Source organism: Mercurialis annua, linkage group LG6 (assembly GCF_937616625.2).
Source record: "Mercurialis annua linkage group LG6, ddMerAnnu1.2, whole genome shotgun sequence".
Classification (NCBI taxonomy): domain Eukaryota; kingdom Viridiplantae; phylum Streptophyta; class Magnoliopsida; order Malpighiales; family Euphorbiaceae; genus Mercurialis; species Mercurialis annua.
In genome coordinates this window covers 26,209,710-26,498,067 of record NC_065575.1, presented here as the reverse complement: position 1 = coordinate 26,498,067, position 288,358 = coordinate 26,209,710, and positions in this window count along the sequence as shown.

The window sequence follows — 288,358 nt, the reverse complement described above, 5'->3', positions numbered from 1 at the left end:
TTTGTTCCAAAACATTTTTTTTTCCTCAAAACCACTTTATCGGTAAAATTCATTTTTACATAATTGTGTGCCAGGGTGATGACATCTCTCCTCCCCAAAGAGTTGCATCCAACCCTAATCATTTTTATGCACGTGATGCATGTACTATTATGCATGTATCAATTATTAATTTACCTTTTATTTAGTGAACATACTCAGTGTTCAATGCAAACCTAATCGTGACATTCAAAATGTATGTTCATGATATGTCTGGGCACAATTACGTTTTGAAAATATTTCAAAAATTTCAATAATTCAACCTTTGAAATCCATTTCCCAATAAAATATTTGCTAGACGTTACACTCTATGAGATGTGCACTCGATAACCTCAAAATATTTCTCAAATCAGCAACACTCGATGCTATAAGGCAACTCATCCTAATAACTTTATTACATCTCTAGTACTATAAAAAGTATCTAACTAACTTCAATCCAGACTAAGATTATCCAAAGAAAATGCACATAAAATACGTTCCTATAAAATTTACCGCCAGCTCCTGCATCACATCCTCAGACTTGATGGAAACACCAGTGTATTAATACACCGGTCTATCTTCTCGGTTCAGAGTTTTCAATATCCGATCTAGGATAATCAGATATCATCAGCCAATCCGAAGGAAGTACTTCCCTCGTAATCCTCGATATCGAAACCCCAAGGTTTCGATCCACGAAACAGAAACAGCAAAGCCCCGCGCAACCCAAAACCGAACAAAAGAGAAACAAGATCTAAAAGAAGATCTTACTCAAAGGTCAAAACTATACATCGAGGTAAGGCAACCATAACCACATGATTAGATCATCTCACGTGCTACACCGCACGAAGAGACAAAACTAAAACAATCAACTTAGTCCAACAGACAAGCGAGTTATAAAACACAAATAATGTTCACAAGATAACAAATCTGAAAATCGTAAACCACGAAACCATGCCATTGAACACAATTAACTCAAGCATTCTTAGAACAAATCAGGATATGCCACAACATTTCCTTGAAATCTCATTACAAATTTACCATGTAAATATATCGTCCTTTAATAGTACGCTTCAAAATTCGTTTTGAAATTAAAAACAAATACGAAAACTTCCAAATTTTGCTGAGCCCCAAGGTTAAAACAAAATCACATTTTGTAAAAATCTCTTCTTATTAATCAGTTGCTTTAAAACGGATACCCAAGTATCTCAGACAATAAAATTATCGAGCTAGCCGAGTCATTACAACTACCAAGCTCAACTCCTAAATTTGGGTGACCCAAGTCGAACCCAAAACAATCGTTTATAAAACGTATTTAAAATATTTGTAAATCCGGAAAAGTATTTTAATAAAATTTCCATCCCTTCAAATTTTGGGAGCTCAATTTAAACCAACCGCTAAACGGTAATTTAAAACTCAAGTGAGAAATCTTTGATTTCAAACATCTATTCTGTAAATCCCAAAAATTTAAAATGCTGGCATACTACAACATGATAAAATAACTTCAACGTTAAATTCTTAAAACAATGATTTATCTCATAAAATATCATTTGAAACCATCGCTTGTTAACACCAGACCAAACATAATATTTCAAAATATTTACTGGCAACTCAACCAAAAACCAACTTTGGAAAGTGACGCTAGATTAGTATGTTGCGTCACAAGTCTGTCTAACGCGTCGTTCCGATTACCTAACCATGGTTAGGTTATATTACGTAAAGTGTGCGTGAAAAGTGACGCTAGATTCGTATGTTGCATCTAAAGTCTCTTTAAGGCATCGTTTCATTACCATTCTTTTTTCGCGTCACAAGTCTCTCTCTAACGCATCGTTCCAATTACATAAGCATCATTAGTTTATATTACGCAAATTGTGCGTTTAAAGTTAAATATATTAATATGTCGCGTCTCAAGTGTTTTTGACGCATAGTTTCCGATTACCTAAGCATGGTTAGGTTAAATTCTGCAAAGAGTGCGGAAAAGTGATGCTAGATTGGTATGTTGTGTCTCGAGTCTTTTTAACGCATTGTTCCGGTTACCCTCATGGTTATTTTATATTACGCAAAGTGTGCGTTAAAAGTGACAATAGATTAGTATGTCGCGTCTCATGTCTCTTTTAACGTGTCGTTTCGATTACCTAATCATGGTTAGGTATATTTACGCAATGTGTACGTGAAAAGTGACGCTAGATTAGTATGTCGCGTCTCAAGTGTCTTTAACCCGTTGTTTCGAATAACATGCCTATGTCGCGTTACAAGTCTCTCTAAATCGTCCCGATTACCTAAACATGGTTTGGCTATATCACGCAAAGTGTGCATTAAAAGTGACGCTAGATTACTACGTCGCGTCACAAGTTTCTTTAACGCGTCGTTCCGATTACCTAAGTGTGATTAGGTTATATTACGCAAAGTGTGCGTGAAACGTGACTCTAGATTATTATGTCGCGTCTCAAGTCTCTTTAACGCGTAGCTTCGATTACCATCCTTAAGTCGCATCACAAGTCTGTCTAACGAGTCGTTCTAATTATCTAAGCATGGTTAGTTTATATTATGGAAAGTGTGCATTAAAAGTGAAGCTAGATTACTATGTCGCGTTAAAGAGACTTGAGATGCGACATACTAATCTTGCGTCACTTTTCACGCACAGTTTGCGTAATATAACCTAACCATGCTTAGGTAATCGAAACGACGCGTTAAAGAGACTTGAAATGCGACATACTAATCTAGAGTCACTTTTCAGGCACACTTTGCGTAATATAACCTAACCATGCTTAGGTAATTGGAACGACACGTTAAAGAGATTTGTGAAGCGACATACTAATCTAGCGTCACTTTTCACGCACACTTTGCGTAATATAACAAAACCATGGTAATCAGAAAGACGAGTTAAAGAGAGTTGTGGCGCGACATACTAATCTAGCGTTTTCACGTACACTTTGCGTAATATAACCTAATCATGCTGACATAATCGTACCGACGCGTTAAAGAGACTTAAGACGTGACATACTAATCTAGCGTCACTTTTCACGTACACTTTGCGTAATATAACCTAACCATTCTTAGGTAATCAGAACGACGAGCAAAATAGACTTGTGACGCGATATACTAATCTAGCGACGTGTTAGAGAGACTTGTGACGCGACATAAGCATGGTAATTGAAACGACGCGTTACAAAGACTTGAGACGCGACATACTAATCTAGTGTGACTTTTCAAGCACACTTTGCGTAATTTAACCTAAGCATTCATATGTAATCGGAACGGCGCGTTAGTGAGACTTGTGACGCGACATAAGCATGCTAATTGAAAAAAGGCGTTAAAGAGACTTGAGACGCGAAATACTAATCTAACGTCACTTTTCACGCACACTTTGCGTAATATAACCTAACCATGCTTAGGTAATCGAAACGACGCGTTAAAGAGACTTGAGATGCGACATACTAATCTAGCGTCATTTTTCACGCATATTTTGCGTAATGTAACCTAACCATGCTTAGTTAATCGGAACGACGCGTTAATGGGACTTGATACGCAACATACTAATCTAGCTTCACTTTTCATGCACACTTTGCGTAATATAACCTAACGATGCTTAGGTAATCGGAACGACGCGATAAAGAGACTTGAGACGCGACATACTAATCTAGCGTCACTTTTTACACACGCTTTGCATAATATAACCTAACCATGCTTAGGTAATCGGAACGACGCGTTACAGAGACTTGTGACGCGACATAAGTATGGTAATCGGAACGACGGGTTAAAGACACTTGAGACGCGACATACTAACCTAGCGTCACTTTTCACGCACACTTTGCGTAATATAACTTAACGATGCTTAGGTAATTGGAACGACGCGTTAGAGAGACTTGTGACGCGACATAAGCATGGTAATCGAAACGACGCGTTAAAGAGACTTGAGACACGACATACTAATCTAGCGTCACTTTTCACGCACACTTTGTGTAATATAACCTAACCATTCTTAGTTAATCAAAACGACGCGTTAAAGGGACTTGAGATGCGACAAACTAATCTAGCATCACTTTTCAAGCACACTTTGCATAATGTAATCTAACCATGCTTAGTTAATCGGAACAATGCGTTAAAGACACTTGAGATGCCACATACAAATCTAGCGTCACTTTTCACGCACACTTTGCGTAATATAACCTAACTTTGCTAAGATAATCGGAACGACGGGTTAAAGTGACTTGTGACACGACATAGTACTCTACCGTCAATTTTAACGCACACTTTGCAAAATATAACCCAACCATGATTAGGTAATCAGAACGACACGTTAGAGAGACTTGTGACGCGACATAAGCATGGTAATCGAATAGACGCGTTATAGAGACTTGAGACGCGACATACTAATCTAGCGTCACTATTCACACACACTTTGCGTATATAACCTAACCATTCTTAGGTAATCGGAAGGATGCATTAAAGAGACTTGTGATGCGACATACTAATCTAGCGTCAATTTTCACGCACACTTTGCGTAATGTAACCTAGCCATGCTTGGGTAATCGGAACGACGCGTTCAAGAGACTTATGACGCGACATAGTTTTCTAGCTTCACTTTTAACGCACACTTTCCATAATATAAATTAGCCATGCTTAGGTAATCAGAACAACACGTTAGAGAAACTTGTGACGCGACATAAGCATGATAATCAAAACAACGCGTTCAAGAGACTTGAGACGCGACATACTAATATAGAGTAACTTTTCACGCACACTTTGCGTAATATAACCTAACCACGCTTAGGTAATCGGAACGATGCATTAATGAAACTTGTGACGCGACATAGTAATCTAGCGTCACTTTTAACATACACTTTACGTAATGTAACCTAACCATGCTTAGGTAATCGGAACAACGCGTTAGAGAGAGTTGTGACGCGACATAAGCATGGTAATCGAAAGGACGTGTTAAAGCCACTTGAGACGCGACAGACTAATCTAGCGTCACTTTTCCCGCACACTTTGCATAATACAACATAACCTTGCTTAGGTAATCAAAACAACGCGTTAAAAAGAGTTGAGATGCGACATACTAATCTATTGTCACTTTTAATGCACACTTTGCGTAATATAACCGAACCTTGCATAGGTTATCGGAATGACGCGTTAAAGAGACTTTAGGAATGACATACAAATCTAGCATCACTTTTTACGCACTCTTTTCGTAACCTAGCCATGCTTAGGTAATCGGAACGACGCGTCTAAAAGACTTGAGTCGCGACATAATGATCTATTTCACTTTTCACGCACGCTTTGCGCAAACTAACAATGCTTAAGGTAATTGGAACGATGCGTTAAAGACACTTGAGACGCGACATACTACTCTAGCGTCACTTTTCACGCACACTTTGTGCAATATAACCTAACAGTGCTTAGGTTATCGGTCTGACGCGTTAAAGAGACATGAGACGCGATATACTAATCTAGTGTCATTTTTCACTCACACTTTGTGTCATATAACCAAACCATGCTTAGGTGTTCGGAACAATGCGTTAAAGAGACTTGTGAGGCGACATAAGCATAGTAATCAAAACGATGCGTTAAAGAGACTTGAAACATACTAATCTAGCGTCATTTTTTATGAACAGTTTGCGTAATATAACCTAATGACACTTAGGTAATCGGAACAACGCGTTAAAGAGACTTGAGACGTGACATACTAACCTAGCGTCACTTTTTACGCACGCTTTTTGTAATATAACCTAACCATCTTGGGTAATCGGAACGACGCGTTATAGAGACTTGTGACGCAACATACTAATGTAGCATCCCGTTTCACGCAAACTTTACGTAATATAACCAAACCATGCTTAGGTAATCAGAACGACGCGTTAAACAGACTTGCGAGGGGACATAGTAATCTAACTTCACTTTTAACGCACACTTTCCATAATATAAACTAACCATGCTTAGGTAATTATAACGACGCGTTAGAGAGACTTATGACGCGACATAAGCGTGGTCATCAAAACGACGCGTTAAAGAGACTTGAGACACGACATTCTAATCTAGCGTTAGTTTTCACGCACACTTTGCTTATATAACCTAGCCATGCTTAGATAATCGGAATGACGCGTTAAAGAAACTTGTGACGCGACATAGTAATCTAGCGTCACTTTTAACGTACACTTTGCGTAATATAACCTAACCATTACTTGTGACGAGACATAAGCATGGTAATCGAAACGACGGGTTAAAGACACTTGAGACGCTACATACTAATCTACCGTCACTTTCCACGCACAGTTTTTATAATATAACCTAACCATTCTTAGGTAATCGGAACGACTCGTTAAAGAGGCTTGAGACACGACATACTAATCTAGCATCACATTTTACGCACTCGTTGCGTAATTTATCCTTACCATGCTTAGGTAATCGGAACGAAGCGTCAAAAGACTTGAGACGCGACATACTAATCTATTTCACTTTTCACGCACACTTTGCGTAATATAAACTAACCATGCTTAGGTAATTGGAACGATGCTTTAGAGAGACTTGTGACGCGACATAAGAATGGTAATGAAACGACGCCTTAAAGAGACTTTAGACGCGACATACAAATCTTGCGTCACTTTTCACGCACACTTTGCGCAATATAACCTAACCATGCTTAGGTAATCGGACCGGCGAGTTAAAGAGACATGAGACGCGACATACTAATCTAGCGTCACTTTTCACGCACACTTTGTGTAATATTTTCTAACCATGCTTAGGTGTTCGGAACGACGCTTAAAAGAGACTTGTGACGCGTCGTCTTTATTACCATGCTTATGTCACGTCACAAGTCTCTCTAATGTGTCGTTTCCATTACTTAAGCATGGTTAGGTTATATTACGCGAAGTGTCCATGAAAAGTGACTTTAGATTAGTATGTCGCGCCTCAAGTCTTTTTAACGCGTCGGTTCGATTACCTAAGCATGGTTAGGTTATAATATGCAAAGTGTGCATGAAAAGTGATGCTAGATTAGTATGTCGCGTCTCAAGTCTCTTTAACGCGTCGTTCCAATTACCTAAGCATGGTTAGGTTATATTATATGCGTCAAAAGTGACAATAGATTAGTATGTCGCATCTCAAGTCTTTTTAACGCGTCGTTCCGATTACATAAGCATGGTAAGGTTATATTACGCAAAGTGTGCGTGAACAATGACGCTAGATTAGTATGTCGCATCTCAAGTCTCTCTAACGTGTCGTTCTGATTACATAAGCATCTTTAGGTTATATTATGCAAAGTGTGCATCAACAGTGACGCTAGATAAGTATGTCGCATTGCAAGTCTCTTTAACGCGTCGTTTCGATTACCTAAGCATAGTTTGGTTATATTACACAAAGTGTGCGTGAAAAGAGATAATTGATTAGTGTGTCGCTTCTCAAGTCTCTTTAACGCGTCAGTCCGAGTACTTCAGCATGGTTAGTTTATTTTACGAAAAGTGTGTGTGATTCGTGATGCTAGATTAGTATGTCACGTCTCAGGTATCTTTAACGTGCCGTTCCGATTATTTAAGCATGGTAAGTTTGTATTACGCAAAGTGTCTGTAAGAAGTGACGCTAGATTAGTATGTCGCGTCTCAAGTCTCTTCATCACGTCGTTTCGATTACCTTGTTTATGTCGCTTAACAAGTCTCTCTAACGCGTCGTTCCGATTACCTAAGAATGGTTAGGTTATATTATACAAAGTGTCCGTGAAAAGTGACAATAGATTAGTATGTCGCGTCGTTTCTATTACCTATAAGCATGGCTAGTACTACGCAAAGTGTGCGTGAAAAGTGAGGCTAGATTAGTATGTCGCCTCACAAGTCTCTTTAACGCGTCGTTCCAATTACCTAAGCATGGTTAGGTTATATTACACAAAGTGTGCGCTAAAAGTGGGAATAGATTAGTATGTCGCATCTCAAGTCTTTGTAACGTGTCGTTTCGATTACCTAAGCATGGTTAGGTTATATTATGCAAAGTATGTGTGAAAAGTGACGCTAGATTAGTATGTCGCATCTCATGTCTCTCTAACTTGTCGTTCTGATTAGTATGTCGCATCTCATCTCATCTCATGTCTCTCTAACTTGTCTTTGTAACGTGACGCTAGATTAGTATGTCGCATCCATGCTAGATTAGGTTATATTACGCAAAGTGACAATTGATTAGTATGTCGTGCCTCAAGTATCTTTAACGCGTCGTTACGATTACCTAAGCATGGATAGGTTATATTACGCAAAGTGTGCGTGAAAAGTGACGCTAGATTAGTATGTCGCGTCTCAAGTCTTTGTAACGCGTCGTTCTGATTACGTAAGCATGGTTAGGCTATATTGCGCAAAATGTGCGTGAAAAGTGACGCTAGATTAGTATGTCATGTCACAACTCTCTTTATCGCATCGTTCCAATTATCTAAGCATGGTTAGGTTATATTACGCAAAGTGTGCGTGCAAAGTGACGATAGATTAGTAGGACACGTCTCAAGTCTCTATAACGCGTCGTTTCGACGCGTCACAAGTCTCTCAAACGCATCGTTTCGATTACCGAAGCATGGTTAGGTTATAATACGCAAAGTGTGCATGAAAACTGACTCTAAATTAGTATGTCGGGTCACAAGTCTTTTTAACGCGTCGTTCCGATTACCTAAGCATGGTTAGGTTATAATACGCAAAGTGTGCGTGAAAAGTGACGCTAGATTAGTATGTCGTGTCACAAGTCTCCTTAACGCGTCGTTCCGATTACATAAGCATGGTAAGGTTATATTACGCGAAGTGTGCGTGAAAAGTGATGCTAGATTATAATGTCGCATCTCAAGTCTTTTTAATACTTCGTTTCGATTACCATGCTTATGTCGCGTCACAAGTCTCTCTAACGTGTCATTCCGATTACCTAAGCATGGTAGGTTATATTACGGAAAGTGTGCGTTAAAAGTGACGCTAGATTACTATGTCGCATCACAAGTCTATTTTCGCGTCGTTTCGATTACCATGGTTAGGTTATATTACGCAAAGTGTGCTTGACAAGTGACGCTAGATTAGTATGTCGCATCTCAAGTCTCTGTAACGCGTCATTTTGATAGCGTCACAAGTCTCTTTATCGCGTCGTTCTGATTATCTAAGCATGGCTATGTTATATTATGTAAAGTGTGTGTAAAAAGTAACGCTAGATTAGTATGTCGCGTCTCAAGTCTCTCTAACGCGTCGTTCCGATTACCTAAGCATGGTTAGGTTATATTAAGGAAAAAATGCGATAAAAGTGACGCTAGATTACTATGTCACATCACAAGTCTCTTTTACGCGTCGTTCCGATTACCTAAGTATGGTTAGGTTATATTACGCAAAGTGTGCTTGAAAAGTGACGTTAGATTAGTATGTCGCGTCTCAAGTCTCTATAATGCGTCATTTCGATTACCATGTATATGTCGCGTCACAAGTCTCTCTATCGCATCGTTCCAATTACCTAAGCATGGTTAGGCTATATTATGCAATGTGTGCATGAAGAGTGACGCTCGATTAGTATGTCGCGTCTAAAGTCTCTTTAACGCGTCGTTTCGATTACCATGCTTATGTCGGATCACAATTCTCTCGCACGCGTTGTTCCGATTACCTAAGAATGGTTCGGTTATATTACGCAAAGTGTGCGTTAAAAGTGACTCTAGATTAGTATGTCCCGTCACAAGTCTCTTTAACGCGTCGATCTGATTACCTAAGCATGGTTAGGTTATATTACGCAAAGTGTGTGTGAAAAGTGACTCTCGATTTGTATGTCACGTCTCAAGTCTCTTTAATGCATCGTTTTTTATTACCATGCTTATGTCGCGTCACAAGTCTCTTAAACGCGTTGTTCCGATTACCTAGGCATGGTTAGGTTATATTACGCAAAGTGTGCATGCAAAGTATATGTCGCGTCTCAAGTTTCTTTAACGCGTCGTTCGGATTACCTAAGCATGGTTAGGTTATTTTACGCGCAGTGTCCGTGAAAAGTGAAACTAGATTAGTATGTTGCATCACCAGTCTCTTTAACACGTCGTTTCGATTACCTAAGCATGGTTAGGTTACATTATGTAAAGTGTGCGTGAAAAGTTTCGCTCGAATTGTATGTCGCGTCTCAAGTCTTTTTAATACGTCGTTCCGATTATCTAAGCATGTTTAGGTTATATTACGCAGAGTGTGCATGAAAAGTGATGCTATATTAGTATGTCAGGTCACAAGTCTCTGCAACGCGTCGTTCTGATTGCCTAAGCATGGTTAGATTATAGTACACAAAGTGTGTGTGAAAAGTGACGCTAGATTAGTATATCGTGTCATAAGTCTCTCTAACTCGTCGTTCCGATTACCTAAGCATGTTTAGGTTATATTATGCAAAGTGTGCGTGAAAAGTGGGAATAGATTAGTATGTCGCATCTCAAGTCTTTGTAACGTGTCGTTTCGATTACCTAAGCATGGTTAGGTTATATTATGCAAAGTATGTGTGAAAAGTGACGCTAGATTAGTATGTCGCATCTCATGTCTCTCTAACTTGTCGTTCTGATTAGTATGTCGCATCTCATCTCATCTCATGTCTCTCTAACTTGTCTTTGTAACGTGACGCTAGATTAGTATGTCGCATCCATGCTAGATTAGGTTATATTACGCAAAGTGACAATTGATTAGTATGTCGTGCCTCAAGTATCTTTAACGCGTCGTTACGATTACCTAAGCATGGATAGGTTATATTACACAAAGTGTGCGTGAAAAGTGACGGTAGATTAGTATGTCGCGTCTCAAGTCTTTGTAACGCGTCGTTCTGATTACGTAAGCATGGTTAGGCTATATTGCGCAAAATGTGCGTGAAAAGTGACGCTAGATTAGTATGTCATGTCACAACTCTCTTTATCGCATCGTTCCAATTATCTAAGCATGGTTAGGTTATATTACGCAAAGTGTGCGTGCAAAGTGACGATAGATTAGTAGGACACGTCTCAAGTCTCTTTAACGCGTCGTTTCGACGCATCACAAGTCTCTCAAACGCATCGTTTCGATTACCGAAGCATGGTTAGGTTATAATACGCAAAGTGTGCATGAAAACTGACTCTAAATTAGTATGTCGGGTCACAAGTCTTTTTAACGCGTCGTTCCGATTACCTAAGCATGGTTAGGTTATAATACGCAAAGTGTGCGTGAAAAGTGACGCTAGATTAGTATGTCGTGTCACAAGTCTCCTTAACGCGTCGTTCCGATTACATAAGCATGGTAAGGTTATATTACGCGAAGTGTGCGTGAAAAGTGATGCTAGATTATAATGTCGCATCTCAAGTCTTTTTAATACTTCGTTTCGATTACCATGCTTATGTCGCGTCACAAGTCTCTCTAACGTGTCATTCCGATTACCTAAGCATGGTAGGTTATATTACGGAAAGTGTGCGTTAAAAGTGACGCTAGATTACTATGTCGCATCACAAGTCTATTTTCGCGTCGTTTCGATTACCATGGTTAGGTTATATTACGCAAAGTGTGCTTGACAAGTGACGCTAGATTAGTATGTCGCATCTCAAGTCTCTATAACGCGTCATTTTGATAGCGTCACAAGTCTCTTTATCGCGTCGTTCTGATTATCTAAGCATGGCTATGTTATATTATGTAAAGTGTGCGTAAAAAGTAACGCTAGATTAGTATGTCGCGTCTCAAGTCTCTCTAACGCGTCGTTCCGATTACCTAAGCATGGTTAGGTTATATTAAGGAAAAAATGCGATAAAAGTGACGCTAGATTACTATGTCACATCACAAGTCTCTTTTACGCGTCGTTCCGATTACCTAAGTATGGTTAGGTTATATTACGCAAAGTGTGCTTGAAAAGTGACGTTAGATTAGTATGTCGCGTCTCAAGTCTCTATAATGCGTCATTTCGATTACCATGTATATGTCACGTCACAAGTCTCTCTATCGCATCGTTCCAATTACCTAAGCATGGTTAGGCTATATTATGCAATGTGTGCGTGAAGAGTGACGCTCGATTAGTATGTCGCGTCTAAAGTCTCTTTAACGCGTCGTTTCGATTACCATGCTTATGTCGGATCACAATTCTCTCGCACGCGTTGTTCCGATTACCTAAGAATGGTTCGGTTATATTACGCAAAGTGTGCGTTAAAAGTGATTCTAGATTAGTATGTCCCGTCACAAGTCTCTTTAACGCGTCGATCTGATTACCTAAGCATGGTTAGGTTATATTACGCAAAGTGTGTGTGAAAAGTGACTCTCGATTTGTATGTCACGTCTCAAGTCTCTTTAATGCATCGTTTTTTATTACCATGCTTATGTCGCGTCACAAGTCTCTTAAACGCGTTGTTCCGATTACCTAGGCATGGTTAGGTTATATTACGCAAAGTGTGCATGCAAAGTATATGTCGCGTCTCAAGTTTCTTTAACGCGTCGTTCGGATTACCTAAGCATGGTTAGGTTATTTTACGCGCAGTGTCCGTGAAAAGTGAAACTAGATTAGTATGTTGCATCACCAGTCTCTTTAACACGTCGTTTCGATTACCTAAGCATGGTTAGGTTACATTACGTAAAGTGTGCGTGAAAAGTTTCGCTCGAATTGTATGTCGCGTCTCAAGTCTCTTTAATGCATCGCTTTCGATTACCATGCGTATGTCGCATCACAAGTCTCTCAAACGCGTCGTTCCGATTACCTAAGCATGGTTAGGTTATATTACGCAAAGTGTGCGTGCAATGTAACAATAGATTAGTATGTTGCGTCTCTAGTCTCTTTAACGAATCGTTCGGATTACCTAAGCATTGTTAGGTTATATTACGCAAAGTGTGCGTGAAAAGTGAAGCTAGATTAGTATGTCGCGTCACCAGTCTCTTTAACACGTCGTTCCGTTTACCTAAGCATGGTTAGGTTATATTACGCAAAATGTGCGTGAAAAATGACGCTAGATTAATATGTCGCATCTCAAGTCTCTTTAATGCGTCGTTTTGATTACCATGCTTATGCGCGTCACAAATCTCTCTAACGCGTCGTTCCAATTACCTAAGCATGGTTAGGTTATATTACGGAAAGTGTGCGTTAAAAGTGACGCTAGATTACTATGTCGCATCACAAGTCTTTTTAATACGTCGTTCCGATTATCTAAGCATGTTTAGGTTATATTACGCAGAGTGTGCATGAAAAGTGATGCTATATTAGTATGTCAGGTCACAAGTCTCTGCAACGCGTCGTTCTGATTGCCTAAGCATGGTTAGATTGTAGTACGCAAAGTGTGTGTGAAAAGTGACGCTAGATTAGTATATCGTGTCATAAGTCTCTCTAACTCGTCGTTCCGATTACCTAAGCATGTATAGGTTATATTATGCAAAGTGTGCGTGAAAAGTGACGCTAGATTAGTATGTTGCGTCTCAAGTCTATTTAACGCGTCGTTTCGATTACAATGCTTATGTCGCGTCATAAGTCTCTCTATTGCGTCGTTCCAATTACCTAAGCATGGTTTGGTTATATTACGCAAAGTGTGCGTGCAAAATGACGCTGGATTAGTATGTCGCGTCTCGACTCTCTTTAACGCGTCATTTTAATTACCTAAGCATGGTTAGGTTATATTACGCAAAGTGTGCGTGAAAAGTGACGCTAGATTAGTAGGTCATGTCACAAGTCTCTTTATCGCATCGTTCCAATTATCTAAGCATGGTTAGGTTATATTACGCAAAGTGTGCATGAAAAGTGACTCTAAATTAGTATGTCGAGTCACAAGTATTTTTAACGCGTCGTTCCGATTACCTAAGCATCGTTAGGTTATATTACGAAAAGTGTGGGTGGAAAGTGACGCTAGATTAGTATGTCGTGTCACAAATCTCTTTAACGTGTCGTTCAGATTACCTAAGCATGGTAAGTGTCCGTGAAAAGTGATGCTAGATTATAATGTCGCGTCTCAAGTCTCTTTAACGCTTCGTTTCAATTACCATGCTTATGTCGCGTCACAAGTCTCTCTAACGCGTCGTTCCGATTACCTAAGTATGATTATATTACCCAAAGTGTGCGTGAAAAGTGACGCTTTATTAGTATGTCGCGTCTCCAGTCTCTTTAACGCGTCGTTCTAAATACCTAAGCATGGTTAGGTTATATTACGCAAAATCTGCGTGAAAAGTAACGCTAGATTAGTACGTCGCGTCTTAAGTCACTCAAGCGCGTCGTTCCGATTACCTAAGCATGGTTAGGTTATATTAAGGAAAGTGTGCGTTAAAAGTGATGCTAGATTACTATGTCGCATCATAAGTCTCTTTTACGCGTCGTTCCGATTACCTAAGTATGGTTAGGTTATATTACACAAAGTGTGCTTGAAACATGATGTTAGATTAGTATGTCGCAACTCTAGTCTCTATAATGCGTCGTTTCGATTACCATGTTTATGTCGCATCACAAGTCTCTCTAACGCGTCGTTCCGATTACCTAAGCATGGTTAGGCTATATTATGCAATGTATGCGTGAAAAGTGATGCTAGATTAGTATGTCGCGTCTCAAGTCTCTTTAACACGTCGTTTCGATTACCATGCTTATGTCGGGTCACAATTCTCTCTAACGCGTCGTTCTGATTACTTAAGAATGGTTAGGTTATATTACGCGAAGTGTGCGTTAAAAGTGACGCTAGATTAGTATGTCCCATCACAAGTCTCTTTAACGAGTCGATCCGATTACCTAAGCATGGTTAGGTTATATTACGCAAAGTGTGCATGAAAAGTGATACTCGATTTGTATGTCGCGTCTCAAGTCTCTTTAATGCATCGTTTTTATTACCATGCTTATGTCGCGTCACAAGTCTCTCAAACGCGTCGTTCCGATTACCTAGGCATGGTTAGGTTATATTACGCAAAGTGTGCTTGCAAAGTAACGTTAGATTAGTATGTCGCGTCTCAAGTCTCTTTAACGCGTCGTTCAGATTACCTAAGTATGGTTAGGTTATTTTACGCAAAGTGTGCATAAAAAGTGAAGCTAGATTAGTATGTCGTGTAACCAGTCTCTTTAACACGTTGTTCCGATTACCTGAGCATTGTTAGGTTATATTACGCAAGTGTGCGTGAAAAGTGACGCTAGATTAGTATGTCGCGTCTCAAGTCTCTTTAACGTGTCAGTCCGATTACCTAAGCATGATTAGGTTTTACTACGCAAAGTGTGCTTGAAAAGTGACGCTCAATTTGTATGTCGCGTCTCAAGTCTCTTTAATGCATCATTTTCGATTACCATGCTTATGTCGCCTCACAAGTCTCTCAAACGCGTCGTTCCGATTACCTAAGCATGGTTAGGTTTATATTAAGCAAAGTGTGTGTGCAAAGTAACGCTAGATTAGTATGTCGCTTCTCAAGTGTCTTTAACGCGTCGTTCGGATTACCTAAGCATGGTTAGGTTATATTACGCAAAGTGTGCGTGAAAAGTGAAGCTAAATTAGTATGTCGCATCACCAGTCTCTTTAACACGTTGTTCCGATTACCTAAGCATGGTCAGGTTATATTACGCAAAGTGTGCGTGAAAAGTGACGCTAGATTAGTATGTCATGTCACAAGTCTCTTTATCGCATCTTTCCAATTATCTAAGCATGGTTAGGTTATATTACACAAAGTGTGTGTGAAAATTTACGCTAGATTAGTATGTCGCGTCTGAAGTCTCTGTAACGCGTGGTTCGCATTGCCTAAGCATGGTTTGGTTATATTACGCATAGTGTGTGTGAAAACTGACGCTAGATTAGTATATCGCGTCCCAAGTCTCTCTACCGCGTCGTTCTGATTACCTAAGCATGTTTAGTCTATATTATGCAATGTGTGCGTGAAAGGTGACGCTAGATTAGTATGTCGCGTCTCAAGTCTATTTAACGCGTCGTTTCGATTACCATGCTTATGTCATATCACAATTCTCTCTAAAGTGTCTTTCTGATTACCTGAGAATGGTTAGGTTATATTACACAAAGTGTACGTTAAAGGTGACGCTAGATTAGTATGTCGCGTCTAAACTCTCTTTTACGCGTCGTTTTGATTATCGAAACGACGCGTTATAGAGACTTGAAACGCGATATACTAATCTAGCGTCACTTTTCACGCACACTTTGCGTAATATAACCTAACCATGCTTAGATAATTGGAACGATGCGATAAAGAGACTTGTGAGATGACATACTAATCTAGCGTCACTTTTCACGCACACTTTGCGTAATATAAGCTAACCAGGCTTAGGTAATCAAAACGACGCGTTAAAGAGAGTTGACACGTGACATACTAATCTAGCGTCATTTTTCACGCACACTTTGCGTAATATAATCGGAACGACGCAATAGAGAGACTTGAGACACATCATACTAATCTAGCGTCACTTTTCATGCACACATTGCATAATATAACCTAAACATGCTTAGGTAATCGGAACGACGCGTTAGAGATACTTGAGACGCGACATACTCATCTAGCGTCACTTTTCACGCACACTTTGCGTACTATATAATCTAACCATGCTTAGGTAATCGAAACAACAAGTTAGAGAGACTTGTGACGCGACATACTAATCTAGCGTTAACTTTCACGCACACTTTGCGTAATATAACCTAACTATGCTGAAGTAATCGGACCGACGCGTTAAAGAGACTTGAGACGCGAGATACTAATCTAGCATCACTTTTCACGCACCGTTTGCGTAATATAACCTAACCATGCTTAGGTAATCGGAACAACGAGTTAAAAGACTTGTAACGCGACATATGAATCTAGCGTCACATTTCCCACACATTTTGCGTAATATAACCTAACTAGACTTAGGTAATCAGAACGACAAGTTAAAGATACTAGTGACGCTACATGCTAATCTAGCGTCACTTTTCACGCACACTTTGCGTAATATAACCAAACCATGATTAGGTAATCGGAACAACAAGTTAAAGAGACTTGTGACGGGACATACTAATCTAGCGTCACTTTTCAAGCACACTTTGCGTAATATAACCTAACTATGCTTAGGTAATCTGAACGACGGGTTAAAGATACTTGTGACGCGACATACTATCTAACGTCAGCTTTTACGTACACTCATGCTTAGATAATCGGAACGACGCGTTAAAGAGACTTGTGATGCGACATAGTAATCTAGCGTCACTTTTAACTTACTTTTCGTAATATAACCTAACGCTTAGGTAATCAAAAAGACGCGTTAGAGAGACTTGTGACTCGTTAAAGAGACTTGAGACGCAAGATACTAATCTAGCGTCACTTTTCACGTAGACTTTACGTAATTTAACCTAACCATATTTAGGTAATCCGAACGACGCGTTAAAGAGACTTGTGACACGACATAGTAATCTAGCGTCACTTTTAACTCACACTTTCCGTAGTATAACCTAACGCTTAGGTAATCGGAACGACGCGTTAGAGAGACGTGTGACTCGACACATGCATGGTAATCAAAACGACGTGTTGCGACATACTAATCTAACGTTACTTTTCACGCACACTTTGCGTTAGATAATCTAACCATGCTTAGGTAATCGGAACGACGGGTTAGTGAGACTTGTGACGCGAAATAAGAATGGTAATTGAAACGACGCGTTAAAGAGACTTGAGACGCAATATACTAATCTAGCATCACTTTGCGTAATATAACCTAACCATGCTTAGGTAATCGAAACGAAGAGTTAGTGAGACTAAAGATGCGACATACTAATCTAGCGTCACTTTTCACGCACGTTTTTCGTAATATAACCTAACCATGCTTAGGTAATCGAAACAGTGCGCTAAACAGAATTGTGAGGCGACATGAGCATGGTAATCGAAACGACGCGTTAGTGAGACTTGTGACGCGAAATAAGCATGGTTATTGAAACAACGCGTTAAAGAGACTTGAGACACGAAATACTAATCTACCATCACTTTTCACGCACACTTTGCATAATATAACCAAACCATGCTTAGGTAATCGAAACGACGCGTTAAAGAGAGACTTGAGATGTGACATACTAATCTAGAGTCACTTTTCACGCACATTTTGCGTAATATAACCTAACCATACTTAATCAATCGGAACAACGCGTTAAAGAGACTTGACACGCGACATACTAATCTATCGTCACTTTTCACGCAAACTTTGCGTAATATAACCTAACCATGCTAAGGTAATCGGAACAACGCGTTAGAGAGACTTGTGACACGACATACTAATATAGAGTAACTTTTCACGCACGCTTTGCGTAATATAACCTAACCATCCTTTGGTAATTGGAACGACGCATTAAAGAGACTTATGACGCGACATAGTAATCTAGCTTCACTTTTAACGCACACTTTCCATTATATAACCTAACTATGCTTAGGTAATCGGAACGACGCGTTAGAGAGCCTCGTGACACGACATAAGCATGGTAATCGAAACGACGCGTTAAAGAGAGATGAGACGCGACATACTAATCTAGCGTCACTTTTCACGCACACTTTGCGTAATATAACCTAACCATGCTTAGATAATTGGAACGATGCGATAAAGAGACTTGTGAGATGACATACTAATCTAGCGTCACTTTTCACGCACACTTTACGTAATATAAGCTAACCAGGCTTAGGTAATCGGAACAACGCGTTAAAGAGATCTGAGACGCAACATACTATTCTAGCGTCGCTTTTCACGCACACTTTGCGTAATATAACCTAACCATGCTTAGGTAATCGAAACGACGCGTTAAAAAGACTTGAGACGCGACATACTAATAATCTATTGTCACTTATAACGCACACTTTGCGTAATATCACCTAACCATGCTTAGGTAATCAGAACGAAACATGAAAGAGACTTGAGACACGACATACTAATCTAGCATCACTTTTTACGCACTCTTTGCGTAATTTAACCTAACCATGCTTAGGTAATTAGAACGACGCGTCAAAAATACTTGACGCGACATACTAATCTATTTTACTTTTCTCGCACACTATCAGTAATGTAAACTAACCATGCTTAGGTAATTGGAACGATGCGTTAGAGAGACTCTTGACGCGACATAAGAATGGTAATGAAACGACACCTTAAAGAAACTTTAGACATGACATACTAATCTAGAGTCATTTGTCACGGACACTTTGCGTAATTTAATTTAACCATGCATAGGTAATCGGACGGACGCGTTAAAGAGACATGAGACGCGACATACTAATCTAGCGTCACTTTTCACGCACACTTTGTGTAATATAACCTAACAATGCATAGGTGTTCGGAACGACGCGTTAAAGAGACTTGTGACGCGATATATGCTTAGTAATAAAAACGACTCGTTAAAGAGACTTGAGATGCGGCATAGTAATCTACCGTCACTATTTACGCACACTTTGCGTAATATAACCTAACGATGCTTAGGTAATCGGAACGACGAGTTAAAGAGACTTGAGACGCGACATACTAAGCTATTGTCACTTCTTATGCAAGCTTTGCGTAACTTAACCTAACCATGCTTAGGTAATTGGAACGACGCGTTAAAGAGACTTGAGACGCGACATACTAATCTAGCGTCACTTTTCACGCACACTTTGCGTAATATACCTAACAATGCTTAGGTAATTGGAACGACGCGTTAGAGAGACTTGTGATGCGACATAAGCATGGTAATCGAAACGACGCGTTAAAGAGAGTTGAGACGCAACATACTAATCTAGTGTCACTTTTCACGCAAACTTTGCGTAATATAATCTAACCATGCTTATGTAATCAAAATGACGCGTTCAAGAGACTTGAGAAGCGACAAACTAATCTACCGTCACTTTTCACGCACACTTTGCGTAATATAATCTAACCGTGCTTAGTTAATTGGAACAACGCGTTAAAGAGACTTGAGACGCAACATACTAATCTAGCGTCACTTTTCACGCACACTTTGCGTAATATAACCTAACCATGCTTAGGTAATCGGAACGACGCGTTGAAGTTACTTGTGACGCGACATAGTACTCTACCAAAAAAATTAACGCACACTTTGCGTAATAGTTAAACCATGATTAGGTAATCGGAACGACGCGTTAGAGAGACTTGTGACGCGACATAGGCATAAAATATCGAAACGACGCGTTACAGAGACTTGAGATGTGACATACTAATCTAGCGTCACTTTTCACGTTTGTGTAATATAACGGAACGATACGTTAAAGATACTTGTGATGCGACATAGTAATCTAGCTTCACTTTTAACGCACACTTTCCATTATATAAACTAACCATGGTTAGGTAATCGGAACGACTCGTTAGAGAGACTTGTGATGCGACTTAAGCATGGTAATCGAAACGACGCGTTAAAGAGAATTGAGACGCGACATACTAATCTAGAGTCACGTTTCACGCACACTTTCCGTAATATAACCTAACCACGCTTAGGTAATCGGAACGACGCGTTAATGAAACTTGGGACGCGGCGTTTAATCTAGCGTCACTTTTCACGCAAACTTTGCGTCATATAAGCTAACCATGCTTAGTTAATCGGAACAACGCATTAAAGAGACTTGAGACGCCACATACTAATCTAGCGTCACTTTTCACGTACACTTTGCGTTGTATAACCTAACCATGCTTAGGTAATTAAAACGACGCTTTAAAAAGACTTGAGACACGACATACTAACTATTGTCACTTTTAATGCACACTTTGCGTAATATAACCTAACCATGCTTAGGTAATCAGAACGACGCATTAAAGAGACTTGAGACACGACATACTAATCTAGCATCACTTGTTACGCACTCTTTGCGGTAACTTAACCTAACCATGCTTAGGTAATCAGAACGACGCGTCAAAAAGACTTGAGACGCGACATACTAATCTATTTCACTTTTTTCGCACACTTTGAATTGGAATAATGTGTTAGAGAGACTTGTGACGCGACATAAGAATGGTAATGCAACGACGCCTAAAAGAGACTTTAGACGCGACATACTATCTTGCGTCATTTTTCACGGACACTTTGCGTAATTTAATCTAACCATGCATAGGTAATCGGACTGACGCGTTAAATAGACATGAGACATGACATACTAATCTAGCGTCACTTTTCATGCACACTTTTGTAATATAACCTAACCATGCTTAGGTGTTCCGAACGACGTGTTACAGATACTTGTAACGCGACATAAGTATAGTAATCAATACGACGTGTTAAAGAGACTTGAGACGCAACATACTAATCTATCGTCTCGTTTTACGAAAACTTTGAGTAATATAACCTAACGATGGTTAGGTAATCGGAACGACGAGTTAAAGAGACTTGAGATGCGATATACTAATCTATCGTCACTTCTTATGCAAGCCTTGCATAACCCACCCTTACCATGCTTAGGTAATTGGAACGACGCGTTAAAGAGACTTTAGACACGAAATACTAAACTATCGTCACTTTTCATGCACACTTTGCGTAATATAACCAAACCATGCTTAGGTAATCGGAACAACGCATTAGACAGACTTGTGGCGCAACATAAGCATGGTAATCGAAACGACGAGTTAAAGATACTTGAGATGCGAGATACTAATCTAGCGTCACGTTTCATGCAAAATTTACGTAATATAACCTAACAATGCTTAGGTAATTGGAACGACGCGTTAGAGAGACTTGTGACGCGACATATGCATGGTAATCGAAACGACGCATTAAAGAGCGTTGAGACGCGACATACTAATCTAGCGTCACTTTTAACGCACACTTTTCGTAATGTAACCTAACCATGCTTATGTAATCAAACGGACGCGTTAAAGAGACTTGAGACGCGACAAACTCATCTACCGTCACTTTTCACGCACACATTGCGTAATATAACTTAAACATGCTCTTAGTTAAATGGAACAACGCGTTAAAGAGACTTGAGACGCAACATACTAATCTAGTGTCACTTTTCACGCAAACTTTGCGTAATATAATCTAACCATGCTTATGTAATCAAAATGACGCGTTCAAGAGACTTGAGACGCGACAAACTAATCTACCGTCACTTTTCACGCACACTTTGCGTAATATAATCTAACCGTGCTTAGTTAATTGGAACAACGCGTTAAAGAGACTTGAGACGCAACATACTAATCTAGCGTCACTTTTCACGCACACTTTGCGTAATATAACCTAACCATGCTTAGGTAATCGGAACGACGCGTTGAAGTTACTTGTGACGCGACATAGTACTTTACCAAAAAAATTAACGCACACTTTGCGTAATAGTTAAACCATGATTAGGTAATCGGAACGACGCGTTAGAGAGACTTGTGACGCGACATAGGCATAAAATATCGAAACGACGCGTTACAGAGACTTGAGATGTGACATACTAATCTAGCGTCACTTTTCACGTTTGTGTAATATAACGGAACGATACGTTAAAGATACTTGTGACGCGACATAGTAATCTAGCTTCACTTTTAACGCACACTTTCCATTATATAAACTAACCATGGTTAGGTAATCGGAACGACTCGTTAGAGAGACTTGTGATGCGACTTAAGCATGGTAATCGAAACGACGCGTTAAAGAGAATTGAGACGCGACATACTAATCTAGAGTCACGTTTCACGCACACTTTCCGTAATATAACCTAACCACGCTTAGGTAATCGGAACGACGCGTTAATGAAACTTGGGACGCGACGTTTAATCTAGCGTCACTTTTCACGCAAACTTTGCGTCATATAAGCTAACCATGCTTAGTTAATCGGAACAACGCATTAAAGAGACTTGAGACGCCACATACTAATCTAGCGTCACTTTTCACGTACACTTTGCGTTGTATAACCTAACCATGCTTAGGTAATTAAAACGACGCTTTAAAAAGACTTGAGACACGACATACTAACTATTGTCACTTTTAATGCACACTTTGCGTAATATAACCTAACCATGCTTAGGTAATCGGAACGACGCATTAAAGAGACTTGAGACACGACATACTAATCTAGCATCACTTGTTACGCACTCTTTGCGGTAACTTAACCTAACCATGCTTAGGTAATCAGAACGACGCGTCAAAAAGACTTGAGACGCGACATACTAATCTATTTCACTTTTTTCGCACACTTTGAATTGGAATAATGTGTTAGAGAGACTTGTGACGCGACATAAGAATGGTAATGCAACGACGCCTAAAAGAGACTTTAGACGCGACATACTATCTTGCGTCATTTTTCACGGACACTTTGCGTAATTTAATCTAACCATTCATAGGTAATCGGACTGACGCGTTAAATAGACATGAGACGTGACATACTAATCTAGCGTCACTTTTCATGCACACTTTTGTAATATAACCTAACCATGCTTAGGTGTTCCGAACGACGTGTTACAGATACTTGTAACGCGACATAAGTATAGTAATCAATACGACGCGTTAAAGAGACTTGAGACGCAACATACTAATCTATCGTCTCGTTTTACGAAAACTTTGAGTAATATAACCTAACGATGGTTAGGTAATCGGAACGACGAGTTAAAGAGACTTGAGATGCGATATACTAATCTATCGTCACTTCTTACGCAAGCCTTGCATAACCCAACCTTACCATGCTTAGGTAATTGGAACGACGCGTTAAAGAGACTTTAGACACGAAATACTAAACTATCGTCACTTTTCATGCACACTTTGCGTAATATAACCAAACCATGCTTAGGTAATCGGAACGACGCATTAGACAGACTTGTGGCGCAACATAAGCATGGTAATCGAAACGACGAGTTAAAGATACTTGAGATGCGAGATACTAATCTAGCGTCACGTTTCATGCAAAATTTACGTAATATAACCTAACAATGCTTAGGTAATTGGAACGACGCGTTAGAGAGACTTGTGACGCGACATATGCATGGTAATCGAAACGACGCATTAAAGAGCGTTGAGACGCGACATACTAATCTAGCGTCACTTTTAACGCACACTTTGCGTAATGTAACCTAACCATGCTTATGTAATCAAACGGACGCGTTAAAGAGACTTGAGACGCGACAAACTCATCTACCGTCACTTTTCACGCACACATTGCGTAATATAACTTAAACATGCTCTTAGTTAAATGGAACAACGCGTTAAAGAGACTTGAGACGCAACATACTAATCTAGCGTCAGTTTTCCCGCACACTTTGCGTAATATAACCTAACCATGCTTAGGTAATCGGAACAACGCGTTGAAGTGACTTGTGACGCGACATAGTTCTCTACCGTAAATTTTAACGCACACTTTGCGTAATATAACCTAACCATGATTAGATAATCGGAACGACGTGTTAGAGAGACTTGTGACGCTGCAAAAACATGGTAATCGAAACGACGCGTTACAAAGACTTGAGATGCGACATACTAATCTAGCGTCATTTTTCAGGCACACTTTGCGTAATATAACCTAACCATGCTTAGGCAATCGGAACGATACGTTAAAGAGACTTGTGACGCGACATAGTAATCTAGCTTCACTTTTAACGCACACTTTACATAATATAAACTAACCATGCTTAGGTAATCGGAACGACGCATTAGAGAGACTTGTGATGCGACTTAAGCATGGTAATCGAAACGGAGCGTTAAAGAGACTTGAGACGCCACACACTGTTCTAGCGTCACTTATCACGCACACTTTGCGTAATATAACCTAACCACGCTTAGGTAATCCTAACTACGCGTTAAAGAAACTTGTGACGCGACATAGTAATCTAGCGTCATATAACCAAACCATGCTTAGGTAATCGGGACGACGCGTTAGAGAGACTTGGGACGCGACATAAGCATGGTATTCGAAACAACAGGTTAAAGAGACTTGAGACACGACATACTAATCTAGCGTCACTTTTCACTCACACTTTGCATAATATACCTAACCATGATTAGGTAATCGAAACGACGCGTTAAAGAGACATGAGACGCGACATACTAATCTACTGTCACTTTTAACGCACATTTTAATATAAAATAACCATGCTTAGGATATCGGAACGCGCGTTAAAATGACTTGAGACACAACATACCAATCTAGTATCACGTTTTCCGCACTCTTTGCGTAATTTAACCTAACCATGCTTAGGTAATCGGAACTACGCGTCAAAAAGACTTGAGACAGGACATACTAATCTATTTCACTTTTCACGCACAATTTGCGTACTATAAACTAACCATGCTTAGGTAATATGAACGATGCGTTAGAGAGACTTGTGACGCGAAGTAAGAATGGTATTGAAACGATTTCTTAATTAGACATTAGACGCGACATACTAATGTAGCGTCACTTTTCACGGACACTTTGTGTAATATAACCTAACCATGCTAAGGTAATCGGAACGACGCGTTAGAGATACTTGTCATGCGACATACTAATCTAGCGTCACTTTTCACGCATACTTTGTGTAATATAATCTAACCATTCTTAGGTGTTCGGCACGACGTGTTAAAGAGACTTGATATGCGACATACTAATCTAGCGTCACTTTTTATGCACACTTTGCGTAATATAACCTAACGATGGTTAGATAATCAGAACGACGCTTAAAAGAGACTTGAGACGCGTCATACTAATCTAACGTCACTTTTTACGCAGGCTTTGCGTAATATAACCTACAACCATGATTAGATAATCGGAACGACGCGTTTAAGAAACATGAGACGCGACATACTAATCTAGCGTCACTTTTCACACACACTTTGGGTAATATAACCTAACCATGCTTAGGTAATCGGAACGACACATTAGAGAGACTTGTGACGTGACATAAGCATGGTAATCAAAACGACGCGTTAAAGAGACTTGAGACGCGACATACTAATCTAGCATCACTTTTCAAGCACACTTTGCATAATATAACCTAACCATGCATAGGTAATTGAAACGACGCGTTAAAGAAACTTGAGACGCGACAAACTAATCTAGTGCCACTTTTCAAGCACACTTTGCGTAATATAACCTAACCATACTTAGTTAATTGGAACAACACGATAAAGAGACTTGAGACGCAACATACAAATCTAGAGTCACTTTTCACGCACACTTTGCGTTATATAACTTAACCATGCTTAGGTAATCGAAACGACGCGTTAAAGTAACTTGTGACTCGACATAGTAACTCTAGATTAGTGTGCATGAAAAGTAACGCTAGATTAGTATGTCGCGTCTCAAGTCTTTGTAACGCGTCATTCCGATTACCTATGCATGGTTAGGTTATATTAAGGAAAGTGTGCGTTAAAAGTGACGCTAGATTACTATGTTGCATCACAAGTCTCTTTTACGCGTCGTTCCGAATAGCTAAGTATGGTTTGGTTATATTACGCAAAGTGTGCTTGAAAAGTGACGTAAAATTAGTATGTCACGTCTCAAGTCTCTATAATGCGTCGTTTCGATTACCATGTTTATGTCGCATAAAAAGTCTCTCTAACGCGTCGTTCCGATTACCTAAGCATGGTTAGGTTATATTATGCAATGTGTGCGTGAAAAGTGACGCTAGATTAGTATGTCGCGTCTCAAGTCTCTTTAACGCGTCTTTTCGATACCATGCTTATGGCGGGTCACAATTCTCTCTAACGCGTCGTTACAATTACCTATGAATGGTTAGATTATATTAAGCAAAGTGCGTTAAATGTGACGCTAGATTAGTATGTCCCACAAGTCTCTTTAACGCATCGATCCGATTAGCTAAGCATAGTTAGGTTATATTACGCAAAGTGTGCGTGAAAAGTGACGCTCGATTTGTATGTCGCGTCCCAAGTCTCTTTAATGCATCGTTTTCGATTACCATGCTTATGTCTCGTCATAAGTCTCTCAAACGCGTCGTTTCGATTACGTAGGCATGGTTAGGTAATATTAGGCAAAGTGTTCGTGCAAAGTAACGCTAGATTAGTATGTCGCGTCTCAAATCTCTTTAACGCGTCGTTCGGATTACCTATGCATGGTAAGGTTATTTTACGCAAAGTGTGCGTGAAAAGTGAAGCTATATTAGTATGTTGCGTCACCAGTCTCTTTAACACGTCATTCAAATTACCTAAGCATGGTTAGGTTATATTACGCAAAGTGTGCGTGAAAAGTGACGATTGATTAGTATGGCGCGTCTCAAGTCTCTTTAACGTATCAATCCGATTACCTAAGCATGGTTAGGTTATATTAGGCAAATTGTGCGTGAAAACTGACGCTCAATTTGTATGTCGCTTCTCAAGTCTCTTTAATGCATCGTTTTTGATTACCATGCTTATGTCGCGTCACAAGTCTCTCAAACGCGTCGTTCCGATTACCCATGGTTAGGTTATATTACGCAAAGTGTGCGTGCAAAGTAACGCTAGATTAGTATGTCGCGTCTCAAGTCTCTTTAACGCGTCGTTTGGATTACCTAAGCATGGATAGGCTATATTACGCAAAGTGTATGACACGTGAAGCTAGATTAGTATGTCGCGTCACCAGTCTCTTTAACACGTCGTTCCAATTACCTAAGCATGTTTAGGCTATATTATGCAATGTGTGCGTGAAAAGTGACGCTAGATTAGTATGTCGCGTCTCAAGTCTATTTAACGCGTCGTTTTGATTACCATGCTTATGTCGCGTCAAAAGTCTCTTTATTGTGTCGTTCCGATTACCTAAGCATGGTTAGGTTATATTACGCAAAGTGTGCTTGAAAAATGACGCTAGATTAGTATTTCGCGTCTCAACTCTCTTTAACGCGTTGTTGTGATTACCTAAGCATTGTTAGGTTATATTGCGCAAAGTGTGCGTGAAAAGTGACGCTAGATTAGTATGTCATGTTACAAGTCTCATTATCGCATCGTTCCAATTATCTAAGCATGGTTAGGTTATGTTATGCAAAGTGTGCGTGAAAAGTGACGCTAGATTAGTATGACGCCTCTCAAGTCTCTATAATGCGTCGTTTTGATCGCGTCACAAGTATCTTAAACGCATCGTTTCGATTACCGAAGTATGGTTAGGTTATATTACGCAATGTGTGCATGAAAAGTGACTCTAAATTAGTATGTCGGGTCACAAGTCTTTTTAATGCGTCGAACCGATTACCTAAGATTGGTTAGGTTATAATATGCAAAGTGTGCGTGAAAAGTGACGCTAGGTTTGTATGTCGTGTCACAAGTCTCTTTAACGCGTCGTTCCGACGCGTTAAAGAGACTTGTGACGCGACATAGTAACCTTGTGTCACTTTTATCTCACACTTTCCGTAATATAACCTAACGCTTAGGTAATCGGTACGACGCGTTAGAGAGAGACGCGACACATGCATAACCATGCTTAGGTAATCTGAACGACGCGTTAGTGAGACTTGTGACGCGAAATAAGAATGGTAATTGAAACGACGCGTTAAAGAGACTTGAGACGCAGCATACTAATCTAGCGTCACTTTTAACGCACACTTTGCGTAATATAACCTAACCATGCTTAGGTAATCGAAACGACGCGTTAAAGGGACTAAAGATGCGACATACTAATCTAGCGTCATTTTTCACGCACATTTTGCGTAATATAACCTAACCATGCTTAGGTAATCGGAACCAGTGTTTTAAAAACCGAACCGGCAGCTGAACCAGTGAGGCCATCGGTTTCCGGTTCAACCGGTTGAACCGCCGGTTGAACAGATTGGATAAATTGCACAGATATTAAAGTATGTGTGCATACACCCTGGCACTTCTTTAGAAATTTCAAAATCATAACCGGAATAGTAGGTACCCACTTGAAATGACTTAGATTCCTTTTTCCTTTTTTAATATTATCTTACAAAGAAACCCTAATTCCTAATGATCAATTTCTCTCCGCCTCCCTTCATTCTATCTTTCTTTTTTTTACTTTTGAAATCCAACAAATGAATACATTTAATATATCTAATTTCTAAGGAAAAAAATAAAGATTATTACTTTCAACATATTCATCTCTTTTCAATATAAGAGTTTCCGGTTTCTCCATTCATAATTCTCAGAAATTCCACTATCATAGTGCAGCGTTTGTTATTATTTTTTAAATTATTATTTTTATGTTGTTTTTAATTTTGCTCTATAAAAATCTGTGAAAATATGACTAATCATGAGAAAAAAATTACATCTTCTTCTATTTAACTTCGATTTTGTTTTTAACTATCTCACAAATAATTAATCGATTTGGTTTATATTTTAAAATTTATTATTGCTGTAACTTTTTAGTTTGTTCCATTAAAATCAATATATATGGAGTTTTTATTATAACCGGCCGATTTTCTCCGGTTCGCCGGTCACCGATTTTATCCGGTTATAACCGTTCAAAGCGGTTGTATACGGTTGGATCGGATTTCCGGTTCGTATATGCAAATTGGATCGGACAGCAGGCCGGTTCGCGGTTGAACCGGTTTAACCGGTAGGTCCGGTTTTTAAAACACTGATCGGAACAATGCGCTAAAGAGAATTGTGAGGCGACATATGCATGGTAATCGAAACGACGCGTTAGTGAGACTTGTGACCCGAAATAAGCATGGTTATTGAAACGACGCCTTGCGTAATATAACCAAACCATGCTTAGGTAATCGAAACGACGCGTTAATGAGAGACTTGAGATGTGACATACTAATCTAGAGTCACTTTTCACGCACATTTTGCATAGTATAACCTAACCATACTTAGTTAATCGGAAAAACGCGTTGAAGAGACTTGACATGCGGCATACTAATCTATCGTCACTTTTCACGCACACTTTGCGTAATATAACCTAACCATGCTAAGGTAATCGGAACAAAGCGTTACAGAGATTTGTGACACGACATACTAATATATAGAGTCACTTTTCACGCACACTTTGCATAATATAATCTAACCATGCTTAGGTAATCGAAACGACGTGTTAAAGAGACTTGTGACGCGACATAGTAATCTAGCTTCACTTTTAACGCACACTTTCCAATATATAACCTAGCCATGCTTAGGTAATCGGAACGACGCGTTAGAGAGACTCGTGACGCGATATAAGCATGGTAATCTAAACGACACGTTAAAGAAACTTGTGACTCGACAAAGTAATCTAGGGTCCTTTTTTATGCACACTTTGCACAATATAACCTAACCATGCTTAGGTAATCGGAACGACGCGTTAGAGAGACTTGTGACGCGACATAAGCATGGTTATCGAAGCGACGCGTTAAAGAGACTTGAGACGCGACATACTAATCTAACGTCGCATTTCTCTCACACTTTGCGTAATATAACCTAAGCATGCCTAGGTAAACGGAACGGCGCGTTAGTGAGACTTGTGAAGCGACATAAGCATGGTAATTGAAACGACGCGTTAAAGAGACTTGAGACGCGAGATACTCATCTACCGTCACTTTTCACGCACACTTTGTGTAATATAACCTATCCATGCTTAGGTAATCTAAACGACGCGTAAATGAGACTTGAGATGCGACATACTAATCTAACGTCACTTTTTCCGCACATTTTGCGTAATATAACCTAACCATTCTTAGTTAATCGAAACGACGCGTTAAAGAGACTTGAGATGCGACATACTAATCTATTGTTGCTTTTCACGCACACTCTTCATAATATAACCTAATTTTTTTTAGGTAATTGGAACGAGGCGATAGAGAGACTTGTGACGCGACATAATCATGGTAATCAAAACGACGTGTTAAAGAGACTTGAGACACGACATGCTAATCTAGCATCACTTTTTACGCACACTTTGCGTAATATAACCTAACCATGCTTAGCTAATCAGAACGACGCGTTAAAGAGACTTATGACGCGACATAATAATCTAGCTTCACTTTTAATGCACACTTTCCATAATATAAAATAACCATGCTTAGGTAATCGGAACGACGCGTTAGAGAGATTTGTGACGCAACATAAACATGGTAATCTAAACGACGCGTTAAAGAGACTTGAGACACGACATACTATTCTAGCGTCACTTTTCACGCACACTTTGCGTAATATAACCTAACCATGCTGAGGTAATCGAAACGACGCGTTAAAGAGACTTGAGATGCGACATACTAATCTACCGTCACTTCTCACACATACTTATGCTCAGGAAATCGAAACGACGCGTTAAAGAGACTTGAGATGCGACATACTAATCTAGCGTCACTTTTCACGCACACTTTGCATAATATAACCCATAGTTGGATAATCGGAACGACGCATTAAAGAGACTTGTGACGCGACATAAGCATGGTAATCGAAACAACGCGTTAAAGAGACTTTAGATGCGACATACTAATCTATTGTCACTTTTCACGCACACTCTGCGTAATATTACCTAACCATGCTTCGGTAATCGGAACGAGGCGTTAGAGAGACTTGTGATGCGACATAATCATGGTAATCGAAATGACGTGTTAAAGAGACTTGAGACACGACATACTAATCTAGATTCCCTTTTCAAGCACACCTTGCATAATATAACCTAACCATGCTTAGGTAATCGGAACAACGCGTTAGAGAGACTTGTGACGCGAGATAAGCATCGTAATCGAAACGACACGTTAAAGTGACTTCAGACGCGACATACGAATCTACTGTCAATTTTCCCGCACACTTTGCGTAATATAACCTAACCAGTCATTTGCAGCACCCTTCAAGGACATCTCCACTAGCATAACAGTCTGTCTCTCAGAAGCCTGTAGTCTCTGAGCATTTCGCTCAACCTCCTCTAAAAAGTCTAGGGCGTCGCTGTCGCCCGCAAACTCAACCGGCTTCAGCCTTGAATAAGCCAACACTAAGTCCCTGTCAGTGATTCCAGCACCACCAACCGCAACACCACCAGCCTGTGGTACCTGTTGCTGCACAATTTGTCCCAGCATCGCATACTGGTTCTGCATGGCGATCTGTCCCGCCTGCAGTTGCACTTGATTATTCTGGAGTGCAGTGATCCCAGCCAGAAACGTCGTGAAGTCAAATGGATTGATAGGAGCTTGTGGTACACCTGGTGCCTGAAAGCCCGCACCACCACGTCCCCTACCTCTGCCTCCAGCAGCCTCACCTCTGCCACCCCGTCCTCTGCCAGCTCGGCCTCTACCAGCCGGATTTCCACCTGTACGTCCCCTGCCAACTTGAACCTCTGGTTCATGCTGGTCAACCTCAATCGACATAGCGTCATCAGCTTCAGCCTCAGCCTGAGCTGCAGCATGCCTACGAGTATTCATTCCTAAGAATGAAACAAATAAATCTCAAACAATGCCCACATGGAAACACCCATAGTAAATTTAAATAGCTCAAAAATCAACAATTTAACCTAAGTAATAACAATAGCATTCCAAAGTAAGCATAAACTTCGCAAAGTAAAACATTAGTAACACATAAGACTGACTCAAACATCCCTAAAGGTGAAGGTAGAAAGTTTGAAAACAAATGATGACGTTTCAAAGGAAAAAACTTGAATCCTAATTCCGCAGTAGATCCTATGATACAACAGTAACACTTAACATGCCTTAAAGCAATAAACGCATAACATGCAAATTTTTTGGCCTTAGTTCGAAACTAAAGCTCCGATACAAACTTTGTCACGACCCAAATTTCATGAATCGTGACCGGCACTAGGGTATGGGTATGGTCGTACCAATGCCCGTAGAAAGCCTTGCGGAAATCAAATAAACATTTAAACCTGCAGAAAACTGCTCGGGGGCAACCGAAACTCCAACCTAAGTCTAGCAATTTATATTCTAATATAAATATCTAAAATGTCCAAAATGCTCAACAGCATGCCTTAAATATAATATTAAAATAATCTAGTGTAAACATGCTAATAATAAATAATCGATCTAATCGACAATCCCAAGTGCAATAACAAATGTAATATATAAACTAGTTCTACTGCGGTCTAAGAGTTCGAAAACAGAAACTAGTTTAAATAACATAAAAACCTCTGAGGAATCAAAAGAATCGGAGTGGACCAGCTTTCAAATCATAAACCTGGAAAATTTGGGAAAAAAACGGGGTCAGATATACTGAGATGAGTTCGCAATACTATTTACATTTATTAAGTTTAAAACCCTTAAATCAAAACAGTTTATACTAATATAGTATGATTATGGAAAACAGTATTGAAATGATCACAGCGTAAGTATGACATAGCATACTGATAAACCCAGAGTGGACGGGAACAAATCCTCGTCATATATATATCAGCGTAAGCAAGACTTTAGTCTGCCGTTTTCCAGAGTACTTACCGGTGCACACAGTCTCGATACAAGCCTATCGAGTAGCTCGTTTCAATCCATATCCATAATCCGTAAAAACAGTTCAAAAGCATTTATAATATTAAAATACGATGCGGTACTTAATAAAGCGGTAAATAGCACTACAAACTCACTGCTTGCTTATCCACGTGAAACTTGGCAAATAGCTAACCCTACGTAGACTCCGAACCACGAGCAGTCGACGGGTCTAAAATAATAATTAAGTTAATATCTGAACAACCCCTAACTCTAAGATTACTAGACACCACATAGGACTAGCACAATAAATAAGTCAGATAAAATCACAGAGAAACACAATTTCTCAATAAATTATAATGCCTAAATAAATCAAGTCTATTGAGTTCATATTAAAAATTCATCCAAAAATATTAATTAAATAATATTTAATTAATAAATAAAATCCTTTCCTCAAATAGTGGGGTAGCCGAGTTTCTTAAAACTATCAAGCTAATTCCACATGTCGGGCGACCCAAGTCTAACCCGACCCAACCATAAAACAAGAGTTATAAACCACAGTTTATAATTTAATATTTACTAAAAATATTAATCAAAATAGAACTCAATAGCTTGAAACCCAAGTAAATAAATACTACCGACAAAATATATCCTTAAATAAATCAATAAATAATTAGAAAGGCTAAATTACAAATTTAGCCAAATTGGCATGCTAAGCCAAAATCTCAATTTATTAAATAACAAAATAAAGCTAAAATATAACTTTAATCCCAAAGACATTCTAAATCAAAAATCTTAAATTATCGGTTAAATAATAATTAATAATAATTATTAATTTAATTTTTAAATATTCAAATATTATTTTTATGCCTTAAAAATAATATAATTAATTTGACAAACTTCCAAATTAAATAAAATCCACAATACTTAATTAATACAGTCAATATATAAAACTATATATAAACTATAATAAAATTAATATTTAATTTAAACTTAAAATCTTAATGCCCAAAGTAATTTCAAATTATAAATAATATTATTATTTAAATCGCTAATTAATAAGTCGAAACCAATTTCGAAAATTGAAATAAAAAAAATCAATTAAAACAGTTAAAAGATAAGTTTAGGAATCAATATATTTAAGACACAAGAATTCAATGACCAAAATAGTCATTTAACCAAAAGGAATTAGAATGGACCAACCACATACGGACACCTCCTCATCATCTTCAATTAGCATCCAATATCAAACCAAACTCCACATTTACAGTATACAGAAACAAAGAAAACGAGATTCAATCTTTACAAACCATCAATTCATTAACTAACAACCTAATGAATTTGAATCAATCAAACTAAAGACTTCCTAATCTAACCATAATCAATAACATATTCAAACTTGGCAAAGAACCCAAAGCAGTGAAATCAAAATCAATCACAGTAACCAAATTATCATAAGCAAGAAACGAGCTCAAGACAACCGAAGATTCAATCACTGAGAAATTAAAACGACAAGCTAGAAATCATGCCGAACGATTTGCGATTCAATAACATACGAAATAACAATCATGAACATTGCAAAAACTCCCTTAATAATCCTTATTAATCAACAGAAGCATATAAACAAATAGGATAACACGTGAAAAACGATGAAACGGCGGCGATTGACACGGGTTCGTTTACGTACCGTTTGACGAAAGAAAAGTGTAGAAACGTAGAGAAACGAGTCTACTATCACGGGGAACAAATGAAACTGATTTCGATCTCCGAACAGTTGTGGAACGAATTAAATTTCAGAGAGGTCGATTAGAATTAAAACAGAAAATTTCTTGAAAACGGTAAAACGGCGGCGATTGATACGGGTTCGTTTACGTACCGTTTGACGAAACAAAAGTTGGGATTTGTAGATACGTGAGTCTTCTATTGCTGGAAGGAAACAGAACTTATTTCGGTTCTGAAACGCACGTGTAATTCGATTTAGAACGGAAGTAGCGCATAGTAATAAAACTGAAATTCAAGCACAATGATTTCCTGTTTTCAGCAACTTTGAGAGGGAAATAACAGCGTTTTTCTTCGGGGAAAGTTACAGAAAAATGACGGCTAGGGTTGTATGTAGTGTGGTGAAGATTTTTGGTTATCAAAACGTTTTAAAATAGTGAAAGGATCGAGAGAAATCCGGAGTAGAGAGACGTGCACAGGCTGGTATGAAGGATGGACTAAGGTCTCGTTCGAGACCTTAGTTCTCGAACGAGAACCTTCAAAAATCAGGAAGGTCTCGTTCGAGAATGATGGTTTCAAACGAGACCTTCAACATTTTTCTTTTTTTAAATTTTTTTTTAAATCGAACCAACAATCGAACCGAACCACGAACTATACCCCAACACGAATTTCAAAAACCGTAAATGATTCAAATTATTAACGAAACCCGCAAAATAAATTTCAAAATTTTACGGGATATTACACATAACAATGCTTAGGTAATCGGAACGACGCGATAAAAAGACTTCAGACGCGACATACTAATCTATTGTCACTTTTAACACAAACTTTGCGTAATATGACCTAACAGTGCTTAGGTAATCGGAACGACGCGTTAAAGAGACTTGAGACACGTCATACAAATCTAACATCACTTTTTACGCACTCTTTGCGTGTAATATAAACTAACCATGCTTAGGTAATCGGAACGACGGGTCAAATAGACTTGAGACGCGACAGACTAATCTATTGTCAGTTTTCACGCACACTTTGCGTAATATAAACTAACCATGCTTAGATAATTGGAATGACGCGTTAGAGAGACTTGTGACGCGACATAAGCATGGTAATGGAAATGACCCGTTAAAGAGACATAAGATGCGACGTACTAATCTAGCGTCACTTTTCACGCACACTTTGCGTAATATAACCTTAACCATGCTTAGGTAATCAAAACAACGAGTCAAAGAGACTTGAGATGCGACATACTAATCTAGAGTCCCTTTTCACGCACATTTTGTGTAATATAACATATCCATACGTTGACGAGACTTGAGACGCGACATACTAATCTAGCTTCACTTCTCACGCACACTTTGCATAATATAACCTAACCATGCTTAGGTAATCGAAACGACGCGTTAGAAAGACTTGTGACGCGACATAAGCATGGTAATCGAAACGACGCGTTAAAGAGAGATGAGACGCGACATACTAATCTAGCGTCACTTTTCACGCACACTTTGCGTAATATATAACCTAACCATGGTTAGGTAATCAGAACGATGCGTTAAAGATACTTGTGACGCGTCAAAAATATTTGAGACGCGACATACTAATCTATTTCACTTTTCTCGCACACTTTGAGTAATGTAAACTAACCATGCTTAGGTAATTGGAATGATGCGTTAGAGAGACTTGTGACGCGACATAAGAATGGTAATGAAACGACGCCTTAAAGAGACATTAGACGCGACATAGTAATCTAGCGTCATTTGTCACGGACACTTTGCGTAATTTAATCTAACCATGCATAGGTAATCGGACGGACGCGTTAAAAAGAAATGAGACGCGACATACTAATCTAGCGTAACTTTTCACGCACACTTTGTGTAATATAACCTAACAATGCTTAGGTGTTCGGAACGACGCATTAAAAAGACTTGTGATGCGACATAAGCATAGTAATCAAAATGACGCGTTAAAGAGACTTGAGACGCGGCATAGTAATCTACCGTCACTTTTTACGCACACTTTATGTAATATAACCTAATGATGCTTAGGTAGTTATCACGCGCACTTTGCATAATATAACCTAACCATTAGTATGTAATATAACATACGCTAGATTAGTATGTCGCGTCACTTATCACGCGCACTTTGCATAATATAACCTAACCATTCCAAGGTAATCGGAACGACGCGTTAGAGAGACTTGTAACGCGACATACTAATCTAGCGTCACCTTTCATGCACACTTTGTGTAATATAACCTAACCATGCTTAGGTGTTCGGAACGATGTGTTAAAGAGACTTGAAATGCGACATACTAATCTAGCATCACTTTTTACGCACACTTTGCGTAACATAACCTACCGATGGTTAGATTATCAGAACGACGCCTAAAAGAGACTTGAGACGCGACATACTAATCTAACGTCACTTTGTACTCCCGCTTTGCATAATATAACCTAACCATGCTTAGATAATCGGAACAACGCGTTAAAGAAACATGAGACGCGACATACTAATCAGGCGTCACTTTTCACGAACACTTTGCGTAATATAACCTAACCATGCTTAGGTAATCGGAACGACGCATTAGAGAGACTTGTGACGTGACTTAAGCATGGTAATCAAAACGACGCGTTAAAGAGACTTTAGACGCGACATACAAATCTAGCGTCACTTTTCAAGCACACTTTGCGTAATATAACCTAACCATGCTTAGGTAATCAAAACAATGCGTTAAAGAGACTTGAGACGCGACAAACTAATCTAGCGTCACTTTTCAAGCACATTTTTCGTAATATAACCTAACCATGCTTAGTTAATCGGAACAACGCGTTAAAGAGACTTCAGACGCAACATACAAATCTAGAGTCACTCTTCACGCACACTTTGCGTAATATAACCTAACCATGCTTAGGTAATCGGAACAACGCGTTAAAGTAACTTGTGATGCGACATAGTAATCCACCGTCAATTTAAACACACACTTTCATAATATAACAAAACCATGATTAGGTAATCAGAACGACGCGCTAGAGAGACTTGTGACGTGACATAAGCATGGTATTCGAAACGACGCATTAAAGAGACTTGAGACGCGACATACTAATCTAGCGTCACTTTTAACGCACACTTTGCGTATATAACCTAACCGTTGTTAGGTAATCGAAACGACCCGTTAAAGAGACTTGTGACGTAACATACTAATCTAGCGTCACTTTTTACGCTCACTTTGTGTAATATAACAAAACCATGCTTAGGTAATCGGAACGACACGTTAAAGAGACTTGCGACGCGACATAGTATTCTAGCTTCACTTTTAACGCACACTTTCCATAATATAAACGAACCATGTTTAGGTAATCTGAATGACGCGTTGGAGAGACTTGTGACGTGACATAAACATGGTAATCGAAACGACACGTTAAAGAGACTTGAGATGCGACATACTAATCTAGAGTCACTTTTCACGCACACTTTGCGTAATATAACCTAACCATGCTTAGGTAATCAGAACGACGCGATAAATAAACTTGTGACGCGACATATTCATCTCGCGTCAATTTTAACGCACACTTTGTGTAATATAACCTAACCATGCTTAGGTAATCAGAACGACGCATTAGAGAGATTTTTGACGCGACATAAGCATGGTAATCGAAAAGACTGGTTAAAGATACTTGAGACGCGACATACTAATTTAACGTCACTTTTTACGCACACTTTGCATAATATAACCCAACCATGCTTAGGTAATCAGAACGACGTGTCAAACAGACTTGAGACGCGACATACTAATCTAGCGGTGACACTATCTTGTATATAGGTGATTAGAGTTTGATACTCTTTAACCCTATATCTTTCATGAGCTAGGGCCGCGGGATGTGTTGGTTCTAATTAGTTGTATATGGAGATAGGGGTTTAACCTAGAAAGGATTCATCACTCTGGATGAACAGAGACAAGATTCTATGCTATCTCGAATTGTTCTTGATGGATGATAAAACCTGCGCAGGTGTATATGACTTACATAGAAAGTTGTTTCTAGTGGAAGTCATATTTATCAAGAATTAGAACTGAGAAATGAGGTCATATAATCAAGACAAATAGTATTTGATTTAACCGTGACACTAGTCGAGATTGGAATCTTAGATGAAGGGAATTTTGAGTGTACGGTAATTATGAACATTGGTTCATAAATAATGCATCGAAACATTCATCTCTATTTGGGGGTCGTGATATGTTGCTAGATGTCACTCTCGATCTACGAGAATTAATAATTAAATGGGATTTAATTATTTATTATAAGAAAGGCGTTTCTTATGTCTCTCGTTGCCATATAGATGTGAACCTAGTTAGTCACACACAATAGAGTGTGAAACCGATTGAGTTTACGAAAGATCAATTTCATATGGATACTAACATATCTCGGAAATTAATCTAAGATGAAAAACAAGTACAAATTAGGGACTAATTTGTAAGAGTTATAAATTAGTAGGCCTAATTGTACTATGTCCGAGTTAATTAGGGACTAATTTATAAGAGTTATAAATTAGTAGGAACCTAATTATATTTTAACCAAGTTTTATGATTAAAAGGCTTAAATAATTAATTAGTGTAATTAATGATACTTAAATCATTAATCATAAGCTAATGGAATGATGATGTAATGAGATAAGCTTATGTCATATATGTGATGTCATATGATGACATCACCTATATGATGTCACCTATGTGATGTCACCACATCAAAGGTGTAGGTGTTGCATTCTTAAGACATGCTCTAGCCTATAAATAGAGCATGTCCTTGCTCATTTCAACACACCACACAAAACACATCTCACTACAAAGATATAGAGAGAGAAAGCACTTGAAGGAGTTCAAGTAGTCATCAATCACGGGAAAAACTTGGCGACGTTTTTCATACATCCGAGCAAGGACGTAATCGCGGCGAGAGTTTGAGCTTAGGGCTGCTCGGCAAGAGGAACTCTTGCAGATTACTTCAAGGCGAGGATTTAATCGGACGCATACTCGTGTGGACGAAATTTAGGTCGCCGTACTTTCTGGACTACAAGAATCGTTGAACAATCAACATGTATTCTTCTTTCGATTCCTAGATGCGTGCTTTAATTACTAAATGATACGACGATCCATTTGTTGTTGATATGATCAACTTTAGGATTCAGATTGTTGTAATTTTGATTTTGAATTGAAATATACAATCCGGTCCCTCGCCTCCGGCTGCGCCAACATATGTAATCAAAACAGCGCGTTAAAAAGACTTAAGACGAGACAAACTAATCTACGTCACTTTTCACGCACACTTTGCGTAATATAACCTAACCATGCTTAATTAATCGGAACAACGCGTTAAGGAGACTTGAGACGCAACATACTAATCTAGCGTCACTTTCCACGCACACTTTGTGTAATATAGCCTAAGCATGCTTAGGTAATCGGAACGACTCGTTGAAGTGACTTGTGACGCGACATAGTACTCTACCGTAAATTTTAACGCACACTTTGCGTAATATAACCTAACCATGATTAGGTAATCGGAACAACGCGTAATAGAGACTTGTGACGCGACATAAGCATGGTAATTGAAACGACGCGTTACAGAGACTTGAGATGGGACATACTAATCTAGCGTGACTTTTCACGCACACTTTGCGTAATATAACCTAATTATGGTTAAGGTAATCGGAACGATGCGTTAAAGATGTTTGTGACGCGACATAGTAATCTAGCTTCACTTTTAACGCACACTTTCCATAATATAAACTAACCATGCTAAGGTAATCAGAACGACTTGTTAGAGAGACTTGTGATGCGACTTAAGCATGGTACTCGAAACGACGCGTTAAAAAGACTTGAGACGCGACATATTAATCTAGAGTCACGTTTCACGCACACTTTGAGTAATATAACCTAACCACGCTTAGGTAATCGGAACGACGCGTTAAAGAAACTTGTGACGCGACATAGTAATCTAGAATCACTTTTAACGCACACTTCGCGTAATATAACCAAACCATGCTTAGGTAATCGGGACGACGCGTTAGAGAGACTTGTGACGCGACATAAGCATGGTATTCGAAACAACGGGTTAAAGACGGTTGAGACGCGACATACTAATCTATTGTCAATTTTAATGCACATTTGCGTAATATTACCTAACCATATCAGAACGACGCGTCTGCGTAATTTAACCTAACCATGCTTAGGTAATCAGAACTATGCGTCAAAAAGACTTGAGACGCGACATACTAATCTATTTAACTTTTCACGCACAATTTGCGTAGTATAAGCTAACCATGCTTAGGTAATTGGAACGATGTGTTAGAGAGACTTATGACGCGAAAAAAGAATGGTAATAAAACGATGCCTTAAAGAGAATTTAGATGTGACATACTAATCTAGCGTCACTTTTCACGCACACTTTGTGTAATATAACCTAACCATGCTTAGGTTATTGGAACGACGCGTTAGAGAACTTGTGACGCAACATACTAATCTAGCATCACTTTTCACGCACAATTTGCATAATATAACCTAACCATGCTTAGGTAATCGGAACGACTTGTTAGAGAGACTTGCGACGCGACATAAGCATGGTAATTGAAACGACGCGTTAAAGAGACTTGAGACGCGACATACTAATCTAGATTTACTTTTCACGCATATTTTGCGTACTATAACCTATCATGCTTAGGTAATTGGAACGACGCATTAGAGAGACTTGTGACGCGACATAAGCATGGTAATCGAAACGACGCGTTAAAGAGAAATGAGACGCGACATACTAATCTAGCGTCACTTTTCACGCACACTTTGCGTAAATAACCTAACAATGGATAACTAATCGAAATGACGCATTAAAGAGACTTGAGACGCGACAAACTATTCTAGCGTCACTTTAACAACTGGTTAAAAAGACTTGAGACGTCACATACTAATCTAACGTTACTTTTCACGCACACTTTGCGTAATATAACCTAACCATTTTTAGGTAATCGAAACGACGGGATAAAAAGAATTGAGACACGACATACTAATCTATTGTATCTTTTAACGCACACTTTGCATAAAATAACCTAACCATGCTTAGGTAATCGGAACGACGCATTAAAGAGACTTGAGACATGACATACTAATCTAGCATCACTTTTTACGCACTCTTTGCGTAATTTAACCTAACCATGCTTAGGTAATCAGAACGACGCGTCAAAAAGACTTGAGGCGACATACTAATCTATTTCATTTTTCTCGCACACTTTGAGTAATGTAAACTAACCATGCTTAGGTAATTGGAACGATGCGTTAGAGAGACTTGTGATGCGACATAAGAATGGTAATGGAACGACGCCTTAAAGAGACTTTAGATACCATCTAGCGTCATTTTTCACGGACACTTTGCATAATTTAATCTAACCATGCATTGATAATCGGACGGACGCGTTAAAGAGACATGAGACGCGACATACTAATCTAGCGTCACTTTTCACGCACACTTTGTGTAATATAACCTAACCATCCTTAGGTGTTCGGAACGACGTATTAAGGAGACCTGTGACGCGACATAAGCATAGTAATCAAAACAACGCGTTAAAGAGACTTGAGACGCGACATACTAATCTAGCGTCACTTTTTACGCACACTTAGCGTAATATAATTAACGATGCATAGGTAATCGAAACGACGAGTTAAAGAGATTTGAGACGCGACATACTAATCTATCGTCACTTCTTACGCATGCTGTGCATAACCTAACCTAACCATGCTTAGGTAATTGGAACGACGCGTTAAAGAGACTTGAGACGCGACATACTAATCTAGCGTCACTTTTCATGCACACTTTGCATAATATAACCTAACCATGCTTAGGTAATCGGAACGACACGTTAGAGAGACTTATGGCGCGACATAAGCATGGTAATTGAAATGACGCGTTAAAGAGACTTGAGACGTGACATACTAATCTAGCGTCACCTTTCATGCAAAATTTGCGTAATATAACCTAACAATGCAGGGTAATTGGAACGACGCGTTAGAGAGACTTGTGACACGACATAAGCATGGCAATCGAAACGACGCGTTAAAGAGAGTTGAGACGCGACATACTAATCTAGCGTCACTTTTCACGCACACTTTGTTTAATATAACCTAACCATGCTTATGTAATCAAAACAACGCGTTAAAGAGACTTGAGACCCGAGATACTAATCTATCGTCACTTTTCACGCACACTTTGCGTAATATAACCTTAACCATGCTCTTAGCTAATCGGAACAACGCGTTAAAGAGACTTGAGACACAACATACTAATCTAGCGTCACTTTTCACGCAAACTTTGCATAATATAACCTAACCATGCTTAGGTAATCGAAACGACGCGTTGAAGTGACTTGTGACGCGACATAATACTCTACCGTAAATTTTAACGCACACTTTGCGTAACATAACCTAACCATATGATTAGGTAATCGGAACGACGCGTTAGAGAGAATTGTGACGCGGCATAAGCATGGTAATCAAAATGACGCGTTACAAAGACTTGAGATGCGACATACTAATCTAGCGTCACTTTTCACGCACACTTTGCGTAATATAACATAATGATTAGGCAATCAGAACGATGGGTTAGAGAGACTTGTGTCGCGACATAGTAATCTAACTTCACTTTTAACGCACACTTTCCATAATATAAACTAACCATGCTTAGGTAATTGGAACGACGCGTTAGAGAGACTTGTGATGCGACTTATGCATGGTAATTGAAATGACGCGTTATAAAGACTTGAGAAGCGACATACTAATCTAGCGTCACTTTTCACACACACTTTGGGTAATATAACCTAACCATGATTAGGTAATCGGAACGATGCGTTAAAGAAACTTGTGATGCGACATAATAATCTAGCGTTATATAACCAAACCATGCTTAGGTAATCGGGACGACGTGTTACAGAGACTTGTGACGCGACATATGCATGGTATTCTAAACAACGGGTTAAAGATACTTGAGACGCGACATACTAATCTAGCATCCCTTTTCACGCACACTGTGCGTAATATACCTAACCATGATTAGGTAAGCGAAACGACGCGTTAAAGAGACATGAGACGCGAAATACTAATCTATTGTCACTTTTAACGCAGACTTTGCGTAATATAAAATAACCATGCTTAGGTAATCGGAACAACGCGTTAAAAAGACTTGAGACGCGACATACTAATCTATTTCACTTTTCATGCACAATTTGCGTAATATAAACTAACCATGCTTAGGTAATTGGAACAATGCGTTAGAGAGACTTGTGATGCGAAGTAAGAATGATAATGAAAACGATTCCTTAAAGAGACATTAGACGCGACATACTAATCTAGCGTCACTTATCACGCGCACTTTGCATAATATAACCTAACCATTCCAAGGTAATCGGAACGACGCGTTAGAGAGACTTGTAACGCGACATACTAATCTAGCGTCACCTTTCATGCACACTTTGTGTAATATAACCTAACCATGCTTAGGTGTTCGGAACGATGTGTTAAAGAGACTTGAAATGCGACATACTAATCTAGCATCACTTTTTACGCACACTTTGCGTAACATAACCTACCGATGGTTAGATTATCAGAACGACGCGTAAAAGAGACTTGAGACGCGACATACTAATCTAACGTCACTTTGTACTCCCGCTTTGCATAATATAACCTAACCATGCTTAGATAATCGGAACAACGCGTTAAAGAAACATGAGACGCGACATACTAATCAGGCGTCACTTTTCACGAACACTTTGCGTAATATAACCTAACCATGCTTAGGTAATCGGAACGACGCATTAGAGAGACTTGTGACGTGACTTAAGCATGGTAATCAAAACGACGCGTTAAAGAGACTTTAGACGCGACATACAAATCTAGCGTCACTTTTCAAGCACACTTTGCGTAATATAACCTAACCATGCTTAGGTAATCAAAACAATGCGTTAAAGAGACTTGAGACGCGACAAACTAATCTAGCGTCACTTTTCAAGCACATTTTGCGTAATATAACCTAACCATGCTTAGTTAATCGGAACAACGCGTTAAAGAGACTTCAGACGCAACATACAAATCTAGAGTCACTCTTCACGCACACTTTGCGTAATATAACCTAACCATGCTTAGGTAATTAGAACGACGCGTCAAAAATACTTGACGCGACATACTAATCTATTTTACTTTTCTCGCACACTATCAGTAATGTAAACTAACCATGCTTAGGTAATTGGAACGATGCGTTAGAGAGACTCTTGACGCGACATAAGAATGGTAATGAAACGACACCTTAAAGAAACTTTAGACATGACATACTAATCTAGAGTCATTTGTCACGGACACTTTGCGTAATTTAATTTAACCATGCATAGGTAATCGGACGGACGCGTTAAAGAGACATGAGACGCGACATACTAATCTAGCGTCACTTTTCACGCACACTTTGTGTAATATAACCTAACAATGCATAGGTGTTCGGAACGACGCGTTAAAGAGACTTGTGACGCGATATATGCTTAGTAATAAAAACGACTCGTTAAAGAGACTTGAGATGCGGCATAGTAATCTACCGTCACTATTTACGCACACTTTGCGTAATATAACCTAACGATGCTTAGGTAATCGGAACGACGAGTTAAAGAGACTTGAGACGCGACATACTAAGCTATTGTCACTTCTTATGCAAGCTTTGCGTAACTTAACCTAACCATGCTTAGGTAATTGGAACGACGCGTTAAAGAGACTTGAGACGCGACATACTAATCTAGCGTCACTTTTCACGCACACTTTGCGTAATATACCTAACAATGCTTAGGTAATTGGAACGACGCGTTAGAGAGACTTGTGATGCGACATAAGCATGGTAATCGAAACGACGCGTTAAAGAGAGTTGAGACGCAACATACTAATCTAGTGTCACTTTTCACGCAAACTTTGCGTAATATAATCTAACCATGCTTATGTAATCAAAATGACGCGTTCAAGAGACTTGAGAAGCGACAAACTAATCTACCGTCACTTTTCACGCACACTTTGCGTAATATAATCTAACCGTGCTTAGTTAATTGGAACAACGCGTTAAAGAGACTTGAGACGCAACATACTAATCTAGCGTCACTTTTCACGCACACTTTGCGTAATATAACCTAACCATGCTTAGGTAATCGGAACGACGCGTTGAAGTTACTTGTGACGCGACATAGTACTCTACCAAAAAAATTAACGCACACTTTGCGTAATAGTTAAACCATGATTAGGTAATCGGAACGACGCGTTAGAGAGACTTGTGACGCGACATAGGCATAAAATATCGAAACGACGCGTTACAGAGACTTGAGATGTGACATACTAATCTAGCGTCACTTTTCACGTTTGTGTAATATAACGGAACGATACGTTAAAGATACTTGTGACGCGACATAGTAATCTAGCTTCACTTTTAACGCACACTTTCCATTATATAAACTAACCATGGTTAGGTAATCGGAACGACTCGTTAGAGAGACTTGTGATGCGACTTAAGCATGGTAATCGAAACGACGCGTTAAAGAGAATTGAGACGCGACATACTAATCTAGAGTCACGTTTCACGCACACTTTCCGTAATATAACCTAACCACGCTTAGGTAATCGGAACGACGCGTTAATGAAACTTGGGACGCGACGTTTAATCTAGCGTCACTTTTCACGCAAACTTTGCGTCATATAAGCTAACCATGCTTAGTTAATCGGAACAACGCATTAAAGAGACTTGAGACGCCACATACTAATCTAGCGTCACTTTTCACGTACACTTTGCGTTGTATAACCTAACCATGCTTAGGTAATTAAAACGACGCTTTAAAAAGACTTGAGACACGACATACTAACTATTGTCACTTTTAATGCACACTTTGCGTAATATAACCTAACCATGCTTAGGTAATCAGAACGACGCATTAAAGAGACTTGAGACACGACATACTAATCTAGCATCACTTGTTACGCACTCTTTGCGGTAACTTAACCTAACCATGCTTAGGTAATCAGAACGACGCGTCAAAAAGACTTGAGACGCGACATACTAATCTATATTCACTTTTTTCGCACACTTTGAATTGGAATAATGTGTTAGAGAGACTTGTGACGCGACATAAGAATGGTAATGCAACGACGCCTAAAAGAGACTTTAGACGCGACATACTATCTTGCGTCATTTTTCACGGACACTTTGCGTAATTTAATCTAACCATGCATAGGTAATCGGACTGACGCGTTAAATAGACATGAGACGTGACATACTAATCTAGCGTCACTTTTCATGCACACTTTTGTAATATAACCTAACCATGCTTAGGTGTTCCGAACGACGTGTTACAGATACTTGTAACGCGACATAAGTATAGTAATCAATACGACGCGTTAAAGAGACTTGAGACGCAACATACTAATCTATCGTCTCGTTTTACGAAAACTTTGAGTAATATAACCTAACGATGGTTAGGTAATCGGAACGACGAGTTAAAGAGACTTGAGATGCGATATACTAATCTATCGTCACTTCTTACGCAAGCCTTGCATAATAACCCAACCTTACCATGCTTAGGTAATTGGAACGACGCGTTAAAGAGACTTTAGACACGAAATACTAAACTATCGTCACTTTTCATGCACACTTTGCGTAATATAACCAAACCATGCTTAGGTAATCGGAACGACGCATTAGACAGACTTGTGGCGCAACATAAGCATGGTAATCGAAACGACGAGTTAAAGATACTTGAGATGCGAGATACTAATCTAGCGTCACGTTTCATGCAAAATTTACGTAATATAACCTAACAATGCTTAGGTAATTGGAACGACGCGTTAGAGAGACTTGTGACGCGACATATGCATGGTAATCGAAACGACGCATTAAAGAGCGTTGAGACGCGACATACTAATCTAGCGTCACTTTTAACGCACACTTTGCGTAATGTAACCTAACCATGCTTATGTAATCAAACGGACGCGTTAAAGAGACTTGAGACGCGACAAACTCATCTACCGTCACTTTTCACGCACACATTGCGTAATATAACTTAAACATGCTCTTAGTTAAATGGAACAACGCGTTAAAGAGACTTGAGACGCAACATACTAATCTAGCGTCAGTTTTCCCGCACACTTTGCGTAATATAACCTAACCATGCTTAGGTAATCGGAACAACGCGTTGAAGTGACTTGTGACGCGACATAGTTCTCTACCGTAAATTTTAACGCACACTTTGCGTAATATAACCTAACCATGATTAGATAATCGGAACGACGTGTTAGAGAGACTTGTGACGCTGCAAAAACATGGTAATCGAAACGATGCGTTACAAAGACTTGAGATGCGACATACTAATCTAGCGTCATTTTTCAGGCACACTTTGCGTAATATAACCTAACCATGCTTAGGCAATCGGAACGATACGTTAAAGAGACTTGTGACGCGACATAGTAATCTAGCTTCACTTTTAACGTACACTTTACATAATATAAACTAACCATGCTTAGGTAATCGGAACGACGCATTAGAGAGACTTGTGATGCGACTTAAGCATGGTAATCGAAACGACGCGTTAAAGAGACTTGAGACGCCACACACTAATCTAGAGTTATGTTTCACGCACACTTTGCGTAATATAACCTAACCACGCTTAGGTAATCCTAACTACGCGTTAAAGAAACTTGTGACGCGACATAGTAATCTAGCGTCATATAACCAAACCATGCTTAGGTAATCGGGACGACGCGTTAGAGAGACTTGGGACGCGACATAAGCATGGTATTCGAAACAACAGGTTAAAGAGACTTGAGACACGACATACTAATCTAGCGTCACTTTTCACTCACACTTTGCATAATATACCTAACCATGATTAGGTAATCGAAACGACGCGTTAAAGAGACATGAGACGCGACATACTAATCTACTGTCACTTTTAACGCACATTTTAATATAAAATAACCATGCTTAGGATATCGGAACGACGCGTTAAAATGACTTGAGACACAACATACCAATCTAGTATCACGTTTTCCGCACTCTTTGCGTAATTTAACCTAACCATGCTTAGGTAATCGGAACTACGCGTCAAAAAGACTTGAGACAGGACATACTAATCTATTTCACTTTTCACGCACAATTTGCGTACTATAAACTAACCATGCTTAGGTAATATGAACGATGCGTTAGAGAGACTTGTGACGCGAAGTAAGAATGGTATTGAAACGATTTCTTAATTAGACATTAGACGCGACATACTAATGTAGCGTCACTTTTCACGGACACTTTGTGTAATATAACCTAACCATGCTAAGGTAATCGGAACGACGCGCTAGAGATACTTGTCATGCGACATACTAATCTAGCGTCACTTTTCACGCATACTTTGTGTAATATAATCTAACCATTCTTAGGTGTTCGGCACGACGTGTTAAAGAGACTTGATATGCGACATACTAATCTAGCGTCACTTTTTATGCACACTTTGCGTAATATAACCTAACGATGGTTAGATAATCAGAACGACGCGTAAAAGAGACTTGAGACGCGTCATACTAATCTAACGTCACTTTTTACGCAGGCTTTGCGTAATATAACCTAACCATGATTAGATAATCGGAACGACGCGTTTAAGAAACATGAGACGCGACATACTAATCTAGCGTCACTTTTCACACACACTTTGGGTAATATAACCTAACCATGCTTAGGTAATCGGAACGACACATTAGAGAGACTTGTGACGTGACATAAGCATGGTAATCAAAACGACGCGTTAAAGAGACTTGAGACACGACATACTAATCTAGCATCACTTTTCAAGCACACTTTGCATAATATAACCTAACCATGCATAGGTAATTGAAACGACGCGTTAAAGAAACTTGAGACGCGACAAACTAATCTAGTGCCACTTTTCAAGCACACTTTGCGTAATATAACCTAACCATACTTAGTTAATTGGAACAACACGATAAAGAGACTTGAGACGCAACATACAAATCTAGAGTCACTTTTCACGCACACTTTGCGTTATATAACTTAACCATGCTTAGGTAATCGAAACGACGCGTTAAAGTAACTTGTGACTCGACATAGTAACTCTAGATTAGTGTGCATGAAAAGTAACGCTAGATTAGTATGTCGCGTCTCAAGTCTTTGTAACGCGTCATTCCGATTACCTATGCATGGTTAGGTTATATTAAGGAAAGTGTGCGTTAAAAGTGACGCTAGATTACTATGTTGCATCACAAGTCTCTTTTACGCGTCGTTCCGAATACCTAAGTATGGTTTGGTTATATTACGCAAAGTGTGCTTGAAAAGTGACGTAAAATTAGTATGTCACGTCTCAAGTCTCTATAATGCGTCGTTTCGATTACCATGTTTATGTCGCATAAAAAGTCTCTCTAACGCGTCGTTCCGATTACCTAAGCATGGTTAGGTTATATTATGCAATGTGTGCGTGAAAAGTGACGCTAGATTAGTATGTCGCGTCTCAAGTCTCTTTAACGCGTCTTTTCGATACCATGCTTATGGCGGGTCGCAATTCTCTCTAACGCGTCGTTACAATTACCTATGAATGGTTAGATTATATTAAGCAAAGTGCGTTAAATGTGACGCTAGATTAGTATGTCCCACAAGTCTCTTTAACGCATCGATCCGATTAGCTAAGCATAGTTAGGTTATATTACGCAAAGTGTGCGTGAAAAGTGACGCTCGATTTGTATGTCGCGTCCCAAGTCTCTTTAATGCATCGTTTTCGATTACCATGCTTATGTCTCGTCATAAGTCTCTCAAACGCGTCGTTTCGATTACGTAGGCATGGTTAGGTAATATTAGGCAAAGTGTTCGTGCAAAGTAACGCTAGATTAGTATGTCGCGTCTCAAGTCTCTTTAACGCGTCGTTCGGATTACCTATGCATGGTAAGGTTATTTTACGCAAAGTGTGCGTGAAAAGTGAAGCTATATTAGTATGTTGCGTCACCAGTCTCTTTAACACGTCATTCAAATTACCTAAGCATGGTTAGGTTATATTACGCAAAGTGTGCGTGAAAAGTGACGATTGATTAGTATGGCGCGTCTCAAGTCTCTTTAACGTATCAATCCGATTACCTAAGCATGGTTAGGTTATATTAGGCAAATTGTGCGTGAAAACTGACGCTCAATTTGTATGTCGCTTCTCAAGTCTCTTTAATGCATCGTTTTTGATTACCATGCTTATGTCGCGTCACAAGTCTCTCAAACGCGTCGTTCCGATTACCCATGGTTAGGTTATATTACGCAAAGTGTGCGTGCAAAGTAACGCTAGATTAGTATGTCGCGTCTCAAGTCTCTTTAACGCGTCGTTTGGATTACCTAAGCATGGATAGGCTATATTACGCAAAGTGTATGACACGTGAAGCTAGATTAGTATGTCGCGTCACCAGTCTCTTTAACACGTCGTTCCAATTACCTAAGCATGTTTAGGCTATATTATGCAATGTGTGCGTGAAAAGTGACGCTAGATTAGTATGTCGCGTCTCAAGTCTATTTAACGCGTCGTTTTGATTACCATGCTTATGTCGCGTCATAAGTCTCTCTAACGCGTCGTTCCGATTACCTAAGCATGGTTAGGTTATATTACGCAAAGTGTGCTTGAAAAATGACGCTAGATTAGTATTTCGCGTCTCAACTCTCTTTAACGCGTTGTTGTGATTACCTAAGCATTGTTAGGTTATATTGCGCAAAGTGTGCGTGAAAAGTGACGCTAGATTAGTATGTCATGTTACAAGTCTCATTATCGCATCGTTCCAATTATCTAAGCATGGTTAGGTTATGTTATGCAAAGTGTGCGTGAAAAGTGACGCTAGATTAGTATGACGCCTCTCAAGTCTCTATAATGCGTCGTTTTGATCGCGTCACAAGTCTCTTAAACGCATCGTTTCGATTACCGAAGTATGGTTAGGTTATATTACGCAATGTGTGCATGAAAAGTGACTCTAAATTAGTATGTCGGGTCACAAGTCTTTTTAATGCGTCGAACCGATTACCTAAGATTGGTTAGGTTATAATATGCAAAGTGTGCGTGAAAAGTGACGCTAGGTTTGTATGTCGTGTCACAAGTCTCTTTAACGCGTCGTTCCGACGCGTTAAAGAGACTTGTGACGCGACATAGTAACCTTGTGTCACTTTTATCTCACACTTTCCGTAATATAACCTAACGCTTAGGTAATCGGTACGACGCGTTAGAGAGAGACGCGACACATGCATAACCATGCTTAGGTAATCTGAACGACGCGTTAGTGAGACTTGTGACGCGAAATAAGAATGGTAATTGAAACGACGCGTTAAAGAGACTTGAGACGCAGCATACTAATCTAGCGTCACTTTTAACGCACACTTTGCGTAATATAACCTAACCATGCTTAGGTAATCGAAACGACGCGTTAAAGGGACTAAAGATGCGACATACTAATCTAGCGTCATTTTTCACGCACATTTTGCGTAATATAACCTAACCATGCTTAGGTAATCGGAACCAGTGTTTTAAAAACCGAACCGGCAGCTGAACCAGTGAGGCCATCGGTTTCCGGTTCAACCGGTTGAACCGCCGGTTGAACAGATTGGATAAATTGCACAGATATTAAAGTATGTGTGCATACACCCTGGCACTTCTTTAGAAATTTCAAAATCATAACCGGAATAGTAGGTACCCACTTGAAATGACTTAGATTCCTTTTTCCTTTTTTAATATTATCTTACAAAGAAACCCTAATTCCTAATGATCAATTTCTCTCCGCCTCCCTTCATTCTATCTTTCTTTTTTTTACTTTTGAAATCCAACAAATGAATACATTTAATATATCTAATTTCTAAGGAAAAAAATAAAGATTATTACTTTCAACATATTCATCTCTTTTCAATATAAGAGTTTCCGGTTTCTCCATTCATAATTCTCAGAAATTCCACTATCATAGTGCAGTGTTTGTTATTATTTTTTAAATTATTATTTTTATGTTGTTTTTAATTTTGCTCTATAAAAATCTGTGAAAATATGACTAATCATGAGAAAAAAATTACATCTTCTTCTATTTAACTTCGATTTTGTTTTTAACTATCTCACAAATAATTAATCGATTTGGTTTATATTTTAAAATTTATTATTGCTGTAACTTTTTAGTTTGTTCCATTAAAATCAATATATATGGAGTTTTTATTATAACCGGCCGATTTTCTCCGGTTCGCCGGTCACCGATTTTATCCGGTTATAACCGTTCAAAGCGGTTGTATACGGTTGGATCGGATTTCCGGTTCGTATATGCAAATTGGATCGGACAGCAGGCCGGTTCGCGGTTTAACCGGTAGGTCCGGTTTTTAAAACACTGATCGGAACAATGTGCTAAAGAGAATTGTGAGGCGACATATGCATGGTAATCGAAACGACGCGTTAGTGAGACTTGTGACCCGAAATAAGCATGGTTATTGAAACGACGCCTCAAAGAGACTTGAGACACGACATACTAATCTAGCGTCACTTTTCACGCACACTTTGCGTAATATAACCAAACCATGCTTAGGTAATCGAAACGACGCGTTAATGAGAGACTTGAGATGTGACATACTAATCTAGAGTCACTTTTCACGCACATTTTGCATAGTATAACCTAACCATACTTAGTTAATCGGAAAAACGCGTTGAAGAGACTTGACATGCGGCATACTAATCTATCGTCACTTTTACCACACACTTTGCGTAATATAACCTAACCATGCTAAGGTAATCGGAACAAGGCGTTACAGAGATTTGTGACACGACATACTAATATAGAGTCACTTTTCACGCACACTTTGCATAATATAATCTAACCATGCTTAGGTAATCGAAACGACGTGTTAAAGAGACTTGTGACGCGACATAGTAATCTAGCTTCACTTTTAACGCACACTTTCCAATATATAACCTAGCCATGCTTAGGTAATCGGAACGACGCGTTAGAGAGACTCGTGACGCGATATAAGCATGGTAATCTAAACGACACGTTAAAGAAACTTGTGACTCGACAAAGTAATCTAGGGTCCTTTTTTATGCACACTTTGCACAATATAACCTAACCATGCTTAGGTAATCGGAACGACGCGTTAGAGAGACTTGTGACGCGACATAAGCATGGTTATCGAAGCGACGCGTTAAAGAGACTTGAGACGCGACATACTAATCTAACGTCGCATTTCTCTCACACTTTGCGTAATATAACCTAAGCATGCCTAGGTAAACGGAACGGCGCGTTAGTGAGACTTGTGAAGCGACATAAGCATGGTAATTGAAACGACGCGTTAAAGAGACTTGAGACGCGAGATACTCATCTACCGTCACTTTTCACGCACACTTTGTGTAATATAACCTATCCATGCTTAGGTAATCTAAACGACGCGTAAATGAGACTTGAGATGCGACATACTAATCTAACGTCACTTTTTCCGCACATTTTGCGTAATATAACCTAACCATTCTTAGTTAATCGAAACGACGCGTTAAAGAGACTTGAGATGCGACATACTAATCTATTGTTGCTTTTCACGCACACTCTTCATAATATAACCTAAATTTTTTTAGGTAATTGGAACGAGGCGATAGAGAGACTTGTGACGCGACATAATCATGGTAATCAAAACGACGTGTTAAAGAGACTTGAGACACGACATGCTAATCTAGCATCACTTTTTACGCACACTTTGCGTAATATAACCTAACCATGCTTAGCTAATCAGAACGACGCGTTAAAGAGACTTATGACGCGACATAATAATCTAGCTTCACTTTTAATGCACACTTTCCATAATATAAAATAACCATGCTTAGGTAATCGGAACGACGCGTTAGAGAGATTTGTGACGCAACATAAACATGGTAATCTAAACGACGCGTTAAAGAGACTTGAGACACGACATACTATTCTAGCGTCACTTTTCACGCACACTTTGCGTAATATAACCTAACCATGCTGAGGTAATCGAAACGACGCGTTAAAGAGACTTGAGATGCGACATACTAATCTACCGTCACTTCTCACACACACTTATGCTCAGGAAATCGAAACGACGCGTTAAAGAGACTTGAGATGCGACATACTAATCTAGCGTCACTTTTCACGCACACTTTGCATAATATAACCCATAGTTGGATAATCGGAACGACGCATTAAAGAGACTTGTGACGCGACATAAGCATGGTAATCGAAACAACGCGTTAAAGAGACTTTAGATGCGACATACTAATCTATTGTCACTTTTCACGCACACTCTGCGTAATATTACCTAACCATGCTTCGGTAATCGGAACGAGGCGTTAGAGAGACTTGTGATGCGACATAATCATGGTAATCGAAATGACGTGTTAAAGAGACTTGAGACACGACATACTAATCTAGATTCCCTTTTCAAGCACACCTTGCATAATATAACCTAACCATGCTTAGGTAATCGGAACAACGCGTTAGAGAGACTTGTGACGCGAGATAAGCATCGTAATCGAAACGACACGTTAAAGTGACTTCAGACGCGACATACGAATCTACTGTCAATTTTCCCGCACACTTTGCGTAATATAACCTAACCAGTCATTTGCAGCACCCTTCAAGGACATCTCCACTAGCATAACAGTCTGTCTCTCAGAAGCCTGTAGTCTCTGAGCATTTCGCTCAACCTCCTCTAAAAAGTCTAGGGCGTCGCTGTCGCCCGCAAACTCAACCGGCTTCAGCCTTGAATAAGCCAACACTAAGTCCCTGTCAGTGATTCCAGCACCACCAACCGCAACACCACCAGCCTGTGGTACCTGTTGCTGCACAATTTGTCCCAGCATCGCATACTGGTTCTGCATGGCGATCTGTCCCGCCTGCAGTTGCACTTGATTATTCTGGAGTGCAGTGATCCCAGCCAGAAACGTCGTGAAGTCAAATGGATTGAAAGGAGCTTGTGGTACACCTGGTGCCTGAAAGCCCGCACCACCACGTCCCCTACCTCTGCCTCCAGCAGCCTCACCTCTGCCACCCCGTCCTCTGCCAGCTCGGCCTCTACCAGCCGGATTTCCACCTGTACGTCCCCTGCCAACTTGAACCTCTGGTTCATGCTGGTCAACCTCAATCGACATAGCGTCATCAGCTTCAGCCTCAGCCTGAGCTGCAGCATGCCTACGAGTATTCATTCCTAAGAATGAAACAAATAAATCTCAAACAATGCCCACATGGAAACACCCATAGTAAATTTAAATAGCTCAAAAATCAACAATTTAACCTAAGTAATAACAATAGCATTCCAAAGTAAGCATAAACTTCGCAAAGTAAAACATTAGTAACACATAAGACTGACTCAAACATCCCTAAAGGTGAAGTTAGAAAGTTTGAAAACAAATGATGACGTTTCAAAGGAAAAAACTTGAATCCTAATTCCGCAGTAGATCCTATGATACAACAGTAACACTTAACATGCCTTAAAGCAATAAACGCATAACATGCAAATTTTTTGGCCTTAGTTCGAAACTAAAGCTCCGATACAAACTTTGTCACGACCCAAATTTCATGAATCGTGACCGGCACTAGGGTATGGGTATGGTCGTACCAATGCCCGTAGAAAGCCTTGCGGAAATCAAATAAACATTTAAACCTGCAGAAAACTGCTCGGGGGCAACCGAAACTCCAACCTAAGTCTAGCAATTTATATTCTAATATAAATATCTAAAATGTCCAAAATGCTCAACAGCATGCCTTAAATATAATATTAAAATAATCTAGTGTAAACATGCTAATAATAAATAATCGATCTAATCGACAATCCCAAGTGCAATAACAAATGTAATATATAAACTAGTTCTACTGCGGTCTAAGAGTTCGAAAACAGAAACTAGTTTAAATAACATAAAAACCTCTGAGGAATCAAAAGAATCGGAGTGGACCAGCTTTCAAATCATAAACCTGGAAAATTTGGGAAAAAAACGGGGTCAGATATACTGAGATGAGTTCGCAATACTATTTACATTTATTAAGTTTAAAACCCTTAAATCAAAACAGTTTATACTAATATAGTATGATTATGGAAAACAGTATTGAAATGATCACAGCGTAAGTATGACATAGCATACTGATAAACCCAGAGTGGACGGGAACAAATCCTCGTCATATATATATCAGCGTAAGCAAGACTTTAGTCTGCCGTTTTCCAGAGTACTTACCGGTGCACACAGTCTCGATACAAGCCTATCGAGTAGCTCGTTTCATTCCATATCCATAATCCGTAAAAACAGTTCAAAAGCATTTATAATATTAAAATACGATGCGGTACTTAATAAAGCGGTAAATAGCACTACAAACTCACTGCTTGCTTATCCACGTGAAACTTGGCAAATAGCTAACCCTACGTAGACTCCGAACCACGAGCAGTCGACGGGTCTAAAATAATAATTAAGTTAATATCTGAACAACCCCTAACTCTAAGATTACTAGACACCACATAGGACTAGCACAATAAATAAGTCAGATAAAATCACAGAGAAACACAATTTCTCAATAAATTATAATGCCTAAATAAATCAAGTCTATTGAGTTCATATTAAAAATTCATCCAAAAATATTAATTAAATAATATTTAATTAATAAATAAAATCCTTTCCTCAAATAGTGGGGTAGCCGAGTTTCTTAAAACTATCAAGCTAATTCCACATGTCGGGCGACCCAAGTCTAACCCGACCCAACCATAAAACAAGAGTTATAAACCACAGTTTATAATTTAATATTTACTAAAAATATTAATCAAAATAGAACTCAATAGCTTGAAACCCAAGTAAATAAATACTACCGACAAAATATATCCTTAAATAAATCAATAAATAATTAGAAAGGCTAAATTACAAATTTAGCCAAATTGGCATGCTAAGCCAAAATCTCAATTTATTAAATAACAAAATAAAGCTAAAATATAACTTTAATCCCAAAGACATTCTAAATCAAAAATCTTAAATTATCGGTTAAATAATAATTAATAATAATTATTAATTTAATTTTTAAATATTCAAATATTATTTTTATGCCTTAAAAATAATATAATTAATTTGACAAACTTCCAAATTAAATAAAATCCACAATACTTAATTAATACAGTCAATATATAAAACTATATATAAACTATAATAAAATTAATATTTAATTTAAACTTAAAATCTTAATGCCCAAAGTAATTTCAAATTATAAATAATATTATTATTTAAATCGCTAATTAATAAGTCGAAACCAATTTCGTAAATTGAAATAAAAAAAATCAATTAAAACAGTTAAAAGATAAGTTTAGGAATCAATATATTTAAGACACAAGAATTCAATGACCAAAATAGTCATTTAACCAAAAGGAATTAGAATGGACCAACCACATACGGACACCTCCTCATCATCTTCAATTAGCATCCAATATCAAACCAAACTCCACATTTACAGTATACAGAAACAAAGAAAACGAGATTCAATCTTTACAAACCATCAATTCATTAACTAACAACCTAATGAATTTGAATCAATCAAACTAAAGACTTCCTAATCTAACCATAATCAATAACATATTCAAACTTGGCAAAGAACCCAAAGCAGTGAAATCAAAATCAATCACAGTAACCAAATTATCATAAGCAAGAAACGAGCTCAAGACAACCGAAGATTCAATCACTGAGAAATTAAAACGACAAGCTAGAAATCATGCCGAACGATTTGCGATTCAATAACATACGAAATAACAATCATGAACATTGCAAAAACTCCCTTAATAATCCTTATTAATCAACAGAAGCATATAAACAAATAGGATAACACGTGAAAAACGATGAAACGGCGGCGATTGACACGGGTTCGTTTACGTACCGTTTGACGAAAGAAAAGTGTAGAAACGTAGAGAAACGAGTCTACTATCACGGGGAACAAATGAAACTGATTTCGATCTCCGAACAGTTGTGGAACGAATTAAATTTCAGAGGTCGATTAGAATTAAAACAGAAAATTTCTTGAAAACGGTAAAACGGCGGCGATTGATACGGGTTCGTTTACGTACCGTTTGACGAAACAAAAGTTGGGATTTGTAGATACGTGAGTCTTCTATTGCTGGAAGGAAACAGAACTTATTTCGGTTCTGAAACGCACGTGTAATTCGATTTAGAACGGAAGTAGCGCATAGTAGTAAAACTGAAATTCAAGCACAATGATTTCCTGTTTTCAGCAACTTTGAGAGGGAAATAACAGCGCTTTTCTTCGGGGAAAGTTACAGAAAAATGACGGCTAGGGTTGTATGTAGTGTGGTGAAGATTTTTGGTTATCAAAACGTTTTAAAATAGTGAAAGGATCGAGAGAAATCCGGAGTAGAGAGACGTGCACAGGCTGGTATGAAGGATGGACTAAGGTCTCGTTCGAGACCTTAGTTCTCGAACGAGAACCTTCAAAAATCAGGAAGGTCTCGTTCGAGAATGATGGTTTCAAACGAGACCTTCAACATTTTTCTTTTTTTAAAATTTTTTTTTAAATCGAACCAACAATCGAACCGAACCACGAACTATACCCCAACACGAATTTCAAAAACCGTAAATGATTCAAATTATTAACGAAACCCGCAAAATAAATTTCAAAATTTTACGGGATATTACACATAACAATGCTTAGGTAATCGGAACGACGCGATAAAAAGACTTCAGACGCGACATACTAATCTATTGTCACTTTTAACACAAACTTTGCGTAATATGACCTAACAGTGCTTAGGTAATCGGAACGACGCGTTAAAGAGACTTGAGACACGTCATACAAATCTAACATCACTTTTTACGCACTCTTTGCGTGTAATATAAACTAACCATGCTTAGGTAATCGGAACGACGGGTCAAATAGACTTGAGACGCGACAGACTAATCTATTGTCAGTTTTCACGCACACTTTGCGCAATATAAACTAACCATGCTTAGATAATTGGAATGACGCGTTAGAGAGACTTGTGACGCGACATAAGCATGGTAATGGAAATGACCCGTTAAAGAGACATAAGATGCGACGTACTAATCTAGCGTCACTTTTCACGCACACTTTGCGTAATATAACCTTAACCATGCTTAGGTAATCAAAACAACGAGTCAAAGAGACTTGAGATGCGACATACTAATCTAGAGTCCCTTTTCACGCACATTTTGTGTAATATAACATATCCATACGTTGACGAGACTTGAGACGCGACATACTAATCTAGCTTCACTTCTCACGCACACTTTGCATAATATAACCTAACCATGCTTAGGTAATCGAAACGACGCGTTAGAAAGACTTGTGACGCGACATAAGCATGGTAATCGAAACGACGCGTTAAAGAGAGATGAGACGCGACATACTAATCTAGCGTTACTTTTCACGCACACTTTGCCTAATATAGAACCTAACCATGGTTAGGTAATCAGAACGATGCGTTAAAGATACTTGTGACGCGTCAAAAATATTTGAGACGCGACATACTAATCTATTTCACTTTTCTCGCACACTTTGAGTAATGTAAACTAACCATGCTTAGGTAATTGGAATGATGCGTTAGAGAGACTTGTGACGCGACATAAGAATGGTAATGAAACGACGCCTTAAAGAGACATTAGACGCGACATAGTAATCTAGCGTCATTTGTCACGGACACTTTGCGTAATTTAATCTAACCATGCATAGGTAATCGGACGGACGCGTTAAAAAGAAATGAGACGCGACATACTAATCTAGCGTAACTTTTCACGCACACTTTGTGTAATATAACCTAACAATGCTTAGGTGTTCGGAACGACGCATTAAAAAGACTTGTGATGCGACATAAGCATAGTAATCAAAATGACGTGTTAAAGAGACTTGAGACGCGGCATAGTAATCTACCGTCACTTTTTACGCACACTTTATGTAATATAACCTAATGATGCTTAGGTAGTTATCACGCGCACTTTGCATAACCTAACCTAACCATTAGTATGTAATATAACATACGCTAGATTAGTATGTCGCGTCACTTATCACGCGCACTTTGCATAATATAACCTAACCATTCCAAGGTAATCGGAACGACGCGTTAGAGAGACTTGTAACGCGACATACTAATCTAGCGTCACCTTTCATGCACACTTTGTGTAATATAACCTAACCATGCTTAGGTGTTCGGAACGATGTGTTAAAGAGACTTGAAATGCGACATACTAATCTAGCATCACTTTTTACGCACACTTTGCGTAACATAACCTACCGATGGTTAGATTATCAGAACGACGCGTAAAAGAGACTTGAGACGCGACATACTAATCTAACGTCACTTTGTACTCCCGCTTTGCATAATATAACCTAACCATGCTTAGATAATCGGAACAACGCGTTAAAGAAACATGAGACGCGACATACTAATCAGGCGTCACTTTTCACGAACACTTTGCGTAATATAACCTAACCATGCTTAGGTAATCGGAACGACGCATTAGAGAGACTTGTGACGTGACTTAAGCATGGTAATCAAAACGACGCGTTAAAGAGACTTTAGACGCGACATACAAATCTAGCGTCACTTTTCAAGCACACTTTGCGTAATATAACCTAACCATGCTTAGGTAATCAAAACAATGCGTTAAAGAGACTTGAGACGCGACAAACTAATCTAGCGTCACTTTTCAAGCACATTTTGCGTAATATAACCTAACCATGCTTAGTTAATCGGAACAACGCGTTAAAGAGACTTCAGACGCAACATACAAATCTAGAGTCACTCTTCACGCACACTTTGCGTAATATAACCTAACCATGCTTAGGTAATCGGAACGACGCGTTAAAGTAACTTGTGATGCGACATAGTAATCCACCGTCAATTTAAACACACACTTTCATAATATAACAAAACCATGATTAGGTAATCAGAACGACGCGCTAGAGAGACTTGTGACGTGACATAAGCATGGTATTCGAAACGACGCATTAAAGAGACTTGAGACGCGACATACTAATCTAGCGTCACTTTTAACGCACACTTTGCGTATATAACCTAACCATTGTTAGGTAATCGAAACGACCCGTTAAAGAGACTTGTGACGTAACATACTAATCTAGCGTCACTTTTTACGCTCACTTTGTGTAATATAACAAAACTATGCTTAGGTAATCGGAACGACACGTTAAAGAGACTTGCGACGCGACATAGTATTCTAGCTTAACTTTTAACGCACACTTTCCATAATATAAACGAACCATGTTTAGGTAATCTGAATGACGCGTTGGAGAGACTTGTGACGTGACATAAACATGGTAATCGAAACGACACGTTAAAGAGACTTGAGATGCGACATACTAATCTAGAGTCACTTTTCACGCACACTTTGCGTAATATAACCTAACCATGCTTAGGTAATCAGAACGACGCGATAAATAAACTTGTGACGCGACATATTCATCTCGCGTCAATTTTAACGCACACTTTGTGTAATATAACCTAACCATGCTTAGGTAATCAGAACGACGCATTAGAGAGATTTTTGACGCGACATAAGCATGGTAATCGAAAAGACTGGTTAAAGATACTTGAGACGCGACATACTAATTTAACGTCACTTTTTACGCACACTTTGCATAATATAACCCAACCATGCTTAGGTAATCAGAACGACGTGTCAAACAGACTTGAGACGCGACATACTAATCTAGCGGTGACACTATCTTGTATATAGGTGATTAGAGTTTGATACTCTTTAACCCTATATCCGCGGGATGTGTTGGCTCTAATTAGTTGTATATGGAGATAGGGGTTTAACCTAGAAAGGATTCATCACTCTGGATGAACAGAGACAAGATTCTATGCTATCTCGAATTGTTCTTGATGGATGATAAAACCTGCGCAGGTGTATATGATTTACATAGAAAGTTGTTTCTAGTGGAAGTCATATTTATCAAGAATTAGAACTGAGAAATGAGGTCATATAATCAAGACAAATAGTATTTGACTTAACCGTGACACTAGTCGAGATTGGAATCTTAGATGAAGGGAATTTTGAGTGTACGGTAATTATGAACATTGGTTCATAAATAATGCATCGAAACATTCATCTCTATTTGGGGGTCGTGATATGTTGCTAGATGTCACTCTCGATCTACGAGAATTAATAATTAAATGGGATTTAATTATTTATTATAAGAAAGGCGTTTCTTATGTCTCTCGTTGCCATATAGATGTGAACCTAGTTAGTCACACACAATAGAGTGTGAAACCGATTGAGTTTACGAAAGATCAATTTCATATGGATACTAACATATCTCGGAAATTAATCTAAGATGAAAAACAAGTACAAATTAGGGACTAATTTGTAAGAGTTATAAATTAGTAGGCCTAATTGTACTATGTCCGAGTTAATTAGGGACTAATTTATAAGAGTTATAAATTAGTAGGAACCTAATTATATTTTAACCAAGTTTTATGATTAAAAGGCTTAAATAATTAATTAGTGTAATTAATGATACTTAAATCATTAATCATAAGCTAATGGAATGATGATGTAATGAGATAAGCTTATGTCATATATGTGATGTCATATGATGACATCACCTATATGATGTCACCTATGTGATGTCACCACATCAAAGGTGTAGGTGTTGCATTCTTAAGACATGCTCTAGCCTATAAATAGAGCATGTCCTTGCTCATTTCAACACACCACACAAAACACATCTCACTACAAAGATATAGAGAGAGAAAGCACTTGAAGGAGTTCAAGTAGTCATCAATCACGGGAAAAACTTGGCGACGTTTTTCATACATCCGAGCAAGGACGTAATCGCGGCGAGAGTTTGAGCTTAGGGCTGCTCGGCAAGAGGAACTCTTGCAGATTACTTCAAGGCGAGGATTTAATCGGACGCATACTCGTGTGGACGAAATTTAGGTCGCCGTACTTTCTGGACTACAAGAATCGTTGAACAATCAACATGTATTCTTCTTTCGATTCCTAGATGCGTGCTTTAATTACTAAATGATACGACGATCCATTTGTTGTTGATATGATCAACTTTAGGATTCAGATTGTTGTAATTTTGATTTTGAATTGAAATATACAATCCGGTCCCTCGCCTCCGGCTGCGCCAACATATGTAATCAAAACAGCGCGTTAAAAAGACTTAAGACGAGACAAACTAATCTACGTCACTTTTCACGCACACTTTGCGTAATATAACCTAACCATGCTTAATTAATCGGAACAACGCGTTAAGGAGACTTGAGACGCAACATACTAATCTAGCGTCACTTTCCACGCACACTTTGTGTAATATAGCCTAAGCATGCTTAGGTAATCGGAACGACTCGTTGAAGTGACTTGTGAAGCGACATAGTACTCTACCGTAAATTTTAACGCACACTTTGCGTAATATAACCTAACCATGATTAGGTAATCGGAACAACGCGTAATAGAGACTTGTGACGCGACATAAGCATGGTAATTGAAACGACGCGTTACAGAGACTTGAGATGGGACATACTAATCTAGCGTGACTTTTCACGCACACTTTGCGTAATATAACCTAACTATGGTTAAGGTAATCGGAACGATGCGTTAAAGATGTTTGTGACGCGACATAGTAATCTAGCTTCACTTTTAACGCACACTTTCCATAATATAAACTAACCATGCTAAGGTAATCAGAACGACTTGTTAGAGAGACTTGTGATGCGACTTAAGCATGGTACTCGAAACGACGCGTTAAAAAGACTTGAGACGCGACATATTAATCTAGAGTCACGTTTCACGCACACTTTGAGTAATATAACCTAACCACGCTTAGGTAATCGGAACGACGCGTTAAAGAAACTTGTGACGCGACATAGTAATCTAGAATCACTTTTAACGCACACTTCGCGTAATATAACCAAACCATGCTTAGGTAATCGGGACGACGCGTTAGAGAGACTTGTGACGCGACATAAGCATGGTATTCGAAACAACGGGTTAAAGACGGTTGAGACGCGACATACTAATCTATTGTCAATTTTAATGCACATTTGCGTAATATTACCTAACCATATCAGAACGACGCGTCTGCGTAATTTAACCTAACCATGCTTAGGTAATCAGAACTATGCGTCAAAAAGACTTGAGACGCGACATACTAATCTATTTAACTTTTCACGCACAATTTGCGTAGTATAAGCTAACCATGCTTAGGTAATTGGAACGATGTGTTAGAGAGACTTATGACGCGAAAAAAGAATGGTAATAAAACGATGCCTTAAAGAGAATTTAGATGTGACATACTAATCTAGCGTCACTTTTCACGCACACTTTGTGTAATATAACCTAACCATGCTTAGGTTATTGGAACGACGCGTTAGAGAACTTGTGACGCAACATACTAATCTAGCATCACTTTTCACGCACAATTTGCATAATATAACCTAACCATGCTTAGGTAATCGGAACGACTTGTTAGAGAGACTTGCGACGCGACATAAGCATGGTAATTGAAACGACGCGTTAAAGAGACTTGAGACGCGACATACTAATCTAGATTCACTTTTCACGCATATTTTGCGTACTATAACCTATCATGCTTAGGTAATTGGAACGACGCATTAGAGAGACTTGTGACGCGACATAAGCATGGTAATCGAAACGACGCGTTAAAGAGAAATGAGACGCGACATACTAATCTAGCGTCACTTTTCACGCACACTTTGCGTAAATAACCTAACAATGGATAACTAATCGAAATGACGCATTAAAGAGACTTGAGACGCGACAAACTATTCTAGCGTCACTTTAACAACTGGTTAAAAAGACTTGAGACGTCACATACTAATCTAACGTTACTTTTCACGCACACTTTGCGTAATATAACCTAACCATTTTTAGGTAATCGAAACGACGGGATAAAAAGAATTGAGACACGACATACTAATCTATTGTATCTTTTAACGCACACTTTGCATAAAATAACCTAACCATGCTTAGGTAATCGGAACGACGCATTAAAGAGACTTGAGACATGACATACTAATCTAGCATCACTTTTTACGCACTCTTTGCGTAATTTAACCTAACCATGCTTAGGTAATCAGAACGACGCGTCAAAAAGACTTGAGGCGACATACTAATCTATTTCATTTTTCTCGCACACTTTGAGTAATGTAAACTAACCATGCTTAGGTAATTGGAACGATGCGTTAGAGAGACTTGTGACGCGACATAAGAATGGTAATGGAACGACGCCTTAAAGAGACTTTAGATACCATCTAGCGTCATTTTTCACGGACACTTTGCATAATTTAATCTAACCATGCATTGATAATCGGACGGACGCGTTAAAGAGACATGAGACGCGACATACTAATCTAGCGTCACTTTTCACGCACACTTTGTGTAATATAACCTAACCATCCTTAGGTGTTCGGAACGACGTATTAAGGAGACCTGTGACGCGACATAAGCATAGTAATCAAAACAACGCGTTAAAGAGACTTGAGACGCGACATACTAATCTAGCGTCACTTTTTACGCACACTTAGCGTAATATAATTAGCGATGCATAGGTAATCGAAACGACGAGTTAAAGAGATTTGAGACGCGACATACTAATCTATCGTCACTTCTTATGCATGCTGTGCATAACCTAACCTAACCATGCTTAGGTAATTGGAACGACGCGTTAAAGAGACTTGAGACGCGACATACTAATCTAGCGTCACTTTTCATGCACACTTTGCATAATATAACCTAACCATGCTTAGGTAATCGGAACGACACGTTAGAGAGACTTATGGCGCGACATAAGCATGGTAATTGAAATGACGCGTTAAAGAGACTTGAGACGTGACATACTAATCTAGCGTCACCTTTCATGCAAAATTTGCGTAATATAACCTAACAATGCAGGGTAATTGGAACGACGCGTTAGAGAGACTTGTGACACGACATAAGCATGGCAATCGAAACGACGCGTTAAAGAGAGTTGAGACGCGACATACTAATCTAGCGTCACTTTTCACGCACACTTTGTTTAATATAACCTAACCATGCTTATGTAATCAAAACAACGCGTTAAAGAGACTTGAGACGCGAGATACTAATCTATCGTCACTTTTCACGCACACTTTGCGTAATATAACCTTAACCATGCTCTTAGCTAATCGGAACAACGCGTTAAAGAGACTTGAGACACAACATACTAATCTAGCGTCACTTTTCACGCAAACTTTGCATAATATAACCTAACCATGCTTAGGTAATCGAAACGACGCGTTGAAGTGACTTGTGACGCGACATAATACTCTACCGTAAATTTTAACGCACACTTTGCGTAACATAACCTAACCATATGATTAGGTAATCGGAACGACGCGTTAGAGAGAATTGTGACGCGGCATAAGCATGGTAATCAAAATGACGCGTTACAAAGACTTGAGATGCGACATACTAATCTAGCGTCACTTTTCACGCACACTTTGCGTAATATAACATAATGATTAGGCAATCAGAACGATGGGTTAGAGAGACTTGTGTCGCGACATAGTAATCTAACTTCACTTTTAACGCACACTTTCCATAATATAAACTAACCATGCTTAGGTAATTGGAACGACGCGTTAGAGAGACTTGTGATGCGACTTATGCATGGTAATTGAAATGACGCGTTATAAAGACTTGAGAAGCGACATACTAATCTAGCGTCACTTTTCACACACACTTTGGGTAATATAACCTAACCATGATTAGGTAATCGGAACGATGCGTTAAAGAAACTTGTGACGCGACATAATAATCTAGCGTTATATAACCAAACCATGCTTAGGTAATCGGGACGACGTGTTACAGAGACTTGTGACGCGACATATGCATGGTATTCTAAACAACGGGTTAAAGATACTTGAGACGCGACATACTAATCTAGCATCCCTTTTCACGCACACTGTGCGTAATATACCTAACCATGATTAGGTAAGCGAAACGACGCGTTAAAGAGACATGAGACGCGAAATACTAATCTATTGTCACTTTTAACGCAGACTTTGCGTAATATAAAATAGCCATGCTTAGGTAATCGGAACAACGCGTTAAAAAGACTTGAGACGCGACATACTAATCTATTTCACTTTTCATGCACAATTTGCGTAATATAAACTAACCATGCTTAGGTAATTGGAACAATGCGTTAGAGAGACTTGTGATGCAAAGTAAGAATGATAATGAAAACGATTCCTTAAAGAGACATTAGACGCGACATACTAATCTAGCGTCACTTATCACGCGCACTTTGCATAATATAACCTAACCATTCCAAGGTAATCGGAACGACGCGTTAGAGAGACTTGTAACGCGACATACTAATCTAGCGTCACCTTTCATGCACACTTTGTGTAATATAACCTAACCATGCTTAGGTGTTCGGAACGATGTGTTAAAGAGACTTGAAATGCGACATACTAATCTAGCATCACTTTTTACGCACACTTTGCGTAACATAACCTACCGATGGTTAGATTATCAGAACGACGCGTAAAAGAGACTTGAGACGCGACATACTAATCTAACGTCACTTTGTACTCCCGCTTTGCATAATATAACCTAACCATGCTTAGATAATCGGAACAACGCGTTAAAGAAACATGAGACGCGACATACTAATCAGGCGTCACTTTTCACGAACACTTTGCGTAATATAACCTAACCATGCTTAGGTAATCGGAACGACGCATTAGAGAGACTTGTGACGTGACTTAAGCATGGTAATCAAAACGACGCGTTAAAGAGACTTTAGACGCGACATACTAATCTAGCGTCACTTTTCAAGCACACTTTGCGTAATATAACCTAACCATGCTTAGGTAATCAAAACAATGCGTTAAAGAGACTTGAGACGCGACAAACTAATCTAGCGTCACTTTTCAAGCACATTTTGCGTAATATAACCTAACCATGCTTAGTTAATCGGAACAACGCGTTAAAGAGACTTCAGACGCAACATACAAATCTAGAGTCACTCTTCACGCACACTTTGCGTAATATAACCTAACCATGCTTAGGTAATCGGAACGACGCGTTAAAGTAACTTGTGATGCGACATAGTAATCCACCGTCAATTTAAACACACACTTTCATAATATAACAAAACCATGATTAGGTAATCAGAACGACGCGCTAGAGAGACTTGTGACGTGACATAAGCATGGTATTCGAAACGACGCATTAAAGAGACTTGAGACGCGACATACTAATCTAGCGTCACTTTTAACGCACACTTTGCGTATATAACCTAACCATTGTTAGGTAATCGAAACGACCCGTTAAAGAGACTTGTGACGTAACATACTAATCTAGCGTCACTTTTTACGCTCACTTTGTGTAATATAACAAAACCATGCTTAGGTAATCGGAACGACACGTTAAAGAGACTTGCGACGCGACATAGTATTCTAGCTTCACTTTTAACGCACACTTTCCATAATATAAACGAACCATGTTTAGGTAATCTGAATGACGCGTTGGAGAGACTTGTGACGTGACATAAACATGGTAATCGAAACGACACGTTAAAGAGACTTGAGATGCGACATACTAATCTAGAGTCACTTTTCACGCACACTTTGCGTAATATAACCTAACCATGCTTAGGTAATCAGAACGACGCGATAAATAAACTTGTGACGCGACATATTCATCTCGCGTCAATTTTAACGCACACTTTGTGTAATATAACCTAACCATGCTTAGGTAATCAGAACGACGCATTAGAGAGATTTTTGACGCGACATAAGCATGGTAATCGAAAAGACTGGTTAAAGATACTTGAGACGCGACATACTAATTTAACGTCACTTTTTACGCACACTTTGCATAATATAACCCAACCATGCTTAGGTAATCAGAACGACGTGTCAAACAGACTTGAGACGCGACATACTAATCTAGCGGTGACACTATCTTGTATATAGGTGATTAGAGTTTGATACTCTTTAACCCTATATCTTTCATGAGCTAGGGCCGCGGGATGTGTTGGCTCTAATTAGTTGTATATGGAGATAGGGGTTTAACCTAGAAAGGATTCATCACTCTGGATGAACAGAGACAAGATTCTATGCTATCTCGAATTGTTCTTGATGGATGATAAAACCTGCGCAGGTGTATATGATTTACATAGAAAGTTGTTTCTAGTGGAAGTCATATTTATCAAGAATTAGAACTGAGAAATGAGGTCATATAATCAAGACAAATAGTATTTGACTTAACCGTGACACTAGTCGAGATTGGAATCTTAGATGAAGGGAATTTTGAGTGTACGGTAATTATGAACATTGGTTCATAAATAATGCATCGAAACATTCATCTCTATTTGGGGGTCGTGATATGTTGCTAGATGTCACTCTCGATCTACGAGAATTAATAATTAAATGGGATTTAATTATTTATTATAAGAAAGGCGTTTCTTATGTCTCTCGTTGCCATATAGATGTGAACCTAGTTAGTCACACACAATAGAGTGTGAAACCGATTGAGTTTACGAAAGATCAATTTCATATGGATACTAACATATCTCGGAAATTAATCTAAGATGAAAAACAAGTACAAATTAGGGACTAATTTGTAAGAGTTATAAATTAGTAGGCCTAATTGTACTATGTCCGAGTTAATTAGGGACTAATTTATAAGAGTTATAAATTAGTAGGAACCTAATTATATTTTAACCAAGTTTTATGATTAAAAGGCTTAAATAATTAATTAGTGTAATTAATGATACTTAAATCATTAATCATAAGCTAATGGAATGATGATGTAATGAGATAAGCTTATGTCATATATGTGATGTCATATGATGACATCACCTATATGATGTCACCTATGTGATGTCACCACATCAAAGGTGTAGGTGTTGCATTCTTAAGACATGCTCTAGCCTATAAATAGAGCATGTCCTTGCTCATTTCAACACACCACACAAAACACATCTCACTACAAAGATATAGAGAGAGAAAGCACTTGAAGGAGTTCAAGTAGTCATCAATCACGGGAAAAACTTGGCGACGTTTTTCATACATCCGAGCAAGGACGTAATCGCGGCGAGAGTTTGAGCTTAGGGCTGCTCGGCAAGAGGAACTCTTGCAGATTACTTCAAGGCGAGGATTTAATCGGACGCATACCATGGTTAGGTAATCGGAATGACGCGTTAAAGAGACCTGTGACGAGACATACTAATCCAGCGTTACTTTTCACGCACACTTTACGTAATATACCCTAACCTTGCTTAGGTAATCGGAACGACGCGTTAAAGAGATTTGTGACACGACATAGTAATCTAGCGTCACTTTTAACGCACACTTTTATATAACCTAAACATGCTTAGGTAATCGGGACGACGCGTTAGAGAGACTTGTGACGCGACATAAGCATGGTATTCGAAACAACGGGTTAAAGACACTTAAGACGCGACAAACTAATCTAGCGTCACTTTTCATGCACACTTTGTGTAATATAACCTAACCATGCTTAGGTAATCGAAACGACGCGTTAATGAGACATGAGACGCGACATACTAATCTATTGTCACTTTTAACGCACACTTTTGCGTAATATAACTTAACCATGCTTAAGTAATCGGAACGACGCGTTAAAAAGACTTGAGACACGACATACCAATCTAGCATCACTTTTTACATACTCTTTGCGTAATTTAACCTAACCATCCTTAGGTAATCGGAACGACGCGTCAACAAGACTTGAGACGCGACCTACTAATCTATTTCACTTATCACGCACACTTTGCGTAGTATAAACTAACCATGCTTAATTATTTGGAACGATGCGTTATAGAGACTTGTGACGTGAAATAAGAATGGTAATGAAATGACGCCTTAAAGAGACTTTACATGCAACATACTAATCTAGCGTCCCTTTTCACGCACACTTTGTGCAATATAACATCACCATGCTTCGGTAATCGGACCGACGCGTAAAAGAGACATGAGATGCGACATACTAATCTAGCGTCACTTTTCACGCACACTTTGTGTAGTATGACCTAACCATGCTTAGGTGTTCGGAACGACGCGTTTAAGAGACTTGTGACGCGACATAAGCCTAGTAATTAAAACGAAGCGTTAAAGAGACTTGAAATGCGACATACTAATCTAGCGTCACTTTTTACGCACACTTTGCGTAATATAACCTATGATGCTTAGGTAATCGGAACGACGCGTTAAAGAGACTTGAGACGCGACCTACTAATCTAGAGTCACATTTTACACACGCTATGCATAATATAACCTAACTATGCTTAGATAATTGAAACGACGCGTTAAAGAGACTTGAGACGCGACATACTAATCTAGCGTCACTTTTAACGCACACTTTACATAATATAAACGAACCATGTTTAGGTAATCAGAATGACGCGTTGGAGAGACTTGTGACGTGACATAAACATGGTAATCGAAACGACACGTTAAAGAGACTTAAGACGCGACATACTAATCTAGCATCACTTTTCACGCACACTTTGCGTAATATAACCTAACCATGCTTAGGTAATTGAAACGACGCGTTAAAGAGACTTGAGACGCGACAAACTAATCTAGCATCACTTTTCAAGCACACTTGCATAATATAACTTAACCATGCTTAGTTAATTGGAACAACGCGTTAAAGAGACTTGAGACGGAACATACAAATCTAGCGTCATTTTTCACGGACACTTTGCGTAATATAACCTAACCATGCTAAGGAAATCGGAACGACGCGTCAAATTGATTTGTGATGCGACATAATACTCTACCGTCAAATTTAACGCACACATTGCATGATATAACCTAACCATGATTAGGTAATCGGAACAACGCGTAATAGAGACTTGCGACGCGACATAAGCATGGTAATCGAAACGACGCGTTAAAGAGACTTTAGACGCTACATACTAATCTAGCATTACTTTTCACGCACACTTTGCGTATATAACCTAACAATGCTTAGGTAATCGGAACGACGCGTTAAATAGACTTGTGACGCGACATAGTAATCTAACTTCACTTTTAACGCACACTTTCCATAATATAAATTAACCATGCATAGATTATCAGAACGACGTGTTAGAGAGACTTGTCACGCGACATAAGCATGGTAATCGAAACGACGAGTTAAAGAGACTTGAGACGCGACATACTAATATAGAGTCACTTTTCCCGCACACTTTGCGTAATATATAGTCTAACCATGCTTAGGTAATCGGAACGATGTGTTAAGGAAACTTGTGACGCGACATAGTAATCTAGCGTCACTTTTAACGCACTCTTTGCGTAATATAACCTATCCATGCTTAGGTTATCGTAACGACGTGTTAGAGAGACTTGCGACGTGACATAAGCATGGTAATCGGAACGACGGGTTAAAGACACTTGAGACGCGACATACTAATCTAGCGTCACTTTTCACGCTCACTTTGCATAATATAACCTAACTATGCTTAGGTAATCGAAACGACGCATTAAAAAGACTTGAGATGCGACATACTAATCTATTGTCACTTTTAATACACACTTTGCATAAAATAACCTAACCATGCTTGGGTAATCGGAACGACGCGTGAAAGAGACTTGAGTCACGACATACTAATCTAGCATCACTTTTTACGCACTCTTTATGCAATTTAACCTAACCATGCTCAGGTAATCGGAACGACGCGTTTCAAAGATTTGAGAAGCGACATACTGATTTATTGCACTTTTCACGCACATTTTGCATAGTAAAAACTAACCATGCTTAGGTAATTGGAACGATGCGTTAGAGATACTTGTGACGCGACATAATAATGGTAATGAAACGACGCCTTAAAGAGACTTTAGACGGGAAATACTAATCTACCGTCACTTTTTACGCACACTTTACGCAATATAACCTAACCATGATTATTAGGTAATCGGACCAACGCGTTAAAGAGACATGAGATTCAACATACTTATCTAGCGTCACTTTTCACGCACACTTTGTGTAATATAACCTAACCATGCTTATGTGTACGGAACGACACGTTAAAGAGACTTTTGACACGACATAAGCATAGTAATCAAAACGACGCATAAAAGAGACTTGAAACGCGACATACTAGTCCAGCGTCACTTTTTACGCACACTTTGCGTAATATAACCTAATGATGCTAAGGTAATCGGAACGACGCGTTAATGAGACTTGAGACGCAACATACTAATCTAGTTTCACTTTTTACGCACGCTTTGCATAATATAACCTAACCATTCTTGGGTAATCGGAACGACGCGGTAAAGAGACTTGCGACGCGACATAGTAATCTAGCGTCACTTTTAAAGCACACTTTTATATAACCTAACCAGGCTTAGGTAATCGGGACGACGCATTAGAGAGACTTGTGACGCGACATAAGCATGGTATTCGAAAGAACGGGTTATAGACACTTGAGACGCGACATACTAATCTAGCGTCAGTTTTCACGAACACTTTGCGTAATATAACCTAACCATGCTTAGGTAATTGAAACGACGCGTTAAAGAGACATGAGACACGACATACTCTATTGTTACTTTTAACGCACACTTTGCGTAATATAACCTAACCATGCTTAGGTAATCGGAACGACACGTTAAAAAGACTTGAGACACAACATACCAATCTAGCATCACTTTTTACGCACTCTTTGCGTAATTAACCTAACCATGCTTAAGGTAATCAGAACGACGCGTCAAAAATACTTGAGACACGACATACTAATTTATTTCACTTATCACGTACACTTTGCGTAGTATAAACTAACCATGCTTAGGTAATTGAAACGATGCGTTAGAGAGACTTGTGACGTGAAAGAAGAATAGTAATGAAATAACGCCTTAAAGAGACTTTACACGCGACATACTAATCTAGCGTCACTTTTTACGCACACTTTGTGCAATATAACATCCCCATGCTTCGGTGATCGAACCGACGCGTAATAGAGACATGAGATGCGACATAGTAATCTAGCGTCACTTTTCACGCACACTTTGTGTAGTATAACCTAACCATGCATAGGTGTTCGGAACGATGCGTTAAAGAGACTTGTGACGCGACATAAGCATAGTAATTAAAACGGTGCGTTAAAGAGAGTTGAAATGCGACATACTAATCTAGCGTCACCTTTTACGCACATTTTGCATAATATAACCTATGATGCTTAGGTAATCAGAACGACGCGTTAAAAAGACTTGAGACGCGACTTACTAATCTAGAGTAAAATTTTACACACGCTTTGCATAATATAACCTAACCATGCTTAGATAATTGAAACGACGCGTTAAAGAGACTTGAGACGCGACAAACTAATCTAACATCACTTTTCACGCACAATTTGCGTAATATAACCTAACCATGCTTAGGTAATCAGAACGACGCGTTAGAGAGACTTGTGACGCGACATAAGCATGGTAATCAAAACGACCCGTTAAAGAGACTTGAGATGCGACATACTAATCTACCGTCACTTTTCACGCACACTTTACGTAATATATAACCTAACAATGCTTAGGTAATTTGAATGACGCGTTAGAGAGACTTGTGACGCGACAGAAGCAAGGTAATTGAAACGACGCTCTAAAGAGACTTAAGACGCGATATACTAATCTAGCATCACTTTTCACGCTCACTTTGTGTAATATAACCTAACCATGCATACGTAATCAAAACGACGCGTTATCTAGCGTCACTTTTCAAGCACTCTTTGCGTAATATAACCTAACCATGGTTAGTTAATCGGAACAACGTATTAAAGAGACTTGAGACGCAACATACAAATCTAGCGTCATTTTTCACGCACACTTTGCGTAATATAACCTAACCATGCTAAGGAAATCGGAACGACGCGTCAAAGTGACTTGTGACGCGACATAGTACTCTACCGTCAATTTTAATGCACACATTGCATAAGATAGCCTAACCAGGATTAGGTAATCGGAACGACGCGCTAGAGAGACTTGTGACGCAACATAAGTATGTTAATCAAAACAACGTGTTAAAGAGACTTTAGACGCTACATACTAATCTAGCATCACTTTTCACGCACACTTTGCGTATATAACCTAACCATGCTTAGGTAATCGGAACGACGCGTTAAAGACTTGCGACGCGACATACTAGTTTAGCGTCACTTTTCACCACATTTTGCGTAATATAACCATACAATGCTTACGTAATCGGAACGACGCGTTAAAGAGACTTGTGATGCGACATAGTAATCTAGCTTCACTTTTAACGCACACTTTCCATAATATAAATTAACCATGCTTAGATTATTAGAACGACGCGTTAGAGAGACTTGTCACGCGACATAAGCATGGTAATCGAAACGACGAGTTAAAGAGACTTGCGACGGGACATACTATTCTAGAGTCACTTTTCCCGCACACTTTGCATAATATAACCTAACCATGCTTAGGTAATCGGAACGATGTGTTAAAGAAACTTGTGACGCAACATAGTAATCTAGCGTCACTTTTAACGCACACTTTGCCTAATATAACCTAACCATGATTAGGTAATCGTAACGACGCGTTAGAGAGACCTGTGACGTGACATAAGCATGGCAATCGGAACGACGGGTTAAAGACACTTGAGACGCGACATACTAATCTAGCATCTTTTTTCACGCACACTTTGCATAATATAACCTAACCATGCTTAGGTAATCGAAATGACTTGTTAAAAAGACTTGAGACGCGACATACTAATCTATTGTCACTTTTAATGCACACTTTGCGTAAAATAACCTAACCATGCTTGGATAATCGGAACGACGCGTTAAAGAGACTTGAGACACGACATACTAATCTAGTTTTTACGCACTCTTTATGTAATTTAACCTAACCAAGCTCAGGTAATCGGAACGACGCGTCTCAAAGACTTGAGAAGCGACATACTGATCTATTGCACTTTTCAAGCACATTTTGCATAGTAAAAACTAACCATGCTTAGATAATTGGAACGATGCGTTAGAGAGACTTGTGACGCGACAAATGAATGGTAATGATACGACGCCTTAACGAGACTTTAGATGCAACATACTAATCTAGAGTTATTTTTCAAGGACACTTTGCGTAATTTAATCTAACCATGCATAGGTAATCGGACGGACGCGTTAAAGAGTTATGAGACGCGACATACTAATCTAGCATCACTTTCGGAACGACCAGTTGAAGAGATTTGTGGCGCGACATAAGCATGGTAATCGAAATGACGCGTTATAAAGACTTGAGATGCGACATACTAATCTAGCGTCACTTTTCACGCACACTTTCCGTAATATAACCTAACCATGCTTTGGTAATCGGAACGATGCGTTAAAGAGACTTCTGACGCGACATAGTAATCTAGCTTCACTTTTAACGCACACTTTTCATAATATAAACTAACCATGCTTAGGTAATCGGAACGACGCGTTAGAGAGACTTGTGATGCGACTTAAACATGGTAATCGAAACGACGCGTTAAAGAGACTTGAGACACGATATACTAATCTAAATTTACGTTTCACGCACACTTTGCGTAATATAACCTAACCATGCTTAAGGTAATTTTAACGACGCGTTAAAGAAACTTGTGACGCGACATTGTAATCTAACGTCACTTTTAACGTATACTTTGCGTAATATAACCAAACCATGCTTAGGTAATCGGGACGATGTGTTAGAGAGACTTGTGACGCGACATACTAATCTAGCGTCACTTTTCTCTTTACCTAACCATGCTTAGGTAATCGAAACGACGCGTTAAAGAGACATGAGCCGCGACATACTAATATATTGTTACTATTAACGCACACTTTGCGGAATATAACCTAACCATGCTTAGGTAATCGGAACGACGCGTTAAAAAGACTTGAGACACAACATACCAATCTAGCATCACATTTTCCGCACTCTTTCCGTAATTTAACCTAACCATGCTTAGGTAATCGGAACTATGCGTCAAAAAGACTTGAGACGCGACATACTAATCTATTTCACTTTTTAACACAGTTTGCCAAATATAAACTAACCATGCTTAGGTAATTAGAACAATGCGTTAGATAGACTTGTGATGCTAAATAAGATAGGTAATGAAAAATTCCTTAAAGAGACTTTAGACGCGACATACTAATCTAGCGTCACTTTTCACGCAAACTTTATGTAATACTCCCTCCGTCCCATTCTAATTGAACACTATTTCCTTTTTGGGTGTCCCATTCTAATTGACACTTTCCATTTATAGAGTAGTTTTTACACTACTTTTCTCTTTATACCCTCTTCAATTAATGCATTTATAAAGCATATTTTTGAAAAGTTGTGATGCATTTAATGTAATGTAAGGATATAAAAGTAATGTTACTAAAATTTCTTAAATAATGTGCAATTGAAATTTTCTCAATTAGAATGGGACGGAGGGAGTATAACCTAACCATGCTTAGGTGTTAGGAACGACGCGTTAAAGAGACTTGAAATGCGACATACTAATCTAGTGTCACTTTTTGCGCACACTTTGCGTAATATAACCTAACGATGGTTAGGTAATCAAAAAGACACGTTAAAGAGACTTGAGACACGACATACTAATCTAGTGTCACGTTTTACACACTCTTTGCGTAATATAACCTAACCATGCTTAGATAATCGGAACAACGCGTTAAAGAGACATGAGACGCGACATACTAATCTAATGTAACTTTTTACGCACACTTTGCGTAATATAACCTAACCATGCTTAGGTAATCGGAATGACGCATTAGAGAGACTTGTGACGCGACATAAGCATGGTAATCGAAACGACGCGTTAAAGAGCCTTAAGATGTAAGATACAAATCTAGAGTCACTTTTCACGCACACTATGCGTAATATAACCTAACCATGTTTAGGTAATCGGAACGACGCGTTAAAGTAACTTGTGACGCGACATAGTACTCTGCCGTCAATTTTAACGCACGCTTTGCGTTAAAGAGACTTGAGACGCGACATACTATTCTAGCGTCGCCTTTCACGCACACTTTGCGTAATATAACCAAACCATGTTGAGGTGATCGAAACGACGAGTTAAAGAGACTTGAGATGTGACGTACTAATCTACCGTCACTTTTCACGCACACTTTGCGAAATATAACCTAACCATGCTTAGGTAATCGAAACGACGCGTTAAAGTGACTTGAGATGCGACATACTAATCTAGCGTCACTTTTCACGCACAATTTGCGTAATATAACCCATGTTCGGATAATCGTAACGACACGTTAAAGAGACTTGTGACGCGACATAAGCATGGTAATCGAAACGACGCGTTAAAGAGACTTTAGATGAGACATACTAAATCTATTGTCACTTTTCACACACACTCTGCGTAATATAACCTAACCATGCTTAGGTAATCGGAACGAGGGGTTAGAGTGACTTGTGACACGACATAATCATGGTAATCAAAATGACGTGTTAAAGAGACTTGAGACACGACATACTAATCTAGAGTCACTTTTCAAGAATACCTTGCATAATATAACCTTACCACGCTTAGGTAATCGGAACGACGTGTTAGAGAGACTTGTGACGCGAGATGAGCATGGTAATCGAAACGACACGTTAAAGAGACTTCATACGGGACATACTAATCTACCGTCAATTTTCCCGCACACTTTGCGTAATATAACCAAACCCTGCATCGATAATCGGAACGACGCGTTAAAAAGACTTCAAACGCGACATACTAATCTATTGTCACTTTTAACACACACTTTGCGTAATATAAACTAACCATGCTTAGGTAATCGAAAAGACGCATTAAAGAGACTTGAGACACGTCATACTAATCTAGCATCACTTTTTACGTACTCTTTGCGTAGTATATCTTAACCATGCTTAGATAATTGGAACGACGCGTCAAAAAGACTTGTGAATCGACATACTAATATAGCGTCACTTTTCACGCACACTTTGCGCAATATAATCTAACCATGCTTAAGTAATCAGGACGACGCATTAGAGAGACTCGTGACGCCACATAAGAATGGTAATCAAAACGACACATTAAAGAAACTTGTGACACGACATAGTAGTCTTGCATCCCTTTTTACGCACAGTTTGCATAATATAACCCATCCATGCTTAGGTAATCGGAACGACGCGTTAGAGAGACTTGTGACGCGACATAAGCATGGTAATCGAAACGATGCGTTAAAGAGACTTGAGACGCGACATACTAATCTACTGTCACTTTTCACGCACACTTTGCGTAATATAACATAACAATGCTTAGGTAATCGAAAGGAGAGTGAGGGGAAGAGGGGGCAGTCCTCGGCCCGATCATCCAATTCGCTCCAACAGACAGGCATGGTTCAGTAGTCAAAGCAACTTCGTCACTTTCGTGTACTTATCGGGCAGCAGCCCTTTCGGGGCTTCCTTAGGGACGGATTCACTCTGCGTAGATTGACTGAACGCAGAAAGCCTTCCACTGACGCATTAAAAAGACTTCAGACGCGACATACTAATCTATTGTAACTTTTAACACAAACTTTGCGTAATATGACGACGCGTTAAAGAGACTTAAGACACGTCATACAAATCTAGAATCATTTTTTACGCACTCCTTGCATGTAATATAACCTAACCATGGTTAGGTAATCGGAACGACGGGTCAAATAGACTTGAGACGCGACAGCCTAATCTACTGTCAGTTTTCACGCACACTTTGCTTAATATAAACTAACACTGCTTAGATAATTGGAATGACGCGTTAGAGAGACTTGTGACGCGACATAAGCATGGTAATGGAAACGACGCGCTAAAGAGACTTAAGATGCGACGTACTAATCTAGCGTCACTTTTCACGCACACTTTGCGTAATATAACCTAACGATGCTTTGGTAATAAAAACGACGCGTCAAAGAGACTTGAGATGCGACATACTAATCTAGAGTCACTTTTCACGCACATTTGGTGTAATATAACCTATCCATATTTAGTTAATCGGAACAACACGTTGTGAGACTTGAGACGCGACATACTAATCTAGCGTCACTTTTCACGCACACTTTGCATAATATAACCTAACCATGCTTAGGTAATCGGAACAACGCATTAGAGAGACTTGTGACGCGACATAAGCATGGTAATTGAAACGACGCGTTACAGAGACTTGAGACGCGACATACTAATCTAGCTTCACTTTTCAAGCACATTTTGCGTAATATAACCTATCAATGCTTAGGTAATTGGAACGACACGTTAGAGAGACTTGTGACGCGACATAAGCATGGTAATCGAAATGACGCGTTATAGAGATGAGATGCGACATACTAATCTAGCGTCACTTTTCACGCACACTTTGCGTAATATAACCTAACCATGCATAAGTAATTGAAACGACACCTTAAAGAGACTTGAGACGCGACAAACCAATCTAGCGTCACTTTTCACGCACACTTTGCATATTATAACCTAACCATGCTTAGTTAATCGGAACAACGCGTTAAAGAGACTTGAGACGCAACATACTAATCTAGCGTCACTTTTCATGCACACTTTGCGTAATATAACCTAACCATGCTTAGGTAATCGAAACGACGCGTTAAAAAGACTTGAGACGGGACATACTAATCTATTGTTACTTTTAACGCACACTTTGCGTAATATAACCTAACCATGCATAAACGAAGCATGAAAGAGACTTGAGACACGACATACTAATCTACCATCACTTTTTACGCACTCTTTGCGTAATTTAACCTAACCATGCTTAAGTAATCAGAACGACGCGACAAAAATGCTTGAGACGCGACATACTAATCTATTTCACTTTTCTCGCACACATTGAGTAATGTAAACTAACCATGCTTCTTAGGAAATTGGAATGATGCGTTAGAGAGACTTGTGACGCGACATAAGAATGGTAATGAAACGACGCCTTAAAAAGACTTTAGATGCGACAAACTAATCTAGCGTCATTTGTCAAGGACACTTTGTGTAATTTAATCTAACCATGCATAAGTAATCGGACGGACGCGTTAAAGAGACATGAGACGCGACATACTAATCTAGCGTCACTTTTCACGCACACTTTGTGTAATATATAACCTTACCATGCTTAGGTGTTTGGAACGACGAGTAAAAGAGACTTGTGACGCGACATAAGCATAGTAATCAAAACGACGCGTTAAAGAGACTAGATACGCGGCATAGTAATCTACTGTCACTTTTTACGCACACTTTGCGTAATATAACCTAACCATGCTTAGGTAATCGGAACGACACGTAAGTGAGACTTGTGACGCGACATAAGCATGGTTATCAAAACGACGCGTTAAAGAGACTAGAGACGCGGCATAGTAATCTACTGTCACTTTTTACGCTCACTTTGCGTAATATAACCTAACCATGATTAGGTAATCGGAACGACGTAATAGAGAGACTTGTAATGCGACATAAGCATGGTAATCGAAACGACGCGTTACAGAGACTTGAGACGCGACATACACGCACACTTTGCGTAATATAACCTAACCACGCTTAGGTAATCGGAACGACGCGTTAAAGAAACTTGTGACGCGACGTAGTAATCTAGCGTCACTTTTAACACACTTTGTGTAATATAACCAAACCATGCTTAGGTAATCGGGACGACACGATAGAGAGACTTGTGACGCGATATAAGCATGGTATTCAAAACAACGGGTTTAAGACAGTTGAGACGCGACATACTAATCTAGCGTCACTTTTCATGCACACTTTGCGTAATATACCCAGCCATGCTTAGGTAATCGAAACGACACGTTAAAGAGACATGAGATGCGACATACTGATTTATTGTCACTTCTAACGCATACTTTGTGTAATATTAAGGGTTTTCAGAACGACGCGTTAAAAAGACTTGAGACACAACATACCAATCTAGCATCACTTTTTCCGCACTCTTTGCGTTATTTAACCTAACCATGCTTAGGTAATCGGAACTATGCGCCAAAAAGACTTGAGACGCGACATCCTAATCTAGCGTCACTTTTCACGCACACTTTGCGTAATATACCTAACCATGATTAGGTAATCGAAACGACGCGTTAAAGAGACATGAGACGCGGCGTACTAATCTATTGTCACTTTTAACGCACACTTTGCATAATATAAAATAACCATGCTTAGGTAATCGGAACTACGCGTCAAAAAGACTTGAGACGTGACATACTAATCTATTTCACTTTTCACGCACAATTTGCGTAATATAAACTAACCATGCTTAGGTAATTGGAACGATGTGTTAGAGAGAATTATGACGCGAAAAAAGAATGGTAATGAAACGATGCCTTAAAGAGACTTTAGATGCGATATAATAATCTAGCATCACTTTTCACGCACACTTTGCGTAATATAACCTAACAATGTTTAAGTAATCGGAACGAGGCGTTAGAGAGACTTGTGACGCAACATAATTATCTAGCGTCACTTTTCGCGCACACTTTGCATAATATAACCTAACCATGCTTAGGTAATCGGAATGATTTGTTAGAGAGACTTGTGACGCGACATAAGCATGGTAATTGAAACGACGCGTTAAAGAGACTTGAGACGCGACATACTAATCTAGCTTCACTTTTCATGCACATTTTGCGCAATATAACCTATCAATGGTTAGGTAATCGGAACGACGCGTTAGAGAGACTTGTGACGCGACACAGGCATGGTAATCTAAAAGACGCGCTAAAGAGAGATGAGACGCGACATACTAATCTAGCGTCACTTTTCACGCACACTTTGTGTAATATAACCTAACCATGGATAAGTAATCGAAAAGAAGCGTTAAAGAGACTTGAGACGCAACAAACTAATATAGTGTCACTTATCACGCACACTTTGCGTAATATAACCTAACCATGCTTAGTTAATCGGAACAACGCGTTAAAGAGACTTGAGACGCCACATACTAATCTAGCGTCACCTTTCATGCACACTTTGCATAATATAGCCTAACCATGCTCAGGTAATCAAAACGACGTGTTAAAAACACTTGAGACACGACATACTATTTATCGTCACTTTTAACGCACAATTTACCTAATATAACCTAACCATGCTTAGGTAATCGGAACGACGCATTAAAGAGACTTGAGACACGACTTACTAATCTAGCATCACTTTTTACGCACTCTTTGCGTAATTTAACTTAACCATGCTTAGGTAATCAGAACGACACGTCAAAAAGACTTTAGACGCGACATACTAATCTATTTCACTTTTCTCGCACACTTTGAGTAATGTAAACGAACCATGCTTAGGTGATTGGAACGATGCGTTAGAGACACTTGTGTCGCGACATAAGAATGGTAATGCAACGACGCCTTACAGAGACTATAGACGCGACATACTATCTAGCGTCATTTTTCACGGACACTTTGCGTAATTTAATATAACCATGCTTAGGTGTTCGGAACGACGTGTTAAAGAGACATGAGATGCAACATACTAATCTAGCGTCACTTTTCACGCACATTTTGTCTAATATAACCTAACCATGCTTAGGTGTTCGGAACGACGTGTTAAAGACACTTGTGACGGTAAGCATTGTAATCAAAACGATGCGTTAAAGAGAATTAAGACGCGACATACTAATCTAGCGTCACTTTTTACGCACACTTTGCGTAATATAACCTAACAATTCTTAGGTAATCGGAACGACGAGTTAAAGAGACTTGAGATGCGACATACTAATCTATCGTCATTTCTGACGCACGCTTGCATAACCTAACCTAATCATGCTTAGATAATTGGAACGACGCGTTAAAGAGACTTGAGATGCGACATGCTAATCTAGCGTCACTTTTCACGCACAGTTTGCGTAATATAACCTTACCATGTGTAATCAGAACGACGCGTTAGAGAGACTTGTGGCGCGACATAAGCATATGGAAATCGAAATGACGCGTTAAAGATACTTGAGACGAGACATACTAAACTAGCGTCACTTTTCATATAACTGAACAATGCTTAGGTAATTAGAACGACGCGTTAGAGAGACTTGTGACACGACATAAGCATGGTAACCGAAACGACGCGTTAAAGAGAGTTGAGACGCGACATACTAATGTAGCGTCACTTTTCACGCACACTTTGCGTAATATAACCTAACCATGCTTATGTAATCAAAATGACGCGTTAAAGAGACTTGAGACGCGACAAACTAATTTACCATCACTTTTCACGCACACTTTGCGTAATATAACCAAACCATGCTCTTAGTTAATCGGAATAACGCGTTAAAGAGACTTGAGACGCAACATACTAATCTAGCGTCACTTTCACGCACACTTGCGTAATATAACCTAACAATGCTTAGGCAATCGGAACGACGCGTTGAAGTGACTTGTGATGCGACATAGTACTCTATCGTAAAATTTTAACGCACACTTTGCGTAATATAACCTAACCATGATTAGGTAATCGGAATGACGTGTTAGAGAGACTTGTGACGCTGCATAAGCATGGTAATCCACACGACGCGTTACAAAGACTTTAAAGCGTCTGTTTGATTACCTATGCATGGCAAGGTTATATTACGCAAAGTGTGCGTGAAAAGTGACGCTAGATTAGTATGTCGCGTCTCAAGTCTCTTTACGCGTCGTTTCGATTACCTAAACGTGGTTAGGTTATATTACGCAAAGTGTGCGTGAAAAGTGACGCTAGATTAGTATGTCGCGTCACAAGTCTGTTTATCGCGTCGTTCAGATTACCTAAGCATGGTTAGGTTATATTCAATAAAAGTGTGCGTGAAAAGTGACGTTAAATTAATATGTCACATCTCAAGATTTATCGCGTTGTTTTGATTACCTAGGCCTTTTTAGGTTACATTACGCAAAGTCTGCGTGAAAAGTGACGCTAGATTCAAGTCTCTTTAAGGTGTCGTTTCGATTACCATGCTTATGTCGCGTCACAAGCCTCTCTAACGCGTCGTTCCGATTATTTAAGCATGGTTAGGTTATATTACGCGAAGTGTGAGTGAAAAGTGACGCTAGATTAGTATGTCGGGTCACAAGTCTCTTTAATGCGTCATTCCGGTTACCTAATCATGGTTAAGTTATATTACGCAAAGTGTGCGTGAAAAGGACGCTAGATTAGTGTATCGTGCTCACGTCTCTTTAATGCGTCGTTTCGATTACCATGATTATGTCGTGTTACAAGTTTCTCTAATGCGTCGTTCCGATTACCTAAGCATGGTTAGGTTGTATTACGGAAAGTGTGGGTTAAACTGACGCTAGATTAGTATGTCGTGTCACAAGTCTCTTTAACGCGTCAATCTGATTACCTAAGTATTGTTAGGTTATATTACGCAAAGTATGCGTTAAAAATGACAATAGATTAGTATGTTGCTTCTCAAGTGTTTTTAACGCATCCTTCCGATTACCTAAGCATGGTTAGGTTATATTACGCAAAGTGTGCGTGGAAAATGACGCTAGATTAGTATGTCGCATCTCAAGTCTCTCTAACGTGTCGTTCCGATTACATAAGCATTTTTAGGTTATATTATGCAATGTGTGCTTCAAAAGCGATGCTAGATAAGTATGTCGTGTCACAAGTAAGTCTCTTTAACGCGTCTTTCCGATTACCTAAGTATAGTTTAGGTTATGTTACGCAAAGTGTGCGTGAAAAGTGACGCTAGATTAGTATGTCGCATCTTAAGTCTTTCTTCAGCATGGTTACTTTATATTACGAAAAGTGTGCGTGAAAATGATGCTAGATTAGTATGGTGTCTCAAGTCTCTTTAACGCGACGTTCAGTTTATCTAAGCATGGTTAGGTTATATTACGCAAAGTGTGCGTAAAAAGTGATGCTAGATTACTATGTCGCGTCTCAAGTCTCTTTAACCCGTCGTTTTGATTACTATGCTTATGTCGCATCACAAGTCTCTCTAATGCGTTGTTTCGATTACCTAAGCATGGTTAGGTTATATTACGCAAACTGTCCGTGAAAAGTGACAATAAATTAGTATGTCGCGTCTCAAGTATCTTTAACGCGTCGTTCCGATTGCCTAAGCATGACTAGGTTATATATTATGCAACGTTTGCGTGAATAGTTACGCTAGATTAGTATGTCGTGTCACAAGTCACGTTAACACGTCGTTCTGATTACCTAAAGCATGGTTAGGTTATATTACGCAAAGTGTGCGTGAAAACTAATCGTAGATTAGTATGTCGCGTCTCAAGTCTCTTTAAAGCGTCGATCTGATTACCTAAGCATGGTTAGGTTATATTACGCAAAGTGTGCGTAAAAAGTGGCGCTAGATTAGTACGTCGCGTTTCAAGTCTCTTTAACGCGTCGTTTCGATTACCATGCTTATGTCGCGTTACACGTCTCTCTAACGCGTTGTTCCGATTACCTAAGCATGGTTGAGTCATATTATGCAAAGTGTGCGTGAAAAGTGACGCTAGATTAGTATGTCGCGTCTTAAGTCTCTTTAACGCGTCGTTTCGATTACCATGCTTATGTTGCATCACAAGTCTCTCTAACGTGTCGTTCTGATTATCTAAACATGGTTAGGTTATATTAAGCAAAGTGTGCGTGAAAAGTGACGCTAGATTAGTATGTTGGTTACAAGTTTAACGCGTCGTTCCGATTACCTTAGCATGGTTAGAATATATTATGCAAAGTGCGCGTAAAAAGTGACGAATAGATTAGTATATCGCGTCTCAAGTCTCTTTAACGCGTCGTTCTGATTACCTAAGCATGGTTAGGTTATATTACGCAAAGTGTGCGTGAAAAGTTAAAATAGATTAGTATGTCGTGCCTCAAGTCTCTTTAACACGTCGTTCCGAATACCTAAGCATGGTTAGGTTATATTACGCAAAGTGTGCGTGAAAAGTTAAAATAGATTAGCATGTCGCGTCTTAAGTCTCTTTAATGCGTCTTTCCGATTACTTCAGCATGGTTAGGTTATATAATGCAAAGTGTGCGTAAAAGTGATGCTAAATTAGTATGTCATGTCTCAAGTCTCTTTAACGCGTCGTTTCGAGTACAATGCTTATGTCGCGTCACAAGTGTCTCTATCGCGTCGTTCCGATTACCTAGCATGCTGTACAACGGAAAGTGTGCATTAAAAGTGACGCTAGATTAGTATGTCGAGTCTCAAGTCTCTTTAACGCTACGTTACAATTACTTAAGCATTGTTAGGTTATATTACGCAAAGTGTGCGTGAAAAGTGACGCTAGATTAATATGTCGCGTCACAAGTCTCTTGATCGCGTCATTCCGATTACCTAAGCAAGGTTAGGTTATATTACACAAAGTGTGCGTGAAAAGTGACGCTAGATTAGTATGACGCGTCTCAAGTCTCTTTAACGCGTCGTTCCAAATCCCTAAAAGCATGGTTAGGTTAGGTTATGCAAAGCGTGCATTAGAAGTGACAATAGATTAGTATGTCGCGTCTCAAGTCTCTTTAACTCGTCATTCCGATTACGTAAGCATCATTAGGTTATATTAAGAAAAGTGTGCGTAAAAAGTGGCTGTAGATTACTATGTCGCGTCTCAAGTCTCTTTAATGCGTCGTTTTGATTACTATGCTTATGTGGCGTCACAAGTCCCTCAAACGCTTCGTTCCGAACACCTAAGCATGGTTAGGTTATATTACACAAAGTGTGCGTGAAAAGTGACGCTAGATTAATATGTCGCGTCTCATGTCTCTTTAAGGCGTCCGTCCCATTACCTATGCATGGTTAGATTAAATTACGCAAAGTGTCCGTGAAAAATGACGCTAGATTAGTATGTCGCGTTTAAAGTCTCTTTAAGGCGTCGTTTCATTACCATTCTTAAGTCGCGTCATAAGTCTCTCTAACGCATCGCTCCAATTACCTAAGCATGGTTAGTTTACATTACTCAAAGTGTGCGAGAAAAGTGAAATAGATTAGTATGTCGCGTCTCAAGTCTTTTTGATGCGTCGTTCTAATTACCTAAGAATAGTTATGTTAAATTACGCAGAGAGTGCGTAAAAAGTGATGCTAGATTAGTATGTCGTGTCTCAAGTCTCTTTAATGCGTAGTTCCGATTACCTAAGCATGACATTACAAAAAGTGTGCGTTAAAAGTGACAATAGATTAGTATGTCGCGTCTCAAGTCTTTTTAACGCGTCGTTTCGATTACCTAAGCATAGTTCGGTTATATTACGCAAAGTGTGCGTGAAAAGTGACGTTAGATTATTATGTTGCGTCTCAAGTCTCTTTAACGCGTTGTTCCGATTAGTGATGCTAGATTAGTTATTCGCGTCTCAAGTCTCTTTAACGCGTCGTTTCGATTACATATGCATGGTTAGGTTATGTTACGCAAAGTGTGCGTGAAAAGTGACGCTAGATTAGCATGTCGCGTCTCCTCTTTAGCGCGTCGTTTCGATTACCATACTTATGTCACGTCACAAGTCTCTCTAACGAGTCATTCCAATTAATTAACCATTGAAGCTAGATTAGTATGTCGCATGTCAAGTCTCTTTGACGCGTCGTTTTAATTACCATGCTTATGTCGTGTCAATAGTCTCTCTAACACGTCGTTCCGATTACCTAAGCATGGTTAGGTTATATTATGCAAAGTGTGCGTGAAAAGTGACGCTAGATTAGTATGTCGCGTCTAGAGTCTCATCAACGTGTTGTTCCGATTAACTAAGTATGGATAGGTTATATTACACAAAATGTGCGTGAAAAGTGACTCTAGATTAGTATGTCGCGTCTCAAGTCTCATCAACGTGTTGTTCCGATTAACTAAGTATGGATAGGTTATATTACGCAAAGTGTGCGTGAAAGTGACGCTAGATTAGTACGTCGCATCTCAAGTCTCTTTATTGCGTCCTTCCAATTACCTAAGCATAGTTAGGTTATATTACACGCAAAGTGTGCGTGAAAAGTGACAGTTGATTAGTATGTCGGGTCTCAAGTCTCTTTAACGCGTCGTTTTGATTACCATGCTTATGTCGCGTCACGAGTCTCTCTAACGTGTCGTTCCGATTGCCTAAGAATGGTTAGATTATATTATGGAAAGTGTGCGTTAAAAGTGAAGCTAGATTACTATGCTGCGTCACAAGTCTCTTTAACGCGTCGTTCCGATTACCTATGCATTGTTAGGTTATATTACGCAAAGTGTGCGTGAAAAGTGAAGCTATATTAGTATGTCGTGTCACAAGTCTCTTTAACGCGTCGTTTCCATTACCTAAGCATAGTTAGGTCATATTACGCAAAGTGTGTGTTAAAAGTGACAATAGATTAGTATGTCGCGTCTGAAGTCTTTTTAACGCATCGTTCCGATTACATAAGCATGGTTAGGTTATATTACGCAAAGTGTGCGTGAAAAAAGACGGTTGATTAGTATGTCGGGTCTCAAGTCTCTTTAACGCGTCGTTTCAATTACCATGCTTATGTCGCGTCACACGTCTCTCTAACGCGTTGTTCCGATTACCTAAGCATGGTTAGGTTATATTACGCAAAGTGTGCGTGAAAAGTGACAGTTGATTAGTATGTCGGGTCTCAAGTCTCTTTAACGCGTCGTTTTGATTTCCATGCTTATGTCGCGTCACGAGTCTCTCTAACGCGTCGTTCCGATTACCTAAGAATGGTTAGATTATATTATGGAAAGTGTGCGTTAAAAGTGAAGCTAGATTACTATGCTGCGTCACAAGTCTCTTTAACGCGTCGTTCCGATTACCTATGCATTGTTAGGTTATATTACGCAAAGTGTGCGTGAAAAGTGAAGCTATATTAGTATGTCGTGTCACAAGTCTCACTAACATGCTGTTCCGATTACCTAAGTATGGTTAGGTTATATTACGGAAAGTGTGCGTTAAAAGTGACAATAGATTACTATGTCGCATCTCAAGTCTCTATAAGGCGTTGTTGCGATTACCATTCTTATGTCGCGTCACAAGTCTCTCTAACGTGTCGTTCCAATTACCTAAACATGGTTAGTTTATATTACGCAAAGTGCACGTGAAAAGTGACAATATATTATTCTGTCGCATCTCAAGTCTTTTTGACGCATCGTTTCAATTACCTAAGCATGGTTAAGATATATTACGCAAAGAGTACGTAAAAAAATGATGCTAGATTAGTATGACGTGTCTCAAGTCTCTTTAATGCGTCTTTCCGATTACCTAAGTAAGGTTAGTTCATATTACGCAAAGTGTGTGTTAAAAGTAACAATTGATCAGTATGTTGCGTCTAAAGTTTTTTTAACGCGTCATTCCGATTACCTATGCATGGTTAAGTTATATTACGCAAAGTGTGTTGTAAAATTGACGGTAGATTAGTATGTTGCGTCTCAAGTCTCTTTAACGTGTCGTTTCGATTACCATGCTTATCTCGCGTCATAAGTCTCTCTAACGCGTTGTTCCGATTACCTAAGCATGGTTAGGTTATATTATGCAAGGTGTGCTTTAAAAGTGACGATAGATTAGTATGTCGCGTCTCAAGTCTCTTTAACATGTCGTTTCGATTACCATGATTATGTCGCGTCACAAGTCTCTATAATGCCTCATTCCGATTACCTTAGCATGGTTGGATTATATTACACAGAGTGTCTCTTTAACGCATCGTTTCGATTACCATGCTTTTATCGCGTCACAAGTCTCTTTAAAGCGTCGTTCCGATTATCCAAGCATGGGTTATATTACGCAAAGTGTGCGTGAAAAGTGACGCTAGATTAATATGTCGCGTCTCAAGTCCCATTAACGCGTCGTTCCGATAACCTAAGCATGGTTAGGTTATATTACACAAAATGTGCGTGAAAAGTGACGCTAGATTAGTATGTCGCATCTCAAGTCTCTTTAACGCGTCGTTTCGATTACCTGAGCATGGTGAGTTTACAGTACGCAAAGTTTGGGTGAAAAGTGACGGTAGATTAGTATGTCGCATCTCAAATCTCTTTAACGCGTTGTTTCGATTACCTGAGCATGGTTAGGTTATATTACGCAAAGTGTGCATGAAAAGGGACGCTAGAATAGTATGTCGCGTCTCAAGTCTCTTTAACAGGTCGTTTCGATTACCATGCTTATGTTGCGTCACAAGTCTCTCTAACGCGTCGTTCTGATTACCTAAGCATGGTTAGTTTATATTATGGAAAGTGTGAAATAAAAGTGAAGCTAGATTACTATGTCGCGTCATAAGTCTCTTTAACGCGTCGTTCTGATTACCTAAGCATGGCTAGGTTATATTACAAAGAGAGTGCGTGAAAAGCGATAGTAGGTTAGCATGTCGCGTCTCAAGTCTCTTTAATACGTCGTCTTGATTACCATGCTTATGTCGCGTCACAAGTCTATTTAACGCGTCGTTCCGATTATCTAAGCATGGGTTTTACGCAAAGTGCGCGTGAAAAGTGATGATAGATTATAGTATGTCGCGTCTCAAGTTTTATTAACGCATCGTTTTGAGTAACTAAGAATGGTTAGGTTATATTATGCAAAATGTGCGGAAAAAGTGACGCTAGATTAGCATGTCGCATCTCAAATCTCATTTACGCGTCGTTTCGATTTCCTAAGCATGGTTAGGTTATATTACACAAAGTGTGCGTGAAAAGTGACGGTAGATTAGTATGTCGTGCCTCAAGTGTCTTTCACGCGTCGTTTCAATTACCATGCTTATGTCGCGTTACAAGTCTCTCTTACGCGCCGTTCCGATTACCTAAGCATGTTTAGGTTATATTATGCAAAGTGTGCGTGAAAAGAGACGTGAGATTAGTATGTCGCATCTGAAGTCTCTTTAACGCGTCGTTTCGATTACCATGCTTATGTCGCGTCACAAGTCTCTCTAACGCGTTGTTCCGATTACCTAAGCATGGTTAGGGTTATATTACGCAAAGTGTGCATAAAAAGGGATGCTAGATTACTTTGTCGAGTCACAAGTTTCTTTAACGCGTCATTTAGATTACCATGCATATGTCACGTCACGAGTTTCTCCAACACGTTGTTCCGATTAACTAAGCATGGTTTGGTTATATAATGGAAAGTGTGCGTTTAAAGTGAAGCTAGATTACTATGTCTCGTCACAAGTCTCTTTAACGCGTCGTTCCGATTACCGAAGCATAGTTAGGTTATATTACGCAAAATTTGCGTTAAAAGTGACTCTATATTAGTATGTCGTGTCACAAGTCTCTCTAACGTGTTGTTCCGATTACCTAAGCATGGTTAGGTTATATTACGCAAAGTGTGCGTGAAAAGTGATTATTGATTAGTATGTCGCATGTCAAGTCTCTTCAATGCGTTGTTCCGATTAACTAAGTATGGTTAGGTTATATTACGCAAAATGTGCGTGAAAAGTGACTCTAGATTAGTATGTCACATCTCAAGGCGCTTAAACGCGTCGTTTCAATTACCTAACCATGGTTTGGTTATATAACGCAAAGTGTGTGTGAAAATTTACGCTAGATTAGTATGTCGTGTCTCAAGTCTCTTTAACGCTTCGTTTCAATAACCATGCTTATTTCGCGTCACAAGTCTCACTAACGCGTCGTTTCGATTACTATGCTTATGTCGCCTCACAAGTTTCTTTAGCGCATCGTTCCGATTACCTAAGCATGGTTAGATTATATTACGCAAAATGTGCATGAAAAGTGACGCTAGATTAGTATGTCGCATCTTTAGTCTCTTTAATGCGTCGTTTCGATTACCTAAGCATGGTTAGTTATATTACGCAAAGTGTGCGTGAAAAGTAATGCTAGATTAGTATGTCAAGTCTCAAGTCTTTTAACGCGTCGTTTCAATTACCATGCTTATTTCGTGTCACAAGTCTCACTAACGCGCCGTTCCGATTACCTAAGAATGGTTAAGTTATATTACTTTAGAGTGTGCGTGAAAAGTGATGCTAGATTAGTATGTCGCGTCACAAGTCTCTTTAACATGTCGTTCCGATTACCTAAGCATGGTTAGGTTATATTACGCAGGGTGTGCGTGAAAAGTGACGCTAGAGTAGTATGCGCGTCTCAAGTCTCTTTAACACGTCATTTCGATTACCATGATTATGTTGCGTCTCAAGTCTCTAGTGCCTCATTCCGATTACCAATGCATGGTTAGGTTATATTACGCAGAGTTCATGAAAAGTGACAATAGATTATTATGTCACAACTTAAGTCTCTTTAACGCGTCGTTTTGATTACCATGCTTATGTCGCGTCACAAGTCTCTTTAACGCGTCGTTCCAATTATCCAAGCATGGGTTATATAACGCAAAGTGTGCATGAAAAGTGACGCTAGATTAGTATGTCGCGTCTCAAGTCCCATTAACGCGTCGTTCCGATTAACTAAGCATAGTTAGGTTATATTACGCAAAATGTGTGTGAAAAGTGACGCTAGATTAGTATCTTGCATCTCAAGTATCTTTAACGCGTCGTTTTGATTACCTAACCATGGTTAGATTATATTACGCAAAGTGCGCATGAAAAGTGACGTTAGATTAGTATGTCGCGTCTCAAGTCTCTTTAACATGTCGTTTCAATTACCATGCTTATGTCGCGTCAAGAGTCTCACTAATGCGCCGTTCCGATTACATATGCATGCTTAGGTAATATTAAGCAAAGTGTGCTTGAAAAGTGACGCTAGATTGGTAGGTCGCGTCTAATGTCTCTGTAACGCGTCGTTTCGATTACCATGATTATGTCTTGTCACAAGTCTCTTTAATGCATCGTTCCAATTACCTAAGCAAAAGGTTAGTTTATATTACGCAAAGTGTGCGTGAAAAGTGACAATAGATTAGTCTGTCGCCTCTCAAGTCTTTTTGACGCGTCGTTCCGATTACCTAGGCATGGTTAGGTTATATTACGCAAAGTGTGCGTAAAAAGTGATGCTAGATTAGTATGACGTGTCTCAAGTCTCTTTAACGCGTTGTTCCGATTACCTAAGCATGGTTAGGTTATATTACGCAAATTGTGCGTAAAAAGGGACTCTAGATTATTATGTCACATCTCAAGTCGCTTTAATGCGTCGTTTCAATTCCCTAAGCATGGTTTGGTTATATAACGCAAAGTGAGCGAGAAAATTTACGCTAGATTAGTATGTCGTGTCTCAAGTCTCTGTAACGCTTCGTATAACCATGACTATTTCGCGTCACAAGTCTCACTAACACGTCGTTTTGATAACCATGCTTATGTCGCGTCACACGTCTCTCAAACGCATCGTTCCAATTACCTAATCATGGTTAGGTTATATTATACGAAGAGTGTGTGAAAATTGACGGTAGAGTACTATGTCGCGTCACAAGTCATTTTAACGCGTCGTTGTGATTACCTAAGCATGGTTTGGTTACATTGCGCAAAGTGTGCGTGAAAAGTTACTGTAGATTAGTTAGTCGCGTCAAAAGTCTCTTTAACGCATAGTTTCGATTATCTAAGCATGGTTAGGTTATATTACGCAAAGTGTGCGTGAAAAAGTCTTAAGTCTCTTTTAACGCGTCGTTTCTATTACCATGCTTATGTGCGTCACAAATCTCTCTAACGCGTCAAATTACCTAACCATTGTTAGGTTATAATAAGCAAATTGTGCGTGAAAAGTGACGCTAGATTAGTATGTCGCGTCTTAAGTCTCTTTAACGCGTGGTTTCGATTACCATGCTTATGTCGCGTCACAAGTTTCTCAACGCGTCTTTCCAATTACCGAAGCATGTTTAGGTTATATTACGTAAAGGGTGCGTGAAAAGTGACGCTAGATTAGTATGTCGCATCTCAAGTCTCTTTAACGCGTCGGTTCGATTACCATGCTTATGTCTCGTCACAAGTCTCTCTAACGCATCGTTCTGATAACCTAAGCATGGTTAATTTATATTATGGAAAGTGTGCGTTAAAAGTGAAATTAGATTACTATGTCGCGTCACAAGACTCTTTAACGCGTCGTATCAGGTTATATTACGCAAAGTGTGCGTGAAAAGTGACGCTAGATTAGTATGTCGCGTCTCAAGTCTCATTAACGCGTCGTTCCAATTACCTAAGCATCGCTAGGTTATATTACGCAAAGTGTGCTCAAAAAGTGAAGCAAGACTAGTATGTCGCGTTTCAAGTCTCTTTAACGAGTCGTTTCGATTACTCTGCTTATGTCGTGTCACAAGTCTCTTTAATGTGTCGTTCTGAACACCTAAGCATGGTTAGGTTATAATACACAAAGTGTGCGTGAAAAGTGATGCTAGATTAATATGTCGCGTCTCATGTCTCTTTAACGCGTCGGTCCAATTACCTAATCATGGTTAGGTCATATTGCGCAAAGTGTGCGTAAAGAGTGACGCTAGATTAGTATTTCTCGTCTAAAGTCTCTCTTTAAGGCGTGTTTTCATTACCATTCTTATGTCGCGTCACAAGTCTCTCTAATGCATCGTTCCAATTACTAAGCATGGTTAGTTTTTGCTCTGCAAAATATGCATGAAAAGTGCATAGATCAGTATGTCGCTTCTCAAGTCTTTGAGACTTGTCGTTCCGATTAGCTGAGCATGGTTAGGTTAAATTCCATAAAGAGTGCGTAAAAAGTGATGCTAGATTAGTTTGTCGTGTCTCAAGTCTCTTTAACGCGTCGTTCCGATTACCCAAGCATGGTTAGGTTATTTTACGCGAAGTGTGCATTAAAAATGACAATAGATTATTATGGTCTCAAGTATTTTTAACGCGTCGTTTTGATTACCTAAGCATGGTTAGGTTATATAATGCAAAGTGTGCGTGAAAAGTGATGTTAGATTAGTATGTCACGTCTCAAGTGTCTTTAACCCGTCGTTCCGATTACCATGCTTATGTCACGTCATAAGTCTCTCTAACGTGTCGTTGCGATTACCTAAGCATGGTTAGGTTATATACGCAAAGTATGCGTTAAAAGTGATGCTAGATTACTATGTCGTGTCACAAGTTTCTTTAACACATCGTTACGATTACCTAAGCATGGTAAGGTTATATTACGCAAAGTGTGCGGGAAAAGTGACTCTAAATTAGTATGTTGCATCTCAAGTCTGTTTAACGCGTCGTTTTGATTACCTTGCTTATGTCGCGTCACAAGTCTCTCTAACACGTCGTTCTGATAACTTAAGCATGGTTAATTTATATTATGGAAAGTGTGCGTTAAAAGTGAAGCTAGATTACTATGTCGCGTCACAAGTCTCTTTAACGCGTAGATCCGATTACCTAAGCATTGTAAGGTAATGTTACGCAAAGTGCGCGTGAAAAGTGACGCTAGATTAGTATGTCGCGTCACAAGTCACTTTAACCCGTTGTTCCGATTTCCTTAGCATGGTTAGGTTATATTGCGCAAAGTGTGCATGAAAAGTGACGCTAGATTAGTATGTCACGTCTCAACTCTCTTTAACCCGTTGTTTCGAATACCATGCTTATGTCACGTCACAAGTCTCTCTAGCGCGTCGTTCTGATTACCTAATCATTGTTAGGTTATAATAGCAAAGTGTGCGTTAAAATTGACAGTAGAGTACTATGTCGCGTCACAAGTTACTTTAACGCATCTTTCCGATTAACTAAGCATGGTTAGGTTATATTATGCAAAGTGTGCTTGAAAAGTGAAACTAGATTAGTTTGTCGCGTCTTAAGTCTCTTTAACGCGTCGTTTCGATTACGTAAGCATGGTTAGGTTATATTACGCAAAGTGTGCTTGAAAAGTGACGCTAGATTAGTATGTCGCGTTCACAAGTCTCTCTAATGCGTCGTTCTGATTACCTAAACATGGTTAGGTTATATTACGCAAAGTGTGCGTGAAAAGTGACGCTAGAAATTGACGCTAGATTAGTATGTCGCGTCTCAAGTCTCTGTAACGTCTCATTTCGATTACCATGCTTATGTCGCGTCACAAGTCTCTCTAACACGTTACCTAAGCATGGTTAGGTTATATTACGCAAAGTGTGCTTGAAAAGTGACGCTAGATTAGTATGTCGCGTCTAAAGTCTTTTTAAGGCGTCGTTTCATTACCATTCTTATGTCACGCCACAAGTCTCTCTAATGCTACGTTCCAATTACCTAAGCATGGTTAGGTTATATATTATGCAAAGTGTGCGTAAAAAGTGACGCTAGATTAGTATGTCGCGTCTCAAGTATCTTTGACCCGTCGTTTCGATTACCATGCTTATGTCGCGTCACAAGTCTCTCTAATGAGTCGTTCTGATTACCTAAGCATGGTTGGGTTATATTACGCAAAGTGTGCGTTAAAAGTGACGCTAGATGACTATGTCACGTCACAAGTTTCTTTATCGCCTCGTTTTGATTACCTAAGCTTGGTTAGGTTATATTACGCAAAGTGTGCGTGAAAAGTGACTCTAGATTAGTATGTCGCATCTCAAGTCTCTTTAATACGTCGTTTCGATTACCATTCTTACTTCGCGTCACAAGTCTCTCTAACGCATCTTTCCAATTACCTAAGCATGGTTAGTTTATATTATGCAAATTGTGCGTGAAAAGTTAAATAGATAAGTATGTCGCGTCTCTAGTCTTTTTGACGCGTAGTTCCGATTACCTAAGCATGGTTAGGTTAAATTACGCAAAAAGTGCGGAAAAAGTGATGCTAGATTGGTATGTTGTGTCTCAAGTCTTTTTAACGCGTCGTTCCGATTACCTAAGCATGGTTATTTTATATTACGCAAAGTGTGCGTTAAAAGTGACAATAGATTAGTACGTCTGTCTCATGTCTCTTTAACGCGTCGTTTCGATTACCTACTCATGGTTAGGTATATTACGCAAAGTGTGCTTGAAAAGTGACGCTAGATTAGTATGTCGCTTCTCAAGTCTCTTTAACGCGTCGTTTCGATTACCTGAGCATGGTTAGGTTATATTACGGAAAGTGCGCGTGAAAAGTGACGGTAGATTAGTATGCCGCGCCAGTCTCTTTAACTCGTCGTTTCGATCACCTCAGCATGGTTAGGTTATATTACGCAAAGTGTGCGTGAAAAGTGACGCTAGAATAGTATGTCGCGTCTCATGTCTCTTTAACACGCCATTTCGATTACCATGCTTATGTTGTGTCACAAGTCTCTCTAACGCATCGTTCCGATTACCTAAGCGTGGTTAGTTGATATTATGGAAAGTGTGCATTAAAAGTGAAGCTAGATTACTATGTCGCGTCATAAGTCTCTTTAACGAGTCGTTCTGATTACCTAAGCATGGTTAGGTTATATTACGCATAATGTGAATGAAAAGTGACGCTAGATTAGCATGTCGCGTCTCAAGTCTCTTTAACACGTCGTTCGATTACCATGATCATGTCGCGTCACAAGTCTCTCTATCGCCTCGTTCCAATTACCTAAAAATTGTTAGATTATATTACGAAGATTGTGTGTTAAAAGGGACAATAGATTAGTATGTCGCATCTCAAGTCTTTTTAACGCGTCGTTTCGATTACCATGCTTATGTCGCGTCACAAGTCTCTTTAACGCGTCGTTCCGATTATCTAAGCATGGGTTATATTACGCCAAGTGCGCGTGAAAAGTGACGCTAGATTAGTATGTCGCTTCTCAAGTCTCATTAACGTGTCGTTTCGATTAACTAAGAATGGTTAGGTTATATTATGCAAAATGTGCGGAAAAAGTGACGCTAGATTAGTATGTCGCATCTCAAGTCTCAGTTACGCGTCGTTTGGATTACCATGCTTATGTCGCATCACAAGTCTCTTTAACGCGCCGTTCCGATTATCTAAGCATGGTTATATTACGCAAAGTGCGCGTGAAAAGTGACGCTAGATTAGTATATCGCATGTTTAGTCTCTTTAGCGTGTCGTTTCGATTACCTAAGCATGGTTAGGTCATATTCCGAAAAGTGTGCGGGACAAGTGACGCTAGATTAGTATGTTGCGTCTCAAGTCTCTTTAACACATTGTTTCAATTACCATTCTTATTTCGCGTCACAAGTCTTAGTAACGCGCCGTGCCGATTACCTAAGCATTGTTAGGTTACATTACGCAAAGTGTGCGTGAAAATTGACGCTGGATTAGTATTTCGCGTCTCAAGTCTCTTTAACTCGTCGTTCCGATTACCTAAGCATGGTTATTACGCAAAGTGTGCGTGAAAAGTGACGCTAGATTAGTATCTCGCATCTCAAGTGTCTTTAACGCGTCGTTTCGATTACATGATTATGTCGCGTCACTAGTCTCTCTAACGCGTCTTTCCGATTATCTAAGCGTTCGGTTATATTGAGGAAAGTGTGAGTTAAAAGTGACGTTAGATTACTATGTCACATCACAAGTCTCTTTAACGCGTCGTTCCGATTACTGAAGCATAGTTAGGTTATACTACGCAAAGTGTGCATAAAAAGTATTGCTAGATTAGTATATCGCATCACAAGTCTCTTTAACCGTCGTTCAGATAACCTAAGCATGGCTAGGTATATATTTCGCAAAGTGTGCTTGAAATGTGACGCTAGATTAGTATGTTGCGTGACAAGTTTCTTTATCGCATTATTCCAATTACCTAAGCATGGTTTGGTTATATTATGCTAAGTGTGCCTTAAAAGTGACGCTAGATTAGTATGTCGCGTCACAAGTCTCATTAACGCGCCGTTTCGATTACTTATGCATGGTTAGGTTATATTACGCAAAGTGTGCGTGAAAAGTGACTCTAGATTACTATGTCGTGTCACAAGTCTCTTTAACGCGTCGTTTCAATTACCATGCTTATGTCGCGTCACAAGTCTCTCTAACAAGTCGTTCCGATTACCTAAGCTTTAGGTTATATTATAGAAAAGTGTGAGTTAAAAGTGACGCTAAAATACTATGTCGCGTCACAAGTCTTTTTAACGCGTCGTTCCGATTACCTAAGCATGGTTAGGTTATTACGCAAAGTGTGCGTGAAAAGTGACACTAGATTAGTATCTCGCGTCTAAAGTCTCTTTAACGCATCGTTTCGATTACATGATTATGTCGCGCAAGTCTCTCTAACGCGTCTTTCCGATTACCTAAGCGTTCAGTTATATTACGGAAAGTGTGAGTTAAAAGTGACGCTAGATTATTATGTCGCATCACAAGTCTCTTTAACGCTTTGTTCCGATTACCTAAGCATGGTTAGGTTATATTACACAAAGTGTGCGTAAAAAGTGTCACTAGATTAGTATATTACGCGTCACAAGTCTCTTTAACCGTCGTTCAGATAACCTAAGCAAGGTTAGATTATATTTCGCAAAGTGTGCTTGAAATGTGACGCTAGATTAGTAGCGTGACAAGTTTCTTTATCGCGTCATTCCGATTACCTAAGCATGGTTCTGTTATATTACGCTAAGTGTGCCATAAAAGTGACGCTAAATTAGTATGTCACGTCACAAGTCTCATTAACGCGCCGTTTCGATTACCTATGGATGGTTAGGTTATATTACGCAAAGTGTGCGTGGAAAGTGACGCTAGATTAGTATGTCGTGTCACAAGTCTCATTAACGCGCCGTTTCGACTACACATGCATTGGTTAGGTTATATTACGCAAAGTGTGCGTGAAAAGTGACACTAGATTACTATGTCGCGTCACAAGTCTCTTTAACGCGTCGTTTCAATTACCATACTTATGTCGATTCACAAGTCTTTTTGACGCGTCGTTCCGATTACCTAAGCATGGTTAGGTTATATTACGCAAAGTTTGTGTGAAAAGTACGCTAGATAAGTATGTCGCATCTTAAGTATCTTTAAGGCATCGTTTCATTAGCATTCTTATTTTGCGTCACAAGTTTCTCTAACGCATCGTTCGAATTACGTAAGCATGGTTAGTTTATAATATGCAAATTGTGCATGAAAAGCTAAATAGATAAGTATGTCGCGTTTCAAGTCTTTTTGACGAGTAGTTCCGATTACCTAAGCATGGTTTGGTTATATTACGCAAAGTGTGCGTTATAAGTAACGCTTGATTACTATGTCGCGTCACAAGTTTCTTTAACGCGTCGTTCTTATTACCTAAGCGTGGTTAGGTTATATATTACGCAAAGTGTGCGTGAAACGTGACTCTAAATTAGTATGTCGAGTCTCAAGTCTCTTTAACGCGTCGTTTCGATTACCCTGCTTCTTAAGTCGCATCACAAGTCTCTCTAACACGTCGTTCTGATTACCTAATTATGGTTAGGTTATATTACGCAAAGTGTGCGTTAATTTTACGGTAGAGTACTATGTCGCGTCACAAGTCACTTCAATGCGTCGTTCCGATTACCCATGGTTAGGTTATATTACACAAAGTATGCGCTAATAGTGACGCTAGATTAGTTTGTTGTGTCTCAAGTCTCTTTAACGCGTTGTTCCGATTAACTAAGCATGGTTAGGTTATATTACGCAAAGTGTGCGTGAAAAGTGACGGTAGATTAGTTTGTCGCGTCTCAAGTCTCTTAAACGCGTCGTTTTGATTACATATGCATGGTGAGGTTATATTACGCAAAGTGTGTGTGAAAAGTGAAGCTAGATTAGTATGTCGCGTCTCAACTCTCTTTAACGCGTCATTTTGATTACCATGCTTCTGTCGCGTCACAAGTCTCTCTAACGCGTCGTTTCGATTACCTAAGCATGGTTAGGTTATATTATGTAAAGTGTGCGTGAAAAGTGACGCTAGATTAGTATGTCGCACCTCAAGTCTCATCAACGTGTTGTTCCAATTAACTAAGTATGGATAGGTTAGGTTACGCAAAATGTGCGTGAAAAGTGACTCTAGATTATATGTCGCGTCTCAAGTCTCATCAACGTGTTGTTCCAATTAACTAAGTATGCATAGGTTATATTACGCAAAGTGTGCGTGAAAAGTCACGCTAGATTAGTACGTCGCATCTCAAGTCTCTCTTGACACGTTAGTTCCAATTACCTAAGGATTTATAGGTTATATTACACGCAAAGAGTGCGTAAAAAGTGATGCTATATTTGCAAGACGTGTCTCAAGTATCTTTGATGCGTCGTTCCGATTACCTAAGCATGGTTAGGTCATATTACGCAAAGTGTGTTTTAAAAGTGACAATAGATTAGTAAGTTCGCGTTTTAAGTCTTTTTAACGCGTTGTTCCGATTACCTAAGTATGGTTAGGTTATATTACGCAAAGTGTGCGTAAAAAGGGACGCTAGATTACTTTGTCGAGTCACAAGTTTCTTTAACGCGTCATTTTGATTAACTAAGCATGGTTAGATTATATTATGGAATGTGTGCGTTAAAAGTGAAGTTAGATTACTATGTCGCGTCACAAGTCTCTTTAACGCGTCGTTCCTATTACCTATGCATGGTTAGGTTAATTAAGCAAAGTGTGCATGAAAAGTGACGCTATATTAGTATGTCGTGTCACAAGTCTCACTAACGTGCTGTTGCGATAACCTAAGGTTAGGTTATATTACGCAAAGTGTGCGTTAAAGTTGACGCTAGATTACTATGTCGCGTCTCAGTGTGGCGTCGTTTCGATTACCATTCTCATGTCGTGTCGTAAGTCTCTCTAACGCGTTGTTCCAATTACCTAAGCATGGTTAGTTTATATTACGCAAAGTGTACGTGAAAAGTGACAATATATTATTCTATCGCGTCTCAAGTCTTTTTGACGCGTCGTTCCAGTTACTTAAGTGGTTGAGATATACTACGCAAAGAGTATGTAAAAAGTTATGTTAGATTAGTATGACGTGTCTCAAGTCTCTTTAATACGTCTTTCCGATTACCTAAGCATGGTTAGTTTATATTACGCAAAGTGTGTGTTAAAAGGGACAATAGATTATTAGTAGGTCGCGTCTTAAGTATTTTTAACGCGTCGTTCCGATTACCTATGTATGGTTAGGTTATATTACGCAAAGTGTGCGGGAAAATTGACGGTAGATTAGTATGTCGCGTCTCAAGTCTCTTTAACGTGTCTTTTTGATTACCATGCTCATCTCGCGTCTCAAGTCTCTTTAGTGCATCGTTCCGATTACCTAAGCATGGTTAGGTTATATGACGATAGATTACTATGTGGCATCATTAGTCTCACTAACGCGTCGTTTCGATTACCATGCTTATGTCGCCTCACAAGTCTCTTTAGTGCATCGTTTCAATTACCTAAGCATGGTTAGGTTATATTACGCAAAGTGTGTGTGAAAAGTGACGCTAGATTGGTATGTCGCGTCTCAAGTCTCTTTAACGCGTCGTTTCAATTACCATTCTTATTTCGCGTCACAAGTCTCACTAACGCGTCGTTTCGATAACCTAAGCATGGTTTGGTTATATTACGCAAAGTGTGCGTGAAAAGTAACGTTAGATTAGTCTATCGCGTCTCAAGTTTCTGTAACGCGTCGTTTTAATTACCATGCATGTGTCGCGTCACAAGTCTCTTTAACGCGTCGTTCCGATTACCTAAGCATGGTTTGGTTATATTACACAAAGTGTGCGTGAAAAGTGACGCTAGATTAGCATCTCGCGTCTCAAGTCTCTTTAACGCGTCACAAGTCTCTCTAACGCATTAGGTTATATTACGGAAAGTGTGAGTTAAAATTGACGCTAGATTACAATGTCACATCACAAGTCTCTTTAACGCGTCGTTAGGTTATATTACGCAAAGTGTGCGTAAAAAGTGACGCTAGATTAGTATGCCGCGTCACAAGTCTCTTTCACCCGTCGTTCAGATTATCTAAGCATAGTTAGGTTATATTACACAAAGTGTGCTTGAAATGTGACGCTAGATTAGTATGTCGCGTCACAAATCTCTTTAACTTGTCTTTCTGATTACTTCAGAGCATGGTTAGGTTATATTACGCAAAGTTTGCGTGAAAAGTGACGCTAGATTAATATGGTGTGTCACAAGTCTCTTTAACTTGTCGTTCCGATTACCTAAGTATAGTTAGGTTATATTACGCAAAGTGTGCATGAAATGTGGCGCTAGATTAGTATGTCGCGTCACAAGTCTTTTAACTGGTTGTTCCGATTACCTAAGCATGGTTAGGTTATATTGCGCAAAGGGTGCGTAAAAAGTGATGCTAGATTAGTATGACGCGTCTCAAGTCTCTTTAACGCGTCGGTCCGATTACTTCGGCATGGTTAGGTTATATTATGCAAAGTGTGCGTGAAAAGTGATGCTAGAATTAGTATGTCGTGTCTCAAGTCTCTTTAACTCGTCGTTTCGATTGCCTAAGCATGGTTAGGTTATATTATGCAAAGTGTGCGTGAAAAGTGACGCTAGATTATTATGTCGCGTCTCAAGTCTCATTAAAGCATCGTTCCGATTAACTAAGTATGGTTAGTTTATATTACGCAAAATGTGCGTGAAAAGTGACACTAGATTAGTATGTTCGCGTCTCAAGTCTCTTTAACGCGTCGTTTCAATTACCACGCGTATGTCGCGTTACAAGTCTCTAACGCGCCTTTCCTATAACCTAAGCATTGTTAGGTTATATTACGCAAAGTGTGTGAAAAGAGTAACGCAAGATTAGTATCTCGGGTCTCAAGTCTGTTTAACGTGTCGTTTTGAATACCATGATTATGTTGCGTCACAAGTCTCTCTAACGCGTCTTTCCGATTACCTAAGCGTTTGTTTATATTACGGAAAGTGCGAATTAAAATTGACGCTAGGTTACTATGTCGCATCACAAGTCTCTTTAACGCGTCGTTCCGATTACCTAAGCATGGTTAGGTTATATTTCGCAAAGAATGGTAATCGAAACGACACGTTAAAAGGACTTGAGACGCGACATACTAATCTAGCATCACTTTTCACGCACACTTTGAGTAATATAACCTACCGACGCATTCAAGAGGCTTGAGACCTGACATATCAATCTAGCGTCACTTTTCACGCACACTTTGCGTAATAATTTAACCTAACCATGCTTAGGTAATCGGAACGACGCTTTAAAGAGACTTGTGATGCAATATAATGTAATGTCACTTTAACGCACACTTTCCGTAATATAAACTAACCATGCTTAGGTAATCGGTACGACGCGTTAGAGAGACTTGTGATGCGACAAAAGCATGGTAATTGAAACGACGTGTTGCAGACACTTGAGACGCGACATACTAATCTAGGGTCACTTTCACGCACACTTTGCGTAATATACCCTAACCATGCTTAGTTAATCGGAACGACGCGTTAAAAAGACTTGTGACGCGACATACTAATCTAACGTCACTTTTCACGCACACTTTGCGTAATATAACCTAACCATGCTTAGGTAATCGGAACAACGCGTTAAAGAGACTTTTGATGCGACACATTAATCTAGCGTCACTTTTAATGCACACTTTCCGTAATATAACCTAACCATGCTTAGGTAATCGGAACGACGCGTTAGAGAGACTTGTGACGCGACATTAGCATGATAATCGAAAACGATGAATTAAAGAGACTTGAGATGCGACATACAAATCAAGCGTCACTTTTCACGCACACTTTGTGTAATATAACCTAACCATGCTTACATAATCAGATCGACGCGTTAAAGAGACTTGTGACGGTACATACTAATCTAGCGTCACTTTTAACGCACACTTTGCGTAATATAACCTAACCATTCTAAGATAATCGGAAAACGCGTTAGAGAGAATTGTGACCCGACATAAGCATGGTAATCGAAACGACGCGTTAAAGAGACTTGAGACGCGATATACTAATCTAGCGTCACTTTTCACGCACACATTGCATAATATAGCCTGACCATGCTTAGGTTATCGGAATGATGCGTTAGAAAGACTTGTGACGCGACATAAACATGGTAATCGAAACGACACATTATAGAGACTTGAGACGCGACATATTAATCTAACGTCCCATTTCAAGCACACTTTGCGTATATACCTAACCATACTTAGGTTATCGGAACGATGCGTAAAAGAGACTTGTGATGCGACATAGTAATCTACCGTCATTTTTATCGCATACTTTGCGTAAACCTAACCATGCTTAGGTAATCGGAACAACGTGTTTAAGAGACTTGTGAGGCAACATACTAATATAGCTTCACTTTTCACGCACACTTTTCATAATATAACCTAACCATGCTTAGGTAATCAGAACGATGCGTTAAAGAGACTTGAGACGCGACAAACTAATCTAGCGTTACTTTTCACGCACACTTTGCGTAATATAACCTAACCATGCTTAGGTAATCGGAACGACGCGTTAAAGAGACTTGTGACTCGACATAGTAATCTAGTGCCACTTTTAAGCATGGTAATCGGAACAACGCGCTAGAGAGACTTGTGACGCGACGTAAGCATGGTAATCGAAACAAGGCGCTAAAGAGACTTGAGATGCGACATACTATTCTAGCGTCACTTTTCACACACACTTGGTGTAATATAACCTGACAATACTTAGGTAATCGAAACGACGCGTTAAAGAGACTTGTGATGCGACATATTAATGTAGCGTCACTTTTAACGCACACTTTCCGTAATATAACCTAACCATGCTTAGGTAATCGGAACGACGCATTAGAGAGACTTGTGACGCGACATAAGCATGGTAATCGAAACGACTCGTTGCAGACATTTGAGACGCGACTTACTAATCTAGCGTCACTTTTCACGCACACTTTATGTAGTATAACCTAACCATGCTGAAGTAGTCAGATCGACGCGTTAAAAAGACTTGTGACGCTACATACTAATCTAGCGTCACTTTTTACGCACACTTTGCGTAATATAACCTAACCATGAGTCTTTTGATGGGACATAGTAATCTAGCGTCACTTTTAACGTACACTTTCCATAATATAACCTAACCATGGTTAGGTAATCGGAACAACGCGTTAAAGAGACTTTTGATGCGACATCGTAATCTAGCGTCACTTTTTAACACACACTTTCCGTAATATAACCTAAACATGTTAGGTAATTGAAACGACGCGTTTGAGAGACTTGTGACGCGACATAAGCATGGTAATCGCAATGATGCATTAAAGAGACTTGAGACGCGACAAATAATTTTAGCGTCACTTTTCACGCACATTTTGCGTAATATAACCTAACCATGCTTAGGTAATCAGAAAGACGCTTTAGAAAGAATTGTAACATGACATAATCATGGTAATCAAAACGACGCGTTAAAGAGACTTGAGAAGCGACATACTAATCTAGCGTCACCTTTCACGCACACGTGTTAAAAAAGACATTTTATGCGACATAGTAATCTAGCGTCACTTTTAACGCACACTTTCCGTGGTATAACCTAACAATGCTTAGGTAATCGGAACGACGCGCTAGAAAGATTTGTGACGCGCATAAGCATGGTAATCAAAACGACGCATTAAAGAGACTTGAGATGCGACATATTAATCTAGCTTCACTTTTCAAGCACACTTTGCGTAATACAATCTAACCATGCTTAGGTAATCCGAACGATGCGTTAAAGAGACTTGAGACGCGACATACTAATCTAGCGTTACTTTGCACACACACATTGCATAATATAACCTAACCATGCTTAGGTAATCGGAACGACGCGTTTGAGAGACTTGTGACGCGACATAAGCATGGTAATCAAAAACGGTGCATTAAAGAGACTGGAGACGCGACATACAGATCGAACGTCCCTTTTCACTCACACTTTGCGTAATATAACCTAACCATGCTTAGGTAACGGACTGACACGTTAAAGAGACTTGAGACGCGACATACTAATCTAGTCACTTTTCACGCACACTTTGCGTAATATAACCAAACCATACTTAGGTATTCGAAACGACGTGTTAAAGAGACTGGTGACGCGACATACTAATCTAGCTTCACTTTTCACGCAAACTTTGCGTAAAATAACCTAACCTTGCTTAGGTAATCCAAACGACGCGTTTAAGAGACTTGAGACGCGACTACTAATCTAGCGTTACTTTGCACGCACACTTTGCGTAATATAACTTAACCATGCCTAAGTAATCGGAACGACGCGTTTGAGAGACTTGTGACGCGCATAAGCATGGTAATCAAAACGACGCATTAAAAAGACTTGAGATGCGACATATTAATCTAGCGTCACTTTTCACGCACACTTTGTGTAATATAACCTAACCATGCTTAGGTAATCGGAACGACGTGTTAAAAGAGACTAATGACACGACATACCAATCTAGCTTCACTTTTCACGCACACTTTGCGTAATACAATCTAACCATGCTTAGGTAATCCGAACAATGCGTTAAAGAGACTTGAGACATGACATACTAATCTAGCGTTACTTTGCACGCACACATTGCATAATATAATCTAACCATGCTCAGGTAATTGGAACGACGCGTTTCAGAGACTTGTGACGCGACATAAGCATGATAATCAAAAACGGTGCATTAAAGAGACCGAGACGCGACATACAAATCGAGCGGCACTTTTCACGCACACTTTGCGTAATATAACCTAACCATGCTTAGGTAAAGGACTGACACGTTAAAGAGACTTGAGATGCGACATACTAATCTAGTCACTTTTCACGCACACTTTGCGTAATATAACCAAACTATACTTAGGTAATCGGAACGACGTGTTAAAGAGACTGGAGACACTACATACTAATCTAGCTTCACTTTTCACACAAACTTTGCGTAATATAACCTAACCATGCTTAGGTGATCCAAACGACGCGTTAAAGAGACTTGAGAAGCGACATACTAATCTAGAGTTACTTTGCACGCAAACTTTGCGTAATATAACCTAACCATGCCTAGGTAATCAGAACGACGCGTTTGAGAGACTTGTGACGCGACATAAGCATGGTAATCAAAAACGATGCATTAAAGATACTTGAGACGCGACATACAAATCGAGCGTCACTTTTCACGCACAATTAACCATGCTTAGGTAATCGGATCGACGCGTTAAAGAGACTTATGACGGGACATACTAATCTACCCTCACTTTTAACGCACACTTTGCGTAATATAACCTAACCATTCTTAGGTAATCGGAACGGCGCGTTAGAGAGAATTGTGACCCGACATAAGCATGGTAATCGCAACGACGCATTAAAGAGACTTGAGATGCGACATACTAATCTAGCGTCACTTTTCACGCACACATTGCATAATATAGCCGAACCATGCTTAGGTAATCGGAACAATGCGTTAGAGAGACTTTTGACGCGACATAAACATGGTAATTGAAACGACGCATTATTGAGACTTGAGAGGCGACATACTAATCTAATGTCACTTTTCAAGCACACTTTGCGTAATATAACCTAACCATACTTAGGTAATTGGAACGACGCGTAAAAGAGACTTGTGATGCGACATAGTAATCTAGCGTCACTTTTATCGCACAGTTTCCTTAATATAACCAAACCATGCTTAGGTAATCGGAACGATGCGTTAGAGAGACTTGAGACGCTATCGAAACGACGCATTATAGAGACTTGAGACCCGACATACTAATCTAGCTTCACTTTTCACGCACACTTTGCGTAATATAACCTAACAATGCTTAGGTAATCTGAACTACGCGCTAAAGAGAATTGAGACCCGACATACTAATCTAGCGTCACTTTTCACGCACACTTTCGGTAATATAACTTAACCATGCTTAGGTAATCGGATCGACGCATTAAAGAGACTTGTGACGGGACATACTAATCTAGCGTCACTTTTAACGCACACTTTACGTAATATAACCTAACCATTCTTGGGTAATCGAAACGACGCGTTAGAGAGAATTGTGACCCGACATAAGCATGGTAATCGCAACGACGTGTTAAAGAGACTTGAGATGCGACATACTAATCTAGCGTCACTTTTCAAGCACACATTGCATAATATAGCTGAACCATGCTTAGGTAATCGGAACAATGCGTTAGAAAGACTTGTGACGCGACATAAACATGGTAATTGAAACGACGCATTATAGAGACTTGAGATGCGACATACTAATCTAATGTCACTTTTGAAGCACACTTTGCGTAATATCATACTTAGGTAATCTAGCGTCACTTTTATCGCACACTTTCCTTAATATAACAAAACCATGCTTAGGTAATCGGAACGATGCGTTAGAGAGACTTGAGACGCTATCGAAACGACGCATTATAGAGACTTAAGACGCGACATACTAATCTAGCTTCACTTTTCACGCACACTTTGCGTAATATAACCTAACAATGCTTAAGGTAATCCGAACTACGCGCTAAAGAGACTTGAGACCCGACATACTAATCTAGCGCTACTTTGCACGCACACTTTGCGTAATATAACCTAACCATGCTTAGGTAATTGGAATGACGCGTTAGAGAGACTTGTGACGCGACATAAGCATGGTAATCTAAACGAAGCATTAAAGAGACTTGAAGCGCGACATTATAATCTAGCATCATTTTTCACGCACACTTTGTGTAATATAACCTTAAACCATGCTTAGGAATCGGTACGACGCGTTAATGAGACTTGTGACGCGACATACTGATATAGCGTCACTTGTCACGCACACTTTGCGTATTATAACCTAACCATGCTTAGGTAATCGGAACGACGCGCTAAAAAGACTTGTGACCTGACATACTAATTTAGAGTCACTTTTCATGCACACTTTGCGTAATATAACCTAACCATGCTTCGGTAATCAAACGACGCGTTAGAGAAACTTGTGACACGATCAAAACGACGAGTTTTAGAGACTTGAGATGCGTCATTCTAATCTAGCGTCACTTTTCACGCACACTTTGCGTATTATAACCTAACTAAGACTTGTGACATGACATACTAATCTAGCGTCACTTTTAGCGCACACTTTGCGTAATATAACCTAACCATGCTTTGGTAATCAAAATGGCGCAATAAAGAGAGTTGAGACGCGAAATACTCATCTAGCATCATTTTTCAAGCACACTTTGCGTAAAATAACCAAACGACGCAATAGAAAAACTTATGACGCGACGTAAGCATGGTAATCGAAACGACGCGTTAAATAGACTTGAGACGCAACATACTAATCTAGCGTCACTTTTCACGCACACATTGCATAATATAGCCTAAACATGCTTAGGTAATCGGAACGACGAGTTGCAAAGACTTGTGACGCGACATACTAATCTACCGTCACTCTTCACGCACACTTTGCGTAATATAACCTAACCATGCTTAGGTACGCACACTTTCCATAATATAACCTAACCTTGCTTAGGTAATCGGAACGACGCGCTTGAGAGATTTGTGACACGCATAAGCATGGTTAGGTAATATAACCTAGATTGTATGTCGCGTCACAAGTTTCTTGAACGCGTCGTTCCGTTTACCTAAGCATGGTTAGGTTATATACTTAAAGTGTGCGTAAGCAGTGACGCTAGATTAGTATGTCGCGTCTCAAGTCTCAAGTCTCTTCAACGCGTCGATCTGATTACCTAAGTATGGTTAGGTTATACTATGGAAAGTGTGCATTAAAAGTGAAGCTAGATTACTATGTCGCGTCACAAGTCTCTTTAACGCGTCGTTCCGATTACCTAAGCATGGTTAGGTTACAATACGCAAAGTGTGCGTGAAAAGTGACGCTAGATTAGTATGTCGCGTCACAAGTCTTTTTAACGCGTCGTTCCGATTACCTAAGCATGGTTAATTTATATTTTGGAAAGTGTGCATTAAAAGTGAAGCTAGATTACTATGTCGCGTCACAAGTCTCTTTAACGCGTCGTTCCGATTACCTAAGCACGGTTATGTTACAGTACGCAAAGTGTGCGTGAAAAGTGACGCTAGATTAGTATGTCGCGTCACAAGTCTCTCTAATGCGTCATTCCGATTACCTAAGCATGGTTAGGTTATATTACGCAAAGTGTGCGTGAAAAGTTACATTAGATTAGTATGTCGCGTCTCATGTGTTTTTAACGCGTTGTTCCGATTATCTAAGCATGGTTAGGTTATACGCAAAGAGTGTGTAAAAGGTGACGCTAGATTAGTATGCCGCGTCTCAAGTCTCTTTAACGCGTCGTTTTGATTACCTAACCATCGTTAGGTTATATTACGCAAAGTGTGCGCAAAAAGTGACGCTAGATTAGTATGTCGCATTTCAAGTCTTTTTAACGCGTCGTTCCGAACACCTAAGCATGGTTAGGTTATATTACATAAAGTTTGCGTGAAAAGTGACGCTAGATTAGTATGTCCCGTCTAAAGTCTCTTTAAGGCATTGTTTCATTACCATTCTTATTTTGCATCACAAGTCTATCTAACGCATTGTTATAATTACCTAAGCATGGTTAGTTTATATTTGGCAGACTGTGCGTGAAAAGTGAAATAAATTAGTATGTCGCGTCTCAAGTCTCTCTAACACGTCGTTCCGTTTACCTAAGCATGGTTAGGTTATATACTTAAAGTGTGCGTAAGCAGTGACGCTAGATTAGTATGTCGAGTCTCAAGTCTCAAGTCTTTTCAACGCGTCGATTCGATTACCTAAGTATGGTTAGATTATATTAAGGAAAGTGTGCGTTAAAAGAGAAGCTAGATTACTATGTTGCATCACAAGTCTCTTTAACGCGTCGCTCCGATTACCTAAGCATGGTTAGTTTGTCGCTTCACAAGTCTTTTTAACGCGTCGTTCCGATTACCTAAGCATGGTTAATTTATATTTTGGAAAGTGTGCGTTATAAGTGAAGCTAGATTACTATGTCGCGTCACAAGTCTCTTTAACGCGTCGTTCCGATTACCTAAGCACGATTATGTTACATTACGCAAAGTGTGCGTGAAAAGTGACGCTAGATTAGTATGTCGCGTCACAAGTCTGTTTAACACGTCGTTCCGATTACCTAAGCATGGTTAGGTTACAATACGCAAAGTGTGCGTGAAAAGTGACGCTAGGTTAGTATGTCGCGTCACAAGTCTTTTTAACGCGTCGTTCCGATTACCTAAGCATGGTTAATTTATATTTTGGAAAGTGTGCGTTAAAAGTGAAGCTAGATTACTATGTCGCGTCACAAGTCTCTTTAACGCGTCGCTCCGATTACCTAAGCACGGTTATGTTACATTACGCAAAGTGTGCGTGAAAAGTGACGCTAGATTAGTATGTCGCGTCAAAAGTCTCTTTAACGCGTCGTTCCGATTACCTAAGCATGGTTAGATAATATACCCAAAGTGTGCGTGAACACTGACGCTAGATTAGTATGTCGCGTCTCAAGTCTCTTTAACGCGTCGTTTTGATTACCATGCTTATGTCGCGTCACAAATCGCTCAAACGTGTCGTTCCGATTACCAAATCAAGGTATTATGCAAAGTGTGCGTTAAAATTGACGGTAGAGTACTATGTCGCATCACAAGTAACTTTAACGCGTTGTTCCGATTACCTAAGCATGGTTAGGTTATATGACGCAAAGTGGGCTTGAAAAGTGACGCTAGATTAGTTTGTCGTGTCTCAACTCTCTTTATCGCGTCATTTCGATTACCTAAGCATGGTTAGGTTAATATTATGCAAAGTGTGCGTGAAAAGTGACGCTAGATTAATATGTCGCGTCTCAAGTCTCTTCAACGCGTCGATTCGATTAGCTATGCATGGTTAGTTTATATTACGCAAAGTGTGCGTTAAAATTTACGGTAGAGTACTATGTCGCGTCACAAGTCACTTCAACGCGTCGTTCCGATTACCTAAGCACGGTTAGGTTACATTGCGTAAAATGTTCGTGAAAAGAGACACTAGTTTAGTATGTTGCGTCTCAAGTCTCTTTAACGCGTTTTTCCGATTAACTAAGCATGGTTAGGTTATATTACGCAAAGTGTCCGTGAAAAGTGGCAGTAGATTAGTTTGTCGCGTCTCAAGTCTCTTTAACGCGTCGTTTTGATTACATAAGCATGGTTAGGTTATATTACGTAAATGTGCGTGAAAAGTGACGCTAGATTAGTATGTCGCGTCTCCACTATCATTAACGCGTCATTTCGATTGCCATGCTTATGTCGCGCAACAAATCTCTCTAACGCGTCATTCCGATTACCTAAGCATGGTTAGGTTACGCAAAGTGTGCGTGAAAAGTGACGATAGATTAGTATGTTGCGTCTCAAGTCTCTTTAACTCGTCGTTCCGATTACCTAAGTATTGTTACTTTATATTACGCAAAGTGTGCGTAAAACGTGACACTAAATTAGTATGTCGCGTCTCAAGTCTCTTTAATGCGCCGTTTTGATTACTATGCTTATGTCGCGTCACAAGTCTCTTTAACGCGTCGTTCCGAGAATCTAAGCATTGAACCATATTACACAAAGTGTGCGTGAAAAGTGACGCTAGATTAGTATGTCGCGTCTCATCTCTCTTTAACGCGTCTGTCCCATTACCTATGCGGTTAGATTTAAATTACGCAAAGTGTCCGTAAAAAATGATGCTAGATTAGTATATTGCGTCTAAAGTCTCGTTAAGGGGTCGTTTCATTACTATTCTTTTGTCGCGTCACAAGTCTCTCTAACGCATCGTTCCAATTACCTAAGCATGGTTAGTTTACAATACTCAAAGTGTACGAGAAAAGTGAAATAGATTAGTAAGTCTCGTCTCATGTCTTTTTAAAGCGTCGTTTCGATTACCTAAGGTGTGAGTGAAAAGTTATGCTAGATTAGTATATGGCGGCTCAAGTCTCTTTGACACGTCGTTCTGATTACCTAAGCATGGTTAGGTTATATTATCCAAATGCGTGAAAAGTGACGCTAGATTAGTATGTCGCGTCACAAGTCTCTCTAACGCGTCTTTCCTATTACCTAAGCATGGTTCGGCTATATTACGCAAAGTGTGCGTGAAAAGTGACGCTAGATTAGTATGTCGCATCTAAAGTCTATTTAAGGAATCGTTTCATTAGCATTCTTATTTTGCGTCACAAGTCTCTCTAACGCATCGTTCCAATTACCTAAGCATGGTTAGTTTATACTACGCAAATTGTGTGTGAAAAGTGAAATAGATTAGTATGTCGAGTCTCAAGTTTCTTTAACCCGTCGTTTCAATTACCATGCTTATGTTGCGTCACAAGTCTCACTAACGCGCCGTTCCGATTACCTAAGCATGCTTAGGTTATATTACGCAAAGTGTGTCTGATAAGTGACGTTAGATTAGTATGTCGCGTCTCAAGTCTCTTTAACGCGTCGTTTTGATTACCATGCTTATGTCGCGTCACAAGTTTCTCTGACGCGTCGTTCCGATTACCTAAGCATGGTTAGGTTATATTACGCAGAGTGTGCGTGAAAAGTGACAATAGATTAGTATGTCGCATCTCAAGTCTCTTTAACGCGTCGTTTCGATTACCATGCTTATATCGCATCACAAGTCTCTTTAACGTGTCGTTCTCAGTATCCAAGCATGGGTTATATTACGCAAAGTGTGCTGAAAAGTAACGCTAGATTAATATGTCACGTCTCAAGTCCCTTTTACGCGTCGTTCCGAATACCTAAACATGGTTAGGTTATATTACGCAAAATTTTGTGTGAAAAGTGACGGTAGATTAGTATGTCGCATCTCGTCTCTATAACGCGTAGTTTCGATTACCTGAGCATCGTTCGTTTATATTACACAAAGTGTGCGTGAAAAGTGACGGTAGATTAGAATGTCGCATCTCAAATCTCTTTAACGCGTCGTTTCGATTACCTGAGCATGGTTAGGTTATATTATGCAAAGTGTGCGTGCAAAGTGACCCTAGAATAGTATGTCGCGTCTCAAGTCCCTTTAACGCGTCGTTTCGATTACCATGTTTATATTGCGTCACAAGTCTCTCTTACGCGTCGTTTTGATTACCTAAGCATGGTTATTTTATATTATGGAAAGTGTGCATTAAAAGTGAAGCTAGATTACTATGTCGCGTCATAAGTCTCTTTAACGCGTCGTTCTGATTACCTAAGCATAGTTAGGTTATATTACGCAAAGTGTGCGTTAAAAGTGACGGTAGATTAGCATGTCGTGTCTCAAGTCTCTTTAGCACGTCTTTTCGATTACCATGATTATGTCGCGTCACAAGTCTCTCTATCGCCTCGTTCCAATTACCTAATAATTGTTAGGTTATATTACGAAGAGTGTGCGTAGAAAGCGACAATAGATTAGTATGTCGCATATCAAGTCTCTTTAAAGCGTCGTTTCAACTACCATGCTTACGTCGCGTCACAAGTCTCTTTCACGTGTCGTTCCGATTATCTAAGCACGGGTTATATTACGCAAAGTGTGCGTGAAAAGTGACGATAGATTAGTATGTTGCATCTCAAGTCTCATTATCGCGCCGTTTCGATTAACTAAGAATGGTTAGGTTATATTACACAAAGTTACGCTAGATTATAATGTCGCATCTCAAGTCTCATTTACGCGTAGTTTCGATTACCAAAGCATGGATAGGTTATATTACACAAAGTGTGCGTAAAAAGTGACGGTAGATTAGTATGTCGCGTCTCAAGTAACGCGTCGTTCCGAACACCTAAGCATGGTTTGGTTATATTACACAAAGTGTGCGTGAAAAGTGACGCTAGATTAGTATGTCGCGTCTCATGTCTCTTTAACGCGTCCGTCCCATTACCTATGCATGGTTAGATCAAATTATTTAAAGTGTCTGTGAAAAATGACGCTAGATTAATTTGTCCCGTCTAAAGTCTCTTTAAGGCGTCGTTTAATTACCATGCTTATATCGCATCACAAGTCTCTCTAACGCATCGTTCCAATTACCTAAGCATGGTTAGTTCACATTACTCAAAGTGTGCGAGAAAAGTTTAATAGATTAGTATGTCGCGTCTCAAGTCTTTTTGACGCGTCGTTCTGATTACCTAAGCATGGTTAAGTTAAATTATGCAAAAAGTGAGTAAAAACAGATGCTAGATTAGTAAGTCGAATCTCTAGTCTCTTTAGTGCGTCATTCAGGTTATATTATGCAAAATGTGCGTTAAAAGAAACAATAGATTAGTATGTCGCGTCTCAAGTCTTTTTAACGCGTCATTTCGATTACCTAGGCATGGTTAGGTAATATTACGCAAAGTGTGCTTGAAAAGTGACGTTAGATTACTATGTTGCGTCTCAACTCCCATTAACTCGTTGTTCCGATTAACATGCTTAGGTATTACGCAAAGTGTGCGTGAAAAGTGACGCTAGCTTAGTTTGTCGCGTCTCAAGTCTCTTTAACGCGTCGTTTCGAATACTTATGCATGGTTAGGTTATGTTACGGAAAGTGTGCGTGAAAATTGACGCTAGATTAGTATTAACGCGTCGTTTCGATTACCATGCTTATGTCGCGTCACAAGTCTCTCTAACGCGTCGTTCCAATTACGTAAGCATTGATAGGTTATATTACGCAAAATGTGCGTGAAAAGTGAATCTAGATTAGTATGTCGCGTCTCAAGTCTCTTTAACGCGTCATTTCAATTACCATGCTTATGTTGCGTCAAAAGTATCTCAAACACGTCGTTCCGATTACCTAAGTATGGTTAGGTTATATAATGCGAAGTGTGCGTGATAAGTGACGTTAGATTAGTATATAACCTTAAACCATGCTTAGGAATCGGTACGACGCGTAAAAGAGCCTTGTGATGCGATATAGTAATCTAGCGTAACTTTTATCGCACACTTTCCTTAATATAACCAAACCATGCTTAGGTAATCGGAACGATGCGTTAGAGAGACTTGAGACGTTATCGAAAAGACGCATTATAGAGACTTGAGACGCGACATTATCTAGCTTCACTTTTCACGCACAATTTGCGTAATATAACCTAACCATGCTTAGGTAATCCGAACTACGCGTTAAAGAGACTTGAGACCCGACATACTAATCTAGCGTTACTTTGCACGAACACTTTGTGTAATATAACCTAACCATGCTTAGGTAATCCGAACGACGCGTTAAATAGTTTTGAGACGCGACATACTAATCTAGCATTAGTTTGCACGCACACTTTGCGTAATATAACCTAACCATGCTTAGGTAATCGGAATGACGCGTTTGAGAGACTTGTGACGCGACATAAGCATGGTAATCGAAAACAAAGCATTAAAGAGACTTGAGACGCGACATAAAAATCTACCGTCACTCTTCTTGCACACTTTGCGTAATATAACCTAACCATGCTTAGGTAATCGGAACGACACGTTAAAGAGACTTGAGACGCGACATACTAATCTAGCGTAACTTTTCACGCACACTTTGCGTAATATAACCTAACCATGCTTAGGTAATCGGAACGACACGTTAAAGAGACTTGAGACGCGACATACTAATCTAGCGTCACTTTTCACGCACACTTTGCGTAATATAACCTAACCATGCTTAGGTTATCGGAACGACGTGTTAAAGAGACTGGTGCGCTTCATACTAATCTAGCTTCACTTTTCACGCACACTTTGCATAATATAACCTAACCATGCTTAGGTTATCCGAACTACGCGCTAAAGAGACCTGAGACCCGACATACTAATCTAGCGTTACTTTGTACGCACACTTTGCGTAATATACCCTAACCATGCCTAGGTAATTGGAACGACGCGTTTGAGAGACTTGTGACGAGACATAAGCATGGTAATCGAAAACGATACATTAAAGAGACTTGAGACGCGACATACAAATCGAGCGTCACTTTTCCCGCACACTTTGCGTAATATAACCTAACCATGCTTAGGTAATCGGATTGACGCGTTAAAGAGACTTGTGACGAGACATACTAATCTAGCGTCACTTTTAACGCACACTTTGCGTAATATAACCTAACCATTCTTAGGTAATCAAAACGACGCGTTAGAGAGAATTGTGACACGACATTAGCATGGTAATCGCAACGACGCGTTAAAGAGACTTGAGATGCGACATACTAATCTAGCGACATTTTTCACGCACACATTGCATAATATATCCGAACCATGCTTAGGTTATCGGAACAATGCGTTAGAGAGACTTGTGACGCGACATAAACATGGTAATTGAAACGACGCATTATAGAGACTTGCGACGCGACATACTAATCTAATGTCACGTTTGAAGCACACTTTGCGCAATATAACCTAATCATACTTAGGTAATTGGAATGACGCGTAAAAGAGACTTGTGATGCGACATAGTAATCTAGCGTCACTTTTATCGCACACTTTCTTAATATAACCAAACCATGCTTATGTAATCGGTACGATGCGTTTGAGAGACTTGAGACGCTATCAAAACGACGCATTATAGAGACTTGAGACGCGACAAACTAATCTAGCATTACTTTTCATGCACACTTTGCGTAATATAACCTAACCATGCTTAGGTAATCGGAACGACGCGTTAAAGAGACTTGTGACTCGACATAGTAATCTAGTGCCACTGTTAATGCACACTTTCCGTAATATAGCCTAACCATGCTTAGGTAATCGGAACATCGCGCTAGAGAGACTTGTGACGCGACATAAGCATGGTAATTGAAACAAGGCGCTAAAGAGACTTGAGATGCGACATACTATTCTAGCGTCACTTTTCACACACACTTGGTGTAATATAAGCTGACAGTACTAAGGTAATCGGAACGACGTGTTAAAGAGACTTGTGATGCGACATATTAATGTAGCGTCACTTTTAACGCACACTTTCCATAATATAACCTAACCATGCTTAGGTAATCGGAACGACGCATTAGAGAAACTTGTGACGCGACATAAGCATGGTAATCGAAACGACGCATTGCAGACATTTGAGACGCGACTTACTAATCTAGCGTCACTTTTCACGCACACTTTACGTAGTATAACCTAACCATGCTGAAGTAGTCGGATAAACGCGTTAAAAAGACTTGTGACGCTACATACTAATCTAGCGTCACTTTTTACGCACACTTTGCGTAATATAACCTAACCATGAGTCTTTTGATGGGACATAGTAATCTAGCGTCCCTTTTAACGTACACTTTCCATAATATAACCTAACCATGGTTAGGTAATCGGAACAACGCGTTAAAGAGACTTTTGATGCGACATCGTAATCTAGCATCACTTTTTAACACACACTTTCCGTAATATAACCTAAACATGTTAGGTAATCGAAACGACGCGTTTGAGAGACTTGTGACGCGACATAAGCATGATAATCGCAACGATGCATTAAAGAGACTTGAGACGCGACAAATAATTTTAGCGTCACTTTTCACGCACATTTTGCGTAATATAACCTAACCATAGTTAGGTAATCGGAATGACGAGTAAAAGAGACTTATGATGGGACATACTAATCTAGCGTCACTTTTAACGCACACTTTGTGTAATATAACCTAACCATTCTCAGGTAATCAGAAAGAAGCTTTAGAAAGAATTGTAACATGACATAAGCATGGTAATCAAAACGACGCGTTAAAGAGACTTGAGAAGCGACATACTAATATACCGTCACCTTTCACGCACACGTGTTAAAAAAGACTTTTTATGCGACATAGTAATCTAGCGTCACTTTTAACGCACACTTTACGTGGTATAACCTAACCATGCTTAGGTAATCGGAACGACGCGTTAGAGAGATTTGTGACGCGCATAAGCATGGTAATCAAAACGACGCATTAAAGAGACTTGAGATGCGACATATTAATCTAGAGTCACTTTTCACGCACACTTTGTGTAATATAACCTAACCATGCTTAGGTACTCGGAACGACGTGTTAATGAGACTGGTGACGCCACATACTAGCTTCACTTTTCACGCACACTTTGCGTAATACAATCTAACCATGCTTAGATAATCCGAACGATGCGTTAAAGAGACTTGAGATGCGACATGCTAATCTAGCATTACTTTGCACGCACACATTGCATAATATAACCTAACCATGCTTAGGTAATCGGAACGACGCATTTGAGAGACTTGTGACGCGACATAAGTATGGTAATCGAAAACGGTGCATTAAAGAGACTTGAGACGCGACATACAAATCGAGCGTCACTTTTCACTCACACTTTGCGTAATATAACCTAACCATGCTTAGGTAACGGACTGACACGTTAAAGAGACTTGAGACGCGACATACTAATCTAGTCACTTTTCACGCACACTTTGCGTAATATAACCAAACCATACTTAGGTAATCGAAACGACGTGTTAACGAGACTGGTGACTCGACATACTAATCTAACTTCACTTTTCACGCAAACTTTGCGTAAAATAACCTAACCATGCTTAGGTAATCCGAACGACGCGTTAAAGAGACTTGAGACGCGACATACTAATCTAGCGTTACTTTGCACGCACACTTTGCGTAATATAACCTATCCATGCCTAGGTAATCGGAACGACGCGTTTGAGAGACTTATGACGCGCATAAGCATGGTAATCAAAACGACGCATTAAAAAGACTTGAGATGCGACATATTAATCTAGCGTCACTTTTCATGCACACTTTGTATAATATAACCTAACCATGCTTAGGTAATCGGAACGACGTGTTACTAGTGACACGGCATACTAATCTAGCTTCACTTTTCACGCACACTTTGCGTAATACAATCTAACCATGCTTAGGTAATCCGAACGACGCGTTAAAGAGACTTGAGACACGACATACTAATCTAGCGTTACTTTGCACGCACACATTGCATAATATAATCTAACCATGCTTAAGTAATCGGAACGACGCATTTCAGAGACTTGTGACGCGACATAAGCATGGTAATAAAAAACGGTGCATTAAAGAGACTTGAGAAGAGACATACAAATCGAGCGTCACTTTTCACGCACACTTTGCGTAATATAACCTAACAATGCTTAGGTAACGGACTCACACGTTAAAGAGACTTGAGACGCGACATACTAATCTAGTCACTTTTCACCCACACTTTGCGTAATATATCCAAACCATACTTAGGTAATCGGAACAGCGTGTTAAAGAGACTGGTGACGCGACATACTAATCTAGCTTCACTTTTCATACAAACTTTGCGTAAAATAACCTAACCATGCTTAGGTAATCCGAACGACGCGTTAAAGAGACTTGAGACGCGACATACTAATCTAGCGTTACTTTGCACGCACACTTTGCGTAATATAACCTAACCATGCCTAGGTAATCAAAACGATGCGTTTGAGAGACTTGTGACGTAACATAAGCATGGTAATCGAAAACGATGTATTAAAGAGACTTGAGACGCGACATACAAATCGAGCGTCACTTTTCACACACACTTTGCGTAATATAACCTAACCATGCTTAGGTAATCGGATCGACGAGTTAAAGAGACTTGTGACGGGACATACTAATCTAACCTCACTTTTAACGTACACTTTGCGTAATATAACCTAACCATTCTTAGGTAATCGGAACGACGCGTTAGAAAGATTTGTGACCCGACATAAGCATGGTAATCGCAACGACGCGTTAAAGAGACTTGAGACATACTAATCTAGCGTCACTTTTCACGCACACATTGCATAATATAGCCGAACCATACTTAGGTAATCGGAACAATGCGTTAGAGAGACTTGTGACACGACATAAGCATGGTAATTGAAACGACGCATTATAGAGACTTGAGACGCGACATACTAATCTGATGTCACTTTTCAAGCACACTTTGCGTAATATAAGCTAACCATATTTAGGTAATTGGAACGACGCGTAAAAGAGACTTGTGATGCGACATAGTAATCTAGCGTCACTTTTATCGCACACTTTCCTTAATATAACCAAACCATGCTTAGGTAATCGGAACGATGCGTTAGAGAGATTTGAGACGCTATCGAAAAGACGCATTATAGAGACTTGAGACGCGACATTATCTAGCTTCACTTTTCACGCACAATTTGCGTAATATAACTTAACCATGCTTAGGTAATCCGAACTACGCGTTAAAGAGACTTGAGACCCGACATACTAATCTAGCGTTACTTTGCACAAACACTTTGCGTAATATAACCTAACCATGCTTAGGTAATCCGAACGACGCGTTAAATAGTTTTGAGACGGGACATACTAATCTAGCGTTAGTTTGCACGCACACTTTGCGTAATTTAACCTAACCATGCTTAGGTAATCGGAATGACGCGTTTGAGATACTTGTGACGCGACATAAGCATGGTAATCGAAAACAAAGCATTAAAGAGACTTGAGACGCGACATAAAAATCTACCGTCACTCTTCTTGCACACTTTGCGTAATATAACCTAACCATGCTTAGGTAATCGAAACAACGCGTTAAAGAGACTTGAGACGCGACATACTAATCTAGCGTCACTTTTCACGCACACTTTGCGTAATATAACCTAACCATGCTTAGGTAAATCGGAACGACACGTTAAAGAGACTTGAGACGCGACATACTAATCTAGCCTCACTTTTCACGCACACTTTGCGTAATATAAACTAACCATGCTTAGGTAATCGGAACGACGTGTTAAAGAGACTGGTGACGCTTCATACTAATCTAGCTTCACTTTTCACGCACACTTTGCATAATATAACCTAACCATGGTTAGGTTATCCGAACTACGCGCTAAAGAGACCTGAGACCCGACATACTAATCTAGCGTTACTTTGTACGCACACTTTGCGTAATATAACCTAACCATGCCTAGGTAATCGGAACGACGCGTTTGAGAGACTTGTGACGAGACATAAGCATGGTAATCGAAAACGATACATTAAAGAGACTTGAGACGCGACATACAAATCGAGCGTCACTTTTCCCGCACACTTTGCGTAATATAACCTAACCATGCTTAGGTAATCGGATTGACGCGTTAAAGAGACTTGTGACGAGACATACTAATCTAGCGTCACTTTTAACGCACACTTTGCGTAATATAACCTAACCATTCTTAGGTAATCGAAACGACGCGTTAGAGAGAATTGTGACCCGACATTCGCATGGTATTCGCAACGACGCGTTAAAGAGACTTGAGATGCGACATACTAATCTAGCAACACTTTTCACGCACACATTGCATAATATAGCCGAACCATGCTTAGGTTATCGGAACAATGCGTTAGAGAGACTTGTGACGCGACATACTAAACATGGTAATTGAAACGACGCATTATAGAGACTTAAGACGCGACATACTAATCTAATGTCACGTTTGAAGCACACTTTGCGTAATATAACCTAATCATACTTAGGTAATTGGAATGACGCGTAAAAAGAGACTTGTGATGCGACATAGTAATCTAGCGTCACTTCTATCGCACACTTTCTTAATATAACCAAACCATGCTTATGTAATCGGAACGATGCGTTAGAGAGACTTGAGACGCTATCGAAACGACGCATTATAGAGACTTGAGACGCGACATACTAATCTAGCGTCACTTTTCAAGCACACTTTGCGTAATATAACCTAACCATGGGTAATCGAAACGACGCGAAAAAGAAACTTGTGATGCGACATAGTAATCTAGCGTCAATTTTAACGCACACTTTCTGTAATATAACCTAACCATGCTTAGGTAATCGGAATGACGCGTTAGAGAGACTTGTGACGCGACATAAGCATGGTAATCGAAACGAAGCGTTAAAGAGACTTGTGACCTGACATACTAATTTAGAGTCACTTTTCATGCACACATTTTGCGTAATATAACCTAACCATGCTTTGGTAATCAAACGACGCGTTAGGGAGACTTGTGAAACGATCAAAACGACGCGTTATAGAGACTTGAGATGCGTCATTCTAATCTAGCGTCACTTTTCACGCAAACTTTGCGTAATATAACCTAACTATGCTTATATAACGAGACTTGTGACATGACATACTAATCTAACGTCACTTTTCACGCACACTTTGCGTAATATAACCTAACCATGCTTAGGTAATCAAAACGGCGCAATAAAGAGAGTTAAGACGCGAAATACTAATCTAGCGTCATTGTTCAAGCACACTTTGCGTAAAATAACCTAACCATGCCTAGGTAATCGGACTTGTGACGCGACGTAAGCATGGTAATCGAAACGACGCGTTAAATAGACTTGAGACGCAACATCCAAATCTAGCGTCACTTTTCACGCACACATTGCATAATATAGCCTAAACATGATTAGGTAATCGGAACGACGCGTTGCAAAGACTTGTGGCGCGACATACTAATCTACCGTCACTCTTCACGCACACTTTGCGTAATATAACCTAACCATGCTTAGGTACGCACACTTTCCGTAATATAACCTAACCTTGCATAGGTAATCGGAACGACGCGTTTGAGAGATTTGTGACACGCAAAAGCATGGTAATCAAAAGACGCATTAAAGAGACTTGAGACGTGATATATTAGTCTAGCGTCACTTTTCACGCACACATTGCATAATATAGCCTAAACATGCTTAGGTAATCGAAATGACGCGTTGCAAAGACTTTTCACACACACTCTGCGTAATATAACCTAACCATGTTTATAGTTCATCAGAACGACGTGTTAAAGAGACTGGTGACGCGACATACTAATCTAGCTTGACTTTTCACGCATACTTTGCGAAATATAACCTAACCATGCTTTGGTAATCCAAACGACGCGTTAAATAGTTTTGAGATGCGACATACTAATCTAGCATTACTTTGCACGCACACTTTGCTTAATATAACCTAACCATGCTTAGGAAATCGGAATGACGCGTTTGAGAGACTTGTGACGCGACATAAGCATGGTAATCGAAAACGATGAATTAAAGACACTTGAGACGCGAAATAAAAATCGAGCGTCACTTTTCACGCACACTTTGCGTAATATAACCTAACCATGCTTAGGTAATCAGAACGAGACGTTAAATAGACTTGAGACGCGACATACTAATCTAGCGTCACTTTTCACGCACACTTTGCCTAATATAACCTAACAATGCTTAGGTAATCCGAACTACGCGCTAAAGAGACTTGAGACCCGACATACTAATCTAGCGTTACTTTGCACGCACACTTTGCGTAATATAACCTAACCATGCCTAGGTAATCGGAACGACGCGTTTGAGAGACTTGTAGAAAATACATTAAAGAGACTTGAGACGAGACATAGAAATCGAGCGTCACTTTACACGCACACTTTGCGTAAAATAACTTAACCATGCTTAGGTAATCGGATCTACGCGTTGTGACGGGACATACTAATCTAGCGTCACTTTTAACGCACACTTTGCGCAATATAACCAAACCATTCTTAGGCAATGGGAACGACGCGTTAGAAAGAATTGAGACGCGATATACTAATCTAGCGTCACTTTTCACGCACACATTGCATAATATAGCCTAACCATTGTTAGGTAATCGGAACGACGCGTTAGAGAGACTTGTGACGCAACATAAACATGGTAATCGAAACGGCGCATTATAGAGACTTGAGACACGACATACTAATCTTACGTCGCACTTTGCGTAATATAACCAAACCGTTAGGTAATCGGAACGACGCGTAAAGCAGACTTGTGATGCAACATAGTAATCTAGCGTCACTTTTAACGCACACTTTCCTTAATATAACCTAACCATGCTTAGGTAATCGGAACGACGCGTTAGAGAGACTCGAGACGCGACATACTAATCTAGCGTTATTTTTCACGCACTCTTTGTGTAATAACCTAACCATGCTTAGGTAATCAGAACGACACGTTAAAGAGACTTGTGATAAGACATATTTATTTTAGCGTCACTTTTAACGCACACTTTTCGTAATATAACTTAACCATGCTTAGGTAATCAGAACGACGCGTTATAGAGACTTGTGACGCGACATAAGCATGGTAATCGAAACGAAGCATTAAAGAGACTTGAGACTCGACATTATAATCTAGCATCATTTCTCACGCAAACTTTGCGTAATATAACATTACCATGGTTAGGTAATCGGAACGACGCGTTAAAGAGACTTGTGACGTGACATACTAATCTATCGTCACTTTTCAGCACACTTTGTGTATTATAACCTAACCATGCTTTGGTAATCGGAACGACGCGCTAAAACGACTTGTGACCCGACATACTTATATAGAGTCACTTTTCTTGCATACTTTGCGTAATATAAACTAACCATGCTTCGGTAATCGGAACGGCGCTTTAGAGAGACTTGTGACGCGATCGAAACGACGCTTTATAGAGACTTGAGACGCGACATACTAATCTAGCGTCATATTTCACGCACACTTTGCGTAATATAACCTAACCATGCTTAGGTAATTAAAACGACGTTTTGAAGAGAGTTGATACGCGACATACTAATCTAGCGTCATTTTTCACGCACACTTTGCGTAATATAACCAAACCATGCTTAGGTAGTCGGAACGACGCAATAGAGAGACTTGTGTCGCGACATAAGCATGGTAATTGAAACGACATGTTATATAGACTTTAAACGCAACATACTAATCTAGCGTCACTTTTCACGCACACATTGCATAATATAGCCTAAACATGCTTAGGTAATCAGAACGACGCGTTAGAGAGACTTGTGACGCGATATACTAATCTAGCATCACTTTTCACACATACTTTGCGTAGTATAACATAACCATGCTTAGGCAATCGACACGACACGTTGCAGAGACTTGTGACTAGGCATACTAATCTGGCGTCACTTTTCACGCACACTTTGCGTAATATATAACCTAACCAAGCTTAGGTAACGGAACGACGTGTTAAAGGACTTGTGATACGACATAGTAATCTAGCGTAACTTTTAACGCACACTTTCCGTAATATAACCTAACCATGCTTAGGTAATCAGAACGACGCATTAGAGATATTTGTGACGCGCATAAGCATGGTAATCAAAACGACGCATTAAAGAGACTTGAGACGCGACATATTAATCTAGCGTCACTTTTCACGCACACTTTGTGTAATATAACCTAAGCATGGTTAGGTAATCCGAACGCCGTGCTAAAGAGACTTGAGACGCTACATACTAATCTAGCGTTACTTTGCACGCACACTTTGCGTAATATAACCTAACCATGCATAGGTAATTGGAACAACGCGTTTGAGAGATTTGTGACGCGACATAAAACGATGCATTAAAGAGATTTGAGACGCGACATACAAATTGAGCGTCACTTTTCACGCACACTTTGCGTAATATAACCTTACCATACTTATGTAATCAGAACGTCGCGTTAAAGAGACTCGAGAAGCGACATACTAATCTAGCGTCACTTTTCACGCAAACTTTGCTTAATATAACCTAACCATGCTTAGGTAATCGGAACGACTCGTTAATAAGACTTGTAACCGTCAAAATACTAATTTAGAGTAACTTTTCTTGCACACTTTGCGTAATATAACCTAACCATGCTTTCTGTAATCGGAACAAAGCGTTAGAGAGACTTGTGATGCTATCGAAACGACGCTTTATAGAGACTTGAGACGCGGCATACTAATCTAGTGATGACATACTAATCTAGCATCACTTTTCATGCACGGTTTGCGTAATATAACCTAACCATGCTTAGTTAATCAAAACGACGCGCTAAAGAGAGTTGATACGCGACATACTAATCTAGCGTCATTTTTCGCGCACACTTTGCGTAATATAACCTAACCATGCTTAGGTAATCGGAACGACGCTATAGAGAGACTTGTGACGCGACATTAGCATGGCAATCAAAACGACGCGTTAAATAGACTTTAGACGCAACATATCTAGCATCACTTTTCACGCACACATTGCATAATATAGACTAAACATGCTTAGGTAATCGGAACGACGCGTTAGAGAGACTTTTGACGCGATATACTAATCTAGCGTCACTTTTCACACACACTTTGCGTAATATAACCTAACCATGCTTAGGCAATCGGAACGACGCGTTGCAGAGACTTGTGACCAGACATACTAATCTAGCGTCACTTTTCACGCACACTATGCGTAATATAACCTAACCAAGCTCAGGTAACCGGAACGACGTGTTAAAGGACTTGTTATGCGACATAGTAATCTAGCGTAACTTTTAACGCACACTTTCCGTAATATAACCTAACCATGCTTAGGTAATCAGAACGACCCGTTAGAGATATTTGTGACGCGCAAAAGCATGGTAATCAAAACGACGCATTAAAGAGACTTTAGACGCAACATATTAATCTAGCGTCACTTTTCACGCACACTTTGTGTAATATAACCTAACCATGCTTAGGTAATCGGACTGACACGTTAAAGAGACTCGAGACGCGATATACTAAACATGATTAAGTAATCGGAACGACGTGTTAAAGAGACCGGTGACACGACGTACTAATCTAGCTTCACTTTTCACGCACACTTTGCGTAATATAATCAAACCATGCCTAGGTAACCGGAACAACGCGTTTAAGAGACTTGTGACGCGACATAAGCATGGTAATAAAAAACGATGCATTAAAGTGACTTGAGAAGCGACATACAAATCGAGCGTCACTTTTCATGCACACTTTGCGTAATATAACCTAACCATGATTAGGTAATCGAATCGACGCGTTAAAGAGACTTGTGACGGGACATACTAATCTAGCGTCACTTTCAACGCACATTTTGCGTAATATAACCTAACCATTCTTAGGTAATCGGAATGACGCGTTAGAGAGAATTGTGACCCGACATAAGCATGGTAATCGAAACGACGCGATAAAGAGACTTGAGACGCGACATACTAATCTAGCATCACTTTTCACGCACACATTGCATAATATAGCCTAACCAAAATATGGTAATCGGAACGACGCATTGTAGAGACCTGAGACGCGACATACTAATCTAACATCTCTTTTCAAGCACACTTTGCGTTATATAACCTAACCATACTTAGGTAATAGGAACGACGCGTAAAAGAGACTTGTGATGCGGCATAGGAATCTAGCGTCACTTCTAATGCACACTTTCCTTAACATAACCTAACCATGCTTAGGTTATCAGAATGACGCGTTAGAGAGACTTAAGACGTGACATACTAATCTAGCGTTACTTTTCATGCACACTTTGCGTAATATAACCTAACCACGCTTAGGTAATCGGAACGACGCGTTAATGAAACTTGTGACGCGGCGTTTAATCTAGCGTCACTTTTAAACACACTTTGCGTAATATAACCAAACCATGCTTAGGTAATCAGGACGACGCGTTAGAGAGACTTGTGACGCGACATAAACATGATAATCGAAACGACGCATTATAGAGACTTGAGACGCGACATATTAATCTAACGTCACTTTTCAAGCACACTTTGCGTAAGATAACCTAACCATACTTAGGTAATCAAAACGAAGCGTAAAAGAGACTTGTGATGCGACATAATAATCTAGCGTCACTATTAACGCACACTTTCCTTAATATAACCTAACCATGCTTAGGTAATGGAAACGACGCGTTAGAGAGACTTGTGACGCGACATAAGCTTGGTAATCGAAACGACGCATTAAAGACACTTGAGACGCGACATATTAATCTAGCGTCACTTTTCACCCACACTTAGCGTAAAATAACCTAACCATGATTAGGTAATCAGAACGACGCGCTAAAGAGACTTGTGAGTTAACATACTATTCTAGCTTCACTTTTCACGCACACTTAGCATAATATAACTTAACCATGCTTAGGTAATCCGAACGACGCGTTAAAGAAACTTAAGACGCGACATACTAATCTAGCGTTGCTTTTCACTCACAATTTGCGTAATATAACGAACGACGCGTTAAAGAGACTTGTGATGTGACATATTAATGTAGCGTCACTTTTAACGCATCCTTTTCATAATATAAACTAACCGCATTAAGTAATCGGAATGACGCGTTAGAGAGACTTGTGACGCGACATAAGCATGGTAATCGAAACGTAGCATTAAGGAGACTTGAGACGCGACATTATAATCTAGCATCACTTTTCACGCACACTTTGCGTAATATAACCTTACCATGCTTAGGTAATCGGAATGACGCGTTAAAGAGACTTTTGACGCGATATACTAATCTAGCGTCACTTTTCACACACACTTTGCGTAATATAACCTAACAATGCTTAGGTAATCGGATGCACCCTCTGCGTAATATAAAATAACCATGCTTCGGTAATCGGAACGACGCGTTAGATACACTTGTGAGGCTATCGAAACGACGCGTTAGAGAGACTTGAAACGACGCATTAAAGAGACTTGAGACGCGACATATTAATCTAGCGTCACTTGTCACGCACACTTTGCGTAATATAACCTAACCATGCTTAGGTAATCGGAACGACGCGTTAAAGAGACTTGAGACGCAACATACTAATCTAGAGTTATTTTTCACGCACAGTTTGCGTAATATAACCTAACCATGCTTAGGTAATCAGAACGACGTGTTAAAGAGACTTGTGATGCGACATATTAATGTAGTGTCACTTTTAACGCACACTTTCCGTAATATAGCCTAACCATGCTTAGGTGATCGGAACGACGCGTTAGAGATACTTGTGATGCGACATAATCATGGTAATCAAAACGACGCGTTGCAGACACTTGAGATGCGACGTACTAATCTAGCGTCACTTTTCACGCACACTTTGTCTAATATAACCTAACCATGCTTAGGTAATCGGAACAACGCGTTAAAGAGACTTTTGATGAGACATCGTAATCTAGCGTCACTTTTAACACACACTTTTTGTAACATAACCTAACCATGTTAGGTAATCGAAACGACGCGTCAGAGAGACTTGTGATGCGACATATTAATGTAGCATCACTTTTAACGCACACTTTCCGTATTATAACCTAACCATGCTTTGGTAATCGGAACGACGCATTAGAGAGATTTGTGACGCGCATAATCATGGTATCCAAACGACGCGTTAAAGAGTTGAGACGCGACATACTAATCTAGCGTCATTTTTCACGCACACTTTGCGTGATATAACCTAACCATGCTTAGGTAATCGTAACGATGCAATAGAGAGACTTGTGACGCGACATAAGCATGGTAATCGAAACGACACGTTAAATAGACTTGAGACGCAACATACTAATCCAGCGTCACTTTTCACGGACACATTGCATAATATATCCTAAACATGCTTATGTAATCAGAATGACGCGTTAGAGAGATTTGTGACGAGTTATACTAATCTAGCGTCACTTTTCACACACACTTTGCGTAATATAACCTAACCATGCTTAGGCAATCGGAACGACGCGTTGCAGAGACTTGTGACCTGACATACTAATCTAGTGTCACTTTTCACTCACACTTTGCGTAATATAACGTAACCATGCTTAGGTAATCGGAACGACGTGTTAAAAAGACTTGTGATGCGACATATTAATCTAGCGTCACTTTTAACGCACACTTTCCGTAATATAACCTAACCATGCATAGGTACACCGAACGACGCATTAGAGAGATTCTTGACGCGCATAAGCATGGTAATCCACACGAATTAAAGAGACTTGAGACGCGACATTAATCTATCGTCACATTTCCCGCACACTTTGCGTAATATAACCTAACCATGCTTAGATAATCGGACTGACACGTTAAAGATATTTAAGACGCTATATACTAATCTAGCGTCACTTTTCACGCACACTTTGCGTAATATAACCTAACCATGCTTTGGTAATCGGAACGAAGTGTTAAAAAGACTGGTGACGCGACATACTAATCTACTTCATTTTTCACGCACACTCTGCGTAGTATAAACTAACAATGCCTAGGTAATTGGAACAACGCGTTTGAGAGACTTGTGACGCGACATACAAATTGAGCGTCACTTTTCACGCACACTTTGCGTAATTTAACCTAACCATTCTTAGGTAATAGGATCGACGCGTTAAAGAGACTTGTGACGGCACATACTAATCTAGTGTCACTTTTAACGCACACTTTACGCAATATAACCTAACCATTCTTAGGTAATCGGAACAACGCGTTAGAGAGAATTGTGACCTGACAATAAGCGTGGTAATCGAAAACGACGCGTTAAAGAGACTTGACACGCGACATACTTATCTAGCGTCACTTTTCACGCACACATTGCATAGTATAGCCTAACCATGCTTAGGTAATCGGAACGACGCGTTAGAGAGACTTGTGACGCGACATAAACATTATAATCGAAACAACGCATTATAGAGACTTGAGACGCGACATACTAATCTAACGTCACTTTTCAAGCACACTTTGCGTAAGATAACCTAACCATACTTACGTAATCAAAACGACGCGTAAAAGAGACTTGTGATGCGACATAATAAATCTAGTGTCACTTTTAACGCACACTTTCCTTAATATATCCTAACCATGCTTAGGTAATCAAAACGACGCGTTAGAGAGACTTGTGACGCGACATAAGCTTGGTAATCAAAACGACGCGTTAAAGAGACTTTTGATGCGACATACTAATCTAGCGTCACTTTTCACACACACTTTGCGTAATATAACCTAACCATGCTTAGGTAATCGGATACACCCTTTGCGTAATATAACCTAACCATGCTTCGTTAATCAGAACGACGAGTTAGAGACACTTTTGAGGCTATCAAAACGACGCGTTAGAGAGACTTGTGACGCGACATAAGCATGGTAAGCAAAACGACGCATTAAAGAGACTTGAGACGCGACATATTAATCTAGCGTCCCTTGTCACGCACACTTTGCGTAATATAATCTAACCATGCATAGGTAATCGGAACGACGCGTTAAAGAGACTTGAGACGCGACAATCTAGAGTTACTTTTAACACACACATTGCATATTATAGCCTAACCATGCTTAGGTAATCAGAACAACGCGTTAAAGAAACTTCTGATGCGACATATTAATGTAGCGTCACTTTGACGCACATTTTCCGTAATATAACCTAACCATGCTTAGGTAATCGGAACGACGCGTTAGAGAGACTTGTGACGCGTCATAAGCATGGTAATCAAAACGACGCATTGCAGACACTTGAGACGCGACATACTAATCTTGCGTCACTTTTCACGCCCACTTTGCGTAATATAACCTAACCATGCTTAGGTAATTAGAACAACGCGTTAACAAGACTTTTGATGCGACATCGTAATCTAGCGTCACTTTTAACACACACTTTTTCTAATATAACCAAACTATGTTAGGTAATCGAAACGACGCGTTAGAGAGACTTGTGACGCGACCTAAGCATGGTAATGGGAGCGATGCATTAATGAGACTTGAGACGCGACATATCTATCGTCACTTTTCACGCACACTTTGCGAAATATAACCTAACCATGCTTAGGTAATCGGAACGACACATAAAAGAGACTCTTGATGGGACATACTAATCTAGCGTCACTTTTAACGCACACTTTGCGTAATATCACTTAACCATTCTCAGGTAATCAGAACAACGCTTTATAGAGAATTGTGACATGACGTAAAGATGGTAAACGAAACGACGCGTTAAAGAGACTTGCGACGCGACATACTAATCTAGCGTCACTTTTCACGGACACTTTGCATAAAATAGCCTATCCATGCTAAGGCAATCGGCAGACGCGTTTGAGAGACTTGTGACGCGATGTAAGCATGGTAATCGAAACGACGCGCTATAGAGACTTGAGACGCGACATATTAATCTAGCGTTACTTTTCAAGCACACTTTTCGTAATATAACCTAACCATGGGTAATCGGAATGATGCAAAAAAGAGACTTGTGATGCGACATAGTAATCTAGCGTCACTTTTAACGCACACTTTCCGTAATATAACCTAACCATGCTTATGTAATCAGAACGACGCGTTAGAGAGATTTGTGTCACGACGTAAGCATAATAATTGAAATGAAGCATTAAAGAGACTTGAGACCCGACATACCTACAATCACTTTTCCCGCACACTCTGTATAATAAAATTTTTACCAAGCTTAGGTAATCAGAACGACGCGTTAAAGAGACTTGTGACGCGACATACTAATCTTGCGTCACTTTTCACACACACTTTGCGTAATATATAACCTAAGCATGCTTAGGTAATCGGAATGACGCGTTAAAGAGACTTGTAACCCGACATAGTAATTTAGAGTCACTGTTCACGCACACTTTGCGAAATATAACCAAACTATGCTTCGGTAATCGGAACGACGCGTTAGAGAGACTTGGTACGCGATCGAAACGATGCGTTATAGAGACTTGAGACGCGACATACTAATCTAGCGTCACTTTTCAAGCACACTTTGAGTAATATAACCTAACCATGCTTAGATAATTGGAACGATGCGATAAAGAGATACTTGTGACACGACATACTAATCTAGAGTCACTTTTCACGCACAGTTCGCGTAATGTAACTTAGGTAATCAAAACGACGCGTTAAAGAGAGTTGAGACACGGCATACTAATCTAGCGTCATTTTTCACGCACACTTTGCATAATATAACGTAACCATGCTTAGGTAATCGGAACGATGCAATAGAGAGACTTGTGACGCGACATAAGCATGGTAATCGAAACGACGCGTTAAATAGACTTGAGATGCAACATACTAATCTAGCGTCACTTTGCACGCACACATTGCATAATATAGCCTAAACATGCTTAGGTAATCGAAACGACACGTTGTAAAGACTTGTGACGCGACATACTAATCTAGCGTCACTTTTAATGCACACTTTTCGTAATATAACCTAACCATGGTAATCGGAACGACGTGCTAAAATGACTTGTGATGCGACAAAGTAATCTAGCATCATTTTTCACGCATACTTTGCGTAAACTTAACCATACTTAGGTAATCAGAACGACGCAATAGAGAGACTTGTGACGCGACATAAGCATGGTAATCGAAAAAACGCATTAAATAGACTTGACACGCAACATACTAATCTAGCCTCACTTTTCACGCACACATTGCATAATATAGCCTAAACATGCTTAGGTAATCGGAACGACGCGTTAGAGAGACTTGTGACGCGACATTTTAATCTAGCCTCACTTTTCACACACACTTTGCGTAATATAACCTAACCATGGGCAATCGAAACGACGCATTGTAGAGACTTGTGATGCGACATACTAATCTAGCATCACTTTTCACGCACATTTTGTGTAATATAAACTCTGACATATTAAAGAGACTTGAGAGACGACATACTAATCTACCGTCACTTTTCACGCACACTTTTCGTAATATAAACTAAACATGCTTAGATGATCGGAACGACGCGTCAAAGATACTTGTGACGCGCCATACTAATCTAGCGTCATTTTTTACGCACACTTTGCGTAATAAAACCTAACCATGATGGTTAGGTAACCGGAACGACGCGTTAGAGAGACTTGTGACGCGATATAAGCACGGTAATCGAAACGATGCATTAAAGAGACTTGAGACGCGACATACAAATATAGCGTCACTTTTCATGCACACTTTGGGTAATATAACCTAATCATGCTTAGGTAATCAGAACGACGCGTCAAATAGACTTGTGACGCGACATACTAATCTAGCGTCACTTTTCACGCACACTTTGTATAAAATAGCCTATCCATGCTAAGGCAATCGGCACGACGCGTTTGAGAGACTTGTGACGCGATGTAAGCATGGTAATCAAAACGACTCGCTATAGAGACTTGAGACGCGACATATTAATCTAGCGTTACTTTTCAAGCACACTTTTCGTAATATTACCTAACCATGGGTAATCGGAACGATGCGAAAAAGAGACTTGTGATGCGACATAGTAATCTAGCGTCACTTTTCACGCACACTTCGCGTAATATAACCTTACCATGCTTAGGTAATCAGAACGACGCGTTAAAGAGACTTGTGACGCGACATACTAATCTAGCGTCACTTTTCACACACACTTTGCGTAATATATAACCTAAGCATGCTTAGGTAATCTGAATGACGCGTTAAAGAGACTTGTAACCCGACATAGTAATTTAGAGTCACTTTTCACGCACACTTTGCGAAATATAACCAAACTATGCTTCGGTAATCGGAACGACGTGTTTAGAGAGACTTGCGACGCGATCAAAACGATGCGTTATAGAGACTTGAGACGCGACATACTAATCTAGTGTCACTTTTCAAGCACACTTTGAGTAATATAACCTAACCATGCTTAAATAATTGGAACGATGCGATAAAGAGATACTTGTGACAAGACATACTAATCTAGAGTCACTTTTCACGCACAGTTCGCGTAATGTAACTTAGGTAATCAAAACGACGCGTTAAAGAGAGTTGAGACGCGGCATACTAATCTAACGTCATTTTTCACGCACACTTTGCATAATATAACGTAACCATGCTTAGGTAATCGGAACGACGCAATAGAGAGACTTGTGACGCGGCATAAGCATGGTAATCGAAACGACGCGTTAAATAGACTTGAGATGCAACATACTAATCTAGCGTCACTTTTCACGCACACATTGCATAATATAGCCTAAACATGCTTAGGTAATCGAAACGACGCGTTGCAAAGACTTGTGACGCGACATACTAATCTAGCGTCTCTTTTAATGCACACTTTTCGTAATATAACCTAACCATGCTTAGGTAATCGGAACGACGTGCTAAAATGACTTGTGATGCGACAAAGTAATCTAGCGTTATTTTTCACGCATACTTTGCGTAATATAACTTAACCATGCTTAGGTAATCGGAACGACGCAATAGAGAGACTTGTGACGCGACATAAGCATGGTAATCGAAACAACGCATTAAATAGAGTTTAGACGCAACATACTAATCTAGCCTCACTTTTCACGCACACATTGCATAATATAGCCTAAACATGCTTAGGTAATCGGAACGACGCTTTAGAGAGACTTGTGACGCGACATTTTAATCTAGCGTCACTTTTCACACACACTTTGCGTAATATAACCTAACCATGCTTAGGCAATCGAAACGACGCGTTGTAGAGACTTGTGATGCGACATACTAATCTAGCATCACTTTTCACGCACATTTTGCGTAATATAAACTCCGACATATTAAAGAGACTTGAGAGGCGACATACTAATCTACTGTCACTTTTCACACACACTTTTCGTAATATAAACTAAACATGCTTAGATGATCGGAACGACGCGTTAAAGATACTTGTGACGCGCCATACTAATCTAGCGTCATTTTTTACGCACACTTTGCGTAATAAAACCTAACCATGATGGTTAGGTAATCGGAACGACGCGTTAGAGAGACTTGTGACGCGATATAAGCATTGAAATCGAAACGATGCATTAAAGAGACTTGAGACGCGACATACAAATATAGCGTCACTTTTCATGCACACTTTGGGTAATATAACCTAATCATGCTTAGGTAATCAGAACGACGCGTCAAAGAGACTTGTGACGAGACATACTAATTTAGCGTCACTTTTAACGCACGCTTTCCGTAATATAACCTAACCATTCTCAAGTAATCGGAACGACGCGTTTGAGAGAATTATGACACAACATAAGCATGTTAATCGAAACGCGCGTTAAAGAGACTTGAGACGTGACATACAAATCTAGCGTCACTTTCACGCACACTTTGCATAATATAGTCTAACCATGCTTAGGTAATCGGAACGACGCATTAGAGAGACTTGTTACGCGATATAAGCATGGTAATCGAAACGACACGTTATAGAGACTTGAGACGCGACATACTAATCTAGCGTCACTTTTGAAGCACACTTTGCGTAATATAACCTAACCATGATTAGGTAATTGGACCGACGGGTTAAACATACTTCAAACGCGACATACTAATTTAACTTCGGTTTTCATGCACACTTTGCGTAATATAACCCAACCATGCCTTGGTAATCCGAACGACGCGTTACAGACAGTTTTTGATGCGACATACTAATCTAGCGTCACTTTTCATAATATAACCTATCCATCCTTAGATAATCAAAAGGACGCGTTAGAGAGACTTGTGACGTGACATAAGCATGGTAATCGAAACGACGCGTTATAGAGACTTAAGACGCAACATATTAATCTAGCGTCGCTTTTCACTCACACTTTGCGTAATATAACTTAACCATGCTTAGGTGATCGTACCGACGTGTTAAAGAGACTTGAGAGCGACATACTAATCTAAAAGTCACTTTTCACGCACACTTTGCATAATAAAACCTAGAATGCTTTGGTAATCAGAACGACGCGTTAAAGAGACTTGTGACACAACATACTAATCTAGCGCACTTTTCACGCAACATATGACAAGGAGCTGTTTGCCTTGGTACGCGCACTTCAGACATGGCAGCACTACTTGTGGCCTAAGGAGTTCGTGATTCACACAGATCATCAATCCTTGAAACATCTAAAAGGGCAAGATAAGTTGAATAGAAGACATGCTAAATGGATGGAGTTTGTCGATACCTTTCCTTATGTCATCAAGTACAAGAAAGGTAAAGAAAATGTGGTTGCTGATGCACTTTCAAGCAGGTATGCACTTCTTAATACTAGAATCCTCTTCATCTAGCCATTCAGAAAGTCTGGGTAGTTCTGACTCAGATAGTGAGGATCAGATACAATTCATGGCAGCACCACCTAGTACTTCTCAACAATCTTATTATGAAGAACCTCCAGAAGATGACAATGATGCAAACAGCTTTGAATTCTCCAGTCCACAGACCACATATGCACCCGCTTCAGGTGAATATACTAAAGCTACTGGAGTATTCTTTACCTTGGATAATATCCCTCCTTCCCAATATAGGGATAGATGTTCACTCTGATCCAGCAGACAGATAAGAAGATAAATGATCTTAGTCTTGGAGAACTCTATCAAATTATGCTCAGAGCTTTATCTCAACTCTGTGAACAGAAAAAGGTCTTAAATATGTACTTTTCAAGACAGAAGAATCCATTGATGAAGTTATCATGCACCAGACCGGATCTAATGGTCAAATGTGATTCTTCCTCCACATCATGCACTTGTCCGTCAAAAAAGAAGAGCCATTCCTTCAAGATGAAAGGACAGAAAAGGTTCCATAAACGATCTTCCAAAAGATGGCGCTATTTTAAGAAGAAGAAGTTCCGAGGAAGGACAAAATCAAATAAGTGCTTCCTGTGTGGAAAAGAAGGTCACTTTGCAAAAAGCTGTCCTACCAAAGCAAGAAAATCTTCGAAACTTATTCAGCAAATCCAGCAAATGACTTCAGTTGATCTCGATGATGCTGATATTGAATCCTTATTTTCTGAAGAAGATGAGCCTGGTCCATATAGTTTATTCGCTATCAGCAGATGCGACGACGATCCTTCAGATGATGATCTTCAATTCTCCATCCAACATCCAGCTGACAATGTTTATGCTACTTCTTCCCAACCTGTTCCACATGTTGTCGTACAGATATATCCAGAAAAGTTTGCCCGACCTATCAAGGCCATAGCTTTCATGGATACTGGTGCTCGCAAGACGATTATCAATCCTGATGTGCTCCCACCGCAATATTGGGTATCTCATAAAGAATACTTCAGGGCAGCAGACGGAAAGATTTTCTACACGGACTGGAAAACGAAGAATCCAATCAAAATCCAGTTCTTCCCTGGTTGTCACATATGGACTCAAGTTCTTGGTTCTTCTCTTCCAAACAAAGACATCGTCCTTGGATTTGACATTTTCTGGGGTATCAGTGGACTGCAACTTTTATCGAATGGGATCAAATACAAGAAGTATTTTCAACCTTATACAGAGGTATCATCTTTTTTCACGATTCAGCCCTCTGTTGTTCCATTCTTTTCTGATATTCAAGAAACTCTAAAAAGTCTATGTTCCGCCAATTCCCACACAGAGTTTCTCTCTAAATGTCCCAACCCTCTTTGGAAAAATCCTGATTTCTTCATTTCGTTACCCTTCAAACAAAATGAAGATGTTAATCCTACTAAAGCCACCCATCCAGGAATGTCACCCTCTGATCTTACATTAGCCATTGATGAATGTGCCCAGCTTCTTTCACAAGATCTAATAGAATCCACTAAGTCTGAATGGGCATGTCAAGCTTTTTATGTCAATAAAAGGTCAGAACAAGTAAGAGGAAAAAAAAGACTTGTCATAGACTATCAACCTCTAAACCACTTTCTTAGAGATGATAAGTTTCCTCTTCCAAAGATTTCCTCTCTTTTCACCTATCTTTCAGGAGCAAGAATTTTCTCTAAGTTTGATCTTAAAGCAGGCTTCTGGCAATTAGGTATCAAACCAGAGGAAAGATACAAAACAGCCTTCTGTATACCAAACCATCATTATCAATGGACAGTCATGCCATTTGGTCTTAAGGTTGCTCCTTCCATTTTCCAAAAAGCCATGGTCAAAATTTATGAGCCACTTCTCCCATCAGCGCTCATTTATATTGATGACATTCTATTGTTTTCTTCTAATACATCCAGTCATGAGAAATTACTCCAACATTTCTTTGACATCACTAAGCAATTTGGAGTTATGTTGTCTCCTACTAAGATGTATATTGGCAAACCGGAAATGGAGTATCTCGGCATGAATTTCAAAGATGGTGCTTATCAGCCTGGACAACATTTTGCTGCTGAATTGCTCAAGTTTCCAGATCAAGGTCTCTCTCAAAAACAGGTTCAGCAATTTCTTGGAATTGTTAATTATTTGAGAGACTTCATTCCAAATTTCACTCAAAAGGCGGCCCCGTTATATAAATTACTAAGGAAGAATCCTCCTCCCTGGTCTGACAAACAAACACAAGCAATCAAGCTTCTCAAAGAAGAGACACAAGGAATTCCACCTCTTCAGATTCCTCAGTCAGGAACCAGAATATTGCAGACAAACGCCAGTGATAAATTTTGGGGTGCTATTCTGTTAGAAGAACAAGACAACAAACAAAGGATATGCGCTTATGCTAGTGGAAAATTCTCAGAAGCGGAAACTCATTATCATTCCACATTTAAAGAAGTGCTAGCGGTCAAATATGGGATCAAGAAGTTTGAATTTCATCTGATCGGTCACAAGTTCAAAGTGCTTATGGATTGTTCTTCATTTCCAAAAATGCTCAATTTTAAAGGGAAAATTGTTCCTAACAATCAACTGCTTCGATGGAGCGAATGGTTCAGCAAGTATGATTTCATGGTAGAACATATTAAAGGAAATCAGAATCTTATTCCAGATTTTCTCAGCCGACCTCCTCAACAAGTGTCACAAGTCATTCCGATGATCTATACTTTTAATTCTATCATGTCTGCAGAAGATTTTCTTTTGATGCAGCCACCTCCAGGAGTTCTTGATAATATGTCTCCAGGACAGCTACAGATATTTGCAAAAGCACAGTTGTTCTACTATCAAACTGAGCTTGTCCGGAACTATGGTCCTAGGTTCCTTTATGAGCTAGGGATCCATCCTACATATCCATTCTGCAAACCATTCACCTTGTTAGATCTGAGTCCACAAGATGAAGATTTTGAATGGCCTCCGGAGTTACTTTGTTTCCTTTGGTTTTTCCTCCATCTTTATTCAATAGCTTTCATTTTCCGACCCCCTCACCTTTGTCGTTCTATCCACCTGGTCCTACAAGGAAAAAAACAAAACTCTCATCTTTTGACCTTTCTTAAGTGGTTTCAAACCATCCCTCAATGGTGTCTATATCTGGATAAGGCCTTTCCAGAAAAAGGAAAACATATTGGAAAAGATCCTTACTCGATCCTTATCCTTCATCGTCCTCATCTTAAGCTATCAGACAGTTTTACTGCGTGTCCAACATTCCATATCTACCAACATTTTTCTTATTCTATACTCACACATATGGATGAGCATGAGTATGCATGGAGAGAGTTCCAGTATTATATTTTTCAACGGAATAACGTAATCCCTAAAGAGTTATGGCCTCCTTATCAAGAATCTGCACCATGGGACACATATCCTCCTGCTTACTGCTTAAAGATGGAAGATGATAAGAATTTTTGGAGAAAAAATCATCCAGATCATCCTTCTTCATCAAGTTCTACATTATACTCTCCTATCCGGAACATCAACAAGAAGAAAGCAGCAGTTCAAGATTCCATTCCGAAAGATCATCTGTTGGATACTGACTTTAATCCCATAGCAGGTTATTCACAAGCATCAGATACGGATATGGATTCAGAAAAGGACAAGAATACGGATGAAGATGAGTATTATGCCAACCGGTGGTCCCCATCATTCATGGATGATTCAAATCTATCACCATCACATGAGCCAATCAACAAATAAAGACAAAAATGGCAACTTTCCACATGTCCTCAACAAAGGCTTCAACTCTCCACATGTCAATATCAAGTGCTACATGTCAATATGTTGTATTAGTCATGCTTAGTTATCCTTATCTTTTAATCCATGTGTTGTATCGCATGCAGTGCATGCTTAGAATAGGTACATGTGTTTATCCATGTGTCGTGTTTGTACAATGCATGCTTAGCATGCTTATCTAGGCAAGCTTTCTTCCCACCTCTATAAATAGAGTCTTGGTAGGAAGAAAGAAGGACACACAATCTTTGTAATATTTTACGCCTTGAATAAAAATGTCTTGTTTCTAAACATCTCTCTGCTCCAATTTTCTATAAGTAAGGTTGAGTTATATATGTTTGTTTCTCTTCATCTCCAGCCATAAAAGGCATAAGGGTATGCTCTTCACTTGCCTCTCCTGAGGATCCTGTGAATCAAAACCTTGTGTCAAAAACATGGTAATGCGATAAATTTCAACAGATACTAAGAGGACAGGCCGGTTGATAAAATGCCCGCGGTGAGGCTGTGATCCTGGCTAGTCATACATGTAATCTGTTAAGGTTTATCGTCGTTTTTATCGTCGTTCCTCTAATTGGTATCAGATATTTTTTGATTTTCTGGAAGATAAGTAAACTCATAAAGATAATATGTCTCCAGGACAGCTACAGATATTTGCAAAAGCACAGTTGTTCTACTATCAAACTGAGCTTGTCCGGAACTATGGTCCTAGGTTCCTTTATGAGCTAGGGATCCATCCTACATATCCATTCTGCAAACCATTCACCTTGTTAGATCTGAGTCCACAAGATGAAGATTTTGAATGGCCTCCGGAGTTACTTTGTTTCCTTTGGTTTTTCCTCCATCTTTATTCAATAGCTTTCATTTTCCGACCCCCTCACCTTTGTCGTTCTATCCACCTGGTCCTACAAGGAAAAAAACAAAACTCTCATCTTTTGACCTTTCTTAAGTGGTTTCAAACCATCCCTCAATGGTGTCTATATCTGGATAAGGCCTTTCCAGAAAAAGGAAAACATATTGGAAAAGATCCTTACTCGATCCTTATCCTTCATCGTCCTCATCTTAAGCTATCAGACAGTTTTACTGCGTGTCCAACATTCCATATCTACCAACATTTTTCTTATTCTATACTCACACATATGGATGAGCATGAGTATGCATGGAGAGAGTTCCAGTATTATATTTTTCAATGGAATAACGTAATCCCTAAAGAGTTATGGCCTCCTTATCAAGAATCTGCACCATGGGACACATATCCTCCTGCTTACTGCATAAAGATGGAAGATGATAAGAATTTTTGGAGAAAAAATCATCCAGATCATCCTTCTTCATCAAGTTCTACATTATACTCTCCTATCCGGAACATCAACAAGAAGAAAGCAGCAGTTCAAGATTCCATTCCGAAAGATCATCTGTTGGATACTGACTTTAATCCCATAGCAGGTTATTCACAAAGTAAGGACTAGTATATGTATTTCTTTCTGGTTTTGAGTATATTAAGGATTTGTACACAGATGATATTGATTTTCGCAATGTGTATGGAACCTATATTAAAGGGAATGCTTTTGATGATTTTTATGTTTTTGAAGGATTTTTGTTTAAAAAGAACAGGCTGTGTGTGCCTAATTGTTCTTTGCGTTTGTTGTTGATAAACGAGGCACATAGTGGTGGACTGTTGGGTCACTTTGGGGTTAGTAAAACTTATGCTATTATTTGTAATCATTTCTTTTGGCCTGGCATGAAACGAGATGTTCATAATGTAGTAAATGTATTGTTTGCATGCAAGCTAAGTCCAAACTGAAACCTCATGGATTATATGCACCTTTACCCATACCTGATATGCCTTGGACAGATTTGTCTATGGACTTTGTACTTTGTTTGCCAAGAACTAGGAAGGGTAAGGATAGTATTTTTGTTGTAGTTGAAGCGATCGGAACGACGCGATCGAGAGACTTGTGACGCGACATATTAATCTAGCGTCACTTTTCACGCACACTTTGCGTAACCTAACAATGCTTAGGTAATCGTAACGTAGCGTTAAAGAGACGTGAGACTCGACATACTAATCTAGCGTCACTTTTAATGCACACTTTCCGTAATACAACATGCTAGGTAATCGGAACGACACGTTAGAGACACTTGTGACACGACATAAGCATTGTACTCGAAACGATGCGTTAAAGAGACTTGAGACATGACATACTAATTTAGCATCACTTTTACACACACTTTGCGTAATATAACCTAACCATGCTGAAGAAATCAGAAAGACGCATTAAAGAGACTTAAGACGCGACATACTAATCTATTTTAACTTTTCACGCACACTTTGCGTAATATAACCTAACCATGCTTAGGTAATCGGAACGACGTGTTAAAGAGACTTGAGGCGCGACATACTAATCTATTTTAACTTTTTACGCACACTTTGCGTAATATAACCTAACCATGCTTAGGTAATCAGAACGACGCGTTAAAGAGACTTGAGACACGATATACTAATCTATTCGTCACTTTTTACGCGCACTTTGCGTAATATATTCTAACCATGCTTAGGTAATCGGAACGACGCGTTAAACTTGTGACCCAACATACTAATCTAGCGTCACTTTTCACGCACACTTTGCTTAATATACCCTAACCATGCTTAGATAATTTGAACGACACGTTAGAGAGACTTGTGATGAAACATAAGCATGGTAATCGAAACGACGCGTTAAAGAGACTTAAGACGCGACATACTAATCTAGCGTCACTTTTCACGCACACTTTGCATAATATGACTTAACCATGCTTAGGTAATCGGAACAACGCGTTAGAGAGACTTGTGACGCGACATAAGCATGGTAATCGAAACGACACGTTAAAGAGACTTGAGACGCGACATACTAATCTAGCGTCACTTTTTACGCACACTTTGCGTAATATAACCTAACCATGCTTAGGTAATCAGATCGACGCTTTAAAGAGACTTGAGACGCAACATACTAATCTATGATCTGTTTTCACGCACACTTTGCGTAATATAACCTAACCATGCTTTAGGTAATCAGAACGACGTGTTAACATGACTTGTGACACGATATACTAATCTAGCGTAACTATTCACGCAAACGTTGCATAATATAACCTAGTCATGCTTAGGCAATCGAAACGACGCGTTAAAGATACTTGAGACGCGACATACTAATTTATTGTCACTTTTCACGGACAGTTTGCGTAATATAACCTAACCATGCTTAGGTAATCGAAACGACGCATTAGAGAGACTTGTGACGCGACATAAGCATAGTAATCGAGGGTTAAAGAGACTTGAGACGTGACATAGTAATCTAGCATCACTTTTTACGCACACTTTGCGTAATATAACCTAACCATGCTTAGATAAACGGAACGTCGCGTTAAAGAGACTTGAGACACCATACTAATCTAGCATCATTTTCACGCACACTTTTCGTAATATAAAGTAACCATGCTGAAGTAATCGGACTGACGCATTAAAGAGACTTAAGACGCGACATACTAATCTAGCGTCACTTTTCACGCACACTTTGCGTAACATAACCTAAACTATACTTAGGTAATCGGAAAGACGCGTCAAAGAGACTTACTTGTGACACGACATACTTATCTAGCGTCGCTTTTGAAGCACACATTGCATAATATAACCTAACCATGCTTATGTAATCGGAACGACAAGTTAGAGAGACTTGAGATGCGACATACTAATCTAGCGTCATTTTCCACGCACACTTTGCATAATATAACCTAACCATGTTTAGGTAATCGGAAGGATGCGTTAAAAACACTTGAGAAGCAACATACTAATCTATTGTCATTTTTAACGCATACTTTGCGTAATATAACCTAACAATGGTAATCGGAACGACGCGTTAAAGAGACTTGTGACACGACATACTAATCTAGCGCCAGTTTAACCCACACTTTCCGTAATACAACCTAACCGTGCTAAGGTAATCGGAACGACGCATTAGAGAAACTTGTAACACGATATAATCATGGTAATCGAAACGACGCATTAAAGAGACGTGAGCACGATACACTAATCTAGCGTCCTTTTCACGCACACTTTGCGTAATATAACTTAACCATGATTAGGTAACCGGAATGATGCATTAAAGAGACTTGTGACCCGACATACTAATCTAGCGTCACCTTTCACTCACACTTTGCGTAATATAACCAAACCATGCTTAGATAATCGGAACGACGCGTTAGAGAGGCTTGTGACGCGACATAAGCATGGTAATAGAAACGACGCGTTAAAGAGACTTGAATCTAGCGTCACTTTTCACACACACTTTGTGTAATATAACCTAAAAATGCTTAGGTAATCAAAACAACGCGTTAAATCTTGAGATGTGACATATTAATCTAGCGTCACTTTTCACGCACACTTTTATTAATATAACCTAACCATGCTTAGGTAATCTGAACTACGCGATAAACAGACTTGTGACGCGACATACTAATCTAGCGTCACTTTTCACGCACACTTTGCGTAATATAACCTTGCCATGCTTAGGTATTCAGACCGATGCTTTAAAGTCTTTGTAACGCGTCGTTTCGATTACCATGCTTATGCAGCGTCACAAGTCTCTCTAACGCGTCGTTCTGATTACCTAATCATTGTTAGGTTATATTACGCAAAGTGTGCGTTAAAATTTACGGTAGAGTACTATGGCGCGTCACAAGTCACTTCAACGCGTCGTTTCGATTACCTAAGCATGGTTAGGTTATATTACGCAAAGTGTGCGTGAAAGTGACGCTAGATTAGTATGTTGCGTCTCAAGTCTCTTTAACGCGTTATTCCGATTAACTAAGAGCATGGTTTGGTTATATTACGCAAAGTGTGCGTGAAAAGTGATGGTAAATTAGTTTGTTGCATCTCAAGTCTCTTTAACGCGTCGTTTTGATTACATAAGCATGGTTAGGTTATATTGGTCTGCGTGAAAAGTGACGCTAGATTAGTATGTCGCGTCTCAACTCTCTTTCACGCGTCGTTTCGGTTACCATGCTTATGTCGCGTCACAAGTCTCTCTAACACGTCGTTCTAATTACCTAAGCATTGTTAGGTTATATGAAAAGTGACGCTAGTTTAGTATGTCGCGTCTCAAGTCTCTTTAACGCGTCATTTCGATTACCATGCTTATGTCGCGCCACAAGTCTCTCTAACGCGTCATTCTGATTACACATGGTAAGGTTATATTACGCAAAGTGTGCGTGAAAAGTGACGCTAGATTAGCATGTCGCGTCTCAAGTCTCTTTAACGCGTCGTTCCAATTACCTAAGCATGATTAGGTTAGGTTATGCAAGCGTGCGTCAGAAGTGACGATAGATTAGTATGTCGCGTCTCAAGTCTCTTTAACTCGTCGTTCCGATTACCTAAGCATTGTTAGGTTATATTACGCAAAGTGTGCGTAAAAAGTGACGCTAGATTAGTATGTCGCGTCTTAATTCTCTTTAACGCATCGTTTTTGTTAATATGCTTACTGTCACAAGTCTCTTTAACACGTCGTTTCGAACACCTAAGCATCATGGTTAGGTTATATTACACGAAATGTGCGTGAAAAGTGACGCTAGATCATTATGTTGCATCTCATGTCTCTTTAACGCGTCCGTTCGATTACCTATGCAAGGTTATATTAAATTACGCAAAGTGTCCGTGAAAAATGACGCTAGATAGTATGTCGCGACCATAGTCTCTGTAAGGCGTCGTTGCATTACCATTCTTATGTCGCGTCACAAGTGTCTCTAACGCATCGTTCCAATAACCTAAGCATGGTTAGTTTACATTACTCAAAGTGTGCGAGAAAAGTGAAATAGATTAGTATGTCGAGTCTCAAGTCTTTTTGACGCGTCGTTCTAATTACCTAAGCATGGTTAGGTTAAATTACGCAAAGAGTGCGTAAAAGGTGATGCTAGATTAGTATGTCCTGTCTCAAGTCTCTTTCATGCTTCGTTCCGATTACTTATGCATGGTTAGTTATATTACACAAAGTGTGCGTTAAAAGTAACAATTGATTAGTATGTCCCGACTCAAGTCTTTTTTACGCGTCGTTTCGATTACCTAAGCATGGTTAGGTTATATTACGCAAAGTGTGCGTGAAAAGTGACGTTAGATTAGTATGTTGCGTCTCAAGTCTCTTTAACGCGTTGTTCCGATTAACTAAGCATGGTTAGGTTATATTACGCAAAGTGTGCGTGAAAAGTGACGCTAGATTGGTTTGTCGCGTCTCAATTCTCTTTAAGGCGTCGTTTCGATTACTTATGCATGGTTAGGCTATAGTACGCAAAGTGTGCGTGAAAAGTGACGCTAGATTAGTATGTCGCGTCTCATCTCTCTTTAGCGCGTCTTTTCGATTACCATGCTTTTGTCGCGTCACAAGTCTCTCTAACGCGTCGTTCCAATTACCTAAGCATTGATAGGTTATATTACGCAAAATGTGCTTGAAAAGTGAAGCTGGATTAGTATGTCGCGTCTAAAGTCTCTTTAACGCGTCGTTTCAATTACCATGCTTATGTCGCGTCACAAGTCTCTCTAACAAGTCGTTCCGATTACCTAAGCATGGTTAGGTTATATTATGCAAAGTGTGCGTGAAAAGTGACGCTAGATTATTATGTTGCGTCACAAGTCTCTCTAACGCGTCGTTCCGATTACTTAAACATGGTTAGGTTATATTATGCAAAGTGTGCGTGAAAAGTGACGCTAGATTAGTATGTCGCATCTAAAGTCTCTTTAAGGCGTCGTTTCATTACCATTCTTCTTTCGCGTCATAATTCTCTCTAACTCATCGTTCCAATTACCTAAGCATGGTTAGTTTATATTACGCAAATTGTGTGTAAAAAGTGAAATAGATTAGTATGTCACGTCTCAAGTCTTTTTGACGCGTAGTTCCGATTACCTAAGCATGGTTATTTTATATTACGCAAAGTGTGTGTTAAAAATGACAATAGATTAGTACGCCGCGTCTCATGTCTCTTTAACGCGTCGTTTCGATTACCTAATCATGGTTAGGTATATTACGCAAAGTGTGCGGGAAAAGTGACGCTAGATTAGAATGTCGCGTCTCAAGTCTTTTTGGCGCATAGTTCCGATTACCTAAGCATGGTTAGGTTAAATTACGCAAAGAGTGCTGAAAAAGTGATGCTAGATTGGTATGTTGTTTCTCAAGTCTTTTTGACGCGTCGTTCTGATAACCTAAGCATGGTTAGGTAATATTACGCAAAGTCTGCGTTAAAAGTGACGATAAATTAGTATGTCGTATCTCATGTCTCTTTAACGCGTCGTTTCGATTACCTAAGCATGGCTGGGTATATTACGCAAAGTGTGCAAGAAAAGTGACGCTAGATTAGTATGTCGCGTCTCAACTGTCTTTAACCCGTTGTTCCGAATACAATGCTTATGTAGCGTCACAAGTCTCTCTAACGCGTCGTCCCGATTACCTAATTCGATTACATTGCTTATCTCGCGTCACAAGTCTCTCTAACGCGTCGTTCCGATTACCTAAGCATGGTTAGGTTATACTATGCAAGGTGTGCTTGAAAAGTGACGCTAGATTAGTATGTCGCGTCACAAGTCTCTCTAACGCCTCGTTCCGATTACCTAAGCATGGTTAGGTTATATTATGCAGAGTGTGCGTGAAAAGTGACAATAGATTAGTATGTTGCATCTCAAGTCTCATAAAGCGTTCACAAGTCTCTTTAAAGCGTCGTTCTGATTATCCAAGCATGTGTTATATATTACGCAAAGTGTGCGTGAAAAGTGACGCTAGATTAATATGTCGCGTCTCAAGTCCCATTAACGCGTCATTTCGATTACCTGAGCATGGTGAGGTTATATTACGCAAAGTATGCGTGAAAAGTGACGGTAGATTAGTATGTCTCATCTCAAGTCTCTTTAACGCGTTGTTTCGATTACCTGAGCATGGTTAATTTATATTACGCAAAGTGTGCGTGAAAAGTGACGCTGGAATAGTATGTCGAGTCGCAAGTCTCTTTAACGCGTCGTTTCGATCACCATGCTTATGTTGCGTCACAAGTCTCTCTAACGCGTCGTTCTGATTACCTAAGCATGGTTAGTTTATATTATGAAAAGTTTGCATTAAAAGTGAAGCTAGATTATAATGTCGCATCATAAGTCTCTTTAACGCGTCGTTCTTATTACCTAAGCATGGCTAGGTTATATTACGCAAAGTGTGCGTGAAAAGGGACGGTAGATTAGCATGTCGCGTCTCAAGTCTCTTTAAAACGTCGTTTCGATTACCATGATTATGTCGCGTCACAAGTCTCTCTATCGCTTCGTTCCGAGTGTGCATGAAAAGCGACAGTAGATTAGTATGTCGCATCTCAAGTCTCTTTAATGCGTCGTTTCGATTACCATGTTTATATCGCGTCACAAGTCTTTTAAATGCGTCGTTCCGATTATTTAAGCATGAGTTATATTACGCAAAGTGCGCATGAAAAGTGATGATAGAATATAGTATGCCGCGTCTCAAGTTTCATTAACGCTTCGTTTCGATTAACTAAGAATGGTTAGGCTATATTATGCAAAATGTGTCTCAAGTCTTTTTGACGCGTCGTTCTGATAACCTAAGCATGGTTAGGTAATATTACGCAAAGTGTGCGTTAAAAGTGACGATAAATTAGTATGTCATATCTCATGTCTCTTTAACGCGTCGTTTCGATTACCTAAGCATGGCTGGGTATATTACGCAAAGTGTGCAAGAAAAGTGACGCTAGATTAGTATGTCGCGTCTCAACTGTCTTTAACCCGTTGTTCCGAATACCATGCTTATGTAGCGTCACAAGTCTCTCTAACGCGTCGTCCCGATTACCTAATTCGATTACATTGCTTATCTCGCGTCACAAGTCTCTCTAACGCGTCGTTCCGATTACCTAAGCATGGTTAGTTTATACTATGCAAGGTGTGCTTGAAAAGTGACGCTAGATTAGTATGTCGCGTCACAAGTCTCTCTAACGCCTCATTCCGATTACCTAAGCATGGTTAGGTTATATTATGCAGAGTGTGCGTGAAAAGTGACAATAGATTAGTATGTTGCATCTCAAGTCTCATAAAGCGTTCACAAGTCTCTTTAAAGCGTCGTTCTGATTATCCAAGCATGTGTTATATATTACGCAAAGTGTGCGTGAAAAGTGATGCTAGATTAATATGTCGCGTCTCAAGTCCCATTAACACGTCATTCCGATTACCTAAGCATGGTTAGGTTATATTACGCAAAATGTGCGTGAAAAGTGACGCTAGATTAGTATGTTGCATCTCAAGTGTCTTTAACGCGTCGTTTCGATTACCTGAGCATGGTGAGGTTATATTACGCAAAGTATGCGTGAAAAGTGACGGTAGATTAGTATGTCTCATCTCTTTAACGCGTTGTTTCGATTACCTGAGCATGGTTAATTTATATTACGCAAAGTGTGTGAGTGACAATAAATTAGTATGTCGCGTCTGAAGTCTTTTTAACGCGTCGTTCCGATTACCTATGCATGGTTAGGTTATATTATACAAAGTGTGCGTGAAAAGTGACGATAGATTAGTATGTCGTGTCTCAAGTGTCTTTAACGCGTCGTTTCAATTACCATGCTTATGTCGCGTCACAAGCCTCACTAACACACCGTTCCGTTTATCTAAGCATGCTTAGGTTATATTACGCAAAGTGTGCGTGAAAAGTGACGTTAGACTTATGTCGCGTCTCAACTCTCTTTAACGCGTCGTTTTGATTACCATGTTTATGTCACGTCACAAGTCTCTCTAACGCGTCGTTCCGATTACCTAAGCATGGTTAGATTATATTGCGCAAAGTGTGCATAAAAAGGGACGCTAGATTCCTTTGTCGAGTCACAAGTCTCTTTAACGCGTTGTTCCGATTAACTAAGCTTGGTTAGGGTAAATTACGCAAAGTGTGCGTGAAAAGTGACGTTAGATTAGTATGTCGCGTCTCAACTCTCTTTAACGCGTCGTTTCGATTACCATGCTTATGTCGCGTCACAAGTCTCTCAAACGCGTCGTTTCAATTACCTAATCATGGTTAGGTTATATTATGCAAAGTGTGCGTGAGAAGTAACGCTAGATTAGTATGTCGCGTCTCAAGTCTCATCAACATGTTGTTCCGATTAACTTAAGTATGGATAGGTTAGGTTATGCAAAATATGCGTGAAAAGTGACTCTATATTAGTATGTCGCGTCTCCAGTCTCATCAACGTGTTGTTCCGATTAACTAAGTATGGATAGGTTATATTACGCAAACTGTGCATGAAAAGTGACGCAAGATTAAGTACAACGCTTCTCAAGTCTCTTTAACACGTCGTTCTAATTACCTAAGCATGGATAGATTATATATTACACGCAAAGAGTGCGTAAAAAGTGATGCTAGATTTGTTAGACGTGTCTCAAGTCTTTAACGCGTCGTTTCGATTACCTAAGCATGGTTAGGTCATATTAACGCAAAGTGTGTGTTAAAAGTGACAATAGGTTAGTATGTCGCGTTTGAAGTCTTTTTAACGAGTCGTTCCGATTACCTAAGCATGGTTAGGTTATATTACGCAAAGTGTGCGTGAAAAGAGATGGTAGATTAGTATGTCGCGTCTCAAGTCTCTTTAACGCGTCGTTTCGATTACCATGCTTATGTCGCGTCAAAAGTCTCTCTAACGCGTTGTTCCGATTACTTAAGCATGGTTAGGTTATATTACGCAAAGTGTGCGTAAAAAGGGACAAGTTTCTTTAACCCGTCGTGTTGATTACCATGCTTATGTCGCGTCACGAGTCTCTCAAACGAGTCGTTCCGATTACCTATGCATGGTTAGACTATATTGTGGAAAGTGTGCGTTGAAAGTGAAGCTAGATTACTATGTCGCGTCACAAGTCTCTTTAACGCGTCGTTCCGATTACCTATGCATTGTTAGGTTATATTACGCAAAGTGTGCGTGAAAAGTGACATTATATTAGTATGTCGTGTCACAAGTCTCACTAACATGCTGTTCCGATTACCTAAGTATGGTTAGGTTATATTACGCAAAGTGTGCGTTAAAAGTGACCCTAGATTACTATGTCACGTCTCAAGTCTCTGTAAGGCGTCGCGATTACCATTCTTATGTCGCGTCACAAGTCTCTCTAACGCGTCGTTCCAATTACCTAAGCATGGTTAGTTTATATTACGCAAGGTGTCCGTGAAAAGTTACAATAGATTATTCTGTCGCATCCCATGTCTTTTTGACGCGTCGTTCCAATTACCTAAGCATGGTTAAGATATACTACGCAAAGAGTACGTAAAAAGTGATGCTAGATTTGTATAACGTGTCTCAAGTCTCTTTAATGCGTCTTTTTGATTACCTAAGCAAGGTTAGTTTATATTACGCAAAGTGTGTGTTAAAAGTAACAATTGATTAGTATGTTTGCGTCTGAAGTCTTTTTAACGCGTCGTTCCGATTACCTATGCATGGTTGAGATATACTACGCAAAGAGTACGTAAAAAGTGATGCTAGATTATAATGACGTGTCGCAAGTCTCTTTAATGCCTCTTTCCGATTACCTAAGCATGGTTAGTTTATATTGCGCAAAGTGTGTGAGTGACAATAAATTAGTATGTCGCGTCTGAAGTCTTTTTAACGCGTCGTTCCGATTACCTATGCATGGTTAGGTTATATTATACAAAGTGTGCGTGAAAAGTGACGATAGATTAGTATGTCGTGTCTCAAGTGTCTTTAACGCGTCGTTTCAATTACCATGCTTATGTCGCGTCACAAGCCTCACTAACACACCGTTCCGTTTATCTAAGCATGCTTAGGTTATATTACGCAAAGTGTGCGTGAAAAGTGACGTTAGACTTATGTCGCGTCTCAACTCTCTTTAACGCGTCGTTTTGATTACCATGTTTATGTCACGTCACAAGTCTCTCTAACGCGTCGTTCCGATTACCTAAGCATGGTTAGATTATATTACGCAAAGTGTGCATAAAAAGGGACGCTAGATTCCTTTGTCGAGTCACAAGTCTCTTTAACGCGTTGTTCCGATTAACTAAGCTTGGTTAGGGTAAATTACGCAAAGTGTGCGTGAAAAGTGACGTTAGATTAGTATGTCGCGTCTCAACTCTCTTTAACGCGTCGTTTCGATTACCATGCTTATGTCGCGTCACAAGTCTCTCAAACGCGTCGTTTCAATTACCTAATCATGGTTAGGTTATATTATGCAAAGTGTGCGTGAGAAGTAACGCTAGATTAGTATGTCGCGTCTCAAGTCTCATCAACATGTTGTTCCGATTAACTTAAGTATGGATAGGTTAGGTTATGCAAAATATGCGTGAAAAGTGACTCTATATTAGTATGTCGCGTCTCCAGTCTCATCAACGTGTTGTTCCGATTAACTAAGTATGGATAGGTTATATTGCGCAAACTGTGCATGAAAAGTGACGCAAGATTAAGTACAACGCTTCTCAAGTCTCTTTAACACGTCGTTCTAATTACCTAAGCATGGATAGATTATATATTACACGCAAAGAGTGCGTAAAAAGTGATGCTAGATTTGTTAGACGTGTCTCAAGTCTTTAACGCGTCGTTTCGATTACCTAAGCATGGTTAGGTCATATTAACGCAAAGTGTGTGTTAAAAGTGACAATAGGTTAGTATGTCGCGTTTGAAGTCTTTTTAACGAGTCGTTTCGATTACCTAAGCATGGTTAGGTTATATTACGCAAAGTGTGCGTGAAAAGAGATGGTAGATTAGTATGTCGCGTCTCAAGTCTCTTTAACGCGTCGTTTCGATTACCATGCTTATGTCGCGTCAAAAGTCTCTCTAACGCGTTGTTCCGATTACTTAAGCATGGTTAGGTTATATTACGCAAAGTGTGCGTAAAAAGGGACAAGTTTCTTTAACCCGTCGTGTTGATTACCATGCTTATGTCGCGTCACGAGTCTCTCAAACGAGTCGTTCCGATTACCTATGCATGGTTAGACTATATTGTGGAAAGTGTGCGTTAAAAGTGAAGCTAGATTACTATGTCGCGTCACAAGTCTCTTTAACGCGTCGTTCCGATTACCTATGCATTGTTAGGTTATATTACGCAAAGTGTGCGTGAAAAGTGACATTATATTAGTATGTCGTGTCACAAGTCTCACTAACATGCTGTTCCGATTACCTAAGTATGGTTAGGTTATATTACGCAAAGTGTGCGTTAAAAGTGACCCTAGATTACTATGTCACGTCTCAAGTCTCTGTAAGGCGTCGCGATTACCATTCTTATGTCGCGTCACAAGTCTCTCTAACGCGTCGTTCCAATTACCTAAGCATGGTTAGTTTATATTACGCAAGGTGTCCGTGAAAAGTTACAATAGATTATTCTGTCGCATCCCATGTCTTTTTGACGCGTCGTTCCAATTACCTAAGCATGGTTAAGATATACTACGCAAAGAGTACGTAAAAAGTGATGCTAGATTTGTATAACGTGTCTCAAGTCTCTTTAATGCGTCTTTTTGATTACCTAAGCAAGGTTAGTTTATATTACGCAAAGTGTGTGTTAAAAGTAACAATTGATTAGTATGTTTGCGTCTGAAGTCTTTTTAACGCGTCGTTCCGATTACCTATGCATGGTTGAGATATACTACGCAAAGAGTACGTAAAAAGTGATGCTAGATTATAATGACGTGTCGCAAGTCTCTTTAATGCCTCTTTCCGATTACCTAAGCATGGTTAGTTTATATTGCGCAAAGTGTGTGAGTGACAATAAATTAGTATGTCGCGTCTGAAGTCTTTTTAACGCGTCGTTCCGATTACCTATGCATGGTTAGGTTATATTATACAAAGTGTGCGTGAAAAGTGACGATAGATTAGTATGTCGTGTCTCAAGTGTCTTTAACGCGTCGTTTCAATTACCATGCTTATGTCGCGTCACAAGCCTCACTAACACACCGTTCCGTTTATCTAAGCATGCTTAGGTTATATTACGCAAAGTGTGCGTGAAAAGTGACGTTAGACTTATGTCGCGTCTCAACTCTCTTTAACGCGTCGTTTTGATTACCATGTTTATGTCACGTCACAAGTCTCTCTAACGCGTCGTTCCGATTACCTAAGCATGGTTAGATTATATTACGCAAAGTGTGCATAAAAAGGGACGCTAGATTCCTTTGTCGAGTCACAAGTCTCTTTAACGCGTTGTTCCGATTAACTAAGCTTGGTTAGGGTAAATTACGCAAAGTGTGCGTGAAAAGTGACGTTAGATTAGTATGTCGCGTCTCAAGTCTCTTTAACGCGTCGTTTCGATTACCATGCTTATGTCGCGTCACAAGTCTCTCAAACGCGTCGTTTCAATTACCTAATCATGGTTAGGTTATATTATGCAAAGTGTGCGTGAGAAGTAACGCTAGATTAGTATGTCGCGTCTCAAGTCTCATCAACATGTTGTTCCGATTAACTTAAGTATGGATAGGTTAGGTTATGCAAAATATGCGTGAAAAGTGACTCTATATTAGTATGTCGCGTCTCCAGTCTCATCAACGTGTTGTTCCGATTAACTAAGTATGGATAGGTTATATTGCGCAAACTGTGCATGAAAAGTGACGCAAGATTAAGTACAACGCTTCTCAAGTCTCTTTAACACGTCGTTCTAATTACCTAAGCATGGATAGATTATATATTACACGCAAAGAGTGCGTAAAAAGTGATGCTAGATTTGTTAGACGTGTCTCAAGTCTTTAACGCGTCGTTTCGATTACCTAAGCATGGTTAGGTCATATTAACGCAAAGTGTGTGTTAAAAGTGACAATAGGTTAGTATGTCGCGTTTGAAGTCTTTTTAACGAGTCGTTTCGATTACCTAAGCATGGTTAGGTTATATTACGCAAAGTGTGCGTGAAAAGAGATGGTAGATTAGTATGTCGCGTCTCAAGTCTCTTTAACGCGTCGTTTCGATTACCATGCTTATGTCGCGTCAAAAGTCTCTCTAACGCGTTGTTCCGATTACTTAAGCATGGTTAGGTTATATTACGCAAAGTGTGCGTAAAAAGGGACAAGTTTCTTTAACCCGTCGTGTTGATTACCATGCTTATGTCGCGTCACGAGTCTCTCAAACGAGTCGTTCCGATTACCTATGCATGGTTAGACTATATTGTGGAAAGTGTGCGTTAAAAGTGAAGCTAGATTACTATGTCGCGTCACAAGTCTCTTTAACGCGTCGTTCCGATTACCTATGCATTGTTAGGTTATATTACGCAAAGTGTGCGTGAAAAGTGACATTATATTAGTATGTCGTGTCACAAGTCTCACTAACATGCTGTTCCGATTACCTAAGTATGGTTAGGTTATATTACGCAAAGTGTGCGTTAAAAGTGACCCTAGATTACTATGTCACGTCTCAAGTCTCTGTAAGGCGTCGCGATTACCATTCTTATGTCGCGTCACAAGTCTCTCTAACGCGTCGTTCCAATTACCTAAGCATGGTTAGTTTATATTACGCAAGGTGTCCGTGAAAAGTTACAATAGATTATTCTGTCGCATCCCATGTCTTTTTGACGCGTCGTTCCAATTACCTAAGCATGGTTAAGATATACTACGCAAAGAGTACGTAAAAAGTGATGCTAGATTTGTATAACGTGTCTCAAGTCTCTTTAATGCGTCTTTTTGATTACCTAAGCAAGGTTAGTTTATATTACGCAAAGTGTGTGTTAAAAGTAACAATTGATTAGTATGTTTGCGTCTGAAGTCTTTTTAACGCGTCGTTCCGATTACCTATGCATGGTTGAGATATACTACGCAAAGAGTACGTAAAAAGTGATGCTAGATTATAATGACGTGTCGCAAGTCTCTTTAATGCCTCTTTCCGATTACCTAAGCATGGTTAGTTTATATTGCGCAAAGTGTGTGAGTGACAATAAATTAGTATGTCGCGTCTGAAGTCTTTTTAACGCGTCGTTCCGATTACCTATGCATGGTTAGGTTATATTATACAAAGTGTGCGTGAAAAGTGACGATAGATTAGTATGTCGTGTCTCAAGTGTCTTTAACGCGTCGTTTCAATTACCATGCTTATGTCGCGTCACAAGCCTCACTAACACACCGTTCCGTTTATCTAAGCATGCTTAGGTTATATTACGCAAAGTGTGCGTGAAAAGTGACGTTAGACTTATGTCGCGTCTCAACTCTCTTTAACGCGTCGTTTTGATTACCATGTTTATGTCACGTCACAAGTCTCTCTAACGCGTCGTTCCGATTACCTAAGCATGGTTAGATTATATTACGCAAAGTGTGCATAAAAAGGGACGCTAGATTCCTTTGTCGAGTCACAAGTCTCTTTAACGCGTTGTTCCGATTAACTAAGCTTGGTTAGGGTAAATTACGCAAAGTGTGCGTGAAAAGTGACGTTAGATTAGTATGTCGCGTCTCAACTCTCTTTAACGCGTCGTTTCGATTACCATGCTTATGTCGCGTCACAAGTCTCTCAAACGCGTCGTTTCAATTACCTAATCATGGTTAGGTTATATTATGCAAAGTGTGCGTGAGAAGTAACGCTAGATTAGTATGTCGCGTCTCAAGTCTCATCAACATGTTGTTCCGATTAACTTAAGTATGGATAGGTTAGGTTATGCAAAATATGCGTGAAAAGTGACTCTATATTAGTATGTCGCGTCTCCAGTCTCATCAACGTGTTGTTCCGATTAACTAAGTATGGATAGGTTATACTACGCAAACTGTGCATGAAAAGTGACGCAAGATTAAGTACAACGCTTCTCAAGTCTCTTTAACACGTCGTTCTAATTACCTAAGCATGGATAGATTATATATTACACGCAAAGAGTGCGTAAAAAGTGATGCTAGATTTGTTAGACGTGTCTCAAGTCTTTAACGCGTCGTTTCGATTACCTAAGCATGGTTAGGTCATATTAACGCAAAGTGTGTGTTAAAAGTGACAATAGGTTAGTATGTCGCGTTTGAAGTCTTTTTAACGAGTCGTTCCGATTACCTAAGCATGGTTAGGTTATATTACGCAAAGTGTGCGTGAAAAGAGATGGTAGATTAGTATGTCGCGTCTCAAGTCTCTTTAACGCGTCGTTTCGATTACCATGCTTATGTCGCGTCAAAAGTCTCTCTAACGCGTTGTTCCGATTACTTAAGCATGGTTAGGTTATATTACGCAAAGTGTGCGTAAAAAGGGACAAGTTTCTTTAACCCGTCGTGTTGATTACCATGCTTATGTCGCGTCACGAGTCTCTCAAACGAGTCGTTCCGATTACCTATGCATGGTTAGACTATATTGTGGAAAGTGTGCGTTGAAAGTGAAGCTAGATTACTATGTCGCGTCACAAGTCTCTTTAACGCGTCGTTCCGATTACCTATGCATTGTTAGGTTATATTACGCAAAGTGTGCGTGAAAAGTGACATTATATTAGTATGTCGTGTCACAAGTCTCACTAACATGCTGTTCCGATTACCTAAGTATGGTTAGGTTATATTACGCAAAGTGTGCGTTAAAAGTGACCCTAGATTACTATGTCACGTCTCAAGTCTCTGTAAGGCGTCGCGATTACCATTCTTATGTCGCGTCACAAGTCTCTCTAACGCGTCGTTCCAATTACCTAAGCATGGTTAGTTTATATTACGCAAGGTGTCCGTGAAAAGTTACAATAGATTATTCTGTCGCATCCCATGTCTTTTTGACGCGTCGTTCCAATTACCTAAGCATGGTTAAGATATACTATGCAAAGAGTACGTAAAAAGTGATGCTAGATTTGTATAACGTGTCTCAAGTCTCTTTAATGCGTCTTTTTGATTACCTAAGCAAGGTTAGTTTATATTACGCAAAGTGTGTGTTAAAAGTAACAATTGATTAGTATGTTTGCGTCTGAAGTCTTTTTAACGCGTCGTTCCGATTACCTATGCATGGTTGAGATATACTACGCAAAGAGTACGTAAAAAGTGATGCTAGATTATAATGACGTGTCGCAAGTCTCTTTAATGCCTCTTTCCGATTACCTAAGCATGGTTAGTTTATATTGCGCAAAGTGTGTGAGTGACAATAAATTAGTATGTCGCGTCTGAAGTCTTTTTAACGCGTCGTTCCGATTACCTATGCATGGTTAGGTTATATTATACAAAGTGTGCGTGAAAAGTGACGATAGATTAGTATGTCGTGTCTCAAGTGTCTTTAACGCGTCGTTTCAATTACCATGCTTATGTCGCGTCACAAGCCTCACTAACACACCGTTCCGTTTATCTAAGCATGCTTAGGTTATATTACGCAAAGTGTGCGTGAAAAGTGACGTTAGACTTATGTCGCGTCTCAACTCTCTTTAACGCGTCGTTTTGATTACCATGTTTATGTCACGTCACAAGTCTCTCTAACGCGTCGTTCCGATTACCTAAGCATGGTTAGATTATATTACGCAAAGTGTGCATAAAAAGGGACGCTAGATTCCTTTGTCGAGTCACAAGTCTCTTTAACGCGTTGTTCCGATTACCTAAGCATGGTTAGGGTAAATTACGCAAAGTGTGCGTGAAAAGTGACGTTAGATTAGTATGTCGCGTCTCAACTCTCTTTAACGCGTCGTTTCGATTACCATGCTTATGTCGCGTCACAAGTCTCTCAAACGCGTCGTTTCAATTACCTAATCATGGTTAGGTTATATTATGCAAAGTGTGCGTGAGAAGTAACGCTAGATTAGTATGTCGCGTCTCAAGTCTCATCAACATGTTGTTCCGATTAACTTAAGTATGGATAGGTTAGGTTATGCAAAATATGCGTGAAAAGTGACTCTATATTAGTATGTCGCGTCTCCAGTCTCATCAACGTGTTGTTCCGATTAACTAAGTATGGATAGGTTATACTACGCAAACTGTGCATGAAAAGTGACGCAAGATTAAGTACAACGCTTCTCAAGTCTCTTTAACACGTCGTTCTAATTACCTAAGCATGGATAGATTATATATTACACGCAAAGAGTGCGTAAAAAGTGATGCTAGATTTGTTAGACGTGTCTCAAGTCTTTAACGCGTCGTTTCGATTACCTAAGCATGGTTAGGTCATATTAACGCAAAGTGTGTGTTAAAAGTGACAATAGGTTAGTATGTCGCGTTTGAAGTCTTTTTAACGAGTCGTTCCGATTACCTAAGCATGGTTAGGTTATATTACGCAAAGTGTGCGTGAAAAGAGATGGTAGATTAGTATGTCGCGTCTCAAGTCTCTTTAACGTGTCGTTTCGATTACCATGCTTATGTCGCGTCAAAAGTCTCTCTAACGCGTTGTTCCGATTACTTAAGCATGGTTAGGTTATATTACGCAAAGTGTGCGTAAAAAGGGACAAGTTTCTTTAACCCGTCGTGTTGATTACCATGCTTATGTCGCGTCACGAGTCTCTCAAACGAGTCGTTCCGATTACCTATGCATGGTTAGACTATATTGTGGAAAGTGTGCGTTGAAAGTGAAGCTAGATTACTATGTCGCGTCACAAGTCTCTTTAACGCGTCGTTCCGATTACCTATGCATTGTTAGGTTATATTACGCAAAGTGTGCGTGAAAAGTGACATTATATTAGTATGTCGTGTCACAAGTCTCACTAACATGCTGTTCCGATTACCTAAGTATGGTTAGGTTATATTACGCAAAGTGTGCGTTAAAAGTGACCCTAGATTACTATGTCACGTCTCAAGTCTCTGTAAGGCGTCGCGATTACCATTCTTATGTCGCGTCACAAGTCTCTCTAACGCGTCGTTCCAATTACCTAAGCATGGTTAGTTTATATTACGCAAGGTGTCCGTGAAAAGTTACAATAGATTATTCTGTCGCATCCCATGTCTTTTTGACGCGTCGTTCCAATTACCTAAGCATGGTTAAGATATACTACGCAAAGAGTACGTAAAAAGTGATGCTAGATTTGTATAACGTGTCTCAAGTCTCTTTAATGCGTCTTTTTGATTACCTAAGCAAGGTTAGTTTATATTACGCAAAGTGTGTGTTAAAAGTAACAATTGATTAGTATGTTTGCGTCTGAAGTCTTTTTAACGCGTCGTTCCGATTACCTATGCATGGTTGAGATATACTACGCAAAGAGTACGTAAAAAGTGATGCTAGATTATAATGACGTGTCGCAAGTCTCTTTAATGCCTCTTTCCGATTACCTAAGCATGGTTAGTTTATATTGCGCAAAGTGTGTGAGTGACAATAAATTAGTATGTCGCGTCTGAAGTCTTTTTAACGCGTCGTTCCGATTACCTATGCATGGTTAGGTTATATTATACAAAGTGTGCGTGAAAAGTGACGATAGATTAGTATGTCGTGTCTCAAGTGTCTTTAACGCGTCGTTTCAATTACCATGCTTATGTCGCGTCACAAGCCTCACTAACACACCGTTCCGTTTATCTAAGCATGCTTAGGTTATATTACGCAAAGTGTGCGTGAAAAGTGACGTTAGACTTATGTCGCGTCTCAACTCTCTTTAACGCGTCGTTTTGATTACCATGTTTATGTCACGTCACAAGTCTCTCTAACGCGTCGTTCCGATTACCTAAGCATGGTTAGATTATATTACGCAAAGTGTGCATAAAAAGGGACGCTAGATTCCTTTGTCGAGTCACAAGTCTCTTTAACGCGTTGTTCCGATTAACTAAGCTTGGTTAGGGTAAATTACGCAAAGTGTGCGTGAAAAGTGACGTTAGATTAGAATGTCGCGTCTCAACTCTCTTTAACGCGTCGTTTCGATTACCATGCTTATGTCGCGTCACAAGTCTCTCAAACGCGTCGTTTCAATTACCTAATCATGGTTAGGTTATATTATGCAAAGTGTGCGTGAGAAGTAACGCTAGATTAGTATGTCGCGTCTCAAGTCTCATCAACATGTTGTTCCGATTAACTTAAGTATGGATAGGTTAGGTTATGCAAAATATGCGTGAAAAGTGACTCTATATTAGTATGTCGCGTCTCCAGTCTCATCAACGTGTTGTTCCGATTAACTAAGTATGGATAGGTTATATTACGCAAACTGTGCATGAAAAGTGACGCAAGATTAAGTACAACGCTTCTCAAGTCTCTTTAACACGTCGTTCTAATTACCTAAGCATGGATAGATTATATATTACACGCAAAGAGTGCGTAAAAAGTGATGCTAGATTTGTTAGACGTGTCTCAAGTCTTTAACGCGTCGTTTCGATTACCTAAGCATGGTTAGGTCATATTAACGCAAAGTGTGTGTTAAAAGTGACAATAGGTTAGTATGTCGCGTTTGAAGTCTTTTTAACGAGTCGTTCCGATTACCTAAGCATGGTTAGGTTATATTACGCAAAGTGTGCGTGAAAAGAGATGGTAGATTAGTATGTCGCGTCTCAAGTCTCTTTAACGCGTCGTTTCGATTACCATGCTTATGTCGCGTCAAAAGTCTCTCTAACGCGTTGTTCCGATTACTTAAGCATGGTTAGGTTATATTACGCAAAGTGTGCGTAAAAAGGGACAAGTTTCTTTAACCCGTCGTGTTGATTACCATGCTTATGTCGCGTCACGAGTCTCTCAAACGAGTCGTTCCGATTACCTATGCATGGTTAGACTATATTGTGGAAAGTGTGCGTTAAAAGTGAAGCTAGATTACTATGTCGCGTCACAAGTCTCTTTAACGCGTCGTTCCGATTACCTATGCATTGTTAGGTTATATTACGCAAAGTGTGCGTGAAAAGTGACATTATATTAGTATGTCGTGTCACATGTCTCACTAACATGCTGTTCCGATTACCTAAGTATGGTTAGGTTATATTACGCAAAGTGTGCGTTAAAAGTGACCCTAGATTACTATGTCACGTCTCAAGTCTCTGTAAGGCGTCGCGATTACCATTCTTATGTCGCGTCACAAGTCTCTCTAACGCGTCGTTCCAATTACCTAAGCATGGTTAGTTTATATTACGCAAGGTGTCCGTGAAAAGTTACAATAGACTATTCTGTCGCATCCCATGTCTTTTTGACGCGTCGTTCCAATTACCTAAGCATGGTTAAGATATACTACGCAAAGAGTACGTAAAAAGTGATGCTAGATTTGTATAACGTGTCTCAAGTCTCTTTAATGCGTCTTTTTGATTACCTAAGCAAGGTTAGTTTATATTACGCAAAGTGTGTGTTAAAAGTAACAATTGATTAGTATGTTTGCGTCTGAAGTCTTTTTAACGCGTCGTTCCGATTACCTATGCATGGTTGAGATATACTACGCAAAGAGTACGTAAAAAGTGATGCTAGATTATAATGACGTGTCGCAAGTCTCTTTAATGCCTCTTTCCGATTACCTAAGCATGGTTAGTTTATATTGCGCAAAGTGTGTGAGTGACAATAAATTAGTATGTCGCGTCTGAAGTCTTTTTAACGCGTCGTTCCGATTACCTATGCATGGTTAGGTTATATTATACAAAGTGTGCGTGAAAAGTGACGATAGATTAGTATGTCGTGTCTCAAGTGTCTTTAACGCGTCGTTTCAATTACCATGCTTATGTCGCGTCACAAGCCTCACTAACACACCGTTCCGTTTATCTAAGCATGCTTAGGTTATATTACGCAAAGTGTGCGTGAAAAGTGACGTTAGACTTATGTCGCGTCTCAACTCTCTTTAACGCGTCGTTTTGATTACCATGTTTATGTCACGTCACAAGTCTCTCTAACGCGTCGTTCCGATTACCTAAGCATGGTTAGATTATATTACGCAAAGTGTGCATAAAAAGGGACGCTAGATTCCTTTGTCGAGTCACAAGTCTCTTTAACGCGTTGTTCCGATTAACTAAGCTTGGTTAGGGTAAATTACGCAAAGTGTGCGTGAAAAGTGACGTTAGATTAGTATGTCGCGTCTCAACTCTCTTTAACGCGTCGTTTCGATTACCATGCTTATGTCGCGTCACAAGTCTCTCAAACGCGTCGTTTCAATTACCTAATCATGGTTAGGTTATATTATGCAAAGTGTGCGTGAGAAGTAACGCTAGATTAGTATGTCGCGTCTCAAGTCTCATCAACATGTTGTTCCGATTAACTTAAGTATGGATAGGTTAGGTTATGCAAAATATGCGTGAAAAGTGACTCTATATTAGTATGTCGCGTCTCCAGTCTCATCAACGTGTTGTTCCGATTAACTAAGTATGGATAGGTTATATTACGCAAACTGTGCATGAAAAGTGACGCAAGATTAAGTACAGCGCTTCTCAAGTCTCTTTAACACGTCGTTCTAATTACCTAAGCATGGATAGATTATATATTACACGCAAAGAGTGCGTAAAAAGTGATGCTAGATTTGTTAGACGTGTCTCAAGTCTTTAACGCGTCGGTTCGATTACCTAAGCATGGTTAGGTCATATTAACGCAAAGTGTGTGTTAAAAGTGACAATAGGTTAGTATGTCGCGTTTGAAGTCTTTTTAACGAGTCGTTCCGATTACCTAAGCATGGTTAGGTTATATTACGCAAAGTGTGCGTGAAAAGAGATGGTAGATTAGTATGTCGCGTCTCAAGTCTCTTTAACGCGTCGTTTCGATTACCATGCTTATGTCGCGTCAAAAGTCTCTCTAACGCGTTGTTCCGATTACTTAAGCATGGCTAGGTTATATTACGCAAAGTGTGCGTAAAAAGGGACAAGTTTCTTTAACCCGTCGTGTTGATTACCATGCTTATGTCGCGTCACGAGTCTCTCAAACGAGTCGTTCCGATTACCTATGCATGGTTAGACTATATTGTGGAAAGTGTGCGTTAAAAGTGAAGCTAGATTACTATGTCGCGTCACAAGTCTCTTTAACGCGTCGTTCCGATTACCTATGCATTGTTAGGTTATATTACGCAAAGTGTGCGTGAAAAGTGACATTATATTAGTATGTCGTGTCACAAGTCTCACTAACATGCTGTTCCGATTACCTAAGTATGGTTAGGTTATATTACGCAAAGTGTGCGTTAAAAGTGACCCTAGATTACTATGTCACGTCTCAAGTCTCTGTAAGGCGTCGCGATTACCATTCTTATGTCGCGTCACAAGTCTCTCTAACGCGTCGTTCCAATTACCTAAGCATGGTTAGTTTATATTACGCAAGGTGTCCGTGAAAAGTTACAATAGATTATTCTGTCGCATCCCATGTCTTTTTGACGCGTCGTTCCAATTACCTAAGCATGGTTAAGATATACTACGCAAAGAGTACGTAAAAAGTGATGCTAGATTTGTATAACGTGTCTCAAGTCTCTTTAATGCGTCTTTTTGATTACCTAAGCAAGGTTAGTTTATATTACGCAAAGTGTGTGTTAAAAGTAACAATTGATTAGTATGTTTGCGTCTGAAGTCTTTTTAACGCGTCGTTCCGATTACCTATGCATGGTTGAGATATACTACGCAAAGAGTACGTAAAAAGTGATGCTAGATTATAATGACGTGTCGCAAGTCTCTTTAATGCCTCTTTCCGATTACCTAAGCATGGTTAGTTTATATTGCGCAAAGTGTGTGAGTGACAATAAATTAGTATGTCGCGTCTGAAGTCTTTTTAACGCGTCGTTCCGATTACCTATGCATGGTTAGGTTATATTATACAAAGTGTGCGTGAAAAGTGACGATAGATTAGTATGTCGTGTCTCAAGTGTCTTTAACGCGTCGTTTCAATTACCATGCTTATGTCGCGTCACAAGCCTCACTAACACACCGTTCCGTTTATCTAAGCATGCTTAGGTTATATTACGCAAAGTGTGCGTGAAAAGTGACGTTAGACTTATGTCGCGTCTCAACTCTCTTTAACGCGTCGTTTTGATTACCATGTTTATGTCACGTCACAAGTCTCTCTAACGCGTCGTTCCGATTACCTAAGCATGGTTAGATTATATTACGCAAAGTGTGCATAAAAAGGGACGCTAGATTCCTTTGTCGAGTCACAAGTCTCTTTAACGCGTTGTTCCGATTAACTAAGCTTGGTTAGGGTAAATTACGCAAAGTGTGCGTGAAAAGTGACGTTAGATTAGAATGTCGCGTCTCAACTCTCTTTAACGCGTCGTTTCGATTACCATGCTTATGTCGCGTCACAAGTCTCTCAAACGCGTCGTTTCAATTACCTAATCATGGTTAGGTTATATTATGCAAAGTGTGCGTGAGAAGTAACGCTAGATTAGTATGTCGCGTCTCAAGTCTCATCAACATGTTGTTCCGATTAACTTAAGTATGGATAGGTTAGGTTATGCAAAATATGCGTGAAAAGTGACTCTATATTAGTATGTCGCGTCTGCAGTCTCATCAACGTGTTGTTCAGGTTATATTACGCAAACTGTGCATGAAAAGTGACGCAAGATTAAGTACAACGCTTCTCAAGTCTCTTTAACACGTCGTTCTAATTACCTAAGCATGGATAGATTATATATTACACGCAAAGAGTGCGTAAAAAGTGATGCTAGATTTGTTAGACGTGTCTCAAGTCTTTAACGCGTCGTTTCGATTACCTAAGCATGGTTAGGTCATATTAACGCAAAGTGTGTGTTAAAAGTGACAATAGGTTAGTATGTCGCGTTTGAAGTCTTTTTAACGAGTCGTTCCGATTACCTAAGCATGGTTAGGTTATATTACGCAAAGTGTGCGTGAAAAGAGATGGTAGATTAGTATGTCGCGTCTCAAGTCTCTTTAACGCGTCGTTTCGATTACCATGCTTATGTCGCGTCAAAAGTCTCTCTAACGCGTTGTTCCGATTACTTAAGCATGGTTAGGTTATATTACGCAAAGTGTGCGTAAAAAGGGACAAGTTTCTTTAACCCGTCGTGTTGATTACCATGCTTATGTCGCGTCACGAGTCTCTCAAACGAGTCGTTCCGATTACCTATGCATGGTTAGACTATATTGTGGAAAGTGTGCGTTAAAAGTGAAGCTAGATTACTATGTCGCGTCACAAGTCTCTTTAACGCGTCGTTCCGATTACCTATGCATTGTTAGGTTATATTACGCAAAGTGTGCGTGAAAAGTGACATTATATTAGTATGTCGTGTCACAAGTCTCACTAACATGCTGTTCCGATTACCTAAGTATGGTTAGGTTATATTACGCAAAGTGTGCGTTAAAAGTGACCCTAGATTACTATGTCACGTCTCAAGTCTCTGTAAGGCGTCGCGATTACCATTCTTATGTCGCGTCACAAGTCTCTCTAACGCGTCGTTCCAATTACCTAAGCATGGTTAGTTTATATTACGCAAGGTGTCCGTGAAAAGTTACAATAGATTATTCTGTCGCATCCCATGTCTTTTTGACGCGTCGTTCCAATTACCTAAGCATGGTTAAGATATACTACGCAAAGAGTACGTAAAAAGTGATGCTAGATTTGTATAACGTGTCTCAAGTCTCTTTAATGCGTCTTTTTGATTACCTAAGCAAGGTTAGTTTATATTACGCAAAGTGTGTGTTAAAAGTAACAATTGATTAGTATGTTTGCGTCTGAAGTCTTTTTAACGCGTCGTTCCGATTACCTATGCATGGTTGAGATATACTACGCAAAGAGTACGCAAAAAGTGATGCTAGATTATAATGACGTGTCGCAAGTCTCTTTAATGCCTCTTTCCGATTACCTAAGCATGGTTAGTTTATATTGCGCAAAGTGTGTGAGTGACAATAAATTAGTATGTCGCGTCTGAAGTCTTTTTAACGCGTCGTTCCGATTACCTATGCATGGTTAGGTTATATTATACAAAGTGTGCGTGAAAAGTGACGATAGATTAGTATGTCGTGTCTCAAGTGTCTTTAACGCGTCGTTTCAATTACCATGCTTATGTCGCGTCACAAGCCTCACTAACACACCGTTCCGTTTATCTAAGCATGCTTAGGTTATATTACGCAAAGTGTGCGTGAAAAGTGACGTTAGACTTATGTCGCGTCTCAACTCTCTTTAACGCGTCGTTTTGATTACCATGTTTATGTCACGTCACAAGTCTCTCTAACGCGTCGTTCCGATTACCTAAGCATGGTTAGATTATATTACGCAAAGTGTGCATAAAAAGGGACGCTAGATTCCTTTGTCGAGTCACAAGTCTCTTTAACGCGTTGTTCCGATTAACTAAGCTTGGTTAGGGTAAATTACGCAAAGTGTGCGTGAAAAGTGACGTTAGATTAGAATGTCGCGTCTCAACTCTCTTTAACGCGTCGTTTCGATTACCATGCTTATGTCGCGTCACAAGTCTCTCAAACGCGTCGTTTCAATTACCTAATCATGGTTAGGTTATATTATGCAAAGTGTGCGTGAGAAGTAACGCTAGATTAGTATGTCGCGTCTCAAGTCTCATCAACATGTTGTTCCGATTAACTTAAGTATGGATAGGTTAGGTTATGCAAAATATGCGTGAAAAGTGACTCTATATTAGTATGTCGCGTCTGCAGTCTCATCAACGTGTTGTTCAGGTTATATTACGCAAACTGTGCATGAAAAGTGACGCAAGATTAAGTACAACGCTTCTCAAGTCTCTTTAACACGTCGTTCTAATTACCTAAGCATGGATAGATTATATATTACACGCAAAGAGTGCGTAAAAAGTGATGCTAGATTTGTTAGACGTGTCTCAAGTCTTTAACGCGTCGTTTCGATTACCTAAGCATGGTTAGGTCATATTAACGCAAAGTGTGTGTTAAAAGTGACAATAGGTTAGTATGTCGCGTTTGAAGTCTTTTTAACGAGTCGTTCCGATTACCTAAGCATGGTTAGGTTATATTACGCAAAGTGTGCGTGAAAAGAGATGCTAGATTAGTATGTCGCATCTCAAGTCTCTTTAACGCGTCGTTTCGATTACCATGCTTATGTCGCGTCAAAAGTCTCTCTAACGCGTTGTTCCGATTACTTAAGCATGGTTAGGTTATATTACGCAAAGTGTGCGTAAAAAGGGACAAGTTTCTTTAACCCGTCGTGTTGATTACCATGCTTATGTCGCGTCACGAGTCTCTCAAACGAGTCGTTCCGATTACCTATGCATGGTTAGACTATATTGTGGAAAGTGTGCGTTAAAAGTGAAGCTAGATTACTATGTCGCGTCACAAGTCTCTTTAACGCGTCGTTCCGATTACCTATGCATTGTTAGGTTATATTACGCAAAGTGTGCGTGAAAAGTGACATTATATTAGTATGTCGTGTCACAAGTCTCACTAACATGCTGTTCCGATTACCTAAGTATGGTTAGGTTATATTACGCAAAGTGTGCGTTAAAAGTGACCCTAGATTACTATGTCACGTCTCAAGTCTCTGTAAGGCGTCGCGATTACCATTCTTATGTCGCGTCACAAGTCTCTCTAACGCGTCGTTCCAATTACCTAAGCATGGTTAGTTTATATTACGCAAGGTGTCCGTGAAAAGTTACAATAGATTATTCTGTCGCATCCCATGTCTTTTTGACGCGTCGTTCCAATTACCTAAGCATGGTTAAGATATACTACGCAAAGAGTACGTAAAAAGTGATGCTAGATTTGTATAACGTGTCTCAAGTCTCTTTAATGCGTCTTTTTGATTACCTAAGCAAGGTTAGTTTATATTACGCAAAGTGTGTGTTAAAAGTAACAATTGATTAGTATGTTTGCGTCTGAAGTCTTTTTAACGCGTCGTTCCGATTACCTATGCATGGTTGAGATATACTACGCAAAGAGTACGTAAAAAGTGATGCTAGATTATAATGACGTGTCGCAAGTCTCTTTAATGCCTCTTTCCGATTACCTAAGCATGGTTAGTTTATATTGCGCAAAGTGTGTGAGTGACAATAAATTAGTATGTCGCGTCTGAAGTCTTTTTAACGCGTCATTCCGATTACCTATGCATGGTTAGGTTATATTATACAAAGTGTGCGTGAAAAGTGACGATAGATTAGTATGTCGTGTCTCAAGTGTCTTTAACGCGTCGTTTCAATTACCATGCTTATGTCGCGTCACAAGCCTCACTAACACACCGTTCCGTTTATCTAAGCATGCTTAGGTTATATTACGCAAAGTGTGCGTGAAAAGTGACGTTAGACTTATGTCGCGTCTCAACTCTCTTTAACGCGTCGTTTTGATTACCATGTTTATGTCACGTCACAAGTCTCTCTAACGCGTCGTTCCGATTACCTAAGCATGGTTAGATTATATTACGCAAAGTGTGCATAAAAAGGGACGCTAGATTCCTTGGTCGAGTCACAAGTCTCTTTAACGCGTTGTTCCGATTAACTAAGCTTGGTTAGGGTAAATTACGCAAAGTGTGCGTGAGAAGTAACGCTAGATTAGTATGTCGCGTCTCAAGTCTCATCAACATGTTGTTCCGATTAACTTAAGTATGGATAGGTTAGGTTATGCAAAATATGCGTGAAAAGTGACTCTATATTAGTATGTCGCGTCTCCAGTCTCATCAACGTGTTGTTCCGATTAACTAAGTATGGATAGGTTATATTACGCAAACTGTGCATGAAAAGTGACGCAAGATTAAGTACAACGCTTCTCAAGTCTCTTTAACACGTCGTTCTAATTACCTAAGCATGGATAGATTATATATTACACGCAAAGAGTGCGTAAAAAGTGATGCTAGATTTGTTAGACGTGTCTCAAGTCTTTAACGCGTCGTTTCGATTACCTAAGCATGGTTAGGTCATATTAACGCAAAGTGTGTGTTAAAAGTGACAATAGGTTAGTATGTCGCGTTTGAAGTCTTTTTAACGAGTCGTTCCGATTACCTAAGCATGGTTAGGTTATATTACGCAAAGTGTGCGTGAAAAGAGATGGTAGATTAGTATGTCGCGTCTCAAGTCTCTTTAACGCGTCGTTTCGATTACCATGCTTATGTCGCGTCAAAAGTCTCTCTAACGCGTTGTTCCGATTACTTAAGCATGGTTAGGTTATATTACGCAAAGTGTGCGTAAAAAGGGACAAGTTTCTTTAACCCGTCGTGTTGATTACCATGCTTATGTCGCGTCACGAGTCTCTCAAACGAGTCGTTCCGATTACCTATGCATGGTTAGACTATATTGTGGAAAGTGTGCGTTAAAAGTGAAGCTAGATTACTATGTCGCGTCACAAGTCTCTTTAACGCGTCGTTCCGATTACCTATGCATTGTTAGGTTATATTACGCAAAGTGTGCGTGAAAAGTGACATTATATTAGTATGTCGTGTCACAAGTCTCACTAACATGCTGTTCCGATTACCTAAGTATGGTTAGGTTATATTACGCAAAGTGTGCGTTAAAAGTGACCCTAGATTACTATGTCACGTCTCAAGTCTCTGTAAGGCGTCGCGATTACCATTCTTATGTCGCGTCACAAGTCTCTCTAACGCGTCGTTCCAATTACCTAAGCATGGTTAGTTTATATTACGCAAGGTGTCCGTGAAAAGTTACAATAGATTATTCTGTCGCATCCCATGTCTTTTTGACGCGTCGTTCCAATTACCTAAGCATGGTTAAGATATACTACGCACAGAGTACGTAAAAAGTGATGCTAGATTTGTATAACGTGTCTCAAGTCTCTTTAATGCGTCTTTTTGATTACCTAAGCAAGGTTAGTTTATATTACGCAAAGTGTGTGTTAAAAGTAACAATTGATTAGTATGTTTGCGTCTGAAGTCTTTTTAACGCGTCGTTCCGATTACCTATGCATGGTTGAGATATACTACGCAAAGAGTACGTAAAAAGTGATGCTAGATTATAATGACGTGTCGCAAGTCTCTTTAATGCCTCTTTCCGATTACCTAAGCATGGTTAGTTTATATTGCGCAAAGTGTGTGAGTGACAATAAATTAGTATGTCGCGTCTGAAGTCTTTTTAACGCGTCGTTCCGATTACCTATGCATGGTTAGGTTATATTATACAAAGTGTGCGTGAAAAGTGACGATAGATTAGTATGTCGTGTCTCAAGTGTCTTTAACGCGTCGTTTCAATTACCATGCTTATGTCGCGTCACAAGCCTCACTAACACACCGTTCCGTTTATCTAAGCATGCTTAGGTTATATTACGCAAAGTGTGCGTGAAAAGTGACGTTAGACTTATGTCGCGTCTCAACTCTCTTTAACGCGTCGTTTTGATTACCATGTTTATGTCACGTCACAAGTCTCTCTAACGCGTCTTTCCGATTACCTAAGCATGGTTAGATTATATTACGCAAAGTGTGCATAAAAAGGGACGCTAGATTCCTTTGTCGAGTCACAAGTCTCTTTAACGCGTTGTTCCGATTAACTAAGCTTGGTTAGGGTAAATTACGCAATGTGTGCGTGAAAAGTGACGTTAGATTAGTATGTCGCGTCTCAACTCTCTTTAACGCGTCGTTTCGATTACCATGCTTATGTTGCGTCACAAGTCTCTCAAACGCGTCGTTTCAATTACCTAATCATGGTTAGGTTATATTATGCAAAGTGTGCATGAGAAGTAACGCTAGATTAGTATGTCGCGTCTCAAGTCTCATCAACATGTTGTTCCGATTAACTTAAGTATGGATAGGTTAGGTTATGCAAAATATGCGTGAAAAGTGACTCTATATTAGTATGTCGCGTCTCCAGTCTCATCAACGTGTTGTTCCGATTAACTAAGTATGGATAGGTTATATTACGCAAACTGTGCATGAAAAGTGACGCAAGATTAAGTACAACGCTTCTCAAGTCTCTTTAACACGTCGTTCTAATTACCTAAGCATGGATAGATTATATATTACACGCAAAGAGTGCGTAAAAAGTGATGCTAGATTTGTTAGACGTGTCTCAAGTCTTTAACGCGTCGTTTCGATTACCTAAGCATGGTTAGGTCATATTAACGCAAAGTGTGTGTTAAAAGTGACAATAGGTTAGTATGTCGCGTTTGAAGTCTTTTTAACGAGTCGTTCCGATTACCTAAGCATGGTTAGGTTATATTACGCAAAGTGTGCGTGAAAAGAGATGGTAGATTAGTATGTCGCGTCTCAAGTCTCTTTAACGCGTCGTTTCGATTACCATGCTTATGTCGCGTCAAAAGTCTCTCTAACGCGTTGTTCCGATTACTTAAGCATGGTTAGGTTATATTACGCAAAGTGTGCGTAAAAAGGGACAAGTTTCTTTAACCCGTCGTGTTGATTACCATGCTTATGTCGCGTCACGAGTCTCTCAAACGAGTCGTTCCGATTACCTATGCATGGTTAGACTATATTGTGGAAAGTGTGCGTTAAAAGTGAAGCTAGATTACTATGTCGCGTCACAAGTCTCTTTAACGCGTCGTTCCGATTACCTATGCATTGTTAGGTTATATTACGCAAAGTGTGCGTGAAAAGTGACATTATATTAGTATGTCGTGTCACAAGTCTCACTAACATGCTGTTCCGATTACCTAAGTATGGTTAGGTTATATTACGCAAAGTGTGCGTTAAAAGTGACCCTAGATTACTATGTCACGTCTCAAGTCTCTTTAAGGCGTCGCGATTACCATTCTTATGTCGCGTCACAAGTCTCTCTAACGCGTCGTTCCAATTACCTAAGCATGGTTAGTTTATATTACGCAAGGTGTCCGTGAAAAGTTACAATAGACTATTCTGTCGCATCCCATGTCTTTTTGACGCGTCGTTCCAATTACCTAAGCATGGTTAAGATATACTACGCAAAGAGTACGTAAAAAGTGATGCTAGATTTGTATAACGTGTCTCAAGTCTCTTTAATGCGTCTTTTTGATTACCTAAGCAAGGTTAGTTTATATTACGCAAAGTGTGTGTTAAAAGTAACAATTGATTAGTATGTTTGCGTCTGAAGTCTTTTTAACGCGTCGTTCCGATTACCTATGCATGGTTGAGATATACTACGCAAAGAGTACGTAAAAAGTGATGCTAGATTATAATGACGTGTCGCAAGTCTCTTTAATGCCTCTTTCCGATTACCTAAGCATGGTTAGTTTATATTGCGCAAAGTGTGTGAGTGACAATAAATTAGTATGTCGCGTCTGAAGTCTTTTTAACGCGTCATTCCGATTACCTATGCATGGTTAGGTTATATTATACAAAGTGTGCGTGAAAAGTGACGATAGATTAGTATGTCGTGTCTCAAGTGTCTTTAACGCGTCGTTTCAATTACCATGCTTATGTCGCGTCACAAGCCTCACTAACACACCGTTCCGTTTATCTAAGCATGCTTAGGTTATATTACGCAAAGTGTGCGTGAAAAGTGACGTTAGACTTATGTCGCGTCTCAACTCTCTTTAACGCGTCGTTTTGATTACCATGTTTATGTCACGTCACAAGTCTCTCTAACGCGTCGTTCCGATTACCTAAGCATGGTTAGATTATATTACGCAAAGTGTGCATAAAAAGGGACGCTAGATTCCTTTGTCGAGTCACAAGTCTCTTTAACGCGTTGTTCCGATTAACTAAGCTTGGTTAGGGTAAATTACGCAAAGTGTGCGTGAAAAGTGACGTTAGATTAGTATGTCGCGTCTCAACTCTCTTTAACGCGTCGTTTCGATTACCATGCTTATGTCGCGTCACAAGTCTCTCAAACGCGTCGTTTCAATTACCTAATCATGGTTAGGTTATATTATGCAAAGTGTGCGTGAGAAGTAACGCTAGATTAGTATGTCGCGTCTCAAGTCTCATCAACATGTTGTTCCGATTAACTTAAGTATGGATAGGTTAGGTTATGCAAAATATGCGTGAAAAGTGACTCTATATTAGTATGTCGCGTCTCCAGTCTCATCAACGTGTTGTTCCGATTAACTAAGTATGGATAGGTTATATTACGCAAACTGTGCATGAAAAGTGACGCAAGATTAAGTACAACGCTTCTCAAGTCTCTTTAACACGTCGTTCTAATTACCTAAGCATGGATAGATTATATATTACACGCAAAGAGTGCGTAAAAAGTGATGCTAGATTTGTTAGACGTGTCTCAAGTCTTTAACGCGTCGTTTCGATTACCTAAGCATGGTTAGGTCATATTAACGCAAAGTGTGTGTTAAAAGTGACAATAGGTTAGTATGTCGCGTTTGAAGTCTTTTTAACGAGTCGTTCCGATTACCTAAGCATGGTTAGGTTATATTACGCAAAGTGTGCGTGAAAAGAGATGGTAGATTAGTATGTCGCGTCTCAAGTCTCTTTAACGCGTCGTTTCGATTACCATGCTTATGTCGCGTCAAAAGTCTCTCTAACGCGTCGTTCCGATTACTTAAGCATGGTTAGGTTATATTACGCAAAGTGTGCGTAAAAAGGGACAAGTTTCTTTAACCCGTCGTGTTGATTACCATGCTTATGTCGCGTCACGAGTCTCTCAAACGAGTCGTTCCGATTACCTATGCATGGTTAGACTATATTGTGGAAAGTGTGCGTTAAAAGTGAAGCTAGATTACTATGTCGCGTCACAAGTCTCTTTAACGCGTCGTTCCGATTACCTATGCATTGTTAGGTTATATTACGCAAAGTGTGCGTGAAAAGTGACATTATATTAGTATGTCGTGTCACAAGTCTCACTAACATGCTGTTCCGATTACCTAAGTATGGTTAGGTTATATTACGCAAAGTGTGCGTTAAAAGTGACCCTAGATTACTATGTCACGTCTCAAGTCTCTGTAAGGCGTCGCGATTACCATTCTTATGTCGCGTCACAAGTCTCTCTAACGCGTCGTTCCAATTACCTAAGCATGGTTAGTTTATATTACGCAAGGTGTCCGTGAAAAGTTACAATAGATTATTCTGTCGCATCCCATGTCTTTTTGACGCGTCGTTCCAATTACCTAAGCATGGTTAAGATATACTACGCAAAGAGTACGTAAAAAGTGATGCTAGATTTGTATAACGTGTCTCAAGTCTCTTTAATGCGTCTTTTTGATTACCTAAGCAAGGTTAGTTTATATTACGCAAAGTGTGTGTTAAAAGTAACAATTGATTAGTATGTTTGCGTCTGAAGTCTTTTTAACGCGTCGTTCCGATTACCTATGCATGGTTGAGATATACTACGCAAAGAGTACGTAAAAAGTGATGCTAGATTATAATGACGTGTCGCAAGTCTCTTTAATGCCTCTTTCCGATTACCTAAGCATGGTTAGTTTATATTGCGCAAAGTGTGTGAGTGACAATAAATTAGTATGTCGCGTCTGAAGTCTTTTTAACGCGTCGTTCCGATTACCTATGCATGGTTAGGTTATATTATACAAAGTGTGCGTGAGAAGTAACGCTAGATTAGTATGTCGTGTCTCAAGTGTCTTTAACGCGTCGTTTCAATTACCATGCTTATGTCGCGTCACAAGCCTCACTAACACACCGTTCCGTTTATCTAAGCATGCTTAGGTTATATTACGCAAAGTGTGCGTGAAAAGTGACGTTAGACTTATGTCGCGTCTCAACTCTCTTTAACGCGTCGTTTTGATTACCATGTTTATGTCACGTCACAAGTCTCTCTAACGCGTCGTTCCGATTACCTAAGCATGGTTAGATTATATTACGCAAAGTGTGCATAAAAAGGGACGCTAGATTCCTTTGTCGAGTCACAAGTCTCTTTAACGCGTTGTTCCGATTAACTAAGCTTGGTTAGGGTAAATTACGCAAAGTGTGCGTGAAAAGTGACGTTAGATTAGAATGTCGCGTCTCAACTCTCTTTAACGCGTCGTTTCGATTACCATGCTTATGTCGCGTCACAAGTCTCTCAAACGCGTCGTTTCAATTACCTAATCATGGTTAGGTTATATTATGCAAAGTGTGCGTGAGAAGTAACGCTAGATTAGTATGTCGCGTCTCAAGTCTCATCAACATGTTGTTCCGATTAACTTATGTATGGATAGGTTAGGTTATGCAAAATATGCGTGAAAAGTGACTCTATATTAGTATGTCGCGTCTGCAGTCTCATCAACGTGTTGTTCAGGTTATATTACGCAAACTGTGCATGAAAAGTGACGCAAGATTAAGTACAACGCTTCTCAAGTCTCTTTAACACGTCGTTCTAATTACCTAAGCATGGATAGATTATATATTACACGCAAAGAGTGCGTAAAAAGTGATGCTAGATTTGTTAGACGTGTCTCAAGTCTTTAACGCGTCGTTTCGATTACCTAAGCATGGTTAGGTCATATTAACGCAAAGTGTGTGTTAAAAGTGACAATAGGTTAGTATGTCGCGTTTGAAGTCTTTTTAACGAGTCGTTCCGATTACCTAAGCATGGTTAGGTTATATTACGCAAAGTGTGCGTGAAAAGAGATGGTAGATTAGTATGTCGCGTCTCAAGTCTCTTTAACGCGTCGTTTCGATTACCATGCTTATGTCGCGTCAAAAGTCTCTCTAACGCGTTGTTCCGATTACTTAAGCATGGTTAGGTTATATTACGCAAAGTGTGCGTAAAAAGGGACAAGTTTCTTTAACCCGTCGTGTTGATTACCATGCTTATGTCGCGTCACGAGTCTCTCAAACGAGTCGTTCCGATTACCTATGCATGGTTAGACTATATTGTGGAAAGTGTGCGTTAAAAGTGAAGCTAGATTACTATGTCGCGTCACAAGTCTCTTTAACGCGTCGTTCCGATTACCTATGCATTGTTAGGTTATATTACGCAAAGTGTGCGTGAAAAGTGACATTATATTAGTATGTCGTGTCACAAGTCTCACTAACATGCTGTTCCGATTACCTAAGTATGGTTAGGTTATATTACGCAAAGTGTGCGTTAAAAGTGACCCTAGATTACTATGTCACGTCTCAAGTCTCTGTAAGGCGTCGCGATTACCATTCTTATGTCGCGTCACAAGTCTCTCTAACGCGTCGTTCCAATTACCTAAGCATGGTTAGTTTATATTACGCAAGGTGTCCGTGAAAAGTTACAATAGACTATTCTGTCGCATCCCATGTCTTTTTGACGCGTCGTTCCAATTACCTAAGCATGGTTAAGATATACTACGCAAAGAGTACGTAAAAAGTGATGCTAGATTTGTATAACGTGTCTCAAGTCTCTTTAATGCGTCTTTTTGATTACCTAAGCAAGGTTAGTTTATATTACGCAAAGTGTGTGTTAAAAGTAACAATTGATTAGTATGTTTGCGTCTGAAGTCTTTTTAACGCGTCGTTCCGATTACCTATGCATGGTTGAGATATACTACGCAAAGAGTACGTAAAAAGTGATGCTAGATTATAATGACGTGTCGCAAGTCTCTTTAATGCCTCTTTCCGATTACCTAAGCATGGTTAGTTTATATTGCGCAAAGTGTGTGAGTGACAATAAATTAGTATGTCGCGTCTGAAGTCTTTTTAACGCGTCGTTCCGATTACCTATGCATGGTTAGGTTATATTATACAAAGTGTGCGTGAAAAGTGACGATAGATTAGTATGTCGTGTCTCAAGTGTCTTTAACGCGTCGTTTCAATTACCATGCTTATGTCGCGTCACAAGCCTCACTAACACACCGTTCCGTTTATCTAAGCATGCTTAGGTTATATTACGCAAAGTGTGCGTGAAAAGTGACGTTAGACTTATGTCGCGTCTCAACTCTCTTTAACGCGTCGTTTTGATTACCATGTTTATGTTACGTCACAAGTCTCTCTAACGCGTCGTTCCGATTACCTAAGCATGGTTAGATTATATTACGCAAAGTGTGCATAAAAAGGGACGCTAGATTCCTTTGTCGAGTCACAAGTCTCTTTAACGCGTTGTTCCGATTAACTAAGCTTGGTTAGGGTAAATTACGCAAAGTGTGCGTGAAAAGTGACGTTAGATTAGTATGTCGCGTCTCAACTCTCTTTAACGCGTCGTTTCGATTACCATGCTTATGTCGCGTCACAAGTCTCTCAAACGCGTCGTTTCAATTACCTAATCATGGTTAGGTTATATTATGCAAAGTGTGCGTGAGAAGTAACGCTAGATTAGTATGTCGCGTCTCAAGTCTCATCAACATGTTGTTCCGATTAACTTAAGTATGGATAGGTTAGGTTATGCAAAATATGCGTGAAAAGTGACTCTATATTAGTATGTCGCGTCTCCAGTCTCATCAACGTGTTGTTACGATTAACTAAGTATGGATAGGTTATATTACGCAAACTGTGCATGAAAAGTGACGCAAGATTAAGTACAACGCTTCTCAAGTCTCTTTAACACGTCGTTCTAATTACCTAAGCATGGATAGATTATATATTACACGCAAAGAGTGCGTAAAAAGTGATGCTAGATTTGTTAGACGTGTCTCAAGTCTTTAACGCGTCGTTTCGATTACCTAAGCATGGTTAGGTCATATTAACGCAAAGTGTGTGTTAAAAGTGACAATAGGTTAGTATGTCGCGTTTGAAGTCTTTTTAACGAGTCGTTCCGATTACCTAAGCATGGTTAGGTTATATTACGCAAAGTGTGCGTGAAAAGAGATGGTAGATTAGTATGTCGCGTCTCAAGTCTCTTTAACGCGTCGTTTCGATTACCATGCTTATGTCGCGTCAAAAGTCTCTCTAACGCGTTGTTCCGATTACTTAAGCATGGTTAGGTTATATTACGCAAAGTGTGCGTAAAAAGGGACAAGTTTCTTTAACCCGTCGTGTTGATTACCATGCTTATGTCGCGTCACGAGTCTCTCAAACGAGTCGTTCCGATTACCTATGCATGGTTAGACTATATTGTGGAAAGTGTGCGTTAAAAGTGAAGCTAGATTACTATGTCGCGTCACAAGTCTCTTTAACGCGTCGTTCCGATTACCTATGCATTGTTAGGTTATATTACGCAAAGTGTGCGTGAAAAGTGACATTATATTAGTATGTCGTGTCACAAGTCTCACTAACATGCTGTTCCGATTACCTAAGTATGGTTAGGTTATATTACGCAAAGTGTGCGTTAAAAGTGACCCTAGATTACTATGTCACGTCTCAAGTCTCTGTAAGGCGTCGCGATTACCATTCTTATGTCGCGTCACAAGTCTCTCTAACGCGTCGTTCCAATTACCTAAGCATGGTTAGTTTATATTACGCAAGGTGTCCGTGAAAAGTTACAATAGATTATTCTGTCGCATCCCATGTCTTTTTGACGCGTCGTTCCAATTACCTAAGCATGGTTAAGATATACTACGCAAAGAGTACGTAAAAAGTGATGCTAGATTTGTATAACGTGTCTCAAGTCTCTTTAATGCGTCTTTTTGATTACCTAAGCAAGGTTAGTTTATATTACGCAAAGTGTGTGTTAAAAGTAACAATTGATTAGTATGTTTGCGTCTGAAGTCTTTTTAACGCGTCGTTCCGATTACCTATGCATGGTTGAGATATACTACGCAAAGAGTACGTAAAAAGTGATGCTAGATTATAATGACGTGTCGCAAGTCTCTTTAATGCCTCTTTCCGATTACCTAAGCATGGTTAGTTTATATTGCGCAAAGTGTGTGAGTGACAATAAATTAGTATGTCGCGTCTGAAGTCTTTTTAACGCGTCGTTCCGATTACCTATGCATGGTTAGGTTATATTATACAAAGTGTGCGTGAAAAGTGACGATAGATTAGTATGTCGTGTCTCAAGTGTCTTTAACGCGTCGTTTCAATTACCATGCTTATGTCGCGTCACAAGCCTCACTAACACACCGTTCCGTTTATCTAAGCATGCTTAGGTTATATTACGCAAAGTGTGCGTGAAAAGTGACGTTAGACTTATGTCGCGTCTCAACTCTCTTTAACGCGTCGTTTTGATTACCATGTTTATGTCACGTCACAAGTCTCTCTAACGCGTCGTTCCGATTACCTAAGCATGGTTAGATTATATTACGCAAAGTGTGCATAAAAAGGGACGCTAGATTCCTTTGTCGAGTCACAAGTCTCTTTAACGCGTTGTTCCGATTAACTAAGCTTGGTTAGGGTAAATTACGCAAAGTGTGCGTGAAAAGTGACGTTAGATTAGTATGTCGCGTCTCAACTCTCTTTAACGCGTCGTTTCGATTACCATGCTTATGTCGCGTCACAAGTCTCTCAAACGCGTCGTTTCAATTACCTAATCATGGTTAGGTTATATTATGCAAAGTGTGCGTGAGAAGTAACGCTAGATTAGTATGTCGCGTCTCAAGTCTCATCAACATGTTGTTCCGATTAACTTAAGTATGGATAGGTTAGGTTATGCAAAATATGCGTGAAAAGTGACTCTATATTAGTATGTCGCGTCTCCAGTCTCATCAACGTGTTGTTACGATTAACTAAGTATGGATAGGTTATATTACGCAAACTGTGCATGAAAAGTGACGCAAGATTAAGTACAACGCTTCTCAAGTCTCTTTAACACGTCGTTCTAATTACCTAAGCATGGATAGATTATATATTACACGCAAAGAGTGCGTAAAAAGTGATGCTAGATTTGTTAGACGTGTCTCAAGTCTTTAACGCGTCGTTTCGATTACCTAAGCATGGTTAGGTCATATTAACGCAAAGTGTGTGTTAAAAGTGACAATAGGTTAGTATGTCGCGTTTGAAGTCTTTTTAACGAGTCGTTCCGATTACCTAAGCATGGTTAGGTTATATTACGCAAAGTGTGCGTGAAAAGAGATGGTAGATTAGTATGTCGCGTCTCAAGTCTCTTTAACGCGTCGTTTCGATTACCATGCTTATGTCGCGTCAAAAGTCTCTCTAACGCGTTGTTCCGATTACTTAAGCATGGTTAGGTTATATTACGCAAAGTGTGCGTAAAAAGGGACAAGTTTCTTTAACCCGTCGTGTTGATTACCATGCTTATGTCGCGTCACGAGTCTCTCAAACGAGTCGTTCCGATTACCTATGCATGGTTAGACTATATTGTGGAAAGTGTGCGTTAAAAGTGAAGCTAGATTACTATGTCGCGTCACAAGTCTCTTTAACGCGTCGTTCCGATTACCTATGCATTGTTAGGTTATATTACGCAAAGTGTGCGTGAAAAGTGACATTATATTAGTATGTCGTGTCACAAGTCTCACTAACATGCTGTTCCGATTACCTAAGTATGGTTAGGTTATATTACGCAAAGTGTGCGTTAAAAGTGACCCTAGATTACTATGTCACGTCTCAAGTCTCTGTAAGGCGTCGCGATTACCATTCTTATGTCGCGTCACAAGTCTCTCTAACGCGTCGTTCCAATTACCTAAGCATGGTTAGTTTATATTACGCAAGGTGTCCGTGAAAAGTTACAATAGATTATTCTGTCGCATCCCATGTCTTTTTGACGCGTCGTTCCAATTACCTAAGCATGGTTAAGATATACTACGCAAAGAGTACGTAAAAAGTGATGCTAGATTTGTATAACGTGTCTCAAGTCTCTTTAATGCGTCTTTTTGATTACCTAAGCAAGGTTAGTTTATATTACGCAAAGTGTGTGTTAAAAGTAACAATTGATTAGTATGTTTGCGTCTGAAGTCTTTTTAACGCGTCGTTCCGATTACCTATGCATGGTTGAGATATACTACGCAAAGAGTACGTAAAAAGTGATGCTAGATTATAATGACGTGTCGCAAGTCTCTTTAATGCCTCTTTCCGATTACCTAAGCATGGTTAGTTTATATTGCGCAAAGTGTGTGAGTGACAATAAATTAGTATGTCGCGTCTGAAGTCTTTTTAACGCGTCGTTCCGATTACCTATGCATGGTTAGGTTATATTATACAAAGTGTGCGTGAAAAGTGACGATAGATTAGTATGTCGTGTCTCAAGTGTCTTTAACGCGTCGTTTCAATTACCATGCTTATGTCGCGTCACAAGCCTCACTAACACACCGTTCCGTTTATCTAAGCATGCTTAGGTTATATTACGCAAAGTGTGCGTGAAAAGTGACGTTAGACTTATGTCGCGTCTCAACTCTCTTTAACGCGTCGTTTTGATTACCATGTTTATGTCACGTCACAAGTCTCTCTAACGCGTCGTTCCGATTACCTAAGCATGGTTAGATTGTATTACGCAAAGTGTGCATAAAAAGGGACGCTAGATTCCTTTGTCGAGTCACAAGTCTCTTTAACGCGTTGTTCCGATTAACTAAGCTTGGTTAGGGTAAATTACGCAAAGTGTGCGTGAAAAGTGACGTTAGATTAGTATGTCGCGTCTCAACTCTCTTTAACGCGTCGTTTCGATTACCATGCTTATGTCGCGTCACAAGTCTCTCAAACGCGTCGTTTCAATTACCTAATCATGGTTAGGTTATATTATGCAAAGTGTGCGTGAGAAGTAACGCTAGATTAGTATGTCGCGTCTCAAGTCTCATCAACATGTTGTTCCGATTAACTTAAGTATGGATAGGTTAGGTTATGCAAAATATGCGTGAAAAGTGACTCTATATTAGTATGTCGCGTCTCCAGTCTCATCAACGTGTTGTTCCGATTAACTAAGTATGGATAGGTTATATTACGCAAACTGTGCATGAAAAGTGACGCAAGATTAAGTACAACGCTTCTCAAGTCTCTTTAACACGTCGTTCTAATTACCTAAGCATGGATAGATTATATATTACACGCAAAGAGTGCGTAAAAAGTGATGCTAGATTTGTTAGACGTGTCTCAAGTCTTTAACGCGTCGTTTCGATTACCTAAGCATGGTTAGGTCATATTAACGCAAAGTGTGTGTTAAAAGTGACAATAGGTTAGTATGTCGCGTTTGAAGTCTTTTTAACGAGTCGTTCCGATTACCTAAGCATGGTTAGGTTATATTACGCAAAGTGTGCGTGAAAAGAGATGCTAGATTAGTATGTCGCATCTCAAGTCTCTTTAACGCGTCGTTTCGATTACCATGCTTATGTCGCGTCAAAAGTCTCTCTAACGCGTTGTTCCGATTACTTAAGCATGGTTAGGTTATATTACGCAAAGTGTGCGTAAAAAGGGACAAGTTTCTTTAACCCGTCGTGTTGATTACCATGCTTATGTCGCGTCACGAGTCTCTCAAACGAGTCGTTCCGATTACCTATGCATGGTTAGACTATATTATGCAAAGTGTGCGTGAAAAGTGACGCTAGATTAGTATATCGCGTCTCAAGTCTCTTTAACGCGTCGTTCCGATTACCTATGCATTGTTAGGTTATATTACGCAAAGTGTGCGTGAAAAGTGACATTATATTAGTATGTCGTGTCACAAGTCTCACTAACATGCTGTTCCGATTACCTAAGTATGGTTAGGTTATATTACGCAAAGTGTGCGTTAAAAGTGACCCTAGATTACTATGTCACGTCTCAAGTCTCTGTAAGGCGTCGCGATTACCATTCTTATGTCGCGTCACAAGTCTCTCTAACGCGTCGTTCCAATTACCTAAGCATGGTTAGTTTATATTACGCAAGGTGTCCGTGAAAAGTTACAATAGACTATTCTGTCGCATCCCATGTCTTTTTGACGCGTCGTTCCAATTACCTAAGCATGGTTAAGATATACTACGCAAAGAGTACGTAAAAAGTGATGCTAGATTTGTATAACGTGTCTCAAGTCTCTTTAATGCGTCTTTTTGATTACCTAAGCAAGGTTAGTTTATATTACGCAAAGTGTGTGTTAAAAGTAACAATTGATTAGTATGTTTGCGTCTGAAGTCTTTTTAACGCGTCGTTCCGATTACCTATGCATGGTTGAGATATACTACGCAAAGAGTACGTAAAAAGTGATGCTAGATTATAATGACGTGTCGCAAGTCTCTTTAATGCCTCTTTCCGATTACCTAAGCATGGTTAGTTTATATTGCGCAAAGTGTGTGAGTGACAATAAATTAGTATGTCGCGTCTGAAGTCTTTTTAACGCGTCGTTCCGATTACCTATGCATGGTTAGGTTATATTATACAAAGTGTGCGTGAAAAGTGACGATAGATTAGTATGTCGTGTCTCAAGTGTCTTTAACGCGTCGTTTCAATTACCATGCTTATGTCGCGTCACAAGCCTCACTAACACACCGTTCCGTTTATCTAAGCATGCTTAGGTTATATTACGCAAAGTGTGCGTGAAAAGTGACGTTAGACTTATGTCGCGTCTCAACTCTCTTTAACGCGTCGTTTTGATTACCATGTTTATGTCACGTCACAAGTCTCTCTAACGCGTCGTTCCGATTACCTAAGCATGGTTAGATTATATTACGCAAAGTGTGCATAAAAAGGGACGCTAGATTCCTTTGTCGAGTCACAAGTCTCTTTAACGCGTTGTTCCGATTAACTAAGCTTGGTTAGGGTAAATTACGCAAAGTGTGCGTGAAAAGTGACGTTAGATTAGTATGTCGCGTCTCAACTCTCTTTAACGCGTCGTTTCGATTACCATGCTTATGTCGCGTCACAAGTCTCTCAAACGCGTCGTTTCAATTACCTAATCATGGTTAGGTTATATTATGCAAAGTGTGCGTGAGAAGTAACGCTAGATTAGTATGTCGCGTCTCAAGTCTCATCAACATGTTGTTCCGATTAACTTAAGTATGGATAGGTTAGGTTATGCAAAATATGCGTGAAAAGTGACTCTATATTAGTATGTCGCGTCTCCAGTCTCATCAACGTGTTGTTCCGATTAACTAAGTATGGATAGGTTATATTACGCAAACTGTGCATGAAAAGTGACGCAAGATTAAGTACAACGCTTCTCAAGTCTCTTTAACACGTCGTTCTAATTACCTAAGCATGGATAGATTATATATTACACGCAAAGAGTGCGTAAAAAAGTGATGCTAGATTTGTTAGACGTGTCTCAAGTCTTTAACGCGTCGTTTCGATTACCTAAGCATGGTTAGGTCATATTAACGCAAAGTGTGTGTTAAAAGTGACAATAGGTTAGTATGTCGCGTTTGAAGTCTTTTTAACGAGTCGTTCCGATTACCTAAGCATGGTTAGGTTATATTACGCAAAGTGTGCGTGAAAAGAGATGGTAGATTAGTATGTCGCGTCTCAAGTCTCTTTAACGCGTCGTTTCGATTACCATGCTTATGTCGCGTCAAAAGTCTCTCTAACGCGTTGTTCCGATTACTTAAGCATGGTTAGGTTATATTACGCAAAGTGTGCGTAAAAAGGGACAAGTTTCTTTAACCCGTCGTGTTGATTACCATGCTTATGTCGCGTCACGAGTCTCTCAAACGAGTCGTTCCGATTACCTATGCATGGTTAGACTATATTGTGGAAAGTGTGCGTTAAAAGTGAAGCTAGATTACTATGTCGCGTCACAAGTCTCTTTAACGCGTCGTTCCGATTACCTATGCATTGTTAGGTTATATTACGCAAAGTGTGCGTGAAAAGTGACATTATATTAGTATGTCGTGTCACAAGTCTCACTAACATGCTGTTCCGATTACCTAAGTATGGTTAGGTTATATTACGCAAAGTGTGCGTTAAAAGTGACCCTAGATTACTATGTCACGTCTCAAGTCTCTGTAAGGCGTCGCGATTACCATTCTTATGTCGCGTCACAAGTCTCTCTAACGCGTCGTTCCAATTACCTAAGCATGGTTAGTTTATATTACGCAAGGTGTCCGTGAAAAGTTACAATAGACTATTCTGTCGCATCCCATGTCTTTTTGACGCGTCGTTCCAATTACCTAAGCATGGTTAAGATATACTACGCAAAGAGTACGTAAAAAGTGATGCTAGATTTGTATAACGTGTCTCAAGTCTCTTTAATGCGTCTTTTTGATTACCTAAGCAAGGTTAGTTTATATTACGCAAAGTGTGTGTTAAAAGTAACAATTGATTAGTATGTTTGCGTCTGAAGTCTTTTTAACGCGTCGTTCCGATTACCTATGCATGGTTGAGATATACTACGCAAAGAGTACGTAAAAAGTGATGCTAGATTATAATGACGTGTCGCAAGTCTCTTTAATGCCTCTTTCCGATTACCTAAGCATGGTTAGTTTATATTGCGCAAAGTGTGTGAGTGACAATAAATTAGTATGTCGCGTCTGAAGTCTTTTTAACGCGTCGTTCCGATTACCTATGCATGGTTAGGTTATATTATACAAAGTGTGCGTGAAAAGTGACGATAGATTAGTATGTCGTGTCTCAAGTGTCTTTAACGCGTCGTTTCAATTACCATGCTTATGTCGCGTCACAAGCCTCACTAACACACCGTTCCGTTTATCTAAGCATGCTTAGGTTATATTACGCAAAGTGTGCGTGAAAAGTGACGTTAGACTTATGTCGCGTCTCAACTCTCTTTAACGCGTCGTTTTGATTACCATGTTTATGTCACGTCACAAGTCTCTCTAACGCGTCGTTCCGATTACCTAAGCATGGTTAGATTATATTACGCAAAGTGTGCATAAAAAGGGACGCTAGATTCCTTTGTCGAGTCACAAGTCTCTTTAACGCGTTGTTCCGATTAACTAAGCTTGGTTAGGGTAAATTACGCAAAGTGTGCGTGAAAAGTGACGTTAGATTAGTATGTCGCGTCTCAACTCTCTTTAACGCGTCGTTTCGATTACCATGCTTATGTCGCGTCACAAGTCTCTCAAACGCGTCGTTTCAATTACCTAATCATGGTTAGGTTATATTATGCAAAGTGTGCGTGAGAAGTAACGCTAGATTAGTATGTCGCGTCTCAAGTCTCATCAACATGTTGTTCCGATTAACTTAAGTATGGATAGGTTAGGTTATGCAAAATATGCGTGAAAAGTGACTCTATATTAGTATGTCGCGTCTCCAGTCTCATCAACGTGTTGTTCCGATTAACTAAGTATGGATAGGTTATATTACGCAAACTGTGCATGAAAAGTGACGCAAGATTAAGTACAACGCTTCTCAAGTCTCTTTAACACGTCGTTCTAATTACCTAAGCATGGATAGATTATATATTACACGCAAAGAGTGCGTAAAAAGTGATGCTAGATTTGTTAGACGTGTCTCAAGTCTTTAACGCGTCGTTTCGATTACCTAAGCATGGTTAGGTCATATTAACGCAAAGTGTGTGTTAAAAGTGACAATAGGTTAGTATGTCGCGTTTGAAGTCTTTTTAACGAGTCGTTCCGATTACCTAAGCATGATTAGGTTATATTACGCAAAGTGTGCGTGAAAAGAGATGGTAGATTAGTATGTCGCGTCTCAAGTCTCTTTAACGCGTCGTTTCGATTACCATGCTTATGTCGCGTCAAAAGTCTCTCTAACGCGTTGTTCCGATTACTTAAGCATGGTTAGGTTATATTACGCAAAGTGTGCGTAAAAAGGGACAAGTTTCTTTAACCCGTCGTGTTGATTACCATGCTTATGTCGCGTCACGAGTCTCTCAAACGAGTCGTTCCGATTACCTATGCATGGTTAGACTATATTGTGGAAAGTGTGCGTTAAAAGTGAAGCTAGATTACTATGTCGCGTCACAAGTCTCTTTAACGCGTCGTTCCGATTACCTATGCATTGTTAGGTTATATTACGCAAAGTGTGCGTGAAAAGTGACATTATATTAGTATGTCGTGTCACAAGTCTCACTAACATGCTGTTCCGATTACCTAAGTATGGTTAGGTTATATTACGCAAAGTGTGCGTTAAAAGTGACCCTAGATTACTATGTCACGTCTCAAGTCTCTGTAAGGCGTCGCGATTACCATTCTTATGTCGCGTCACAAGTCTCTCTAACGCGTCGTTCCAATTACCTAAGCATGGTTAGTTTATATTACGCAAGGTGTCCGTGAAAAGTTACAATAGATTATTCTGTCGCATCCCATGTCTTTTTGACGCGTCGTTCCAATTACCTAAGCATGGTTAAGATATACTACGCAAAGAGTACGTAAAAAGTGATGCTAGATTTGTATAACGTGTCTCAAGTCTCTTTAATGCGTCTTTCCGATTACCTAAGCATGGTTAGTTTATATTACGCAAAGTGTGTGTTAAAAGTAACAATTGATTAGTATGTTTGCGTCTGAAGTCTTTTTAACGCGTCGTTCCGATTACCTATGCATGGTTGAGATATACTACGCAAAGAGTACGTAAAAAGTGATGCTAGATTATAATGACGTGTCGCAAGTCTCTTTAATGCCTCTTTCCGATTACCTAAGCATGGTTAGTTTATATTGCGCAAAGTGTGTGAGTGACAATAAATTAGTATGTCGCGTCTGAAGTCTTTTTAACGCGTCGTTCCGATTACCTATGCATGGTTAGGTTATATTATACAAAGTGTGCGTGAAAAGTGACGATAGATTAGTATGTCGTGTCTCAAGTGTCTTTAACGCGTCGTTTCAATTACCATGCTTATGTCGCGTCACAAGCCTCACTAACACACCGTTCCGTTTATCTAAGCATGCTTAGGTTATATTACGCAAAGTGTGCGTGAAAAGTGACGTTAGACTTATGTCGCGTCTCAACTCTCTTTAACGCGTCGTTTTGATTACCATGTTTATGTCACGTCACAAGTCTCTCTAACGCGTCGTTCCGATTACCTAAGCATGGTTAGATTATATTACGCAAAGTGTGCATAAAAAGGGACGCTAGATTCCTTTGTCGAGTCACAAGTCTCTTTAACGCGTTGTTCCGATTAACTAAGCTTGGTTAGGGTAAATTACGCAAAGTGTGCGTGAAAAGTGACGTTAGATTAGTATGTCGCGTCTCAACTCTCTTTAACGCGTCGTTTCGATTACCATGCTTATGTCGCGTCACAAGTCTCTCAAACGCGTCGTTTCAATTACCTAATCATGGTTAGGTTATATTATGCAAAGTGTGCGTGAGAAGTAACGCTAGATTAGTATGTCGCGTCTCAAGTCTCATCAACATGTTGTTCCGATTAACTTAAGTATGGATAGGTTAGGTTATGCAAAATATGCGTGAAAAGTGACTCTATATTAGTATGTCGCGTCTCCAGTCTCATCAACGTGTTGTTCCGATTAACTAAGTATGGATAGGTTATATTACGCAAACTGTGCATGAAAAGTGACGCAAGATTAAGTACAACGCTTCTCAAGTCTCTTTAACACGTCGTTCTAATTACCTAAGCATGGATAGATTATATATTACACGCAAAGAGTGCGTAAAAAGTGATGCTAGATTTGTTAGACGTGTCTCAAGTCTTTAACGCGTCGTTTCGATTACCTAAGCATGGTTAGGTCATATTAACGCAAAGTGTGTGTTAAAAGTGACAATAGGTTAGTATGTCGCGTTTGAAGTCTTTTTAACGAGTCGTTCCGATTACCTAAGCATGCTTAGGTTATATTACGCAAAGTGTGCGTGAAAAGAGATGGTAGATTAGTATGTCGCGTCTCAAGTCTCTTTAACGCGTCGTTTCGATTACCATGCTTATGTCGCGTCAAAAGTCTCTCTAACGCGTTGTTCCGATTACTTAAGCATGGTTAGGTTATATTACGCAAAGTGTGCGTAAAAAGGGACAAGTTTCTTTAACCCGTCGTGTTGATTACCATGCTTATGTCGCGTCACGAGTCTCTCAAACGAGTCGTTCCGATTACCTATGCATGGTTAGACTATATTGTGGAAAGTGTGCGTTAAAAGTGAAGCTAGATTACTATGTCGCGTCACAAGTCTCTTTAACGCGTCGTTCCGATTACCTATGCATTGTTAGGTTATATTACGCAAAGTGTGCGTGAAAAGTGACATTATATTAGTATGTCGTGTCACAAGTCTCACTAACATGCTGTTCCGATTACCTAAGTATGGTTAGGTTATATTACGCAAAGTGTGCGTTAAAAGTGACCCTAGATTACTATGTCACGTCTCAAGTCTCTGTAAGGCGTCGCGATTACCATTCTTATGTCGCGTCACAAGTCTCTCTAACGCGTCGTTCCAATTACCTAAGCATGGTTAGTTTATATTACGCAAGGTGTCCGTGAAAAGTTACAATAGATTATTCTGTCGCATCCCATGTCTTTTTGACGCGTCGTTCCAATTACCTAAGCATGGTTAAGATATACTACGCAAAGAGTACGTAAAAAGTGATGCTAGATTTGTATAACGTGTCTCAAGTCTCTTTAATGCGTCTTTTTGATTACCTAAGCAAGGTTAGTTTATATTACGCAAAGTGTGTGTTAAAAGTAACAATTGATTAGTATGTTTGCGTCTGAAGTCTTTTTAACGCGTCGTTCCGATTACCTATGCATGGTTGAGATATACTACGCAAAGAGTACGTAAAAAGTGATGCTAGATTATAATGACGTGTCGCAAGTCTCTTTAATGCCTCTTTCCGATTACCTAAGCATGGTTAGTTTATATTGCGCAAAGTGTGTGAGTGACAATAAATTAGTATGTCGCGTCTGAAGTCTTTTTAACGCGTCGTTCCGATTACCTATGCATGGTTAGGTTATATTATACAAAGTGTGCGTGAAAAGTGACGATAGATTAGTATGTCGTGTCTCAAGTGTCTTTAACGCGTCGTTTCAATTACCATGCTTATGTCGCGTCACAAGCCTCACTAACACACCGTTCCGTTTATCTAAGCATGCTTAGGTTATATTACGCAAAGTGTGCGTGAAAAGTGACGTTAGACTTATGTCGCGTCTCAACTCTCTTTAACGCGTCGTTTTGATTACCATGTTTATGTCACGTCACAAGTCTCTCTAATGCGTCGTTCCGATTACCTAAGCATGGTTAGATTATATTACGCAAAGTGTGCATAAAAAGGGACGCTAGATTCCTTTGTCGAGTCACAAGTCTCTTTAACGCGTTGTTCCGATTAACTAAGCTTGGTTAGGGTAAATTACGCAAAGTGTGCGTGAAAAGTGACGTTAGATTAGTATGTCGCGTCTCAACTCTCTTTAACGCGTCGTTTCGATTACCATGCTTATGTCGCGTCACAAGTCTCTCAAACGCGTCGTTTCAATTACCTAATCATGGTTAGGTTATATTATGCAAAGTGTGCGTGAGAAGTAACGCTAGATTAGTATGTCGCGTCTCAAGTCTCATCAACATGTTGTTCCGATTAACTTAAGTATGGATAGGTTAGGTTATGCAAAATATGCGTGAAAAGTGACTCTATATTAGTATGTCGCGTCTCCAGTCTCATCAACGTGTTGTTCCGATTAACTAAGTATGGATAGGTTATATTACGCAAACTGTGCATGAAAAGTGACGCAAGATTAAGTACAACGCTTCTCAAGTCTCTTTAACACGTCGTTCTAATTACCTAAGCATGGATAGATTATATATTACACGCAAAGAGTGCGTAAAAAGTGATGCTAGATTTGTTAGACGTGTCTCAAGTCTTTAACGCGTCGTTTCGATTACCTAAGCATGGTTAGGTCATATTAACGCAAAGTGTGTGTTAAAAGTGACAATAGGTTAGTATGTCGCGTTTGAAGTCTTTTTAACGAGTCGTTCCGATTACCTAAGCATGGTTAGGTTATATTACGCAAAGTGTGCGTGAAAAGAGATGGTAGATTAGTATGTCGCGTCTCAAGTCTCTTTAACGCGTCGTTTCGATTACCATGCTTATGTCGCGTCAAAAGTCTCTCTAACGCGTTGTTCCGATTACTTAAGCATGGTTAGGTTATATTACGCAAAGTGTGCGTAAAAAGGGACAAGTTTCTTTAACCCGTCGTGTTGATTACCATGCTTATGTCGCGTCACGAGTCTCTCAAACGAGTCGTTCCGATTACCTATGCATGGTTAGACTATATTGTGGAAAGTGTGCGTTAAAAGTGAAGCTAGATTACTATGTCGCGTCACAAGTCTCTTTAACGCGTCGTTCCGATTACCTATGCATTGTTAGGTTATATTACGCAAAGTGTGCGTGAAAAGTGACATTATATTAGTATGTCGTGTCACAAGTCTCACTAACATGCTGTTCCGATTACCTAAGTATGGTTAGGTTATATTACGCAAAGTGTGCGTTAAAAGTGACCCTAGATTACTATGTCACGTCTCAAGTCTCTGTAAGGCGTCGCGATTACCATTCTTATGTCGCGTCACAAGTCTCTCTAACGCGTCGTTCCAATTACCTAAGCATGGTTAGTTTATATTACGCAAGGTGTCCGTGAAAAGTTACAATAGACTATTCTGTCGCATCCCATGTCTTTTTGACGCGTCGTTCCAATTACCTATGCATGGTTAAGATATACTACGCAAAGAGTACGTAAAAAGTGATGCTAGATTTGTATAACGTGTCTCAAGTCTCTTTAATGCGTCTTTTTGATTACCTAAGCAAGGTTAGTTTATATTACGCAAAGTGTGTGTTAAAAGTAACAATTGATTAGTATGTTTGCGTCTGAAGTCTTTTTAACGCGTCGTTCCGATTACCTATGCATGGTTGAGATATACTACGCAAAGAGTACGTAAAAAGTGATGCTAGATTATAATGACGTGTCGCAAGTCTCTTTAATGCCTCTTTCCGATTACCTAAGCATGGTTAGTTTATATTGCGCAAAGTGTGTGAGTGACAATAAATTAGTATGTCGCGTCTGAAGTCTTTTTAACGCGTCGTTCCGATTACCTATGCATGGTTAGGTTATATTATACAAAGTGTGCGTGAAAAGTGACGATAGATTAGTATGTCGTGTCTCAAGTGTCTTTAACGCGTCGTTTCAATTACCATGCTTATGTCGCGTCACAAGCCTCACTAACACACCGTTCCGTTTATCTAAGCATGCTTAGGTTATATTACGCAAAGTGTGCGTGAAAAGTGACGTTAGACTTATGTCGCGTCTCAACTCTCTTTAACGCGTCGTTTTGATTACCATGTTTATGTCACGTCACAAGTCTCTCTAACGCGTCGTTCCGATTACCTAAGCATGGTTAGATTATATTACGCAAAGTGTGCATAAAAAGGGACGCTAGATTCCTTTGTCGAGTCACAAGTCTCTTTAACGCGTTGTTCCGATTAACTAAGCTTGGTTAGGGTAAATTACGCAAAGTGTGCGTGAAAAGTGACGTTAGATTAGTATGTCGCGTCTCAACTCTCTTTAACGCGTCGTTTCGATTACCATGCTTATGTCGCGTCACAAGTCTCTCAAACGCGTCGTTTCAATTACCTAATCATGGTTAGGTTATATTATGCAAAGTGTGCGTGAGAAGTAACGCTAGATTAGTATGTCGCGTCTCAAGTCTCATCAACATGTTGTTCCGATTAACTTAAGTATGGATAGGTTAGGTTATGCAAAATATGCGTGAAAAGTGACTCTATATTAGTATGTCGCGTCTCCAGTCTCATCAACGTGTTGTTCCGATTAACTAAGTATGGATAGGTTATATTACGCAAACTGTGCATGAAAAGTGACGCAAGATTAAGTACAACGCTTCTCAAGTCTCTTTAACACGTCGTTCTAATTACCTAAGCATGGATAGATTATATATTACACGCAAAGAGTGCGTAAAAAGTGATGCTAGATTTGTTAGACGTGTCTCAAGTCTTTAACGCGTCGTTTCGATTACCTAAGCATGGTTAGGTCATATTAACGCAAAGTGTGTGTTAAAAGTGACAATAGGTTAGTATGTCGCGTTTGAAGTCTTTTTAACGAGTCGTTCCGATTACCTAAGCATGGTAATGTTATATTGCGAAAAGTGTGCGTGAAAAGAGATAATAGATTAGTATGTCGCGTCTCAAGTCTCTTTAACGCGTCGTTTCGATTACCATGCTTATGTCGCGTCAAAAGTCTCTCTAACGCGTTGTTCCGATTACTTAAGCATGGTTAGGTTATATTACGCAAAGTGTGCGTAAAAAGGGACAAGTTTCTTTAACCCGTCGTGTTGATTACCATGCTTATGTCGCGTCACGAGTCTCTCAAACGAGTCGTTCCGATTACCTATGCATGGTTAGACTATATTGTGGAAAGTGTGCGTTAAAAGTGAAGCTAGATTACTATGTCGCGTCACAAGTCTCTTTAACGCGTCGTTCCGATTACCTATGCATTGTTAGGTTATATTACGCAAAGTGTGCGTGAAAAGTGACATTATATTAGTATGTCGTGTCACAAGTCTCACTAACATGCTGTTCCGATTACCTAAGTATGGTTAGGTTATATTACGCAAAGTGTGCGTTAAAAGTGACCCTAGATTACTATGTCACGTCTCAAGTCTCTGTAAGGCGTCGCGATTACCATTCTTATGTCGCGTCACAAGTCTCTCTAACGCGTCGTTCCAATTACCTAAGCATGGTTAGTTTATATTACGCAAGGTGTCCGTGAAAAGTTACAATAGATTATTCTGTCGCATCCCATGTCTTTTTGACGCGTCGTTCCAATTACCTAAGCATGGTTGAGATATACTACGCAAAGAGTACGTAAAAAGTGATGCTAGATTTGTATAACGTGTCTCAAGTCTCTTTAATGCGTCTTTTTGATTATCTTTCCTATCACTGATATGTCACATATGAAGTCTTTTTAACGCGTCGTTCTGATCACCAATGCATGGTTAGGTTATATACGTAAAGTGTGCGGGAATATTGACGGTAGATTAGTATGTCGCTTCTCAAGTCTCTTTAACGTGCCGTTTCAATTACCATGCTTATCTCGCGTCAAAAGTCTCTCTAACGCGTCGTTCCGATTAGCTTAGCATGGTTAGGTTATATTATGCAACATGTGCTTGAAAAGTGACGCTAGATTAGTATGTCGCGTCTCAAGTCTCTTTAACACGTCGTTTCGATTACCATGATTATGTCGCGTCACAAGTCTCTCTTACGCCTCGTTCCTATTACCTAAACATGGTTAGGTTATACTACGTAGAGTGTGCGTGAAAAGTGATAATAGATTAGTTAACGCGTCGTTTCGATTACCATGCTTATGTCGCATCACAAGTCTCTTTAACACGTCGTTCTGACGCTAGATTAATATGTCGCGTCTCAAGTCCCATTAACGCGTCGTTCCGATTACCTAAGCATGGTTAGGTTATATTACGCAAATTTGCGTGAAAAGTGACGGTAGATTAGTATGTAGCATCTCAAGTCTCTTTGACGCGTCATTTCGATTACCTGAGAGCATGGTTAGTTTATATTACTCAAAGTGTGCGTGAAAAGTGACGGTAGATTAGTATGTCGCATCTCAGGTCTCTTTAACGCGTCGTTCGATTACCTCATTGTTAGGTTTTATTACGCAAAGTGTGCGTGCAAAGTGACGCTAGAATAGTATGTCGCGTCTCAAGTCTCTTTAACGCGTCGTTTTGATTACCATGTTTATGTTGCGTCACAAGTCTCTCTAACGCGTTGTTCCGATTACCTAAGCATGGTTATTTTATATTATGGAAAGTGTACATTAAAAGTGAAGCTAGATTACTATGTCCCGTCATAAGTCTCTTTAACGCGTCGTTTAGATTACCTGAGCATGGTTAGGTTATATAACGCAAAGTGTGCGTGCGAAGTGACGCTAGAATAGTATGTCGCATCTCAAGTCTCTTTAACGCGTCGTTTTGATTACTATGTTTATGTTGCGTCACAAGTCTCTCTAACGCGTTGTTCCGATTACTTAAGCATGGTTATTTTATATTATGGAAAGTGTGCATTAAAAGTGAAGCTAGATTACTATGTCATGTCATAAGTCTCTTTAACGCGTCGTTCTGATTACCTAAGCATGGTTAGGTTATATTACGCAAAGTGTGCGTGAAAAGTGACGCTAGATTAGCATGTCGTGTCTCAAGTCTCTTTAACGCGTCGTTTCGATTACCATGATTATTTCGCGTCACAAGTCTCTCTATCGCCTCGTTCCAATTATCTAAAAAGTGTTAGGTTATATTACGAAGAGTGTGCGTGAAAAGCGACAATAGATTAGTATGTCGCATCTCAAGTCTCTTTAATGCGTTGTTTCGATTACCATGCTTACTCGCGTCACAAGTCTCTTTAACGCGTCGTTCCGATTGTCTAAGCATGGGTTATAGTACGCAAAGTGCGCGTGAAAAGTGACGATAGATTAGTATGTCGCGTCTCAAGTCTCATTAACGCGTCGTTTCGATTAACTAATAATGGCTAAGTTATATAACGCAAAATGTACGGAAAAAGTGACTCTAGATTAGTATGTCGCATTTCAAGTCTCATTTACGCGTCGTTTTGATTACCTAAGCATGGATAGGTTATATTACACAAAGTGTGCATGAAAAGTGACGGTAGATTAGTATGTCGCCTCTCAAGTCTCTTTAACGCGTCGTTTCAATTACCATGCTTATGTCGCGTCACAAGTCTCAGTAACGCGCCGTTCCGATTACCTAAGCATGCTTAGGTTATATTACGCAAAGTGTGAGTGAAATATGACGTTAGATTAGTATGTCGCGTCTCAAGTCTCTTTAACGCGTCGTTTAGATATAACCATGCTTATGTTGCGTCACAATTCTCTCTAACGTGCCGTTCCGATTAACTAAGCATGGTTAGGTTATATTAAGCAAAGTGTGCATAAAAAGGGACGCTAGATTACTTTGTCGAGTCACAAGTTTCTTTAACGCGTCGTTTAGATTACCGTGCTTATGTAGTATCATGAGTCTCTCTAACGCGTTGTTCCGATTAACCTAAGCATTGTTAGGTTATATAATAGAAAGTGTGCGTTAAAAGTGAAGCTAGATTACTATGTCGCGTCACAAGTCTCCTTAACGCGTCGTTCCGATTACCTAAGCATGGTTAGGTTATATTACACAAAGTGTGCGTGAAAAGTGACGATAGATTAGTAAGTCACATCTCAAGTCTCTCTTTAACGCGTTGTTACGATTAACTAAGTATGGTTAGGTTATATTACACAAAATGTGCGTGAAAAGTGACTCTTTAACGCGTCGTTTCGATTACCTAAGCATGGTTTGCTTATATTATGCAAAGTCTGCCTGAAAAGTGACGCTAGATTAGTATGTCGTGTCTCAAGTCTCTTTAACGCGTCGTTTCAATAACCATGCTTATTTCGCGTCACAAGTCTCACTAACGCGTCATTTCGATTACCATGCTTATGTCGCCTCACAAGTCTCTTTAGTGCATCGTTCTGATTATCTAAGCATGGTTAGGTTATATTACACAAAATGTGCGTGAAAAAGTGACGATAGATTAGTATGTCGCATCTTTAGTCTCACTAACGCGTCGTTTCGATTACCATGCTTATGTCGCCTCACTAGTGCATCGTTTCGATTACCTAAGCAATGTTAGGTTATATTACGCAAAGTGTGTGTGAAAAGTGACGCTAGATTGGTACGTCGCGTCTCAAGTCTCTTTAACGCGTCGTTTCAATTACAATTCTTATTTCGCGTCACAAGTCTCACTAACGCGTCGTTCTGATAACCTAAGCATGGTTATGTTATATTACGCAAAGTGTGCGTGAAGAGTAACGTTAGATTAGTCTATCGCGTCTCAAGTTTCTGTAAAGCGTCGTTTTAATTACCATGCATGTGTCGCGTCACAAGTCTCTTTAACGCGTCGGTTCCGATTACCTAAGCATGGTTTGGTTATATTACGCAAAGTGTGCGTGAAAAGTGACGCTAGATTAGTATCTCGCGTCTCAAGTCTCTTTAATGCGTCACAAATCTCTCTAACGCGTTAGGTTATATTACGGAACGTGTGAGTTAAAATTGACGCTAGATTACTATGTCGCATCACAAGTCTCTTTAACGCGTCGTTCCGATTACCTAAGCATGGTTAGGTTATATTACGCAAAGTGTGCGTAAAAAGTGACGCTAGATTAGTATGTCGCGTCACAAGTCTCTTTAACACGACGTTCAGATTACTTAAGTATAGTTAGGTTATATTACACAAAGTGTCCTTGAAATGTGACGCTAGATTAGTATGTCGCGTCACAAATCTCTTTAACTTGTCGTTCCGATTACCTAAGAATGGTTAGGTTATATTACGCAAAGTTTGCGTGAAAAGTGACGCTAGATTAATATGCTGCGCCACAAGTCTCTTTAACTTGTCGTTTCGATTACCTAAGCATAGTTAGGTTATATTACGCAAAGTGTGTATGAAATGTGACGCTAGATTTTATGTCGCGTCACAAGTCTTTTAACTCGTTGTTCCAATTACCTAAGCATAGTTAGGTTATATTGCGCAAAGGGTGTGTGAAAAGTGATGCTAGATTAGTATGACGCGTCTCAAGTCTCTTTAACGTGTCGGTCCGATTACATCAGCATGGTTAGGTTATATTATGCAAAGTGTGCGTGAAAAGTGATGCTCGATTAGTATGTCGCGTCTAAAGTCTCTTTAACTCGTCGTTTCGATTGCCTAAGCATGGTTAGTTTATATTAGGCAAAGTGTGCGTGAAAAGTGACGCTAGATTAGTATGTTCGCATCTCAAGTCTCTTTAACGCGTCGTTTCAATTACCACGCTTATGTCGCGTCACAAGTCTCACTAACACGCCTTTCCTATTACCTAAGCATTTTTAGGTTATATTACGCAAAGTGTGCGAAAAGAGTGACGCTAGATCAGTATCTCGCGTCTCAAGTCTGTTTAACGCGTCGTTTCGATTACCATGATTATGTTGCGTCACAAGTCTCTCTAACGCGTCTTTCCGATTACCTAAGCGTTTGTTTATATTATGGAAAGTGTGAATTAAAAGTGATGCTAGGTTACTATGTCGCATCACAAGTCTCTTTAACGCGTCGTTCCAATTACATAAGCATGGTTAGGTTATATTTCGCAAAGAATGGTAATCGAAACGACCTGTTAAAGGGACTTGAGTCGCGACATACTAATCTAGCATCACTTTTCACGCACACTTTGCGTAATATAATCCTGACATATTAATCTAGCGTCACTTTTCACGCACACTTTGCGTAATAATTTAACCAAACCATGCTTAGGTAAACGGAACGACGCTTTAAAGAGACTTATGATGCAATATAGTAATGTAATGTCACTTTAATGCACACTTTCCGTAATATAACCTAACCATGCTTAGGTAATCGGTACGACGCGTTAGAGAGACTTGTGATGCGACATAAGCATGTTAATCGAAACGACGTGTTGCAGACACTTGAGACGCGACATACTAATCTAGGGTCACTTTCACGCACACTTTGCGTAATATACCCTAACCATGCTTAGTTAATCGGAACGACGCGTTAAAAAGACTTGTGACGCGACATACTAATCTAGCGTCACTTTTCACGCACACTTTGTGTAATATAACCTAACCATGCTTAGGTAATCTGAACAACGCGTAAAAGAGACTTTTGATGCGACACATTAATCTAGCGTCACTTTTAATGCACACTTTCCGTAATATAACCTAACCATGCTTAGGTAATCAGAACGACGCGTTAGAGAGACTTGAGACGCGAGATACTAATCTAGCGTCACTTTTCAAGCACGCATTGCATAATATAGCCTAACCATACTTAGGTAATCAGAACGATGCGTTAGAAAGACTTGTGACGCGACATAACCATGGTAATCAAAACGACACATTATAGAGACTTGAGACGCTACATATTAATCTAACGTCACTTTTCAAGCACACTCTGCGTATATACCTAACCATACTTAGGTAATCGGAACGACGTGTAAAAGAGACTTGTGATGCGACATAGTAATCTAGCGTCACTTTTATCGCATACTTTGCGTAAACCTAACCATGCTTAGGTAATCGGAACGATGCGTTTAAGAGACTTGTGAGGCAACATACTAATATAGCTTCACTTTTCACGCACACTTTGCATAATATAACCCAACCATGCTTAGGTAACCCGAACGATGCGTTAAAGAGAGTTGAGACGCGACAAACTAATCTAGCGTTACTTTTCATGCACACTTTGCGTAATATAACCTAACCACGCTTAGGTAATCGGAACGACGCGTTAAAGAGACTTGTGACTCGACATAGTAATCTAGTGCCACTGTTAATGCACACTTTCCGTAATATAGCCTAACCATGCTTAGGTAATCGGAACATCGCGCTAGAGAGACTTGTGACGCGACATAAGCATGGTAATCGAAACAAGGCGCTAAAGAGACTTGAGATGCGACATACTATTCTAGCGTCACTTTTCACACACACTTGGTGTAATATAACCTGACAGTACTAAGGTAATCGGAACGACGCGTTAAAGAGACTTGTGATGCGATATATTAATGTAGCGTCACTTTTAACGCACACTTTCCGTAATATAACCTAACCATGCTTAGGTAATCGGAACGACGCATTAGAGAAACTTGTGACGCGACATAAGCATGGTAATCGAAACGACGCATTGCAGACATTTGAGACGCGACTTACTAATCTAGAGTCACTTTTCACGCACACTTTACGTAGTATAACCCAACCATGCTGAAGTAGTCGGATAAAGGCGTTAAAAAGACTTGTGACGCTACATACTAATCTAGCGTCACTTTTTACGCACACTTTGCGTAATATAACCTAACCATGAGTCTTTTGATGGGACATAGTAATCTAGCGTCCCTTTTAATGTACACTTTCCATAATATAACCTAACCGTGGTTAGGTAATCGGAACAACGCGTTAAAGAGACTTTTGATGCGACACCGTAATCTAGCATCACTTTTTAACACACACTTTCCGTAATATAACCTAAACATGTTAGGTAATCGAAACGACGCGTTTGAGAGACTTGTGACGCGACATAAGCATGGTAATCGCAACGATGCATTAAAGAGACTTGAGACGCGACAAATAATTTTAGCGTCACTTTTCACGCACATTTTGCGTAATATAACCTAACCATAGTTAGGTAATCGGAATGACGAGTAAAAGAGACTTATGATGGGACATACTAATCTAGCGTCACTTTTAACGCACACTTTGCGTAATATAACCTAACCATTCTCAGGTAATCAGAAAGAAGCTTTAGAAAGAATTGTAACATGACATAAGCATGGTAATCAAAACGACGCGTTAAAGAGACTTGAGAAGCGACATACTAATATAGCGTCACCTTTCACGCACACGTGTTAAAAAAGACTTTTTATGCGACATAGTAATCTAGCGTCACTTTTAACGCACACTTTCCGTGGTATAACCTAACCATGCTTAGGTAATCGGAGCGACGCGTTAGAGAGATTTGTGACGCGCATAAGCATGGTAACCAAAACGACGCATTAAAGAGACTTGAGATGCGACATATTAATCTAGAGTCACTTTTCACGCACACTTTGTGTAATATAACCTAACCATGCTTAGGTACTCGGAACGACGTGTTAAAGAGACTGGTGACGCCACATACTAGCTTCACTTTTCACGCACACTTTGCGTAATACAATCTAACCATGCTTAGATAATCCGAACGATGCGTTAAAGAGACTTGAGATGCGACATGCTAATCTAGCATTAATTTGCACGCACACATTGCATAATATAACCTAACCATGCTTAGGTAATCGGAACGACGCATTTGAGAGACTTGTGACGCGACATAAGCATGGTAATCGAAAACGGTGCATTAAAGAGACTTGAGACGCGACATACAAATCGAGCGTCACTTTTCACTCACACTTTGCGTAATATAACCTAACCATGCTTAGGTAACGGACTGACACGTTAAAGAGACTTAAGACGCAACATACTAATCTAGTCACTTTTCACGCACACTTTGCGTAATATAACCAAACCATACTTAGGTAATCGAAACGACGTGTTAAAGAGACTGGTGACTCGACATACTAATCTAGCTTCACTTTTGACGCAAACTTTGCGTAAAATAACCTAATTAAGCTTAGGTAATCTGAACGACGCGTTAAAGAGACTTGAGACGCGACATACTAATCTAGCGTTACTTTGCACGCACACTTTGCGTAATATAACCTAACCATGCCTAGGTAATCGGAACGACGCGTTTGAGAGACTTATGACGCGCATAAGCATGGTAATCAAAACGACGCATTAAAAAGACTTGAGATGCGACATATTAATCTAGCGTCACTTTTCACGCACACTTTGTATAATATGACCTAACCATGCTTAGGTAATCGGAACGACGTGTTACTAGTGACACGACATACTAATCTAGCTTCACTTTTCACGCACACTTTGCGTAATACAATCTAACCATGCTTAGGTAATCCGAACGACGCGTTAAAGAGACTTGAGACACGACATACTAATCTAGCGTTGCTTTGCACGCACACATTGCATAATATAATCTAACCATGCTTAGGTAATCGGAACGACGCATTTCAGAGACTTGTGACGCGACATAAGCATGGTAATAAAAAACGGTGCATTAAAGAGACTTGAGAAGAGACATACAAATCGAGCGTCACTTTTCACGCACACTTTGCGTAATATAACCTAACCATGCTTAGGTAACGGACTCACACGTTAAAGAGACTTGAGACGCGACATACTAATCTAGTCACTTTTCACCCACACTTTGCGTAATATATCCAAACCATACTTAGGTAATCGGAATAGCGTGTTAAAGAGACTGGTGACACGACATACTAATCTAGCTTCACTTTTTACACAAACTTTGCGTAAAATAACCTAACCATGCTTAGGTAATCCGAACGACGCGTTAAAGAGACGCGACATACTAATCTAGCGTTACTTTGCACGCACACTTTGCGTAATATAACCTAACCATGCCTAGGTAATCAGAACGACGCGTTTGAGAGACTTGTGACGTAACATAAGCATGGTAATCGAAAACGATGCATTAAAGAGAATTGAGACGCGACATACAAATCGAGCGTCACTTTTCACGCACACTTTGCGTAATATAACCTAACCATGCTTAGGTAATCGGATCGACGAGTTAAAGAGACTTGTGACGGGACATACTAATCTAACCTCACTTTTAACGTACACTTTGCGTAATATAACCTAACCATTCTTAGGTAATCGGAACGACGCGTTAGAAAGATTTGTGACCCGACATAAGCATGGTAATCGCAACGACGCGTTAAAGAGACTTGAGACATACTAATCTAGCGTCACTTTTCACGCACACATTGCATAATATAGCCGAACCATACTTAGGTAATCGGAACAATGCGTTAGAGAGACTTGTGACACGACATAAGCATGGTAATTGAAACGACGCATTATAGAGACTTGAGATGCGACATACTAATCTGATGTCACTTTTCAAGCACACTTTGCGTAATATAAGCTAACCATACTTAGGTAATTGGAATGACGCGTAAAAGAGACTTGTGATGCGACATAGTAATCTAGCGTCACTTTTATCGCACACTTTCCTTAATATAACCAAACCATGCTTAGGTAATCGGAACGATGCGTTAGAGAGACTTGAGACGCTATCGAAAAGACGCATTATAGAGACTTGAGACGCAACATTATCTAGCTTCACTTTTCACGCACAATTTGCGTAATATAACCTAACCATGCTTAGGTAATCCGAACTACGCGTTAAAGAGACTTGAGTCCCGACATACTAATCTAGCGTTACTTTGCACGAACACTTTGCGTAATATAACCTAACCATGCTTAGGTAATCCGAACGACGCGTTAAATAGTTTTGAGACGCGACATACTAATCTAGCGTTAGTTTGCACGCTCACTTTGCGTAATATAACCTAACCATGCTTAGGTAATCGGAATGACGCGTTTGAGAGACTTGTGACGCGACATAAGCATGGTAATCGAAAACAAAGCATTAAAGAGACTTGAGACGCGACATAAAAATCTACCGTCACTCTTCTTGCACACTTTGCGTAATATAACCTAACCATGCTTAGGTAATCGGAACGACACGTTAAAGAGACTTGAGACGCGACATACTAATCTAGCGTCACTTTTCACGCACACTTTGCGTAATATAACCTAACCAGGCTTAGGTAATCGGAACGACACGTTAAAGAGACTTGAGACGCGACATAGTAATCTAGCGTCACTTTTCACGCACACTTTGCGTAATATAACCTAACCATGCTTAGGTAATTGGAACGACGTGTTAAAGAAACTGGTGACGCTTCATACTAATCTAGCTTCACTTTTCACGCACACTTTGCATAATATAACCTAACCATGCTTAGGTTATCCGAACTACGCGCTAAAGAGACCTGAGACCCGACATACTAATCTTGCGTTACTTTGTACGCACACTTTGCGTAATATAACCTAACCATGCCTAGGTAATCGGAACGACGCGTTTGAGAGCCTTGTGACGAGACATAAGCATGGTAATCGAAAACGATACATTAAAGAGACTTGAGACGCGACATACAAATCGAGCGTCACTTTTCCCGCACACTTTGCGTTAAAGAGACTTGTGACGAGACATACTAATCTAGCGTCACTTTTAACGTACACTTTGCGTAATATAACCTAACCATTCTTAGGTAATTGAAACGACGCGTTAGAGAGAATTGTGACCCGACATTAGCATGGTAATCGCAACGACGCGTTAAAGAGACTTGAGAAGCGACATACTAATCTAGCGACACTTTTCACGCACACATTGCATAATATAGCCGAACGATGCTTAGGTTATCGGAACAATGCGTTAGAGAGACTTGTGACGCGACATAAACATGGTAATTGAAACGACGCATTATAGAGACTTGAGACGCGACATACTAATCTAATGTCACGTTTGAAGCACACTTTGCGTAATATAACCTAATCATACTTAGGTAATTGGAATGACGCGTAAAAGAGACTTGTGATGCGACATAGTAATCTAGCGTCACTTTTATCGCACACTTTCTTAATATAACCAAATCATGCTTATGTAATCGGAACGATGCGTTAGAGAGACTTGAGACGCTATCGAAACGACGCATTATAGAGACTTGAGACGCGACATACTAATCTAGCGTCACTTTTCAAGCACACTTTGCGTAATATAACCTAACCATGGGTAATCGAAACGACGCGAAAAAGAAACTTGTGATGCGACATAGTAATCTAGCGTCAATATTAACGCACACTTTCTGTAATATAACATAACCATGCTTAGGTAATCGGAATGACGCGTTAGAGAGACTTGTGACGCGACATAAGCATGGTAATCGAAACGAAGCATTAAAGAGACTTGAAACGCGACATTATAATCTAGCATCATTTTTCACGCACACTTTGCGTAATATAACCTTACCATGCTTAGGTAATCGGAACGACGCGTTACTAATCTAGCGTCACTTTTCACGCACACTTTGCGTATTATAACCTAACCATGCTTAGTAATCGGAACGACGCGTTAAAAAGACTTGTGACCTGACATACTAATTTAGAGTCACTTTTCATGCACACATTTTGCGTAATATAACCTAACCATGCTTTGGTAATCAAACGACGCGTTAGAGAGACTTGTGAAACTATCAAAACGACGCGTTATAGAGACTTGAGATGCGTCATTCTAATCTAGCATCACTTTTCACGCAAACTTTGCGTAATATAACCTAACTATGCTTATATAACGAGACTTGTGACATGACATACTAATCTAACGTCACTTTTCACGCACACTTTGCGTAATATAACCTAACCATGCTTAGGTAATCAAAACGGCGCATTAAAGAGAGTTAAGACGCGAAATACTAATCTAGCGTCATTGTTCAAGCACACTTTGCGTAAAATAACCTAACCATGCCTAGGTAATCAGAACGACGCAATAGAGAGACTTGTGACGCGACGTAAGCATGGTAATCGAAACGACGCGTTAAATAGACTTGAGACGCAACATCCAAATCTATCGTCACTTTTCACGCACACATTGCATAATATAGTCTAAACATGATTAGGTAATCGGAACGACGCGTTGCAAAGACTTGTGGCGCGACATACTAATCTACCGTCACTCTTCACGCACACTTTGCGTAATATAACCTAACCATGCTTAGGTACGCACACTTTCCGTAATATAACCTAACCTTGCATAGGTAATCGGAATGACGCGTTTGAGAGATTTGTGACACGCAAAAGCATGGTAATCAAAACGACGCATTAAAGAGACTTGAGACGTGATATATTAATCTAGCGTCACTTTTCACGCACACATTGCATAATATAGCCTAAACATGCTTAGGTAATCGAAATGACGCGTTGCAAAGACTTTTCACGCACACTTTGCGTAATATAACCTAACCATGTTTAGTTCATCAGAACGACGTGTTAAAGAGACTGGTGACGCGACATACTAATCTAGCTTGACTTTTCACGCATACTTTGCGAAATATAACCTAACCATGCTTAGGTAATCCGAACGACGCGTTAAATAGTTTTGAGATGCGACATACTAATCTAGCATTACTTTGCACGCACACTTTACTTAATATAACCTAACCATGCTTAGGAAATCGGAATGACGCGTTTGAGAGACTTGTGACGAGACATAAGCATGGTAATCAAAAACGATGAATTAAAGACACTTGATACGCGAAATAAAAATCGAGCGTCACTTTTCACGCACACTTTGCGTAATATAACCTAACCATGCTTAGGTAATCAGAACGAGACGTTAAATAGACTTGAGACGCGACATACTAATCTAGCGTCACTTTTCACGCACACTTTGCCTAATATAACCTAACAATGCTTAGGTAATCCGAACTACGCGCTAAAGAGACTTGAGACCCGACATACTAATCTAGCGTTACTTTGCACGCACACTTTGCGTAATATAACCTAACCATGCCTAGGTAATCGGAACGACGCGTTTGAGAGACTTGTAGAAAATACATTAAAGAGACTTGAGACGAGACATAGAAATAGAGCGTCACTTTACACGCACACTTTGCGTAAAATAACTTAACCATGCTTAGGTAATCGGATAGACGCGTTGTGACGGGACATACTAATCTAGCCTCACTTTTAACGCACACTTTGCGCAATATAACCAAACCATTCTTAGGTAATCGGAACAACGCGTTAGAAAGAATTGAGACGCGATATACTAATCTAGCGTCACTTTTCACGCACACATTGCATAATACCATTGTTAGGTAATCGGAACGACGCGTTAGAGAGACTTGTGACGCAACATAAACATGGTAATCGAAATGGCGCATTATAGAGACTTGAGACACGACATACTAATCTTACGTCGCACTTTATAACCAAACCATACTTAGGTAATCGGAACGACGCGTAAAGCAGACTTGTGATGCAACATAGTAATCTAGCGTCACTTTTAACGCACACTTTCCTTAATATAACCTAACCATGCTTAGGTAATCGGAACGACGCGTTAGAGAGACTTGAGACGCGACATACTAATCTAGCGTTATTTTTCACGCACTCTTTGTGTAATAACCTAACCATGCTTAGGTAATCAGAACAACACGTTAAAGAGACTTGTGATAAGACATATTTATTTTAGCGTCACTTTTAACGCACACTTTTCGTAATATAACCTAACCATGCTTAGGTAATCGGAACGACGCGTTAGAGAGACTTGTGACGCGACATAAGCATGGTAATCGAAACGAAGCATTAAAGAGACTTGAGACGCGACATTATAATCTAGCATCATTTCTCACGCAAACTTTGCGTAATATAACAATACCATGGTTAGGTAATCGGAACGACGCGTTAAAGAGACTTGTGACGTGACATACTAATCTATCGTTACTTTTCAGCACACTTTGTGTATTATAACCTAACCATGCTTTGGTAATCGGAACGACGCGCTAAAACGACTTGTGACCCGACATACTTATATAGAGTCACTTTTCTTGCATACTTTGCGTAATATAACCTAACCATGCTTCGGTAATCGGAACGGCGCTTTAGAGAGACTTGTGATGCGATCGAAACGACGCTTTATAGAGACTTGAGACGCGACATACTAATCTAGCGTCATAATTCACGCACACTTTGCGTAATATAACCTAACCATGCTTAGGTAATTAAAACGACGCGTTAAAGAGAGAGTTGATACGCGACATACTTAATCTAGCGTCATTTTTCACGCACACTTTGCGTAATATAACCTAACCATTCTTAGGTAGTCGGAACGACGCAATAGAGAGACTTGTGTCGCGACATAAGCATGGTAATTGAAACGACATGTTATATAGACTTTAAACGCAACATACTAATCTAGCGTCACTTTTCACGCACACATTGCATAATATAGCCTAAACATGCTTAGGTAATCAGAACGACACGTTAGAGAGACTTGTGACGCGATATACTAATCTAGCGTCACTTTTCACACATACTTTGGCAATCGACACGACACGTTGCAGAGACTTGTGACTAGGCATACTAATCTGGCGTCACTTTTCACGCACACTTTGCGTAATATATAACCTAACCAAGCTTAGGTAACCGGAACGACGTGTTAAAGGACTTGTGATACGACATAGTAATCTAGCGTAACTTTTAACGCACACTTTCCGTAATATAACCTAACCATGCTTAGGTAATCAGAACGACGCATTAGAGATATTTGTGACGCGCATAAGCATGGTAATCAAAACGACGCATTAAAGAGACTTGAGACGCGACATATTAATCTAGCGTCACTTTTCACGCACACTTTGTGTAATATAACCTAACCATGCTTAGGTAATCCGAACGCCGTGTTAAAGAGACTTGAGACGCTACATACTAATCTAGCATTACTTTGCACGCACACTTTGCGTAATATAACCTAACCATGCTTAGGTAATTGGAACAACGCGTTTGAGAGATTTGTGACGCGACATAAGCATGGTAATCAAAAACGATGCATTAAACAGAATTGAGACGCGACATACAAATTGAGCGTCACTTTTCACGCACACTTTGCGTAATATAACCTTACCATGCTTATATAATCAGAACGTCGCGTTAAAGAGACTCGAGAAGAGACATACTCATCTAGCGTCACTTTTCACGCAAACTTTGCTTAATATAACCTAACCATGCTTAGGTAATCGGAACGACTCGTTAATAAGACTTGTAACCGTCGAAATACTAATTTAGAGTAACTTTTCATGCACACTTTGCGTAATATAACCTAACCATGCTTTCTGTAATCGGAACAAAGCGTTAGAGAGACTTGTGATGCTATCGAAACGACGCTTTATAGAGACTTGAGACGTGGCATACTAATCTAGCGATGACATACTAATCTAGCATCACTTTTCATGCACGGTTTGCGTAATATAACCTAACCATGCTTAGTTAATCAAAATGACGCGCTAAAGAGAGTTGATACGCGACATACTAATCTAGCGTCATTTTTCACGCACACTTTGCGTAATATAACCTAACCATGCTTAGGTAATCGGAACGACGCTATAGAGAGACTTGTGACGCGACATTAGCATGGCAATCAAAACGACGCGTTAAATAGACTTTAGACGCAACATATCTAGCATCACTTTTCACGCTCACATTGCATAATATAGACTAAACATGCTTAGGTAATCGGAACGACGCGTTAGAGAGACTTTTGACGCGATATACTAATCTTGGGTCACTTTTCACACACACTTTGCGTAATATAACCTAACCATGCTTAGGCAATCGGAACGACGCGTTGCAGAGACTTGTGACCAGACATACTAATCTAGCGTCACTTTTCACGCACACTATGCGTAATATAACCTAACCAAGCTCAGGTAACCGGAACGACGTGTTAAAGGATTATGCGACATAGTAATCTAGCGTAACTTTTAACGCACACTTTCCGTAATATAACCTAACCATGCTTAGGTAATCAGAACGACGCGTTAGAGATATTTGTGACGCGCAAAAGCATGGTAATCAAAACGACGCATTAAAGAGACTTCAGACGCAACATATTAATCTAGCGTCACTTTTCACGCACACTTTGTGTAATATAACCTAACCATGCTTAGGTAATCGGACTGACACGTTAAAGAGACTCGAGACGCGATATACTAAACATGCTTAAGTAATCGGAACGACGTGTTAAAGAGACCGGTGACACGACGTACTAATCTAGCTTCACTTTTCACGCACACTTTGCGTAATATAATCAAACCATGCCTAGGTAACCGGAACAACGCGTTTAAGAGACTTGTGACGCGACATAAGCATGGTAATCAAAAACGATGCATTAAAGTGACTTGCGAAGCGACATACAAATCGAGCGTCACTTTTCATGCACACTTTGCGTAATATAACCTAACCATGATTAGGTAATCGAATCGACGCGTTAAAGATACTTGTGACGGGACATACTAATCTAGCGTTATTTTCAACGCACATTTTGCGTAATATAACCTAACCATTCTTAGGTAATCGGAATGACGCGTTAGAGAGAATTGTGACCCGACATAAGCATGATAATCGAAACGTAGCATTAAAGAGACTTGAGACGCGACATTATAATCTAGCATCACTTTTCACGCACACTTTGCGTAATATAACCTTACCATGCTTAGGTAATCGGAACGACGCGTTAAAGAGACTTTTGACGCGACATACTAATCTAGCGTCACTTTTCACACACACTTTGCGTAATATAACCTAACAATGCTTAGGTAATCGGATGCACCCTTTGCGTAATATAACATAACCATGCTTCGGTAATCGGAACGACGCGTTAGATACACTTGTGAGGCTATTGAAACGACGCGTTAGAGAGACTTGAAACGACGCATTAAAGAGACTTGAGACGCGACATATTAATCTAGCGTCACTTGTCACGCACACTTTGCGTAATATAACCTAACCATGCTTAGGTAATCGGAACGACGCGTTAAAGAGACTTGAGACGCAACATACTAATCTAGAGTTATTTTTCACGCACAGTTTGCGTAATATAACCTAACCATGCTTAGGTAATCAGAACGACGTGTTAAAGAGACTTGTGATGCGACATATTAATGTAGTGTCACTTTTAACGCACACTTTCCGTAATATAACCTAACCATGCTTAGGTGATCGGAACGACGCGTTAGAGATACTTGTGATGCGACATAATCATGGTAATCAAAACGACGCATTGCAGACACTTGAGATGCGACGTACTAATCTAGCGTCACTTTTCACGCACACTTTGTCTAATATAACCTAACCATGCTTAGGTAATCGGAACAACGCGTTAAAGAGACTTTTGATGCGACATCGTAATCTAGCGTCACTTTTAACACACACTTTTTGTAACATAACCTAACCATGTTAGGTAATCGAAACGACGCGTTAGAGAGACTTGTGATGCGACATATTAATGTGGCATCACTTTTAACGCACACTTTCCGTATTATAACCTAACCATGCTTTGGTAATCGGAACGACGCATCAGAGAGATTTGTGACGCGCATAATCATGGTATCCAAACGACGCGTTAAAGAGTTGAGACGCGACATACTAATCTAGCGTCATTTTTCACGCACACTTTGCGTGATATAACCTAACCATGCTTAGGTAATCGTAACGATGCAATAGAGAGACTTGTGACGCGACATAAGCATGGTAATCGAAACGACGCGTTAAATAGACTTGAGACGCAACATACTAATCCAGCGTCACTTTTCACGGACACATTGCATAATATATCCTAAACATGCTTATGTAATCGGAATGACGCGTTTGAGAGATTTGTGACGAGATATACTAATCTAGCGTCACTTTTCACACACACTTTGCGTAATATAACCTAACCATGGTTAGGCAATCGGAACGACGCGTTGCAGAGACTTGTGACCTGACATACTAATCTAGCGTCACTTTTCACTCACACTTTGCGTAATATAACGTAACCATGCTTAGGTAATCGGAACGACGTGTTAAAAAGACTTGTGATGCGACATATTAATCTAGCGTCACTTTTAACGCACACTTTCCGTAATATAACCTAACCATGCATAGGTACACCGAACGACGCGTTAGAGAGATTCTTGACGCGCATAAGCATGGTAATCCACACGAATTAAAGAGACTTGAGACGCGACATTAATCTAGCGTCACATTTCCCGCACACTTTGCGTAATATAACCTAACCATGCTTAGGTAATCGGACTGACACGTTAAAGAGATTTAAGACGCTATATACTAATCTAGCGTCACTTTTCACGCACACTTTGCGTAATATAACCGAACCATGCTTTGGTAATCGGAACGAAGTGTTAAAAAGACTGGTGACGCGACATACTAATCTACTTCATTTTTCACGCACACTCTGCGTAGTATAAACTAACAATGCCTAGGTAATTGGAACAACGCGTTTGAGAGACTTGTGACGCGACATACAAATTGAGCGTCACTTTTCACGCACACTTTGCGTAATATAACCTAACCATTCTTAGGTAATAGGATCGACGCGTTAAAGAGACTTGTGACGGCACAAACTAATCTAGTGTCACTTTTAACGCACACTTTACGCAATATAACCTAACCATTCTTAGGTAATCGGAACAACGCGTTAGAGAGAATTGTGACCTGACAATAAGCATGGTAATCGAAAACGAAGCGTTAAAGAGACTTGACACGCGACATACTTATCTAGCGTCACTTTTCACGCACACATTGCATAGTATAGCCTAACCATGCTTAGGTAATTGCAACGACGCGTTAGAGAGACTTGTGACGCGACATAAACATTATAATCGAAACAACGCATTATAGAGACTTGAGACGCGACATACTAATCTAACGTCACTTTTCAAGCACACTTTGCGTAAGATAACCTAACCATACTTAGGAAATCAAAACGACGCGTAAAAGAGACTTGTGATGCGACATAATAATCTAGTGTCACTTTTAACGCACACTTTCCTTAATATAGCCTAACCATGCTTAGGTAATCAAAACGACGCGTTAGAGAGACTTGTGACGCGACATAAGCTTGGTATTCGAAACGACGCGTTAAAGAGACTTTTGACGCGACATACTAATCTAGCGTCACTTTTCACACACACTTTGCGTAATATAACCTAGCCATGCTTAGGTAATCGGATGCACCCTTTGCATAATATAAGCTAACCATGCTTAGGTAATCGGATGCACCCTTTGCGTAATATAACCTAACCATGCTTCGTTAATCAGAACGACGAGTTAGAGACACTTTTGACGCTATCAAAACGACGCGTTAGAGAGACTTGTGACGCGACATAAGCATGGTAAGCGAAACGACGCATTAAAGAGACTTGAGACGCGACATATTAATCTAGCGTCACTTGTCACGCACACTTTGCGTAATATAACCTAACCATGCATAGGTAATCGGAACGACGCGTTAAAGAGACTTGAGACGCGACAATCTAGAGTTACTTTTAACACACACATTGCATATTATAGCCTAACCATGCTTAGGTAATCAGAACAACGCGTTAAAGAAACTTCTGATGCGACATATTAATGTAGCGTCACTTTGACGCACACTTTCCGTAATATAACCTAACCATGCTTTGGTAATCGGAACGACGCGCTAAAACGACTTGTGACCCGACATACTTATATAGAGTCACTTTTCTTGCATACTTTGCGTAATATAACCTAACCATGCTTCGGTAATCGGAACGGCGCTTTAGAGAGACTTGTGATGCGATCGAAACGACGCTTTATAGAGACTTGAGACGCGACATACTAATCTAGCGTCATAATTCACGCACACTTTGCGTAATATAACCTAACCATGCTTAGGTAATTAAAACGACGCGTTAAAGAGAGAGTTGATACGCGACATACTTAATCTAGCGTCATTTTTCACGCACACTTTGCGTAATATAACCTAACCATTCTTAGGTAGTCGGAACGACGCAATAGAGAGACTTGTGTCGCGACATAAGCATGGTAATTGAAACGACATGTTATATAGACTTTAAACGCAACATACTAATCTAGCGTCACTTTTCACGCACACATTGCATAATATAGCCTAAACATGCTTAGGTAATCAGAACGACACGTTAGAGAGACTTGTGACGCGATATACTAATCTAGCGTCACTTTTCACACATACTTTGGCAATCGACACGACACGTTGCAGAGACTTGTGACTAGGCATACTAATCTGGCGTCACTTTTCACGCACACTTTGCGTAATATATAACCTAACCAAGCTTAGGTAACCGGAACGACGTGTTAAAGGACTTGTGATACGACATAGTAATCTAGCGTAACTTTTAACGCACACTTTCCGTAATATAACCTAACCATGCTTAGGTAATCAGAACGACGCATTAGAGATATTTGTGACGCGCATAAGCATGGTAATCAAAACGACGCATTAAAGAGACTTGAGACGCGACATATTAATCTAGCGTCACTTTTCACGCACACTTTGTGTAATATAACCTAACCATGCTTAGGTAATCCGAACGCCGTGTTAAAGAGACTTGAGACGCTACATACTAATCTAGCATTACTTTGCACGCACACTTTGCGTAATATAACCTAACCATGCTTAGGTAATTGGAACAACGCGTTTGAGAGATTTGTGACGCGACATAAGCATGGTAATCAAAAACGATGCATTAAACAGAATTGAGACGCGACATACAAATTGAGCGTCACTTTTCACGCACACTTTGCGTAATATAACCTTACCATGCTTATATAATCAGAACGTCGCGTTAAAGAGACTCGAGAAGAGACATACTCATCTAGCGTCACTTTTCACGCAAACTTTGCTTAATATAACCTAACCATGCTTAGGTAATCGGAACGACTCGTTAATAAGACTTGTAACCGTCGAAATACTAATTTAGAGTAACTTTTCATGCACACTTTGCGTAATATAACCTAACCATGCTTTCTGTAATCGGAACAAAGCGTTAGAGAGACTTGTGATGCTATCGAAACGACGCTTTATAGAGACTTGAGACGTGGCATACTAATCTAGCGATGACATACTAATCTAGCATCACTTTTCATGCACGGTTTGCGTAATATAACCTAACCATGCTTAGTTAATCAAAATGACGCGCTAAAGAGAGTTGATACGCGACATACTAATCTAGCGTCATTTTTCACGCACACTTTGCGTAATATAACCTAACCATGCTTAGGTAATCGGAACGACGCTATAGAGAGACTTGTGACGCGACATTAGCATGGCAATCAAAACGACGCGTTAAATAGACTTTAGACGCAACATATCTAGCATCACTTTTCACGCTCACATTGCATAATATAGACTAAACATGCTTAGGTAATCGGAACGACGCGTTAGAGAGACTTTTGACGCGATATACTAATCTTGGGTCACTTTTCACACACACTTTGCGTAATATAACCTAACCATGCTTAGGCAATCGGAACGACGCGTTGCAGAGACTTGTGACCAGACATACTAATCTAGCGTCACTTTTCACGCACACTATGCGTAATATAACCTAACCAAGCTCAGGTAACCGGAACGACGTGTTAAAGGATTATGCGACATAGTAATCTAGCGTAACTTTTAACGCACACTTTCCGTAATATAACCTAACCATGCTTAGGTAATCAGAACGACGCGTTAGAGATATTTGTGACGCGCAAAAGCATGGTAATCAAAACGACGCATTAAAGAGACTTCAGACGCAACATATTAATCTAGCGTCACTTTTCACGCACACTTTGTGTAATATAACCTAACCATGCTTAGGTAATCGGACTGACACGTTAAAGAGACTCGAGACGCGATATACTAAACATGCTTAAGTAATCGGAACGACGTGTTAAAGAGACCGGTGACACGACGTACTAATCTAGCTTCACTTTTCACGCACACTTTGCGTAATATAATCAAACCATGCCTAGGTAACCGGAACAACGCGTTTAAGAGACTTGTGACGCGACATAAGCATGGTAATCAAAAACGATGCATTAAAGTGACTTGCGAAGCGACATACAAATCGAGCGTCACTTTTCATGCACACTTTGCGTAATATAACCTAACCATGATTAGGTAATCGAATCGACGCGTTAAAGATACTTGTGACGGGACATACTAATCTAGCGTTATTTTCAACGCACATTTTGCGTAATATAACCTAACCATTCTTAGGTAATCGGAATGACGCGTTAGAGAGAATTGTGACCCGACATAAGCATGATAATCGAAACGTAGCATTAAAGAGACTTGAGACGCGACATTATAATCTAGCATCACTTTTCACGCACACTTTGCGTAATATAACCTTACCATGCTTAGGTAATCGGAACGACGCGTTAAAGAGACTTTTGACGCGACATACTAATCTAGCGTCACTTTTCACACACACTTTGCGTAATATAACCTAACAATGCTTAGGTAATCGGATGCACCCTTTGCGTAATATAACATAACCATGCTTCGGTAATCGGAACGACGCGTTAGATACACTTGTGAGGCTATTGAAACGACGCGTTAGAGAGACTTGAAACGACGCATTAAAGAGACTTGAGACGCGACATATTAATCTAGCGTCACTTGTCACGCACACTTTGCGTAATATAACCTAACCATGCTTAGGTAATCGGAACGACGCGTTAAAGAGACTTGAGACGCAACATACTAATCTAGAGTTATTTTTCACGCACAGTTTGCGTAATATAACCTAACCATGCTTAGGTAATCAGAACGACGTGTTAAAGAGACTTGTGATGCGACATATTAATGTAGTGTCACTTTTAACGCACACTTTCCGTAATATAACCTAACCATGCTTAGGTGATCGGAACGACGCGTTAGAGATACTTGTGATGCGACATAATCATGGTAATCAAAACGACGCATTGCAGACACTTGAGATGCGACGTACTAATCTAGCGTCACTTTTCACGCACACTTTGTCTAATATAACCTAACCATGCTTAGGTAATCGGAACAACGCGTTAAAGAGACTTTTGATGCGACATCGTAATCTAGCGTCACTTTTAACACACACTTTTTGTAACATAACCTAACCATGTTAGGTAATCGAAACGACGCGTTAGAGAGACTTGTGATGCGACATATTAATGTGGCATCACTTTTAACGCACACTTTCCGTATTATAACCTAACCATGCTTTGGTAATCGGAACGACGCATCAGAGAGATTTGTGACGCGCATAATCATGGTATCCAAACGACGCGTTAAAGAGTTGAGACGCGACATACTAATCTAGCGTCATTTTTCACGCACACTTTGCGTGATATAACCTAACCATGCTTAGGTAATCGTAACGATGCAATAGAGAGACTTGTGACGCGACATAAGCATGGTAATCGAAACGACGCGTTAAATAGACTTGAGACGCAACATACTAATCCAGCGTCACTTTTCACGGACACATTGCATAATATATCCTAAACATGCTTATGTAATCGGAATGACGCGTTTGAGAGATTTGTGACGAGATATACTAATCTAGCGTCACTTTTCACACACACTTTGCGTAATATAACCTAACCATGGTTAGGCAATCGGAACGACGCGTTGCAGAGACTTGTGACCTGACATACTAATCTAGCGTCACTTTTCACTCACACTTTGCGTAATATAACGTAACCATGCTTAGGTAATCGGAACGACGTGTTAAAAAGACTTGTGATGCGACATATTAATCTAGCGTCACTTTTAACGCACACTTTCCGTAATATAACCTAACCATGCATAGGTACACCGAACGACGCGTTAGAGAGATTCTTGACGCGCATAAGCATGGTAATCCACACGAATTAAAGAGACTTGAGACGCGACATTAATCTAGCGTCACATTTCCCGCACACTTTGCGTAATATAACCTAACCATGCTTAGGTAATCGGACTGACACGTTAAAGAGATTTAAGACGCTATATACTAATCTAGCGTCACTTTTCACGCACACTTTGCGTAATATAACCGAACCATGCTTTGGTAATCGGAACGAAGTGTTAAAAAGACTGGTGACGCGACATACTAATCTACTTCATTTTTCACGCACACTCTGCGTAGTATAAACTAACAATGCCTAGGTAATTGGAACAACGCGTTTGAGAGACTTGTGACGCGACATACAAATTGAGCGTCACTTTTCACGCACACTTTGCGTAATATAACCTAACCATTCTTAGGTAATAGGATCGACGCGTTAAAGAGACTTGTGACGGCACAAACTAATCTAGTGTCACTTTTAACGCACACTTTACGCAATATAACCTAACCATTCTTAGGTAATCGGAACAACGCGTTAGAGAGAATTGTGACCTGACAATAAGCATGGTAATCGAAAACGAAGCGTTAAAGAGACTTGACACGCGACATACTTATCTAGCGTCACTTTTCACGCACACATTGCATAGTATAGCCTAACCATGCTTAGGTAATTGCAACGACGCGTTAGAGAGACTTGTGACGCGACATAAACATTATAATCGAAACAACGCATTATAGAGACTTGAGACGCGACATACTAATCTAACGTCACTTTTCAAGCACACTTTGCGTAAGATAACCTAACCATACTTAGGAAATCAAAACGACGCGTAAAAGAGACTTGTGATGCGACATAATAATCTAGTGTCACTTTTAACGCACACTTTCCTTAATATAGCCTAACCATGCTTAGGTAATCAAAACGACGCGTTAGAGAGACTTGTGACGCGACATAAGCTTGGTATTCGAAACGACGCGTTAAAGAGACTTTTGACGCGACATACTAATCTAGCGTCACTTTTCACACACACTTTGCGTAATATAACCTAGCCATGCTTAGGTAATCGGATGCACCCTTTGCATAATATAAGCTAACCATGCTTAGGTAATCGGATGCACCCTTTGCGTAATATAACCTAACCATGCTTCGTTAATCAGAACGACGAGTTAGAGACACTTTTGACGCTATCAAAACGACGCGTTAGAGAGACTTGTGACGCGACATAAGCATGGTAAGCGAAACGACGCATTAAAGAGACTTGAGACGCGACATATTAATCTAGCGTCACTTGTCACGCACACTTTGCGTAATATAACCTAACCATGCATAGGTAATCGGAACGACGCGTTAAAGAGACTTGAGACGCGACAATCTAGAGTTACTTTTAACACACACATTGCATATTATAGCCTAACCATGCTTAGGTAATCAGAACAACGCGTTAAAGAAACTTCTGATGCGACATATTAATGTAGCGTCACTTTGACGCACACTTTCCGTAATATAACCTAACCATGCTTAGGTAATCGGAACGACGCGTTAGAGAGACTTGTGACGCGACATAAGCATGGTAATCAAAACGACATACTAATCTTGCGTCACTTTTCACGCCCACTTTGCGTAATATAACCTAACCATGCTTAGGTAATTAGAACAACGCGTTCACGAGACTTTTGATGCGACATCGTAATCTAGCGTCACTTTTAACACACACTTTTTCTAATATAACCAAACTATGTTAGGTAATCGAAACAACGCGTTAGAGAGACTTGTGACGCGACATAAGCATGGTAATGGGAACGATGCATTAATGAGACTTGAGACGCGACATACAAATCTAGCGTCACTTTTCACGCACACTTTGCGAAATATAACCTAACCATGCTTAGATAATCGGAACGACACATAAAAGAGACTCTTGATGGGACATACTAATCTAGCGTCACTTTTAACGCACACTTTGCGTAATATCACTTAACCATTCTCAGGTAATCAGAACGACGCTTTATAGAGAATTGTGACATGACGTAAGGATGGTAAACGAAACGACGCGTTAAAGAGACTTGCGACGCGACATACTAATCTAGCGTCACTTTTCACGCACACTTTGCATAAAATAGCCTATCCATGCTAAGGCAATCGGCACGACGCGTTTGAGAGACTTGTGACGCGATGTAAGCATGGTAATCGAAACGACGCGCTATAGAGACTTGAGACGCGACATATTAATCTAGCGTTACTTTTCAAGCACACTTTTCGTAATATTACCTAACCATGGGTAATCGGAACGATGCGAAAAAGACAATTGTGATGCGACATAGTAATCTAGCGTCACTTTTAACGCACACTTTCCGTAATATAACCTAACCATGCTTATGTAATCAGAACGACGCGTTAGAGAGACTTGTGACGCGACATAAGCATAATAATCGAAATGAAGCATTAAAGAGACTTGAGACCCGACATACCTACAATCACTTTTCACGCACACTCTGTGTAATATAACCTTACCAAGCTTAGGTAATCAGAACGACGCGTTAAAGAGACTTGTGACGCGACATACTAATCTAGCGTCACTTTACACACACTTTGCGTAATATATAACCTAAGCATGCTTAGGTAATCTGAATGACGCGTTAAAGAGACTTGTAACCCGACATAGTAATTTAGAGTCACTTTTCACGCACACTTTGCGAAATATAACCAAACTATGCTTCGGTAATCGGAATGACGCGTTAGAGAGACTTGCGACGCGATCGAAACGATGCGTTATAGAGACTTGAGACGCGACATACTAATCTAGCGTCACTTTTCAAGCACACTTTGAGTAATATAACATAACCATGCTTAGATAATTGGAACGATGCGATAAAGAGATACTTGTGACACGACATACTAATCTAGAGTCACTTTTCACGCACAGTTCACGTAATAGGTAATCAAAACGACGCGTTAAAGAGAGTTGAGACGCGGCATACTAATCTAGCGTCATTTTTCACGCACACTTTGCATAATAGAACGTAACCATGCTTAGGTAATCGGAACGACGCAATAGAGTGACTTGTGACGCGACATAAGCATGGTAATCGAAACGACGCGTTAAATAGACTTGAGATGCAACATACTAATCTAGCGTCACTTTTCACGCACACATTGCATAATATAGCCTAAACATGCTTAGGTAATCGAAACGACACGTTGTAAAGACTTGTGACGTGACATACTAATCTAGCGTCACTTTTAATGCACACTTTTCGTAATATAACCTAACCATGCTTAGGTAATCGGAACGACGTGCTAAAATGACTTGTGATGCGACAAAGTAATCTAGCGTCATTTTTCACGCATCTTTTGCGTAATATAACTTAACCATACTTAGGTAATCGGAACGACGCAATAGAGAGACTTGTGACGCGACATAAGCATGGTAATCGAAACAACGCATTAAATAGACTTGAGACGCAACATACTAATCTAGCCTCACTTTTCACGCACACATTGCATAATATAGCCTAAACATGCTTAGGTAATCGGAACGACGCGTTAGAGAGACTTGTGATGCGACATTTTAATCTAGCGTCACGTTTCACACACACTTTGCGTAATATAACCTAACCATGGGCAATCGAAACGACGCATTGTAGAGACTTGTGATGCGACATACTAATCTAGCATCACTTTTCACGTACATTTTGCGTAATATAAACTCCGACATATTAAAGAGACTTGAGAGGCGACATACTAATCTACCGTCACTTTTCACGCACACTTTTCGTAATATAAACTAAACATGCTTAGATGATCGGAACGACGCGTTAAAGATACTTGTGACGCGCCATACTAATCTAGCGTCATTTTTTACGCACACTTTGCGTAATAAAACCTAACCATGATGGTTAGGTAATCGGAACGACGCGTTAGAGAGACTTGTGACGCGATATAAGCATTGTAATCGATACGATGCATTAAAGAGACTTGAGACGCGACATACAAATATAGCGTCACTTTTCATGCACACTTTGGGTAATATAACCTAATCGTGCTTAGGTAATCAGAACGACGCGTCAAAGAGACTTGTGACGAGACATACTAATTTAGCGTCACTTTTAACGCACGCTTTCCGTAATATAACCTAACCATTCTCAGGTAATCGGAACGACACGTTTGAGAGAATTATGACACAACATAAGCATGTTAATCGAAACGCGCGTTAAAGAGACTTGAGACGTGACATACAAATCTTGCGTCACTTTCACGCACACTTTGCATAATATAGTCTAACCATGCTTAGGTAATCGGAACGACGCATTAGAGAGACTTGTTACGCGATATAAGCATGGTAATCGAAACGACACGTTATAGAGACTTGAGACGCGACATACTAATCTAGCGTCACTTTTGAAGCACACTTTGCGTAATATAACCTAACCATGCTTAGGTAATTGGACCGACGGGTTAAACATACTTCAAACGCGACATACTAACTTCGGTTTTCATGCACACTTTGCGTAATATAACCCAACCATGCCTTGGTAATCCGAACGACGCGTTACAGACAGTTTTGATGCGACATACTAATCTAGCGTCACTTTTCATAATATAACCTATCCATCCTTAGATAATCAGAAGGACGCGTTAGAGAGACTTGTGACGTGACATAAGCATGGTAATCGAAATCTAGCGTCGCTTTTCACTCACACTTTGCGTAATATAACTTAACCATGCTTAGGTGATCGTACCGACGTGTTAAAGAGACTTGAGAGCGACATACTAATCTAAAGTCACTTTTCACGCACACTTTGCATAATAAAACCTAGAATGCTTTGGTAATCAGAACGACGCGTTAAAGAGACTTGTGACACGACATACTAATCTAGCGCACTTTTCACGCAACATATGACAAGGAGCTGTTTGCCTTGGTACGCGCACTTCAGACATGGCAGCACTACTTGTGGCCTAAGGAGTTCGTGATTAACACAGATCATCAATCCTTGAAACATCTAAAAGGGCAAGATAAGTTGAATCGAAGACATGCTAAATGGATGGAGTTTGTCGATACCTTTCCTTATGTCATCAAGTACAAGAAAGATAAAGAAAATGTGGTTGTTGATGCACTTTCAAGCAGGTGTGCACTTCTTAATACTCTTGATTCTAAATTGTTGGGTTTTGAGTATATTAAGGATTTGTACACAGATGATATTGATTTTCGCAATATGTATGGAACCTGTATTAAAGGGAATGCTTTTGATGATTTTTATGTTTTTGAAGGATTTTTGTTTAAAAAGAACAGGCTGTGTGTGCCTAATTGTTCTTTGCGTTTGTTGTTGATAAACGAGGCACATAGTGGTGGACTGTTGGGTCACTTTGGGGTTAGTAAAACTTATGCTATTATTTGTGATCATTTCTTTTGGCCTGGCATGAAACGAGATGTTCATAATGTAGTAAATGTATTGTTTGCATGCAAGCTAAGTCCAAACTGAAACCTCATGGATTATATGCACCTTTACCCATACCTGATATGCCTTGGACAGATTTGTCTATGGACTTTGTACTTTGTTTGCCAAGAACTAGGAAGGGTAAGGATAGTATTTTTGTTGTGGTTGAAGCGATCGGAACGACGCGATCGAGAGACTTGTGACGCGACATATTAATCTAGCGTCACTTTTCACGCACACTTTGCGTAATATAACCTAACAATGCTTAGGTAATTGTAACGTAGCGTTAAAGAGACTTGAGACTCGACATACTAATCTAGCGTCACTTTTAATGCACACTTTCCGTAATACAACATGCTAGGTAATCGGAACGACGCGTTAGAGACACTTGTGACACGACATAAGCATTGTACTCGAAACGATGCGTTAAAGAGACTTGAGACATGACATACTAATTTAGCATCACTTTCACACACACTTTGCGTAATATAACCTAACCATGATGGAGTAATCAGAAAGACGCATTAAAGAGACTTAAGACGCGACATACTAATCTATTTTAACTTTTCACGCACACTTTGCGTAATATAACCTAACCATGCTTAGGTAATCGGAACGACGTGTTAAAGAGACTTGAGGCGCGACATACTAATCTATATTAACCTTTCACGCACACTTTGCGTAATATAACCTAACCATGCTTAGGTAATCAGAACGACGCGTTAAAGAGACTTGAGACGCGATATACTAATCTATTCGTCACTTTTTACGCGCACTTTGATTCTAACCATGCTTAGGTAATCGGAACGACGCGTTAAACTTGTGACCCAACATACTAATCTAGTGTCACTTTTCACGCACACTTTGCTTAATATAACCTAACCATGCTTAGATAATTTGAACGACACGTTAGAGAGACTTGTGATGCAACATAAGCATGGTAATCGAAACGACGCGTTAAAGAGACTTAAGACGCGACATACTAATCTAGCGTCACTTTTCACGCACACTTTGCATAATATGACTTAACCATGCTTAGGTAATCGGAACAACGCGTTAGAGAGACTTGTGACGCGACATAAGCATGGTAATCGAAACAACACGTTAAAGAGACTTGAGACGCGACATACTAATCTAGCGTCACTTTTTACGCACACTTTGCGTAATATAACCTAACCATGCTTAGGTAATCAGATCGACGCTTTAAAGAGACTTGAGACGCGACATACTAATCTATGATCTGTTTTCACGCACACTTTGCGTAATATAACCTAACCATGCTTTAGGTAATCAGAACGACGTGTTAACGTGACTTGTGACACGACATACTAATCTAGCGTAACTATTTCACGCAAACGTTGCATAATATAACCTAGTCATGCTTAGGCAATTGAAACGACGCGTTAAAGATACTTGAGACGCGACATACTAATTTATTGTCACTTTTCACGGACAGTTTGCGTAATATAACCTAACCATGCTTAGGTAATCGAAACGACGCATTAGAGAGACGTGTGACGCGACATAAGCATAGTAATCGAGGGTTAAAGAGACTTGAGACGTGACATAGTAATCTAGCATCACTTTTACGCACACTTTGCGTAATATAACCTAACCATGCTTAGATAAACGGAACGTCGCGTTAAAGAGACTTGAGACACCATACTAATCTAGCATCATTTTCACGCACACTTTTCGTAATATAAAGTAACCATGCTGAAGTAATCGGACTGACGCATTAAAGAGACTTAAGATGCGACATACTAATCTAGCGTCACTTTTCACGCACACTTTGCGTAACATAACCTAAACTATACTTAGGTAATTGAAAAGACGCGTCAAAGAGACTTACTTGTGACACGACATACTTATCTAGCGTCGCTTTTGAAGCACACATTGCATAATATAACCTAACCATGCTTATGTAATCGGAACGACAAGTTAGAGAGACTTGAGATGCGACATACTAATCTAGCGTCATTTTCCACGCACACTTTGCATAATATAACCTAACCATGTTTAGGTAATCGGAAGGATGCGTTAAAAACACTTGAGAAGCAACATAATAATCTATTGTCATTTTTAACGCATACTTTGCGTAATATAACCTAACAATGGTAATCGGAACGGCGCATTAAAGAGACTTGTGACACGACATACTAATCTAGCGCCAGTTTAACCCACACTTTCCGTAATACAACCTAACCGTGCTAAGGTAATCGGAACGACGCATTAGAGAAACTTGTAACACGACATAATCATGGTAATCGAAACGACGCATTAAAGAGACGTGAGCACGATACACTAATCTAGCGTCCTTTTCACGCACACTTTGCGTAATATAACTTTAGGTAACCGGAATGACGCATTAAAGAGACTTGTGACCCGACATACTAATCTAGCGTCACCTTTCACTCACACTTTGCGTAATATAACCAAACCATGCTTAGATAATCGGAACGACGCGTTAGAGAGGCTTGTGACGCGACATAAGCATGGTAATAGAAACGACGCGTTAAAGAGACTTGAATCTAGCGTCACTTTTCACGCACACTTTGCGTAATATAACCTAAAAATGCTTAGGTAATCAAAACAACGCGTTAAATCTTGAGATGTGACATATTAATCTAGCGTCACTTTTCACGCACACTTTTTTTTAATATAACCTCCATGCTTAGGTAATCTGAACGACGCGATAAACAGACTTGTGACGCGACATACTAATCTAGCGTCACTTTTCACGCACACTTTGCGTAGTATAACCTAACCAGGTTTAGGTAATCGAAACGACGCGTAAAAGAGACTTGAGACGCGACATACTAATCTAGCGTCACTTTTCACGCACACTTTGCGTAATATAACCTTGCCATGCTTAGGTAATCAGACCGATGCTTTAAAGTCTTTGTAACGCGTCGTTTCGATTACCATGCTTATGCAGCGTCACAAGTCTCTCTAACACGTCGTTCCGATTACCTAATCATTGTTAGGTTATATTACGCAAAGTGTGCGTTAAAATTTACTGTAGAGTACTATGGCGCGTCACAAGTCACTTCAACGCGTCGTTTCGATTACCTAAGCATGGTTAGGTTTTATTACGCAAAGTGTGCGTGAAAGTGACGCTAGATTAGTATGTTGCGTCTCAAGTCTCTTTAACGCGTTATTCCGATTAACTAAGAGCATGGTTTGGTTATATTACGCAAAGTGTGCGTGAAAAGTGATGGTAAATTAGTTTGTTGCGTCTCAAGTCTCTTTAACGCGTCGTTTTAATTACATAAGCATGGTAAGGTTATATTGGTCTGCGTGAAAAGTGACGCTAGATTAGTATGTCGCGTCTCAACTCTCTTTCACGCGTCGTTTCGGTTACCATGCTTATGTCGCGTCACAAGTCTCTCTAACGCGTCGTTCTAATTACCTAAGCATTGTTAGGTTATATGAAAAGTGACGCTAGTTTAGTATGTCGCGTCTGAAGTCTCTTTAACAAGTCATTTCGATTACCATGCTTATGTCGCGCCACAAGTCTCTCTAACGCGTCATTCTGATTACACATGGTAAGGTTATATTACGCAAAGTGTGCGTGAAAAGTGACGCTAGATTAGAATGTCGCGTCTCAAGTCTCTTTAACGCGTCGTTCCAATTACCTAAGCATGATTAGGTTAGGTTATGCAAGCGTGCGTCAGAAGTGACGATAGATTAGTATGTCGCGTCTCAAGTCTCTTTAACTCGTCGTTCCGATTACCTAAGCATTGTTAGGTTATATTACGCAAAGTGTGCGTAAAAAGTGACGCTAGATTAGTATGTCGCGTCTTAATTCTCTTTAACGCATCGTTTTCGTTACTATGCTTACCGTCACAAGTCTCTTTAACACGTCGTTTCGAACACCTAAGCATGGTTAGGTTATATTACACAAAATGTGCGTGAAAAGTGATGCTAGATCATTATGTTGCATCTCATGTCTCTTTAACGCGTCCGTTCGATTACCTATGCAAGGTTATATTAAATTACGCAAAGTGTCTGTGAAAAATGACGCTAGATAGTATGTCGCGACCATAGTCTCTGTAAGGCGTCGTTGCATTACCATTCTTATGTCGCGTCACAAGTGTCTCTAACGCATCGTTCCAATAACCTAAGCATGGTTAGTTTACATTACTCAAAGTGTGCGAGAAAAGTGAAATAGATTAGTATGTCGAGTCTCAAGTCTTTTTGACGCGTCATTCTAATTACCTAAGCATGGTTAGGTTAATTTACGCAAAGAGTGCGTAAAAGGTGATGCTAGATTAGTATGTCGTGTCTCAAGTCTCTTTCATGCTTCGTTCCGATTACGTATGCATGGTTAGGTTATATTATACACAAAGTGTGCGTTAAAAGTAACAATAGATTAGTATGATTCAAGTCTTTTTTTACGCGTCGTTTCGATTACCTAAGCATGGTTAGGTTATATTACGCAAAGTGTGCGTGAAAAGTGACGCTAGATTAGTATGTTGCATCTCAAGTCTCTTTAACGCGTTGTTCCGATTAACTAAGCATGGTTAGGTTATATTACGCAAAGTGTGCGTGAAAAGTGACCCTAGATTGGAGGCGTCATTTCGATTACTTATGCATGGTTAGGTTATAGTACGCAAAGTGTGCGTGAAAAGTGACGCTAGATTAGTATGTCGCGTCTCATCTCTCTTTAGCGCGTCTTTTCGATTACCATGCTTTTGTCGCGTCACAAGTCTCTCTAACGCGTCGTTCCAATTACCTAAGCATTGATAGGTTATATTACGCAAAATGTGCTTGAAAAGTGAAGCTGGATTAGTATGTCGCGTCTAAAGTCTCTTTAACGCGTCGTTTCAATTACCATGCTTATGTCGCGTCACAAGTCTCTCTAACAAGTCGTTCCGATTACCTAAGCATGGTTAGGTTATATTATGCAAAGTGTGCGTGAAAAGTGACGCTAGATTATTATGTTGCGTCACAAGTCTCTCTAACGCGTCGTTCCGATTACCTAAGCATGGTTAGTTTATATTACGCAAATTGTACGTGAAAAGTGAAATAGATTATTAGTATGTCACGTCTCAAGTCTTTTTGACGCGTAGTTCCGATTACCTAAGCATGGTTATTTTATATTACGCAAAGTGTGCGTTAAAAATGACAATAGATTAGTACGCCGCGTCTCATGTCTCTTTAACGCGTCGTTTCGATTACCTAATCATGGTTAGGTATATTACGCAAAGTGTGCGTGAAAAGTGACGCTAGATTAGAATGTCGCGTCTCAAGTCTTTTTGGCGCATAGTTCCGATTACCTAAGCATGGTTAGGTTAAATTACGCAAAGAGTGCTGAAAAAGTGATGCTAGATTGGTATGTTGTGTCTCAAGGCTTTTTGACGCGTCGTTCTGATAACCTAAGCATGGTTAGGTAATATTACGCAAAGTGTGCGTTAAAAGTGACGATAAATTAGTATGTCGTATCTCATGTCTCTTCAACGCGTCGTTTCGATTACCTAAGCATGGCTGGGTGTATTACGCAAAGTGTGCAAGAAAAGTGCCGCTAGATTAGTATGTCGCGTCTCAACTGTCTTTAACCCGTTGTTCCGAATACCATGCTTATGTAGCGTCACAAGTCTCTCTAACGCGTCGTCCTGATTACCTAAGCATGGTTTGGTTATTTTACGCAAAGTGTGCGTTAAAAGTGACGCTAGATTACTACGTCGCGTCACAAGTTTCTTTAACACGCCGTTCCGATTACCTAAGCGTGGTTAGGTTATATTACGCAAAGTGTGCGTGAAACGTGACTCTAGATTAGTATGTCGCGTCTCAAGTCTCTTTAATGCGTCGTTTCGATTACCATGCTTAAGTCGCATCACAATTCTCTCTAATGAGTCGTTCCGATTACCTAAGCATGGTTAATTTATATTATGGAAAGTGCGCGTTAAAAGTGAAGCTAGATTACTATGTCGCGTCACAAGTATGTTTAACGCATCGTTCCGATTACCTAACCATGGTTAGGTTATATTACGCAAAGTGTGCGTGAAAAGTGATGCTAGATTTGTATGTCGCATCTCAAGTCTCTGTAACGCGTCGTTTCGATTACCATGCTTATGTCGCGTCACAAGTCTCTCTATTGCGTCGTTCCGATTACCTAATCATGGATAGGTTACGCAATGTGTGCGTAAAAAGTGACGGTAGATTACTATGCCGCGTCTCTAGTCTCTTTAACGCGTCGTTTTGATAACCATGCTTATGTCGCGTCACAAGTCTCTCTTACGTGTCGTTCCGATAACCTAAGCATGGTTAGGTTATATTACGCAAAGTGTGCGTAAAACGTGACGGTGGATAACTATGCCGCGTATCTAGTCTCTTTAACGCGTCGTTTTGATTATTATGCTTATGTCGCGTCACAACTCTCTTTAACTCGTCGTTCCGAACACTTAAGCATGGTAAGGTTATATTACACAAAGTGTGCGTGAAAAGTGACGCTAGATTAGTATGTCGCATCTCATGTCTCCTTAACGCGTCCGTCCGATTACTTATGCATGGTTAGATTAAATTACGCAAAGTGTCCTTGACAAATGACGCTAGATTAGTTTGTCGCATCTAAAGTCTCTTTAAGGCGTCGTTTCATTACCATTCTTCTGTCGCGTCACAAGTCTCTCTAACGCATCATTCCTATCACCTAAGAAGCATGGTTAGTTTACATTACTCAATGTTTGCGAGAAAAGTGAAATAGATTAGTATGTCGCGTCTCAAGTATTTTTGACGCGTCGTTCTGATTACCTAAGCATGGTTAGGTTAAATTACGCAAAGAGTGCGTAAAAAGTGACGCTAGATTAGTATGTCGTGTCTCAAGTCTCTTTCATGCTTCGTTCCGATTACTTATGCATGGTTAGGTTATATTACACAAAGTGTGCGTTAAAAGTAATAATAGATTAGTATGTCCCGATTCAAGTCTTTTTTACGCGTCGTTTCGATTACCTAAGCATGGTTAGGTTATATTACGCAAAGTGTGCGTGAAAAGTGACGCTAGATTAGTATGTTGCGTCTCAAGTCTCTTTAACGCGTTGTTCCGATTAACTAAGCATGGTTAGGTTATATTACGCAAAGTGTGCGTGAAAAGTGACGCTGGATTGGTTTGTCGCGTCTCAATTCTCTTTAAGGCGTCGTTTCGATTACTTATGCATGGTTACGTTATAGTACGCAAAGTGTGCGTGAAAAGTGACGCTAGATTAGTATGTCGCGTCTCATCTCTCTTTAACACGTCGTTTCGATTACCATGCTTATATCGCGTCACAAGTCTCTCTAACGCGTCGTTCCAATTACCTAAGCATTGATAGGTTATATTACGCAAAGTGTGCGTTAAAAATGACAATAGATTAGTACGCCGCGTCTCATGTCTCTTTAACGCGTCGTTTCGATTACCTAATCATGGTTAGGTATATTACGCAAAGTGTGCGTGAAAAGTGACGCTAGATTAGAATGTCGCGTCTCAAGTCTTTTTGGCGCATAGTTCCGATTACCTAAGCATGGTTAGGTTAAATTACGCAAAGAGTGCTGAAAAAGTGATGCTAGATTGGTATGTTGTGTCTCAAGGCTTTTTGACGCGTCGTTCTGATAACCTAAGCATGGTTAGGTAATATTACGCAAAGTGTGCGTTAAAAGTGACGATAAATTAGTATGTCGTATCTCATGTCTCTTTAACGCGTCGTTTCGATTACCTAAGCATGGCTGGGTGTATTACGCAAAGTGTGCAAGAAAAGTGACGCTAGATTAGTATGTCGCGTCTCAACTGTCTTTAACCCGTTGTTCCGAATACCATGCTTATGTAGCGTCACAAGTCTCTCTAACGCGTCGTCCTGATTACCTAAGCATGGTTTGGTTATTTTACGCAAAGTGTGCGTTAAAAGTGACGCTAGATTACTACGTCGCGTCACAAGTTTCTTTAACACGCCGTTCCGATTACCTAAGCGTGGTTAGGTTATATTACGCAAAGTGTGCGTGAAACGTGACTCTAGATTAGTATGTCGCGTCTCAAGTCTCTTTAATGCGTCGTTTCGATTACCATGCTTAAGTCGCATCACAATTCTCTCTAATGAGTCGTTCCGATTACCTAAGCATGGTTAATTTATATTATGGAAAGTGCGCGTTAAAAGTGAAGCTAGATTACTATGTCGCGTCACAAGTATGTTTAACGCATCGTTCCGATTACCTAACCATGGTTAGGTTATATTACGCAAAGTGTGCGTGAAAAGTGATGCTAGATTTGTATGTCGCATCTCAAGTCTCTGTAACGCGTCGTTTCGATTACCATGCTTATGTCGCGTCACAAGTCTCTCTATTGCGTCGTTCCGATTACCTAATCATGGTTAGGTTACGCAATGTGTGCGTAAAAAGTGACGGTAGATTACTATGCCGCGTCTCTAGTCTCTTTAACGCGTCGTTTTGATAACCATGCTTATGTCGCGTCACAAGTCTCTCTTACGTGTCGTTCCGATAACCTAAGCATGGTTAGGTTATATTACGCAAAGTGTGCGTAAAACGTGACGGTGGATAACTATGCCGCGTATCTAGTCTCTTTAACGCGTCGTTTTGATTATTATGCTTATGTCGCGTCACAACTCTCTTTAACTCGTCGTTCCGAACACTTAAGCATGGTAAGGTTATATTACACAAAGTGTGCGTGAAAAGTGACGCTAGATTAGTATGTCGCATCTCATGTCTCCTTAACGCGTCCGTCCGATTACTTATGCATGGTTAGATTAAATTACGCAAAGTGTCCTTGACAAATGACGCTAGATTAGTTTGTCGCATCTAAAGTCTCTTTAAGGCGTCGTTTCATTACCATTCTTCTGTCGCGTCACAAGTCTCTCTAACGCATCATTCCTATCACCTAAGAAGCATGGTTAGTTTACATTACTCAATGTTTGCGAGAAAAGTGAAATAGATTAGTATGTCGCGTCTCAAGTATTTTTGACGCGTCGTTCTGATTACCTAAGCATGGTTAGGTTAAATTACGCAAAGAGTGCGTAAAAAGTGACGCTAGATTAGTATGTCGTGTCTCAAGTCTCTTTCATGCTTCGTTCCGATTACTTATGCATGGTTAGGTTATATTACACAAAGTGTGCGTTAAAAGTAATAATAGATTAGTATGTCCCGATTCAAGTCTTTTTTACGCGTCGTTTCGATTACCTAGGCATGGTTAGGTTATATTACGCAAAGTGTGCGTGAAAAGTGACGCTAGATTAGTATGTTGCGTCTCAAGTCTCTTTAACGCGTTGTTCCGATTAACTAAGCATGGTTAGGTTATATTACGCAAAGTGTGCGTGAAAAGTGACGCTAGATTGGTTTGTCGCGTCTCAATTCTCTTTAAGGCGTCGTTTCGATTACTTATGCATGGTTACGTTATAGTACGCAAAGTGTGCGTGAAAAGTGACGCTAGATTAGTATGTCGCGTCTCATCTCTCTTTAACACGTCGTTTCGATTACCATGCTTATATCGCGTCACAAGTCTCTCTAACGCGTCGTTCCAATTACCTAAGCATTGATAGGTTATATTACGCAAAGTGTGCGTTAAAAATGACAATAGATTAGTACGCCGCGTCTCATGTCTCTTTAACGCGTCGTTTCGATTACCTAATCATGGTTAGGTATATTACGCAAAGTGTGCGTGAAAAGTGACGCTAGATTAGAATGTCGCGTCTCAAGTCTTTTTGGCGCATAGTTCCGATTACCTAAGCATGGTTAGGTTAAATTACGCAAAGAGTGCTGAAAAAGTGATGCTAGATTGGTATGTTGTGTCTCAAGGCTTTTTGACGCGTCGTTCTGATAACCTAAGCATGGTTAGGTAATATTACGCAAAGTGTGCGTTAAAAGTGACGATAAATTAGTATGTCGTATCTCATGTCTCTTTAACGCGTCGTTTCGATTACCTAAGCATGGCTGGGTGTATTACGCAAAGTGTGCAAGAAAAGTGACGCTAGATTAGTATGTCGCGTCTCAACTGTCTTTAACCCGTTGTTCCGAATACCATGCTTATGTAGCGTCACAAGTCTCTCTAACGCGTCGTCCTGATTACCTAAGCATGGTTTGGTTATTTTACGCAAAGTGTGCGTTAAAAGTGACGCTAGATTACTACGTCGCGTCACAAGTTTCTTTAACACGCCGTTCCGATTACCTAAGCGTGGTTAGGTTATATTACGCAAAGTGTGCGTGAAACGTGACTCTAGATTAGTATGTCGCGTCTCAAGTCTCTTTAATGCGTCGTTTCGATTACCATGCTTAAGTCGCATCACAATTCTCTCTAATGAGTCGTTCCGATTACCTAAGCATGGTTAATTTATATTATGGAAAGTGCGCGTTAAAAGTGAAGCTAGATTACTATGTCGCGTCACAAGTATGTTTAACGCATCGTTCCGATTACCTAACCATGGTTAGGTTATATTACGCAAAGTGTGCGTGAAAAGTGATGCTAGATTTGTATGTCGCATCTCAAGTCTCTGTAACGCGTCGTTTCGATTACCATGCTTATGTCGCGTCACAAGTCTCTCTATTGCGTCGTTCCGATTACCTAATCATGGTTAGGTTACGCAATGTGTGCGTAAAAAGTGACGGTAGATTACTATGCCGCGTCTCTAGTCTCTTTAACGCGTCGTTTTGATAACCATGCTTATGTCGCGTCACAAGTCTCTCTTACGTGTCGTTCCGATAACCTAAGCATGGTTAGGTTATATTACGCAAAGTGTGCGTAAAACGTGACGGTGGATAACTATGCCGCGTATCTAGTCTCTTTAACGCGTCGTTTTGATTATTATGCTTATGTCGCGTCACAACTCTCTTTAACTCGTCGTTCCGAACACTTAAGCATGGTAAGGTTATATTACACAAAGTGTGCGTGAAAAGTGACGCTAGATTAGTATGTCGCATCTCATGTCTCCTTAACGCGTCCGTCCGATTACTTATGCATGGTTAGATTAAATTACGCAAAGTGTCCTTGACAAATGACGCTAGATTAGTTTGTCGCATCTAAAGTCTCTTTAAGGCGTCGTTTCATTACCATTCTTCTGTCGCGTCACAAGTCTCTCTAACGCATCATTCCTATCACCTAAGAAGCATGGTTAGTTTACATTACTCAATGTTTGCGAGAAAAGTGAAATAGATTAGTATGTCGCGTCTCAAGTATTTTTGACGCGTCGTTCTGATTACCTAAGCATGGTTAGGTTAAATTACGCAAAGAGTGCGTAAAAAGTGACGCTAGATTAGTATGTCGTGTCTCAAGTCTCTTTCATGCTTCGTTCCGATTACTTATGCATGGTTAGGTTATATTACACAAAGTGTGCGTTAAAAGTAATAATAGATTAGTATGTCCCGATTCAAGTCTTTTTTACGCGTCGTTTCGATTACCTAGGCATGGTTAGGTTATATTACGCAAAGTGTGCGTGAAAAGTGACGCTAGATTAGTATGTTGCGTCTCAAGTCTCTTTAACGCGTTGTTCCGATTAACTAAGCATGGTTAGGTTATATTACGCAAAGTGTGCGTGAAAAGTGACGCTAGATTGGTTTGTCGCGTCTCAATTCTCTTTAAGGCGTCGTTTCGATTACTTATGCATGGTTACGTTATAGTACGCAAAGTGTGCGTGAAAAGTGACGCTAGATTAGTATGTCGCGTCTCATCTCTCTTTAACACGTCGTTTCGATTACCATGCTTATATCGCGTCACAAGTCTCTCTAACGCGTCGTTCCAATTACCTAAGCATTGATAGGTTATATTACGCAAAGTGTGCGTTAAAAATGACAATAGATTAGTACGCCGCGTCTCATGTCTCTTTAACGCGTCGTTTCGATTACCTAATTATGGTTAGGTATATTACGCAAAGTGTGCGTGAAAAGTGACGCTAGATTAGAATGTCGCGTCTCAAGTCTTTTTGGCGCATAGTTCCGATTACCTAAGCATGGTTAGGTTAAATTACGCAAAGAGTGCTGAAAAAGTGATGCTAGATTGGTATGTTGTGTCTCAAGGCTTTTTGACGCGTCGTTCTGATAACCTAAGCATGGTTAGGTAATATTACGCAAAGTGTGCGTTAAAAGTGACGATAAATTAGTATGTCGTATCTCATGTCTCTTTAACGCGTCGTTTCGATTACCTAAGCATGGCTGGGTGTATTACGCAAAGTGTGCAAGAAAAGTGACGCTAGATTAGTATGTCGCGTCTCAACTGTCTTTAACCCGTTGTTCCGAATACCATGCTTATGTAGCGTCACAAGTCTCTCTAACGCGTCGTCCTGATTACCTAAGCATGGTTTGGTTATTTTACGCAAAGTGTGCGTTAAAAGTGACGCTAGATTACTACGTCGCGTCACAAGTTTCTTTAACACGCCGTTCCGATTACCTAAGCGTGGTTAGGTTATATTACGCAAAGTGTGCGTGAAACGTGACTCTAGATTAGTATGTCGCGTCTCAAGTCTCTTTAATGCGTCGTTTCGATTACCATGCTTAAGTCGCATCACAATTCTCTCTAATGAGTCGTTCCGATTACCTAAGCATGGTTAATTTATATTATGGAAAGTGCGCGTTAAAAGTGAAGCTAGATTACTATGTCGCGTCACAAGTATGTTTAAAGCATCGTTCCGATTACCTAACCATGGTTAGGTTATATTACGCAAAGTGTGCGTGAAAAGTGATGCTAGATTTGTATGTCGCATCTCAAGTCTCTGTAACGCGTCGTTTCGATTACCATGCTTATGTCGCGTCACAAGTCTCTCTATTGCGTCGTTCCGATTACCTAATCATGGTTAGGTTACGCAATGTGTGCGTAAAAAGTGACGGTAGATTACTATGCCGCGTCTCTAGTCTCTTTAACGCGTCGTTTTGATAACCATGCTTATGTCGCGTCACAAGTCTCTCTTACGTGTCGTTCCGATAACCTAAGCATGGTTAGGTTATATTACGCAAAGTGTGCGTAAAACGTGACGGTGGATAACTATGCCGCGTATCTAGTCTCTTTAACGCGTCGTTTTGATTATTATGCTTATGTCGCGTCACAACTCTCTTTAACTCGTCGTTCCGAACACTTAAGCATGGTAAGATTATATTACACAAAGTGTGCGTGAAAAGTGACGCTAGATTAGTATGTCGCATCTCATGTCTCCTTAACGCGTCCGTCCGATTACTTATGCATGGTTAGATTAAATTACGCAAAGTGTCCTTGACAAATGACGCTAGATTAGTTTGTCGCATCTAAAGTCTCTTTAAGGCGTCGTTTCATTACCATTCTTCTGTCGCGTCACAAGTCTAACGCATCATTCCTATCACCTAAGAAGCATGGTTAGTTTACATTACTCAATGTTTGCGAGAAAAGTGAAATAGATTAGTATGTCGCGTCTCAAGTATTTTTGACGCGTCGTTCTGATTACCTAAGCATGGTTAGGTTAAATTACGCAAAGAGTGCGTAAAAAGTGACGCTAGATTAGTATGTCGTGTCTCAAGTCTCTTTCATGCTTCGTTCCGATTACTTATGCATGGTTAGGTTATATTACACAAAGTGTGCGTTAAAAGTAATAATAGATTAGTATGTCCCGATTCAAGTCTTTTTTACGCGTCGTTTCGATTACCTAAGCATGGTTAGGTTATATTACGCAAAGTGTGCGTGAAAAGTGACGCTAGATTAGTATGTTGCGTCTCAAGTCTCTTTAACGCGTTGTTCCGATTAACTAAGCATGGTTAGGTTATATTACGCAAAGTGTGCGTGAAAAGTGACGCTAGATTGGTTTGTCGCGTCTCAATTCTCTTTAAGGCGTCGTTTCGATTACTTATGCATGGTTACGTTATAGTACGCAAAGTGTGCGTGAAAAGTGACGCTAGATTAGTATGTCGCGTCTCATCTCTCTTTAACACGTTGTTTCGATTACCATGCTTATATCGCGTCACAAGTCTCTCTAACGCGTCGTTCCAATTACCTAAGCATTGATAGGTTATATTACGCAAAATGTGCTTGAGAAGTTAAGCTAGATTAGTATGTCGCGTCTCAAGTCTCTGTAACGCGTCGTTTCAATTACTATGCTTATGTCGCATCACAAGTCTCTCTAACGCGTCGTTCCGATTACCTAAGTATGGTTAGGTTATATTATGCAAAGTGTGCGTGAAAAGTGACGCTAGATTAGTATGTCGTGTCTCAAGTTTCACAACGTTTTTTTCCGATTAACTAAATTTGGATAGGTTATATTACACCAAATGTGCGTGAAAAGTGACTCTAGATTAGTATGCCGTATCTCAAGTCTCTTTGACGCGTCGTTTTGATTACCTAAGCATTGTTAGGTTACATTACGTAAAGTGTGCGTGAAAAGTGACGCTAGATTAGTACGTCGCATCTTAAGTCTCTTTAGCGCGTCGTTTCCATTACCATGCTTATGTTGCGTCACAAGTCTCTCTAACGCGTCATTCCAATTACCTAAGCATTGTTAGTTTATATTACGCAAAGTGTGCGTGAAAACTGACGGTAGATTAGTCTGCCGCGTCTCAAGTCTATTTGACCCGTCGTTCCGATTACCTAAGCATGGTTAGGTTATATTACACGCAAAGAGTGCGTAAAAAGTGATTCTAGATTTGTATGACGTGTCTTAAGTCTCTTTAACGCGTCGTTCCGATTACCCAAATATGGTTAGGTCATATTACGCAAAGTTTGTGTTAAAAGTGACAATAGATTAGTATGTCGCGTCTGAAGTCTTTTTAACGCGTCGGTGGAAGGCTTTCTGCGTTCAGTCAATCTACGCAGAGTGAATCGGTCCCTACGGAAGCCCCGAAAGGGCTGCTGTCCGATAAGTACACGAAAGTGCGAAGTTTCTTTAACTACTGAACCATGTCTGTCTGTTGGAGCGAATTGGATGATCGGGCCGAGGACTGCCCCCTCTTCCCCTCACTCTCCTTTCGATTACCTAAGCATTGTTATGTTATAGTACGCAAAGTGTGCGTGAAAAGTGACGGTAGATTAGTATGTCGCGTCTCAAGTCTCTTTAACGCGTCATTTCGATTACCATGCCTATGTCGCGTCACAAGTCTCTCTAACGCGTCGTTCCGATTACCTAAGCATGGATAGGTTATATTATGCAAACTGTGCGTAAAAAGAGATGCAAGACTACTATGCCGAGTCACAAGTTTCTTTAACGTGTCGTTTTGATTACCATTCTTATGTCGCGTCACGAGTCTCTTTAACGCGTTGTTCCGATTACCTAAGCATGGTTATATTATATTGCGCAAAGTGTGCGTGAAAAGTGACGCTATATTAGTATGTTGATTCACAGGTCTTTTTGACGCGTCGTTCCAATTACCTAAGCATGGTTAAGATATACTACGCAAAGAGTACGTAAAAAGTGATGCTAGATTAGTATGACGTGTCTCAAGTCTTTTTAACACGTCGTTCCGATTACCTGTGAATGGTTTGGTTATATTACGCAAAGTGTGCGGGAAAATTGACGGTAGATTAGTATGTCCCGTCTGAAGTCTCTTTAACGTGTCGTTTCGATTACCATGCTCATCTCGCGTCACAAGTCTCTCTAACACGTCGTTCCGATTACATGCGTGGTTAGGTTATACTATGCAAGGTGTGCTTGAAAAGTGACTCTAGATTAGTATGTCGTGTCTCTAGTCTCTTTAACACGTCATTTCGATTACCAAAGCATTGTTAGGTTATATTACGCAGAGTGTGTGTGAAAAGTGACAATAGATTAGTATGTCTCATCTAAAGTCTCTTTAACGCGTCGTTTCGATTACCATGCTTATGTCGCGTCAAAAGTCTCTTTAACGCGTTGTTACGATTATCCAAGCATGGGTTATATTACGCAAATTGTGCGTGAAATGTGACGCTAGATTAGTACGTCGCATCTCAAGTCTCTTTAACTCGCCGTTTCGATCACCTCAGCATGGTTAGGTTATATTACGCAAAGTGTGCATGAAAAGTGACGCTAGATTAGTACGTCGCATCTCAAGTCTCTTTAACTCGTCGTTTCGATGACCTAAGCATGGTTAGGTTATATTTCGCAAAGTGTGCGTGAAAAGTGACGGTAGATTAGTACGTCGCATCTCAAGTCTCTTTAACTCGTAGTTTCGATCACCTCAGCATGGTTAGGTTATATTACGCAAAGTGTGCGTGAAAAGTGACACTAGAATAGTATGTCGCGTCTAAAGTCTCTTTAATGCGTCGTTTCGATTACCATGCTTATGCTGAGTCACAAGTCTCTCTAACGCGTCGTTCCGATGACCTAAGCATGGTTAGTTTTATATTATGGAAAGTGTGCATTAAAAGTGAAGCTAGATTACCATGTCGCGTCATAAGTCTCTTTAACGCGTCGTTCCGATGACCTAAGCATGGTTAGTTTTATATTATGGAAAGTGTGCATTAAAAGTGAAGCTAGATTACCATGTCGCGTCATAAGTCTCTTTAACGCGTCGTTCTGATTACCTAAGCATGGTTAGGTTATATTACGCAAAATGTGCGTGAAAAGTGACGCTAGATTAGCATGTCGCGTCTCAAGTCTCTTTAACACGTCGTTCGATTACCATGATTATGCCGCGTCACAAGTCTCTCTATCGCTTCGTTCCAATTACCTAAAAATTGTTAGGTTATATTATGAAGATTGTGCGTGAAAAGCGACAATGGATTAGTATGTCGCATCTCAAGTCTTTTTAACGCGTCGTCCCGATTATCTAAGCATGGGTTATGTTACGCAAAGTGCGCGTGAAAAGTGACGCTAGATTAGTATGTCGCGTCTAAAGTCTCATTAACGCGTCGTTTCGATTAACTAAGAATGGTTAGGTTATATTATGCAAAATGTGCGGCAAAAGGGACGCCAGATTAGTATGTCGCATCTCAAGTCTCATTTACGCGTCGTTTCGATTACTTAAGCATGGTTAGGTCATATTACACAAAGTGTGCGTGAAAAGTGATGGTAGATTAGTATGTCGCGTCTCAAGTCTCTTTAACGCGACGTTTCAATTACCATGCTTATGTCACGTCGGTCATATTACGCAAAGTATGCGTGAAAAGTGACGTTAGATTAGTATATCGCGTCTCAAGTATCTTTAAGGCGTCGTTTCGATTACTAACGCGTCCTTCCGATTACCTAAGCATGGTTAGGTTATATTACGCAAAGTGTGCATAAAAAGGGACGCTAGATTACTTTGTCGAGTCACAAGTTTCTTTAACGCGTCGTTTAGATTACCATCTTATGTCGTGTCACGAGCCTCTCTAACGCATCGTCCCGATTAACTAAGCATGGTTAGGTTATATAATGGAAAGTGTGCGCTAAAAGTGAAGCTAGATTACTATGTCGCGTCACAAGTCTCTTTAACGCGTCATTCCGATTACCCAAGCATGGTTAGGTTATATAACGCAAAGTATGCGTGAAAAGTGACGCTGGATTAGTATGTCGCGTCACAAGTCTCTTTAACTGTCGTTTAGATTACCTAAGCATGGGCTATAATACGTAAAGTGTGCCTGAAATGTGACGCTAGATTAGTATGTTGTTTGATAAGTTTCTTTATCGCGTCATTCTGATTATCTAAGCATGGTTCGGTTATATTACGCTAAGTGTGCCTTAAAAGTAACGCTAGATTAGTATGTCGCGTCACAAGTCTCATTAACGCGCCGTTTCGATTACCTATACTATGTCGCGTCACAAGTCTCTTTAACACGTCGTTTCAATTACCCTGCTTATGTCGCGTCACAAGTCTCTCTAATAAGTCGTTCCGATTACCTAAGCCGTTAGGTTATATTATGTAAAGTGTGCGTGAAAAGTTACGCTAGATTAGTATGTCGTTCCGATTGCCTAAGCATGGTTAGGTTATATTATGCAGAGTGTGCGTGAAAAGTGACAATAGATTAGTATGTCGCGTCACAAGTCACTTTAACGCGTCGTTCCGATTACCTAAGCATGGTTTTGTTTTATTACGCAAAGTGTGCTTGAAAAGTGATGCTAGATTAGTATGACGCGTCTCAAGTATCTTTAACGCGTCGTTTTGATTTACCATGGTTAGGTTATATTACGAAAAATGTGCGTGAAATATGACACTAGATTAGTTTATAGCATCTCAAGTCTCATTAACGCGTTGTTTTGATTACCATGCTTATGTAGCGTCAACGCGTCATTCCAATTATCTAAACATTGTTAAACAATATTAAGCAAAGTGTGCGTGAAAAGTGATGTTGGATTAGTATGTCGCGTCTCAAGTCTCTTTAACGCGTCATTTTGATTACCATGCCTATATCACGTCACAAGTCTCTCTAACGCGTTGCTCCGATTACATAAGCATGGTTAGCTATATTACGCAAAGTGTGCGTTAAAAGTGACGCTAGATTAGTATGTCGCGTCTCAAGTCTCTTTATTGCATCGTTTTGATTACCATGCTTATGTCGCGTCACAAGTCTCTCTAACGCGTCGTTCCGATTACCTAAGCATGGTTAGTTTTATATTATGGAAAGTGTGCGTTGAAAGTGAAGCTAGATTACGATGTCCCGTCACAAGTCTGTTTATATTACACAAAGTGTGCGAGAAAAGTGATAATAGATAAGTCTGTCGCCTCTCAAGTATTTTTAACGCGTCGTTCCGATTACCTAGGCATGGTTAGGATGCTAGATTAGTAGGATGTGTCTGAATTCTGTAGCACATTGTTCCGATTACCTACGCATGGTTAGGTTATATTACGAAAAGTGTGCGTGAAAAGTGACGCTAGATTAGTATGTCGTGTCTCAAATTTCTTTTACGCGTCGTTTCGATTACCATGCTTATGTCGCGTCGTTCCGATTACCTAAGCATGGTTTTGTTTTATTACGCAAAGTGTGCGTGAAAAGTGACGTTGGATTAGTAGTATGTCGCGTCTCAAGTCTCTTTAACGCGTCATTTTGATTACAAAGCCTATGTCGCGTCAAAAGTCTCTCTAACGCGTCGCTCCGATTACATAAGTATGGTTAGGTTATATTACGCAATGTGTGCGTTAAAAGTGACACTAGATTACTATGACGCGTCACAAGTTTCTTAAACGCGTTGTTCCGATTACCTAAGCATATTTAGGTTATATTACGCAAAGTGTGCATGAAAAGTGACGCTAGATTAGTATGTCGCGTCTCAAGTCTCTTTATTGCGTAGTTTTGATTACCATGCTTATGTCGCGTCATTTCGATTACCTAAGCATGGTTAGTTTATATTATGGAGAAAGTATGCGTTCAAAGTGAAGCTAGATTACTATGTCCCGTCACAAGTCTGTTTAAGGCGTCGTTCCGATTACCTAAGCATGGTTTGATTATATTACGCATAGTGCGCGTGAAAAGTGACGCTAGATTAGTATGTCACGTCACAATTCCCTTTAACACGTTGTTCCGATTATCTAAGCATGGTTAGGATGCAAAGCGTGCGTGAAAAGTAACGCTAGATTAGTATGTCGCCTCTCAAGTCTCTTTAACGCGTCGTTGCGATTACCTAACAATCGTTAGGTTATATTACGCAAAGTGTGCATAATAAGTGAAGCTAGATAATGTCACGTTTCAAGTCTCTTTCACGCGTCGTTTCGATTACTATGCTTATGTCCCGTCACAAGTTTCTTTAACGCGTCGTTCCAAACACCTAAGCATGGTTAGGTATATTACACAAAGTGTGCGTTAAAAGTGACGCTAGATTAGTATGTCGCGTCTCATGTCTCTTCAACGCGTCAGTCCGATTACCTAAGCATGGTTAGCTTATATTGCACAAAGTGTGCGTGAAAAGTGACGCTAGATTAGTACGTAGCGTCTAAAGTCTCTTTAAAGCGTCGTTTCATTACCAATCTTATGTCGCGTCACAAGTCTCTCTAATGCATAGTTCCGATTACCTAAGCATGGTTAGTTTATACTACGCAAAGTGGGCGTGAAAAGTGAAATAGATTAGTATGTCGCGCGTTTCAAAACTTTTTGACGCGTCGTTCGATTACCTAAGCATGGTTAGGTTAAATTACGCAAAAAGTGCGTAAAAGGTGATGCTAGATCTTTAATGCGTCGTTCTGATTACCTAAGCATGGTTAGGTTATATTGCGCAAAGTGTGCGTTAAAAGGGACAATAGATTAGTATGTTGCGTCTCTAGTCTTTTTAACTCGTCGTATCGACCTAAGCATGGTTAGGTTATATTATGCAAAGTGTGCGTGAACAGTGGCGCTAGATTATTATGTAGCGTCTCATGTGTCTTTAACCCGTCGTTTCGATTATCATGCATGGTTAGTATGTAGCATGCTTATGTCGCGTCACAAGTCTCTCCAACGCGTCGTTTTGATTACCTAAGATTGGTTAGGTTAAATTATGCAAAGTGTGCGTTAAAAGTGACGCTAGATTAGTATATCACGTCTCAAGTCTCTTTAACGCGTCGTTCCGATTACCTAAGCATCGTTAGGTCATATTATGCATAATGTGCGTAAAAAGTGACGCTAGATTAGTATGTCACGTCTCAAGTGTCTTTAACCCGTCGTTCTGATTACCATGCTTATGTCGCGTGACAAGTCTCTCTAACGCGTTGTTACGATTACCTAAGCATTGTTAGGTTATATTACGCAAAGTGTGCGTTAAAAGTGACGCTAGATTACTATGTCCTGTCACAAGTTTCTTTAACGCATCATTCCGATTACCTAAGCATGGTTAGGTTATATTACGCAAAGTGTGCGGGAAAAGTGACTCTGGATTAGTATGTCACGTCTCAAGTCTCTTTAACGCGTCGTTTCCATTACCATGCTTATGTCACGTCACAAGTCTCTCTAACCCGTCGTTCTGATTACTAAGTATGGTTAATTTATGCTATGGAAAGTGTGCGTTAAAAGTGAAGCTAGATTACTATGTCCCGTCGTTCCGATTACCTAAACATGGTTAGGTTATACTACGCAAAGTGTGCGTGAAAAGTGACGCTAGATTAGTATGTCGCGTCACAAGTCTCTTTAACGCGTCGTTCCAATTACCTAAGCATGGTTAGGTTGTATACACAAAGTGTGCGTGAACAGTGACGGTAGATTAGTATGTCGCGTCTTAAGTCTCTTTACCGCGTCGTTTTGATTACCATTCTTTTGTCGTGTCACAAGTCTCTCAAACGTGTCGTTTTGATTACCTAATCATGGTTAGGTTATATTATGCAAAGTGTGCGTTAAAATTGGCGGTAGAGTACTATGTTGCGTCACAAGTCTCTTTAGCGCGTCGTTCGGATTACCTAAGCATGGTTAGGTTACATTAGACAAAGTGTGCGTGAAAAGTGACGATAGATTCTATGTCACGTCACAAATTTCTTGAACGCGTCTTTCCGTTTACCTAAGCATGGTTAGGTTATATACTTAAAGTGTGCGTAAGCAGTGACGCTAGATTAGTATGTCGCGTCTCAAGTCTCAAGTCTCTTCAACGCGTCGATTCGATTACCTAAGTATGGTGAGGTTATATTATGGAAAGTGTGCGTTAAAAGTGAAGCTAGATTACTATGTTGCGTCACAAGTCTCTTTAACGCGTCGTTCCGATTACCTAAGCATGGTTAGGTTACAATATGCAAAGTGTGCGTGAAAAGTGACGCTAGATTAATATGTCGCGTCACAAGTCTTTTTAACGCGTCGTTCCGATTACCTAAGCATGGTTAATTTATATTTTGGAAAGTGTGCGTTAAAAGTGAAGCTAGATTACTATGTCGCGTCACAAGTCTCTTTAACGCGTCTTTCCGATTACCTAAGCACAAATATGTTACATTACGCAAAGTGTGCGTGAAAAGTGACGCTAGATTAGTATGTCGCGTCACAAGTCTCTTTAATGAGTCGTTCCGATTAACTAAGCATGGTTAGATAATATACCCAAAGTGTGCGTGAACAGTGACGCTAGATTAGTATGTCGCGTCTCAAGTCTCTTCAACGCGTCATTTTGATTACCATTATTATGCAAAGTGTGCGTTAAAATTGACGGTAGAGTACTATGTCGCATCACAAGTAACTTTAACGCGTTGTTCCAATTACCTTAGCATGGTTAGGTTATATGACGCAAAGTGTGCTTGAAAAGTGACGCTAGATTAGTTTGTCGTGTCTCAAGTCTCTTTATCGCGTCGTTTCGATTACCTAAGCATGATTAGGTTATATTACGCAAAGTGTGCGTGAAGAGTGACGCTAGATTAGTATGTCGCGTCTCAAGTCTCTTCAACGCGTCGATTCGATTAGCTATGCATGGTTAGGTTATATTTCGCAAAGTATGCGTGAAATGTAATGTTGGATTTAGTATGTCGCGTCTCAAGTCTCTTTAACGCCTCATTTCAATTACCATGCTTATATCGCGTCACAAGTCTCACTAATGCGGCGTTCCGATTACATATGCATGCTTAGGTTATACTACATAAAGTGTACGTGAAAAGTGACGCTAGATTAATATATCGCGTCTCAAGTCTCTGAAACGCGTCCTTTCGATTACCATGCTTATGTATTACAGGAAGTGTACATTAAAAGTGAAGCTAGATTACTATGTCGCGTCACAAGTCTCTTTAATGCGTCGTTCTGATTACCTATGCATGGTTAGGTTATATTACGCAAAGTGTGCGTGAAAAGTGACACTAGATTAGTATGTCGCGCACAAGTCTCTTTAACGTGTCGTTCCGATTACCTACGCATGGTTAAATTATATACGCAAAGTGTGCGTGAAAATTGGCGATTAGTATGTCGCGTCTCAAGTCTCTTTAACGCGTCGTTCCGATTATCTAAGCATGGTTAGGTTATATTACGCAAAGTGTGCTTGAAAATTGACTCTAGATTAGTATGTCGCATCTCAAGTCTCTTTAACGCGTCGTTTTGATTACCATGCTTATGTCACGTCACAAGTCTCTCCAACGCGTCGTTCTGATTACTTAAACATGGTTAGGTTTTATTATGCAAAGTGTGCGTAAAAAGTGACACTAGATTAGTATGTCGCGTCTCAAGTCTCTTTAACGCGTCGTTTCGATTAAACCATGCTAATGTCGCGTCACAAGTCTCTCTAGCGCGTCGTTCTGATTTCCTAATCATGGTCAAATTATACAACGCAAAGCGTGCGTTAAAATTGACGATAGAGTACTATGTCGCGTCACAAGTTACTTTAACGCGTTGTTCCGATTACCTAAACATGGTTAGGTTATATTACGCATTGTGTGCGTGAAAAGTGACTCTAGATTTGTATGTTACATCATAAGGCTCTTTAACGTGTCGTTTCGATTACCATGCTTATGTCGCGTCACAAGTCTCTCTAATACGTCATTCCGATTACCTAAGCATGGTTAGGTTATATTACGCAAAGTGTGCGTGAAAAGTTACATTAGATTAGTATGTCGCGTCTCATGTCTCTTTAACGCGTTGTTCCGATTATCTAAGCATGGTTTGGTTATATTACGCAAAGAGTGTGTAAAAAGTGACGCTAGATTAGTATGCCGCGTCTCAAGTCTCTTTAACGCGTCGTTTTAATTACCTAACCATCGTTAGGTTATATTACGTAAAGTGTGCGCAAAAAGTGACGCTAGATTAGTATGTCGCATTTCAAGTCTCTTTAACGCGTCGTTCCGAACACCTAAGCATGGTTAGGTTATATTACATAAAGTTTGCGTGAAAAGTGACGCTAGATTAGTATGTCGCGTCTAAAGTCTCTTAGGTAATCGGAACTACGCGTCAAAAAGACTTGAGACGCGACATACTAATCTATTTCACTTTTCACCCACATTTTGTGTAATATAACCTATCCATACTTAGTTAATCGGAACAACACGTTGATGAGACTTGAGACACGACATCTAGAGTCACTTTTCACGCACATTTTGTGTAATATAACCTATCCATACTTAGTTAATCGGAACAACACGTTGATGAGACTTGAGACGCGATATACTAATCTAATGTGACTTTTCACGCACACTTCGCATAATATAACCTAACCATACTTAGGTAATCGGAACGACATGTTTGAGAGACTTTTGACGCAACATAAGCATGGTAATTGAAACGACGCGTTAAAGAGATTTGAGACGCGACATACTAATCTAGATTCACTTTTCACGCACATTTTGCGTAATATAACCAATCAATGCTTAAGTAATTGGAACGACGCGTTAGAGAGACTTGTGACGGGACATAAGCATGGTAATTGAAACGACGCGTTAAAGAGAGATTAGACGCGACATACTAATCTAGCGTCAATTTTCACGCACACTTTCCGTAATATAACCTAACCATGCATAAGTATTCGAAACGACGCGTTAAAGAGACTTGAGACGCGACAAACTAATCTAGCGTCACTTTTCACGCACACTTTACGTAATAAAACCTAACCATGTTAATCGGAACAACGCGTTAAAGGGACTTGAGACGCAACATAGTAATCTAACGTCACTTTTCACGCCACACTTTGCGTAATATTACCTAACCATGACTTGAGACGCGACATACTAATCTATTGTATCTTTTAACGCACACTTTGCGTAATATAACCTGAACGACGCACTAAAGAGACTAGAGAAACGACTTAGTAATCTAGCATCACTTTTTACGCACTTTTTGCATAATTTAACCTAACCATGCTTAGTAATCAGAACGACACGTCAAAAAGACTTGAGACGCGACATACTAATCTATTTAACTTTTCTCGAACACTTTGAGTAATGTGAACTAACCATGCTTAGGTAATTGGAACGATGCGTTAGAGAGACTTGTGATGCGATATAAGCATGGTAATGAAACAACGCCTTTAAGAGACTTTAGACGCGACAAATTAATCTAGCGTCATTTTTCACGGACACTTTGAATAATTTCATCTAACCATGCATAGGTAATGGGACGGACGCGTTAAAGAGACATGAGACGCGACATACTAATCTAGCGTCACTTTTCACGCACACTTTGTGTAATATAGCCAAACCATAGCTTAGGTGTTCGGAACGACGCGTTACTTGAGACGCGACATACCAATCTACCGTCACTTTTCACGCACACTTTGTGTAATATAACCTATCCATGCTTAGGTAATCGAAACGACGCGTAAATGAGACTTGAGATGCGACATTATAATCTAGCGTAACTTTGTGTAATATAACCTAACCATTCTTAGTTAATCGAAACGACGCGATAATGAGACTTGACACGCGACATACTAATCTAGCATAACTTTGTGTAATATAACCCGTGCTTAGATAATCGGAAAGACACTTGAAAGAGACTTGTGACGCGACGTAAGCATGGTAGTTGAAACGACGCGTTAAAGAGACTTGAGATGCGACATACTAATCTATTGTCGCTTTTCACGAACACTCTTCGTAATATAACCTAACAATTATTAGGTAATAGGAACGAGGCGATAGAGAGACTTGTGACGCGACATAATCATGGTAATCGAAAAGACGTGTTAAAGAGACTTGAGAAACGACATGCTAATCTAGCGTCACTTTTGACGCAAACTTTGCGTAATATAACCTAACTATGCTTAGGTAATCAGAACGACGCGTTAAAGAGACTTATGATGCGACATAGTAATCTAGCTTCACTTTTAATGCACACTTTCCATAATATAAAATAACCATGCTTAGGTAATCGGAACGACGCGTAAGAGAGACTTGTGACGCAACATAAACATGGTAATCGAAACGACGCGTTATAGGGACTTGAGACGCGACATAATATTCTAGGGTCACTTTGCACGCGCACTTTGCGTAATATAACCTAACCATGCTCAGGTAATCGAAACGACGCGTTAAAGAGACTTGAGATGCGACATTCTAATCTACCGTCACTTTTCACACACACTTTGCGTAATATAAACGAACCATGCTCAGGTAATCGAAACGACGCGTTATAGAGACTTGAGATGCGACATACTAATCTACCGTCACTTTTCACACAAATTTTTCGTAATATAACCTAACCATGTTTAGGTAATTGGAACGACGCGTTGAAGGGACTTGAGACGCGACATATTAATCTAGCGTCACTTTTGAGCACACTTTGCGTAATATAACCCATGCTTGGAAGACTTGTGATGCGATATAAGCATGGTAATCGAAACGACGCGTTAAAGAGACTTGAGATGCGACATACTAATCTATTGTCACTTTTCACGCAAACTCTGCGTAATATAACCTAACCATGTTTAGGTAATCAGAACGACGCGTTAGAGAGACTTGTGACGCGACATAAGCATGGTAATCAAAACGACGCGTTAAAGAGACTTTAGACGCGACATACTAATCTAACGTCACTTTTCAGGCACACTTTGCTTAATATAACCTAAGCATGCTTAGGTAATCGGAACGGCGCGTTAGTGAGACTTGTGACGCAACATAAGCATGGTAATTGAAACGACACGTTAAAGACACTTGAGACACGACATACTAATCTACCATCACTTTTCACGCACACTTTGTATAATATAACCTAACCATGCATAGGTAATCGGAACGACGCGTTAAAAAGACTTCAGACGCTACATACTAATCTATTGTCACTTTTAACACACACTTTGCGCAATATAAACTACCCATGCTTAGGTAATCGGAAAGAGGCATTAAAGAGACTTGAGACACGTCATAATAATCTAGTATCACTTTTTACGTACTCTTTGCGTAGTATATCTCAACTATGCCTAGGTAATCGGAACGACGCGTTAAAAAGATTTCAAACGCAAACATACTAATCAATTGTTACTTTTAACACACACTTTGCGTAATATAAACTAACCTTGCTTAGGTAATCGGAAAGACGCATTAAAGAGACTTGAGACACGTTATACAAATCTAGCATCACTTTTTACGTACTCTTTGCATAGTATATCTTAACCATGCTTAGGTAATTGGAACGACGCGTCAAAAAGACATGGGATGCGACAAAATAATCAATTGTAACTTTTCACGGACACCTTGCGTAATATAAACTAACCATGCTTAGGTAATTGGAACGACGCGTTAGAGAGACTTGTGACGCGACATAAGAATGGTAATCGCAACGACGCCTTACAGAGACTTGAGACGTGACATAGTAATCTAGGGTCACTTTTAACGCACACTTTGCTTAATATAATCTAACAATACTTAGGTAATCGGAACGACGCGTTAAAGAGACTTGTGACGCGACATAGTAATCTAGCTTCACTTTTAACGCACACTTTCCACAATATAGTCTAACCATGCACAGGTAATCGGAACGACTCGTTTGAGAGACTCGTGACGCGACATAAGCATGGTAATCAAAACGACGGGTTAAAGAAACTTGTCCCTTTTTACGCACACTTTGCATAATATAACCTAACCATACTTAGGTAATCGGAACAACATGTTAGTGAGACTCGTGACACGACATACTAATATAGCGTCACTTTTCACGCAGACTTTGCGTAATATAACCTAACAATGCATAGGTAATCGGAACGACGCGTTAAAGAGACTTGTGACGCGGCATAGTAATCTAGCTTCACTTTTAACGCACACTTTCCATAATACAGTCTAACCATGAATAGGTAATCGGAACGACTCGTTTGAGAGACTCATGACGCGACATAAGCATGGTAATCAAAACGACGGGTTAAAGAAACTGGTCCCTTTTTACGAACTCTTTGCGTAATATAACCTAACCATGCTTAAGTAATCGGAACAACGCGTTAGAGAGACTTTTGACGCGACATAAGCATGGTAATCGAAACGACGCGTTAAAGAGACTTGTGACGCGACATACTAATCTACCATCTCTTTTCACGCACACTTTGCGTAATATAACCTAACCATGCTTAGGTAATCGAAACGACACGTTAAAAAGACTTCAAACGCGACATACTAATCTATTGTCACTTTTAACACACACTTTGCGTTAATATGACCTAACCATGCTTAGGTAATCGGAACGACGCGTTAAAGACTTGAGAGACACGTCTAACAAATCTAGCATCATTTTTTACGCACTCTTTGCGTGTAATATATAATCTATCCATGCTTAGGTAATTAGAACGACGTGTTAAAGAGACTTGAGAAGCGTTGTACTAATCTTGCGTCACTTTTCACGCACAGTTTGCGTAATATAACCTATCCATACTTAGTTAATTGGAACAACACGTTGATGAGACTGGAGACGCGACATACTTATATAGAGTCACTTTTCACGCATATTTTGCGTAACCTAACCTATCCATACTTAAGTTAATCGGAACAACAGGTTGATGAGACTTGACACGCGACATACTAATCTAGCGTTACTTTTCAAGCACACTTGCATAGTAAAACCTAACCATGTTTAGGTAATCGAAACGACGCGTTTGAGAGACTTGTGACGCGACATAAGCATGGTAATCGAAACGACGCGTTAAAGAGAGTTGAGACGCGACATACTAATCTAACGTCACTTTTCACGCACACTTTGCGTAATATACCCTAACCAAGCTTAGTTAATCGGAACAACGCGTTAAAGAGACTTGAGACGCAACATACTAATCTAGCGTCACTTTTAACGCACACTTTGCGTAATATAACCTAACCATGCTTAAGTAATCGGAAAGACACGCGCCATAGTACTCTACCGTAAATTTTAACACACAATTTGCGTAATATAACCTAACAATAATTAGGTAATCGGAACGACCCGTTAGAGATACTTGTGACGCGACATAAGCATGGTAATCGAAATTACGCCTTACTGAGACTTGAGACGCGACATACTAATCTAGCGTCACTTTTCAGGCACACTTTGCGTAATATAACGTAACCATACTTAGGTAATCGGAACGATGCATTAAAGAGACTTATGTCGCGATATAGTAATCTAGCTTGACTTTTAACGCAGACTTTCCATAATATAAACTAATCATGCTTAGGTAATCGGAACGACGCGTTAAAGAGACTTGTGATGCGACTTAAGCATGATAATCGAAACGACGCGTTAAAGAGACTTGAGACGCGACATACTAATCTAGGGTCACGTTTCACGCTCACTTTGCGTAATATAACCTAACCACGCTTAGGTAATCAGAACGACGCGTTAAAGAAACTTCTGACATGACATAGTAATCTAGCGTCACTTTTAACGCACACTTTGCGTAATATAACAATCGGGACGACGAGTTAGAGAGACTTGTGACGCGACATAAGCATGGTATTCGAAACAAACAGGTTAAAGACACTTGAGACGCGACATACTACTAATCTAGCGTCACTTTTCACGCACACTTTGCGTAATATATCTAACCATGCTTAAGTAATCGAAACGACGCGTTAAAGAGACATGAGACGCGAAATATTAATCAATTATCAGTTTTAACGAACACTTTGCGTAATATAACATGCTTAGGTAATCGGAACGACGCGTTAAAAAAACTTGAGACACAACATACCAATCTAGCATCGCTTTTTCCGCACTCTTAGAGTAAATTTAACCTAACCATGCTTAGGTAATCGGAACTACTCGTCAAAAAGACTTGAGACGCGACATACCTATCTATTTCACTTTTCACGCACAATTTGCGTAATATAAACTAACCATGCTTACGTAATTGGAATGATGCGTTAGACAGACTTGTGACGCGAAATAAGAATGCTGATGAAACGATGCCTTAAAGATACTTGAGATGCGACATACTAATCTAGCGTGACTTTTCACGCACACTCTGCGTAATATAACCTAACCATGCTTAGGTAATAGGAACGACGCTTTAGAGAGACTTGTGACACGACATACTAATCTAGCATCACTTTTAATATAACCTAACCATTCTTAGGTAATCGGAACGACTTGTAAGGGAGACTTGTGACGCGACATAAGCATGGTAATTGAAACGACGCGTTAAAGAGACTTGTGACGCGACATAGTAATCTAGAGTTACTTTTCACGCACACTTTGCGTAATATAAGCTAACCATGCATAGGTAATCAAAACGGCGCGTTAATGAGACTTGTGATGCGACATACTAATCTAGCGTCACTTTTAAGGCACATTTAGCGTAATATAACCGAACCATGCTTTGGTGATGCGATAAAGAAACTTGTCATGCAACATACTAATCTAGCGTCACATTTCAAGCACACTTTGCATAGTATAACCTAACCATGCTTAGGTAATCGGAACAACGCGTTAGAGAGACTTGTGACACGACATACTAATATAGAGTCACTTTTCACGCACACTTTGCGTAATATAACCTAACTATGCTTAGGTAATCGGAACGACGCGTTAAAGAGACTTGTGGCGCGACATAGTAATCTAGCTTCACTTTAAACGCACACTATCCATTATATAACATAACCGTGCTTAGGTAATCTGAACGACGCGTAAGAGAAACTCGTGACGCGACATAAGCATAGTATTCTAAATGACGCGTTAAAGAAACTTGTGACTCGACAAAGTAATCTTGCGTCCCTTTTTATGCACACTTTGCGTAATATAATCTAACGATGCTTAGGTAATCGGAACAACGCGTTAGAGAGACTTGTGACGCGACATAAACATGGTAATCAAAACGACGCGTTAAAGAGACTTGAGACGCGACATACTAATCTAACGTCACTTTTCACGCACACTTTGCGTAATATAACCTAAGCATGCTTAGATAAACGGAACGGCGTGTTAGTGAGGCTTGTGACGCGACATAAGCATGGTAATTGAAACGACGCGTTAAAGACACTTAAGACACGATATACTAATCTACCGTCACTTTTCTAGCACACTTTGTGTAATTTAACCTAACCATGCTTAGGTAATCGAAACGACGCATAAATGAGACTTGAGATGCGACATACTAAACTAGCGTCACAGTTTCTGCACATTTTACATAGTATAACCTAACCATTCTAAGTTAATCGAAACGACGCGTTAATGAAACTTGAGACGCGACATACTATAATATATCATCACTTTTCACGCGCACTTTGCGTAATATAACTCATGCTTAGATAATCGGAACGACGCGTTTAAGAGACTTGTGATGAGACATACTAATCTACTGTCGCTTTTCATGCACACTCGGAACGAAGCGATAGAGAGACTTGTGACGCGACATGCTAATCTACCGTCACTTTTCACGCACACTTTGCGTAATATAACCTAGCCATGCTTAGGAAATAAGAACGACGCGTTAAAGAAACTTTTGATGCGACATTGTAATCTAGCTTCACTTTTAATGCACACTTTTCATAATATAAACTAACCATGCTTAGGTAATCAGAACGACGCGTTAGAGAGACTTGTGACGCAACATAAGCATGGCAATCGAAACGACGCGTTAAAGAGACTTGAGACTCGACATACTATTCTAGCGTCACTTTTCACGCACACTTTGCGTCATATAAATTAACCATGCTCAGGTAATCGAAACAACGCGTTATAGAGACTTGAGATGAGACACACAAATATACCGTCACTTTTCACGCATACTTTGCGTAATATAACCTCACCATGCTCAGGTAATCGAAATGACGCGTTAAAGAGACTTGAGATGCGACATACTAATCTAGCGTCACTTTTCACGCACATTTTGCGTAATATATAACACATGCTTGGATAATCGGAACGGCGCTTTAAAGAGACTTGTGACGCGACATAAGCATGGTAATCGAAACGACGCTTTAATGAGACTCGAGATGCAACATACTAATCTATTGTCACTTTTCACGCACACTCTGCGTAATTTAACCTAACCATGCTGAGGTAATCGGAACGAGGCGTAAGAGAGACTTGTGACGCGACATACTAATCTAGCGTCACTTTTCAAGCACACCTTGCATAGTATAACCTAACCATGCTTAGGTAATCGGAACGACGCGTTGGAGAGACTTGTGACGCAACATAAGCATGGTAATTGAAACGACGCGTTAAAGACACTTGAGACACGACATACTAATCTACCATCACTTTTCACGCACACTTTGTATAATATAACCTAACCATGCATAGGTAATCAGAACGACGCGTTAAAAGACTTCATACGCAAACATACTAATCAATTGTTACTTAACACACACTTTGCGTAATATAAACTAACCTTGCTTAGGTAATCGGAAAGACGCATTAAAGAGACTTGAGACACGTTATACAAATCTAGCATCACTTTTAGGTACTCTTTGCGTAGTATATCTTAACCATGCTTAGGTAATTGGAACGACGCGTCAAAAAGACATGGGTTGCGACAGAATAATCTATTGTAACTTTTCACGTACACCTTGCGTAATATAAACTAACTATGCTTAGGTAATTGGAACGACGCGTTAGAGAGACTTGTGACGCGACATAAGAATAGTAATCACAACGACGCCTTACAGAGAATTGAGACGTGACATAGTAATATAGCGTCACTTTTAACGCACACTTTGCGTAATATAACCTAACCATACTTAGGTAATCGGAACAGCATGTTAGTGAAACTTGTGACACGACATACTAATATAGCGTCACTTTTCACGCACACTTTGCGTAATATAACCTAACAATGCATAGGTAATCGGAACGACGCGTTAAAGAGACTTGTGACGCGACATAGTAATCTAGCTTCACTTTTAACGCACACTTTCCATAATATAATCTAACCATGCATAGGTAATCGGAACGACTTGTTAGAGAGACTCGTGACGCGAAATAAGCATGGTAATCAAAACGACGCGTCAAAGAAACTTGTGACACGACATAGTAATCTAGTGTACACGTTGTGTAATATAACCTAACCATGCTTATGTAATCGGAACGACGCATTAGAGAGACTTGTGACGCGACATAAGCATGGTGACCCGACATACTAATCAACCGTCACTTTTCACGCACACTTTGCGTAATATAACCTAACCATGCTTAGGTAATCGAACGACGCGTTTAAAAGACTTCAGACACGACATACTAATCTATTGTGACTTTTGACACACTTTGCGTAATATGACCTAACCATGCTTAGATAATCGGAACGACGCGTTAAAGAAACTTAAGTTACGTCATACAAATCTAGCATCACCTTTTACGCACTCTTTAAGTGTAATATAACCTAACTATGCTTAGGTAATTGGAACGACGCGTAAAAGAGGCTTGTGACGCGACGTACTAATCCAGCGTCACTTTACACGCACACTTTGCGTAATATAACCTATCCATACTTACTTAATCGGAACAACACATTGACGAGACTTGAGACGCGACATACTAATCTAGAGTCACTTTTCACGCACATTTTCGTGTAATATAACCTATCCATACCTAGTTAATCGGAACTACACGTTGATGAGTTTTGAGACGCGACATACTAATCTAGCGTCACTTTTCACGCACACTTTGCACAATATAACCTAACCATGCTTAGGTAATCGGAACAACTTGTTAGAGAGACTTGTGACGCGACATAAGCATGGTAATTGAAATGACGCGTCAAAGAGACTTGAGACACGACATACTAATCTCGCTTCACTTTTCACGCACATGTTGCGTAATATAGCCTAACCATGCATTTGTAATCGAAACGACGCGTTAAAGAGACTTGAGACGCGACAAACTAATCTAGCATCACTTTTCACGCACACTTTGCGTAATAAAACCTAACCATGCTTAGTTAACCGGAACAACGCGTTAGAGAGACTTGAGATGCAACATACTAATCTAACGTCAATTTAGGTAAGGTGTTCGGAATGACGCGTTTAAGAGACTTGTGACGCGACATAAGCATAGTAATCAAAACGACGCGTTAAAGAGACTTGAGACGCGACATAGTAATCTACTATCACTTTTTACGCACACTTTGCGTAATCGGATCGAAGAGTTAAAGATATTTGAGACGCGACATACTAATCTATCGTCACTTCTTACGCACGCTTTGCGTAACGTAACCTAACCATGCTTATGTAATTGGAACGACGCGTTAAAGAGACTTGAGACGCGTCGTACTAATCTAGCGTCATTTTTCACACACACTTTGCGTAATATAACTCAACCATGCCAAGGTAATCAGAACGACGCGTTCGAGAGACTTATGGCACGACATAAGCATGGTAATCGAAACGATGCGTTAAAGAGACTTGAGATGCGATATACTAATCTAGCGTCACTTTTCACGCACATCTTGCGTAATATAACCTAACAATGCTTAGGTAAATGGAACGACGCGTTAGAGAGACTTGTGACGCGACATAAGCATGTAATCGAAACGATGCGTTAAAGAGAGTTGAGACGCGAAATACTAATCTAGCGTCACTTTTCACGCACACTTTGCGTCATATAACCTAACCATGCTTATATAATCAAAACAAAGAGTTAAAGAGAGTTGAGACGCGACAAACATATCTACCGTCACTTTTCACAGACACTTTGCGTAATATAACCTAACTATGCTTAGTTAATCGGATCAACGCGTTAAAGAGACTTGAGACGCTAGCGTCACTTTTCACGCACATTTTACGTAATATAACCTATCAATGCTTATAATTGTAACGATGCGTTAGAGAGACTTGTGACGCGACATAAGCATGGTACTCGAAACGACGCGTTACAGAGACTTGAGACGCTACATACTAATCTAGCGTCACTTTTCACGCAGACTTTTGCGTAACATAACCTAACAATGCATTAGTAATTGAAACGACGCGTTAAAGAGACTTGAGACGCGACAAACTAATCTAGCGTCACTTTTCACGCACATTTTGCGTAATAAAACCTAACCATGCTTAGTTAATCGGAACAACGCGTTAAAGAGACTTGAGACGCAACATACTAGTCTAACGTCACTTTTCACGCACACTTTGTGTAACCTAACCATGCTTAGGTGTTCGGAACGACGCGTTTAAGAGACTTGTGACGCGACATAAGCATAGTAATCAAAACGACGCGTTAAAGAGACTTGAGACGCGACATAGTAATCTATTGTCACTTTTTACGCACACTTTGCGTAATATAACCTAATGATGCTTACGTAATCGGAACGACGAGTTAAAGAGATTTGAGACACGACATACTAATCTATCGTCACTTCTTACGCACGCTTTGCGTAACGTAACCTAACCGTGCTTATGTAATTGGAACGACGCGTTAAAGAGACTTGAGACGCGTCGTACTAATCTAGCGTCACTTTTCACGCACACTTTGCGTAATATAACCTAACAATGCTTAGGTAAATGGAACGACGCGTTAGAGAGACTTGTGACGCGACATAAGCATGTAATCGAAACGACGCGTTAAAGAGAGTTGAGATGCGACATACTAATCTAGCGTCACTTTTCACGCACACTTTGCATCATATAACCTAACCATGCTTATATAATCAAAACAACGAGTTAAAGAGACTTGAGACATGACAAACTAATCTACCGTCACTTTTCACGGACACTTTGCGTAATATAACCTAACCATGCTTAGTTAATCGGAACAACGCGTTAAAGAGACATGAGACGCAACATACTAATCTAGCGTCACTTTTCACGTACACTTTGTGTAATATAACCTAACCATGCGTAGGTAATCGGAACGACACGTTGAGTGACTTGTGACGCGACATAATACTCTACCGTAAATTTTAACACACACTTTGCGTAATATAACCTAACCTTGATTAGGTAATCGGAACGACGCGTTAGAGAGACTTGTGACGCGACATAAGCATGGTACTCGAAACGACGCGTTACAGAGACTTGAGACGCGACATACTAATCTAGGGTCACGTTTCACGCACACTTTGCGCAACATAACCTAACCACGGTTAGGTATTCGGAACGACGCGTTAAAGAAACTTGTGATGCAACATAGTAATCTAGCGTCACTTTTAACGCATACTTTGCGTAATATAACAAAACCTTGCTTAAGTAATCGGGACGACGCGTTAGAGAGACTTGTGACGCGACATAAGCATGGTATTCGAAACAACGGGTTAAAGACACTTAAGACGCGACATACTAATCTAGAGTCACTTTTCACGCACACTTTGCGTAATAAACCTAACCATGCTTAGGTAATCGAAACGACGCGTTAAAGAGACATGAGACGCGACATACTAATCAATGTCACTTTTAACGCACACTTTGCGTAATATAACCGAACCATGCTCAGGTAATCGGAAGAACGCGTTAAAAAGAATTGAGACACAACATACTAATCTAGCATCACTTTTTCCGCACTCTTTGCGTAATTTAACCTAACCATGCTTAGGTAATCGGAACTACGCGTCAAAAAGACTTGAGACGCGACATACTAATCTATTTCACTTTTCACACACAATTTGCGTAGTATAAACTAACCATGCTTAGGTAATTGGAACGATGCATTAGAGAGACTTGTGACGCGAAATAAGAATGCTAATGAAACGATTCCTTAAATAGACTTTAGATGCGACATACTAATCTAGCGTCACTTTTCACGCACACTTTGCGTAATATAGCCGAACCATGCTTAGGTAATAGGAAAGACGCGTTAGAGAGACTTGTGACGCGACATACTAATCTAGCGTCACTTTTCACGCACACTTTGGATAATATAACCTAACCATGCTTAGGTAATCAGAACGACGCGTCAAAGAGACTTGAGACGCGACATACTAATATCGCTTCACTTTTCACGCACATTTTGCGTAATCTAACCTATCAATTCTTAGGTAATTGGAACGACGCGTTAGAGAGACTTGTGACGCGACATAAGCAAGGTAATCGAAACGACGCGTTAATGAGAGATAAGACGCGACATATTAATCTAGCGTCACTTTTCACGCACACTTTGCGTAATATAACCTAACCATACATAAGTAATCGAAACGTCGCGTTAAAGAGACTTGAGACGCGACAAACTAATCTAGCCTCACTTTTCACGCACACTTTGGGTAATATAATCTAACCATGCTTAGTTAATCGGAACAATGCGTTAAAGAGACTTGAGCCGCCACATACTCTAGCATAACTTTTCACTCACACCTTAGGTAATCGAAACGACGCTTTAAAAAGACATGAGACGAGACTTACTAATCTATTTCACTTTTCTCGTACACTTTGAGTATTGTAAACTAACCATGCTTAGGTAATTGGAACGATGCGTTAGAGAGGCTTGTAACGCGACATAAGAATAGTAATGAAATGACCCCTTAATGAGACTTTAGACGCAATATACTAATCTAGCATCATTTTTCACGGACACTTTGCGTAATTGAATCTAACCGCATAAGTAATGGGACGGACGCGTTAACGAGACATGAGACGCGACATACTAATCTAGCGTCACTTTTCACGCACACTTTGTGTAATATAACCTAACAATGCTTAGATTCTCGGAACGACGCATTAAAGAGACTTGTGACGCGACATAAGCATAGTAATCAAAACGGCGCATTAAAGAGACTTGAGACGCGACATACTAATCTAGCGTCACGTTTTACGCACACTTTGCGTAACCTAACCATGCTTAGGTAATCGAAACGACGCGTTAGAGAGACTTCTGGCGCAACATAAGCATGGCAATCGAAACGACGCGTTAAAGATAGTGGAGACGCGACATACTAATCTAGCGTCACTTTTCACGCACACTTTGCGTAATATAACCTAACCATGCTTATGTAATCAAAACGACGCGTTAAAGAGACTTGAGACGCGACAAACTAATCTACTGTCACTTTTCACGCACACTTTGCGCAATATAACCTAACCATGCTTAGTTAATCGGAACAACGCTTTAAAAAGACGTGAGACGCAACATACTAAACTAGCGTCTCTTTTCACAAACATTTTACGCAGTGTAACCTAACCATGCTTAGGTAATCGGAACGACGCGTTGAAGTGACTTGTGACGCGACATAGTACTCTACCGTAAATTTTAACGCACACTTTGCGTAATATAACCTAGCCATGATTAGGTAATCGGAACGACGCGTTAGAGACACTTGTGACGCGACATAAGCATGGTAATCAAAACGACGCGTTACAAAGACTTGAGATGCGACATACTAATCTAGCCTCACTTTTCACGCACACTTTCCGTAATATAACCTAACCATGCTTTGGTAATCGGAACGATGCGTTAAAGAGACTTGTGACGCGACATAGTAATCTAGCTTAACTTTTAACGCACACTTTCCATAATATAAACTAACCATGCTTAGGTAATCGGAACGACGCGTTAGGGAGACTTGTGATGCGATTTAAGCATGGTAATCTAAACGACGCGTTAAAGAGACTTGAGACACGACATACTAATCTAAATTTACGTGTCATGCACACTTTGCGTAATATAACCAAACCACGCTTAAGGTAATTTTAACAACGCGTTAAAGAAACTTGTGACGCGATAGTAATCTAACGTCACTTTTAACGTACACTTTTCGTAATATAACCAAACCATGCTTAGGTAATCGAGACGACGTGTTAGAGAGACTTGTGACGCGACATACTAATATTGCATCACTTTTCTCTGTACCTAACCATGCTTAGGTAATCGAAACGACGCGTTAAAGAGACATGAGCTGCGACATACTAATCTATTGTCACTATTAACGCACACTTTGCGGAATATAACCTAACCATGCTTAGGTAATCAGAACGACTTAAAAAGACTTGAGACACAACATACCAATCTAGCATCACATTTTCCGCACTCTTTGCGTAATTTAACCTAACCAGGCTTAGGTAATCGGAACTATGCGTCAAAAAGACTTGAGACGCAACATACTAATCTATTTAACTTTTCACGCACAGTTTGCCAAATATACACTAAACATGCTTAGGTAATTAGAACAATGCGTTAGATAGACTTGTGATGCGAAATAAGAATGGTAATGAAACAATGCCTTAAAGAGACTTTAGACGCGACATACTAATCTAGCGTCACTTTTCACGCAAACTTTTTGTAATATAACCTAACCATTATTAGGTGTTCGGAACGACGCGTTAAAGAGACTTGAAATGCGACATACTAATCTAGCGTCACTTTTTGCGCACACGTTGCGTAATATAACCGTGTTAAAGAGATTTGAGACGCGGCATACTAATCTAGCGTCACTTTTTACACTCTTTGCGTAATATAACCTAACCACGCTTAGATACTCAGAACAACGCGTTAAAGAGACATGAGACGCGACATATTAATCTAATGTAACTTTTCAGCACACTTTGCGTAGTAACCTAACCATGCTTAGGTAATCGGAATGAGGCATTAGAGAGACTTGTGACGCGACATAAGCATGGTAATCGAAACGACGCGTTAAAGAGCCTTAAGATGTAACATACAAATCTAATGTCACTTTTCACGCACACTATGCGTATTATAACCTAACCATGTTTAGGTAATCGGAACGACGCGTTAAAGTAAATTGTGACGCGACATAGTACTCTACCGTCAATTTTAACGCACGCGTTGCGTTGTATAATTTGACCATGATTAGGAAATCAGAACAACGCGCTAGAGAGACTTGTGACGCGACATAAACATGGTTAATCGAATCGACGCGTTAAAGAGACTTGAGACGCGGCATACTAATCTAATGTCACTTTTTACGCACACTTTACGTATATAACCTAACCATTGTTAGGTAATCGAAACGACCCGTTAAAGAGACTTGTGACGCGACATACTAATCTAGCGTTACTTTTCACGCACACTTTGCATAATATAACCTAACCATGTTTAGGTAATCAGAACGACGCGTTGGAGAGACTTGTTACGTGACATAAGCATGGTAATCAAAACGACGCGTTAAAGAGACTTGAGATGCGACATACTAATCTAGAGTCAATTTTCAAGCACACTTTGCGTAATATAACCTAACCATGCTTAGATAACCGGAACGACGCGCTTTTGATGATTTTTATGTTTTTGAAGGATTTTTGTTTAAAAAGAACAGGTTGTGTGTGCCTAATTGTTCTTTGCGTTTGTTGTTGATAAACGAGGCACATACTGGTGGACTGTTGGGTCATTTTGGGGTTAGTAAAACTTATGCTATTATTTGTGATCGTTTCTTTTGGCCTGGCATGAAACGAGATGTTCATAAAGCGTGTAGTAAATGTATTGTTTGCATGCAAGCTAAGTCCAAACTGAAACCTCATGGATTATATGCACCTTTACCCATACCTGATATGCCTTGGACAGATTTGTCTATGGACTTTGTACTTGGTTTGCCAAGAACTAGGAAGGGTAAGGATAGTATTTTTGTTGTGGTTGATCGTTTTAGCAAGATGGCACACTTTATACCATGCCATTAAAACTGATGATGCTTGTCATATTGCTGATTTGTTCTTTCAGAAAGTTGTGCGTTTACATGGAATACCTACAATTGTCAGTGATAGGGATACAAAATTTCTTAGTCATTTTTGGCGTGTTGTGCGGGCTAAATTGGGTACTAAATTACCATTTTCTACTACTTGCCATCCACAAACAGATGGTCAAACTGAGGTGGTTAATAGAACCATGGTGCAATTGCTTCGCTCTTTAATTTCTAAGAATTTAAAATCTTGGGAGGATTTATTACCATAAGTCGAATTTGCATATAACATGGCAGTTCATAACACTACACACACTTCACCTTTTGAAATTGTGTATGGTTTTAATCTGTTGTCTCCAATTGATTTAATTTCTTTGCCTATGACTAATCTAGCGTCACTTTCACGCACACTTTGCGTAATATAACCTAACCATGCTGAAGTAATCAGACCGACGGGTTAAAGAGACTTGAGACGCGACATACTAATCTAGCGTCACTTTTCACGCACACTTTGTGTAATATAACCTAACCTTGCTTAGGTAATCGGAATGACGCGATCAAGAGACTTGTGACGCGACATATTAATCTAGCGTCACTTTTCACGCACACTTTGCGTAATATAACCTAACAATGCTTAAGTAATCGTAACGTAGCGTTAAAGAGACTTGAGACTCGACATACTAATCTAGCGTCACTTTTAATACACACTTTCCGTAATATAACATGCTAGGTAGTCGGAACGATGCGTTAAAGACACTTGTGACGCGACATAAGCATTGTACTCGAAACGACACGTTAAAGAGACTTGAGACATGACATACTAATTTAGCATCACTTTCACGCACACTTTGCGTAATATAACCTAACCATGCTGAAGTAATCGGAAAGACGCATTAAAGAGACTTAAGATGCGACATACTAATCTATTTTAACTTTTCACGCACACTTTGCATAATATAACCTAACCATGCTTAGGTAATCGGAACGACGTGTTAAAGAGACTTGAGGCGCGACATACAAATCTATTTTTACTTTTCACGAACACTTTGCGTAATATAACCTAACCATGCTTAGGTAATCGGAACGACGCGTTAAAAAGACGTGAGACACAACATACCAATCTAGCATCACTTTTTCCGCACTCTTAGAGTAATTTAACCTAACCATTTCCGAACTACTCGTCAAAAAGACTTGAGACGCGACATACCTATCTATTTCACTTTTCACGCACAATTTGCGTAATATAAACTACCCATGCTTACGTAATTGGAACGATGCGTTAGACAGACTTGTGACGCGAAATAAGAATGCTGATGAAACGATGCCTTAAAGATACTTGAGATGCGACATACTAATCTAGCGTGACTTTTCACGCACACTCTGCGTAATATAACCTAACCATGCTTAGGTAATAGGAACGACGCTTTAGAGAGACTTGTGACACGACATACTAATCTAGCATCACTTTTAATATAACCTAACCATGCTTAGGTAATTGGAACGACTTGTAAGAGAGACTTGTGACGCGACATAAGCATGGTAATTGAAACGACGCGTTAAAGAGACTTGTGACGTGACATAGTAATCTAGAGTCACTTTTCACGCACACTTTGCATAATATAAGCTAACCACCATGGATAAGTAATCAAAACGATGCGTTAAAGAGACTTGAGACGCGACAAACTAATATAGCGTCACTTTTCACGCACACTTTGCATAATATAACCTAACCATGCTTAGTTAATCGGGACTACGAGTTAAAGAGACTTGAGACGCCACATACTAATCTAGCGTCACTTTTCACGCACAATTTGCGTAATATAACATAACCATGCTTAGGTGATTGAAACGACGCGTTAAAAAGACTTGAGACACGACACACTAATCTATTGTCACTTTTAACACACACTTTGCGTAATATAACCTAACCATGCTTAGGTAATCGGAACGACGCATTAAAGAAACTTGAGACACGATATACTAATCTAGCATCACTTTCTACGCACTCTTTGCGTAATTTAACCTAACCATGCTTAGGTAATCAGAACGACGCGTCAAAAACACTTGAGACGCGACATACTAATCTATTTCACTTTTCTCACACACTTTAAGTAATGTAAACTAACCATGCTTAGGTAATTGGAACGATGCATTAAAGAGACATAAGAATGGTAATGCAACGACGCCTTAAAGAGACTTTAGACGTGACATACTATCTAACCATGCATAGGTAATCGGACGGACGCGTTAAAGAGACATGAGATGCGACATACTAATCTAGCGTCACTTTTCACGCACACTTTGTGTAATGTAAGCTAACCATGCTTAGGTGTTCGGAACGACGTGTTAAAGAGACTTGTGACGCGACATAAGCATAGTAATCAAAACGACGCATTAAAGAGATTTAAGACACGACATACTAATCTAGCATCACTTTTCACGCATACTTTGCGTAATATAACCTAACCGTGCTTAGGTAATCGGAACGACGCGTTGAAGTGACTTGTGACGCGACATAGTACTCTACCCTAAATTTTAACGCACACTTTGCATAATATTACCTAACCATGATTAGGTAATCGGAACGACGCGTTAGAGAGACTTGTGACGCGGCATAAGCATGGTAATCGAAACGACGCGTTACAAATACTTGAGATGCGACATACTAATCTAGCGTCACTTTTCATGCACACTTTGCGTAATATAACCTAACCATGCTTAGGCAATCGGAACAATGCGTTAAAGAGACTTTTGACGCGACATAGTAATCTAGCTTCACTTTTAACGCACACTTTCCATAATATAAACTAAGCATGCTTAGGTAATCGGAACAACGCATTTGAGAGACTTGTGATGAGACTTAAGCATGGTAATCGAAACGATGCGTTAAAGATACTTGAGACGCGACATACTAATCTAGAGTCACGTTTCACGCACACTTTGCGTAATATAACCTAAGGTTAGGTAATTGGAATTAAAGAAACTTGTGACGCGACATAGTAATCTAGCGTCATATAACCAAACCATGCTTAGGTAATCAGGACGACGCGTTAGAGAGACTTGTGACGCGACATAAGCATGGTATTCGAAACAACGGGTTAAAGACACTTGAGACCCGACCTACCAATCTAGCGTCACTTTTCACGCACACTTTGCGTATTATACCTAACCATGATTAGGTAATCAAAACGACGCGTTAAAGAGACATGAGACACGACATACTAATCTATTGGCAGTTTTAACGCAAACTTTGCATAATATAAAATAACCATGCTTAGGTAATCAGAACGACGCGTTAAAAAGACTTGAGATACAACATACCAATCTAGCATCACTTTTTCCGCACTCTTTGCGTAATTTAACCTATCCATGCTTAGGTAATCGAAACTACGCGTTAAAAAGACTTGAGACACGACATACTAATCTATTTCACTTTTCACGCACATTTTGTGTACTATAACCTATCCATACTTAGTTAATCGGAACAAAAGGTTGATGAGACTTGAGACGCGACATCTAGAGTCACTTTTCACGCACATTTTGTGTAATATAACCTATCCATACTTAGTTAATCGGAACAACACGTTGATGAGGCTTAAGACGCGATATACTAATCTAGCGTCACTTTTCACGCACACCTTGCATAATATAACCTAACCATGCTTAGGTAATCGGAACGACGTGTTTGAGAGACTTTTGACGCAACATAAGCATGGTAATTGAAACGACGCGTTAAAGAGACTTGAGACGCGACATACTAATCTAGCATCACTTTTTACGCACTTTTTGTATAATTGAACCTAACCATGCTTAGGTAATCAGAACGAGACGCGACAAACCATGCTTAGGTAATTGGAACGATGCGTTAGAGAGACTTGTGATGCAATATAAGCATGGTAATGAAACGACGCCTTAAAGAGACTTTAGACGCGACTAATTAATCTAGCGTCATTTTTCACGGACACTTTGAATTATTTAATCAAACCATGCATAGGTAATGGGACGGACGCGTTAAAGAGACATGAGACGCGACATACTAATCTAGCGTCACTTTTCACGCACACTTTGTGTAATATAACCAAACCATGCTTAGGTGTTCGGAACGACGTGTTACTTGAGACGCGACATACTAATCTACCGTCACTTTTCACGCACACTTTGCGTAATATAACCTATCCATGCTTAGGTAATCGAAACGACGCGTAAATGAGACTTGAGATGTGACATTATAATCTAGCGTAACTTTGTGTAATATAACCTAACCATTCTTAGTTAATCGAAACGACGCGATAATGAGACTTGAGACGCGACATACTAATCTATCGTCACTTTTCACGCGCACTTTGCGTAATATAACCCGTGCTTAGATAATCGGAACGACACGTGAAAGAGACTTGCGACGCGACGTAAACATGGTAATTGAAACGAAACGTTAAAGAGACTTGAAATGCGACATACTAATCTATTGTCGCTTTTCACGCACACTCTTCGTAATATAACCTACCAATTATTAGGTAATTGGAACGAGGAGATAAAGAGACTTGTGGCGCGACATAATCATGGTAATCGAAACGACGTGTTAAAGAGACTTGAGATATAACCTAGCCATGCTCAGGTAATCGAAACAACGCGTTAAAGAGACTTGAGATGCGACACTCTAATCTACCGTCACTTTTCACGCACACTTCGCGTAATATAAACGAACCATGTTGAGGTAATCGAAACGACGCGTTATAGACACTTGAGATGCGACATACTAATCTATCGTCACTTTTCACACAAATTTTGCATAATATAACCTAACCATGTTTAGGTAATCGGAACGACGCGTTAAAGGGACTTGAGACGCGACATATTAATCTAGCGTCACTTTTTAGCACACTTTGCGTAATATAACCCATGCATGGATACTGAGAACGACACGCTAAAGAGACTTGTGATGCGATATAAGCATGGTAATCGAAACGACGCGTTAAAGAGACTTGAGATGCGACATACTAATCTATTGTCACTTTTCACGCACACTCTACGTAATATAACCTAACCATGCTTAGGTAATCGAAACGACGCGTTAGAGAGACTTGTGACGCGACATAAGCATGGTAATCAAAACGATGCGTTAAAGAGACTTGAGACGCGACATACTAATCTAACGTCACTTTTCAGGCACACTTTGCGTGATATAACCTAAGCATGCTTAGGTAATCGGAACGGCGCGTTAGTGAGACTTGTGACGCGACATAAGCATGGTAATTGAAACGACGCGTTAAAGACACTTGAAACACGACATACTAATCTACCGTCACTTTTCACGCACACTTTGTGTAATATAACCTAATCATGCATAGGTAATCGGAACGACGTGTTAAAAAGACTTCAGACGCGACATACTAATCTATTGTCACTTTTAACACACACTTTGTGAAATATAAACTAACCATGCTTAGGTAATCGGAAAGAGGCATTAAAGAGACTTGAGACACCTCATAATAATCTAGCATCACTTTTTACGTACTCTTTGCGTAGTATATCTCAACCATGCATAGGTAATCGGAACGACGCGTTAAAAAGACTTCAGACGCAAACATACTAATCAATTGTTACTTTTAACACACACTTTGCGTAATATAAACTAACCTTGCTTAGGTAATCGGAAAGACGCATTAAAGAGACTTGAGACACGTTATACAAATCTAGCATCACTTTTTACGTACTCTTTGCGTAGTATATCTTAATCGTGCTTAGATAATTGGAACGACGTCAAAAAGACATGGGATGCGACAGAATAATCTATTGTAACTTTTGACATACACCTTGCGTAATATAAACTAACCATGCTTAGGTAATTGGAACGACGCGTTAGAGAGACTTGTGACGCGACATAAGAATGGTAATCGCAACGACGCCTAACAGAGACTTGAGACGTGACATAGTAATCTAGCGTCACTTTTAACGCACACTTTGCGTAATATAACCTAACCATACTTAGGTAATCGGAACAGCATGTTAGTGAGACTTGTGACATGACATACTAATATAGCGTCACTTTTCACACACACTTTACATAATATAACCTAACAACGCATAGGTAATCAGAACGACGCGTTAAAGAGACTTGTGATGCTGCATAGTAATCTAGCTTCACTTTATACGAACACTTTCCATAAAATAATCTAACCATGCATAGGTAATCGGAACGACTCGTTAGAAAGACTCGTGACGCGACATAAGAATGGCAATCAGAACGACGGGTTAAAGAAACTTGTCCCTTTTTACGCACACTTTGCGTAATATAACCTAACCATGCTTAAGTAATCGGAAAAACACGTTAGAGACTTTTGACGCGACATAAGCATGGTAATCGAAACGACGCGTTAAAGAGACTGGAGACGCGACATACTAATCTACCGTCTCTTTTCATGCACACTTTGCGTAATATAACCTAACCATGCTTAGGTAATCGGAACGACGCGTTAAAAAGACTTCAAACGCGACATACTAATCTATTGTCACTTTTAACACACACTTTGCGTTAATATGACCTAACCATGCTTAGGTAATCGGAACGACGCGTTAAACAGACTTGAGACACGTCTAACAAATCTAGCATCACTTTTTACGCACTCTTTGCGTGTAATATATAATCTATCCATGCTTAGGTAATTAGAACGACGTGTTTAAGAGACTTGAGAAGCGACGTACTAATCTTGCGTCACTTTTCACGCACAGTTTGCGTAATATAACCTATCCATACTTAGTTAATCGGAACAACACGTTGATAAGACTGGAGACGCGACATACTAATATAGAGTCCCTTTTCACCCATATTTTGCGTAACCTAACCTATCCATACTTAGTTAATCGGAACAAAAGGTTGATGAGACTTGAGACACGACATACTAATCTAGCGTCACTTTTCACGCACACTTTGCATAATATAACCTAACCATGCTTAGGTAATCGAAACGACGCGTTTGAGAGACTTGTGACGCGACATAAGCATGGTAATCGAAACGACGCGTTAAAGAGAGTTGAGACGCGGCATACTAATCTAACGTCACTTTTTACGCACACTTTGCGTAATATACCCTAACCAAGCTTAGTTAATCGGAACAACGCGTTAAAGAGACTTGAGACGCAACATACTAATCTAGCGTCACTTTTAACGCACACTTTGCGTAATATAACCTAACCATGCTTAGGTAATCGGAACGACGCGTTGAAGTGACTTGTGACGCGACATAGCACTCACCGTAAATTTTAACACACAATTTGCGTAATATAACCTAACAATAAATAGGTAATCGGAACGATGCGTTAGAGAGACTTGTGACGCGACATAAGCATGGTAATCGAAATGACGCGTTACTAAGACTTGAGACGCGACATACTAATCTAGCGTCACTTTTCACGCACACTTTGCGTAATATAACCTAACCATGTTTAGGTAATCGGAACGATGCGTTTAAGAGACTTGTATCGCGACATAATAATCTAGCTTGACTTTTAACGCAGACTTTCCATAATATAAACTAACCATGTTTAGGTAATCGGAACGACGAGTTAAAGAGACTTGTGATGCGACTTAAGCATGGTAATCGAAACGACGCGTTAAAGAGACTTGAGACGCGGCATACTAATCTAGGGTCACGTTTCACGCTCACTTTGCGTAATATAACCTAACCACGCTTAGGTAATCAGAACGACGAGTTAAAGAAACTTCTGACATGACATAGTAATATAGCGTCACTATTAACGCACACTTTGCGTAATATAACCAAACCATGCTTAGGTAATCGGGGCGACGCGTTAGAGAGACTTGTGACGCGACATAAGTATGGTATTCGAAACAAACAGGTTAAAGACACTTGAGACGCGACATACTACTAATCTAGCGTCACTTTTCACGCACACTTTGCGTAATATACCTAACCATGCTTAGGTAATCGAAACGACGCGTTAAAGAGACATGAGACGCGACATATTAATCAATTATCAGTTTTAACGCATACTTTGCGTAATATAACTTAACCATGCTTAGGTAATCAGAACGAGGCGCTAAAAAAACTTGAGACACAACATACCAATCTAGCATCACTTTTTCCGCATTCTTAGCGTAATTTAACCTAACCATGCTTAGGTAATCGGAACTACTCGTCAAAAAGACTTGAGACGCGACATACCTATCTATTTCACTTTTCACACACAATTTGCGTAATATAAACTAACCATGCTTACGTAATTGGAACGATGAGTTAGACAGACTTGTGACGCGAAATAAGAATGCTGATGAAACGATGCCTTAAAGATACTTGAGATGCGACATACTAATCTAGCGTGACTTTTCACGCACACTTTGTGTAATATAACCTAACCATGCTTAGGTAATAGGAACGACGCTTTAGAGACACTTGTGACACGACATACTAATCAAGCATCACTTTTCACGCACACTTTGCATAATATAACCTAACCATGCTTAGGTAATTGGACCGAATTGTAAGAGAGACTTGTGACGCAACATAAACATGATAATTAAAACGACTCGTTAAAGAGACTTGTGACGTGACATAGTAATCTAGAGTCACTTTTCACGCAGACTTTGCGTAATATAACCTAACCATGCATAGGTAATCAAAACGGCGTGTTAATGAGACTTGTGATGCGACATGCTAATCTAACGTCACTTTTAAGGCACACTTAGCGTAATATAACCGAACCATACTTAGGTGACGCGATAAAGAAACTTGTCACGCAACATACTAATCTAGCGTCCCATTTCAAGCACACTTTGCATAATATAACCTAACCATGCTTAGGTAATCGCAACAACGCGTTAGAGAGACTTATGACACGACATACTAATATAGAGTAACTTTTCACGCACACTTTGCGTAATATAACCTAACTATGCTTAGGTAATCGGAACGACGCGTTACAGAGACTTGTGACGCGACATAGTAATCTAGCTTCACTTTAAACGCACATTATCCATTATATAACATAACCATGCTTAGGTAATCAGAACGACGCGTTAGAGAAACTCGTGACGCGACATAAGCATGGTAATCTAAATAACGCGTTAAAGAAACTTGTGACTCGACAAAGTAATCTAGCGTCCCATTTTATGCACACTTTGCGTAATATAATCTAACCATGCTTAGGTAATCGGGACAACGCGTTAGAGAGACTTGTGACGCGACATAAACATGGTAATCAAAACGACGCGTTAAAGAGACTTGAGACGCGACATACTAATCTAACGTCACTTTTCACGCACACTTTGCGTGATATAACCTAAGCATGCTAAGGTAAACAGAACGGCGTGTTAGTGAGGCTTGTGACGCGACATAAGCATGGTAATTGAAACGACGCGTTAAAGACACTTTAGACACGACATACTAATCTACCGTCACTTTTCTCGCACACTTTGCGTAATATAACCTAACCACGCTTAGATAATCAGAACGACGCGTTATAGAAACTTCTGACATGACATAGTAATCTAGCGTCACTTTTAACGCACACTTTGCGTAATATAACCAAACCATGCTTAGGTAATCGGGACGACGCGTTAGAGAGACTTGTGACGCGACATAAGCATGGTATTCGAAACAAATAGGTTAAAGACACTTGAGATGCGACATACTACTAATCAAAACGACGCGTTAAAGAGACTTGAGACGCGACATAGTAATCTATTGTCAGTTTTTACGCACACTTTGCGTAATATAACCTAATGATGCTTACGTAATCAGAACGACGAGTTAAAGAGATTTGAGACGCGACAGACTAATCTATCGTCACTTCTTACGCACGCTTTGCATAACGTAACCTAACTGTGCTTATGTAATTGGAACGATGCGTTAAAGAGACTTGTGACGCGTCGTACTAATCTAGCGTCACTTTCACACACACTTTGTGTAGTATAACCTAACCATGCCAAGGTAATCAGAACAACGTGTTGGAGAGACTTGTGGCACGACATAAGCATGGTAATCAAAACGATGCGTTAAAGAGACTTGAGACGTGACATACTAATCTAGCGTCACTTTTCACGCACATCCTGTGTAATATAACCTAACAATGCTTAGGTAAATGGAACGACGCGTTATAGAGACTTGTGACGCGACATAAGCATGGTAATCAAAACAACGCGTTAAAGAGAGTTAAGACGCGAAATACTAATCTAGCGTCACTTTTCACGCCCACTTTGCGTCATATAAACTAACCATGCTTATATAATCAAAACAATGAGTTAAAGAGACTTGAGACGCGACAAACTAATCTACTGTCACTTTTCACGGACACTTTGTGTAATATAACCTAACTATGCTTAGTTAATCGGAACAACGCGTTAAAGAGACTTGAGACGCAACATACTAATCTAGCGTCACTTTTCACGCACATTTTTGCGTAATATAACCTATCAATGTTTATAATTGGAACGACGCGTTAGAGAGACTTGTGACGCGACATTTGCATGGTAATCGAAACGACGCGTTAAAGAGAAATGAGACTCGACATACTAATCTAGCGTCACTTTTCATGCACACTTTGCGTAACATAACCTAACCATGCATTAGTAATCGAAATGACGCGTTAAAGAGAGTTGAGACGCGACAAACTAATCTAGCGTCACTTTTCACGCACACTTTGCGTAATAAGACCTAACCATGCTTAGTTAATCGGAACAACGCGTTAAAGAGACTTGAGACGCGACATACTAATTTAACGTCACTTTTCACGCACACTTTGTGTAATATAACCTAACCATGCTTAGGTGTTCGGAACGACGCGTTTAAGAGACTTGTGACGCGACATAAGCATAGTAATCAAAACAACGCGCTAAAGAGACTTGAGACGCGACATAGTAATCTATTGTCACTTTTTACGCACACTTTGCGTAATATAACCTCATGATGCTTCTGTAATCGGAAAAACGAGTTAAAGAGATTTGAGATGTGACATACTAATCTATCGCCAGTTCTGACGCACGCTTTGCGTAACGTAACCTAACAGTGCTTATGTAATTGGAACGAGGCCTTAAAGAGACTTGAGACGCGTCGTACTAATCTAGCATCACTTTTCACGCACACTTTGCGTAATATAACCTAACCATGCTTAGGTAAATGGAAGGACGCCTTAGAGAGACTTGTGACGCGACATAAGCATGGTAATCGAAACGACGCGTTAAAGAGAGTTGAGATGCGACATACTAATCTAGCGTCACTTTTCACGCACACTTTGCGTCATATAGACTAACCATGCTTATATAATCAAAACAACGAGTTAAAGAGAGTTGAGACGCGACAAACTAATCTACCGTCACTTTTCACGGACACTTTGTGTAATACCTAACCATTCTTAGTTAATCGGAACAATGCGTTAAAGAGACTTGAGACGCAACATACTAATCTAGCGTCACTTTTCACGTACACTTTGCGTAATATAACCTAACCGTGCTTAGGTAATCAGAACGACGAGTTGAGTGACTTGTGACGCTACATAATACTCTATCGTAAATTTTAACACACACGTTGCGTAATATTACCTAACCATGAAATCGGAATGACGCGTTAGAGAGACTTGTGACGCGACATAAGCATGGTAATCGAAACAACGCGTTACAGAGACTTGAGACGCGACATACTAATCTAGGGTCACGTTTTACGCACACTTTGCGTAATATACCTAACCATGCTTAGGTAATCGAAATGATGCGTTAAAGGGACATGTGACGCGCGATATACTAATCTATTGTCACTTTTAACTCACACTTTGCGTAATATAACCTAACCATGCTTAGGTAATCGGAATGACGCGTTAAAAAGCATTGAGACACAACATACTAATCTAGCATCATTGTTTCCGCACTATTTGCGTAATTTAACCTAACCATGCTTAGGTAATCAGAACTACGCGTCAAAAAGACTTGAGACGCGACATACTAATCTATTTCACTTTTCACACACAATTTGCGTAGTATAAACTAACCATGCTTAGGTAATTGGAATGATGCGTTAGAGAGACTTGTGACGCGAAATAAGAATGCTAATGAAACGATTCCTTAGATAGACTTTAGATGCGACATACTAATCTAGCGTCACTTTTCACGCACACTTTGCGTAATATAGCCGAACCATGCTTAGGTAATAGGGAAGACGCGTTAGAGAGACTTGTGACGCGACATATTAATCTAGCGTCACTTTTCACGCATACTTTGGATATAACCTAACCATGCTTAGGTAATCAGAACGACGCGTCAAAGAGACTTGAGACGCGACATACTAATATCGCTTCACTTTTCACGCACATTTTGCGTAATCTAACCTATCAATGCTTAGGTAATTGGAACGACGCGTTAGAGAGACTTGTGACGCGACATAAGCAAGGTAATCGAAACGACGCGTCAATGAGAGATAAGACGCGACATATTAATCTAGCGTCACTTTTCACGCACACTTTGCGTAATATAACCTAACCATACATAAGTAATCAAAACGTCGCGTTTAAGAGACTTGAGACGCGACAAACTAATCTATCCTCACTTTTCACGCACACTTTGGGTAATAACTAACCATGCTTAGTTAATCGGAACAACGCGTTAAAGAGACTTGAGCCGCCACATACTAATCTAGCATAACTTTTTCACTCACACCTTAGGTAATCGAAACGACGCTTTAAAAAGACATGAGACAAGACTTACTAATCTATTTCACAATTCACGCACACTTTGCGTATATAATTTAACCATGCGTAGGTAACCAGAACAACGCATTAAAGAGACTTGTGACGCGACATAGTAATCTAGCTTCACTTTTAACGTACACTTCCAATAATACATAAGCATGGTAATAGAAAGGACGTGTTACAGAGACTTGAGACACGATATACTAATCTAGCGTCACTTTTCACGCACACTTTGTGTAGTACAACCTAAGCATGCATATGTAATCAGAACGCCGCATTAGTGAGACTTGTGACGCAATATAAGCATGGTAATTGAAATGAGGCGTTAAAGAGACTTGAGAAGCGACATACTAAATCCAACATTACATTTCACGCATACTTTGCGTAATATAATCTAACCATGCATATCTAATTGAATCGACGCGTTGAAGAGACTTGAGACGCGACATACTAATCTAGTGTCACTTTTCACGCACACTTTGCGTAATATAACCTAACCATTAGGTAATCGAAACGACGCGATAAAGAGACTTGAGACACGACAAACTAATCTAGCGTCACTTTTCAAGCACACTTTGCGTCATATAACCTAACCATGCTAAGGTAATCAGAAAAACGCGTTAAAGTTACTTGTGATGCGACATAGTACTCTACCGTTAATTTTAACGCATACTTTTTACATAATATAACCTAACCATGATTTGGTAATCGTAATGACACGTTTGAGCGATTTGTGACGCGACATAAGCATGGTAATCAAAACAACACGTTGAAGAGACTTGAGACGCGACATACTAATCTAGCGTCACTGTTCATGCACACTTTGGGTATATTATCTAACCATGCTTAGGTAATCGGAACAACGCGTTAAAGAGACTTGTGACGCGACATACTAATCTAGCGTCACTTTTCACGCACACTTTGCGTAATGTAACATAACCGTGCTCAGGTAATCGGAACGACGAGTTAAAGAGACTTGTGATGCGACATAGTAATCTAGCTTCACTTTTGACGCACACTTTCCAAAATATAAATTAACCATGCTTAGGTAATCGGAACGACGCGTTAAAAAGACTTGTGACGCGACATACTAATCTAGCGTCACTTTTCACGCACACTTTGCGTATTGTAACCTAACCATGCTTAGGTAATCGGAATAACGCGTTAAAGAGACTTGTGACGCGACATAGTAATCTAACTTCACTTTTAACGCACACTTTCCATAATATAACCTAACCATACTTAGGTAATCGAATCGACTCGTTGAAGAGACTTGAGACTTGAGACGCGTCGTACTAATCTAGCGTCACTTTTCACGCACACTTTGCGTAATATAACCTAACCATGCTTAGGTAAATGGAAGGACGCCTTAGAGAGACTTGTGACGCGACATAAGCATGGTAATCGAAACGACGCGTTAAAGAGAGTTGAGATGCGACATACTAATCTAGCGTCACTTTTCACGCACACTTTGCGTCATATAACCTAACCATGCTTATATAATCAAAACAACGAGTTAAAGAGAGTTGAGACGCGACAAACTAATCTACCGTCACTTTTCACGGACACTTTGTGTAATACCTAACCATTCTTAGTTAATCGGAACAATGCGTTAAAGAGACTTGAGACGCAACATACTAATCTAGCGTCACTTTTCACGTACACTTTGCGTAATATAACCTAACCGTGCTTAGGTAATCAGAACGACGAGTTGAGTGACTTGTGACGCTACATAATACTCTATCGTAAATTTTAACACACACGTTGCGTAATATTACCTAACCATGAAATCGGAATGACGCGTTAGAGAGACTTGTGACGCGACATAAGCATGGTAATCGAAACAACGCGTTACAGAGACTTGAGACGCGACATACTAATCTAGGGTCACGTTTTACGCACACTTTGCGTAATATACCTAACCATGCTTAGGTAATCGAAATGATGCGTTAAAGGGACATGTGACGCGCGATATACTAATCTATTGTCACTTTTAACTCACACTTTGCGTAATATAACCTAACCATGCTTAGGTAATCGGAATGACGCGTTAAAAAGCATTGAGACACAACATACTAATCTAGCATCATTGTTTCCGCACTATTTGCGTAATTTAACCTAACCATGCTTAGGTAATCAGAACTACGCGTCAAAAAGACTTGAGACGCGACATACTAATCTATTTCACTTTTCACACACAATTTGCGTAGTATAAACTAACCATGCTTAGGTAATTGGAATGATGCGTTAGAGAGACTTGTGACGCGAAATAAGAATGCTAATGAAACGATTCCTTAGATAGACTTTAGATGCGACATACTAATCTAGCGTCACTTTTCACGCACACTTTGCGTAATATAGCCGAACCATGCTTAGGTAATAGGGAAGACGCGTTAGAGAGACTTGTGACGCGACATATTAATCTAGCGTCACTTTTCACGCATACTTTGGATATAACCTAACCATGCTTAGGTAATCAGAACGACGCGTCAAAGAGACTTGAGACGCGACATACTAATATCGCTTCACTTTTCACGCACATTTTGCGTAATCTAACCTATCAATGCTTAGGTAATTGGAACGACGCGTTAGAGAGACTTGTGACGCGACATAAGCAAGGTAATCGAAACGACGCGTCAATGAGAGATAAGACGCGACATATTAATCTAGCGTCACTTTTCACGCACACTTTGCGTAATATAACCTAACCATACATAAGTAATCAAAACGTCGCGTTTAAGAGACTTGAGACGCGACAAACTAATCTATCCTCACTTTTCACGCACACTTTGGGTAATAACTAACCATGCTTAGTTAATCGGAACAACGCGTTAAAGAGACTTGAGCCGCCACATACTAATCTAGCATAACTTTTTCACTCACACCTTAGGTAATCGAAACGACGCTTTAAAAAGACATGAGACAAGACTTACTAATCTATTTCACAATTCACGCACACTTTGCGTATATAATTTAACCATGCGTAGGTAACCAGAACAACGCATTAAAGAGACTTGTGACGCGACATAGTAATCTAGCTTCACTTTTAACGTACACTTCCAATAATACATAAGCATGGTAATAGAAAGGACGTGTTACAGAGACTTGAGACACGATATACTAATCTAGCGTCACTTTTCACGCACACTTTGTGTAGTACAACCTAAGCATGCATATGTAATCAGAACGCCGCATTAGTGAGACTTGTGACGCAATATAAGCATGGTAATTGAAATGAGGCGTTAAAGAGACTTGAGAAGCGACATACTAAATCCAACATTACATTTCACGCATACTTTGCGTAATATAATCTAACCATGCATATCTAATTGAATCGACGCGTTGAAGAGACTTGAGACGCGACATACTAATCTAGTGTCACTTTTCACGCACACTTTGCGTAATATAACCTAACCATTAGGTAATCGAAACGACGCGATAAAGAGACTTGAGACACGACAAACTAATCTAGCGTCACTTTTCAAGCACACTTTGCGTCATATAACCTAACCATGCTAAGGTAATCAGAAAAACGCGTTAAAGTTACTTGTGATGCGACATAGTACTCTACCGTTAATTTTAACGCATACTTTTTACATAATATAACCTAACCATGATTTGGTAATCGTAATGACACGTTTGAGCGATTTGTGACGCGACATAAGCATGGTAATCAAAACAACACGTTGAAGAGACTTGAGACGCGACATACTAATCTAGCGTCACTGTTCATGCACACTTTGGGTATATTATCTAACCATGCTTAGGTAATCGGAACAACGCGTTAAAGAGACTTGTGACGCGACATACTAATCTAGCGTCACTTTTCACGCACACTTTGCGTAATGTAACATAACCGTGCTCAGGTAATCGGAACGACGAGTTAAAGAGACTTGTGACGCGACATAGTAATCTAGCTTCACTTTTGACGCACACTTTCCAAAATATAAATTAACCATGCTTAGGTAATCGGAACGACGCGTTAAAAAGACTTGTGACGCGACATACTAATCTAGCGTCACTTTTCACGCACACTTTGCGTATTGTAACCTAACCATGCTTAGGTAATCGGAATAACGCGTTAAAGAGACTTGTGACGCGACATAGTAATCTAACTTCACTTTTAACGCACACTTTCCATAATATAACCTAACCATACTTAGGTAATCGAATCGACTCGTTGAAGAGACTTGAGACTTGAGACGCGTCGTACTAATCTAGCGTCACTTTTCACGCACACTTTGCGTAATATAACCTAACCATGCTTAGGTAAATGGAAGGACGCCTTAGAGAGACTTGTGACGCGACATAAGCATGGTAATCGAAACGACGCGTTAAAGAGAGTTGAGATGCGACATACTAATCTAGCGTCACTTTTCACGCACACTTTGCGTCATATAACCTAACCATGCTTATATAATCAAAACAACGAGTTAAAGAGAGTTGAGACGCGACAAACTAATCTACCGTCACTTTTCACGGACACTTTGTGTAATATAACCTAACCATTCTTAGTTAATCGGAACAATGCGTTAAAGAGACTTGAGACGCAACATACTAATCTAGCGTCACTTTTCACGTACACTTTGCGTAATATAACCTAACCGTGCTTAGGTAATCAGAACGACGAGTTGAGTGACTTGTGACGCTACATAATACTCTATCGTAAATTTTAACACACACGTTGCGTAATATAACCTAACCATGAAATCGGAATGACGCGTTAGAGAGACTTGTGACGCGACATAAGCATGGTAATCGAAACAACGCGTTACAGAGACTTGAGACGCGACATACTAATCTAGGGTCACGTTTTACGCACACTTTGCGTAATATACCTAACCATGCTTAGGTAATCGAAATGATGCGTCAAAGGGACATGTGACGCGCGATATACTAATCTATTGTCACTTTTAACTCACACTTTGCGTAATATAACCTAACCATGCTTAGGTAATCGGAATGACGCGTTAAAAAGCATTGAGACACAACATACTAATCTAGCATCATTGTTTCCGCACTATTTGCGTAATTTAACCTAACCATGCTTAGGTAATCAGAACTACGCGTCAAAAAGACTTGAGACGCGACATACTAATCTATTTCACTTTTCACACACAATTTGCGTAGTATAAACTAACCATGCTTAGGTAATTGGAATGATGCGTTAGAGAGACTTGTGACGCGAAATAAGAATGCTAATGAAACGATTCCTTAGATAGACTTTAGATGCGACATACTAATCTAGCGTCACTTTTCACGCACACTTTGCGTAATATAGCCGAACCATGCTTAGGTAATAGGGAAGACGCGTTAGAGAGACTTGTGACGCGACATATTAATCTAGCGTCACTTTTCACGCATACTTTGGATATAACCTAACCATGCTTAGGTAATCAGAACGACGCGTCAAAGAGACTTGAGACGCGACATACTAATATCGCTTCACTTTTCACGCACATTTTGCGTAATCTAACCTATCAATGCTTAGGTAATTGGAACGACGCGTTAGAGAGACTTGTGACGCGACATAAGCAAGGTAATCGAAACGACGCGTCAATGAGAGATAAGACGCGACATATTAATCTAGCGTCACTTTTCACGCACACTTTGCGTAATATAACCTAACCATACATAAGTAATCAAAACGTCGCGTTTAAGAGACTTGAGACGCGACAAACTAATCTATCCTCACTTTTCACGCACACTTTGGGTAATAACTAACCATGCTTAGTTAATCGGAACAACGCGTTAAAGAGACTTGAGCCGCCACATACTAATCTAGCATAACTTTTTCACTCACACCTTAGGTAATCGAAACGACGCTTTAAAAAGACATGAGACAAGACTTACTAATCTATTTCACAATTCACGCACACTTTGCGTATATAATTTAACCATGCGTAGGTAACCAGAACAACGCATTAAAGAGACTTGTGACGCGACATAGTAATCTAGCTTCACTTTTAACGTACACTTCCAATAATACATAAGCATGGTAATAGAAAGGACGTGTTACAGAGACTTGAGACACGATATACTAATCTAGCGTCACTTTTCACGCACACTTTGTGTAGTACAACCTAAGCATGCATATGTAATCAGAACGCCGCATTAGTGAGACTTGTGACGCAATATAAGCATGGTAATTGAAATGAGGCGTTAAAGAGACTTGAGAAGCGACATACTAAATCCAACATTACATTTCACGCATACTTTGCGTAATATAATCTAACCATGCATATCTAATTGAATCGACGCGTTGAAGAGACTTGAGACGCGACATACTAATCTAGTGTCACTTTTCACGCACACTTTGCGTAATATAACCTAACCATTAGGTAATCGAAACGACGCGATAAAGAGACTTGAGACACAACAAACTAATATAGCGTCACTTTTCACGCACACATTGCATAAATATACCTAACCATGATTAGGTAATCGAAACGACACGTTAAAGAGACATGAGACGCGACATACTAATCTATTGTCACTTTTAACGCACACTTTGCGTAATATAAAATAACCATGCTTAGGTAACCGGAACAATGCGTTAAAAAGACTCGAGACACAACATACCAATCTAGCATCACTTTTTCCGCACTCTTTGCGTAATTTAACCTAACCATGCTTAGGTAATCGGAAACTATGCGTCAAAAACACTTGAGACGCGACATATTAATATATTTCACTTTTAACGCACAATTTGCGTAATATAAACTAACGATGCTTATGTAATTGGAACGATGCGTTAGAGACTTATGACGCGAATAAAAAAATGGTAATGAAACGATGCCTTAAAGAGACTTTAGATGCAACATACGAATCTAGCGTCACTTTTCACGCACACTTTACGTAATATAACCAAACCATGGTTAGGTAATCGGAACAAGGCGTTAGACAGACTTGTGACGCAACATACTAATCTAGCGTCACTTTTCACTCCCACTTTACATAATATAACCTAACCATGCTTAGGTAATCGGAACGACTTGTTAGAGACTTGTGACGCGACATAAGCATGGTAATTGAAACGACGCGTTAAATAGACTTGAGACGCGACATACTAATCTCGTTTCACTTTCCATGCACATTTTGCGTAAAATAACCTAACCATGGATAAGTAATCAAAACGATGCGTTAAAGAGACTTGAGACGCGACAAACTAATATAGCGTCACTTTTCACGCACACTTTGCATAATATAACCTAACCATGCTTAGTTAATCGGGACAACGAGTTAAAGAGACTTGAGACGCCACATACTAATCTATTGTCACTTTTCACGCACACTTTGCGTAATATAACCTAACCATGCTTAGGTAATCGGAACGACGCATTAAAGAGACTTGAGACACGATATACTACTCTAGCATCACTTTCTACGCACTCTTTGCGTAATTTAACCTAACCATGCTTAGGTAATCAGAACGACGCGTCAAAAAGACTTGAGACGCGACATACTAATCTATTTCACTTTTCTCGCACACTTTAAGTAATGTAAACTAACCATGCTTAGGTAATTGGAACGATGCATTAAAGAGACATAAGAATGGTAATGCAACGACGCCTTAAAGAGACTTTAGACGTGACATACTATCTAACCATGCATAGGTAATCGGACGGACGCGTTAAAGAGACATGAGATGCGACATACTAATCTAGCGTCACTTTTCACGTACACTTTGTGTAATGTAAGCTAACCATGCTTAGGTGTTCGGAACGACGTGTTAAAGAGACTTGTGACGCGACATAAGCATAGTAATCAAAACGACGCGTTAAAGAGATTTAAGACGCGACATACTAATCTAGCATCACTTTTCACGCATACTTTGCGTAATATAACCTAACCATGCTCTTAGTTAATCGGAACAACGCGTTAAAGAGACTTGACACGCAACATAATAATCTAGCGCCACTTGTCACGCAAACTTTGCGTAATATAACCTAACCGTGCTTAGGTAATCGGAACGACGCGTTGAAGTGACTGGTGACGCGACATAGTACTCTACCCTAAATTTTAACGCACACTTTGCGTAATATTACCTAACCATGATTAGGTAATCGGAACGATGCGTTAGAGAGACTTGTGACACGGCATAAGCATGGTAATCGAAACGACGCGTTACAAATACTTGAGATGCGACATACTAATCTAGCGTCACTTTTCATGCAAACTTTGCGTAATATAACCTAACCATGCTTAGGCAATCGGAACGATGCGTTAAAGAGACTTTTGACGCGACATAGTAATCTAGCTTCACTTTTAACGCACACTTTCCATAATATAAACTAACCATGCTTAGGTAATCGGAACAACGCATTTGAGAGACTTGTGATGAGACTTAAGCATGGTAATCGAAACGATGCGTTAAAGATACTTGAGACGCGACATACTAATCTAGATTCACGTTTCACGCACACTTTGCGTAATATAACCTAAGGTTAGGTAATTGGAATTAAAGAAACTTGTGACGCAAAATAGTAATCTAGCGTCATATAACCAAACCATGCTTATAGGTAATCAGGACGACGCGTTAGAGAGACTTGTGACGCGACATAAGCATGGTATTCGAAACAACGGGTTAAAGACACTTGAGACCCGACATACCAATCTAGCGTCACTTTTCACGCACACTTTGCGTAATATACCTAACCATGATTAGGTAATCAAAACGACGCGTTAAAGAGACATGAGACACGACATACTAATCTATTGTCAGTTTTAACGCAAACTTTGCATAATATAAAATAACCATGCTTAGGTAATCAGAACGACGCGTTAAAAAGACTTGAGATACAACATACCAACCTAGCATCACTTTTTCCGCACTCTTTGCGTAATTTAACCTATCCATGCTTAGGTAATCGAAACTACGCGTTAAAAAGACTTGAGACACGACATACTAATCTATTTCACTTTTCACGCACATTTTGTGTAATATAACCTATCCATACTTAGTTAATCGGAACAAAAGGTTGATCAGACTTGAGACGCGACATCTAGAGTCACTTTTCACGCACATTTTGTGTAATATAACCTATCCATACTTAGTTAATCGGAACAACACGTTGATGAGGCTTAAGACGCGATATACTAATCTAGCGTCACTTTTCACGCACAACTTGCATAATATAACCTAACCATGCTTAGGTAATCGGAACGACGTGTTTGAGAGACTTTTGACGCAACATAAGCATGGTAATTGAAACGACGCGTTAAAGAGACTTGAGACGCGACATACTAATCTAGCATCACTTTTTACGCACTTTTTGTATAATTGAACCTAACCATGCTTAGGTAATCAGAACGAGACGCGACAAACCATGCTTAGGTAATT